General features: G+C 39.1%; 1 protein-coding gene across 3 annotated transcripts; it reads left to right on the forward strand.

Annotated features, from left to right (window-relative positions):
* Window positions 1-40,846: 40,846 nt before the first annotated feature.
* On the forward strand, window positions 40,847-223,084 carry LOC124407177 (limbic system-associated membrane protein-like). 3 transcript variants are annotated; one of them, XM_046883042.1, is made up of 8 exons: window positions 40,847-40,973; window positions 96,942-97,029; window positions 142,990-143,560; window positions 200,152-200,330; window positions 205,096-205,306; window positions 208,159-208,270; window positions 209,805-209,987; window positions 222,805-223,084. In XM_046883042.1, exons 3-8 carry the CDS (start codon window positions 143,491-143,493, stop codon window positions 222,842-222,844), a joined length of 795 nt encoding a protein of 264 aa, XP_046738998.1. In that variant the 5' UTR covers window positions 40,847-40,973; window positions 96,942-97,029; window positions 142,990-143,490; the 3' UTR covers window positions 222,845-223,084. The 3 variants fall into 3 exon arrangements, with proteins under 3 accessions (XP_046738998.1, XP_046738995.1, XP_046738997.1); XM_046883039.1 differs by having other exon boundaries at window positions 40,851-40,973; window positions 209,805-209,983; XM_046883041.1 differs by lacking the exons at window positions 40,847-40,973; window positions 96,942-97,029 and adding an exon at window positions 136,692-136,786 and having other exon boundaries at window positions 209,805-209,983.
* Window positions 223,085-286,236: the final 63,152 nt, after the last annotated feature.

The following is a 286,236-nucleotide window of genomic DNA, read 5'->3' on the forward strand; positions in this document are numbered from 1 at the left end:
ACGCGATAATGATGATCAAGTTAATGCCTTCGCCCTTCCTCGGCTCTTAGCCTTCATCCCGTAGGGCTGTCCGATTATATGCCCGAGCGCAGAGCTCAGCTGACGATGAATGACGAGCTCAGAGAATTTCGCACCTCCGATTTAACCGTCGGGGCATTTTATTTATCCAGTTATTTTTTTTTTGGACCTTGCGATTTTTCACTTTAAGAAAATTTGCGTTTTCTAGTTTATTAGGTCAGTTTTCTTCTTGTAATACTTTCCAAATTGTATTTTCAACTCTCAAAGTAGTCGAGGAGTGCCGTTAGGGATGATTTCAATACCTTTCTCGAGATCCTACACTCTCGGTCAAATTCCGTAAATTTTTCAGCGTTTTTAGGGTTGTAGCAAGCCTGAACAATAACTCTCTTGAAAGGATGGGGAAACGAGTCCGGAGGTTGGTAGGGATATATAACAGGGCGAAACTTCACGTTCCTGAGATTCATTCCATTTTCTGGTAGAATTTTGACTGCCCAATTCCACTCTCGAGTAAGCCGAGGGATCCCATTGTTCCCATTAATACAATTCCCCGGATTTTAACCCCGTGGAAAAATATGCGAGGAGAAAAATACATTAACTCGAATTCGTATACTTACTTTGTCCAATATCGTTCTTTGCGAATTTCATACGCTGCGCTAAACTTTCTTTTTTTTTTTTTTTTTTTTAACAACTCTTCTGTCAACTCTAACAAAGCCTGAGGCGCTAATCTTTGCCCTGAAAAATTTTGTTCTGAGAACTGTTTCATGATTTTCTTGAATTATGTTAAAAAACGTTAATAGATTTTATCACGTTGCATCAATTAGAAATTAAACACTAAAAAACTCTGGAGTTTCAGTACCTTTCGTTGAAAATGGTCGACTAAAGCCGATCTTCTAAGGTCTGCGAAAACAAATATGTTTTCACTTCTGTAAAACGGAAGCATGCCATGAGTTGGTTCGAAAAATCACTTGGAGGAAGCGTAATAAGTATACTTTATTCTCGCTCGTTACTTACAATTAAACGGGAAAGTGTTCTGCACATGGATTAACGAGATACCTCGCAGACTTGTGTCAAGAGTCAAGTACTTATACATATATCTCGTCCGGTGAACGAAAAACGAAACTCTTGTGGAATATGAAACAACGCGCCCTGTTTGCTAGGAAAATCGAACCAAGGGTGGGGGAGGCTCGCGTGTTTCTCTGCACTGCAACTGCAGCGGCGCCAACTTAACCTGCATGCGCCGTAAACCGGTTCGCGGCAAATACCCTCTTCACACCCTTCGGTTGGATGCAATTGCGGCTCCGCAGCGTCCGGCGGCGCCATAAACAGGGTGGAATTGGAAGGTGTTGAAGGTGGAAAGAAATTGAGCCATTTCATGCTAATTGAGCCACTTTATTGCCGTCTGGTCCGCCACGACACTCGTGGTTTCACCTTTTGAAATACGATCCCTCGGATATTATTGCCCGCCAGCCACAGACACGTTTCCGGTCAGACCGGGCTCGGAAATAAATTTGAATCATCAACAGCTTGTGATTATCGTAAATCAGTTGGGATGTAATAATTATGTATCAGAAAATGGACAGAAAACTGAGTGATCGAGTGTTGGATTTACGAGAGGCAGTTAATGAGGGAATTGAAAAGATCAGTTCGCCTGAATTATGATGTATAGTTTTCTAGAAACATCTCTAGTTGAAAATGAAATAATTATCAAACTTGCAGCTGACATGCTGCCAAATAACTTTTCATTCAATTTGAACTCCCCTGGTTTTCCCTCGCTATAGTTATTAATTTTATGTTTGATTACGTTGACAAGTTGTAGCACTTCAAGGAGATCTTATCTAGTGCAATGATGATAGATTTTTGCCACACCTTAATTCGCGAAATTAAGTGTTCCTGTCATTTCTATGAATTATAATGAAAATGGAAAGAGATTCTTCATATCGTCCCTTATGTGAAAATTTCATAGTTAAAGTTTTGAAACACATCATTCTTCGTGGTTCTGTTTAACTTCGTCTCTCCACATTTTCACTTCCTTGCAAACTTGCAAATTCCTATATCCAAATCATTTAGCGGGTTATTTCCGCGATACACCCCATAGGGACTCCTAATTATAGGCTAATCAGGCTACAAGTCCAGCCTGATGTTTTTTATCTTGTCTTTTAATTGTCATCAAAGTCAGACTAGCGCAGTAATTCCGATTCTCGCGTTTGATTAAAATTCTCCACCCCACAGCTTGAGCTGCGTTCGAATGTTTCGACCCTTTTCCCTCGCCCCGGAGGGTGGAGGAAAGCACGACTCTTGGGCGGCCCGCTTCCGGTCGGAGGTCAATTGGGGCTGCCAAGAACTCGACGACTCGTCATCGTCATCCGGATCGCTGAACGTGTAAACGCCCGGTTCAAAGGGGCGACGCGACGTCTCTCGAGTCAGGACGTCTTGACTTCCCTTTGATTTCACGCGGCGTGGCCAATTGACACTTCGCAAAATCAAGTCGGGAATTTAGGCGCGAGCTTTTGAGCGTGCGAAAGAAAGGATGGAAGGGTGGAAGGGTGGAAGGGAGAATGCGTGCAGCGTTCATTTCGCCATGTGGAATTATTAAATACACAAGGGCGGCCGTTTTCGGCATTTAGGTTAGGTTATACCGAGCTCTTTATCTCGCGAGTCCCCCAGGAAGAAGTTTTATTGCCCTGTTACTCTTCGCCGAATTTTCAAACTTCCTACGTCGACGTCGTCTTTCCCACGTTACGGCCCTAACGGGATAAAATTTGCCGCGCGAGCTCCCGTCTCGCGCAAATTCAAATTACATTTAACGAATAGGCCCTGCATCGCGAGTCATTTTTCCACCCCCTATACCGCTCCGTAAACAAACGAGGAGTTTTATGAACGGAGAAGGCACGGAAAAAAGAAAGAAAAGACTCGCCCCGCTGCTTGTCTGCCTACCCTCTGACGACTTGATGTGTGCACGCACTTACACCGACCTCGCCATATAAGAATGACTGTACAACCGGCGACGTTATAACGCATTAGGGGTGTTCAATCATCCTCATTCTTTTCCAACTACACCGAAGCTTCCGTTAGGTATACGTTTTTCAAGGGGTATGGAAATGCTGACGGATAAGTGAGTATAACGTTGAAGTGAAATGCCTGGATATTCCAAACCTTCATGATTGGAGAGTAAAAAATGTATGATTTTCAGCGGTTTTATAGGTATCATCTTGTCATGTTTGCATTCAACCCTAGAGAAATTGAGTTATGTTATTGAATACAGCATTGCACTGCAGCGTATGCCGGGTTAGGGTTAATTCAGTCAAGGTAAGTAAAGCATAGCGGAGTGATACGAGTTCGGAGAACATCGGTGATGCTCACTAGAGGCGTACCAAGTAAAAAACCAGAAATCCAAACTAATGAAGAGAAGCATGGTCGATTGAATTGGAAATATCCTAAATATTGCAGGCATTCATCGAGTGCATTGCACGATCCATGGATTACATAGGTAGAAGAAACGAAAAGCCCAAGAGCTTCAGGTTTCGACGTTTGGGTGTCAAAAGCAGCGAGTGACTTGAGAAAGAGTAGAGAACCGTAATATCGTCAATTCACGATGTTTAGTGAAAGAGAAGTCCGCAGTCCTCGCTAAGCTAGTTGAAAAATCCCTTGAACGAAAACTGAAGACTCTTCACGGGAAAGAAGACTCGTGTCTCTCCCCCAGAAAAAGGTGAAGTAATAAGAGTGAAAACTACCCTCTCTCATATCTCTTAGTATACGTAAGCAGGGACACGTGTTTGAAAAAAGTTGGAACGAAACATCCACAGCAAACACATTACCCATAATTAATTATACACCTTCCACGTTTTGAAATTTTCTATTCAATTCAGTCGTCAATTATAATCATAAACATTAATTAGTACAATGTGGTTTCAATTTTGTTAAAAACTAGTGTGCGCATCTCGCGTTATATGTTCACATACGCAGATCCAGTAAGCTCGACGTGGCGTTTGATAGGAGAGCTTTTCAAAACGTATAAAATGTGGCGGATTCCGTCGTAGGTACAACTTGAGACTCAGCTTGCGGGTTGGTATAATCGTTTAAAAATGAAAATACAAAGTGTGCAATATTGTGGTTGAATGTAAATAAGCTCCTTGAACGGGGTAGAGGAATGTTGAAGTTGGATTTAATTACCGTCTCTAATGCATAATACATTCGGGTGAACCTGGGCATCAGATATTGCGCTATAGTGGCGAAAAATTTTCCGTGCCATCCCGTTGCATAAACATGGCGTAATGAGTCCTGTATTCGGGCCGTATCGGGTGTGTGCTTTGAACAACAAAGTGGCGAAGCAAAAACGTAAAAAAGAAAGACAAGTTTCGGAAGCTGTGGCTTAAGTCGAACAAATTGGTTAAAATTGATTAAAATTGTATTTATTGAAAGAAAATATGTTATTTAAGACCACGAATTTTACTTTTTTGCGCTCGACATTTAAGTTAACTTTGAACAGCTGCTATTGATACGGGAAATTTTTTTTTTCTTTTTTTTTTTATAAGTCATGACGTTTAATTGTAAATTTACACTCACTTTACTGAAAACGCCGTTTTCAGCGTTTTTCACACGATAACTTTGAAATTGTTTGTATGTGTGAAAAATGTGTGTAAAAGGATGTCGCTATAATAATACTAATATAATTGAACCCGCCGCCTGTCTGGGCTTCGCTCGGACCCAAATTTGACGTAATAAAATGAAAATTCTATTCAAATAAAACAATCTTTCTCACGCTTAAGAATATTTGAATAAAAATTGTTCATATCTGACCTAAGCTTTTGCATTTAAATCTGTGATCCCGTTCCGACTCGGCTTACAAATATCGTTATATCTCCAAAACTATTGATCTGATTGGATCGAGATACGGACTAACATTTGACCAGACTTTGTAGCTATCCACAAAAATAAAAAAGAATGCAAATCACTCTTAAATCAAACGCAAGTCAGAATTAAGACTTTGAGGTTTCTATGTTTTGCGAAGGAGATGCAGTGATTCGCACTGACATACCGACGTGCAAATTTGTTCTCATCATTCGCGAGACCGTAAAATGAATACCCTTCCTGAAAGTTCGTTCGACGGAGGCGGAGGAGGATGCCGGTCGTGATCATGCCCCGAATGTTACCACAGGGGCCCATGAACCCAGTTCGCGTGGCGAGCCCCTCGTTTCAACCTGCGATTCAATTATATTTCATTACGTAAATGTGCCGTCGACAAAGTCGAGCGGGCTGCGAGAGTTCCGAGATACAATTAATTACTCAATTTTAGCACGAAATAATTCAATACGACCTCGGCGATATAGGACGCCATCCGCGTACACCGATTAGTCCTGCAACTCTCCGTCTTTTCTTGCCATTCGTTATAATTTCCAGCAAATTCGAGTTTCGAAATCACTTGAAATTCGTATATCTAACCGCAATTCAATCAGGCTATAGAAAAATAATAATTATCTTCCTTGGAGATTCTCGAGGTTCCCAAGAATCTTATCATTTTATCGTCCTCGACGAACGCAGCCGAAAATGATTTACCTGGTTTCACTTCTTACCTGATTCGTGATCTGATATTTTCGAAACTTGTGCCTGTTTGATAATGAAATTCAACCGTGCTCAATAAATTTGATTACAATCCGTCAGTTGATTCTGGAGATAATAACTGTGAATGTTGATGGAAAAAGAAAAATTTCTTTGCTTTTATCCCCGCCCCATTTTTGCGATATCTGTAACTGAATGATTATACACGAATTGAGTTTAAATCTAAAATACGGATTCAGTCATCCGTATCTCGGTCCCTGTCGTTTTTTGAAGTAAATTGGAAAGCGTATTCAGGCGATACGAACTGATAATATACATAAATTCCTTAAGATCACTACAAATTTATCTTACAGTTCAAATTCCTCGTATTATTTTATACAGAGAAAACTTCGACTTTCAAGAGCGACCTTTTAAAATTGACTTTCTGAGATACCTTTGTGCGAGAATTCATTTTACACTATGAATAATAAATTTTTCATGGTTTTTTTTTTTTCTTTCAAACGAAACGCAATGCCCTCGTAATATTTTACTAAGTACCGAAAATCCCACGACAAGAGTGCAAATTCCAGTCAAAGTCCAGTCCGGATCGTTTGCCAAACTTTCAATGGCGCCTGATTAAGATGAAATAAGTTTGTTTTCCAAGCACGCGAGTTTGTGGCCGGGTCAGAACGTTTGACTCTCGCACGGTTCACCGAGATATTTTAACGAGCCGCAGGCTCGGTGTGCCCTATAACATCGTCCTGGGGAATAATTATACTCCACGTACACACCTGCAATCGTGCTTCACAGGTTTCTCGCCCAGGATACGGTTATGTTGTAACTTGTACGTATGTACATAGAAACACGCTTTGAGTAGAGCTCGTTCGTGCCAGGTTACGGGAGTGAGTCTGCGTGGACTAAGGTTAACTGAGTTAACTTGCGAACGATGAGAAGCTGCTGATTTTGATACACCCACACACAGAAACACATGCATATCCGTACCTGTTCGAATCCGTACCGATTCGTTTAATTTTCTCTTCTTTTCAGAGTTCTCAAAACTTTGCGAGGGAGTTTTTGAATATAACGAGAAGAGGAAAAGAAGTAATGATTGGAAAACTGTTCAATATAGGTCGAACACTATTAAAAAGGGGCAAACACGAGTAGACTGCTGAAAAAGTGAGTGAATATTTGAAATTTATACTACGGAAACCAATTATGCAATTCGATTGGTCTTTAGGTTTTTTTTTTTCAAAAGTTTGGAAATGAAGCTTCATTTATATGATTTTTGAATGTGAATCGGTTATTAGCAAAACCTATAGCCGATCAGCTATCTATTAATCGATTTTAGTGTAAAAAATGTAAACGAAGCTGCATCTAAATATACCCGACAAAAAATTATCGCTGAAGTAGGGCTATTTTTATGCCTTAAGCACAGATTATCAGGTACAAATTATATTCTCGTGTCAAGAATAGCGAGACTTGAAGGTAGGAAAGTTCACATAAATTAAAAGTTTATTAGGGTTGCTCTTATAAATTAGGATGTTAATTTTTTTTCCGAGCCGTTTCTTAAGTCAACTTGAAATTATTCGAAAACAATTCCCTAATTTTGTCAGATTTTGGGTGAATTTCTCCATTTAAAATAACCGTCTTACGGGCATATTCGATCCGAAATCCGAAATCCGAAATGCAAGATTCCGGAAAATTTAAGTTACGTTAGAGCAAAATTTCGGAAATTGAAGTATACTTGCACAGCGTAGTTGACTCAACGAGTGCGGGTGTAAAAAATCAGGAAAACCTAAAATCTGAATGACCAGGATTCAGAGCGTAAAAATATCGAAAATTCAAAACAAAGAAAGACCAAAATGGTGAAGTATCGCTTCAAAAACCAGAAATTCACGGAATTAAAAATCTTCGATCATCCGGAATTTTGGTGTTTCAGGTTTTTCGATTTTCTCATTTTCGCCCTTTCGGCTTCTTGCCCTTCCGGAACCTTGCACTCTCAGAATTTTAAGCGTCGAGTTTCGGATCATACGAAACTTTAATCTTTCTTCAAAGTTTGGTTTCTTTACTTTGAGTTTTGCCACCAAAAAATTGAGTACTCGCCGCTTTTGGAACTTTTAAAATTCAGAATTTCAACCCCTCCTCGAGACGGAGATGGCTCGCAGTCCGTGACTTCCAAACCCGTATATTCAGCGGTGAGAGCAGTAACTAACAATTCCTAGTTGCGGCCCCGCCGCTATATTTTCGTCAGCTCATTCCCGGGGGCACTCTGGAACCACCAATTTATTACCCGTCCTCTTTCCGCCTTTCCCTCTTCCCTCTTCCCTCTTCCCTCTTCTCATCCCTCTTCCCGCTTCCACGAGGAGCCTGCGAGGCCGCGAATCCTCTCTTTCCGCTTCTCGGTTGTACCTGCGGCCACCTCATCCACCTTCACCTGCTCCGATTCGCTGCAGCAACGTGATGCGGCGTATTTTCAAATCGCACGCTCGAATCCACCCTCTACTCAATTCCCCTCACCTCCTCTGCACGCACCGCTGGAGAATCGTGATTCCAGATCTGACGTGGAAGCCCGTTCAACATATACTTCAGCTGCAGTCTTGAGCTAAGGAAATTTCGAAGTTATCTTTCCGTAAATCTTTTTTCCGGAAATTATTTACTCGCAGTGATTTTTGTCGAGTGTTATTTCTTGAGAGAGAGAAAAAAATGGCATATTCAGTCTTTTTTAATTTTTCTCTTCAATTCTCACTGTACAACGTGAAACACACCATTTTTCAGATAATACTTTAATTATCTGGATGGTAAAGTGTAACACCGACACGATTTTTGGGTCTGACTTATGAATATCAAATTTTAGTTTCTTCTACGTTACAAATAAAGCGAAAAATAATTTTTTTTTATCGAAGCTTGTTTTTATAGAAGCCAGAGCAATTTTTCCTATTTTAAGAAAAATAACTGAATATTTCATGATTTTATTTTACAATTACAATCAGAAAAACACTCCGATGTTTAGCAAGAGTTTTTTTCATTTTAATTGTAAAATAAAATCATGAAAAATTCAGTTATTTTTCTTAAAAAATTGGAAAAATAAAAAAATCAAGTTCAAAAATGAATATTTTTAGTGATTTTCTTACGTTTGTATGAACTTTCTCGAATTAAACCCCAAATGTAATCTCCTAACATATATTTAATTCTGTTGATTGTTCCGTATAATAGTAACAGTTATTGAGTATTCAAGTTACAAAAATATAAATATGTTCGAAACTCTTTTAAATTTTAATTTTATCAGCATCATTTAAAATCGTGCAGAAATTATGTGCAATATTCTTATAAACATGCGTACATTTTTTTAAGTACTGTGAAGTTTTTTTTTCAAACTTGTTTCTTTCTTTCAAATTTTTCTGAAACGAAAAGATCTGCCAAGTTCAATCATCGAATCTTATTTTATTTATAAAATCACGAATAATCTAACGTAGAAACACAATTGTTGTTTATGATTAACCTCTCGAGTCATTTTTAAAACTGCGTCAGATAATTGATATTTCTGATTAGTCTAAAGTCAGAAAAAAATTCTCGACTTAGGACACGAAATGGAATTGGTTGGAATTTTCAAAAATGTCACTATCTGCGAACAGTAAGAAATCGGTGAAAAGTGGAAGTGGAGAGTATAAATTTTCTTCCAAATTCTAATCCCTATTGAAATATAACCCTCGCTCTTTGAATTACAGTGGCACATATTATTCGTGCTACGCGGACTACATCATATGCTTTATAAATGTGAATTTATTGAGCACGCATCGTCGCCCGAGGCTCGAAAATCCCCGTCGTAAATACACCCCCTCACCTAGTCGATCCTTTGTAGATCATTTTTACTTTTTTTTTTCTCTTCCTCTTTCCACTGGCATTGTTGAGGTCAAGCGTGGCATCGGGGACCAGCCTTAGTCGTCGTAAACCAAATTATTATCCTTACGATTTCATGTCGATTGTAATTCTGAAACGATAGTCGTTCTCGTACTTACGGAGAACCGTGGTAATTGCTCCTTCGTCCTTGTTCAAGGTTCTACTCCATTCCCCCTTCCAGCACATGTGTGACACGTATTAATAGGAGGCGAACTCGACCGCGAGATTTCTGAGGGTGTAGAGGAATGTTGTCAATTTATTGTTACAAATCCTATGGACACAGAATATTGCTTACGTCTGGCAAAATATCAAGCATGTCCTTAAACCATGAAATTTTTATTTTCAAATCGTCAGAAAATTTGGAATAAAAAGTTTCACCAAAAGCAATTTCTGCTTTCTTGAACGTATATTATAAAGTAGAGAGCTCAAAAGTAACCGGTAGCTTTTTCCTAAAGTATCGAAATATAAAATGAAACAAAATTTCACTTAATTAAATCGCCCCAATTAATTTTTACTTCAAATCGAACACCAGAATCGTTTTAGCACTCTCAACCACTTGAAGTTTGCTTTGCAGGTCTAAGCCTACACGATTTTAATGCATAAAGGCACCAGGCTCATTGTCAATGGTCTAATATGGTATAATGGTATAATACTGTCGACCAGATTGGATAAAAGCATCGTCTCAAATAAGGCAAAGACGTATCGAAATCATATAACTCGCGACGCGACTTTCTTTCAGCGAAGCGTTCCAATTCAGTTTGAATTCCTTCACATCGATGCCTCCGATTCTCCTCCTACCATACCGGCGCGCACGAATATCCCGTGTATCCGGGTTTTCACAAAAGGAAAATGGAGCTCTTCCCCGACACTCCAGTACCTGTTATGTCAAAGTTGAAACGACTGTAGTACAGGCTCGAGTATCGACTGAAATCACCTCGGAGGATGGGCGACGAGTCGTAATTAGCGACTCTTGAATCGTTGTAAGTATCACAGAGGTGCGAGCGTCGGTTTATCCCACACTCTGCAGAGACTACTTTGTTCTCCGTCTGAAAATGTTTCCTTCCCCCGAGATTACTGACTCGGTAGGTCTCCTACCTACCAAATTTTGCAGATGAGACGACACTCGGCTTTCGGCTTTCGGCTTTCGGCTTCCGCGCGGAGCAACAATTATCAACCTCATAAATTATTTACCGCTTGTTAGCCACACTTCTACACCCCGCCTCAACTTCCGCCTCCAGCACGACCGACGCCGGGCTTTCCTGACGACTCGAAATTACTCCAAGGTGGGATTCGATAGCTAAGATCGTAATTTTCCGCCGAAGGAAATGTTTAGGCAAATTTTAAAGCGAGTCTGGGATGATCGTTTATCCATCTTTCAAGAGAGTTGAGTTGCATGTAAATTTTTGCTCTGAATGCAGTTGGTTTCACACGTAGCTGGCACACGTCACTGTAATAACGTAACTGCCATACTGGGACGATGAAGACCCCAACCACTGAAACGTATATCACGAGTAAACAACTTGATATTTTAAATTGCAAAAATCACCAGAGAGTCTTAGAACTATCTTTGAAAAGATGGTACAAGTATTCTGAGAATTAAATTAATGAAAAAAATTTTACTTGAAAAATAAATTGAAAACTCCACAAAAAACGAAGAAACGACTATTTGCGCGAAAAAAAAATCACAACTTTCCAGATTTCTAATTTAAAAATCGGAATGTTTTACCGAATATACTCAAGCTATACTACTCAAAGTAGATAAATCCTGTGACAGTGGTTGCTGAAAAAAGGTATTTGTTTCGAGAGTTCGAGCGATGCAGTTCAGTAAAAAAGTCATGATGCATTTTTCCTTTCAACTACGACTCATTTTCAAAACATAAAATGGCTAGAATCGAAACTGAATTAGTTGGAGTCAACTCGCACCCCGTTGTGTCAGCTAAGGGTTAATTTTTATTGTATCCTTGTAATTTTATTTACACAGGTCAAAATATTTCAGAAAAAAAATACTTTATACGTTGAATAGTCGCCGTTTGGCAATTTTATTCTTTATCATTTTTACCGACTGAAACCAAAAAATCCTCAATCGATAAAATCGATCTTTACGAATGATAATAGTATTATAATAGTATAGATACAATAGTATTTATGTGATTGGGAATCCTAGAAATTTCATCAATTCATCTTTCGGATATCTATGCTTTTGCAAAAAGATCTTGTAAAGATTTCAGCATCATCATGCAAGGCCTGCTGGGACATCAGGCTGGCCTGTTAAAATTTCTACTCGGATAAAAAGGTCCTTGATTATTTCGACTAATGTTCTCAGTCTATCGGTTACTCAGTAGTCGAATGGCTCAATACTGGTTTCATTTTGATCAAATAATTACAGGGTCAGTCAAATTATCAACTAAACAAGTTTCTACTGTATAACAATAGTAACTTTTGGTCCGAGTGCAGCACTCGAGATTCGCGTATGAGGGGATGACGGTAAAATCAGAGTAAAACGGGAGAAGAAATTGTAGAGGGCAGATGTTGTCAACCTGAATGCAATTAGGTTTCCCGAGCCACGACGGTTGAACGGTGTTGAAAGTTGGAGCTTACCCTTAATTGAAATTGCTTTCTTTTGCTCAAGCCGGCACAAGTGCGAACCACCATTATTTCGTAACAGAATGAAGCTCTATACCTACAATGGGAAGCACTGTAAAAATTGGGAGTACAAATAGACTTATAGGATAATCATAGAAAGTTGTAGGTAAATGGAAAGTGGCATCGAGTAGCAAACAAATTCAAACTTTTTCTTCTGCGTTCTTGAAATTATAATTATATGTATGTACGAGTAAGTTCATCGATTATCGACACACAATTCGAGGTCAGAATTCAGCTTTCTCCGTAATTTTTATATCTTGTTGTATATATTAATATGTAGAAATTTTACGAGTTTCTCTCACGGTTTCTCAGAAATGATTTTCACGTTTGAACTTTTATCCTGATCTTATCGTGGAAAAAATAAGATGGTTTCAATGTAGAATTCGTAGAAAAATTTAATAGTGTATCTATTGAAGTATTTGGTGCTACGCTATGAAAAGCCTGAGTATCTTTCACCTCCGATATCTTTATAAATCCCGAATCTAAAATTTTTTCGAATTATGGGTACAAAAGCATCGAAAATTTGTAACACATAAATTGTAGCTCAGTTTGCGATATCTTTTTTCTCAAACGCTTCCAGTCTTAAAAATTTTCCTCGATCTCGAATTTTAGTATTTCAAACTCAGTGATTCGTGTTCCACTTCCACTGGACTTGCGTTTCACCATTCATTGTTGGGCATCTGTTTTGGTAAAAGATTGTAAGCAAAAACAGAATGAAATAAAGCAAACAGAGATCATTTCCTAGACATTATTTCAGTGGCAGGAAATTTCATTTCATTTTAAACTTTTTTTTTTTGTTTTTTTGCCTTTTGTTTTTCCGCCAGGGGTTGGCGTTACGGCCTCGATTTCGCATCGTTGAAATCACAGGCCGATGATCAAGCGTACGGCACGCTTCAACATCGGACCGAATACCGACAATCCCATCCCTTTTTCATTCCATTGCTCGCTTGCGGTGTGTATTCACGTCTACACATCACACCTTCTCACGTCTAACGCGTATAACATGTGTGTACAATATGCACGCACACTTTTAGAATCGCGACGCAGAGACGAATCTCCGCCCTTTTTGCGTCCAGTTTGAGCGACCAGCGTCCCGTTACGTATTATCGAATTTGTAGCCCGCGAAATCGTACATGGACCAGATTTTTTTTTACACTCGTTGATTTAGACTCTTTTTTACATTTCCTACACCCAACGAATTTTCGAAACTACGAAAATTTTTTTTTTTCATTTACGCAATTTTAATCTTTCCAATTTTTTTTTCTTCTATATTTCGGGTGAACATGACATTTTTATCCGCAGATTGATTTTTGGTTGAAAATCTACCAGCAAAGTTTCCTTGAGGTGTTATCTATGTAATATATAGTCAGAAATTTTGAACGTGTCGAGGACAGCGAATTATTTTTTTTTTTTATTATTCGAAATATCATTTGATGTTCCGAAATAATCTTTAATGCACGTTTCAATTTAATGAAATCCTACAAAATTCTATATCACACGACATCGCGAAAAATTTCAAAAAATTCTGTGGAATTATTCAAAATTCCATGAAGTAATGAAAATTTTATAAAATATCTTCAATTGTATCAAATCGATTCGGATTCTTTTATTCAAAGCCCATGAAACACTTTCAAATCCCATGGAGTGAGTATAAAATTTAAATTCAAGCTTTTACACAGCTTCGATATCTTTGAAAATTAGTTTTATAATTAGCAGACTGCCCTTTCAGTTTTTAGATTAAATATATGATACCTGATTCATTGGAACAGATTTTTTTCACTGGGCGATTCGATATTCAATGTTATTCCATGAAATATTTCACGATGCGAGTATATATAAGAAAAATAGCGTTTCAGAGCATTTCTGAAAAATAGTATCTTCCGAATAAAATGAACTTAAATGAAGTTAAATGAAATGCTACGAATCCGTCGTTTTTTTCTATAATTTATAATTTATTTTCAAAGAAAGCTTCGTAGCTTACGAACATAATAATTTAACAAAACTCAGTATAAATTTATTCCGTACTAATGACATTAATGAAAAGTACGGATTTTGGCTAACCAGCCTTCCTAATCACCGCTTGATACAAATTGCACAAAAGTCGAGTAATACGTCTATATGGCCGAGTTAGATGGACGGATCAACAAAGACGGGTAAACAGCTCTTCGCCATAGATACCAGATGAACCCTGATTATCCATCCGTCAACGAATTCGAAAGGATCCCAATTTCGGATAACAATACGCTTTCCCCAAAGCAGCAGCAGCAGCAGCAGCAGCGGCATGGAATGAACAGTTAAGCCGGTATTAATTATTACCGAGGCAATTATTTCCTCTGATTGCACAGAACGCCGTTCGGTATTATATCTGACCGTCGAGTGCTGGCAACGAGTGGGTGTGGGTCATATAATAAATCCGCAAAAGCATCGCCAAGTGCCGTCATTGCTTATTTTATCGTACCAGCTGCGGTCCCGTTTTGTCCATTAAAACAATATTATATCTACCTTCACGCCGAAGACGAGCCGGATGAAATTCGACCCTGTATCGCGATACTGAAATTTTCTGAAAAGGAGTAAGAGATAAATTTAAACGACGGCTCAAATCCGCGCATTAAAAACCGTCCTCTCACCTAACAAAATCACGCCTTGAAAATCATTAACAATTCATGCAAGGATTACCGTGATTATAAAACTAAAAACCTAAGAGACAAAAATTTTATTCTATCTCACTTACTACCTTAAGAGCCGAAAATTATGTATCAGAGGGAAAAAGCTGTGCTTGATATCCGATTGAAACGATGCATCCATCTTACAATTAGACATGAAAGAATCACTTAGAACGCGTGAATGGTAACTGCAGGATACCCGTAATTTGGTCAGGTTAAGTCGTGGCTGAATTTATTTGAAAACGAGTTCTCCAAAAGTCGTTGAAAATAATACTTTGCCTGGTTCATTGGTTAGTAACGAAAATTTGGAATGTAGATTTGGTCTAGATCTCGGTAAACGAGGTCATGTTGTACTCGAATTGAAAATTCATCTCCTGCGATTTGCGTGTATAATCAGTGGAAAAACTAAATAACCGGTAGTAAAATAGGATGAAAAAAAAAATTGTCTAGTAAACTTGCTCAAGCCTGTTATGACTTCTAAAATGATAGTTTCACGGTTTTTCTCTTTCATAAATCTCCTCCACCTTGCACCTCCAATAACTCTAAATCTCACCGCTTTCCTTTGTCAGTGAGAAATTGAAACCCTCCCTACGTAAGGGAAGAAAATTGAAGAAAGGAAAAAAGTAAGAAAGAAGGAAGGAAAAAAATGACAATGGAAAAGAAAAACCTAGACAGCGAAAAAACACTCGCTGCTGTCGAATCTTTTTTAGGGAACGAAATGTTACAGGGTTAATGTCAAGTGACCATGCACGCTTCAAAGGGCGCGAGCAATGTGACGCATGAGAGCGAATGTTTCATTGTGCCCATTGTCAATGCCTGAGGACAATAAACCGAGAGCCTTATATACCCGATGGCCATGGCACGCCCCGGGTTCCAGGAATTTAATAAAAATTGATTTTCCTCTTACGGCGAGTACATGCCTTCGGTATACGCGTCTCCTTCCGGTCTTATCACCTGTCTCCTTCCGCCGATCCCTCTTCCTGGCCTTCTTTTTGAAACCACCCCAGCTGCTGCCCGCATTTCTTTGACTTTTTGGACCACGCGCGATCCGTCGTTGCGGTTCTACCCCTGCGTGCAGGATAATGGACTGCCAAAATATCCGGGCTAGAAACTACGTCTCGAATCTCCGGATGGCCACTCGTGTTTGGACACTGTGAATCCGGTGATAGCCCTACTCGCGTCCTCGAATATTTCCGTAATTTTATCGCCCAGTTTGCGCACCGCGGTTTTGTCTTTCGTTTTTGGAAATGTGTTGTAAGATAAACGATTTTCAAGTTCGCGTCGAATGAATGCTACTGATGGGTGACGGCACGTAAAAATAAAAAATGATTAGACGACTGGAGGACGATAGCTTTGTTTTTATTCAAGGTGCCATAAATTTTTTGTATATTTGTGGGTAGATATTTTCTTTTTCGCGTTGGACTTCTCTCAAAATCAGCTGTCTTTGTCTGACAAGGAGAACATAAGGTAGTTGGAGTTTTGTAATTTTTCGTATTTATGGTACGTGTAGTTGGGATCTTCGGTAAGAATTTCTCAAAGTAGTTTGACGCAGTTCTCAAAAATTACTGAGATATCGTTTTTTTTTATTTAATTCTTGTTTCCATCCAATTCCGAAAATTGTAAGAAAACGAAACATAATAATAACTATGTTTAGGAATATTCTTCAAGTATTTAGTCGTAGTAACAGAATTGGTTAATAAACAACATTCATTACAAATTGACAGTAAGGTTTCTTTAGAAAATAAAAAAAACAGAAAAAAAACTTGTAAAGGAAAACGTTTCTAAGCTATCTAGCAAACCGTATAAATGATGAATTTGTACAGTGACAATCAATTCCGTTAAATACAACTATTGATGTTAAACCATAAACATGAAATAAAATTTGCTCAAATTTAATGCAAGATTTATAGTACTCGAGGAAAAAAAATCTCATGTGCATCTTATCGTTAGTTAGTATAACCAGTTCCTTTAAGACAACTTTAAGCCTGCACGGTGGTCTCACTAATATGTTAGACAACCGATCCCTCACTAAGTTCAATTGTAAGCAAACGGCAGCGGCTGCAACCTTCAAGAACATGCGCATAAAACCAAGAAGCACGAATCAAGCTTCCCGTCACTGCTTGAAAATATACAGCTGAAGAGCGATCGGAATTGTTGCGCCTTAGTCCAACGGATTGAATGGCCGACGGAGAAGAGGACCATCAATCCTGAAGACCGAAAAGGGTGGCCAACCGGCGAACTTTTGGTTGGAAATTTCATTGAAACGGTCACTTGCCAGGGCAAGTGCTTTGATATTCAAACCCGTTGGTCCTGCCCTTTAACGGGCTAGATTGTAGCTCAAATCGACGACTTCTCCGCGATGAGGAGAGGCGAGAGAGAGTGGGAGAGAACTCGGAGGGCGACGAGAAATTAAATCCACTTCGTTATCACGATTCGATGGGGATTTTTTCAATTTCTTTATTTTCATCCTCGCGAATTATATTATCGTGGCGTCCTGAATAAGGTCGGAGATTCGCTCGTCACGGTTTTCCCAAAGGGCTTTGCCATTCGGAAGTAATCGTCAAGGGGTAAACGCGGCGTGACGACGAGGACAAAAGAGGTCCACCTGGGCTAACACAGGCTGTGTAGCTTTACCGCGTGTGTAAAACAATGCCCCCGAGCCTGTCGGCGTGTGCATGGCCCGCTACTAATTCGACATCTTTGTTCTCCGCTTTGTGTCGCCGGTTTATTGCGACAAGTGTGTAATAAATTGGCTCCGACTCCCATCCCTCTTCAGAATCATTCCGGAAGCGCTTTTTATGGCTACCGTGCCGTGCATGTATGGCATTTGTAGCATTAATCGCTTTTGGAATTGTTTTCGAATCTGCACGGTTTTTTAAGGGGGCGACTGATGGGCGAAGAATCGATAATGCTTTTTCCTTTTTTTTATTTTGAAATTGTAGTCCGACGTACGAAGTGAATTCCTAACGACTGCACGTTCGGTCGTCTGCTTAAATTCAACGCGCATGCGTTACGATTCGAAAACGCATGTTTGCCAGAGTGGCCAATCGTCGTGGGTCACAAGTGATCGTGGAGTTAATTTGAACGAATCTATGCAAAGTTTTTAAAACATTTTAGAGCGAATAGAATGACAAATTCTACATGACAAATTTGTTTATAGTGAACTAAAATCATCGTGGCTTACGATTACACGAATGTAGTGACTTCTAGATGCTTGACGGGAATTTCGAGTGAGCTACGAGCTGTCTTTGGAAAAGCCGCCATGTTTTTAAGTACTTGGATACGAATAACTGAAAATTCGAATATTCAGAAGATAATAGTGAATGGTAAGAAAGTCGGTATTCCCGAATTCAAATATCTCACCAGCATATTAGAGCTCAAATTTCCAAATTTAGTGATCTCAAAAACTACATACAATGCGTGGCATTTTCTCCTACCTGCAACGCAACTCGTTGTCAGAAGTATAAAAACATGGTGAGTAAAAAAATGAAAAACACTATTGCCTTACTTCTCACCTTGCGACAAATATTTACTTTCGCGAGGCAATCTCAGGCGCAAAAACAACCATGGCAGACAAAACTTTATTATCTCAGCTGTGCCACGCTCGTGATTACGTGAAGGTTATTTATTCAATACTTTTCTTGAACCGTGATAACGTAACAACGGCTCAATTTCGGTGAGTTGAACAAACCTAAAAGAAATACTGAAGCGTCATTCACTATCGGAAAACCCACTCAGATATGAAACCGAAGAGGTGGATCGACGTTAATGACAAAATGCGCGTTAATTTCGAGATTCGAAAAACTATTGCCTACATCCAATTTGTACTTTATAGTGATTGATTTCAAATAAAACAATTAAAGCTTTGCAAGCCTAATGGATCTACTTTCTTTTCATCCTGCGAGTTTCCTTTATCTGTATTTGTACGGTTGTTGAAATAAAGCGGGTCAATTATAATGTATGAATATAGTTTTTAAAACGTTAAAAGCCCGATACGGAGTTGGAGTAATTTTGCAAGCTCTTGTCCCCACAAGTTGACTCAGTAATTGCAGTTACTAATCGTTGTCGAAAGTTTTCAGACAGTCCTTTCAAGGATTGCATGCGAGGTTCTTCAAGTTCTCGTTTACTTTTTGCCACATGGTCTAACAATGCGCCGTTTTCCAAAGCGCTTTTCTTCTTTTCATTTTGTACGCTGTCTGAAAACAAAGTGAACCATTTCGTTTTCTCTACCCCCGTTTCTATCTACCGATCGTTTTTTACACTGTTAGACACGAGCTGAACACGGGTGTAAAATCGAAGACGAGCAGCATCGGCAAACGATTGGATATTTAATTGGCAATAAACGGAGACTGAAGCCGAGCAATAATACCGACGTTAACGGTCAATTTGACGATGATGCTACTGTGAGGTATTTCATCGATTTCCCGGCTCTCCCTCCTTCTCCTTCTCCTTCTCTGCACAATCAGCTCTTGCTATTTTTCTTCAACCTCTCTCACCCCCGGTCTACTTCCTGTCCGAGGTTCTCTTCTCGGTTCGTTAGGCCCGCAGTTGCCTCAGATGCATCGTCTATGTTGCACTCTGCAGTTTCTTTCAAGTTTATTGCGTTTTTTTAAATTTTCTTATTATCATTTTTTCATGAATTACACTGGAGTTTTATTCAAAAGTGTGCAGACTTAACCAGGAATTACCGAGGTAAAATGGGAAGTAAGAATTTTAAAATGAAATTTGTAAAACCGGTCATTTTGACTGGTCTGGTGGTTTTAGTGTTGAGGAAAAAAATTATATGGAATTTTAAACACGCGGAAACTACCATCATTACCTAAAAATAACCATCGCAATTGTGATCACTCCAAAAACAAGTTTTATTTGTTAATAGGAGAACAATCGGTCCATTCATTGATACGATAAAATGTATTTTTGAAAATTCGAAAAGTCGAATCATTTTTCATCTCAAATATTTCAAGCATCGTCAATGAAAATATAGCTTATTATGGACTTTTGTCATAAAGTTAAATAGGAAATTTCTTTCGTTCTTTCATGGTATAACAGAGAGCTTTTTTTGCAGAGTGAACACGACTTCAAAAAGTCAAATAGAGCTTAGTTGAAACTCTATTAAGTTATGGAAATTCAAAACATTCAATTTTTTCCTCGGACTTCTCCAATGAAATCACTTTTGATATACGAACATTCAGACCATCTTGAAGTTTAATTTGTTTTGAAAATATATTGAAAATTTTCAAAAAATATCGTCATTTTTCCAATTATTTCATACATCTTGTAATGACGTCTTACCTGGTCAGCAAGAAAATGACAAAAAATTGTGTAAACGATATCAGGCCGTAAGAAATGAGACAGAGTTTCCAAAATTGACCCTGAAAATCGGCGCAGATCAAGATCGTATCTGGATGTTCCGGATGTGAACGGGTGGTGAAATCGTGACGCAGTTGGCGATAGGCAGAGAGGCGTTTCGGTTATAATAATCAAGCCAATTAAGCATCCCTCCGAGGGTAATTAAATACCGCACGTCATCAATGCCGAATTACCCTCGATCGCTAGAAGCTGTGAAACCCCGAAATCGCCTGCCGATCGCGTTTACTAGCTTATCGGCTTCCTTTCTCGATAGATCTTCTCCTACGGGTGCTGACGGAATTGCAGGCAGCTATCGCGAAAGTAGAATTTTGCTAAGGAAATACAATCGGTAAAATTTTATCGATATCAATGACATACTCATTTTTCCAGTGATATTGTAATTGTAACTGGAAACCAGTGACTATTCACGGATTCATATTTCGAAAGTTTTTCGTTTTGTTTTTAGGGATGGTTGGAAAGTATCGATTAGAGTCTCATTTTGTTGTTCAGATCTTGGTTTTTCGTTGTTTGAAAATTTTTTTTAAAACGATAATTTGAGACGTCTCAACCAATTTGAATAATAATATCTATAATTAGAAGTTATGTCTCGAACAAATGAAAAGATAACATTTAGAAACTTTCAACCAAACGCCCAAATAACAATTGGAAATTTGAAAACAGCCACAGGTGAAATGAAAACAAATTCCAAAGTTTAAATATACTTCGAAGCGATCGAACTTCTTCGCTTTTTTCCTGTTCACTGAGCTGATTCTCGTTTGTTATTTGAAAGTTGAAGTATTTAGATGTAGTCATATTCACGAAGGGTCAATTCATACTATAGCTATACTAAAACTACCCGTATAATCGGTAACAAGACTTAACAAATGCAAATTTCTTGAAAAGGAAAAAAAAAAAAAAAAAAAAAAAAATGCGAGGAACCGGTGATCAGCCTGAGCAGGCTAGACAGCCCTTCTAAGGGGTGGAAAAAAGACGAGGGTAAAGTTTAACCCGCATTGTAGGCAAAAAAAATAACGAAATAGTTACGCCGCAGTGCAAGCGAATGAGCGTGATAGCGATGGAGATAAAAAGACGGCTAATTGAAACGGCACGATGGCCGATACGATAATTATACTGTGGGATGCGGTGATAGCTAGTCAGCATTAGCCGGCAATTATAAACCGAGAACTGCGGTGCTTCAGGCTCGAGAGTCGATATTCATGCGCTAATTAATAATCGAGTGGGGTACTTTTTTTAATTTGATTTTTCATCTTTCACGGACGCGAATTGATCTGAACACCAAACGTGGGCGAAATGACTAAAAAAAGTTGGAAATCTCTCGGGAATGTGGAAAACAAATTTTTTATGTTTTAACGGACGACGTTAACGTATGAATTTGTGTATAACACCTGTAATTGTGAACAATATTTTATTTTATATTTTTTGTTGAGTGGAATTAATATTAGGAATCTGCGATATTTGAATTTACAATTCTTATTGGCTTTTTCCAACTCTCCAACATGTTTTCCAATTGAACTACGAAAAATAGACGTTTGAGAATCCCTATAATTATATGTACAATCAGTTTCTTGGTATTGTGAATTCGAAACACTCAAATTTTCCAATTTTTTTGTTGGAAAAAATGCCGCCACTTTAACCACATGGAAACTGATTTATATCTGCGAAACGAAATTTTGGAATTTTCAATTCAATGTTCATACACCGTATATTACCAGTCGCAAATTAACCTTTAAATAATTTCAGGATTGAGAAATTTGCAATTGCATTAACCGACTGAATGATTTAGTTTTAGAATTTTTGGATATTGTGATATTTGTTCAATTATTTTTATTTTTAGTGAATTTCTAAATTGCTACATTTATCCACATATAAATCACGAAGAATCTTATGATAAGTATGAAAATTTTTAATTTTCCACGTTCGCAGTATATCGAATCATGGTTATAAATTATCTGTAACTTGAAGCAACGGTAGTAAAATTTTTACATCAATTATCATTGATGCTGTACTTCGTCAATTTTGAAATCCTACAATTCCTGACTACTTGAAACTTAGAAGCTTGGAAAATTTTTACTTGTAACTTGAAAATTCAACCAGAGCACCGATCTAAGATGACGCGTCGTGTCATGAAAAACACATGAAACATGATGAAACTTTTCGCAATTCAAACACCTTTGCGATTTTCAATTCAAAAATGAATACAGACCTTTGAAAAAATTCAATTTTTCATTCTAGTCTAACAAGACGTTCAAAAATCTCATACAAAGAATAACGAAATTAATTTCTACGGGAAAAGAAATGGACAGAAAGACAATTTCGACTCCTAATCAATCCCGCTCCGTTCGACTAACCGCGATTTTCTGCGGGGACGCACCTCGAGCAATATTGAGTAATTATTCGGCACATGCACATTTAGAATGCGAGGTGTCGTCGCTGCAGCAAATCGTCGCGAGTGTTATGGCTGCTGTGTTGTAAATCGATTCAATATAACCATAATCATCGCGCCTAGACGTGTCGCAGAGATATATTGCACGACCAATCTCCTCTAACAGCTACAATACACGTGCGTATGATATTACATGTTCGGGCGATTACAGCTATCCGTGTACTAATCAGGTATTTATCGCCCGACGATAAATGTCCTGTGTCCGAACTCGTCCGGCATAATATCAGCCAGTCCTGCACCTTATTGCCTCTCAATTCGCACAACACGTGACACAATTGAACCGATAATCGCCTCATGATCCCCGAACCAATTGGATAAAAGGCGGCCGATACTTTAGGGAGCTTTTTTTTTGTCTCACCTTAGAGGTTGACGCATAGTTAGGATTATTGTTTAGGGATATTTTATCAGTTTTACAACGGTGAAAATTCAACGGTCCTATAATTTTTATTACCAAATTTGCAATCTTCAAAGTTGAGTTGTTTTTTTTTTTTTTGTAGATTTGCGCTGCGTTCATTTTAGGCACGTGTTACAGTCATAGAAAATCGAGTGTTCGACGCATCTGTAGTAAAAAAGATATTTCGATTTAATTCTTGCACTCGTGTGGAAATGTACTCTTTTACGCACTCATTTGGGTACGCAAAATCGAATTCCGTGAACTCAGTTAGAAAAAATAGTACGCTTAATGTATAGGTGATTACCGCACTAGTTGCGCAATATACTGTTCCGATTCCGAGGTCTTGAGCGCATCGGGACTGACCGGAAACCAGATTTATTATATTTTACTCGCAGAAGTGAATGGATTTCAGAAGCCGGCAATCGAAGGTGTATCCATTGTCACCGGAGCCGGAAATGCAATGCAAGCAATTTTAAAGCACTTGGAATTACACCGGTGTTCACGAGTTTCCAGACGTAATACATAGGCAGCACGCCATCTTAAGCTTCGAAAATCCGGTTCTTAAGCCAATTTCACACCCCATTGGTGCGGCTACAATCTCCGTTGCTCTTACCGATCAAATTACCCGACGGAATCCGCGAATTTTGTTCCGAACCCCTCTCACGAACGCATCTCGGTTTAAGTACTTTGCGTCCTTGCCCCTTTGCAGCTGTGGCGTAGAAGTATGTCAGTGTATATACATATATTTGTATACAGAATGCAAAAATCACTCTGACGACGAAATACAATTGGGATATGCGGCGGAGCGGAGATCGCGAGGGATGGGAAAAAGAAAAAAGAGGAAAAGTAAAGCAGAAAAGCGGAGAAGCTATTTTGATCAACTTTGTTGTACTTACCTACACTTATGAAAGGATCCTTCTCCCTCGGAGAGGCGGGGGTAGAAATATCAGTCTGCACGATGAATCTGTGTCAGTAATATACTTCACTCTCCGAGATTTCTCTCTCTCTCCTACACCTTATATATATATTGGTTATAAGCTATAAGTTATCTCATATATTACACACACCGCGGAGAGATCGTTTTATCGTTAGTAACGATCGTTGGGTGGAATTGCGGTGTGGTCATTTCGAAAAAAAATAGCAATTTTGTATATCAAGTCCTCAACTATTTTCATATTTTATCATAACGGATAAATATAGTTCTAGTCACGAAATGAATATGAGTTTTGGAGTGTATGAAAAAAATGTAGCATGTGTTACTGATCTTTTTTATCATCGTCACTCGTACTGTACTTTCTTGTAACTATTCTGGTAGTTTGATGTCGATGTAAAAATAAATTGAGCTTAAGGTTTTATTTATCTGAAAAAATTGAGGTAGTGGATTAAACAAACAGATTTAACGTTGCGGCAACCTGATTATCTAGCAATGACATCATTGAATATCAGATTAATATTAGTACAGTTACTTGCATAATATTCTTTTGTAATTTCAACAACTTTTGAACCGTTACTGTAACCATTTTGAATTTTCCACTAACTATAGCAAGTGGAATTTTCCTCAGTAATTTATGGAGCTAGCGGGCACTTATAAAGAGTGCGATTAAGTCTGAATTTTATAATCACGCATATATGTATAAAGTATATTGTATATACACAAACCGCTGGGATAAGAAGGCCTTGGCTCAATGCCACAATCGATGACCGCGATGCAGTGTGTCTGGAAAGTTTACCCCCGCTCGAGTGAAGGGCTCACCGGCTTGACTCACCCCCGACCATCTTACACTTCCGGTTTATAAATAAACTTATCATCTGCCACAATACCCTTAGCATCCCCCATTCGCTTCAGCTTCTCCGACATGTTTATAATCCGGATTTATGTATTGTAACGAAGTTCCCTTTTTCACTCAGAATAACTTAAGGCAGACGAGGACTTGAACAAGCATGAATTTTTAGCAAAGTCGAAAATAGGAAGAAACCAGATTCCAAGGTGGTTGAAATATTTTATCACATTTATATATCACATCTTCTGCTTACAATTAGATACAGAAATTTAAAAAATTTTTTAAACACTCGAAGCTCCATTCAATTAAACTGTTGAAAACTGCGAATGAGACTTAAATTTGAAACGGTTAATTTAAACTCTAAGGGAATAGAAGGTTCAGAAGATAGAACAAGTCCTAAAATTTCGGGATCTCTTGCCGGTCCTACGTTGGTGATGATATCGGTGCATTCAATATATATACGTGTCGAGACCGCCAACGAAAAATCGAAACTATCGACTGCAGGGACCCTGACCCTAATGCGTCCCTAAAAAGCGGCCAGTTCAGGTTGCCAGCTTCAGATTTGTGTGGAATATGGAGCGCTTCCCTCGTAGAACCTGCGACCTGCCGGTGAGTATCCGAAAAACGATCGACAAAATTTCAGAAAAACGGGTGTACGATTAATATTTAATATACGTACATATAAATGAATGATAAATAAATTACGTTCCGATATAGACATGTAAATGTAATATGTATGCATACTGTCGACTGGTAGCACAGCCGCCATTGCTGGAAGTAAGATTGGCCCCCTTAATTTATGGGAACTCTATACCGATACCCCGAAATCCAACAGCCGTTATTCAAATTAAGTCTATGCGACGGACAATCTGCATCGCAAAACTCATTTTTTCAAAGTTGGATTTATTCAAGAAAATATTATCGTGATTTCTAATTTTCTTAGTCACCTAATTAAGTTTTATGCAATTACAAGATCCACGATAAATTCTCCTAGACTGTAAAACATTCTAACCAATTTTTAATAAGTTCACTTTGCCTCTTGCACTTAGGAAGAGGCGAGCAAAATGGGATCAATGGAATTTCAAAAAATGTCGATAACGCTTGAAGTGGATTCTTAGGCCAAAAACAAAACAAAATTCGTTGTCGAAATTGGTCTCACGTTATTCCTCGCTTAGTGGACCGATTTTGCTCGTCCCTTACCTACTTGATGATTAAGTTATAAAATAGAATCCAAATGGTCGTTTCTTTTTTTGCTTTTGATCAGCCGCTGTAATATTTGGATTTTGAGAAGCGAGGATCTGACTCAATGTTCGCTGCAGGAGGAATAGAATTCGTGAACAATTCAACACGGTAGGCGAATTCTTTTAAGGAATTATTTTTCTTGATAAATAAATTCGAATCTGGATTAGGACCAAACGGTAGATTATTTTCAATACAATAAACTTAGTCAATGCCGATCATCTGTGAATATACCAGCGCAGTTTCATGAAATTAAATAGCAAAACGCGAAAATCGGATAAGAGTTTGCAGGGAAAACGAGGGCGACGAAAGTTTAATAAATGTGACTTGTAGTACGAGCCATGAAATATATGCGTAAACGGATATATATGTATGTATATGCCGATGTATGCACTCGGAGGTGAAAGGTCGCGTGACGAAAATCTCGCAGGAAATTTCTTTGACCGTATGACAATTCACGGGGGGAGCAGGAGGAGAGAGAGAGAGAAAGAGAGTGAGAGAAGGAGGAGAGGAACGGAGGAGTTTCATATTTGTAGCTTGTTTTTACGGCGCGACAGACGCAAGAGCGATGTGATATATAATGAAGGCATCATGTTATCCGACGACATTTGAGGGGACGGCGAAAGAGATGGATGGTACCGTAAAATAAAGAAAAAATGTTCAGGGTGAGGCCATGAAGCCGTTACGCGACCTCCTCCCTCTTCCCTCTTCCCTTTTCCCTTTTCCCTTTTCCCTTTTCCCTTTTTCCTCGTTCCTCGTTCCCGTTTCCTCTCGCTTACTTGCTACCCGTTGAACCGCTCGCGGACTTAATAGACTACTGGTCTATACATATGTGCTTGTATATACATAGTCGATTTAAGGAGACTCCCTATTTTTCTCAGAATCTATGCAATTCCAAAAAGCCGTTGCCTTTGTTCAACCTTTCGGGTTGTATAAACTAATCTTAACTGAATTTATACTGTATCTACATGTTTGGTTTCAAGGTAATCTAGTCACAATATCTTTCCACGAGAATCTGAAACAGTGATTATAAATTTTCCAATTCATAACGTTTTTGTGAAGTTCACTTTTTATCAATTAAGTCGAAACTCAAAGTGGTGATGATTATTCGAATGAAATTTTGATATTACTGTTTTTGTAGCAATTATTAAAGCATGTATTTCACTATTTGAACATACAATAATATTTCGCCGACAAAATACGACGCCGCAAGAAAATGTGAAATGAAGATCTTCCATCAGATTCCTGTCCTATCCCATTTTGCCTCGCTTGAAAAACTTTTGCACTGAGGGAAACAATATGTACTTGAGATTACCGTAAGCATAAATTATATTGATTTTGTGGCTTTGACAGATGACTTATTACTCTTCTGCATAATTACTGTATTCATATAACCACGCGCGTTATATGTATTTTCAATTCATTAGACTTAATCATCAATCGATCAAACCTAACAACAGTTTTAATCCTAAGATTTTGCAGAATCAGTCTTTGCCCCGATATAACATCAGGAATTTTACAGTAAAAAAAATTGAATGTCCCGAGAAAAGTTAGTGAAAAATCGGGAGTGCGGAATTTCATAACTCATACGTGATCGCTTGGTGTTATCTTTACCTTGCGGAGTGAAAAGAGCAAAGTTTTTTCAGAAAACATAGACGACCGTCGTTGAATCTGGGCTAAGGTTCGCTCGCGTTCGTTTTGTAAGAGAGCGAACTCGCACCAGTGCCGTTAAAATAATACGAAAGAACAAAATCCTGACCGCAGAAAATGTGAATCAAGCCGAGTACAATACGAGCATCATGAGACCTGGGAGTACGTGCAATGTTCGCGAACATGGTCTCGCCTTTGCGCTTTAGGCGGATTAGAGAGTCTTTTGTAGGGTGACTCGGGCGTGACTAAAGGAGGCACGGGAATTAAGAACCGAGACTTTTTCCCCGCGACCTTTTCATCGTCTCAATTTTTTCTTCCAAGCATTTTGTTTCCTTTCATTTTCCTTAGAGCTGTTGTTGTTCTTGTTGCTCTTGTGGCTTGAATTCTTTTCCGACCAACGTACACTGCATAAAATGGGTCGCCAAGTTGAAACACCATTGCGCAGCTCGTAATCCGGTATTACGTCGGCCAGACTCGAGCTTGCGGACTTTTCGTACTCTTAAAAAAAAATCAGATAACTGCCTAGTTGGGATTCGTAATCATGGCTACGGGAAATATTTATAGTTAGGTTTTTTGAGGTGGAAAAATGGGAAAACCTACTCTTAATAACTTTATATGTGGTGTGATGTACACCTGCAAATGATCGGCATAACTAATAATTAATTCGACACAATCATTTTGTAAGTTTGAGTTCAAACGACTATCTAACAATGAATTTCACTAAATTTTTGTTTTTTATTATTTTTGCACACTTTTTGTTACATGTTTAACCAATTGTTTCTGAGATCCTAAAACAACTTAATTGATTAATAGAATACAAAACTATGCTTTTACTAGAAATATTTATTGAACCTTTTTAAAACCTAATGCTTTGAAATTCAACTATCAAAGCTGTTAGAACTTTTCGTACGATTTGTGGCCACTTGAGATGTGATTTAAAATTGTAACTAGTATGAATTTTTGGTTAATTGTAAATGAGATTGTAATTAATATTAGATTCTTGCTAATTATAAATTATAATTGAAATTGTGGTTTAATTTCTTTTCAGTCACAATTAGTCATTCATTAGTCTTCAAAAAGGTGGATGAAGTCGGTTTAACCAGCTTGTACTTAAATCCACTGAAATATACTGTTTAGAGTAAAAAAAAATGTCAATCGTTTTCGGAAATAGTAATTAGATGAAAAATAAGCACAAACTATAATTATAATTGATGATTCAATAGGAATTTTGATCTCACTTATTTTAATTGTAATTTGTAGTTGAAATAAATGTCGACGCCGATGTTATAGAATTTTATTTTTTAGTTAAAAGTAACTTAATCGTAACAAATCAGAATTGTAATTAGTAATTAGAACGTAATTAGTATTGCTCAACTCTGCATGGATATCGCTACAAGCGGGTCAATCGATGACCGTATATCACCGACTATTCCAAATAATTGGCTGTCACAAAAAAAAAAAAAAAAAAAATCGCAATCCAACTAATCTGTCCAGTGAATCTAACATAATTTATATTTTGCACGTATTTTATCAGTTGCAGCAGTTTTCCGAACTCCAACGACAATTACAAGGGATCTAATTGGAGCATGAATTTTTTTGGTAAAACATGGATGCAGTCTTTGCAGAGAGCAGAACCTAGGTACAGCGGCTGGAAATCTGTGGGATTAATAAAAACGAGACATCGAGGTTGAACGTGACCGACGCGATCAGTGAGGTGAGTTCCGGTTTTATTTACAGACTAGACTTCGCGAAAAAAAGTTTGGGAGATGACAAAATTCGCAAGCGTTTTTCTAGCGAGTTCTACCTTTTTCAACGACCTCGTCCTGCTCCAGGTCCGATTCAATTATCAGCAGTTGAAATCTTGCAACTACTGCTGCTATTGAATGTTCAAATTATTTTAGGTTCGGGAGAATTCAAGTTTAACGGCTTAATTAACTAGTCAGAAAATTAGTTAAGTATATAAAGTTTCAAAATTATCATCGATGACTTACTGCAACTTTTGCCTCGTAGGTGAAATTTTTTACTTTTTAGAACATAAGAATTACAGAAACGAATCAAAAACATTTGAGTTTTTTGGTCGAAAAAAGTGCCATATTGAAGTATAAATTGTCCAAAAATTTTGACACTGTTATATACTTGTGATGTCAATTGATCTTACGATTGATGTAAGCAATAGAAAAAAAATTATTCACGATATTTGATAAATTCAAAAAGATTGAAGAAAGTAACGTGAATCGCTCATCTTTTGACAGAATCTTTCTTTTAACCTGAAGAAACTTTTTACGGGGTGGCATGGTGGAAAATCGCAAATTATTTTTTTATGAAACACCCTAATATAATATATATCTGTGTGCACCGGAAGCCGGAACATCGTCAAGGCGATAACTGGGATAACAAAGTTGGGTCGTTTAACATCAGTTAGAGAACTGGTCAGCGTCAGGTGGGTCGGGGTGAATCACTGGCATATAGGTATAGCACACGTTGTAAGCTCTGAGAAGTTTGCAGTTTCCCTCGATTTCGTGACTGAAGTGAAGGAATCGTCAATTCGTAACTCGGCTTATTGAATTATCAGTTTTCAGTATGTCCGTATAACTAACGAGTTATACTGTATATATATATATATATGTAATGTGTTACCATATTGCAGATTCGACTCATGTGATTTCTCCTCGCAGAAATTTTTCATGAAGTGTTTCAAGTAGGTACTCATCAATTTATACTCCTTTTGCATATCGAAAATATAATATTATAATAAGCGAGTATCAGATTATTCATACATGTATTTATTTTTCGTAATTGCAATTTTGCGGAATTTAAATCTTGCGTGACATTATTCACATAATTATATTAAGCTTCTCGATAGACTTTGAATGTTGAAATAATTCAAATTTATTCCATCGATTTTTAAAATCCAATTACATTATTCACCTAACGTCTTGCGTATATATTACTTTGAAATCACAATTACACGATATTACGAAATATTTCTAATAATATATTTTATCCGTGTATATAGTATATGAATATTACACAGAGTTCAAGCGACCCCTCGGTTCTATCTATATTGTAATGCGGACGTTTTAATTTTCGAGATAGTAAATTCCGGCGAAAATACCTGGCTCTAAACTGAATGAGAAATGAAGGAAGGAAAATGAATTGTCCAAAAATATTTCAGTCCCTTGTACAATCAAAATACGGTAATAAATGATCACAAATTTGTTACGTAAAAAAATATACAGAAATTACACATCAAACGTTTTCCGTGATGTGAGAAAATTTATTATTTGTGGCATTGTGCTTATAAGGTAAGAGAAATTCTTGATACACGCGTAAGTCTTGGATTTATGAAACGGCCATAAACGTCCGCTGCTAATGGACTTTAAATGAACTTTATTAAGGGCGCTGAAAGTTATTAGGGCTCATTCAGATATTGCGCGTCAACCTTTTGACGGGGCGACGATAAAAGGGAGTCTGGTAGTCACATCACACGATTTTCACTACAATTTACAGCTGTAAAACTTTATTGCAATAATAAATTTGAAATAATATTTTACTAGAAGTAAAAATAATTCAATGCGTTATACTTAAGGCCCATAGAATCAAATGCGTGAACTGTAATATCTACATATTAATCGTCCTCGAAAATCTACGATTCTTCTTATTTTCCTCAAACGATTTATCGGAAAATAATTGCAAAACTGGGATCTAGAGTTTGGGAGAAAAAAATTGACTAATATTCATGTACACATAGTAATTTTCATTCGTGTCAAAACTTATAAACTCCGTAATTAGTGAAGGTTACGACCTCGAAATTACACTCCGGTATAATATCTCGTTCACTGCGAGACACTCGACGAAATTTTATTCTGCGACACGTAATTAATATGTCAGGAAACAGAAGAGAACAAATAATTTTTTCCAGCTTTTTTACACGGCTGTCGTTCTGTTCTTTTTCTTTGTCTCCTTTGATCCTGATTGACATAGGTTTTGAACATCTTTGATTGATTGTATTTATTACGATTGTATTAAAATAATAGTAAAAAACTGAAGTTGCAAAGAAAGACATTTGAAAACATTTTTTTCAATAATTTTTATTTCTCTTATCCAATACCATAACCATGACCATGGGATTGTTAATATTTTCCGAAACACTTTAACACTTTGTCATAATTAGTCGATTTAAAAGTTGGTGAAAAATCCGAAAAGCTGGTTTCACTAGAGATTTTGTTATTCACAACAGTTTCATCCCAACGATTGAATTTTGCGGATTTATTAACTTCAGTCAGAGATCGAAGTCAACGATTTCTTCTTCACAAATTTCCATCCTTCATTGCCGACCGATTGATAAATGGCTCGCCCTGAAGGGCATGAATCTGCAGGATTGAACTCCGTGATAAGGAACATGGAAAACGGTTCAGGGGAGCAGAATGAGGCGAATCCGTCGAATAGCTGAAGCACAAATCCAGGGAGGCCGGATTTATTCTTTAAAAAACCTCAATTTCTGCAGATTGATCGCAAGTAAAAAATAACCGACATATATATATAGCAATTGGAATATCGTGAAAGGTGATCCCCTGCTGAGTTGAATGAGTATGAGATTCATGAATCAAAAATATGGGCTTACTTTAAAAAAATTATCACGATGATATAAATTGTTGTATTCGTATCAAACTAAGACATCTGTAATAATAAAAAATTCTAGCCTCATGAACAATAGCTTGAATACTGATTTTTTTATTAATTGACGTCATGAAATATCTAATTTTACAACATTGCATCGATATGGATTATGATCAATAAATGGCAGACTCGAATTGATTACAGGAGATAAAAATCTACTTCAGTAACTCTATAGAAAATAATCTCTTAATACAATCAGTCATCTTAGAGTTAAATCGAACGAATATAATAGATTTTAACCATTCTTTAACGATCGGCAACGAAGCTTCATATTCAAGCTTTTTTTTTCAAAGAGATCTTCGCTGCTTACAAACATGACAATTTGATAATGTTATTAAGTTAACTCAGCGTGACTATTTCATAATGAAATTGATAAAAAGAATCGGTATTTGGCGAAACAACCTTCCAAATTAGAGAGGGGGGAAAACAAGCAGGGCTTTTTAACGTACTTTACGCATATAACAAAGCTCCTGAAAAATTTCACATTTCTTTCGATGCGTGAGACGAAAGGTAAAAAAAATTACAACACTGATTAGTTAGGTCCTTACGATCATAAAGTTATTTCTAAGTATATTACAATTTCTTTCACTTCGATTTGCTTCTGACACAAGAGTACCGAAGGCTTATTCTGAGAAAATATGCTAAACATAGTGAAATAGTCAGAATCGAGTAAAAGCTTAAAATTGACAAAAGTTGCATTGATTCATGAAAATTATAAAAAAAAAAAAAAAAAAAAAAAAAAAAAAACTCAGAGAGTGTCTCATTCCTTTCCCGTTATCAAAATCCCAGTATTCACAAACCTTATTAAATTGAGTATTTTGTTTATCAAGTATATATTCTAGACTAAAAACCCTGTTGAATGTTCCCTCTTGACATAGTGCTCGCCGACGAAGAGCTGCAAGGGTGAATAGCTAGCTTTGGAACTCGCTTAACGTTGTGGTTGGGGTTAGGAGGAGGAGGAGGGAATGCGCGGATGACGAATTGCCGAGATTTGACTGAGGTTCCCATTCGACGAGTAATACGACTCATTAATCAACTCTATTACCCGTCCACAACCCTTTGGCTCACCTCTTCAGCTGGTGCTTTATAATTATGTACCTGAAACTTACGTCGAGCTGTTCCAACTTTGATAACATCTGGATTTTAGACGCAAGCTCAAGCTCACCCAGTCCCTAAATTTTTCAAAACTGATCGTTACTACACCTACACCGGCAATTTCGCCGATTCTCACTATTAACAATTCTTTCCGGGATTGGTGGGAACTATTTTTCAACTGCAGTTTTCGAATTTCAAATTGGTCCACGTAACTACACCGTTGAAACGGCAATTTTCAGGAAGGGGAACAAAACTTTCCAGACTCCAATACCCTACACTGCGGACGAATATATATGTGTAATAACTCGAATAGATCGGTTGGATAGGGAATTGTTAGCAGCGACGGAAAGAGGGATGAAATTTTACAAGAATTTCATTTAACCGTAAAGACAAAAGCTAGTCCAATATGTCATCAATTACGTTGCAGAGTTGGCCGCTGGAGTCTAGGATCCGAAAGTTGGAACGTTCATCAAGAGAACTCTAGAACTCCTCGGTCCCAGCGAGCCGAAGCCATGAGTAAAATCATGGTGTCGCCCTTTAATGGGAATATTTATGGACTTATTAAAATACCTCCAACGGCATACACCCGCTATGGAAGTAATAAAGAGACGCGGAACGAACGAATGAATATACCAGGACCACTAAATTACGCTCCTGCATCTAGCCCCACTCACCCCCCCTCCCCCCTCCTGCACCGGAACTTTGTAGAGAATCACCTAGCCGCCAACTTCCGCCCTTTGTGCCTCGTAAACTTTCGTAATTACAGTATTACCTAGATGCCGTGAGACGTTTCAATTTTACTTTATGACCTGCGTCGTTGCAACCAGTACTCGTAAAATTCGGTCGAGTCGTCACTCGCTATAGTGCCGCTCGATATATGGCCGCTTATCATACGGCCACTTTTGCTGCCTTATGCTTGAAAGCTTGGAGATTAGGTTTGTATTTAGGATGCTTGGATGTGTAGTCGAAACGAAAAAGTGGTTGAAACAAAAACGTTATGGAACGAAAGTTAGAAATATTTTTATAATCTAACTTATTTATATATAACTGAAAAAAAATCTCGTCATATATGGGAAAATTTTTTAAAACGCTTCATTGGAAATCGAAAGACCTCGAGGTATCAAAAAATTTAGCGTTCAGTTTCAGTTTTCAACGTTGAATCCACATTGATTATCCGATTCTCATTAACAATGGCGCATTTTACTCGCGAACGAATTAACCACGGATCGTTGGAATTGAATATACGGTAACGATAATATGTTTGTTGCTAAAAAACAGGGTTATCAGCTGTAAATTAAAACGATTGCATAACATGTCGAATTAATTATTGTACCAACCGACGAACTCAAGAAAACAAACTGTTCCACACGATTTACGGTGTATTCAATTGTGAATAAAATGAGCTATATTGTTAGCTACACTTTTCGAACTTTTGTTTACTTGTATTTCTATTTCAACACATTTTTCAGCCGACTGTACATTTCGTGCATCCTTAACTTGGTATTATTTACTCTTAAAAAAAAAAAAAAAAAAAAAAAAAAAATGAAAAGAAATTTTGCAAAATCAATTAACTCGAGTATCTTTTCACACGTTTGAACGGCGTGAGGTTCGTTGCTAGGAATAAACTTCCCTAGAAGTTTTCTAGGATCGCTTACCTATCTGATGCGAAGAACTGCACCGACGGCGTATAATCACTGTAATCAGCGCAGCCTGCACCCAGGCGATAATTAACCGTTTCCAGTAAGCCTACGGACATCTATAATTACGGGCACGTTTGTTTTCAGCCAATCTTCGAAAGAAAATTAAGCAATTGTAGTATAGGTTGAAGTAAAAACTAATTCACCACGATAATACATAAATACTAAATATGTTCTTATTTCGTCGCTCTCAATTAACCGATTAGAAAAAATCTTTCAGTTTGTAGCTTTGCGGCTTTACATCCCAAATTTGAATCGAATCACAGGTTTCACTTAATCGCAGGATCGAAGATATAGAAAATAATTGCGTGCTTCGAGAAAATTTTTCTCCCAGTTTTCAGTAAGAGAAATTTATGATCAGACCTTAATCGGGAATATTGAAGAGAGTACAAAAGTTTTTAATTCAATTTGAGCATCAGTTTAAGGAATGAGGCACGGCTGAGTGAAAAGAGGCTTAGTTATTTCAATTCCGAGGTGAGAGGGTCAGAAGGCGATGTGTCTGGTGCCCGATATACGGCCGCATGCCCTGAGGAGTTGAGCAGGCTCTCCACCCAAGAATAATTGCTGATAAGGTGATTTTAATTATCGTCCGCAGGTGAAGCGCGCCGCGTTGAAGACGGACGCGTCCGTTTCAGATAAGGATAAAACAAATGGGATCCTAACGACCATTCTACCCTGGAGATTTTCTCGGAATCGGTTTATCCCTTTTGTATAAGCTGTTAATCCCTTACATCCAATACCGTTCGTGGCGAAGTACAAAGCGAATCCTTCGTCTGTTTTTGAGAAAAATTTTTTAATTCTCGTTTTCGTTTTTTACGTCGTCGAAAATTCAACTATTTCTATGTAGACAAATGAGAATAACAGGAACAATGAACATCAATATAAACATCGTTTGTCACAGTTTTGTGCTATTTTGTGCGACAAAGGGTATTGCGATCTTGTCGGTGTCAATGCATAATCATGTAAAAATTCTCAAAAGTTATTAGCTCCATATCAATGTTGAGATGAAATCTATAATTGAAAAACAAAATTGGATAGTAGTCTGAATTACATTAGAGCACAACATAATTTTGAGGTGTGTTTTTGGTGAAGATATAAATATATGATACAAAAGTGGTAAAACAAGTATGATTCAAATTTTGGGCTTCTGACACAAAACGATCAAGTAGTGTAGCGATGTTTGGAACATTTGGATTAGTCGACTGATATTCATACATATTTCGTGAAGTATAATACAGTTTTCTTTAGGTAGGATCGTGTAGCTCCAACGCCGCCCTAATTCTCTCCCTTGGTACGAAAAAAAACAAAAAAAAAAACAAAAAAAAAAAAGAAAACGAAATATATCGCTCGGTGAATAAGGATGTGATAAAAATTGGCGAAGCCTTATTTCGTCGCAAGCTCGATCCCCAGCGGCTCTTTGGTTAACGGTCCATCGGACGCCGCTCTGGTGATCCCGGTAATTTAGACGGCCCTTGAGACCCCCGGTGCAGCAGGCTTTAAGTAAGTATGGATAGGCGTGTATAAGGGATACGTTATGCAATGTCTCCAACGTAACGCGGGGCTAATGTATTGTGGGGTGTTAAGACAAGCGGCCCGGGCACCCACCATTAGTCTCCCAATGCAACCTTCCCCCAGGATCAGACGGGAATACGAATCTACTTGCCAGACTATCGCGTGCCTACTCGAAAGGCGAGAAATATTACTTGGATTCATGCACTATAGGTGTTGTTTGATTGAAAATCTGCAATTTTTTAAAATCTCGTGTGAAACAGAAATCAGAATCACGGGCAAAGCATTATTGTGATTGTGTGATTTAAGAATTTTGAAACACCGTTTGAATTCGTAGTCGGCTCCAAGAAGTCTATAACGTCTGCTGCACCGTTCGAATACATACTTCCACAGACTTCTACATTTTGTTGGTAGAATTTCCTTTTTGAAATAATTTCGTTCGTAATTTCATACCGTTTTTCTTCTTCTTTTTGCCCCGCTCAACTTCCGAGGTCTCTTTGTCGTCTCGTGGAACGAGAAACGGGGAACTCTTAATTAGGAACAAATAGTATTAAAAAGAACTCGGAAGCGCCCAGACGTACCTCGCAACTTACCCTTTGTAGCGTAACGCTCTAGTTTCAATTCACGCCAGTTCGCGGTAGATTCAGCAGGCAAGTATAATATACGTGAATTCAATTTGCATCCTTAAGAGCGCTAAGGGCCTTCCTCGCTTCGAGGATAACTCGCAAGTGCAACACACACTGACGCTTGTACAGGAAGTGAGCACCAATGATCATTCCGTTGGAATTCTGCGGGAATTCTGCCGCAATCTCGTCCACGATCCTTGCAAGGTATCTTGCCTATCGACTCCGGTGTTTATTGAGAGAATCCTTGAATTCAATTAAGAGTATTTAACTCCATTTTTTCCTTCTTTATCGTTCACTTCCATGAGCAAACTGACGTTGCTTTTCGAGACAATATCAATGATGCTGTACGCGGGATGAAAAAAATTCTAAAATCGCCATCTGAAGTTATAGCTACCAGACAAATCATTACTCGAAGATCCGACGGGAAGATTTTATTGCAGTATAATAGACAACCTGAAAAGTTAGAATAACGGCAGAAGACGAATGTTTGAAATTATATTTTTCAACACGTGTCTTCGGTGTTTAATTGGTTTAAAGCTACCGTCGAAACCAGCTGTTGAATAAATTAACTGAAGAATAGCACGGTAAAATAGCCATAATAGTTTTAGGTACAGATTTCTCGAACGACATTTTATTACAATATACATTCAATAGAAATGGACTTAAAAAAATTCGAAGAACTCAAGCGTTTTGTGATTAGATTGTTCAAAATTACTCAACTCTGATCTGATTTCAATGTTTCGTTCGATTTTTCTAAAAAAATCATTCAAGAAATTTCACATTACAGTGTAAGTTAGAAGCACAAACGTGATTATCAAGGAACATCTGTTGTAGCGTCCTGTTGAAAATCTATCGTCATTCAATAGGGTGATAACGATTTGTGAAAACGTTTTCAAACAATCACCGGAAATCTCTACGACGAACAAAATCAGCCAAAAAACGTGAGAATTGAATCAAAGTACCAGAGCTTAATCATTTTGAACATAATTTTCCGAACCCTTTTTTTTCCTTAACTAACTTTAAATTCAGTCGGAACTGGGGAAATTGCTCAACGTTCTTACAAGTCGATGCACCGAAGATTGCAACGTGAACCCAGTTTGAAATGCACTCGAAAATGGTCGGGGACAAGGTGGGTCAAGTCCAGAAGCAGGTGCTGGTGGAAACCGCAAATGCCGTGACGTCACTTCCCGCTCGTCACGCTCCGGCAACCGTATTTTAGGGCCGGCGGGATACACTCGGCAAGCCGGTCCAAGTCTGCCGTGACGCTGAACGACCTGGAGCTTCGAAACTTGAAACTTCCTGCATAAAATTAAGACTCGAGAGCCGTGAAGCTCCCCAGCTTCACGCTCCGCCCTCCTTCAACCCCCCCTCGCCAAACCTACACCCTGCACACTCCCTGTGTCACGTATCGCCGAAAGTTTCATCTAGCTATAGTCGAATTTCCACCAGGTTCAAGTTCCCTCTCACTTGTTACATCGTGATCAGATCAACTCGCCATTTCAAAGTTTTATACGAGAATGAAAATCCGTTAAACTAGTTATTTTCGTTCAATATTATTTTAGTTCATTCAATCGCAATCTTTTTTCAACTCAAATTTTAAATCCTTATATTTATACTTGATCAGTCTTCCCCTCTCGCTCTTGTCTCTTCTCCTTGCCGGTAAACCAGGTTTGAAACCTCTTCGGAGCTTTCGAAACTAATTTCAAGATTTTTGTTTGTCGAATTAGTCCCAAAACCAGGTATGATGTTGTTTTATGAAAAATCGACAGCCTTGCGATCAAGGAATCTAAAGAAGACCGAACCATTCGTTACTGAATTCACGAAGATATGCACCACCTCATCCGATCCTCTAGATCCCGAAACATGCTTCCATGGAATCTACGCTTTCCAAGTCATTCGCGAGAATCTTGTTCTTGCAGTCAACTTCAAGCGTCTGATGATTCTTCCGCAACGAGACGTGAATGAAGGAATGAAGTCCCTTGGTAAATATCCCATGCACTCACGTGGAAACTCACGCACGTGGAGAAAAGGAGAGAGAAGGAGGAAAGGGAAATATCTGTCGGTGAAAAAATTTTCACCTTCTTCCGTTCGCGAATCATTTCATAGGCGTATCTTTCATGTGCGTGAACACTGCTTTCCGAGTTCCTTCGGTTTTTCCCTCGGGAAAGGGCTTCAAGGATGGAACCGATGTGTATCTGCCATTAGTGTTCACCAGAGTGGAAATCAGGCTTTCAACGGTTTTGCTGGGCTGCAGGAATTCCAACATTCAGTTCGCAATCTTGTCAGAAATTGTATTAGCCGTTTTTCTCGACATGATTTTTGTCCGTCTTTTAAAATCAACTTCAAGCGTTGAATACCTATCTACAGAAACACAACGATTTATGTGTGAAAAAAAATTTCTGGGAGCAAAATTCTATAAGTAAATTGAAAAGCGTAATCAGATGATGTTAATTATTGAATGTTTCAATGACCTGGTTGTGACCATCAAAATTTTGAATTCGACGTGTCATCGACTTGTTTCATTATTTAATCGATCACTTAAAATTAGGGTGTATTTTATCATTTTTAAATACGAGAGAATCGATTGAGTGGGGAAGCTACACAATCTCACTATAAAATAACGTGACAAACACTGTATATATTATCACGAAGTTGTAGTTATATTTTGGCAAGGTAGAATTTATTGACCTCTATCAAGAGCTTCATTGTATTGCAGAGCCTGATCAAACTTTAGGGATATATTGGCTATACATTCTCAACCAAAACTGAGTCTCGTCGAGAGTATTTATTACTTCACGATAAAATAAAAATCTAAAAGTAATCAAACACAATAAAGGTGATAAAAAAATTTAATTTAAGTAATAATAATGCCCAAAAGTTATCAATAAATTGTTGAAACAAAACATCGTTGAGAAAATTTTCAAGGAATATTTTTTTTCGGTGATGTGAAATAAATTTGTTGGCTTTTCTAAATACACGTGAATTTTTAAAGAATTTTCTCATACTTCTGAAAGTTCCGTTTTCGAAAATTTTGAGAATTTGGGATAAGTTTTCGTCGAAGCGTTGTACATTACAATTAAAAAGTTCCCGGAGCACTGAACGAAGAGCTTCGTAAATACAGGCTTTACAAATTTTCGAAAACGGAGATTTAAAAAATGTGAGGAAATTTTTAAAAAATTCATGTGTATTCAGTCAAATCAACGAATTCATTTCACATGTCAAAAAAAAAAAAAAAAAAAAAAAAAAAACTCTCCCGAAAAATTTTTTAAACCATATTTTGTTTAAACAATTTATTGATAAACTTTAAACCTTCACTATTATCATTCAAATTTGATTTTCTTATCGTCGTTATTGTGGTTAATTTTTATTAGACTTCTACCTTATCATAAAGTATTAAATATTCTTGACGAGATTCACTTTTGGTTGAGAATGTATAGTCGATACATTCGCAAATCTCTCGCTGCGTGCTATCTTATTGTTAGTATAAACATATCTCTTCGAGCTATTGACACGCCGGCTGCGGTCACGGGGCGGTCCAGCGGTCATCGATCATTCGTACGTCGCAACTCGCAGAGAGTACTTCGCACGCTCTTAATCGGGCCGCTACGGGCCTAATACGTTTAAAGTGAATCAAAGTGTTTAGTGTGTGAGTGTGAGTGTGAGTGTTAGTGTCAGTGTGATACTAGTCAACCAGTGCAAGAGAGCGGCCAAGGATAAATCAAAACAAATTGAGGTATGCTGGTCGTATGATTATCATTATACTTTGAAACCCTTCTCGACACCCTCTTGACAATTCTGCTCCCTTCTAATCGCAAGTCCCTTGTCGAAAGACCTCGACACCGAACAACACGGTCCGGTGCTACTATATATAAATATGACCAAGGTAAAGTGGTAATAACAAAATTACCCCTCTGGGGTTGAAGAAACGATTATTTTTTTTCTGTAAATAATTTGAATCGATTGAGTGAGGTAAACGGCACCCATTTGGCACATCTCGACTATCCGTGTTACAGCATTTTGTAAGGTAATTATTGAAAAACCAACAATTAACCTTATTCAAATACAGTCCGTTCTTATAATTGTGCCAGCGATGGGGGAGTAGGGGAGTATTTTTCTTGGAACTCGGGTACCCCCACTACTAACGCGCTTTGTCGCCGTCGGGATTCTCGTCGTAACGTAATTCCAGAACTTTCAATGATACGTAAGTTTAAAAAAAGCTTACCGTTTTCATAAGCGTCATTTTTATTATTTATAACGACCTCGTTATTTTGTCAGAATTATTTGCGTTTTATTTTCTTTTTCGAATATAGAAATCGACTTGGAAACCATATATTAGAAAGGGTGATTGAGATCGATACGTAGTTAACTCGTTTCACTTGATGAATTCAAAGTTATCCTATCCAGTACTTGTGATTCTAAAAACGAATCTTATAAGTGTATGGAATTGAGAATATGTATGTTTATATCGTGCACTTTTCTGGGATAGTTCATTACATAAATTATATGTAAGTTTGTTGTACCTACACATCGTTTTGTTTCACTCTACCCATTTACCCTTGTCATATAAAAATGGATTATTTTGATTTTCTAGTTTCAATTTCTTTTTCTAAATTTTGTTATTTTAAGAATAATTTTTACACGTTTCCCCATTTATTGCACAAAATGTGTTAAAAATACACATCGATATGGTAAACTCATCAAATGTATATAATTTCTATTTCTTTGAGTAAAATCAAATATTATTTTCATGATGATAATCGAAACTTACGCATTTTTTCTAATGACATTATTAGGTACTATATTATGAATTTTGTGATTGAATAACATTATTAAAAAACTGGTGACACCAAATTAAATTTAAAGGTGGGGGTTACGTTCGAGCGAGAATAAGGGAAGCGGCATTATTACGAGAGCGGACTGTAACACATTACAAAAATAGCTCGAAAATTCTTTAATTTGTTACAAATAATAACAATCTGCAATTCTGCTTTGAGAAAGTCTGAGAACTTGCCGATCCTTCGGACCATATCTGACGATGACTTTTCGTCGTTCAAAGAAGTTCAAGTTAAGAAAAATCTCACCCTATATCGTTTATTCACCACGCATGACTTTCACTCAACTTTTCTTTGCATCCCCTCACGTTTTACGCAATACGTTATAGGTACGTGAATTTCCCATTTCATGCGTATGTACCTGCGTGATTAGATTATTGTACGTCGCGGTCGTGCAATCACCCCGGGATTAACTGCGATACCATTGGCTAATGGAAGCCGACCGAAGCCGACTGTTTGATCAAGCGAATTTGCTTCTTGCGAAATGTTACGTAATCCACGTCTACGTACTCTCGTTTCGATCTGCTTACGAAGCCGATGTAAATCGAAACGGCTGGATCGTCGGAATGAAGAGTTATAGAAAGATCGGTGAAAAAATCTCCAGCAATTTTATTTGCGCTATGATAATGCAGAACATGACTACAAGAGCAGCATCCCTTGTGTGCTAACGGAATAGTAACGATCTGAAAAAATTTGGGTAACATAAGTTAAAATATTAACAATTTAAGAAAACGTTTTCTAACCAGAACATTCAAAGTAATCAAACTCTGGTGCTTTTCATACGATCTAAGGTTTTTTCGGATAATTTTTCTCGCTAATAAGATTCCCACAAATTGTTGGACAAACAATCAAGAAATCTCACGTTATAGTATAGTTATAACGAGTGAATGTTATTCTGGACGGACGTTTGTTAACCCGTACTTAAATAATTATACTTTTGCTCACTCTGCCATAGAGACAACTATTTGTAACATATATTGATTGAATTGATCTTTGAAGATTTCAATGGTTACCCAAAACATTCGGATCGCATGAAAACTCCAAATTTTTATCATTTTGATTGTACTATAATAACTAATTGTAAAAGCTGTTTTTAGATTGTTGATGTCTCAGCTTTTGCATTTTTTTTCCTTTTGAATCGGTCACGATCAGACTTATTCATGTCATATATATTAGAGATGTTGTTTCATTCTTTCTTACCATTATTTTCTCTTTTCTTAACTTTTGATTCCAATGACCCGATTAGATTAAAATTCTCGTTTCCTTAAGGATAACGGAAGGAATTCCTCGTAAATTTTCATTTATTTTATTCAATAATACGTTTCATTTTTTTGCAATGGCAAATTTCGAATGATGTTGCGGCAAAAAATCACCAGTAAAACGAAGGAAATTCGAGAAAAAGAACGTTATTTACGTAACTTGATCAAATTTTCAGGGTACGAAATCGGTTTACGTGTAACGAGCGCAGACTAATACCGAGGTGATTGGCTCAGCCTTGCCCCTTTCCGCCATCCGTTTCACCGGCCTGATCCTCTTAAGCTTGGCTGTTACGCCTGACGTATGCGTGTTTACCAGATTACGTAATAATAACATATTATATGGAGATAAACCAAATTCGTTGCCACAAATCGTTTCACATTTTGTTGTATGCTTTGCGTGCGGATTTCCACGTCGTTCTTGAAAAAAGCTAGGCTCTGCAGCCACTGATTTTCACCCATTAATAACCATTTTTTCTTTCTTTTATAATTGATATTATAGGTATATGAGGCATTCCACACCAACTCAGTAAGCGATGAGCAGGACATTTTTTAATTTTACCAGGGATTTTGAAAAGATTAAAAAAGAAAAATGTTTAATCTTTTCAATCACTCTTCTTTGCCCTATCATCATATTGACAAATAATTCCTTTCTTCAACATTCGAATAAGTTGGTGAATTTAAAGATATGAAATTTCTTCATATCTGTTCCATGAATCCAGATGGAAAAAGTGTTTTCTTTCTCGAGGTTCATCCAATTGAAAAGTTGAAACAGTAAGGTTCTTAGCAATCCTTAACTACAGAACAAATTGAAACAATAATATCGAAAAAATTACGAATACTTTCTCGGATAGGAAAAATAAATTTAAAAAAAAATTGAGGTTATCAAAAAACTCACTTTAAAATCTTTTCCGATTCAAATTGGAAAACCTTTGTACATGGAAATCTTTTAGCGCAGCATTTCCACCTGGAGAATCTTGATGGTTTTTTGATCTTCGTAATTGGATTGAAAAGATTTTGCTTGATCGAACCCTACCTCATTGAAGTAAGTACGCGTGGATAGCTGTGTATACTAACGAATCGTAAGTTCAAAGAATCCACAGTTCGAATACGCGGTATTAATTAAGGTACACATCAAGTGATATGGTTCAAACCGGCAGTAACGATTCTCTTCAAAATCTGTTCAATCATGTAATTTGATATATTTATTATCCGCTCGCTGAATTCTTCGAAAAAAAGCGAGATAAATTTGTTGGAAAACAAAAAAATCAAACTCGTCGAAAATATCGAGAAGACCCAGATGCAAAATAACTTCACAAGTATTTGCCAAAAGATTTATAAAATTTGGAGTAGTTTGTCAAGATTTAGACGGTAACAATTATTTTGTAGACTCGTTAAAATAATTTTCATATGTTTCGTTAAATTCTCGTTACCAATGTATTGAAGGAAAAAAAGTTCGACTGAAATTTTTTCTGTGGAAGCCAATGTTACGATTACCCTGAAAAAGTGCTCTACGTGTGTTTTTTTTTTTTTTTTTTTTTCTAATTTTCACGATTATGCGTATTAGAGGTTATCCGCAATATTTTTTCATCCAAAATATATAAAGCGTGAAAAATCGTGAAAACCATGGCTATTTTCCCCCATGAAAAGATTTGAAATAGGGACACGTCGTGGTTCTCAAGTGAAGTTCACCCTAAGTTGAGTTTAACGTCCTTATGCTTCTTCCGATGATTGTAATACCCAAGCATCATGGCAAGCAGAGGCATTTTATAGCCTTGCCTTCGCTGGGTGAAAATGAATAAAACTGGGAAATTGTTTGTCATTATGAACCCTAAAGCCGGTACATTTTTTCCAACGCTGCCGCTGCACCCCTGAAAAAATGAAAAAAAATACGTTGATCCTAATACCGCTGCCCATTAAATAAAGTATCGCCGCCCTCGCCACCGCCCCTCCGCATCGTCTTCGTTCACCCCCTCATTTCGCTGTCATACGATATCGCAGATTTTTCTTGCTTGTTGTATGCCGTGGGCGATCATGGCATTCATTGCATCAGACATATGAGGCAAGCGAAATAAAAATTCACGAAGAAATTGATCAAAAGACTCGTGGCTTGATTGAGATTTTTTTAAGACAAAATCCGTTCATTTATTCGCACATTTTATTACAACAGCTAATTCATGTTCAATTTCACGTTTTGTACCAAATTTTGTGATATTTTAGCTTTCACAGCAACTATGCATCGTATAAGGATTTATCGATCATTTTTCTACTCCTTTACAAATTATTGTTATTATTTTTTTTTGCTTCGTTGGCGTGCAGAAAATTATATACACGCTTGTCCTGCGATGTTATTCAAACTCAATGACGTGTATTTTCGGACGTCGTCTCCGGTTTCGAATTAGATCAATCGTTATCCGTTTACTGTGTCAATCAGACGTTGTGGGACGGGAAAAAATTTAGTTTGCACGAGTCGAGTTTCGATACGGAACACACGTTATCTTCGAGATCGTATCGGTATAATAAATATAGGTTTTCGACATCCCTGTAGAATTCGAACGAAAGTCATTTCCTCTTATAGTAAATATCAATTCGCGTACACTATGAGCATCTCATTATTAATTTACGGTCTATAAATTTTTTCAGATCATTGCGACTGACTTGAAATATTATACGAATGTAGAGTTAAGGAAATCGCAATGTAAGTCCTTCGGTATACGCTAAATGGTTTCAATTCAATAACATTCTATTGATTTCTATTTTATTCATTGATTTTCAATGATTTCCTAGCGTTCCATGCAATTTCCGAAGATTGCTTGTGATTTTCCGCAATTCGTACAGTATAACACTCCAATCGATACGAAGAGTTCAAAATAATTTGACCACATAGAAAAGTGTTGGCTGAAAACCGGTGAGGATTTCAAAGTGTGCGGCGTTTATCGGCACGAGTTTTGCTTACTCGGTATAAACAGGAAAACAATAACGACAGGTTGTTACTATACCTCAAACGTATGTCGACATGGTGTATGCTTATAACCACAATGTTATAGCTTTGTTCGCAGATTCAGCGCCCGTTGCAAGCTTCGCGAATATTACGATCCGTACTGTATTTCGATATAAAGATATACATTCCACACCTCATTTGCTCGGGAAATTATTCGAGGTATTTGGGTATCAATTTGTGCCAATCTGAGGCACTGCAAATATTTTGTAGCAAGTTAATGCATATTATACAATTCTCGGGATTAGTAGCAAAACTATGGCGTTTCTGGACGACCTGAATTCTTTCAAAATACAGGGGGGAACAAAATTTACAAAATGTTAGACGGGCCTCTTTATTTCCACCAGGCCTATAGAGGTCTGAGTCAGGTGCCATGAGCTGATGCAGTCCCTCAAACGCGTAGTGGAGAATTTAAATTTTCCATTTTGATTATCAACTGAAACATATGTGTCATATTGACATATTTGCAGCATAATTTTATTTCATTTCCACATCGGTATCAATTCCATAATATTCTTTGAAGCCTTCGCAATATTTTCATCCGTATAGCAACCATTGCATTTTACGCTACAGCCGAGTAAAAACTAACACATTTAACTAATTATACTTTGCATCAAAATGCTGTATTATCGTAAGTCTATGAAATGTCATTGCAATCCATGCCGAAAGATAGCAACTGTATAGTATCATTTCAAAACGATTTGAATGGGGGGTAGAGATCAACCGATCAAAGATTGTCCCATACGTCAGTTTCTCATTGCTATCGCAGTATTCGTTTCGAAATAGGCTATCACAAGTTGCTGCCGCCAACTCTCATTACAGTGGAATCTTTCGCCTTGTTCTTCACCGAAGTACCATTGTAATGAAGGAATTTGAACCATTATAACGGTGACTGAGCCTGTTGAGTTGCGGGCTGATTTTCCATTGCCAACGTAACCGGCTTGCCCAAGAAATTAAAGAATTTTTACGTAATTCATTTTCTTGCGGCAAGTACTTTGAAGTGATGGTATATCATAGAAATGGACCTGCAAGATAAACGGCAACACGAATCGAATCTCAGCTACCAATATTTATCTATATTCGAAAGAAATTACATTCGTACGTAAAAAATTTCATGACATCATACTTGTATATTCAGAATATATTTGTGAAAATTTGTATAGTTTTTTAACGTTTTTGGACTGCTTTTTTCTTTTCCCTAAAAGATATTAGAGGAGCATAAGAGAAAGGTAACTTTTGTATGGCCTGATAGTATTTTCGCGTTGTAATATTCTGATTGGGAATATCGCATAAAGGATTTTGATCCCCTCAAAGTTGAGGTATATTCCATACCTATACCTGATATTACCGCCGTTCTGTGCACGTTTATACACTGCACGATTTTATATCTCTGTATACAATTTTGCTTTTATACTGTAAATATATGCCTTATACCTACAAAGTCGAAGTTTATCTCTAAATCTAAAGATCAGGGGTTCAAACAAGATTTCCGGGGAGTATGTGAAAACCCTACTGCAGACACCCACGCTGCTCCCTATTTGCTTATTTATGTAGGCATACACCCGCGTGTAGGGTACATTCCTTGTCAATGCAGTCAGTCTCGGATCCTCACCGTCACTCATTTTATTGGTGACTCTGTTTTCGATACTTTGATGTTCTAACTATATCAAACACTGTTCTGTGAAAGAACAAAACAATCCTGAACCATCTTAGGTTATAAATTATTTTAATTGAAAAATAAGGACACTTTTTTTTCTAAGGTTTGTAAAAAAGTTTTCACTGTGAATCGAGATTCGTTTTTCTCATATTATGGCATTGAAAAGTTGCTCTCGAAGAATATAAATATCTCATCGATGAATGTAATTTTTATTGGTATCCAATTCGGTAAATTCTAGCCTTTTTCATTCAGAAATTAGAGAAGCGATTCAAGACACTTTTCGTTAATTGTGAGGTCAGTGAAATGAATTTTTTCTAGAGCATAGAATTTTAGAAAATTTTTATTCAATGAAACAAAGCTGATGCAATGGGAATAGTTGCAAACGTGCATCTTCAATCGTTAGAGCATTTTAGAGCTGGAGCAACGAATTGATGTACAACGTAACCCGCACATACTATATATTCCACGGAACGCCCTGTATATTTTCATATGCAAAATAGAAGTAATTGCTTCCACGTTCTTCAGGAGCCATGTGCTGCGAGAGTAGGCGAATCGTGAGCAAATATCTTGTCCGTGAAAGAAAACATCATGCCAGTCCCAAGGTGGTTACCCAAAGCTGAATCATTCTCCGGATATCCAAGTGAAATGATTATATTTACATTATCGATTCATTTGCGTTTGGTACACATGCATAGTGTATGTAGGTATGTACATTGTACATATAATATTGATGCTTGCCAACGATGTGATTAACACAAAGCTCCGGGCGGAAAACACGGAAGCAAATAAAATTTGTTGAAAGCACCAAAAGAACAAAGGGAAAGGTAAATAATTTCTTTTGAATTCCTGATAAAATTACAGACTCGAAAATTAGTTTAAACTTTGCTTTTTTCTAAGCTGTCTCTTTTACTTCGTATTAGATGAAGTTGAACGGTTATACGGGATTTTGAAAAGCATTTCACACCTCAAACTTTCGGAAACTGTTGCGTCGAAAGATTTCTAAATTTGTAAGATTTTTTCGTTGTACGAGTATAGCACGAAATTTGGGCAAACTTTAATCAATTTAAATCGGTCAAAAAACATACCTTTCGACATTTTGAAAATCATCTAATAACCATATGGTCTTTTCCAATCTGGCAGAACGTGGATTTTTTTAGTATTCGTGGATTGAAAGAAAAAGAAAAATTTCCCTTCATTCGTATCAGGAAAGTATTGATTCGATGCGTCCTTCAAATCTTCATTCTATCATTTTTTTTCGTTGCTTACTATTTTGACCAGACCGTACGTTGGATGAATCCAACCCCTAGCGTATGTCGTTGCATGTTTTCCGGATAACAGTTGAACATCCTGAAACTCAAAAATTGCACTCAACTTTTCAAAAATTTTATGGCGACTGCGTTTGAATAAGTTTTCCGTCAGAGAATGATGACTCCGTCATTGACAGAAATCTGTTAAAAGAAATCGACGAATTAGATATCGCTTTTTGTACGCGGACCGATCCACCAGCTTTCGGACAGGTTTTTCAGGGTCGAAGAAAATTCAAAACGTGTGCATTTAGAATACGTAAAAGCACTTGACAGTTGCGTATGCGACAATGCGCAAAGATGGAAAATTCGAACGTGTACGAGTATAATGCGCAGAAGGTCGAATTTGGGATTTGGAAAAATTTAGATCGCCTAAAAACCCTGTAAACAATCTACTCAGAGAATAAAAACAGCAGAAAATTAATTCAATAAATACTATTTTTATTTCTCAACTATCACAGTCATCGTCAACATAAATATACACCTACACATATGCCAAGTAAAACGATTAGCCGTAATCGTTGGACAGACGTGCAGAGTCGAGATCCATGGGGGAGGAACGAAACGGAGGATTGACGTATGACGTTTTCATTGACAGTCTCACTGTCGCGCCCCGTCAACCATCCAGATATCCTTCCATTCGTCTCGCACACACGAACACACACGAACACACACGAACACACACAAGCAAGTGGGATTCGCCCCCATCTAAACACGCCGCTGGAGGGTGCCTCGGGCCACCGGGTGAAGTTAAGGTGTCGAGACCTGCGCGGGTGCACGGAAACCACGCTCTAGGATTCAGTCGAACCCGACATTCGCCGCCCGACGTATCGCGACGGACCGATAGTTGCCCGCGTATTTTTCCGATATCGAGGAAGAATTCTTACGCTACTCTTATCTCATGCGATAATGATAAAACTAAAATAAATGGGATAATTGTAACTCGAGAAGTGACTGTAAATTACGGTTAAACATGATTTATGATAATTAACTAGGTTGAACAGATTGTTCGTTTTATTTTATTTTCTTCTTCTCTCGTGTTTATACTTTTAGTCAGAATCGTGTTGCTTTTTTAACATACAAATCGACTCTGTTGATCGTGTCGTGATATTTTTAATAACAAGTGTTGTTTGTGACTCTTCGTTTGACCTCAAACTCGACACGGCATTCAACAAACGCTTCCGGACTGTGGTTTATATACTTCTCTGTTACGAGATCGCACTTGCTGTTCGCTACGTTAAGAGGTAAGAACACGTAGAATCTACGTATTGTACTCACATGTGCATGACGGATTCATATTTGCAGTTAAAAAATACGGACTAGATGTTTTCAATTTTTTTTTAGATTTCTGCTTTACAGCCGATAGAACAATTTCCCGATAAATTTACTAGTGAACTAGTTCAACAAAAATGAATGACTGTACTTTAGGTACTTTCTTTCCCCTTCAATATTTTATAATATTCTTCAACCGCGAGTAAATATTTCCACGTTTAATTGCTCGGAAGAGAATCAGAGAGTCGATTATAATGGACGCAACGATCAATCAGCCAGCGATAATCATTACGAATATTCACCCGTTCCGGAAATTGAAAATAAATTAGTTCAAAACAAGTTTTGCAAGAGGGTACTTAAGGATCGAAAGAAAGAGGTCAACGTATATTTTATTCCGAAGGATTTTTATTCATAATTTTCTTATCGATATATATATAGTGATCTATATATAGGTATCCATGAATTCGTTAATCAGTCCGATTAATTGATTTTTCTTTTCCGTATTGGCGTTTTTGTGTAGTAGTAATCCTGTTTCAAATACCAATAAGTAAATTTTGTTGCATTGAAAAACAGAACGAAATAAAAAACAAGATCATGATCGTATTTGAGGTAGTTGAATAAATGTTATTTTTCAAAATTTTACAACATTCTGTAAATTTTTGTACATTTCTGTTGACACGCACTCGAGTCACGTTTCTACGATGATCAATAAATAAATAACGACTGCGCTAACTTCCGTTTCAAATCGGATAGAGTAATAAAAATTTCATGTTTCACCGAAAGTTTTAGACAAATATCACAACCAACAAAGCGTTTCACTATTCATTGTATTCACATACATCCCGTCTCTGCGCTCGTCTATCTATGCAAATTTCGTCAGACGTGTGCCAAATCAAATTCCACCATTATTCACCCTCCGTTCTGCAGTAGGCTAGAATGGTTGTTAGCTTATTTTATTTTATTTTTTTTTTTCGCCTCTCTTCTTCTTGCGGACGTAAAAACAGCTCCCGCAAGAATAGATACATATCAAGTTTGCAAAAGAACTGCACAATGCTTTGAGTAGATATACCATGTTGTCCAATTATGCAAAAACTACGCGATTTTTCCGCGCGGATCTGCTTTCTCAGATACAAAGGAAAGAGAAGAGAAGAGAAGGAAAAATATGAATTCAAAGGACTTGTAGTCGTTTGATAGCATGCAGTTATTTATAAGTACTTTTTGCACTTCCTTTTTCGGGTAAAAAAAAAACCGTCGGGCAATGAATCGAATTTTCTGTATATCATGAACGGTTGTTTTTTTCTCGAATGGATTCCTCTTGAACGATCTGTAAAAGTTTCTTTCATCCGGCTCTTGAGGTGCTCAAAAATCGTCAAATCAGCATTTCATTCAGTTTCTCAAGAAGAATAATATGAAACTTGAAAAAATTTGTTTATTTTTAAGGTAAAAAAATTTTCTTTAGTTTTACGGAATTTGATTTTTCTGATTTTAAGCCTGCGATTCTTACAGTATTAATAAGATTTTTTTGTCTTAAGAAAATTGATCAGTTATAAAATTTAACTGATTCGGAATTGAAATTTTAAATTCATGTTAAATAATTTTTTTTCGCAAAATTTTACTTCCTCAATTTTAATTCCGTATACTTTTTTCACCAAGGACTGTACAGCGTTGAGATTCTTAATTACGGTATACATGAATTATAATATTTCACGTCCGAAAAAATGAAAAAGAAGATATAACTTATTGCGGGCGGAAACCGGGGAGATTTATTCGAGGATTTTCTCTCTTCAAGCGACTTGCCAGGCCGCGCCGGGCATTCTGAACTACAAAGGATGGAGAAAAAAAAATTTTGAAGGTTACATAAGCTCGGACGAAAATACAAATAATATTCAACCGCGAATCTGTCAAAAACTTTATTCGGTCTATTGAAATTTCGTTACACATCACCCTCATATAATCGTTAAATAAATTTTGGCCCATGAGAATTGTGACATGCATGAGTGTATCTCTGACGTGGAGAAATTTGCTGACAGAATAGACTACTTAATTATCGCTTAACGACTAATAAAAAATCTGGATTGACGAATTGGTGGGAAATAATTGATACTTCACTTGCCTCGTAGCTCGATGATTAACGTCCATACAAACCTCCACGTGGTTTCCACCAGCTGGGACATTTCAATTTAACCCTGATCTTAAGCAGGCCGGTGGTCGATTGAAATGTCTAAAGGACCGGATCAGCTCTGGTGGCAAATCCTTTCTCCACCCGCGACACAGTGCTTGTCGAAACGTGGAGCGAAGGGGGCGGTTTATGCCGGATATTCGATGTCCCGGCGAGCTGAGGGGAGCACCGGGACTCCTTAATGACTATTAAATCGTCTGCTCCTCTTATCGTACAGACTTTCAGCTCGTTAAGCGTGTAAAGAGCGGATACCGCCGGCAAACTGATGCGAAATTATTCCGGCGGGGGGAAAAATGAGGGGAAAGAATGGGGGTGGGTATTGGGATGGCGGACTGGACCTTCTTTCTCCTCTTTACGACCTTCACTCACCCCTCTTTTTCTTCTTCTTCTTATTTTTTCTTCTTCAGTTTCTTCGATTTCATATTTTTCTTCATCTTCCTGTAGCTCTCATTATTATTCGACTAAACACAGCTGTGTATAACACTCTGTTGCACCTACAACAAAGGTTTTATATCTGGAATCGCGTCTGAAAAAAATCGCGATGAGAAGTAGAGGTTCGGATTTTATTTTTATCGGATATCGGCGGCAGATGAACGTACAAATCAGTAATTCGAGTGCCTTTCCCGGTACTCCAAACGACTTGTACGAGAAAATTTTTCCCCCCTTTTTATTCCTCAAGAAGTTCGCCGGTGAATGTCGAGGTGAAGCTGACTAAGAGGTTCGGTAAATAAATACTGGAAGCTTCACGTTTTCACGTTCTCCGAGTTGGAACGAGTGGAAATCAGTTCCTTAAGGAGTTTCACTCCTTGTGTATTGTGCCTTGTAACGTTTTTATCGCTTAACGTTTGTAATGTATATGCGATTGTTGCTGCGGAGTGTTTGTTAGTGTACGTTGGGATTTTTCGACCCTCTCCAAACACGGCCAGAGAGTTATTTCCTGACCCGTAACATCGGAATCCTCAAATCAGGGCTTCAATGAGCTATCGTAGTAAGATAAGCGCATAAAAAGGAATGGATCTGATAAATTCTGGTTTAATTTTCATTAGCTTACATCAGACGGAAATTCATACTCATTTCTATACATATATAGCGTCTGTCACGTAGAGTCGAGAATGATACCTACTGATTGTGAGATGAATCGAGCAGTCGTAATTAATTCCTCAAGATTGGACCAATAATAGCGAAGCGGTAGGATTAGGACAATCCCAGTATTCGCTCTTATCGAGCGCGCTTTGTTGTTCGTCTCTTGTTCCCGTCTCCTTTTCTTCTTTTTGTGATTTCTACATCACCTCTTTACGCACGACGACGATCGTTCCTCCGCCGGGTAAGATAAATGCGTCTCGGAGAAGGATGAGGTAGGGGTTCCCCCGAATGTGGCGGTGACGTAAAAAGATAGGACGAACGAAAGGGTTTCCCTTACAGAGGGGAAGAGGAGGAGGAAACAGAGAAGGAGAAGAAACCTAGGAAGCAAGGGTGAAGTAGCGGCGTCACTCGACTGGTTCTGATCTCCAGCGGCGGCAGTTGTGTCGGGCTGGGGTTGAGTGTTAGCAAATTGTTTACCTGGCAACAATGGGCCAGATGATCCCGAGAGCTGCGCTGCCTGAGGATCCGAGAAAGCGGAATGGAGAGAAAAATAGAGCAAGCTGCACGGAGTGAATGAGGAATAGAGAGCGAGAGAGAGAGAGTGAGTGAGGTAGGGGGGAGGGGAGGGGAGGAAGGGAGAGATTCTCGTTGACAAGGGATGAGGGAGCCGCAGATATAGAGAAAACGGGAGGACAATGCGTCACTCTTCTCATTCCATCCTACGGGAAGGAGGGCGTCCACCAGATCCTTCACCGACTGATATAAAAACAGGCTCTCTCTCAAATACGGCCGAGGGTATATACGTATATATGGGGAGACACCAGCAGCTATCACCCGTCTCCGTATCTTCCTCCGTCTTACGTCGTTGCGCGCAAACAATTCACTGCATGCAGCGTATTGTGTCTACTCCTTGACACTTAGATCCGTGGTTAACGAACCGCGGTTTAATTATCCGATGGCTTCTTGGACGCAGACATTGTTCGGGGGTGTTACGACGGCAAAATGATGAGGCTTCGTCAGTGCATCCTGCAGTTTCGCTTTAAAAGAAAACCTTAATCTAATCGCGTGCTAATGAATGTGAAAAGTGGTGGTGTTGGACGATATCAGATGACGGCTTCAGACGGTGTTGGATTGACAATAAATTGTAGTTTATGGAAGACCACGTCGCACTTTTATTACAGTGCATGTTTTTGGTTGTTGGAATGAGGTTTACTAATCGTTTGATATGATGATGGACAGCAATTTTAGCACTTGATAAATGAAATTACGTGAAAGAAGCATTGAATGTGGTGATACAATTCAATCTCATTGAATTCTCACCTCCATTACTTAATCGTGAGTTTTGGAGCCGAAGTTCATGTTCCTTGCTTCCTTTTAGTGAGCCAGAAAATAGATTTTCCTCTTTCATATATGCAACAACTTTTTCCGACGACACTTTTCGGTACAATCAATAATAACCAAGTTATTCGGGGTGGCAGAGTTGAACGGACCACCCTGTACCCCAGTCACTGCCAGCTGTGTGTCGCTTGGGCGAAGGTAAAGTCACGTTATATGAAAATTCTCTTCGGTGGGTAAAAACCGGCGTACAAATGAGGCTTTGATTGTCGCTGGAGGCGCACAGACCGCGTCGTTTCACGTGGCTTATAGATCCGCGCGTTTGCACGCGAACTCCGTTGCCGACACCCTGCCTTCTGGGGGTTGAGACCCCCGACGTTCGCCTGACTCCGAGCATGCCACCACGACAACTCATTCGTGTCAACGCGACATAATTCACTCGATATATGCATTCGCTGGCAGAACGCAAAGCCGCTTGTGCATGCCGCTGATCACCGGTCGTACCTTACAGGTGTAAGCAGGAAACCCCCGTTGAGTTAAGTAATATCGTCTGCAAATTTATCGAGATGTTCGTAGGGGGAATTTTACTATCGTTGCAGACAGAAACGCTCGCCGATAACACTGAGCGAAATTTCATTTATTATCGTTGAAAATCATTTTACTTGTGGTGAATCTACTGACGTAAATGCAAGGAGTTTGAGTGGTTGGGCCAGAACGGCAACCTTGGGGTTCAACGGACCCCCTAAAGAATTTGCCAAGGAAATTTTTTTTCAGAAAAAAAATAATGTTTTGTAATAGAGAGTTTATAATAAGCGATTTGTAGACAAAATAGAATATCAGGTCAAATGGAATTCTTCAAAAGTTTGAGAAAGTAAAAGTGTTTTCTTTAAATCATTCTTTGAAAAGGGGTTTGTCATGCCTCGGAATTTTTTTTTCGAAATTGTGGAAATATATTGATGACATTTTTTCGATATATATAGACCAAAACAACTTGTACCCGGTGCTCAAAAGTCACAAAAAATAATTATCAGCTTAGGGAGTCCATCGTGCTTTACGTTCGCCAAGTCGCAGTAGAGTTTGCAGCAATTGCTGTGAAATTTACTCTCTTATTACCGAGTTGTACAATTTGTTTGAATCCGATTGCTGTAGATCCTACTAAGAATAGTTCTAGCACAATACTTGTAACAATTTTGTAAAATCTAGCATTAAATTTTTTTTTCCACGACACGAAATCGTTCTCCATATTTCTATAGTTGTCTAAGCTCGTTTTTTGTTCTCCATCTGCATATATCGTTGCAGAATAATATTATGAATTTATGTGACTTCACTCCGACGGTGAATGAAATCGATAAACGAAGAGAAATTTTTCGCAGCTCTGGAACTGTAAATTTTCTTTAAACTTTCTGTTTATATTGCGTGTACGACAAAGCCGGAAGTCAGAACCGTGGCCGAATTAGAATAAAGAATAAACTTCGTAAGCCACAACGTTACATGATCGAAATTTACTGTGGTTATAATTTTGAAAGGTGAATAAAGATTTTAGGAACCCGTAGATCGTTCGGTTGATGTCTTTATTAGGCCGGGAAACCCGCGAATCAGTGAAGTCGTTATTCACGATAGTCACCCACATAAAAGTCACTCCACTGTAGGTATATGAACAGTTTTTATTCTTTTTCTTCTTCTTTTTCTTCTCTCCCTCTTTTTTTGCTTACCTTCTATTATCAACCCCTCCGAAACTTTTTTCTCCGCGATATTCTTCGTAGCGCGCGTGGGGGTTTGCATGTATGTAATATGTATGCGAGCCTGAATCTACTGCGTCGTTTCATCTCCTCCAGACGTAAACAGCCGCTTACTTTTCCCGTTTGCCAGTTGTGTTTATTATAGAATAATTCACTTTTGTTTCGCTTCATTTATGGTTCACCGTCGTTTCTTGCTGGCTGTCGTCAAATAAAATCTCCACGGAAACGCAGTTTAAGTAGATTTATTTGAATTTCAGAGTTTCCTGAATGCAGGCATTCATTTACTCTCGTTAAATATATTTTCAACAATTATCATATTCACCCAGAATAGGTCTTAACATTTCTTATTTTCGTTTTCATTGAAAAATCAGCAAATTCTAAGAAAAATACATTACATTAAAAATAGTGTTAATTTTTTATTTGTAACATTATTTTTGGATAGTAAAAAAGTCTGAAGTAATCTAAACATTTGGGAAATGAATTTTCTATTAAACTTTTCTTTGCACAGCAATAAAAACAAATTAAAAAATCGTAAATTTCACCGAAGCGTATCTCTCAAAGTCTTGATGAAAATTTTGAAATCAGGAAAATCTGTTTAATCAATTTTTATCTTTCATATAAGAAGTCGAAAAATAATAAGACACTACTTTACATTCATTATTAGGGAAGTTGACAGCAAAATCGTCGAGAAACCGTTTATTGCTCAATTTAATTAATTGTTTTTCTCGATAATTGGAAGCGGGTATCGCTCTTTGAATAGGGAGTCGTTTCACGCTTCCGGTTTCCGGTACGGTCATTACTTGCCCATCAGCACAATTGCTCCTTTCCCAAACTCTCGCTCCAACACTCGTACATTCTTTGTCACATACGCGGCTGGCAGCTGGCAGGATATAATCTACGTTACGTGTCTTGCACAATAGTGATCTCGGAGCCGAGAGGGAAAATTTAGGGTTCCGGATGCTGGGAGGATTACGAGGTAGGATGACGCTTATCACTTGCAGGGTGGCAAACAGACTGGACTTAATAAAAAGTGAGCCCTGGACGAATTGGAAAACAATTTGAAATTGGATGAATAATTCCTACGATGTAGCAGAGATCGGTTTACGTGTTACAAATTGTATAATGTTGGACGTTTTGTTTAAACACCATTGACCTCAGCCTTATCTGAAGAAAAAAAAAGTCACCACTTAGCTTGTGTAGAATAAAACAGAAACGATTGTAACGAAAATTGATAACTTTTTTTTCACGTAAAACTTATATTCGTAGATACTGTTATTGTAATCTGAATGCAAAATATTTAGGCATATTATTCATTAATAAATAATACGCGTTGTAATATGAACTCCTGTGGGAATTTATTTGAGCCAGGCGGGCGAGTAACCTCTTACAAATGTGGTATACTGATCTTAAAGATTGTCAGATTGAAACAACAGCAACGAAAAAACGGAAGAAAATTACTTCTAATCGAAAATCGAATTTCTTTTGTTTACAATTCATTTTTCCCCAATCTTGACCGTGATCTTATTTATTTGGACAAAATTTGTTTTCTCTCCATTTATATACACGTACAAATTCGTACAGACAGTATCTACCCGCATTCGGATATATTTACTTTGTCAATAAAAAAGTCTTATTCAACGAAACGCCGAGACACGTATGTATTTATTTAGATCCAATAATCCCAGAAAAAAATTTCATCAAGATCGGCTTCCCGAACTTCGTACCCTCTACTTATTCAGCGCTAGAAGCCACCGAAAATCGCGATATCATCATTCACAGTTGGTATGCCAGTACGAATACCTCCAGTTAGGTACATACGTATAAAATACGTACCTACGCGTCATGTGGGGGGGGGGGGGGGGTTCCTGCAGGAATAGACGAACGTTCGCAGCACGCATGTTGAGGGGTTGATCGACACCCTAGGAAGATATCCCAGAGCTCCCACACATGCGTCCTCTTCTTGCTTTCTATTCTTCCCTCTTCCAGGTCGCAATTTCGTGACTCGGAGAATTTCCATTATTCCCGTGGATACAGATAAGCAGGGGCGATGGGAGAGGCGAAGGGTCGGATGGAACCAAGGGCCACGTTCATCCGCTTGGAATCGATGTTGGACGCCCTGTGATGCGATAACCCTGAGCACGTTGCCGTTGGGGCTCAATGTGGAAACATCGAACCATAGGAAGGACTGGAAATCCGAAATGGAGAGTCGCGACATTTTTGTGGCTGTAAAGCAGTGTGGATGAATGATGCGCTAATTGCAGGCAAGGGATGATTGGTGTAAAAATTTTCATTTGGCAACAATTTTTAATGAGGCAGAAGCTAGCAACGTTATTGTAGTAATTCATGTTTCGGAAAATTCAGATTTTTAAAATTTACTACTTTAAGGTCATTCACACATTTTCGATTCACTAATATACCACAACTCTGATTTTTTTTCACTTTTCTAAAAAACGGAGATAAGGCTCTTCTACTATCTGACAATTCTACTTTTCGACCTCTACTCCTTTCACCCTTCCAATCCGATCAGGATCGGTTCGTCCCACGGTTCGGCGTATTTTCTTCCGCGTATTTTCTTCCGCGTCCCAGAGGGTGAAGTGTGCTCGGAATCACCTTTAAATCCGCGACATCTTCATCCCGTTGTACAAATGATCGGAGAACAACCAGTTGGACTTTAACCCAGCTCTGCGATAGACGGGAATAACGAGAATCATGCGTGTAGTGGTATTTACTGCTGCCTGCATAGGGGGAATTCCATGCGAATCCAACCAGGGTCGGACCCTCGCCATTTTTTATTTCGTTCAAAATTTTTTCTCCAATTATCTCAACTCTGAAACAGTGCCCTGATTTTTTTTAGATTTTTCTTTCAACTGATTAATTATTTACAAATATTGATAGTTATTTTCACTATTATGTGATTATTATTATTATTTTGAAAACGACATGTTTTTAAATTTTCAAACGGCGTATTTTCTTTTCCAAACATTTCAAGAGCTGGCCCATAACGGGGCGATTTTTTTTCAATATTTTTCTTCAGCATTGAAATGTTACTACTCTTTCCGTATGATCGAACTTACTTCTTTCAAAATAGTTGCTTCAGCCAGACTTGGATGATCCGGAAGTTTTCATATGCTCAAAAATGAGCCAATATAAATATCCTGATGAATTTCGAGTACTTTTGAAAATGTTTCGTTGTTTTTTTTTGTTTTTTCTCTTTTCTTTGGTACGGTAATCCAACTCGACCGACATTAATGAGAAATCCGATTAATACTTCCGTTGACGCATGCAGAGTAATAAAATTTGGGAGTGGATTTTGCATTGTGTAAAATTTCTGAACAAGTATTATCAGAGTTTACTAAAGGGGCGTATTGCTTAACTTATTACCTGGCGAATTCCCGGGTTCCGTTGACTTCTTCATCCCGCAAAGTCCCCAGGGATTTGGCGCGCTGCGCTGGCTTCCAGAAATCACACACACACACACACACACACACACACACGGGTCTTTGCACAGGTACGAATTGCGTGCATGTTGTCATATATTCATGTATATAACCACGGTGTGTATGACGTACACACCTATATCTAAGAGAACGGGGTAAGTTAGTACGCAGTGAAACTATTATATACATAACTATACGCCGCAGCGTAATTTTGTTAGGATGGCGGTATTAGTTTTGCATACGTTACACGTAACCCGCATTTATACTTGTATTACCGAAGGGTTGCTACTACACCGAACTTCGGTTTACCCTTAGCGTTTGGGAATTGAAAGTTTAATTTAGGCATTCACTGCTTTATTATATTAATGGTTTATTATACATATATATGTTATTTTTTTAGATTACGCATTTTACAAACGTGGAGATTATGCTTTGCAATTATCGTAAGACAATCGATAAATCACAGAAAAAATCAAGTTGAATGGGGCGAGAGGAGAGAAGCGGAAAACGTAAAGTAAAAAGGGCATGAAAAATTTTTTGTATAACAAGAATGTTGACACGTCGGTATAAGTTTGGAGTTTCAATTCATAATTGGCGGGAAATATTTAGTTTGAATGAAGAAAATCACTGTCGAATTAATTCTAAGATTCTAATTGGTTTGAAGGTATAAAACGTTGGGTAAATCGGATAACTCTACCCGTGTTTTATTATGGCGTGTCGCTCGGATTAATTACTATTTTGAATATAATAACATAGAACGAGAAGATCTACGATGCACTATTCGTCAAATTCAATTTCAATAGAGTGTTAAATTTGAATGAAGTGAAATTTTGAAATACCATATCGGATGAAAATTGCTTTCGAATCATGATTAGACTTGCCAAAAGTTGCTTACAGTTAATTTTAACATTGTAGTATTAATAATGGAAAATCAGGCATACAATCGTTTCGGGATACGATGAATCGAAACTCGTAAATAATGACAACTACAAGATAACAACGCGATTCAGTTCTTCACCCAAAGTTCTTGAATTTCTGCAGGAAAATCAATACACTTGGTACTTCATCGTGCCAATTGATTCACCCGCAACTCCGACGATAATGAATCTTGATTTTGGTTGGTTATAAATAATTCCATGCACAACCCTTTCGCGGTAGAGTGCATGTAACTATTTCATACCCATTAAAGTCCGCGAACTTTGGGCATACAATGCAGAGTACCGACTGTGCTATGCAAGCGGTGAAAAACGTCGTTCTGGCGGAAATCTGCGAGCCTCATCCCGTAGCAGATTGTAACGCAAATCGTAAATAACAATTTTCGTCGCGTGTAGGTGAGACCGGCTGAAACAACACACCGCGGTTTTAGCAATAATAATTTAAAGTAAACATAACAACGTTATGTGCGAGGTGGAAGCAGCCGCTGTACAGCCGGCAATGTTGTCATAACCGTCACGTCGTCACGTCGCACTGCTGTCCTCGTGTAATTGTAGATTATAAATCTACATACCTGTATTCATAGCTCCTACAACAGATTGAAATGAATTTCGAATTAAATTGGACATATTTACACCAGCGTTTCGCTCCGAAATCGACCCGAACGAATGGACCCGCTCAGCTGCTGCGACACACGTGTGCCACTGATCACAAGTGAATTACTCGTATACTATTTTTCATCGAGAATGCACGGGATAATTCATGAAATATACACCTTTAATCAAAACCAATAAAAATTTCATTTTGACAAAGATAAATAATTTATCTTGAAATGTAAGAGTTAAATAGGAATATGGAATCATTTTACTTGTAAAACTAAAAAGCAATATCCATAAAGCAACTTCGCTGAATCGGCATAATCAGCGTCCGGAAATGATCAGTTTAATAAAATGGATAGAAGCTCCGTATCGTTACCAGTGTGACGTCATAGTACACCCCACATGACAATCTCTGCCAAGTTTATCGTGTAGCAATTTTTCCTGAATAATTCAAACGAAGAGCCTGCAAGATGAACAAGCAGCATTATACAATTCCTGGAGTGAAATAGTCGCTTCTGAAATTGAAAGCGAGTAGAAGAGAGATAGGAGAAGTGGTATCTTGAGCAGGGCTGCAGTACCTTGCGGCTGTAATTTGTCATTTGGAAGGTAGCCGAGACTGTCGAGGTGGGAATCCGGTGCGGGTATCATGGTTTCTGGTTAAACACACTGCTTCGCAGTCTCGTACCACCTCCACCTCACTCGGACAGTGTTGTACCTACGACTAAAGGTTACCAGGGCTTCACAGAAGGGTGGAAAGAGGTGCGCACAGAGGTGTGTCCAGGCCGGATCCAGCTGGTGCCTTCTGTTTGCACGGAAGTCCATATTGGTTCTCGGTCCTTGTCTCTTGTCCAGCTTTGCAAACAGATCGATTTACGTATACACGAACCGTGTCCAGGTATCGAATACGTCGTCTGACAATGAGCCACAGTGCATAGTCGCTGGGGAAAATTGTAACTGTTCTCACATTCGCTACTCCTGTTTTGATTAATTATGCGGAAGCTGAATGAAATGCGATCGGTTTCTTGGTTTCGTTCCAACATCGTTATATAAGGCTTTCTTGTATACGGTGGAGTCTTTTCTGGGTTATCATAAGTCACTGTAAAATATGAAATGAAGTTCTTACCTTGAGGTCTGGGAATTCTCTAGAAGATACACGGTGACCTAGTCAACTCTTGAAAAGTGGCCGTACTTCGCTTCGTATGTATTTCTCGCCGCGAAATAGCGAAATGCTTTTTGTCCTTTGTACATACACTTGGCTTTCGAGAGATGAACGTCGCGCCGACATACAGCGGTAAAACTACTGCAATCTGCAGCTCAAAGACGTTTTGTAGGTCCCAACTCTTACTGTGCAAGGAATTCCTGGTGGGTTAAGCTCTTCAAAAAAGCTCGGGGATTTCCACCGGACTCTCGAGTTTTCGTAGAGTCAAAGGATATCGTCGCGTAGGTGCGATTTCATCGAATTTCAACGAATTCGATGAAATTCCTATCAAATATCCAAATATTTTGTAAAATTCTTCAAGTTTCCTTAGATTTTATACGCGCAATCGAATTTTTAAGAACTTGCACGCTCTTAAAGCCATTTCTTGAGACGTTCCTGTTCAGTCATCGAGACATTGACCACGTGCGTGAGTTTCTAAAACCACACTTTGAAACTGTTTTCACAATTAGCAGAGGGCAAGCGTGAAATAACCTGCTAAGGGTTGCGTTGGTTCAACGTGAAACTCCGCAAAAAATATATTCGCGTTAGTATTTTTATTCTCAGTTATTATTCCTCTCTGGCAGTTAATTACGCGATATCTTTATTATCGCATCCGTCACCAGCTCTGGAACTGTAGATTCTCGTAGCTTTGGTGTAATGTTTGGATGCGTGGCGTGGTGAACAACCGAAAATCCGATTCCCTCGAGCCTTGAAATTCCACCCTGCATTGCTAATCGCTGTTGTATTTGAGGGTTATTTTATTTGCTGATAAAATTTCACGTGTTAGTCACAATTAAGATAGTCATCGTCGCTTCAAAAGCCCACATTCGAGTCAGGGTGCGCCAAATATCGCGCACAAAGTAATGGAACATGAAACGGGAATGAGTTCAGGTTACGTGTCATAATAATCGTCGCGTTCGCAAGTATATAAGCTTGCAGGCCTACATCCAACCTCTTGACATAGAAACCATTTTACCTACTACAGGTCAACTTTTAATTGTGCTCAAATAGTAGACAAGAAATCAGCTTGTCTCTGAGAATTCCGCCAGTCACTGTTCTTCTTCTTTATCAGGGTAACTTTTTCCAATTAAAACAACATTTATTTCTTTAAATGATAATCCAGATCATCAGCGTTTGAAAATATCGTTGGTCGTGTTTCGAGAAGTTGACAAGTTCTCATCAATCCTGCTCAGCATTGATACTGCTTGAACTTTTTGATCTCTGATAAATCGTAGTGCTTGAATCGTTTTTCTGTGCAGTTCCTGGTCAAGATCGATACCGGACTCTTCTCTACGAACGTGGAGTTGGTACCTGTTCCAATGTTTCGGGTCTACGAAACACAAGCACTTGCACCGACATACATATACTTGAACATCGGTCGATGTGTATGTTCCTAATTTACGCGTCAGCTGCCGCGCATATCCACACAACACTGTGTACTATGTATCATCATGTAACTGCTGCGACAAGGATGGAGTGTAAGTGTGGGTGGTCAGCAGGAGCACGTGTATATGTAGATGCATAGGTGTAATTAGGAAGCAAAATCATGGATGTACTGGAAGTTGGCAGACCGCTGGAAGCACAATATTATCGTGACCTAATTTTAACCGGACAGCTGAGATAAGCTACGTTAATGATAGAATTATAATGCCGGAATTCCTACTCCGACGGCTGCAACACCTACTGCTGGATTATCGTTGCGACGAAAATTGGGCATTCGACAATTAGCCGAGCCCATTTCATACCGGCGACGCACGCCTGCGGCGCTAATTCAACCGTGATTTGCAACTATTTTAATTTTTACATTTATTTTTCTTACACCTCTTTATCGTAATGTAGTCATGTACACGAGCCGACGCGACGGTTCTGAAAACACCGACGATTCAACAATCACCAACAATTTTAATTTAATAAAAGTTTGTACAATTTTAGTTTGAGGGTAAAAAAATCAAAGTCATTTAAATGAAATTGTTTTCAAACCGCATGTTGATAATTTTATTCATTCATTTTCACAACATTCTCGGTTAAAACTTTTTTTTTAATACTGCTTTAACGTATAAAGAGGGAATCCATGATTCGATTGATATCTCAACTCATGTTGTGAATTTTTTTTTTGTAGTTTTTTCATACGAAAATACTAAAATTTACGGATAAAAGTTTCAAAATCTCACAATTTAATTGTTGTATGTTTAAACTCATCGAGTTCTGAAAATTACCAAACCAATTAAAAAAGGATTCTCGGAAAGCCGTGCAAAAATATTTTCATGAAATACGTATCGTTTCGAACCCTCGATTCAGAAAATAAGGATTCTCGGCTATCCAGCATTTGATGGACATCATAAAAAAAAAAAAAAAAAAAATTATTTGCGAAAACCGACATTGATCACCAGTTTCCATTGCCATAAGTCAGCGTCCTTTCTCATCCCTTTCCGCATCAAAGAAATATAATTCTGTTTCCAACTCAAGGACGATTGGACCGCATGGGATCGAATACACTCCGATTTTCAAACTCAATCAAAAGGCATCAGGGGAGGGAATTTAAGATGGTTAGCGAGGAACACAGTCTACAGTTGCAGTTGCAAATTGAATAAAGTTAACTTGGTCCTGCAGGATATAGGTACGGTCTACTCGTCGAGCGGAGCGATATTCTCGAAACAGGAGCAGAAGCTCGCGAAGCGCATCTACTGCAGCCTCTGCAGTCTCCGATGCACCGGATACATATGTTCCTGCAGGAAATGCATCATCCTAGTGGAATCGCGGGGTGCAGTGAACGGCCGATCGCGTTATTTATGACTGTAATCAACTCCGTGAACTCGTATGTTATATCTGGATGTGCCGTAGGTGGAGGTGCAGGCTAGATAATTCCCCGCAGACGCGCTGTAAATATTACCTTATACCTACCGCTGCTGCTTTTTCACTCGAGGGCCACACCTGGAGACGCCTGCAGTCGATCTGCCTTGTAGAGTTTTCGTTAAGGAATGCTTACAGTTTACCCAGTTCATACGTGAATCCGAAAAATTCTGTCCATGTGTTGACCACAACAGATGTGAGATCTAAATTGCATATTTTTTAATTTAAATTCTGCATAACCGTAGCATGTTAAACAGTTTTTACGTAGAAAATAGAAAATAGCATTTTCAATGTTTCAGGTAAAATATTTACGGAGGATTCCAATCTGTAGAACTGTTGTACTACGTTGAGTGAAATCTATGGAGAAAATATTCTGTAATATGTATTCTTCGTAAAATTTTGACTCTGTAAAACAGATTTCAGTAGAATATGAGGCCTCAGCTCACGTTATATCTATTTCTGTAGAACTGTGTAATGTAGAATGATTCAATTATTCTGTGAAAAAGACCCAATAGGATATTTTTCAACGAAATGTCATCGTGCAGAACTGAACTACGTAGAATCGATCGGCGTCAAATATCAATCTGTTAGAACCGTCTTATGTCGAGTTAAAACTTCTTAGAGAAAGATCCTCTGGGATATTCTCTATATGACTTTAGAATCTGTAGAACAGGTTGATGTAGAACCCGAGGCCTCGCGCTGCAGAGCAATCCTTTCTCCGTTAGCTAGCGTAACACCGCCATCTAGGGCGCGTACTTAATTTCGAGCAGGGGGTGGGTGACTGCCGCTGACCCGAGATTAAAAATGTTTACGAGAATGTAACTACCCCGTAATTTGCTTTCTTCCTTGTCTGTGTCCGTGTTTCCACATGTTCGTGTACATCTGTATTACGTGTTTCACGTGCACAGTGTAAAGACACTCGGGGAATTGCGTTCTGCTCGCGTAATGGCTGGTGCAGGTTGTACCTGTACAACTTAATGTGAATATGATTTCGACAACCTTCGGTGCGCCACGTATTTAGTTAGAAAACACGTTACTTGGTGGAAAAATTTCAACCGAGAATTATAGAAGCGACGTAGTGAATCTGCATCCACGTTTCATTCCAATTTATATAGAAAATTAAACACTCTCTCTCGATTTCTACTCTGTTAATTTGCCTGCAGTGTTAATCGTTCGTTTAAAATTCCTTTGTGGAATAAAACAATCACTGGTGAAATTGAAGGAACGGACCTCAACTCAAAGTCTGCGATGTATTAATTTACTCTGGAAAAACCTGAAATCTTTAAATTCGTGAATTTCATCAGCGATGTTGAGAAATAAAAGGATTAAATTCTCACAAAAATTATTTGTGTTCTGAGAAATTGTTAATTATGTGGCAGAAGATAAAAACGTTCGCGTGTGTTTAATTTTCAAAGCAACTCGACTCGTTTTTTTTTTGTTTTGTTGTAAACTTTCAACGGATTTTAATTGCAAAAATCTCGTGTTGAAACATTGGACATTATACAAAACAGAAAGAATTGAAAAACGCAGATTCTTCAGCATATATTTATCCCAAGTTGTTATGTATGTGATTGCAACAATTTGCATGAAATAGTTGCTTTGCAAAATTTCAAAATTCTATCGGTAGTCCTGATCACAAGAATATGTACGTTTGCTTTTCGTATTGGCATATCCGCTGTAGAGTCTGAACAAAAGAGTATCGTTACGAGAATATAAATAAAGAATAAGGAATCGTAAGATACGAGAGGCTTACATAAGCCTCCGACTAAAAATCAATCGAGATGAACTTGACTTATTGTTAAAGAATATATCTGCTTTGCATATAATCAAATGTAAAAAATACGAGACTAAATTCAAATCAGCCGATTATCATCGAATTTAGTAAAATCACGCTTTCGTATTGTCTGCTTTTAACACATTGTGAGTTATTCATTTGATCCATTGTTTTAGATTCTGCGAATTATGTATTGTAGATCCTTAATTGAAAAAAAATAACGCTGCGTGCAAAATTCTTATTTTTAATTGTTTATCTTGTGCTTCACAACCTGGTGAATTAAACCTGCGTGATGGATAAAAATTAGACAAATTCATACAGTAAATCTTGGCACTAAGAAAATTAAGTAATGATCCAACCCTTCCAAAGTTATATTAACAAACGAACATTTGCAAGTTTTAAATTTTTTCTCGTCTATGAAAAATAATTCTTTCGGTGAAATTCAATTCAGTTCACCTCAATATAACTTTTGACATCATCGACATTTTTTTTTTACTTCGATCTTTTTTTTACCAAATACGCAGCTACCGATAGATCATCGATTTTATACAAAACAGCCTCGAGAACTTGACGGTAAGTTACGTAGACTTTTGTATGAAAATTTGAAGCCGCATATAAATAATTGTAGAGCATCGCTCTCGAACAAGACGGTAACTACACAGTACATGAGGTAGAAGACGAGAGCAACATTACACAGACACACACACACACGCACACTGGTTCGATATTAGATTCAAGTCGAGGGGTAATAACCGTCTAATTACATTCAAAGCGTATAACCAGCTCGTTTATTGCAGCAATTTGAATGAATTTCGTTAAAGCGCAAGCGGATTTCTGCCTCGAGCTGTGGTTTTATATAGAAATATAGCAGTGTGTGAAAAATGAAAAGAACAAAACAGAGAGCGTATAATTCTATATATGTATATATAATTTTTGAGTCAGACTCCGCGCAATCTCTCCTCCAGCTAGCATTGTATGAGGGAGATAATTTTTAATGGCGTATAATTAAAAACGAAATGGTAACTGATATCGATCTAACGACTAATTTCGTTGCATTTTAATGAAACGAAAGAATTAAATAAAAAATAAATTAATTAAAAAAAATGACAAACTATGGCGCGAAAATTCCTTAATCGCGCGCTTACCTATCGTCACGGATTTTGTAATGATCCTGTTATTTAGACGAGTCTTCCGACGCTATTCGTTCCACGCGCCTCCCCCCCCCCCCCCTCCTCCCCCTCACTCCCTCTCTCTCTTTCTCTCTCTCTCGCCAATTAGAATAAAACCCCACATAAAGCCCAGCCCTCTACGCGTGTATTAAGTAAGCAAGCAGGCAGGCACGTAAGTAAGTGAGTTACTAAATGAGTAAGCAGCCATCGCGCTAAGTAAGTGGGTAGCGGAAGTTTAACCCAGCTATCTATGCCCACCGTGCATGCGGCGATAGTGCTGAGTGATACAGTCTTAACGCCTAAGGGTTTCACGTAAGTAAGCGAGAAGGCAAGTATTATTCAACAGCCTCTCACCAGAAGCCTGTTTGTTTGTTTCTGTAATCCTTACCCATTCGCACATTTCATCGGAATAAACACAATTCACACTTTACGTTTACTACTATGCAGCCTCTGCTGGGTATGAAAATTGTTCTTCTCTTTGTCTGGTGAAATTACATCGTTTTTTGAGTCATTATTATCATTTTAAATGGATTTTTCGTAATAGATGTAGACAAATTTACTTCTTAATATTATCATTTCGTGACCAACGAAGAATGCCTTTTCTTTCAAATGCAAAGTTTACTATAACATTTGGAATAGCATGTATTAGTTTCATTATTTTTACGGATGGTAAATTCTTCTCGCAGCTTCAGATGAATTCTGAATATAATATCGCAAGATCAAAGGATCCGTCAAGCAAAGCGTGGAAATTATCATGATTCCGCTGATCCCGCAATGGATGGCGAAATATTTGATTTCAGTTTGTTTCTCATTTATGCTAGGCCAGATAGTGACTAGTTTCTTTACATTCTTACCATGGTTTAATTAACAAGTGAAAAGTTTTTACTAAAGTTTTTTTCCGATGTTCGCCTTGGCCCAAAAATATTTCCTTCTTTCACCCTGTTTTTTATTCTACTCTGCAACACGATGGTGGGGATTGCAAGGTATCGTGATCTGAGTGTTACGTTCGACGGGTCTAGAATTGAGGGGAAAATAAAGAAAAAGTACCAATAAAAAAATATAGGGTGAAAGGGGAAAAAAGGATGAAAGAAAAGTCGAGAGGAAAAGATCGTTCGTTTTTTTTTTTTTTTTATGATTGAATGGATGATCCCGGCGGGGGTTGGCGTGCTCTGAAACCGAATTCGTGTTCTCGTTAATCGAATAGCACCGCAACACTGTGTCAAAGGATGTCGGTGCTTCGGACCATGATTCTTCATTAACCAGCAAGTAGTTATCGATCCCAATAGATTTTTATACGAGTGTTCGTATAAAAGTGTTCAATTATTTATTTTCGTTAGTTGAAATTTCCAAAAATCGGGCGAAAATCTTTCGTCAAGTTGTTCACAATTAGAATAAATATACGAATTAAAGGTTAAACCTACAGTTTTCAAAATTATTACATTCTTAAAATTTCTTGTATATTTTACACTGACGGAAATTGTAATCTCTATATGTTAGTTATTATTATTTATTATTAGAGCTCGGATAGATTTGAAAAATTCTAGGATACTCGAGCGGAGCTTGAAAAAATTCATGTTAAATAATGCTGAAAGTTGAATAGAATGCAGGGTACTAATTGTTCTAGCAGTTTGATTGTGAGTAGGGAATACTAAAAGAAAGAATCTAATACGCGTTAATTAACAAACGGATAATTTATGCCCAAGAATTTTATTTGCCAGAATTTTCTAATCAATTAAATATTAAACTCTGTCCAGTGGTTTTTGGCGTCGCTGATTACGCATCCGAAATCAGATTTAAAAAATTCAATATGGCGAATCCAATCGGCTACCCCAAAAACCCCTGTAAAAAGTTTTGTGACCGTATTCGATCAAATTGGAAATTTTTCCTCCACCTATTGGATCCACCATCTTGAATTTTCAAAATCCGATTTCAGATTCGTAATCAGAGACCCTGAAAACCTCCGCGTAGAGTTTTTCGTCCAGATTTGATTAAATTAAAAATTTTCGTCCGCCATATCAGATCCAGCGTATCAAATTTTTGAAATCTGACTTCAGATTCGTCTTCAGTGACCCCAAAACCCATCAAACACTATTTTGTTACAAAAGTTAACTCAGCACAATAATGCGTGACTCAACGGGTTAAACCCACCGAGTTAAAATTTGATCAAAAGCAGGTTTAATTCCTTTTTTCCATCCCCCAAATGTTAGTTCGAATTTTTTTTTTTTATCGCCTGAAAATTCCCGTGTTTAAGACTGGCAACCTAACACAGTAAATCCCCCGCAGTAGCGTAGAATCGGGTGCTTTTTGCGGTAAAACATAGCGACGAATATATACAGGCTATACAAACGTGAGCCACTGTACATATCTGTCTACACAGGTCTTGTGCTGGAAGGAAGTCAGTGGGACAGAAGAGACGTTCTTACATTTCCCAGTGTGTAGTGTATTACGAGCTGTTCGTCGTGTGAATTTACCAGGATGTAGCTGCTCGCTCTCTCTCTCTCTCTCTCTCTCTCTCTCTCTCTCTCTCTCTCACGTAGGTATTCTCCTCGACACTAGCAATTTCGAGGACTGGTGTACAACGTGTACCAACCGCGTTCCGTCCATCATATACAAAGGCCTAGTTCTCCTCTGTAACGACCACCGTTGTCCTTCCTAAGGACTACTCTGATAAACCCAATGCACACCCACCCCCCCATCAATAAATGGATCCGGATTAAGCCCAAAGGTGATCTTAAAATCTGGTAAATGTTCAGATACTTTTGCGTTTCGTCGCTGAATTTTTCCGAAAACTTGTCAATACTTTAAACATTTTCAAGAGGGTGTCCTGGTTGATTTCGACGTTCACGTAAATATCTCGAAATATTGAAGTCCACGTATTTCAAACGAATAGGATTAACAGCCCGATTCGATTCGATTTACCAATTTACTATTGCGATTTTGCAGAATTCATGTCATTTCTTTATTACTGCATCCAAGGAAACTGTGTTGGAGTGTTTTTGTTTAGAATTGTGTATCGAATGAGGCTGGTAAGCCTTTTTTCGCCTTTGAGATACGTGAACTTCGATATTTGGAGATATATACATCAACATCAAAATCGATCGAGGCCTTAAGGATGAACCGAACGTACGAATACGTTCAGTCTAGTCAAAAAGAGTCTAGACAACAGATTTGTCATGTTACAAGTGTAGGTTTGATACCGATATTCATTGAGTTGATTTTGGATCGAGCAATATTCCCTTGACACGGAAGAAAAACTATAAATTTTGGATACATTTAACCAATTGTATTAAAAATCACATCGTTTGACCGATTTCGATAAACTGGCCCATTTTTTCACCAATTATTTCTCCACATATACATGCTCAGATTTTGGATAAACTTACGATTCATCACTTTTAATGATTTCACTGATCATGTATTTTTTTTTTTTTTTTTTTTGTACAACAATGTCATCTTTTCGTACAAAGTCTCATCGATAATTGTACTATGGTATAGATATGGCTGAAATTTATGGTCCTTAATGTTTTCTGTGTTCAATTGAATCCACCAACTTGTTCAACTTCAGTTCCACTTTCAAACCTTCGTTATATCATATTTCTATCCTCATAGTTCATGAACTGTGCTGTATGTTTGGTAGATACATCCGTAAACATGTTTGTCGTATGATTTTGAATCTGAGGACAGAGTTTGAGTGTAGAATTATAATTTTTCCGTTATGATTGAGGTAAGGTAAGAACAAAAATAAGGTAAAAAAAATTGAACTCGCCAAGTACGGGGAAAAAAATGTTCTCTTGATTCAAATAAATATAAATTCATTGATTAATCCAAATTATTGTTTCGATGATTTTTTTTCGGGCCTAAGAAAAATTTCTTTTAATCAATACAATATTTCTCTCACTTGACTTTATCGTGATAATCGATGAAACCTTGAAAGAATTCTTTTTGCGTGTGTCACGTACAAAATTTTCTACAATAATTTTACAACGTTGCAAAACTCGTGCAGTGTCTTCGCAGTTTATTCCGATCGCTGTAAAGTATCTCCATATTACAAGAGTGATCCAACTCGATTTGAAACTTCGTTTATCCAATCGCAGTTCCGGCGAGTAGCGAGCGGAGAGCACAATACGTGACGCATTTCTCTCGCGTCTTCGTCGACTGGGGAAAAGTATTACAGAAAATTGATTTTTCTCGTCCCCGCTGAGGCTGGCTGACAGGATTTATCAGCCGTATCCGTGTCCTCCAGCCGACACGTCGCTCTGCAGCTCTGCTTGGTATTTATTTGCAACTCAATTCACCCGCGATAAAATCAGCAGCCCAATCCCCCTGACTTATTTTCCAAGCTTCCACAACAATCCGTGTTCCTGCAGTGTTTTTGCCAACCCAGTGATATCATTTTCGACCATTCGGGGAAAAGGAAAAGCAAATAACACACTTTTCCAAAATGCACAAAAACGAAAATAGTTCACTGCTGCACGTACAGTCATGGAAAGGAATTTTCTGTACATCAACGATAATGTTCCTCACGTTATAGTCTCGTTATTATCCTTCATTCTTCCGATTTCACCTCTTGTCCCACACGGTTCTGCATTCGGTTGATTACGTCGTGGATTTAACCGTGGAAAATTACGATGTCAAGGATAGGCTCGGCTGAAACATTTCGTGAAATAATGAGTAATCATTCAATCGAGATAACTAAACATTCATTAACATTCTATTGACTTCTATCTAATAATGTGCTTCCGGTGATTTCTAGTTCACCAAATGATTTCCATTAATTTCCAATAACTTCTCAGTCTTCTCGGTAACTTTTCCAGTGATTCATTATTACGTCCCGTTATTCTGTCCAATCCTAAAATCATTGAAAATCATCTAGAACGCTAGGAAATCATCGAAAATCAATGAAAATCACTCGAAATCGATGGCAATGAATCGGAATTACTAATTTTACTGAAACTTGATTGTCTCCTAGATTCCCAGTCTCATTCCCTGCGAGAGAAAACTAAAGCCTGACGTTGGCTCACTGATATATAAATATACTAAGTATATATACAAGTGTGTTGGCTACTGCATATGCAGCCAGCGAACAGTAAGTATCCTTATACCGTGCATGCAGCTGTTTCCGCTTCGATTCGCAATATCGTTTCGTTGCACAGTTATGTACGTTATACTACCTACCCACTGCAGTTCGCCGGAGACAAGTCCTCGGTTCTTCGATGCAACAACTTGAGCGAGGTACAATTCTTCGCTCTAATGAAAAATAAAAATCTCCGATATCCTACTTCAGAGGTCCAGACATTCAGGGACCGAGAACATTGAAATGTTTGTCCACCTCGCGATGCAATGCACTGCGCATTGTCAACCTCCAGTCAGGTCTTCACATGCATACTATAGAGAAATATTTCAAATTCGAATTACAGGTATTCAGGAATTGACATAGCATATTTATACAGTTATAGTTTACAACGATCACCGTTGCCTTAAGATCAATAATTATCTTTTGTTTGAAATCGGTCTACCAAATTATAAACGTACAACACTATATTATTTCATAAATAACAAGGAGTTATATTCCAAGCATAAGAAAAATGCAGTTTAATCGATTAAAAGAGAAACAGAAATAATTAATAAGAACATTGAAATATTTACTTTCACCTTGTACTGAATACCGTATATTTCTTCGTAGTAGTGGAAAAATACGAGTAAGGTACATCCAAGGACTATTATAATATATCACTGCATTTCCCAGCTGGGAATTTGTTTTCACTCTCCGTGTAACTTATTTCTTTGACACTTACTGCGAGAAGAATGCTGCGTGTAAATCCTGAAAAAGGCAGTTAAGCAAGTCGAGCGATTTTGATAAGACCCGAGAAGATGGAGAACTGCAGGGACGAAACGAGCGAGAAATCTTGATTAATAGCAGCGTGAATGGACGGTGGAAAGCGTATTTGTCATCGGGGGGGTGGTGAAGGAGAGACGAGGGGCTGCTTTCGTCGGCTCGGGGGTGCTGATGGCCGAAGGCTGGAACTGATTCAACCGTTACGTCGATATGCGTGAGACGTCGACTCGAGGAGCTCGAAAATTTAGGTCTTGCCTAAACCGCGTCGAGAGTATAAAAGAAATACGTATCTTCAAGGCAATGGCCTCAGGTTTTAAGTTACACCTGAGTATAATGAAAACGTGGAGGCGGTAATTTATTCCCAAGTTCAATATAGCGGTGGCGAAAACTATGCCTGGTGTTCGTTGGCACGAGGTTTGATAAAAGTGGGGGTGGATGTGAGGCACAAAGGAGGGCGGACTGGGCTAAGCTTTGAAGTCACCCTTTCGCCCTCGATTTTTTAGGCAACTTTAAATAGATGTTATTGACTTGGGAAGGTTCACGAGTAATCAACGTTTGTATGGGTGAAAGATGGTGGTTTTATTTTTATCTTGAGCTTTAAAGCTGAATAATGATTTATATACTAAGTTGTTTAACTTTCCATTCATTTTACTCGAGTTGACGACTTTTAGAAACTACTTTTTACACGGTTTAACTTCAAGTTTTACTACGATACTGATGGGATTTAGTAACTTTTCTATTCCGATACGTTTTTGCAGGAACTAGAATAATTTATGTCCGTCTAGACTTTATGAGCTTAGACTTTTGATGAAAATTACGTGCAACTTTTCGAAAGAAGTTTACATTTCGGACGTTGTATCGATTGGAATTTAAAGTCAAGATTAAGTGCAGTCCATCAGTATTCGAGTGACCTGGAAAGATTTTTTGTACTTATTAATTGTTACCGTTTCGAAGAAAGTTCAATCACATCTAGATTATAAGGATGAATGATAAAACTTTACACGTATTTGACACTTAGCACCTTTATTTAAAATTTTATTCAAAAAAATTCAAGTGAATCTGATATGAAAATGAACCTAACGTATCTCTCGTGTTACAAAGAATAAAGGAAAACAGATGTCACTAAAATTTCCCAGTAACTAGAAGAAAGAAAGTAAAATTCTTCTCAGTTCATGCATCGTTACTATTTGTTTTCGCTCTTCCCTGACAAGTGTATTATTATTATGCACACAGAATTTCATTCGATCCTTGCTCACAGTTTTCCTTCGAATGCAAGTTCCTCTGCTCGAGGATTTTCGATATTGAATAGCGAACAACGAGCCGCCAAGATTCGCGAATAGCACATAGGCTGGTATTTTGCGCATATATAAGTACATATATACCCGCCTCCGCATCCAGACTCTGCCGCATCGCCGTGTTTACCGACTCAGTAATTCCTCCCGAGAGTGTATTCAGGTTTAGAAATACCTGTTATACACACGTAGCGTGTACGTGAATAAATGGCCGTTTGTGTGGGTGCGGAAGGGGACCAAATGAGGGGCGAAATCGGGCGTCTTGGAAAGTACAGATCACGGTTCACGATCCTCCCACCATTTCTAACATCGTCGCCAACGCAACCTCAGGAATTGTGTTCTTGTTACGTGGATCTCGAGCTTGGGAAATTCGCTGGCACCGAAAATCTCACACACACACACACACACACACACACACACACATACAAACATGCATGCATCAATGATTCACCAAAAATCGGTGGAAATGTTTCCTGCACCTCGTCGCAACGCCGCGGTTTCTCTCTGCATCGTCTAACCACCTTACGTACTCCGGAACGAAGCTCTATTCTCCGGGGAAGAAGAGAGGCGCGAGCTTTTCGGGGCTACCGAGAAATTCTCACGAGGTAGAGAATCTTGGTTTTCATACCGCGTATAGCCTATTTCAGACGAACTTTTGGTATATTGTGATGCCTGATCCTGCGAACTGCGAGACTTGAAAACACATTTGAGACTTCAAACATTGGATTTCAAATAAAGACGTGTTTTTTGATGAATTCTAACAATAACGAATACTGATTTTTTTTTCCCAGTGAACCCTTAACCACATATTTGAAACAGTTTCTCGTTATTTACGATGGCTGTTATCACAATGTTTTTTCAAGAAGTTAAACCACTTCAAACTTTCTCAATGATCAAGATATAGGTATTTTTTTATAAGAACAATAATTTTTTCAACTTATTATTAGTTTAATCATTATTATCAGTAGTAATGTATTACTTTCGTCCCATTTACTGAACACCTGATGAAAAAATTCGTGTGATACAATTAAAAAAAAATTTATTCAATTATTCCTCAACAAACTTGGTTGTCAAAACATCCAGGACACAGACATTTTGTGAAATATAAAAAGCTCTCATCACTCCAGTTTTGCGTCGCCGTCAGACTCGCTTCGCGGATGGCAAGCTCGCTGTTATGTGAATTCTGGTCGTCGGGGAGAGTTCTTTGGATTCAAAGAGCTTTCTCCCGCTTTCCACTTACAACCCACGAGGCCCGGCATCCACCCCATCGACCGGCGGCGTTTAGGATGATTGTTTGCCGGTGCAGGTAGAAGGTCTAAGGTACAAGGATTATTGCGGCTTGTGAAACTGACTTGGTGTTTACTGTCTGCCAAGAGTGCCCAGCTAGGTGGTCGCGCTTCGTGGTCTTCCCTCAGAACCTCCGACCCTGCAGGCAACCGCCACCGATCCCAAGTACCTACTCTGTGCAGGCTACGCGATATACACTCGGTGAAACCGCGGCAAATGTTACAGCGCAAATGCTTTCTATGTGCGCAATCGTCTGATCACCTGCAATTAGACTTCATTACTTACAATGTTGAGGGAGATTTAAGTAACAAATTGTACAGCTTTATGTGCTTTTTAAATCCCAACGAATCTCAACTCAATGGTCTTAGATGCAATTATTGTGCCTCCCGTGAAGAAGAAAAGCTTCTTTTTTCACCTCTGATCGGTTTGAGGCAAAATTCTGTGCTTATTTCACGAGCATCTTTGTGTTTCTTTCAAGTATGTGAAAGGAGAAGAAACAGTTTATGATTCATGTCCGAAGCCTGTTTGATGAATTTGCAAAGTTTTAAATTTACAGTGCTGCAATCGACGTAAAACTTTTCCCGTCATCATTGCAAGTTGACTTTGACTAAAATTGTTTTGCCTCGATAAAATCGTTTGAAATTAGTCCATAAAATCGTTCCAAGAACAGTACACTTCCTTCATATATTTATTGCCAGCTGGACATATGGCAATGTCCTCCATGTCATGACGATCTCGGAAACCTGAACACCCAAATGCAGAAGTGCCAGGAGTTTAGTTTTTCAAGAGGGTCTAGAAGACAAAATTTCATTTTAATTCTTATTAAAAATTTAGACGCATTTGGTCCTTTTCAATGACACTACTGGCTAACTTGAAACACTACTATAGAATTGTCTGTGCTTGAGCGGTCAGGTAGATACAAGACTGATGTATATACGTACTAACAAAGAGAAATTGGATGGCGAATCCATAAGGCCTCGGCCTTGTAAAATGCGATGGACATAGCGGGAGGCCTAAGGAGAGGTAATCAGGTTTGCCGTGCCATTATCTGCAAACGACACGGAGGCTGATTGTCTTTTGAATATTAACCCTCTGTGTCCCTAGTTGTTTGTCAGACCCTCGGCATGCCCCCTGGGTCTTTGACGGTACGTCCTGGTTTTCATTGTTTTCGGCTTTCAAAAAGTCGCTAAAAATCAGGGTTACTCCTCAGAGTGTCTAGTACGTGATCCAGAAGTTATTAACGTCAAATGTTCAAAGGATTTTTTATAATGAAATATAAAAATTCTCTCCGTTTATTTCGGAAAAATTCAAGATTTGAATTTCTACTGTACCTCTGAAGGCACACGAGGCTCACAGAGGGTTAAAAAATGGTGTCCGACGGGTTCGGGAAGCTCGGGTAGAATGAGACGCGTAGTGCCTGTAGGGGGCATAATATTATACGAAAAAGATGGAGGTTGTAGCCGGTGAACGTTTGTCACACATGTCCCAGACCAAAGATTTATATTGTACATCGGGATCAAATATATACGAATATATGTATGAAGGTGTACATAATGTATACATATTTGTGTATTCGTAAATCATGATTTTTCTCGTTATATGGTAAGACCTTCCCAGATTTATTACGGGGACAACCGTATTGCCAAGGAAAATCACCCGGAATCTCACTTCCTTTCCTAACCCCATAATTACTTCGGAGACATTTTTTATACAGTTTATCTAAAAAAACAGATTATCTTTTTCGTACTGTAAGGCATGTTTCACAATCAGTATACCAGCTGCAACATACAGAACTTGGAATGAGATCGGATTGTGTGTATATTGATTTTATATTATTGGAAACATGGTTTCTAAACCTTTGTTTAAAATTTTTCTGAATACGTCTCATTAACAGTGTCAAATGCCGTTGTAAGATCAGTGTAGATGGAATCAACCGTACATCCAAACTTCATATTTTCATTGATATGTTCTAGGTAAATGGAAAGGTTCGTGAGAATCAATCTGCCTGATCAGTGTGATCAAATATCCTAATCGCAAGATCACATAACATTTTCTGCTATCTAAAATTTTGACCGCTAGTTCACGCTTACCGGGAACAAACTTGCCTCGATAATTTCCGATCGCTGATTATAGTACGGGAGCAAATTTGCAACTATAAGCAGAAGCGTTTAGCTTTATCGTTTATAGCTATATATTATTACATCGAGAGCATCCGGTATCTGCAGCTCGTGCGTGTTTACTGTCGGAAATTGGGTGTCTAAGTGCCGCGAAGTTCGGGATCCTCGAGGTTTTTTTTTGATTATGAGGATCCCATTACGCGCCAGTGGCAATCGTGGTATGATGTAATGACTATCGAATTAATTCTTATGGCTTGGGAGAAGTTCTTCTTCGGAGGTCTTCTCACTCGAATCCACGCTCGGTAATTTCTATTCTAATTTTTTCGAGTAGGTAATGGAAATCTAAGAAGGATAAAGAAGAGTGTGAGGAGTGAAAAATTGTCGTAAAGTTTGAGAGAAACGAGCAGACATGCGAGAAGGCGAAATGATGTTCCTCCGTCCGATTTTCGGCGATGTTTATATAACCATATCATCTGGACTATATATACCTGGATATTTCGATAAGAACTAGGTCGAATTGTCGAAGAGGATAAAATATAGTGAAAAACGCCGAAGTGAATAGGGTGAAAAGTTGAAATGCGGGTGAGATAATAGGTCGAGGATCAGGAAAACTTTTGTAAAGTAACGGAATTGGTTTTTCTTTCGAACACTTACCGAAAGTCTGTTTCTCGATTTATCGCATCCCTTTGCTAGAAACACGGAAATTCAATTACTATCCATCAAAAATATTATTCGTTGTATTTCGATCTTTGTTCAACTGTATTTACACCATTTTCCTTGGGTTCTGACATATTTTCAGCCATTACTAAACCGGAATTAAAAAAATTTGTGTGTAGAAAGCGGCTGTAGCTTTAGTGTGAGGTAATCGTCCAAGATTTTCCGGGATTAGGAAGCGACAAGGGAGAAGAGGAAAACGAAAGTGAATAAAAATGCGTGCAGAGCCAGAAAATGCTTGTGAAATTTTAATGCAACAATGAGTTCCAACAGTGTTGAAAACTAATTTAAAAAAAAAAAAAAAAAAAAAAAAAAACGAGAAATAAGGGTATTCTGCGTTTGAAGTATAAAAGCTGAAGGTAAAAAGAAAAAAAAAATTGAATTTTCTCGCAAGAACAACTTTCCGCGAAAGCTTTTGCCCCCGAGTAAGCCGAGGATTTTCTCAAGGCCCCCGTACCTTTTCAATCGAGTGTATAAAACAGCTGAGACATGGAAAAAATTTTGCACAGCCAATCTCCGATAAATTCAAATTCAAAATGGAACCGATCAAGCAGTCAGTAAGACTCTTGAAAATCGTTTTTCACCTGGCAGACAATCCGTCAAAAATCGAGGGGTTAGTTTTACGGGGATTTATGCGATGCCGGCTACTTTTGGAGGCTGCAATGCTGGACAGATCGTCCAAAATGGCGGAAAGAACAAAGCGAGCATTTACTCCGAGCATGTAACGTCGGAAATTTTCAGAGTAGGTAGTAGAGGTGAAAAAAAAATCCGTCGGATTTCGTTCTAATCGATCGAACGTTCTCGCCTGGTTTTATACTCGATGCCCGCATTTATCAACCCTCCAGACATGCCTCTGACGGATAAACGAGCAGGATTTACCACCAGTGGCGTTTCGCGATAGCTACAGCCAAGAGAAAGTGAGACCGAGACTGATCCACCTTGAATTATTCACGAAATTATCGGACCTCGCGTCCCTCTTACTAAAGAGAAAACGGATATCCTGTACCTGTAGATACCACGATGATCATGATCCCGAAGCGTCGGGATTTGAATCATGGCTGATTCACGGTGAAGAATTGGACCTCTTTTGGACAATCATCCTCTTCACTACGACGAGTTGAACAATTCCCAGTGTTCGTTAAAAACAGGGTGTTTTTTCATGAAATTCATTTTAATACAGTTACCTGAATACACAGGTCTGCAACCAAAAAACTGTACAGATTTTTTACACTGTTTTTTTTTTTATATAGAGTTTTATTCACTGAAACTGGAAAAGATATTAAAAAAATTCCATCAAGTCGCGTTTATTCTTGAACTAGTGTTTGTAGTTTCATTTAGATTGAAATTCCCGTTTAACTCGAAATTTCGTATCCTATTTTTGATTCTAAAAATTCTATGCAGAAGTTATTTCTGATTTTCATTTAATATGTATTAAAGTAAGACTCAAGAATAAATACAAAACAGGGTAACTGAAAATGGAAAACGGAACCGTGTTCGAAAAAGTATCAAAGAGAAGAAGAAAAGGTTTCACAAGCCAAAAGAATGAACGTTGAATGTCAATTACATTTCACGGAGAAAATGTTTGTTCAATTTTGTATGAAATATTGTTCAGTTAGACTATCCTCACCGTTTATACATATAGCTTTTCCTATGCTCCACAAGCAGTCCGTTGAATGTGACATGCGATTAAACATCGATTGATAAATATTCGGTAGAATTTGATCAAATCAAACCGCTACTGATATCCATTTAACGATCAAACGAAAACTGAAGCAACTTTTTCCGGACAAGACTGTCAACACATTTTCTTTCAATCAAGCCCCAGTTAGTCCAATTAGAGTAGAATCGCGTGCAGAGCCAGGAACGATTCGGCTCGGGTACGAGAAAAAAGGAGGGAAAAAATCGTTGGACAAATATTTACCCTGGAAGAAAGTGGGAGGGTGGATTTCCCATGCCTCCTACGATAATGCGAGAAATCTGGTGAACATTGACAGACCGTGTCGGACTGGTTCCAGTTATAATTCCGCAGCACGAAGGTCGGGCAGATCGATGTAAACTGCTGGTATGGCATATTGTTTACCAAACGAGGTATTCGGCTACATGGGGTGAAATATCTCAATGCTGGAACCGGATTCCAAACGTAAGACGGCAGGTACGTTATGCCCTGTTTCTGAACTGGCGCACGCCTTGCAAACCGTGGAGGTGCCTCGGCTCAGCATTGTTTTAATAATCCATTAACCCTCGGATAATTCCCAAGGCTCTCCCCCCAACTCGGGCTTCTCTCCCCTTCCTCGTATTCTTTGGGCATCGCTATTGCGTACGGATGGGAACGCATTCGCTTCCAGGACCTTTTCCCTACCATCGTTCCTATGGGAGCGATACTCACAGCTCTGTCTGCTTTATAATTCGGTCCCGCAACACGTTCTTCCTTCTCAATGTATTCGTAGAACTTCAAGGTTCGTGCCTTCGACCCTTGCTCACTATTGCCACGCATCGTGCTCGACTCCCTAACCTTAGTTCGACGCTTCTTTCCTATCGTTTAAAGGAGTGAATAGAGTGTATAAGACTAGACGGCTCAAAAAGTGGATGAACTTTGAGAAGAAGTATCCTGGCAACCGATTATTCGATTCGATTGAACTTTGTTTCAATGAGAAGTATGTAGAGTGGGCTAGATTTATATATGTACGAGAGTTTATCACGTCGCTTCGACCAGGTCCGACCCTTGTGTTTTTTGTGTTTCCTCGAAATATATTTTTTTTTTTTTTGGGTATAGCAGAACCTCGAGAACACCCGAGTTCTTGTTTCAGTCTCCTGTTTTTGTGAGTGATTTTAAACTTGAGTGAAAATCATTCTTGAAAAATTTTCTAACGTGAACGGGTATAAAAATAAAAATTTGGGAGTGAAAATCACGTTCAAAATACTGATCTATTATTTTCATAACTTTTGGTTACCCTGATTTGCAACTTTTTACTATTAATGTGTTTAATGAGATATTGCATAAGACGTTAAAAGCAATATTTGAAGGTTTAAATGAAGTACATACATGTAATCAATTTCAAAATTTCAAAAAAGAAAAAAGTTGTTTCCCTACGATGATACGAAGCTTAAAATTTTTGGAATAAACGATAGTATTTTTAATCATTCTTCCCCCGTCTAAAGTTTGTTTTCGTTATAATTGATATGTTTTACGGTACCCGTGATATCTCAAAAATGATTTGATCGACCCACTTAAAGTTTGGAGACAGTATTCTTGGATAGGGTATGCTTTTGGCTATAATACCACTTTTTCTGACGGTCACATTTTATTGTTAATTAAATATAACAGTCTCAAGTTTTTGACAAAAAATCAAATTTAAATTCGAAACCATTATCATTTTGTCGAAAAAAATTGCATTACGGAAAAGAGTATCAACTCTCCAAAACTACTAGTACCTGAAGTAAGTGGGTTAAGTTTTCAAAATATCTTGGATAGTGAAAAACATGTCCTATTAATTATAATTCAAAAAATATGTCAATATAGCTTTACCTGTGGTATTATAAATAAAACAAACCCGAATCCAATCGAATGATTAATCATGCGAATGGCCTTTCGTTGCAATTCAATGACTATGGAGAATAGCGTTGATAGAGCAAAAACGGAGGAGACAGAAAATATGTTTAAAAATTATCCACGTGTTCGTACGTAGTCACTTCGGCAGAAATGCAATATCTGCAGCAGCAGGAGGATGAAATCGGTATTAGTGGCATTATTTTACAGTGTGGCTGCAGTAGTGAGAAGTAACTACAGACAATCCCTTGGGAAATCACGAGATATGCACATCGCGATTCGCTCTCCTAACCCATTTCCCAACAAATATAGGAGGCGGTGCTTTTGTCTGACAATGAATGCATAGATCTACAGAGTGATTAGTTAACGGTCGAATGGTCTAACGCGCATGCGCTAAAATTCCAGAGCAAAAGTAGTTGCTTTATCAGATCGAACAACCGTCATAAGTACACTGCAACGTCATAACCTCAAAAGTTTCTACGCCTGTCCATCGCAGTTGTGCTCAACTTTTGTCATTCACCAATTACTAATTTTCACTAATAAGAACATTCGCAATCTGCCCATTCGATCTCCAAAAACAGTTCCTACGGCTAAAATGTTTTATCTATTACAGATACCGTAAATATTTTTAAGGTTACATGTGAACTTATTATGGTTGGTCAACCTGATAAACCAACATTTTTTGTCTAGCTGCAAGTTGACCGTTTGTATGAACCAATGCAGGCAGTTATACTATTCCAATTTCGGGTAAGGATATCAAGAAGAAGTAGGAAGAAATTGCGACATAACCCTTGTGTCGAGGGTTGCAGGCGAGATGATGGTGGCAAAAACTGTATGAGTAATACGTGATTCGTACGCCTATGATAACCGCTTTGAAAAATATCTTTACGTTGGTCTCAGCGAAAGGCGGAGTCATCGTTTTTCCATACCCTTATATACGCACATCTTTCGGGCGTATAAATTGCTGACAAAATCGGTTCGTTCGGTCGATCTTCAATCCAAATTCAAAAGAACCGCTGTAAGCTTCAACTTTGAAGAATTGGAAAAATGTGTAACAGATTCTGTCACGTAGCAATCATTTTCTCTACAGAAGAACTCAATTTCTCACACAGACAGTAGAAGATGAGTCTCATGAAACGAATGTTGAAGTCTTCTTGAACCGACTGCAATTTATTGGAATAAGATTATTGGCTGGATTAATATGCGACAACGATCAATGAGCTTTCCTGTTCATCCAAGCTCATTGCTGGTCTAATTTAGATTACCACAGCTTCGAACTGGTCGCGGAAAAATCAAATTTAGCAACCGGTTGAAGTTTCCAGGAGATGAAAATTCCGGATTCCGAATACACCATAAACTTCCGAAAATTAGCATCTACACTCTAAATTTTGACCACTGAAAAATTCAATTGCATTGTAACTGAATTTGCAGGCTTCTCCCAAAATTTGTCACGATTAGTTCAGTCCACTTCCTTTCATCGATCGTATTATTATCATGAAATTCGAATCTCATTGCCCGCGGCACGAGCTTCGCTGATATTTGTCGGGGTCAAATATATGTCCTTGCGAAATGCGTTGCTCGCGGTTCGAGTCAAGTTCGAATGCAGGTGTATTTACCCGGCAGCACATAAACTGCAGTAACACAGATCCGTGCTGCTACGGTTGAACGGTTGGGGGCTGGTCAATACTTGAATCGCGGTTCAATTTCATCGCAAGTGGTTCAACCGGCGTGGGCGTCGCTTCGTTCTCCGTCGACATCCGGTGAACCAGACCGAATTATTCGGAGCGTGATAGAATCCAGCTTTTAATCAGATCAAATGTTTACTTCTTCCCGTCGTTACGGTCACGCTCAAGTGCAACTACGTAACTACGCGAACTCGCAAGAAAAGGTCGCGCAATAGGACAGGTCAAGTTCACAAAAAATGTTGAGTGAGGAGTAATTTTTTTATTTTTCTTTTTTTTACTTTGAGCAATATCACTATGAAACGAGAATTTCCTAACTTACAGGTCACAAATATTCTAACTCCTGCAGTTATGTACTTCTACGAACATCTAGGTTAAGTCAGGTGTAAAATGTTTCATGAATATAAAGTAGTTGTAAAAATGACGAGGGTGCATGGTTTCGAGAAGATTTTCAAAAGAATTGCCAACTGGTTTGTGAAAAGATATCGGAAACCAATCTTCGTTTCACTGAAACACTGAAACACGGGTCTCTTCATTTTGGCCCAAGAGAATGTCGATTTTTTTTACTTTTTTTTACTTTTTGTGAAATCAGTCCAACCTAGTCACTGATCGGATTCCGATCCGATTCAGTCACTCACGTACAATCAGCCTGCAAGAATCATTCGAGGCGTGGCCAAGGAACGACCTCCTTTCAGCTGAGGTATGAAAATCTTCCAGCGGAGCGTGGCACTGATGTGACATCTAAACGTCCCCCTCGGACGCGGGTCGTTAAGTGGCTGTAAAGCATTTCCAACGCAGAATTTTCACACTTATTCTTCAGCAGCAGCGTGCCTGACTCGAGACCTTATACGCTGGCAGGTATGCAGACCATCTGTTTTTGGAAAAGAACGGTCCCGTACTTTTTCACCCATTTTAAAGAGTGACACGTGTTTTCCAGCACGAGTTCATGGCCGTCGTTGGCACAACGACGCGACTCGATCACACTCAGGATCACGCCACCATCATCTTACTTGCTCACTTCTTCGGTTTGAGATTAAACTCAGAAATGGATTCACCGAAGCGTCTCTTTCCACGGTATCTCTTACTTTCTGCTTCTCAGTCTTTTTACCACCACTTGTCATCTCTCATCTTCTGCATCGTATATTGTTCCTGGTGAATTTGAATTTGGATGTGTCGCACGTACCGGGGATGGAGAGACTGGTGGTTGAAGTACTTACCGTTTGGAGTGAAAGTGTGTTTCCCAATTTTCACCGAGTCATGAACTGTGCCACGGAATAAAGATCCGCGAAAAGCCTTCAGACCGGTTACTCTCGATGATTTTTCGCATACTCTTAAGGCGGTTATTGGGTAATGGAAAAGCCGGAGAACTTTGGCAAGATTAACCACATGCGCTTAATTCCCTGTCAGTCAATTACCGTGCACCAAGACCGACGAACCGACAAACAGTTTCAGCATAGCCGTGCTCGGAGAGTACTTGAAACATTCACTTGCTCAACGGGCGTCGGTATAATTGAATGGGAAATGAGAGCTTAGGTGGGTCGATGGCAATATGTAGCCCTCGTCTTGGATTAATGCTCCAGTATATTGTTCACCTTAATTTCCTTATAGGTGCACCTCCGTATCCACCCTCTGTATACGCCGTATTCTCTCGTCTTGAGCCCGATCATAACCCAACAATTATATACATCCAACACGGAACAACTTCAAAGCCATCCAACAGAAGACCTGGCACTATAAACGCGTTATACTTGAAGCCAGGTGTCATCTTGAGGAGAAAATATCCATTCATATTCATGGTGGATCTCTAATAGCCATCTACAGAAATTCACAATATTTATGGTGAGATTAAAGTCGGTCATAGATATCCATGCACATAAGTGGAGGTACTATAGAGAACCAGGCAGCGAATGGTCGCTCTACTTTCTCGCCATAAAAGAGAGCTCCAAATTATACAAATCCCCAGCAATTCAGCCCTTTTGTTTACTCTGAATCTCATTCGGTACTTGGTCGTCCTTGAGTGCCTAGTCTACCTAGCCTGAAACTTTGACATTTTGTGTAAGGTGGAACAAAATGTGCAAACGATAGTTCCTGATATTTTGCATGATACTTAAACAAGACTAGATGATACTTCGATTAAGATCTATATCGCAATCTAGTAGAGTTCTGCTAGATGTACAACCAGGCAGACGTCTTGATGTCTGATAGAACTCGATTGCACTTCATTTTGGTTGAAATGGATGCTTATTAGAGGTACCGCATATCATTCAGGTGAATGTTCCGTGTGGGTACTATGAAGCTCATTCAAAGGTGGTTAGAAGTCTTGAAGTCAGCATGAAAACAGTCCATTTTACGCCAACAAACTCTTAGCGGAAGTGTGTAATTGAGGATTCGGCTTACGTACTGCGAGATACGGGACCGAACAGCTTGTTGATTCCGTTTCCAGTGAGTATCGTGTTCCTTAGTCGCACGCTGGGTATATATGTGTAGGTATAAGCGACTCCGCCTCGGTGGAAGCGAGGAATCTCCTCACTCGGGCGAAAGATAGGAATCCATTTAATTCTCTCGCCAGTTTTCCCCCTCTTTCTCTCTCCCCTTGTATTTTCCCAGCTTCGAAAGCTATCTATTCGTCCACCTCTCTCTTTGGTGAAGTCTGCAAATGGGAACAGTTTCATTTGTCAAGTTTATCTCTATACTGCATTTCACTGTATTTCACCGTGCTGCCGCTGCTGCACCAGCACCGGCTAAATTAAGTTCAGGCTTTCTCTAATGAGAAAATTTTCTTTGCAAAGCTTCATTTCGAAATGATATCGTTACTTTTTCAAACTATTCCAACTTTATACGCTTCTACAAATTCATCAAACTATTCGTGCCGCAGTGCTCCCTACCTTGTTTCTTCCTATCACGATGTATATATAATTATACTTTCACTGTCGTTACTTCCGCTTCCATTGCTTCTTAACTTGAGAACACCGCAATTTTGTTGCAGTAATTGCTGTTGTTTCAACTTGCCACTTCGTCGACCATTTGCTAATTTTATTTCTCTGCAGTATTTCATACCAATGCTAGTCACTTTCAACGCTACAATCATTCTCGTTACTGCAACAGGAACAGGAGCTTAATCGTTATCGAAAATCAGGGACTTGTCGCCTACCTACGAGGGTATAATTTTATTATCTATAGGCTGTGTCTGATTCGAAGGGCTGCTCTTTATCGCAATCCGGTTCGATTTGAATGAGGGTAAACCGTGATCGCCTTCAAGTTGGTCACGGTGGTGTGTGAGTCGTCGGTGTGCATCAGAGCCGCCCCTTTCTCCTCTTCCAGATATCCTGCGGAAAGCTTCGGCTATGAAATTACAATTTCAAATCAATCTCTGCGCGAACGGCTGACAGACTGCAGATGGGGCAGCCATTCAGCGGAAAATCGAGGAGGGCGAGGGTGGACCGCAGCTAACTTCACCGCGAGTGGTGAATCTACGAAGTAAAACCGAAATGGCTTGGGGCTAGAATATAACGGTCTTTGGCTGTCTCTCTGTAAGCATTCGTTGCATGAAAATTCTGGTGAGTAAAAAGAAAAAAGAAAAGAAAGAAAACTGCTCAGAAACTGCCGTGGCTCGGTTAAAACTGAATTGGTTCGTTCTCGCAGCATCTGACGCGATTTTACACGTCGTTTACAACAACGCGTACAATGAACACCTAATGCATATATGTGTATGACTACATAGCGCAGCTAGCTGAAGTGATTTATCGAGTCTGCAGTCGTTTTCTCACGAGCAATTTATTCCAAAACTTTTTCACCGCTATTTTCATTTCCCTCACCGAGTGAAGTTTGCGTCTGCGAGATGACTGGCTGCAGGGTGTTCGTATAGGTTTAACTTTTACTAGTGTGCATTAGCGTCACATCGCGCGCTACGCTTGATATTAGTCGATTCTGTTATCGCACGAATCACTCTCCAGGCAGAGAAGATAAGGAGAATGAAGACTTTGTTCTCTTATTTTTACACCTCGACGTTTTTCTACTTCAATATATTGTCGCTATTATTATTTCTTTATATCACTCGATTCTCGCGGTCACATCTCCCTTACATTACACTTGGATTATACAATCGGAATTCGAAATCGTCTCTGTATTCTACTGTCTGTTTACTGAGAAAGAGGGGTGAAAAGACAGACGCAGAGAGCGAAGAAGGAGCGAATTGAAGGGGGAGAGAACGTGAAAATTTATTCACCGAAATTCGGTAAGCTGAGTAGCTGCGAGGAATTGTTCGCGAAGCTAAGCTTGTTGTTAAATTAACCGTCAAGTGAACGGCAATTAATTGAGTTAAACTGCAGGGAGGAGATAAAGTGACTGATGAACGTTGACGTTCCGTACCGTTACAATGGAGCAGGTGGAGGTTTTGTATACATACAGATTTTGTACCATACATGTGCATATAATATTATCGGTGAAGTGTTCCAAGCGTAGAAATTTATTTCCCTCATTCGTCTTGCAGCCGTTATAGGGCTCACCTACCTACAGGATTATTCAATCAAGATGTATGCCATTTCGGTGTACAAAATCACATACATACTTGCAGCCGATTTTCGATTCTGAGAATAAAATTTTTTCATTATTTTTCAACGATGCGCGGAAGAATATAAAATTTTTTGAATTCTTCGTAGGGAGAATTTAAATTCATACAAGATTATACAAGATCAGAAAAATATCCTCGGAGTCAAAGTTAGAATCATAGAAAAAATATTGCATGACGATAATTTTAACGAAAATGGTTTATATTTGTTTCACTTTCAGATTCGCGAACTTGACCTGTAATTACTTGATACAATGGAGTAGCTTACTTTCAACTACACTCTGAATATGTTTTTTGCAAAAGAAAGTTGCGTTCCTTTCCATTAAATTCACGTTTTTTTGTTTTCATAAAAAATATTACATCGATAGCCTGCAATGGACCCATTTCTTTCTCTCAATTAAAATTTTCTGCACTGAAGAAGTCATGTTGCTATATTTCGTTATCGTTAGGAGAAAAATTTCGCCACTAAGTCAATTAAGGCATGGTAAAATGCGTTGAAATATTAATATAATGCGTTTGAATTACTTACTACTTGTTTAAATATGGAAAAAACAAATTCTCAGTACAATCCTCCCGATTTTACATTCTGCGACGCGAAGACGACGAACAGCGAAGAAATTCAACCGGCGCATCGTGAAAAAAGCAACTAAATTAACGGACACCTTGCAGTCGTAAACTCTTCGATGGCCGGGAGTCGCAAGTGGGGAACGGAATAACATGTAAAAAGAAACCGAGGCGCAGGGGAACGAGGGTGAAAAAGAACATTGCCATGGTAAGTCTCGTTAAACACGAAGAGGATTGCGGGCATGCGACGTGGAATGCGGGCCGGATCGCACTGGGTTTTTACACAACGAACGACGGGGCGTCGCGACGCCTAGCGTCGGGCTGCTTGGACGTTGGGCACTTCGCCAAATCAGTCCCAAGTGCTCCTTGTTCCTGCTGCTAGCCTCACCCATGCCGATATATACCCCTTGAGCCATGCGATATCCATTTCACGTGTCCACCTATTGCCAAAGCTTTTCTCTGACACCCGCATTCTCCTTTTTTTCGACGCTCTCTGGGGGCGGGGTTGAAATTTCGAATTTGAAAGTTCCGATAGCGCCAAATTCTGAAATTTCGGTGGCGAAACTTAGAGTGAAGAAATCACACTTCGATGAAACACCTGAGTTTTGCATGGTCCGAAACTCGACGTTCAAAGTTCCGAAAGTGCGAAAAAATGAGAAATTTTAAAAACCTAAAACATCGAAATTTCGAGTGATCGAAGATTTTGAGTTCTGTGATTCTCTGGCTTGGTGAAATTTTACCAATTTAAGCTTTCTGTGTGTTGGATTTTCGATATTTTCATGTTCGTAATCTTGAATTTACAATTATCGTGACATGTATTAAATGAATTTCAAAACAAAGCACATCTCAATATATTAATATAAAATGTGAAAATATTTTCAGAAGCTAACAAAAATATATGTCAAGATTTTTGGATTTCTATTATGATTAGTTCGACCTTTATAACACCTTCATTAACGCTTTTCCTCCCTCGGATCCACACTGCCGTAAAATTTGGGAATTCCCTATTCGAATTGAAGAAAAAAGCTCGGCCTGGACTTTTTACGGTAACGAAACCCAGGAGGTTTGACTCGAGTTACGAGGTGTCAACTTCGTAAAACGCGATACGAACTTTCCTTCTGTTTCTCTCTAGTTTTCCTCCTCTCCCCCTCGCCGTTTACCCCTCACTTCCTCGTTTCGGTTGTTCCAGACTAGAGGAATGCCTCGCCATAGGACGCGCCTCGTGTCAAAAGCTTTCCTCGACGGCGTTGGTGAGCTTGCGCAAAAGTTGGCCGAAACGTACGTGACGTTGATTAAGTTTCATCCAGGACTCCGTCGCTGTCGCCTTGTCGTTTTCCGCCCCTTTGCCGAGTGACACGCTTTTTACCCTGCAGTTACAGAGCTCTGTGACCTCTCTCTGGACTCTCTAGACCGTGGAAACGGTACATATCATCGCCATATAGGTATAACGCCAGCGTGCTATGTAGTTTGTCGTTGGGGTGGAATTTGCCCTGCTTTCAAGTCTCATTACAAAGATACAGGGACATTGATGCCGTCCAACCAGCGCGATTTATTTCTTTGTCTTTCAGAATGAACAGCAGTCTAATGGCATTCGGGAATTTTGACGTTGCGGGATTAGGCATAAGCGAGACATATTGTCTAAATCGAAAGCGGGGAGATAGAAACGACCCAAAAGTTATACCCAGAAGTGTTATTTGTACCGTTGAGGTTTTGATAATATGGATCGATGAGATTCGAGCAATGATCAAGCTTCATCCTGACTAGTACGCCTATATTTTTATTTTGGAAGTAACAAATTCTTTTCCACATTTAATTGTCGTTACCTCGAAGTGGAAATTTTTTTGAAATTCGCACAGTCAGACACGTGGTTGAAAAATGATCGTTATAAATCTAAGACCTGGTAATTCATTCGTAAAGGATCTTTTTGTTGAAGTAAAAGAGCTTTTGTTACGAATTCGGAAAATTCGAAAAGTGCAAAATGAGATATGATCATTTTTCATGCTTCATCGTATTTATCAAGGGTAGTATTTATCTGCCCTGCACTAAGAAAAGACAGTCGAATTCAATCAATTGAGGAAATTGTCTACTGATATGAGAAGATTTTACGTTGCTGATGTTACATTTTTACCACGGGCGTAAAAAATTGGTTTAACTTTATAAAGAAGAGGAGAAATGTGCTACACGGCGGCGGATCGACGTAGCGTGTGGAATAACCAGTCTCCACTCGTTTGCGCCTACTCACCCCAACCCTCGTTACGAAACTTTCGTTGCCTCAGTGGAGCGCAGTTTTGAAGCTCCGAAAGTTTGGCATCGAGCTGCAATTTTCTACTTCAAGTTATCAGGAAACAAGTGGTTCGACAGTTTCTATAACGTGACTGTTACTCGCCCAAATGTAATCGATATTGAACGATTGAGTGATGAATTATCCGGGGGTGCGAAAAACTATTTGACAAAACTGGCCAACTTTTAGTAGTATAACGTGTGACGTAATGGACTGTTTTAAATTTAGTAGAATCTGATCTTTTGCTCTCTCAGTGTATATTTTTTTTTTTTAATTAATCATATGAGAAAGACTTACATAGACTTGAGCTAGCAATCGTGTACTTTTGAAAGATTTTATCGTACCGCTAAGAGCAATGTTCAGACCTTGTACCAGCAGTAAAATCTGCAGCTGTTGACTGAAAATGTTGATTCAAGCGACTGTTAATTTGGCTTTCAACAATTCTAAGCATAGCTGGTATTCAAATGTTTCGAGTCGGTGGGAGCATTTGTCAGCTATAAAATTTCTAGTTAATATATTCACTTGACCATTATTTCTCAAAATAGTTAAGTCCAGCTCAACGACGAAGCTCGAACTTGCTTTTATATAATAGCCAGAAGCTTGTATCACGCTCGCATCGAGATCACTCAGATCTGGCCATTTGAGTGATCGATGCCATACGGATACGGACGATCCATCAGGTTAGAAAACAGTTTTTGAGCTACGACGATAGTGTCATTGGACAAAATACTGTTCACACACGTTAAGAAATTATAAATAAAAAACGGTGTATCGATATGGAATAAATGAAATGAAAAAGAGCTCCTCGACACTTTTCGTGCAGCGGAGGCGTCAAGCAGCTTAGGAAACTGGAATCCCATGCGAAATATACAAGCCGTGACGAATGGCCACCAGGGATTCGGCTGATTGAAATTCCTCTTACACACCGAGGCTTCGATCGCTGTCTTGACGGGCAAGACGGTGAAGTTCGCAGGGGTCCGAGAAACGCTTCAGCAAATGTTTGTGCCTCGCGTTTTCCATGCTCGAAGGCCATGTAAAATGTGGCTGGGCATACACGCGTTATAGAGGTACTCTCCCTGGCCCTGCATGCGCGTGTAGGCCAGCGACTCGTTTAAAGCCGCGTCGCGCGAGATTAGGAAATATACGAAGCTGTGCTGGACCAACCGTGATTATACAAACTCCGCTTCTCGCCTCTCTCTTTCTCGCTTCGCGCCCCGAGCGAACGGCGTCGAAGCCTGGCTGGATCGGGGATGAATATTTCATCAAGCAAACACGGGGCGAACCTGTTCCGCCAAAGTCAACTTCACAATACGTGCCCATCGGAAGTGCGATCACCTATTTGAATGGATTTATACCGGGTCGGTACCCGTCCGGGCTTATACTTGCGTCAGGTGACCCTTATAACAACCGATTTGTTCTGTTTGCAGCTCAACTTCGACCGTCGTCGTATCGCCGACTTTGCTAAACGTAAACGCCACGATTTTCTCACTATCAGCTCGTGAGGCCGCCCTAATTTCACCCAAGAAGGTCGGAAATTCGTGTGAATAGCCAAATTGGTGTTTATGGGGGCCGGTATGTCGTGGGAACTCATTATTATAGAATATGGTTAGCACTTAGCTTAGGTTAGATATAAATTGGTTGTTTTCTCTCAAATACCGCAATAAAGTCTCACGATATTTGCTGTTTGAACATGAGAAACTAGATTTTAAGTAATCAATTCGTGGGCAGTACTCATGTACACTTACAGGTTTTCGCAAGTCCAATTTAACTTCTTAATGACATGTTTTCTTTAGAAAACATGATATATACGCTTGAGTGTGGTAATCTGTGAAAAACATTCCAATAACCCGGGTCAGGAAAGACTAACCAGCATTGCCTCGTTTTTGATTGGATTCAGCGTTGAACACCGGTGTAATAAATGAAATTTTATACCGGGTGTCCCATTTTAAAGTACCACATGATTTATCTAAAAAAATACTCCTCCGAGCGAATAAGACGAATAAAACTTTTAAAGTTCGAAGGGGGAGATTCAAAATAAATTGTGTCTTTGGTCCGAAATTCATTATGGAGGCGTTAAGATGGCAGATATATTTTTTCAAGGAAATATAGTTTTTTCTCCCACCAAAAAACTCATCATATCAAAGCTAACAACTTTTGTATGAAATTTTTTCCGATAAAGTCCGTCATTTTCAAGTTATAACACAATTTTTTACTCTTTTAGCGCTAAAATTTTATAGAAAAGTTGTTAGCTTTGATATAATGAATTTTTTAGTGGAAAAAGCTATGTTTCCATTAAAAATAAAAAAAAAAACATGTCTGCTATCTTAACGCCACTGTTTAAATTTTGAAAAAAAAAACAGAATTTATTTTCAACGTCCCACTCAAACCCTAAAGGTTTATTCGACTTAATATCCGATCGAATATAATAATAAAGAAATTCTGTTACTATTAACATTTTTCTGGGAGTAACCCAAAAAATTTTTATCCACAACTGGTTGAGATGGTGAATTCTTTCAAACCCTTTTTCAGCCCATGGACAAGGTTATAATAACTAAGGCCAAGGTAACGATCGGCAGCAGGAGCGAGTGTGCGAGGCTGTAAGCAAATGAGCAAATCGTCGGAATCTTCCTCCGTATTTTCGGTTCGTCGGCGAGCAATCCATCGACAGCATTGACGGAGCGGCGCCAAATTGTTTTGGCATTTCTCCAGACTGATTTCCTCGCACAAATTCGACAAGCTTCACTCAGCGCCTTGGCCTTGCCCTCCTCAGGTTTTCCTTCCCCCTTCTTCCGATTTCCTTCTTCTTCTCCCTCGTTGTTATCTTACATGCCAAATGAAACTCTTGGAAGTGTATACGCGACCTGGGTATTTCAGGAGCACAGCCTCCGTAGGCCTGACGATCCGCGTCTCGACGCGACGACCTAATCCTCCGTTTGTTGCACGGCACGACGGAGTTGCCGAATTTGCCTAAAAAACATTCCATCTGCATCGTCGTGTAATCTCGCCGTTTCATTCTCCCAAAATATCTCAACCCTCATGAAACCACCCCGAAAATTTCCCCTCGTCGCGGCGTCGTGCCTGTGTCTAAACATGTTATATATGTAATGAAATATATACATATGTACGTATGCGGCATTCCACGTCAAATTAGCAGCCTATGTACCTCACCCCTTTCGATAAACGTCATTGACCTGACAACATCGATAAAGAATGAACAAATCTGAAAATATTCCCGAGACCCTTTTGGGTTGATGAGAACATTATACTAGAAAATGATTTAGGTCAAAGGATGTGAGATACATGAACTGCTTTTTTGACGTAGAATGCCCTATGTATACAGTATATGTACACGTATTCAATCTTACTTTTCTTTACCCTATATTTTTTCTCGATTGCAATGTCGATAAATCCAGATCGGAAAATGGATCGACCGAGGATACGCATCAAATATATTTCTAACGGTTTTTGTGGCTTCTAAAGGTTTGAATGAATTCGAACACTTGAAAGTATGTAATGAAACTGACAGCAACAGAGCGAATGCTTGGATAGTATAAAATGCCTGACGAAAATGATCGTCTTGCTGTTTTTGGGCTCCCTTATAATGTACGAATCAAATGCTCGATTTATAGCTGAAATTATTATACACGCGATTCCGGAAGTAAAATTCTATCCGTGCGCTTTACGATAATTTCATTCGGACACGGAAGTGATGAGGAAAAATTACACCTGTGAACCGGAACCGCGTTTATTTATAATTCATAGAAAGCTTATGAGCGAGGGGGAAGAGACTAAAATTGGAAAATAGACATTATCACGACTGGATAAAAGCTGGTTCAAATTGTACTTAATACCTTCGTATTATCAGTATGGATGCACGAATTGTAATTTACAACCGACAGCTGTGGTACCGTGCATAAACTAGATGATAAAATATGCAGGAAGCCGCGGATCGCTTGCCGGACATCGCGGAATCGATCGTCGAGTGGTTTGCTTTTATTTCTTTTTTTAGTCTTTTTTCAAACAGTAAAAAGGAAGACACGCGCACGCAGGCTCATCGGGAACACAACGAGGCAACCATGCTTTCGTGTAAAATATAATTACATTCGTTGATATGTATCTAATTATAGGATACAGCTACACACAGTCATAATTGCTGGTATATGTATTCTAATTTTTTATTCATTTTTTCAATCTTTCAGAGTTACGGATACTTAAGCCTGCGATCAGCCTTTGGATCGAACGACTTGCATCAGTAGCTGTGTCAATTATCACATCGTGGATAAACTAGTGAGTATTTCTGTAATTCAATTTCATTCGCAAGTCAGCTACGTTTCAAAGAAATTTTTACATATTACAGTAATTAAGTCTATTTCACGGAATACCCTTTTTTCACACGTAGAAATTTGAACGATTTATATTTTTTTTTTTTTCAAATAATTTGACTCACTTCTGATTCTTGAAATTACGGTAAAGGTTGAACAAAGTTTTTACCAATCAGTGAAGGAATTCTAAGAAAATATAAACAAATGTTAATAAAATGGTGATGAATATTCAAGAAGTTGGTGGAGTAAGTTTTATACTGTATTGTCAAATCAATATTGAGTTCAAACATTAATCGAACAAAATGCTCGCCGGTCAAAATTTGGCTAAAGTCAAGTCGGAATACACGTTGCAATCAAAAATGTCGTCATTTATCCGCTAAAAATGGATTGAAATTTTTTGAGACCTTTTTGGAGTTTACTTGTAAAATAGCTTAAATATTAATCACCGCATGAGAAGCAAGCATTTGTGTACCCTGAGGTATCTTCATGGCGTTCGTTTGACTAAGCCGGCTGATCCATAGATTACAAGTTTGTTAGACAAAATTTTGCGCCCTCAAACCCGTACATAAACTATAACAGTAAGCAGACTGCACTGCACGCGAGCTAAAATTCCAGGTGTGATCTATTATCGTTTCGCAGACCGCGTGCATTAAATACCGCGAGGTACACACCAGCCGCGTTCCCGAGGTTCATGAGGGCTTCGTCTCGATGAGTTTGCATGGCCGTTGCGTTTATATCTGACTAAAAATTTTGTCCGTCCCCATGCAGATGAAAAAATTTGAGTAATAAAATAAAAAGGCGACAGTAAACAAGTTGAAAAATTTCATCACGACAACCGCTGAACCAGAATCATGCACGTGGCTGGCTGCAGTTATATAAATTTATCCATTTGATTGACGCAGCGATGCAACGATTTTGATCGAATTATATAGTTCCGCTTTTTCAACGCAACGCTTGCATAGCGACGGAAATAACAGCCGGGTCAGTGGGTATGTCAGTTGCATTTATAATCAGTATACAACTCTCTCGGTTGCCAAAAGAAATCAACCATTCAAAAGTGTTTAATTGGACTTGCATTTCTGAGTGACTGTTGAAGTGATTTTTTTGTAAGGACATAAGTGGTAGAAGACTGGACGAGTTGGAAACAGTTTAGTACAGTGTATTGCCATGAAAAATTCATGCTCGAAGTAGAATTTCTCGTTAGCGAATGTACGAGGAACGATTGAAACGGACTTGCTCGATGCACAATCGACAGGCGGATCTCCGGGTGAGAAGTAATCATGTCTGATGAGACAAAAGAGGGGTTGAAAACTTGGGCTGGATGATTCCTGCTCCCGGAGGGATATATCGGGTGGTCAACGTGGTCGTCCCCTAGGCAGGGAACAAAGGGAAGCTGTAGGCTCAACGTCAAATGCGCCAATCCCGCATTTGCATTGATTAGGTATTGACATTGTTGCAAACCCGGCGCGTATAGCAATTCCGGCAACAGCCAATAGCGCGTGACTGGAATGGGTAATCAGTGGCATCGACAGATAAATGGCTATTCACTGGTTAAAATTAGATTCCGGTGCACAGTTCAGTTATTGCATCGACGACCGCTTCGTTGCAGAGACCGTGCATTCCGATAATCGAAACCAGCTGATTCAGCGCCCTGTTATAATTAGCAGTTATTTGTTAATCAAAGATCTATTAGCCGGCCCTCATGCGATGCACGCTCGGTACACAATCGCGAAAATGAATAGCTCGCTCTGCTGCCTGTATAAAGAACGGAATTAACTAACATTCGCGCAGATTTCCTGTATGGATGAGAAGGGTGCCGGTGAAAGAGCTGCGCTGGATAAGTAATTCGGTTGAGTGACAGCCGAAAGCGCGTTTTCCAAAAATACGAGGTCATTCCGGAGCTTCTTTCCATAAAGTTTTCGGTACGACTGGCAAACACTAAGCGGGCTTCTGGCCGCGCATTTTGTGCACACGAGAAATACACGAGCCCCTAATTGGCAGTGAGCTACTGGTGCGTCGCATCGCGACGCTTGGAAATGCCGGCCAGCAGCTCCCTCTTCAACATTTTAATAAACATTTCTCGGATTTCTGTTGCCGGGTACACAGCGGACAGGTATTCATATAATGAGCGCATCGCATAAATTGTCCAACAGTCTACGAAGACGAGGAAAAAAGGCACCGGAAGCTCGACGAGGGGGATGAGGAAGGGTGGAGGGTGGAGGGTAGCGACGACGTCGAGAACGACGGCACGCTATCACGCCGGAACACTCCGGTGTCTCGGTCGGGATGAGACTTTCGTAGGGGAGGGTATTAGGAGAAAATACAGTGCATCATCAACGCCCAGATAAGCCGCTTAGGATGGTCTTGTACGAATGTACCTCGCTTCCCAGACTCACACCCTTCACCTACGATCTTCCACCACCCAGTTTTTAAACGGTACTTTGGCCCACCATAACCCGGTGGGGTCATTGCTACGTTTCGTTCTCAACCCCTAGTCAGAGTGGGAGTGAAGGTCCTGTAGGATACGTTTCGGATTGAGACGAGCTGATGAGGATCACGAACGGAAAGTGAGCGTCGTGCTTACATTCAACATTTACGAAGTGACATCATCGTTGAGATTGACTCGTGCAATTTTTTAAGATTTAGTATTAGTTTAGTAACAATCTTGAAGTTTGGTATACACTTTGTAGAAAGTATTTCGACTTCACGCGACACTGCTTAAAGCTCTTTGATGCTACGCGAGCTTAGTAATTCAGGTCATACTGGCTCGTCTCGAGTCTTTCAAAGACACTTGGAGTGACGTAAAGTGTAATTCACTTATCTGGTTTTAAAGTCTTTTAAATTCGTTTAGCGCTTCATTTATCAGAACATTCCAGTTAATCGAAACTCGTATGAAAATCGACTTCAGTAGTAATTAGTTTGAATATTTTTTAAGTAAATTTTGGTACTTCACACAACCCAAAGGATATTTTGAAGTAGCTCAAATTCATCGATAATTCTATAAAAGTATTTTGGAATCCCGAAGTCAAGTCTGTATTCTATCAGCCTGCCTAGTATTGAATACTATTGAATTATATTATATACACAACACACTAGTTGCAAGTACCGCGCGCAAGACTGTCAATCATCTTCTTATCCAAGCGATGAAATAAGATGCCAAAGTGGCATCAGCCGAGGGAAGTAGGTTTGTGACCTATAAACGCGTGGCGACGGGAACTAAGAAAACCGGTATTTTTGAATCATGGATAACGCGATGACCGGTGAGGGTGAAGGCGACACCTCCTCCCGAGGGATCGGATGATCGTGGCTACGCCAGATGTCGGGAAAAAGGTTTCTCGATTGTTTTCGCACTAAGGGAATTGGGCTGCGGTCTCACAGCGGCGAAAACTTTCGGATGGATCCTCCAAGCGCCGCCATTCAGGTCATAGTGGTAATGCTATACGGGAAGAGTTTCAGGGTAGAAGTTGCTGAGGTGACTTCGATTGGCCCGCGTCTGCACGTCTCTCTCAGCCCTTTCGAACTAACTCTCATCAACGGCGGGCAAAAAGTGACTGGCAAAAACCGGTGTGACGTAGACGCCGACGAGTCTTCCGGCCTTCAGGGATTCTACTTGCATGGGTGTGTGAATTTCGTTAGAGTTCACTGCCCGTGGGGTGTCAGACTTGTGCAGGCTACTGTCGGCAGGGTGGATGAGCCCTGGGGTGGCAGGCAGACAGGTGGCATCAAATTATTGCAAACAATTACGTTTAATGAGAAGGTTAACGCCGCCAGACGCTGGGCTCGCGCAAACGGGGATGCAAATGTTCCGGTGCCGAGTAATTAGCAAACACAGATGGGACGGCTCCGGCCGCGGGACACCATCCCCGGATATTTCCCTCACCCTTTCCCTCTCTTCTTCCTTCTCTTCCCAAGATCGCTTTCTATAGACTTGAAGTCATCACCCGATAGGACAATTCCAGACCATTTTATCTTATATTGCTCGATTATTCGAGGGACTTTCTTTTCGCACTTGAGTGACGCGGCGGATAAATTTCATTCTCTTTCGAATAATTTTCTTGACTTTTATTGCGTCTCCGTAACTTGGAAACGCAGCACTTCGTAGTAGATAGAGCTTCACACGGTCGAACTTCAAAAGGCTAGCAATCTACCATGAAAAACCAACGTTACCAAAAAATTCCGTTCGGAAAGGTCAGAGCTCCAAATATTGCTCCAAGATTCATATCATCATCCTTGCGAATCGTTCGGAAGTGTAAGGGTCCATGTCGTATATTTCCAAAAATTTTCTTTCCGATCCTCCGATGATTTCATCCCACGCTTGCTCGCCTTTGGCTCGAATCGGTTATTGTTGATTGCTCGAGCCAAATCGCTACGACCGGATAAGGACGGTGCTCAAGTCCAGCGCCGAAAGGACAGTTAAATTCCATCCCGTACTCAGGGCCGTCTCTGGAACAACCCGCCCACCCACCACTCTTCAGAGGCTTTGGGAGAATGGTCGAAAAGAGCTGCCCGTTATCCTGGTACCAACCCAGCACTTTAATATTCTTAAGGCTCTTTATGCCCCCCTATATCACGTTATCTTCGTCCCACGCGGCGGCTCGGGAGACTGAAAATGCGGCATGCGATCGGAACGAGATCGGCCTCGTCTAAACAGCAACAAGGATGAGTGGAACCGCTTGTACAGCTCATGTTCTTCAATTTGCTGAGTGCTCTGCAAGCTCTTAAAGGCGACAATTTGGGAAATAATAATTTAACAGTCTTCCCTTAACGATGTCCATGTCATTTTCTGGACTCACTGTTCAATGTTCAAAGCTGCGTTGACTGTAACGATGACTCAGTTTAACGTGGCTGATTTCTAACTTTAAAATTTTTATTCTCATGTTATTTGATTTTTGGTCTGATTTTTCATTAATATAATGCAATACCATCGGACATACGAAGACGATGTGAAATCCGGATAACTGTTTCGTAAAAAATGCACGAGCGTAAGTGTATCGCGAAGGTCTTTGAGGTTACACGGAGTGTAATCTGTTTTAAATTACTTTTCGTTATTGACAATTTCTTGCCTTTGTCGTTGCCGTGTACTCGACAGATAATATTCATTTCGTAAAACTCTTTACGTTTTATTAAATATTCTCGTTCTCCAATTGTACGATACCTGCAACATCGCCATGTGGAACACAATTATTATTCCGAAACGAGCAAACAAGACAAGAAAAAATTCCGGAAGAGGCTTTCGTGGAAAAAAACTTTTCAAGGGATTGCCGATGAAAATGTACCATTTCTCCTTGTTATAATGATCAGTCAGTGCTGGCGAAGGCAATTCATTTCTACCATTTTGATCTGAAGTGTACGGATCTCAACCATCGTTACGCACTGCAGATAGTCAAGTGATTAAGCACAAATCGCGTTATTCGAATGTTCATTTAATCGGGTCTTGACGACTCAAAAGATGAAAATTATATTCGCAATGCAGCACGCATTAGTTTTACAATTTTGTTTTCTATTTAGTCAAATCTTCTCAACTATAAACCTAAATTTTCTGGTAAGGTTTCAATTGGTTTTTCAACTGATATCCCTTTTCAAAATGTGTGAAAAAAATCTGTAAATTACGGTAGATTTATTCATCCAAATCACCACGTGCATTTCTGGTCATTTCGTAACGCGTTCCAGAAAATTCAAACAAAACTCACTAAACGAGTTCAGCCTAAATCAACGACGATGCGAAAGATTTATGGATAGATATATTAACCGCCTACGATATCTGCGTACGCCAGTAGAAATTTGATATTAAATAGTAATGATTAGTCGATAATCACGGCCTCAACTACCTACAGGTCTGTTTACAGGCGCAAGGAATCCTTGAATTCCCCAGCATATGTATCCGGGATTAATAGGGGTTCGTTTTGCTACCCTTTCATCAACCTCGCATACGAAAATTTCAGCAGTTTCGCGGCGCGTTTTGCGATTACCCAACAACCACTCGGTGAGTGATTTGATTTCGTGTGGCACTACTCTGATTTCCTTTTGTTGATGTTCGTTTTCGATGGTTAACTTGCGGGGTTGTTCTTAATTCTATTGTTAGTCTTTTCAACTATTGTGTGTTATAGTTGCATTTTTTATAACCCTCTATGATAAGTCCGGTAATTTGATCGATGTTTATTGGAAAATTTCCAACGATAGTTTAAATAAAATTCCATGACCTGACCAGAAATGAGAAGGATTCATTAACCAATTGGATATGTCGAATTTTCGAAATATCCAAAATATTTTTTGGGCTCTTCGTGTAGACTTCGTGTAACTACAATGTATGTATCTTTCATCTTCATCTTAGAACCTGGTGAAGAGACCCTATCACTGTGGAAATTGTTTGTCGTAAACGTTATAATCTTACTACAAAAAGAACTAGAAACTGGTAACTTTCTCCAGCAATGTAGTGAAAATATCTGACTTGCGGGACTCGGGCTGGTCTTGTTTGCGCGTACTCACTCTAGTCTTCGTTACAAAGAAGCTTTCGTTGCCTCTGCGGTAGGTGAGCTGGAGATTAAAGTTGAGAGTCTTCATGCCGAGGATTTTTGCACTCCAAAGTACGGGACATCAATAGACTCGAGTGTTTATTTAACGGACGCAATAGAACCGCGAAATTAAATAGTTTGGTGCAAGTATTCGGGTAACATCAGTGGGCAAATTATATTTTCAAGATAAACACAAAAAAAGAAAATAAATAAACAATGTAAACAACCCTAATCCTGACGCAGTACCGGCTCTCCAAGGCCGCCGCTTTATGATTTGGGTTTTTCATATTACTTAACGAAATTTTCACGAGGCGCGAAGGGGGGAGAGTGTCGCGTGTCATTGGAAGAACGGTCATAAAGTATAACCCTTCTCCTACGGGCTGAAAAGCTATTGCAAGGAACTGTGGATTAGGGGTGTCTGGAAGGGTGACAGTGCCTGCGGCCAGGACGAAGAATCCCGTTACATCCAAGAGAAGAAAATTTTATCACGAGTAATAAAACCAGCCGGGCGTCTCTGTGTGCTGCCATATCAGCGTCTGATATTGCTGATACGAAGGAGAAAGGAACAGGGGACGAGAGAAGAAGAGTCGCTGCAATAAACAGTCAGGTTGTTAAAAATCTTGGGCTTATAAGGCGGCAAATGCCATAAAAAATGTAAGAAGAACCTTCGACGCGAGTTCTAAGTGGAAGAATAAATAACCGGTCATTTTTTATATTCGATTAAAATAGCAACAAGTTACGAATACGTCTGGCAATGATTCGAAAACCCATTATTAGGAATCAAAAGACGGAAACGTGTAACAATCTTTCTCCATCTCTTTGTTTTTCGCAATTTTATCAATCTTGTAAAATCGTTGATATTTACCAATGCTTGTAAAAAAAGTAAAAGAATGTTGGTAAGCAAAAACATTCAAAAGCTTTGCAGTTTTTTATTTGAATATTTATACCTACGTGCCCAGTAAATGATCATCGGGTTGAATGTTTTTTTTTTTTTTTTTTTTTTTTTTTAAATATATAATCCTTCACCTTTCATTTGGAGGCATCGATTTCTATCGCGTTGAAATGCTTTCAAGTTAGATATGCAAGAGGTTCAGCGAAGTTTGTGCCAACTCAAGAGAAATACTCGATCCCAAGTTTGGCGATGCTTGAGAAGCCCCTCGTTTCCCTCGTTTCTCCTCTGACGTCAAATTCCCCGCGTATATTCTCGCCCATCCCGTTGTAACGAGAATTATTTATAATTGAATTACTATTCTATCTGAATCAACGATCCGTTTTCCCCTTCTTCGTATGACTCGGATATTTATCTTCGATTCACGTTCATTATTGACGCCGGAATTTGCCCCTCGAATAATATCTCAAATCTCTGCCCGGGTACCGTCGATTAATTCACTTGTAACCTACTTTCTTGTTTACCGATAACAATCACTCGGCACACCAATTTCTCTTGGTTCGAGGAATTTTAGTCTCGGTATTTTCAATTCTTTGTTTTTTGCTGTAGATGCAGTTATACGTTCACACTTTTTACACCGATGAAAAATTCGATTGTCCACATGAAATCAATTTTTCATCTCCGAGCAGTTTGACCCATGACTTGATGAAATTTTACTGGAAAATAAAAAAATAAAAAAATATTTAGTTAACACTTATGCTGCACATCCCCTCAATATTTCATTGAACAACATCGTATCTAAAGTCACGTTTTAGTCAGCCATGTGATATTTTTAATCAAACTCTGGCGTACGATGTTCCTTGAACAAATTACCAGATACTATTTTGTTATTCCGCTCAGCCGTCGTTATATTCCTTGACCACCGGCACAGCCGCATCTTTTTTGAACTGCGTACGATCGCGTGTTTCTAGGGTGTCATTATTCCGATCGGATGGTCGAGGCCCGTTCGAGCAGCCCTTACCTATACGTGATTCGATTACGAAGGAGCTTGTAAGCGAAGAGACGAGAGGACTGTTCCTCGGACAGAAACATCATGGATTTGTATTCGTCGTCCGGAAGGCGAAGCCATGAGAAAGGGCCACCGGGTTTACGGCTCAATTTTAAAGTGCCATTGGTGCAGGCTACGGAGTTTCATTTCATTAACGCGTCACCCTGTCACATCATGTCTCCCGTCCTGCAGCGCAATTCTCATCGAGGAATAAAGAGCCGAGTCGAGTCTCTCGTTACACGAAATTCCTCTAACGAATTGGACTATTAATTACTCCCAGTGAGGAGCGGCTCCTCTGCACCCCATCGCCATCTTGCCACACTTGTAGCACGCTAACTACCTCGTTATGTATATTTTATATTGGTGAAGTTGCGACGGGATCCTCTTCAATAGTCCAGAAATATCATCGGCGATCTATTTCCGGGATACCCACTGCAACCCTCGGTAATCACCTCGTAACTCTCACCATGATGGGTACTTACTTCGTGAACGACAGTAACACGCCCTTAAAACTACTCGATATACAATTCATACGATAGGGATGAACAAGACGGAGATTTTTTTTCGACCTGCATGTTGGCAGGATTTTTCGGACTTTCTAAAGAAATTTATGGCATTTTTTGAATATGGTTGAAATAAGGAACGTCAACGTAGCCGAACATTGAATACAAAATTAGTACTTTGCAACTTTAGAGTGACTTTGAAGATATGGAGTACGCGAAGTATGAGTACTTCCTTTTGCGAGATAACGGTTTTTCCTAAGAACGCATTATTTCTTTATCTTTTCTATTTTGCTCTTAACATTTTTATTTCTGAATATTCAATTTTGTGTACTGAAATTTTATTTTCAAAGATACTTGCCCTGTTTGTAATCTCTTCGAAAAAATGAGAGTCAACTTCAAAATATAATTTTTCATACCTTCGACAACTTCGAATGGTTCCGCTTTTTATTCTTTGAACTTTTCAGAAATAAACTAATCTCATTCCAGCCCGTAAACAAAACCAGAAATGTATTTCACCGAATGTTTCTGAGCTGTGATCATGCAATTGGTCTTTCTATACTTTGAAAGATCTCATTAACTTACGTCTCTTTCGTTACACGTATCCATTAATTGATTGATTGATTTATCCCTGAAATCTTCCGACTCGAGAAGGAAAAACTGATAAATTGTGACTCGCGTTTTAAGACACGAAAAAATCTATTTCGAAGTCACATCGTGACTGAAATTGAATTGAAGGAGGAACAACGTTCGTCGAAAAAAATCGGCAACTCTACTAGTCAACCCCTTCCGTAATTGAAAGCTTTAATCATCAAAATAGTTTTTGTTAACAATGAAATTTTGCTGTCAAAGAATTTCACCTTCAACATACCTAGGAAGTGATTCAATCTTGCACATAAGTCATGGCGGAAATTCGAATTTCGCGATCAGCTGCTGCAACCCAAAGTATTTCTCTCTCCCTTAATTGTGAAATCACTCGAGCAATTTCACCAAAACTTAGGAATTCAATTATCGAAGACACGTAAACTCCAGTCGTGCCGTTAGTCGTATCGGAAGTAGGAACAGAGAATAATAAATTCTCCAATTCCTTCTTTCGTGGGGTGCGGACTCACAAAAGGGAAACTGGACGACCGCGCTGTGCGCGTCGTTCATTATGAAATAAACGTAACGAATGTGAACCAATATAAGTGCAAGCTGAATGTCGTGATAAAAAAGAGGAATGTCGTCTGTGAGATATAGTTTGGCACGAACTGCAAATTGCTTTCATCCTTCAGGGGAGAGTCCAAGAACTATTATACCTTTCTCATATTATGTATACGTACGTATCTAACAATCGCACGTCTTTTCTCTGCAATTTTATAATCGCGACCATTTATTGCGTCCCAAATGTCGTGAGATAGTTGCTTGAAAATTTGATTTGAGGGATCAGTGGCATCTTTTCAACAGTCAATTGCTACGTTGAAAGTTATTCTGTTCTCCGTTTTACTGTAGAATTATTGTAATTGTTTGGTTTAGAAAAATTTGATGCAAGGATCTTCTTGAGGAACATAAACGTTCGACGTCATTTGAATTTTATTTAAAAAAATAGTCTGAATACAAGGAATACAGACAGGCAAGAAAATACTCAGTTCATGAAACATTTCCATGTAAAGAACGAAAGGACTTGGATTTCGTATCTTCCTCAGTGAATAGAAATTAGGTTATTTCAATGGAGCAGGACTCGGCTGAGGTTTGCCAGGCATAAAGGGTGCGCGGAGTTCATCGAGGAGTGAAATGCTGGAAGACAATTTGTCCACCACACCACGTTTGGAGCGAGCAGCTAAGGTATATAGTATAATACGTAACATAACATTGCAAGAGACTGTCAACCAGGGGTTGGATCTGGGCTAATTTTTGGTTCAATCGAGAGAAGCAAAGCGTCGCAGGATTTGGCGGGTGAGAAGTACAGAGGTGGCAACCTGTTTGTCTCAAGTGGTCTCAGAGGAGGTTCTCCCTCCTCTTCTTTCTCCCCCTTCTCCTAGTCTCTCGAGTTGTTCTTCATTGCCGGAAGTTAATGAATGGAGAACCGCAGGAGGGGAAGTGCCGGTCATTAATCAAGTAACAACAAACTTCGTTTCCGTTTGACAGTAAAAGAGAGCGTGGAGAGAGAGAGAGAGAGAGAGAGAACGGGAAGGACGCCTCAGTCCGCGATTTACGAGTACCTCACACCTATAGAGGAGCTGAAATTCAGCGTATAAAGATGAGGTGAAGGGCGGATTAGACTCCTTCATTCCGCACCGCGTGTCGAGCTTCGCGGGCTTTCCGTTTCTCATTGTTCGACGCCGACGTCGGGGCGTCTTTTTTTTACGACCGGCGTATATCGCTGCAGCCGCCTAAGGGCTGATTGATTCGATCGCCCTTGCGACAAGCCAATACTTAGCGTGTCGCCGCTCGTTAACGCGCCTTATATAGGGAGCGCGCGGCTCGTGATACGTTAAATGGAATTTAGTGATCACGGAGTTCACTCTTCCACGCCTCTTTCTTATTCTTTCTTGTCTTCCTCTTACTTGGAGGACCGTTTTCACCCCGAATTTCCGGCCCGCTGCATCCTGCCGCCTTGAATGAGACCATCGCAAGTAGTGTGAGTCGACCGTCTGGTCCGACCGTTCGTCTTTTCAGCCCGTGGAGTAGAAAGGTGCAGTGGACTTGACTCGGCTTGAGAATTCGTCCGGAGCAACGATTATCTTGAAAATTAGGACAAGAGAAGAGGTCAGGAATTTTCACAAGCAAGTAGCCGTTTCTGAAAATACGAAAATGGCGATTACGATAAACTGGAACAGTAGATACTTCATAACTTTCTACCTTCGGGCTTGTGAAGTAAACTATTTCCAATATTTTTTTACTAGTGGATCGTAAAGATCATTATGGTGAGCATAATGAGTCTGACATATTATGATTGGCTACAAAATACCAAAATTTCTAATCAAATTATGTTTGAATACTCAATATCTGAGCTCAGCATATTGGAATTTCATCTCACTGATTTCTTAGTTGCATTGTTACAGGTAGAAATTTTGTCTTGCTCGTCTCCGGAAGAATAAAAACGAAGAAACAAATAAGAAATAACTTATAAATAAGAAATTAGTCTAATGAAATTTCCAATACGCTGAGCTTAGATATTGAATATTTGACATGCTTTTATCGGAAATTTTGGTATTTTGTAGCCAGCCATAATATCTTAGGTTCATCATGCTCACCATAACGATTTTTACAATCTACTTCTACAAAAATGTTGGAAATAATTTACTGAACAAGCCCGAAGATAGAAAGTTATGCAGCATCTACTGTTCCAGATTTTTGTAATCACAATTGTCACATTTTGAAAAATTTAGTCACCCAGCCAGCTGCCGGAAACTCAAGAGGAATAAATGAGCGTATAACGTAACCTACGTTTAAAATTTAACCGAGTGCCTACGTAGTTCCGAAGCGACAGAAAGCGCGACTCGGTGCCGATGGGTAGAACCGAATCGAAAACTAGCTTGAAGACAGAACGGATCTGGGTTTCCTCGTATGGCTGGCGGCTCTTGACAGAGGGCAAATATGTTAATAAATGCTGAAACGTTGGTGTACAGGCGCAAATTCCCGTGTCGCAGGGAGTTGAAAGCATTGAAATGCCCTCATTTAGGTTCCTCCCAGAGCTTTTTATCCGCGGATTGTACCTCAGGGGGCGAGAAGCGGCGGCGATGATGGCGAACGTTTATAAGGGAGGTCTTTTCAAAAGCGCAGGCAGAGATATCGCATAGAAATGTGCGCTTGTCTATTTTAGATGCGGCCAACAGTCTGATAGCTGCCTTACTTGGCCTTCTGCAAACTCCGAATGGATAACCTGGAGAGGCGTATGTTGTGCATACGAACCCAACTTACGTGTCGGAGCTCGAGACGCTCGCAACGCCACATCAGATTCTTCTCGTCAGAGGCAGCGCAGTCTTTTTGTGGCTCATGCGGTGCTCTCGCGAAGAAAATTGGATCAGTGAAACCTGTTTGCTGATAATGATGTGCAGCACTTTCTATTCCCTGGATCCCTCATGTCATGTTCACTTATTGCTTCTCTTTTTTCTCTGAGCTTGCGTTTATACAGTATTCTGCAAACTTACAATAACCGCGAAATGTTTTCAGCAATCTAATAATCGTTTTTCAGGTTAGACAGAGTGAAATCAGTTCATTGTGAAGTTCGTTTTCCGTTCGCGACTTTGATAGTCACTTTAATTTTAGCAGGTACACTCGACAAGTGATGTTATCGTTATGCTCGTGTTGGTTCAATATATTGAAGTTAACTCGTTTCGTGCAGACTGGGCCAAAAAAGAATTCTGGAAAAATGGGTTGACAGAAAAACCGTTCTAGAAACTTGCCGATGAAATTTCCATTCGCTCGATGAGCCTGACTCGACAAAATTTTACTCTAAGCAAACTGAACCCCGTTTCACGATTTACATAAGCGGCCAGACCATTCCACTGGTGGCACATCTTTTACGTCAATTCCGCATAGTTCCGTCAATTGCGTTAACTATGTCGCAGTTGAAATTTTGTGATTTTTGCCTTATTTGGATCTTGATTTTACAACTTAGTCTCGCTGTCTGAATTATCGACGAACGTGAGAAGTCAGATAAAAGCTCTGCAGTGTGCCGTTCACTCTTCTGTTCGCGGATATACCAAAAGAAAACGATGAAACTCAGCATGCAGAATGACTGACTGTGCATGCGCAAAATAATCGAACTACATTAGCCGGCACGATAGTTCACGCAAGTATTTTCGTCTGCAAGGCAGGGCAACCAACTCACTGAAAACGGAACATAAACTGTGTCAAACTCTCCCGAGTGAAGTTGCGAATGAAATTATGTTACGACGATTTGTAGGAGTCATCAGACACCAGCCATCAGACAATCAAATTTTACCAAGCCTTTGCCGAATCACTGCATCTACTATTTGAAGTCTGCTTAACCCACAAAAGTTCATATTACCAACATAACCTCCATAAACCACGTTTGACAGCTGAACGTTGAGGTGGTAGGCCTGCGTGAAAATCCGACAAAGCTCGCGCATGCGCAGTCAGACGCTCGATGTCTGATTAAATCGAATAACTATGAATTAAAATTAAACCATTTTCAAATCTTGAAGAGTTGATCCCGTTTCAAAAAGAAATGTCTCGAAACATTTTCATTTCTTTTCTGTTTGCATCTGTATGCATCTTGCCACCCTTTCGCGTTATTCAGTTTCGCTGGGAGCAGGTGCAATATCACATCTGCCCAACTCTTTGGCGAGAATAAATATATTGCACTTTCGCAATGTCGCATAGCGAAGTCGTCTTCCAAGCTACAGTAGTCGTAGAAAATGCGAAACACGATATGATTATTTGCTCCTTCTCAGCATAAGCGGTGTAATATATATATTTATATATATGTATATATGTATATACATCCAACGGCACTCAGCAGATTGCGGTCTGCAGATTAAGCCCAGCTACCGTAGGAGGTAAAAAGTCTCTTTGGCGGAAGAAATGAAAGGCTTCGGTCCTGCTTACTCGCTCTCCTAAGACGACAGGATCATCAGAAGCTTTCCTTCATTTTTTCTCATCTCCAGCCTGTGCCCTCTTCATTTTAGCCCGACGATCCCTTCATTTTGGAAGGATTTTAGTCCCCTAGTTCCCGTTCACTACAGATTTTAATTTTTTTGAGCACGTTCAATGAGGAATTCGTTCGTGATGGACATTTAATCACTTAATTATATTTTTTCCTAACACCCGCCGATCCTTTTTGAGAAGAAACAAAAAACGCTCAGCCCGTTTTAAATTCTAATTAGTCGTTATACCACAGGCACAGTGTGCGAATCTGAGTCGAGTTGGCGGAGGGAGCTTTCTCGAAAAATCTAATTACTCGGAGCTACGTACAAATAATTCGTAATGCGAAACGAGGGGAAAAAATAACGGATCTGAGAAAAAGGCTGAACTTACGAGAATTTTACTATTTTCCTTCACTCCGAGGGAAACAACTCGTCAATATTGATCGCGGTGGCAGCGTCTTGAATTAAGAATTTCCACCCCCGGGTGATTTCACGGTTCTTGGCATTTATTCTCATCGTACGTGTAATTTTCGGCTGATAACTTTCAATCGATTTATCGTATTAGTCCCTTCTTGAGTAGTCGTTTCTTCACCTTCATTTTTCATAGAAAAGCAATTTTGGCATGCGTTGTATACGTGCCCAGAAAAAAAGTTATCGCAGTATTAACCAGACGGGCAATTTCTCTATTTTACGATTCGTAACTTTCCCTTCATGATATCTTAAACATTTTCAGGGTATGGAAATTAAAGATGCATTTTGTAGTAGAAATAAGATCGTTTTATTCTTTGTTAATACGGAAAATCACAGATTTCAATCAAACATATTTTACACTATAATATGAATTTACCCTTACTGACATTTCACATATCCAGTTCCTGTTCAAACAAACCATTTTTCTGGCTACTACGTGGTGACATTGATTAACGGTGATAAATTTCTTCCTACCGTTCACACCGGGTTGTTGAATTCCGATCCACTGAAGAAATAGTTTTGTTATAAGTCACAAAACAAAATTAAAGGAGATATATCAAGTTCAATCGTAGGTACAAAAAAAATTAGATAAATAAGAAAATTGGAGAATAACCATTCACCCAGATGCTGGTCGTACTCATGATTCGGATTGCGTTTCAATACTTTTTATATACACCGCAAAGAGATGGCTTAAACCTTTCACTCGTCTTTTAGGCATCGTTTTTGCAGTGTCACGATCAGAGCCTAACGTGGTTCCATTTCGCAGCGAGGGAACGATTCGGACAAGGTGAGCCTTCCTCGAAGAGCTTTTTCGATATCGGGGGGTGCAACCCTAAATTCTGATCTCTCAAACCGTTCCCTCTTTTCCATCGTGTATACAGAACGTTTTTCTCTTTTAATTTCCACGAATAGTCGACGAAAATTTGTCCAAAAATTTGAAAAAAAAAATATTCTTCCAATTTTTCAACATCCATCCACTGGATAGATGAGAGTTGTTCACACGAAACCGCTTTTCTTTCTAATTTTTATCGACTTATTATTTTTTCTGTAAAACCTACTAAGATTTTCATTAAAATCGATTGGAAAACCGGTCAATCGTATACATCGTTCGATATTTCATACAAATGTATTTCACAATTGCAAAAGAGTCGGGATTCGTGAAGCTAAAAAGTGTGACGAGTTTCAGGAAAACCACTCGTATAATAATATGGACTTATATTTTTCATTTCGGGCGTTTTATCGTCCTGTCGTTTACCGAAGTACGCCTTCAAACTACACCCCGATCGTTCACCTCTCCTTTCGCATCTCTTGTTTCCTCACTGTTCCTCGTCATTGGGTTTTCTACGGGTTCCTTCCGGCGTATACGGCGTCATGAAGTCCCGCTTTCATCACCTTCCAACCCCAGTTTCTCCTCCTCCTCGGTTATATTCCCCGAGATATTAATCCGAACGAGAATTGTAGAATTAAAATCGCGTAGCTGAGAAGGCACTCAGACGCATGCCCGGAATATCATTTTCCACTTGACCGATAAACCCACTGCTGTACAACACGGGACATTTTTACTACCGGGAATAAATATCACCGGGGCAAAATTAAAAGCGTTATTTTATCGCGTAACCGGAAACAAGGTAACGAGTGAGCGGAATTAGCTACCACTGGAACACGTCGCACCGTCATGGTACCTGTTTACGTATTGCCTTCGATCGAGGTTCGCTCAACGAGCTTGAAAAATGTCTCGGTTTTAGAAAGAGCGCCGATCACGGGCAGCCGAAAAGCCTTTCAAATATTCAACGATATTGAAAATACTTCTACTTTATACTCCCAGGTCGTTTTATTTCCACCCTTTTGATGTACAAATTTTTTTCTATCCTTCCTCACGCGTTCCTCTCTTACCCTAGTATCCAATTTCTATCGATAAACGTCTCACACGTTCATTCTTTCATCTTGGAAATGCTCGTCTTTACTTCGCGACATACACCACCTACATATCTATACTCGTATTTGGTAGCCTTCGAACTCGCCAACGAATCGCTTCTCGCCCTCCGCTTAAAGGTGTTTCTAGTTGGATGACGCCACCGTCAGGTAGCGCTTGCGACGTTGAATATGCTTACTCGCCTGTGTTCGAAATTGCGGTTCATAAATCTTGTTGTTGCTGTTGTGGTTAATTTTTTTTTATTGTGGAAACTGGTACGCGGTGCTGGTACAGAAATTCCGGAGTAGATTCTGAGCCCGTGAATAAGTGTTATCCGCGTATAATTCAAACCGATTCCATTCCGCAGTCGATTTGAATACCATTTCAATATACAATCATGGAGCTCCGAACCTCGTCGGCCTTTCTGCCTCGGGTACGAGCCAAGCCTTCGAAAATACCTATCGTATAACCGAGTAACGAATGTTATACAGAATTTCCCGGGTGAACATTTTTTCTTCACAAATCTCTACAGATTTCTTTTGCAAACCTTTGAAAAACAATGTCCCAGAGATTTTCCGCATTTATCTCTTATGTTTAATTAGACATCTTGCCTTTTAAAATTGGCATATTTTTATTTATTCATAAAATTTCATCTGATTTAAAAATCCTTCTAATAAGCTTTGCACAACTTGAAAATTGGTTTGATATTTCCATTATCGATACTGATAATTAATATTTATTTGAATGCCATTAAGAGCTAGCGGGAAGCGATAATAGAAGCAAATAACGATATACGCTCAGGATAATGAAATTTGTTCTTCGGAATACAATTCCACGTGTATATGATATCAACAGAAACGAGATATCCGGAAAAAAAATTTGCTGAAAAAAGAATCGAAATGAGGTTAAAAACAGAAATGAAATCACAGTTTACTTTTCCCATCACCAGAGAGACCATCGAACATGGAAACTCTGATATTTGGAAATAAACATCCACGTTCCTCTTCAGGGTCTCGATTGGCAGAATTTCATGAAAATATATTGAAGATTCAATATTATGTGTACATACCGGGACATCACGTGGATGCGTATCATAATTATAAGAAAACCTGGATACAAGTACACTCTCTGAGGCTTGCTCAGACTGGTTCTTATGGTGCGCATCCACGTTATATGTTTTGGTATACAAGATAAAAAAAAACATTTTGCAAAAATTTCACTCGGTTCTTCAGCCTCCAAGGATTCGGTGCGGAAAGTGCACCGAGTTTTTGTTCAAATCTCTGCTTATTCTCCGTGGGAAGAGAGGGACTAAGGACGTCGTGACCCTTCGATGATTGTCCTCATTGATCCCCGTCGAAGTTTCCGAATCGTGAAGCAAGATCACCAACAATTTTCTGCTTTACTCGCAGCACTTCTTTCGCAAATTCCGCCAATCAGTGTCTCACAATCAGTTAGACTCGGTCTAAAATTGCCACAGACTGACCGCTACAATGCAAGCTGGTTTCTCTATAATCCAGTTTTTCGGACACCTGCGCGTCCGTAGATGTGGAATCATAAAATTGTAATCCGGGGCTTGTAACAGATGCGGAGACTGCGAACCGGCCATTACGAGGGCTGAGCCCAGATAAATACCATTTATTACGTGTAATATGAGCAAATACGAGCAGTGGCCCGGAAATATTACGCGAATTTATGTGGACACCCTGATATTAAATGCGGCTTCTAACCTACTGCAGCCGACCAGCGGAGACTGGTAGTTACTAAACGCGAAGAGCTCGGGGTTGATAGTGCTATCATTTCCTCCCTCTCGCTGCGACGCTCGTTATTTTTCAAGTGCTGGCAAGGGATGACTGCGTGGTAGGATCGGCAAGGTGTCGCTTCACGTCTCCTGTTTTCCCTTACACACTGGAATCCTCCCCAGCTAAATATCATCCCCGCACTCTCGTGGTTCGTTAGGCTGGCAGACCACTTGGCCAGAAATAGACAGGCTATTTCGTCTCGCTGAGTAATCGATGAATAGGATGCAACCCCCAGTTCCTGTTTGGCTAGGATAACGAGTGAAATAACTGGATTTACACATTTTACCGTCACGGTGCGAGTGACGCTCTCGCTGAACAGGCCAATTGGTAATTCGTTTGCAGACCGCATTCAGTCCATGGAAAATTAAAGGGATTACCCACGAGTGGTAGGTACTCGGTGGACCAAACATTGCCAATGGACAATTGAATAGATAAAATAAATACGATGCAAGCAGTTTGGGATTTTGCTGCAGATATGCTTCGAACGAATTTGTCATATATTGCGATGTGTCTTAGGCAAGGTTTGTGCATTACTGAATAAAATGAATGATGAACAAGGATTCGATTAGAAAAAGAAGGGCAATCCTCTCGAAAAAAAGTGAGAACAAACAAAAGAATTGGATTTTTGAACATTTCTAACACGTGATCACGTTTTTAATTGTACGTGGATAAATAAACCACCCCTACTGCAGTTACGGACGAAATTAAACACGTCCTTATAAAAATCAGGAATATGTACAACTCAACGAATTTCAAATGCTGATCCAGAATTTGGTTATCATTCAGGTTGAGAGTATTAGTTTCTCGAACGTGGCAGGTTTATCAAACCTGATCAAAACTTCGCCATTAATCCACCCGATAACTCCTGTTAATATTCACCCTCCGGTTTGTGGCCGTAATGAATTATATGTATCGACTCGAGAGAAGTGTACAGTAACATTTCTAAAATAATGTTCAATTGCTCTTGTAAATAAGCAGAGTGCAGAATACTTCGAGAGAATTAATAGAAATCTCGTCTTCTGATTACGTAGGGTTCGTCGTTTCTTTGTTTCTGTTTTCTCGTGACTGTCTCGTGTCACCGTATATTCAGAAAGATCTACTGTAGAGCGGTCAATTTTACAAAACAAACTTTATCGAACTGCCATTTTCGACAGCCAGTAACTGGGTCGCCGTATTGTCAGCACTAAATAGTGTGTCAAAATTTCAGCGTGCCTGTAAATCTGGTTTCACACTTTGGGTTCACTACTTAGCATTCGGATGATGGAATAGAGTAAAAGTGAATGGATGAAAAGCCATAGGATCGATATCGGTAGGACAACGGCTTCAACGATCGAGCCACTATTTGATCGCCGATTACCGACTTATAAATTATAGACTTTGATTCAGATTATTGATAGATATTAAAAAGATTTCACGCTGGTTGTACTTTATTTAACTTTATTAAACCGTTGTATCCAGTTGCAGCAACCCCACCTTCTGTCTGTATCAGGCACCTTAACAGTATGTCACGGAACTAATTCTAAAAGACGCACATTTCTCACTCAGTTATTTCGGTTCCATAAAATGCCTGCATGGAATGGCAAACATCTTTGAATAGCGTGACAGTTCAAGAAACTAATTCGATAGCCATGCGCGGACACGCCAAGTTTCATTTGCACAGACAGGCTGACCAACTTTGTCTGTATTTGTTGCGGTGTGAACTGTCAATACGCGCAAGCGTTTCGAGGTTAGGTAGACATGAATACAAACCCGTCACATTTTGGCTACATCTGATATTACAAACGTAACATAACCTCGAGAAGCCTCCAAAATTAGCTAGCAAACGGGTCGAAACTAAGTTGGTTAACCTGATAAGCACTGGGCGTGGCTGAGCTGGATCTACCAATGGAATCGCACATGATTCGTCACGTGGACGTTTAGATGTCCACTTCATATTATACCGATAGGTGATTCCCGCAACCCTTGAAGATTTCGAGCGAGGAAAATGTCACAGTTAATTACCAATTAATCGGCACAATGTATACAGTTGGCGAATAAAGCAAACAACCGATCAGCAAGATCGGCTTGGGGGTAATCTCGGCCCTTTCCTGATTCCCATCCACTGCACGCGTGCGAAGCGAATAAACCGTAACAGATTGTTTCAGTTAGACTCGATCGGCGGAGGTACACTCCGGGATCCGGTTTTATCGGAATTGGAAAAGTCATGGGAAATGAGAGTGGCTCGTCCTCCCTTCTTCTCCTACTTTTCCATATCACTCGTCTTTTTCTTATACCCGCCCGATACGCAGCCACGCGCGTCTTCTTCTCGAGGCTCCGAAACTAGCTGCTGTCTATCTGGGCACAATCTCGGGGAACTTCCTCTCTCCCAATTTATTTGCAGAGGTTGCGCCAGGGGTCGCCGAATGACCGGAGGCGGCGCGGGCGTCTCGACAGTCACAATAAACTCGGATTGAAGTAATTTCGCGAACCACGACCTCCGGCTCCGGAGCTTGAAAGCGCTGCGATCGGCCGATCGAACCGCCCCTGGACTAGACTTTGCTGTTTGCGCAAATATATTCAGGAGAATTTTTCTTCTTTTTTTCACTCCTTATTCCTGCAGCTTTTCCTTTCGATTGTTGATTCAAGCTCGCTTTCATCGTTGCGGTAATACGATCCGCAGATTGCAAACCTGAAGAGATATTTTTGTACCGAGATTACAACCGGCGAAGGAAAGCGAAACCACCGCGAGATGTTTACCAATTAGATATATATATATATATATATATATATATATATATATATATATATAATATACATATACGTACAATGCTTTAATAATTCGACTCGTCTTTTACTGATTGTGGCCTCATCGGGAAACCGAGTTATATTCTACATTACGACGTGGGTATATCTTGGAGAGCCGAGGCTACTTAAAAGGGAATTAATATTTGAAAACGTGGAATGAGTTCGGTTTTGATCCTTCTTTAGTCGAGCGCTAAATCATCAGGCAAACTCGGAGGAGAGCTTTGTCTTTGCTGTATATGTCTGTATGTATATATATATAATTACGTAGGTATTACAAACCCTCGTTTCGCCCCCGAGTTAATATTCAGATATTCAATATGGCTGAGTATACGAGGAAGAAGGTGGATCAGTTTTTTTTTTATCATTTATTTTATTTTATTTTATTATTTTTCTTCCTTTTGAGAAGGAGGAGGGGAAGGAGAATCGGTTTTGCTTCCTTCTTACCACTTAGGATTTTGCGGATTTTCTCCGAAATACAATTTACCGGATTTTATCAGAATCCTGGTAGAGTGGTAGAATTCCGATATTTAGTAGAACGGATTTCAGGAAATTTTTTTTTTTTTTTTAATTTTTCTCATATCCAGGTAATCTATGCCGTTGTTGTGGACAAAGGGAAAGAAATCTAAGAATAGTAGCTGAAATGCAAGGATTCTTGTCCAATTTTCAATCTGAAGATTACATATAAGATTATGACACTTGTTTTTTTTTTAACAAAACTGAAATAAGAACACTTGACTTCACCATATAAATCTATCTAAATCTGACAAAATATTCTCCGGAAGTTTACAGGGTGAATTCCTCATGATTGAATGGTTCATCGTCTGTCAAAAATTCAATGCTCATACGCTCGAATCCGAGAGCAGTTGTTTGCCAGAACGATCAACCGTCATAAATTTATACGCAATTCACCGCAATCACTGATCTCTATACTAACTGGATCGCTGACTAGCCTCCTCGGCCTGAGTCAATTCGAAGCAGACGAAATCGACATCAGCGCTTCAATAGCCTCCATGGAACTAACGATCACGTGGTTCACTCTGTGCGTCATTGGTTAAAGGGACAGAACCATGTGACTAAACCTGTTTATGATCGGCTATCACTCATGTGACCCGTTAGTTTAATTTTGGGTATTGCAGCGCTATAGTCTCGGTTTTGGGGCTTCTAATCCGCACGAACTGCCGTGTGCTGGAAGCATAGAAATCAGCCATCTAGTTAGTATAGAGATCAGTGGCTGTGATATATGTAATATAACCTTAAAAATTTCGACAGTAATCATTATTGAGCACAACTGCTACCGACAATTGTCAAAATTTTTGAGGTTACATTCATGAAGGTTGGTCGCCCTGGCACACAACTGCTCTTGGATTGTAGCGCATGCGCATAAAACAATAGCAGAGGACGGAACATTCTGTTCTTAGCAATTCACTCTGTATAAAACAGCGACTAGTTGGATCGCCTCCGGGAGTCTCGGGTCGTCGACGCCCCCGGCGTCATCGGCGTCGTCGACGTCGTGCAGCGGAAACGGGACCAGGAACGACGAAGGACTTCGTTATTCTCCCGGATTCAAGTCCGAGGTGGAGTTTCATCACCGCGCTCTTCTGTACCTGACACCACCGCGTTTACTCGACTTAAGCCCGTATTTTCTTTTCATTTTGATACCCAGTCACGATTGCTAAACATTTACTCCCAACAGTCAAGACTTGTATTGTTCGACTTGTTCAACGTGATTTACGATAGCGAACAAGACGATAGATGACTCAGATTTTTCGCCAACCTTTCACATCTCCGTTTTAACATCAAATTTTTTAAAGATCATTTTTATGTGTGTGGAATATTTTCTATGACCGTTATTCAGCCAATGATTTGTTAATGGACAGATATCAAAACAGACAGGATCAAAGAAATTGAAATACGTGTATATTATATATATTATATATATACTTGTATGTGGATGTCGAGAAATTGTTGGGGTCCGAGAATTTGTAACGATTCAATGGTTTCAATACACGCGGTGAAACAACTCCGGTCAATATTAGTTACCAATTCATCGAGGTTCAACAACGAATAGTCAACATTGAACTATTTCTCAGGGATGGAAATGTATTTCAGATACAGTTTATGTAGACTGGAATAAAACGAGTCAAGTAGAAATTGGAATAAAAATCAACAAGTGGTTAATTTGGCTGAACCTGATAAGGATCGTCCTCGATATATCATCATTTTTAACATTTCTTTTCCGGTTTTACCTTTCGGTTAACTGGAATACTACTGGACCAATCGGACCAAAAATCTAATTAGTTCTAAGGTAGAAGAAGCCTCGTCGATTGAATCCGATATGATCCAAATCCGTTTATTCGATCTCGAGATATCGTTGGACCTTCAAATATGAAAATTTGTGATAACGCAGTTTTCCGTTTTCTGGGAGATTGTGTAACGATTTCTTTATTTTTATACTATGTATTTCTATATTTTTCATAGAAAAAGGAAAATGGAATTTGAAAAAAAAAATTAGTAACCGGGTATTTCATTTACCAAATAACCTAGTTAATTTTTTTCAAAATCAGAACACCTTGAAGTGTTGAAAAATCTGCAATCCAGACAAACCTAAAATAACACGTCACGAAGAATTTTCGTGAAATTATTTTAGTAAATTTCGCTAACAAAAAAATGAACCAATGATAACGAATGACGATGAATGATAAATCAATGCTTTTTCGAGCATGATTTTTGTAAAGTTGCTTAGATTATCTACTGAAATTAAATCTTCGGGTTTTTCCAATTTATTTTTTATTCGTCTTCGAACAGGACTATCGGGATATTTTTCTACTTGAAATTGTATTCTATCTATTTGTAAGATGCTAACCACATTTACCAGCACACTGTCTCCTGTTCATTTCCTTATAACTCGCTTTCGTCCAATTCTACAGATTATTTTTTCAAATATATATATTTTTTTTTTTTCATACATCGCAAGTGCAAAGGTTCGGGATATTTTGAAATAATAATTACAACACAATGCAACGAAGCTTCTATTTAGCGAATTTATTGAAGTTGGCTTCCGTTGGTCGTGTGTAAAAATTTATCACGATTCTGGGTGGGAAGCATATGACCCTTCACTCTCCCACTCATCAGTATTCCATCACTTTCGCTGAAGTTGTGTGTCGGAATAAACTGCAGTATGCGAACGTGGACGGAGGGATAGACAGTTAGATGGATGAATGGTTGGATGGATGGATGGATGGATGGATGGATAAACGGAGTTGGGAGGGGGGTGAAAAAGGAACTCCGAGGCAGAGCGAGAAGATATACATTTACCGTTTGAAAGGCCCCCGGGGCGCCATTAGGAATGGGTCGAGTTTGTTTCCAGTCTTCTTATTCGGATCAGAAGTTAGCCGGCACACATGATACGCCCATTTGCTTTTTTCTTCCCCTAGCAGAGTCCACTCACACGTACCTGCTTGAGGGGGTGCGTCTACTTTTTATGCGTCCCCGTTTCTCTGGTTTCATAGGAAGTTATTGCAATCACCCTGAAAATGAATAGTTGAGTTTTCACTAGATCTCGACGTTTGGAATAAAACAAAATAATAAAAGTGTAATCATTTTCATATATGATGGTATCCAAGGGTCTGAATCTGAATTTGTAGTTCGAAATTTCAATCGGTTATTAATATTTCTTTTTTCCAAGAACTTGGAACCTGCAGTGTGAAAACGGGAAGTTCGAGAGCTGGATCGCTGTCAGGCTAAAGCTGCGTATTCATGGACATGATGGGACAAAAATCAATGAATACGAGATACGTTTTTGTCGCGTTTTGAGAATACAGTTTCTTCCAGAGAACCGTTCAATGCGTAGAACAACGTGATACTCAAGTTTCGAACCTAAGTAAAAAGTAGACCAACATAAGAGAAGAAAATAACCAAAAATGACGCACGTGAGTTACGTGTTTTTCGTTTTACTCGAAAAACTGAGAAACTGAACAAGCATTTTGTTACAATTTTTTTCCGAAGTGTGAAAAAGAACTTACCGGTTAAGGGATGTTGGTTAATCTCGTGCTCGGGCCTACATCGTAGCGTAGCCTTTTTGCTTAGCTACCATTCAGCAAATCTTCGAGGCTTGCGTGATTCAACTCTCCTATTCGGAACAGCTGCCGTCTGCCCATTCCTCGCAGACCTTCTTCAACCGCAAAAATCGCTGCGATGGATTTGAGAATTGTTTGGTATACCGCCGTGGTCTGCTTATATTCGAAGGAAACATTCACCACCATATCACACAAAACGTTTGATTACCGGCTGAGTTGCCGCGACGACTTTTTACGTTTCATTACCCTCGGTGATGTAAGAAAAGTATTGGGTTCGGTCGAAGATCACTTGTTTTAATTTCAACGAGTCTTTACGTTTTCAAACCTCTTTAAAAAATAATTTAGTCAAAAGAAGTATTTTTCAGTTGGTCCGTGCAACTTATAAATTGTTCCAAAAATATTTGTTCATCACACAATTTTTTTTTTTTTTTTTCTATTCAACGACTTTTTTCTCTCAGTGTAGCAAAACATATTCACATTCTGTGAACTCGACTCCATCAAAGTGAATCCAATATTCAATGTATTCAGAAATATAAATATTTTACAAAATATGTCGTCACGTTAACTCAATTATTTCAACCTTGCTGCTAATATAAATTTTTTTTTATTCGGAACTTCAATTTTTCTCCTGACTTCAAGCTTGAATTTTTCATAGAAATTGAATTAAAACATATCGGGTAAGAGCTTGTATGATCCATTGAATTTTCATTTCCATATGACAATACCTGACTGACACAAAAACATAGATCTTATAGTTCCGGATTTTTTGCCACAATATACTCGATCAGAATAAAAAAAAAAACCGTGAATGAAAGAATCGAAATGACGGAACGAGAGAAATAAAAGCCGAATATTTTCCTGCTCATTCTGAAAATGACGCTCGGTGCTGGATTCGAGGTGGGTAATATTATTCATCCACAGCTCGCCTCCGCGAATGGCGGTAATTCTATTCACGCGAATTCCCCGCTAATCGAGGCTCTTTACTACCAGCTCTGTTGATACCGCTTGATTGTTATAGAGAGAAAGTGAAAAATAAGAAGAAGAAAAACAAGAAGAACGGCACTGCTGGAAAAAACCTGAGTCGCCAAAAGTGGAGGGTGAATGTATTTGAGAAAGGGGAAATTGAAGAAGGCTGATCCAACGTGCCACTTGTAGCCAGTCCGATGAACAAAATGGTGTCAAATGCATCATTACAGACTTTTGCGAAGGGACTCTGGCTGAATTTTAACAAAGAATTCTGCAGAACAGCCGGTGTCCGTATTCGCCTGTCTCGTCCTGAGATCCTGTTTCCGAACCTATTCGTCGTTTGGAAGCGGATACTCTTTTATCCCCGTCGTATTTTTCTTCCCGCTTTTTCATCCCTTTCCAAGTCATATACCATAGCTTTCTCTACGGTTCCTGTTTTCCATCAGCAGCTTCATTTGCTTCTGTCATCTTTGCCTCGTTTCATGTCCAAGTAGTGCGAAAAAAAATTCGCGAAAAATAGGGGTCGGAAAAGGAACCTGTTCATCACTCGATACTCAGAGATGCGAATGATGCGATAGTCGGAAACGGTTGAACAAAATTTATCACGCTCTAAAGTTGATCGTTGTTTAAATTCAAAACGCTGAGAAATCAACAGCATCTCTCTGATATATATCTATATATCTCATTTTTCCACTGCGTTTGAGTAGCAACGAAAAAATAAAGCGCACGAATTTGTAAAATGGAGGAACAATGGGCTGGGAGAAATTTTTTTTTTTTTTGCCCAGCGGGACGAAAGAGAGGAAAACCCGGGACCGACTGTATTTCACCCCAAATCACCGAGAGGATAGTCCTGTCTTAAATTTATCTCTTCGAGCCGACGTTATAATACGACTACGATCGAGCAAACGGCGTTACTTACGATTAGTTTACCTTTCTCCAACAGAAACTGCTCCTAGTGGGCCTTCCTTGGATCTCTCGGCTCATAAATTTCGATGAGAATTTAGATCCATGGAACAAGACGGTGTTCGATTCGCCTTGTTGGTACTTGAGAAAACGAGAGGTTAGGAAGAAAATATAGAATATAGAACAAGCGGCTTTAGGCTGACCGTGAGTCATCCTTCGAACTTCCCGTTTTCACACTACAGGTTCCAACTTCACAAAATTAGACATCGGATTCGTAATTAACGTCCCAAAAAATACTGAGGTATGAAATTTCGAGGTCAAAGAGCATATTTTTGGTTTCTCGTCCGGTATATTGGATTAACCATCTTGAACTTTGAAAATTCAATATCATATTCGATTTATTTCGAATTTTGATTTAGCATATTGGATTCGCCATTTTGTAATATCTGCAATATAAGCTCGGATTTGTGGTCAGCGATTGAAAAAACTTCACGGTACCAAGGATTATCAAAATCCTTTGATTCGATTTTAAGATACGATTATTTTTATTTAGTTTTTTATGATCGTATTACTTAAATAATTCAAAAAGTACTGAACCGATTGAAGCCAAACCCTTATCAGTTAAGGAGTGGAGGTGAGGATTACGAAAAACAAATGTTTCAGAAAATAGAAGAATTCCTGTGATTATAAAATCATTAGAATTCTGACATTTCTATATTTTTACTTTTTATACCCTACGTTTATACATTTTGAGCCTTGTCTACTTAAACTTTCTATACTTCAAAATTTGACGAGATAGATTTCCGCGTCTCTAAAAATTCCACATTGTGATCCGTATACTTTCTAATCCTTCAACATTTATTCCTCGACCAACGCACCCTTATTTATTCTCTCCAATTTCCGAGGGACATTCAAAAGTTTTAGCAAAGAAACTGACCTTGAGGGGTGGTTTTGTTCAAATAAAAAAAACGAGCCTTCCGCTCCACGATACGATCGCGTCTGAAGGGAGAGGAATCAAAAAAGGAATGTGGAGGAGGACTAACGAAGAGGTTGGGAGCAGTTATCGAATTCCCGAAGGTCCGGCACCGCGGAGGATCGGCTGCTGGAGGGGATGGAAAAGGGAAACCGGTGGCCTGCTGGTATTACGATTCGGGATCGGACGGACCTAGGAAGCAATAAGCCCAGTGCCTTCGTCGATTGCTTCATTTCCGTAAATAGGACTCGACGTGTCGACGGGCATATCCTGAAGTGATCCGAATTTTGCTTCCTCCCATCGTCCGCGTATGAATATTCCATGTAGACTGTGTTTTCCAAAAAACTCACTATAATTGGGAAAGAATCGAAAAATGAGAACACGTTTCTAGTTTCACGAACATGCTTGAATGTTTAAAATGAAAAATAAAAGACAGAATAACTGAGTAAACTTGAATGAATTCAGTTTCTTTTTTTTCACACATAGACATTATCTTACAAACTTGCGAAAGAATTTCATCTCATCGATGATTCTTCACCAAATATTATAAAATATGAAGTCTGAGATGTGGGATAAAGAAGTATATTTCACATTACCGAATTGTTGGCAGTAAAAAAATTTTCATTTCGGCGAAGAAAACGGAAATGATAATGGCAATCGTTCCGCAAAGTGCAGATTCAAACATGTAGCGGTAAGGTTTGAATTAGTTCAACGAGTAGATACTTTTCCAAATGGAAAATCCATCCTAGAATAAAATAGAACGAATCCACCCAATTTCTTTTTAATTTTGAAGCGATTCTCCATCAAACGTCTAACTTTTTCTTTATTAGTGATCCCGGTATCTTTAAAGGGATATTTGCTGTTCGCGTTGAAAAAAAAATCGATAAATACTCCATTCCCATAATGATATTGATTATTATCCAACCCACCCTGCTCAACCGGTGGTCCCTTGGACCTCGAGGAGGCGTGCAAATTAGTGAGTGCAATCGAGGCGATTCACGATTCGCAATTCGACGAGACTCGCGGATCACCGTTTAGATAGCCGGCAATAGTTTCGAGGTGATTTACATTCGGCTTAGGGCTCAGGGTGGCGTGCTCGAGAGCCATAACCTGTCCCTCCGTGTTTTCTTTCGTTGAATAGAAATTTATTGAAACCGCCTACAACAGCCAGACCGGGTTGTCTCCTGCCCAGTAACAACGGGTTATTTTCACGTATTTATCTCCAAGGCGCGCTGTTGTTTACAACTTCCGCACCCAGAACTTTTACCTTTCCATGCAGGTCATCCCCACCTGTGTCTATTGCTCGTCCTACGGGAAAATGGTTCGTGCTCAGCAAGAGTACGTTATTCCATTACCTTTTTCCCCACTAAGTTTCATTAACGTTTTTTTGACTGCATCGACGATGTACGACCAACGAAATCGAATTCACGTTTTTCCTTTTCTTCAAATCGTGCAAACACAATCCTTTTCCAATAAATTTTATCAATCTAGCGTGACTTTTTTCGTTAGTTTTGTTCTATGTATCATCATGAACTATTGTAGAGCCAGTTTTACGTTTTCAACCAGTTTTATCCCACCAATTTGTTGTTTTTTTTTCGGATGAAAATGCAGATGACCTGCGAGTTGCGAGCACTAGTAATCAAAAGATTTTAGTGTCATTAGATAATTCTTGCCATACCTCATTTCGTAGAGACTCTCTATGATTCTCTGATAACGGGTAAATAATGTGCAACTGCTCTCCGGATGCAGGAAAAAATTTACCTGCTACGTGGCTTGCAATCACAAAAGTTTCAGAAACGTTCGTATTCCGAAAGGAGAAAAAAGGGGGAAAAGAAATGTCATGGAAAAGTGCAAGCTTTAGTTTAAAAAAAATCACAGACAAATTGGATGGAAAAAATCATCCCCTTCGGATGGTGTAATGCACGTCTACATACGTACAGGGTGGCCAGCATACGGCATAAGTTAATTAGGTTGGGCGGGAGGCGTGACGCGGTAATTATTGCAACGTGGCTTACTCTCTCTCTCTCTTTCTCTTTCTCTCTATTGCGCTGCTCGCTACCTGCCCGCCTGCCAGGACAAAGTTATTAATTGCTTCCTACCATTGCTGCCTTGGACGGCCAAACTCGGTTCGACTCTGCTCTTCCTCTCCACCTTTCTGGCCCTTCATCACTCACCCTCTCTCTCTCTCTCTCTCTCTCTATATATATATATCTCTATCCTTCCTTTCCTGCTGCGACCCCATTGCTCTGCATCATCGCATTGCATTAGGTAGCCATAACTCGGGCTATGCGAGAAATTCACTGCCTTAATCGAAATATTGCTCGCTTTTCAACCACCCACCATATTGCTCCTGACATTTATAGAGAATTGTAGATCCGGTCACGTGATGGAGACGAAGAACGATTGACTTTCATTTACAAATATTCATTCGTCTGAACAATATATCTATCGACAGATGGTAAGACAGGTATCCATACTTGTGCAAAATTGTGGTTTTCAGTTCGAGAATCGCTTCCTTTAAATGTTACAGTCGATATACCCAAATCTCACAACAGAATTTGAGAAATTGAAAATTAAAGCAGTTCAAAAGATATGAAAAGTCGTCCTAGGATTTTTGCCAATAGAATACCTGTACAGTGTGTGTAACGAGCTTTAAGAAGAATCTCAAGCTGAATTGCACTTGGAACCAAGTGATTTATCGATATGACTTAAAATTTCATAAGCTAAGAAGGTTACTTAGAATCGATTAAAAACATTATTCTGTAACGAGCTAAACTGTTTATTATCGTAAATTTATTTTTGGACATTGCAAAGCAGCTTCAGTATTCTATGATCGTTCACAAGCACTTTGAAAGACTTGAACATGAAAAAGTTTCAAACGTTAAGGGTAAACTGGTCTGCGGTACAGTCCCAACAATTTGGAGTTGATGGGAAACAGTATCGTGCAGATTATATTGACCAGCAGTTAAAATAGCAGTAGCCAGTTGATTAACGAGGAATGTTATTGGGTGTCGTTAGACTGCTATTAGTCTAGCTCGGGGATGACCGCAAGGAAACCGTGCCCTTCGGGGAAGAGGCTCTCTAGGGTCATTCCGGAGAGATTCAAAGCTTTCTTGCCTTCGCATCGCGAACCCGTCAACGGACCCGAGGCGAAATAGCCAGCTCACCGAATACTCTCGGTAATTCGACCATACATCCCTTGGCTCATTGAAACCAACTTCTGCTCTTCCCGTCAGTTTCCATCATCTCCGCCTCGAACCGGTTGGTTGGATAACTCAAAGGCACGATAGCCCAACTTTGATATTTTCCATCAACGAAATACTCTCGCAGAAATTTCACCTGAGGCCGACGAAAGCGGAAAGTAAATGGGAAAGATTTCTCGGACATACTGACGATGCACTTGTTGCTTGATGTCCAACGCTGTACGCCGGAAACTCGTCCATCTACTCTTGCGTCCTCGGAATCGATCGAACAAGCCGACGAAAAAGTCTGCTCAAGGATTAACGAGTCTCATGGTCTGAATCGAAAGTGGGGGCAGAAGAATAACCGTTTAGAAAATTATCAGCATCGTCATTTGCGTCGATGGTGATGATTATGAATGAAACAACTACCCTACTATCTAAGGATTAAAACGTTTTAATTATGAAACAACCGATTTCATTGGCCCTAACAACATTGCTAAGGACTCTTTTCACGGTTTTATTTTCTTTCCTAACCTTCGATTTAGCCGTAAACGTTTCTGTTTCAGACGATATACAAGCTTTTCGTCGGGACAGTGAGAACTTACGAAGAATCAACTTTGCGAAATTATTTTGTCAGCACATAAGCTCAGATATGCAAAGTGGATTTCTAACAGTGAGTCAACACTGCGTCGTCTGCTAGAGTTTTACTGCGCATTCGCTATAATTGGAGATCAGTTGTTATTCAGGGATACCGACTATCGGACCTCAAAAATTTTCACAACGAGATAGAGTGCTTACTTTTTAGGAATTCAGTCTGTATACATACATATATATATCACAGTACGTTCTGTGCGAGAATAATTATGCCATAAAATCGTTGCCTCGGGGTTTGTCTCTCATCGAACGGAATAGATTTCCCAAAATTGTTTAAAATAACGCGAAAAAACCGTTGTCTTAGTGTATCATATAAATTTTGGAAATCTTTAACGTCAAAAGTTTGCGTAACGATGGCGGCTAGGAATCGAGGTTTGTCTGGGGAGGTTGAATCGAGGGATGGAACAGCGATACGGTGGCGAACTTCTAACACCCATATCTCCGATTCCTGAGGGGTCACTTTTCCCCCACTTTATCTCGAGGGTAGAAATCGGTGATCTTTTCCCAAAAGTATAAGTCACCAGTTTTATATGATTCGTTATTGATTGAGCAGAGTTCCGACGAAGTCGCAAGCTCTGAAATCTGAAATTGACGACGTATAAACGTCTGCGGCCACCGATTAAAGGTCGGAAGTCACCGAAATACGTGGCTTGTTTGTTCCCGGACTCGCAATGAACGCGCGTCTGTCATCGCTGGCGGTCGCCGGAAGTGATGACCTCGTGTATAACAAGGGGTGGATAAAATTGACCCGGGATAACGGCCCGCCACCAAGTATGAATTATGGTCATTCATGGTCGCCTCTTCGACGCCGGTTCTCTCCCGAAGACGCATTGCGAGGTAAAAAGTTTGAGTTTTACGGGGAGCAGGGAACCTAATTAAGCTACTTGCGACAGATACCCCCTTGGGTAAAATTCTGATGGAAGAAATTTCACCCTGTAACACCAAAGGAGAGAATTTGGGGTGCGTGACAGTTTAGACCGAATACGGTGGAAGCTCCGCAACTTCACGGTTTTCGAGAATTTTTCACACTCGCTATCCAAAGGCAGGGACTTATCGAGATCGAGTTTACTGCATTGAAAATTTTTTATTTGTTTTATGTAGTGTACTCGAAAATTATAGTAAAATCTGTAACGTTACAATAATAGTTTGAATATTATTGGTATTGTAAGAAGATATCGTGACTATTTAGGGTAATTATACTTGTTTATAGCTATTAAATTTTATGAATATTGTTACATCAAATCTGTCCTTCAGTGTAGACGTTAACATAAATTTTATTGTGCTTGAACGTGAAATTATAGCATAGTTAGAAGAAAATATCGTACGGATTATCTGAACTAAAGAGATTAGTAATACATATTCGATTTTCTAGTTAACGCAGCAAAAATCATTCTCATTTTTTACTCAGAATTATGTTTTTGAGTTCTGGTAAAAGATGAAAATAGTTGACGACTGTATAACGACTGCAACTAGAAATTTCTCTTCGTGTGCTCAAACTGTTTTACTATTTCACGACACGTCAGCAAACGTATATAGGAGATGCGACTGAAAATATACAAGAAAATGCTCATGACATTCTTGGTTTCACTTTACATTGAGTGTAGGATAAAAAGAAAATCAAAATCTTACCTCACTAACTTAACAGACTTTCTTGATGTAATCCCTGATACATACACCGCGAGAGAATAATTTTCCTGGTCAGAAGTAGGTAATTCACAAAAGCAAAATGAATCAAAAAACCATTGCATTGGATTGACAATTATTAAATTTATTGCATTCCTGTATCTGCGTCATATTTGAACCCAATCCATTATTGATCGAATGAAGCAAACGAAAAGGTGCAAAGCAAATAAATTCACTCATTTCAATATATGCAACGAGACTGTATATTGGAAAAGGCGAGTTTACTTCGAGATCGAGAGGTGGAGGAAATACGAGCGTCGAACTTGGGAGAAAGCTTAGGCGGTAACTACATCGGCCAATACCTAACTGCGGGAAAATTGGAGCAGATATGCAAGCTACGAGCCATAATACAGGGGTACTCGAGCTGAACGAGGCGAGCTTTGCGGCTGGAAAGCTGTGCAGGATGCAATCCAGGATAAACTCTGTGCTTTCTCCATCGTTGTGTGGTTAACTACTGATAAGAAAGCTCCCAATTACCGTAGGACCGACTCGCCTCCCTGCTAATTCTCACAGCGATTCTCTCGTTCCTTTACCCCTCGGGGCTTCCGCTGAGCCTCGGATCCTCGGATCCTTGGATCCTTGGAACCGACTCGCTGCGGTCCTCCTTTACGAGCTATTATTTCTTTAGAGTTCCTCCAAGCCGCGCACACACACCGTCAAAAGTACCTCGCGATGCAATCAGCGGTCTCCCTCTTCGTGTGCTCACTAACGAGTGCTTTCTTGGCAAGGATTAGCGGCTTCATCTGAACCGAGGATTTTTCAACGATGGACGTAGATGTTCTGTGAAATTCCAATCGGTGATGCCAATTCTTCGCTGATCGAGTAACATGAGAGGAAAAAATACGAGTCAGATGGTGAACATACATTTGTTGGAACAAAACGGATCAATAAAAATTTGCAGGTCCTTGAAAGTCTTGAATCCGATTAGTGAACAAACACCGAAAAGCCGAGACATCGTCGTCCTTTGTTGAGATCCAGTGAGACCATTCTGTCCAGAGAACATCGGTTCAATTGAATTGGTGATCCGGTGCTAGGTGTTAATTAGTCGCGATGTGTCGACCAGAGGCTAAACGGCAGTGCAATGGCGAGTGCAACTGGATTAGCCGGCTAGGATGGCGTAATGCCGGTGTTCCGTCTCGACCAATTTCCCCAAATATCCATGGAGGCTCTACGGAACAGAGACAACAGGCCCCGAGAAGCGTACCGTTGGACCAAAAGGGCAGACATGCGGGATGATTTGATTGAGAATTCTCTTCCCACTAAACGCTTCAACCTTTTGACATTTATTACAGGAAAGAAGTTATAGTCTATAGTATTCTTGGGTCTTAGATCACGCGAATTGAACGCTGTCAAATGCGTTGGTGAGAGTAAATACTAGTCGTGGAAAAGATGAAAAACAGTTATATTTAAACTTGGTGAATTGTTTCTAAATTTGTTTATTTTTATTGGTCTTTTTTTCACACAAAATGGCAGCTTTTCTCTTGGTGGCAAATTGACTGACCAACGAATCAACTGAAATTTTTATCGGTAAATTTATAACTGTGGTAAAGAACGAGCAGGAATGTAAGAATGTTTGAAAGTATAAACGTTTCAAAAAAAAAAGCTTAACCACAATTTCGAATGGAGAATATTTTGAGTTTGGAAGTGAGAAAACATCCGCAGGAGCTAAGGCGCAAATTTTCGAGAAGTTACGCGGACGCTTCTTGTTATTCCTGCTCTCGAAGGAAGCTTTTTTCGAATCCTGGTATCGCTATTGTTCCACAGGGACGCAGTAGATCTCACTGCAGTATAAACTTTTTTGTCGCACCTTATATGTATAGCTGCGTGGGCGGCTACATCCGCCAGACGAGCATGGAAGCACGCTTGGCTGTCTGGCTCTATAAATGCTTCTTGGCGTTGAATTATTGTGATTCCCAGCGACGATTATGACGTCGCTTGAAATACTCTAAGAATCAGGTCCGCTGCATGGGTTTGAGAAATTCGCGAAGTTAGAATTTACGTCGTTTCTCAGCTGCCGAAATAATCCTGCGATCATGACGTTGTTTCTCCCTGTACGAGTTGATTTAGTTATTATTCAACAATGTTCAAGAGTGAGGTTTGCTTTGTGATGTATATTATATTATGACTAATAAAATTCATCGATTTTTTTCGGTAAAATCAAATCGACGTGAAGCTATACTACGAATTAGAAATTTACTTCGTTCTGGTGAAGGTAATAAATTGTCGAAGTAATTTCAGGCACTTGAAGTAATGTCCACAACCTTAATTTGATGAAGGAACGAGAAATAGAAAAAAAATTCACTTCCCCACGTGACCCACTTAGCTGGGTAAGTCAAGTCGGGGCGTTATATACGAGCCCCTTGGGAGTCCGTCCTTCGTTGTTAAAACACATCAGAGAACAAAAATTGCTTGTATTTTGTTTTTTCCTATCAATAAACAGTTTGCGAGTGTCGATTTCTATCAAGATTTGATGGGCGATAATTGGTGTACTTAAAAAATTATTTAAAACATTAAAAAGTTGGTGAATAAATATATTTTATATTGATGGAAAGTCGCTTATCGTCGTTTTATTCGTCAATTCGATCTGTTTGGATAATTATTCACGAAGGACCAAAAAAGTTGTGTTTTTTTTGACAATTTGAACAGCGGTTCAAGTATTTATTCATTCGCAGCATACAAATTTTTAGAAATATATTTTCAACTACCTGAAAGACTTGAAATCCCTCTTTTTCACCAATGAAATTTGTAATCAGCTATTGAGTGGGTGATAGGAAAGCTTGCAAGCTCGTGACTCGCTTTACAGAGTTAAAATTTTCCGTCTTGACACCTAATTGGTGGATTACGGGTTTCTCACAAAATTGCTGTGACAACTTGTCTTTATCCCTTCACGCGAAACCAAAAAATGACATATTAACTCAATTTTTTCAGAGCCCTCGGAGTTTCGAGAGAGTCGATTGGTTCGCCGTAGGCCGCAGTTAAGGTTCCCCGACTGCGGTATGGCAATTTCGAAAAGCACTCATAAATATTTTACTCCCCTTGCCACGAGCGGTGGAAGCAGGAAATTTGACGCTCGAGTATTGTACATAATACATATAATAAGAAGATGTGAAAAGGAAGGAGCTTCTCGCCTCCGACTCTAAGAGCCGCGCAGAAACGTCTACCAGCTATCGTGTTTCCTCTTCATAACGCTTGCGAGTGAGTCCCCCCCCCCCCCCTTCCGTCTTTCTTGCATTTGTCTTCGTTTCTTGCGCCACTTGCACTTCACACACTGTGCTGCGATAAATTTCCGCGGGTTTGAAATTTTACTCACATCCGTCCGCGTTTATACACTCTACTTATTTTTCTTCTTATCTTTCTTCTCAGTTTCTGCAGAAGCACTAAAACAATTCAGCAATGAAATTCCGTCCACAACCAACAAAATACGAATCAGCGAAGGTAGAAACAAAAGTCAAGCAAACCACTCACTCGATAAGAGCCTGCTCGATAAATACCCGCTTCATAAGTCCCAGCTCGATAAATGCTCGCCAAATAAAGTAACTTATGGGAATTTTTCCAACTTATGGGAGGTGCAAAGTTCAGCGTCAATTCCAAGCATTACTCAATAAGCTAAAGACAAAAGTATCACGTTACACCTCGTGACGAATTCTAGTGTATGACCTCGAATACTTTATTTTTTACGATACGAGGCGTTTCACCTCACGTCGCATCCCACCTTTTATATTCACATTGACATATTCACATTTCCCCAGCGATCAGGTTTACCCCTTGTATATACATACCGGGAGTTCTTCTTGAAAGGACTCGCTCGACAATCGCAACTCGTCTAGTTTACTTTGCGAAAAATTTAACTTATAAATACATCAAAGGATGAAAATTTATTCACGCGTAGAGGTATAACTTCGGTTTGAACCTGCACGTTCCAGGTTCGCCCGTAAATTCTTTTCCCTTTTTTTTTTTTTTATTGCTCTTATTTAGTTTTATTCGAGTTTTTTTTTTTTTTTTTTTCTCCCTCAAGCCAAGGGGGCAAAGTGTAACACACGCTTACGTCTGCACGTGGGGAAGAATACCGGAGGGCATAAACGCGGCGGTGAGGGTGGAAAGTTTACGCGGAGTTCAAGCCGGACTTGTAAGCTGTAATAAGCCTCGTTCTATCCAGCGATTACCAACAAGAGAGCGGTAAAGTTATACACCATATACCAGAATTGTCGAAAGTTTGTTTACAATTTCTTCTTCATCTTTTTCTCCTTCTTATTTATTTTTCTTTTATTGCTACGTTTTTCAGTTTCACTTTTTCCTTGTCACTTTTTATTTATCGTTCAATACTCTGCCGCTTTCTCTGTGGATACCCGAGCTGGTAAATCCCGGATCCCAAACCGCAAGTTCTAATGCAGTCATCCCATAACCCGCTTTCTCAAATCTGTTCAAACATCTGCGGACGAACAAGTTATTATCCTCGTCCGGTGCGAGTGTCAAAACTTTGTTAATTCGTCCGTGAAAGTTTAAACTCCAATACCAATCCTGGGCCTTTTCCCCTCTCGGGCTGCTTCCGGATTACTGTCGATATCCGTCCCCGTCCTTATTACGGTAGCCAGAAGTTAAACGACAGGTTTTTGACCACCCGTTGTTACCAAAATCTTGAAATATTGATAAAATTACGAATTTCATAGCGTCTGACAATTGAACGTTCATCTTCAAATTTTTGGCACTTCTTGTGCTTGGAAATAATGTAATCAAATGTGTTTTTCGGTTAGATTTAATGAGAGGAAATTTGTCCCATCCGAATATGAAATCCTTGTTGAAGTAGATTCTCATGAACTGCAACAAAATCATGTTATTTCGACATTTCCACCCCGGTATTATACAAGTGGTATAAATATTCTAAGGATATAGAAGATACCTGGAATAGTTGTGCCGATTTTTCAATCGAGTCTGAACATATCAAGATGATTTCCAAAATGCTTATTGTTATGCTTGACACGAGTGTGAGGTATGGACTCTGGCGCTCATTGACGGATGTTGTGATTTGTGTGCCCTTCCGTGACCGTAACCGTGTGTGTATGTGTGTGTCACGAGGATTAGCGGATCAGCTGTCCTCAGTGTCAGTCTTCGAGTGTACGTCTATCGCGATACAACGTCGTGTGTCGTCTAGAGTCGCCTGTGAATATCTTAAAGATCTATTTTCTCTTCGCTTTTCACGTATCTATGTAACGTGTGCAACATTTCTTTATATATTATAACCTTCTCTCGCGTGTAATCAAGGTTACAACTTTACATTGCAACACATTGATATTGCAAATTAAATGAATGAACGAAGATTTGAAGTTCTCTGAATTTCTGGCTTGATGAAATTTCACTACTTTGATCTTTCTTTATTTAGGATTTTTGATATTTTTGCATTCGGAATCCTGTTCATTCTGATTTTCTGTTTTTTTCGATTTTTTAGACCTACTCGTTGAGTGAACAATGCTGTCAGAATATATTCTAAGTTTCGGAATTCTAATCTATCGAAAGTTTTTTTTTTTTAGAATTTTGCTTAAGGTGTTTTTTTGCCAATTCTTTCAAAATTTCTCAGATAAATGTACAACATTTCAAGACTATTGTGCTAAAATTTCAAATCAATCAGAAAAAACTGACAAAGATAGAGCGTTTTTAGTCACCGTCCATTCCATACAATTGATAGCGCATGTGCAGCAGGAATGTGAATGTGAAAATGTGAGTAAATAGACATCCAAACTGAAAGCTCTCTATTGTATGGACCTGGTATTGATGATTCTGTGTAAGTAAAAAAAAAAAACAATTGTTTATTGATGTTTAATTTTTGAATTTTTGGTGTAAATCTTTAACTTGATTTTCCCACAACTTGCGTTTCCAAACTTTGAGCCGCCGGGTTTCAGACCATTCGAAACGTTGTTGCTTTGTACAATTTTGAATTCCTTACTTCAAGTCTCGCCACCATATAATTCGGAATTAGACGCTTTCGAAACCTTTCACATCCGGAACTTCAAGTCCACCTCAACTCTAAAACTCATAAGTTTTTCATATCACCATATCACGTACTATTCAAATTCCCCTCAGATGACCCTTTTTTCCATGAATCCTGTAACTGCTTGGTCACAACCGCGTATCGAAAAATATGCTTTCGGGGACATGAAATAATAATTTTATTCATACCGAAGGGGGGACGAACACAACACAAATGCTCGGAGCGAATGCCACGCGTGTGTCTAAGCACCCGGACACCCACGTGTCGTCCAAGTCCGGAACTCACTTCCCCCTGTTAGTTTTATTCGATGCCCCCCGGGGGCTTCGAGTCACTCGAGTCGAACCGCGCAGGCGGTGCCTCGGTCAATGGGCATGTAACTGGGTCAGATGGTTCAAGCAATTTGACTAATCTTCGGTCTAATATCGCGTCGAAATGTACGGGAACGCCAGGGTTATTGGGTGCAGTTACCCTAATGTGAGCGTTAAGTTAAGACGCGCTTATAATATGTAAGGCTTTCAGCTTACAACCGTTTTCCCCGACACGCGCTTACATTTCGCTGCTAGCTTATTAGACGTGTTTTTCAATTGTCTTCACTTACATTTCATCCACGGAAAACGATTTTCGTATCTTCTGTAGAATAATTTATTTCAACTTGCGGCGTTTAGATTATTGCTGGAATTAGTTTCGGATTCATCGATACTTTCGCTTTTCGATATTACGGTTTCAGAATGTCGTGTAGAAAAAAAATCATCTTTGAGATTAGTTGGAAAATAAATCATTCATATATGTACATATATAAATTAATTGATTTTCGATACTGATGATTCGGCGATGCAGAAGAAACCATCTTTTGTCCAGTTAAAAAATCTTTATTATAAAAAAATCAATCAACTCTTAACATTCGCCTTCGAAAGACGTCCTACATCGATCATCTTCCGGCCGACACGTGAAAAATTGAGAGCATAATCTCGGTCGAGTGTAGTAATATAATAGGAAATAAATGCAGGGCTAAGGCAGCGGTGGATTTTGAGAATCTGATAAAACGCTAATGATATAATTCCGGGTCTGAAATAACTCCGTATAGAAGTGAATTATAAATTATTACTGCACGGCACATTGTATGTCGCAATAAAGATTTATAATTTGTTCGATCGTTACATCGGGCGAAGGAACAGTAATCAGCCGATGGCTTCTGATGGCGCTAGAGTTTGTGTTTATTATTTTAATCACAGTCTATATCTCAAAGCTGAAAACAGTTTTTCCATTCACGCAACCCTGCTAGGAACTTGTTCGAGCGAAGAATTTGTGCGAACCTTGAGTGCTTATGACCCTCGTGACTTTCGAAAACTCATTGTGTCCAAAGGAATTCTAAATTATACCTAATATTCGGACAACCGACTGACGATGAATTAAAAAGGTGTTCGAATTATCGCCAACATTTGTCACGCTACTCGAACTCAGCCCGTGGCTGTAATATTCGTATATATATTCGTGAAAAAATGAGAGAGCATGAATTGTGGTCAACTTCTTCTTTTACGAAATTGGAGAGAAAAAAAAATCACAAGATTTTTCATCCCAAACTTCAAGCATTTTTTTTTTTTTTTTTTTTTTTGAAGGCAAAACTCTTCTCAAAACGCTAACAATTCGACGGAGCTTTATGAGAGTAAAAACGAATGAAAAAAAGAAGATAAAACATCGGAATCGGATAAATTGTCGTACACACCCCTACATGCCTGATACCATGTTCTCATAAATCGATCCCAATTCTCTTCGAGATATACATTCATGCGTGAATACTACAGAGTGTCTCTACGGATAAAACGAAAAGGAGAGGAGGTTGGGGTGGGGGGTGGTATCTGTGAAAAATAGGAGTTGATTTCGGTGCGTCGCTTTGGCCGATGGAAATGGGGGTGGATAAAATTAACGGGTGTAATTCGGCAGGAATCAGGCAAGCTTCGAGCCCTTCTTTCATGTCCCGTATAGGCCGGGTGGTTTGAATCGGCTGCCTGCCTGGCAAAGCAGAGAAGAAGATAACGTCAGCCAGTCTTCCTCCCCTGAGTTCGTGACAAGAAAACATTCGTTAGGGAAGTCGGTATACCGTAATTGTACATAGTTCTCGGTGTGTATGTGGGTGTGTGTGTGTGTGTTTGTTTGTTGGGGGTTTGTTAAAAGCTCGGCTAAGCCATGATGTTGGTTACATCTGCACGAACTTGCCATGATCGTCCTGTCCCCGAAGCACATTCCTCATCAATTCGTCACGTCATCCAATTAATTATCGCCCCGACGACCCAACAGCTGCCAATATAACCGTCTAACCAGGTACTAACAGACACCGGGTAAATCACGCAGAACGGCGGTGTGTCTTGATTTATTGACGATCGTCGATCGATCCTGATTACAAAAATCGGAATGTCAACTTTGCGTCAGCGGAATTTCTCGGGATCGGAATTTAAATATTAAATTTTTGGGGCTTGTGAAAAGTCTTGAGCCTTTTTTTTTTCGTCTGATTTTGTCGAATTCTGTTCATCTTACAAATGCGACATGTGCAGCAGATTTTTTTTCACCTTAAATAAGGAGGTAAATAAAATAAGAGAATTATTTCTTTGCGTCAAGCGTGATTGTTGGCCGTGAAATAAGATTGTATTGAGGAATTCCATACGCATCCGACCAACGTCCGATCTTGACCATTTCTGATTTTATTTTAAAAAATGTCTACAATTATCCCAATTCATAAACAGTATCTTCGATGTTTTCAGATTTTTTATTTAACTGCTTAATTATTTGCGAACGTTGAAAGTGATTTTGAAAAAGGCTTTTTTTTAATTTTCAAACATTTCTCTAAAACCGTATTTTCCATTCCAAATATTTCATGATCGGGCTCATGACGGGTCGATTTTTTTCAGCACTTTGAATTTTTTTGATCAATCAAAACATTGTTTGATAGGTCTGAAATATTCAGGCAAAATTTTCGGAACTCGATTTTTGTGTATTTTTTTAGCACATTCGATTTCTTTATCAACTTCATGATGAAACCGGTCTAGAAACGTTCTAAGTAAAAAATAGAAGTTTTGAGAATTTTGTGAAAATTTTCAGACAGTTTAAGCAAAGTCGATAAAAAAAAGGTGCAAAGTGTTACAAAAAATTGAGAAAAAATTTGCCAATTATAAGCCGAATCTTAAAATGTTTGGAAAAGAAGTTAAAGTTTTTGAAAATTGTTGAGAATTTTAAAGAAGGTATTTTTCAAAATCATTTTTAGTATTCATAAACAATTAAACAGCCGATTAAAAAATCTCAAACAATACAAGGCACTGTTTCAGAGTTGGAACAGTCGTTGAAACAACTTTGAAGAAAATGAAAAATGGCGAGAGTCAGACGTTGGCTGGGTCGGCATGAAATCTCCCAACACAAGCAATTTTCAAAAATTTCACACTTCAATCAACCGTAATGCTGAAACTAAAGCCAAAGCGAAGCGTCACTAGTTCGAATAAAAATTCAATTGTCGTCTCGCATCGCGTCGAAACGTCCAAAACGCCGGCAGTAGTAAAAGTCGCGCAAAGTCAGCCGCCGCCGCCGGTCTCGCAGTTTACGCCGGGTTGAAAAGTGTGTCTCGATACGCTGGGCACATCGGGATAAAAGGGGTTGTTTTTCCCCCCGATTCGTTAAGGGGTTGTCGCTCGCGCGTTCTGCGGGTCGAGAGGAACGACGATGAAGCGAATCCACGGCGCTCTGGCGGCAGATTTTCGAACCAAACGAGGAGCACCGAGCAGCAACCCTCAGTCGCGGTGAAACCGCCACGCGATATCGTCATCCCATGTCTCTCCCTCGAACGGGCCGCGTCAATTAATTCGCGAGGATCGCGAGGCGCCAAATTTCATCCCCGATGTGTTTAACAGCGAAGCATCAAAGCCACGGAGAAGCTTTCGCTGCATCGTTCAAGTACCGCGGAGTAATAGCTCGACGTGAATATTCATCATCATCATCCACGCTGTGTGACCGTGTTTTTATCTACGTTTTTCATTCTTTTTTGCGCTTTGTCAATTGTGGATACGACTGTCGTCTGATGTTCGTACGAACGACTTGGTATGTGTGTAAGAAGGTTCGATCTATTTAAACGACAGAACGACCGTGAAATTCACAAAAGCGCAGCTGCCTACTCACGGCTTCACTCTCCGTAGTATTCTGGGTCTGTTTAAAGTTTCAGTTTGAGTTTTAATCGACGCGGAATCGGAAAATCACTTACTACTGATTGTCAGAAAAGCAACCGAAGTGTACGTCACCGATTTTGTACATTTTTTTTTTTTTTTTAATCTAGCTATCGGCGGGATGAAAACGAACCCAAAGTTTAGTCGGATTTAAAGATTTCTCTATAACGACGGAATGTTTTTTTTTCATACATCCAGTTGGAAATTATTCACTCTCAGCACACGATAATTAGCGAGGTGTTTTTATGCTCAGGTTTGCATCCCTTGTATTTTACGGGGTAAACTTTCGGGGTGGTTTTTATCTCTGTAACCGATCGAACGAAACCGAAAACACGTATATGTTTACTGTTTAAATTTGAAGCTATACAAAATGTCGCCGCGTAAAAGAAGTCTGTGAGCTACACTTCGGATACGTTTCTTGTTGGAACCTGATTGATATAATTGGATTTGCTGAAATTTTTGCATTACACCCTTTTTTTTCTATTTATGTTTAATAATTTCCAACTTGTATGAAATCTCGATGATGCATTAAAGCGCGAGAAACGTCGCGACAAGATTTTCGAAACAGACTCGTCCACTGACAATATTTTCTCAGGTCTTGTTACATCATCGGATAATTAGCAGTCGTTAGCAGAAACGCAGCTGCGGGATTGTAGGGGATGATGAAAGCGGGCGGAATAGGTTGCCGGGAAATTACCGGGTGATCCATACTGAGCTGGATGTAAACAACCTCACGAATGTCCGCCATCACCATTTTCGTACCACTTTGAAAAATTCTGCTTGCGTAAGCTCATCGCGGCTCGAGTTTCGCAGGAAACACGATAATTGAAAATCTGCTGGCGTAGTAGCCAGCGTCGATTATGTAAATATAATTCATTACGGGAAAATGGGGCTCGACAATTAGGCAACAACCTCGAGTTTTTTTTTTTTAGCTCAAGTTAATTCAACGTCGCGTTTCGTCATTCTTAAGAATATGGGAAATTACCAGAGCTTTAAAGTTTTTCCTTACCGACCTCGCACTTGCGTATTGATAGATTATTTCATCGAAATCGTGGCTGAGGAGTCTCAATCGTTATTTGTATGACAAAATTTTTCGATAGCTATCGACAGGCAGTCTATTGACGGTAGTTGTACCTGCGTGCAAGTCGTACTAGGTTCTTGATCGATGTAGTTAAGGGCTAAATTATTCATCAACTCATTCGCCATCGTGCTTGCATAACACACTTCTGAATCCATTTTGCCACCGCCATGCGGTAATTAAGGATTTATAAGCGAGCATGTGTGCCTTGAACTTCGATGTAACGTTGAAAGCTCGAGGAGCTCGAAGTTCGGGGGATTGCGTACCCGGCATAAATGCCACAAAAGTGTTTTATTCCCAATGAGCGTTTCATGGACAGGCGCACACATCGAATGGCCCAGATCAAATATTGAAATATCGCCAAGAGCGAGCGAGGCCCTCGAAATGTGGTGATAACGTTTTTACCTAACGGCATGAATTTAGCGCCTCGCGTTCTCCTAACGGGATCAAAAATTAAATTTCAAGGCACACATTGAACCCGTTGATTGAATCGATTACACACGTAGATAAAAAGTGTTCATCCCAGTACCGACAGGAGAACCTGATGAATAATTCACCCGTCCAAATATATAAATTCAAGTTCAATTTCACCCTCGATCATTATTCGTGGGGGTTGGGAAAATTCACCCACAGGGGAATGTGGACCGTGAAATAGATCCTCTCGAATTTAATTGGCGTCGAGAATCTAAGCAAACTGTTTCACCCTTCTGTTCCAGAACCGCAAATCGGACGAACCGAATGAAGGAGAGAACCGGTGAGGCAACAGTGACGGAGAAATTAGTGATAAAAGTGACAAAATGCTCGGTGATTATCGCAACTCTGTTAATTGCGGATCGGATCACCCTGTGAAGTGCGTCGTTAAAGGCGAGAAAACCCAGCGTTAAGACTCTACTCGTTTTCGGTTGAAGGTGTAATAAGTTCTCGTGCGAAAAGTGACATCGGATTGTGAACGGCAATAGTGACTCTGACGGTGACTCAGCAGCCTCGATCAGATGCGTCCTTTGCGCCTGACCAAAGCACAGTTTCAGATCGAGAAAAAGTTTCGTCCGATTTAACCGCAAGCTGCAACTACTGCAGCTGCTACTGCTTTCCGGAAGCAGTGACTGTGACAGTGATACCTAGTGACAGTGATGTGGGTGCCAGAGCTTTCGCCCTCGAGTGCTGCAGGTGAAAGGAAGTCCGGTTAGTCGGGAAGGAATACCGGAAGTTGCTGCAGGATGAAGGCCACTCCGCATCTCTGGCTCCACGCTTGTTGGCCTCTGCTGGCGCTACTCTCTCGTCAATCTGGTTCGTAACTTTGATGTTTTTTAATTTTTTGTCTTTTTTTTGTCAATTGTGACTTCACGGAAGCGATGAATCTTACGTGTTTAGCAAAACATCGATATTGTATATTAATCTTATCACGAGATAGTCGTCCATCAAGTATTTATTGATTTATTATATTTGTGAGCTTTGAAGATTTATTTGAGAACACGGAAATCAGAATATATGATGTTTCGTTTTAAATCGTTTTAGAATGATGATAAATCAATTTCAGTCTGCGATGGTTCAATTTTCAAACAGGTTGAAATAAAGCATGGATATAACTAAGTTTTAGTTTGTAATTTCAGTACTTTTGATTTTTGAAGACGATCTTCTTAGCTTGCAAATTTAATAATTTGTCAAATGGATACTAAACGTTCGACCGTCTTGTAATGAAATGAATAAGATGGATCGACTTTTGGCCAAACAACCTCCTCGACTATATTTTAAACATCTGAAACAATTATTCTGGACGTTCTTCTACTGTTTATTAATTCTTAAAAATTGCCGTTCGCAAAAATGATCAAAGCGACTTAGAAACAACGAATGCAAGCTTTTAAGCACGTCAGTGAAGTTGTTCGATTTGTCATTCATGGCAGGAAGAACTCACTGAAATTTGTTTAAGAATAACTGAAACGTCGAATTTTTTTCTCGATTACTACAATCTGTCATAGAGATATAATAACTAATAATTTTTCATTTTTGTTTCATCGATTTTTTCGTGTCTATGCGACTTAGTCAGCTTATTCGCTGCTGTCAGACTTTCGATTACTTATTGCTCTCTCGTATTCATTTAATTCGATTAAGGATTACAACCAAGGGTAAAAAAATATATCAATTTTCCGGATCTATTTTACTATTTGTAACGTGAAAGTATTAACAAATGCCGTAGCATTTATTCCGTCTTCCGCGAAATTGCGAAACGTGTTCTTTTATCCACTGTAATTGTGAAAAGATAATTGGAACATCAAACGTAGAATTACCGTGAAATTCATTTTATTTCGCGATACAGATCAAATAAAATCCATAAATTTGAAACACGGTGTCCATTGTGAGAATATCGCTTTTACCTTTTAAAAATTCTCCTTACATATTCTCTCTAAGATTCCGTATACTCCTTGCCCTGTTAAGGTAAAATCTTATCCAACAGTAGATACGTAAGGTACATTATTTTTTATTTCATTTTCTATCATTCCAAGTTTGCCTGCGAAGTTCTCTCGTTAAGAGAAGCTTTTTTCCAATCGTCAAGGTACACAAGGCCGAGCAATCCTCTCATGCACGCAACTTTACCTTCCTTTAATATTGTTTGTATGTATACTAAGCATCGCAATATGTGCAGAACGTATTATTATACGAATATGAAATAAGCTTGGGAGCTGATGTATACAACCAACAAGGAGATTGAAACGAGAGTAACTTGCGAGTCCTTTAATTCTCCCTTCAACTGTGCAGTTATTGTGAACATTTGTTATCGGCGAGGCGAGACATAGAGATAGAAAAACAGATGAAAAAATTACCTTCTTCTTCTTCATTTGAAATTATTTTCTATTTCTTTTTTTCTATTTTTGAGGGGTGAGATTGAAGTTGGAAATTTGAAAAGCGCCTAATTCCGAATTATTTGGTGGCGTAACTTGAAAGGAAGAAATCAAACTTATAGGAAGCAACAAAGTTTCGAATGAACGAAAACCCGACGGCTCAAAGTTTGGAAACGCAAGATTCCGAAAAGTAAGCTTCCGATTAAACAAAGTTTCCAAACTTTCCAAACTTAAAATATACTCTCACAGCGTTGTTTACTCGACGAGTGGGTGTAAAAAATTGGAAAAACCGAAAATCAAAATGAACAGGCTTCCGAACGTAAAAATATCGAAAATCCAAAACAAAGAAAGATCAAAGTGGAGAAATTTTATCAAGCCAGAAATTCGCAGAACTGAAAATCTTCGATCATTTGAAATTTCAATGTATCAGAATTTGAAATTTTCTCATTTTCGCACTTTCGGAACTTTGACTTCTCGAAGTTACGTCCTTTCGGTATTTTGCCCTTTCGGAACTCAACACCTTCGGAAAATTGAGCGTCCGGCTTCTGACCATTCGAAACTTTGACATTTTGTCAGAGTTTGATTTTGTTAAGTTTCACCACCAAAAAATTCGGATTTTGGCGCTTTCGGAACTTTTCAAATTCGGAATTTCAACCCCCGCCCCATTTTTAACTTTCTGAAACGCGCGTTCTGCGTACTTCGATACACGGAAATTGATTATGAATTGCCCTACCGAGTTTGGCCTGCAGTTTAGCCAGCCGATTGGCAATTAATACGCGTTTGTTTTAAAATCACGGTTCGTTAGCGCCACTGCAAAAGTGCGGACTGTGGTCGTCGAGGGAGGGGGGGGGGGGGGGGAGGGGGATATTCACCACCGCGGTGAAATTTCAACGAATGGAACCGAAAACTGTATAGAAATAAAAACGGAAGACCGAAAATTGCGCTCCAATATTCGCTCTGAACGCGTCGCATGTACCGTGTTCAAGAAAAAATGTACATCATTTCGTGAATCGAATTCTGCGATGGATGAACAGCGCTAGCAGTTTGCACGCTGATAGAAAACTTCTTCTTTTGTTTCAACAAATAAATTTTGAGAAAATTCTCTCCAGGAGGGACTATTTCTCGTTTTAAATGACAGCTTAATTAATTTTCCAATTACCTCATTCAACCGGATAATTTTTTCGAATTGTGAAATGGAGAGAAGAAAAATTTTTTGATTAAATTAAATATACTTTTAAATATAAAATTGCGATTTCGATTTGACAAATTTGATGAATTACTACTTGTTTCAAAATATTATCAAAATTGTATATCCAATTGAAATTTTGCATACAGTTTACTAATTAAATTTGGTGCACAAAATACCTAGTCTTAAAGCATTATTAAACTCTTGAATACAACGCTCGCTGGATAGTATATTCACTTCAAAATTATCTCACGGTGAGACAATTTGGATATTCGAAGTTAACATTTTTCTGATTTCGTATTCCAAAATTGTCTCCAAAGCTTCCCATCTCCACATTTCAAACTTCCTAACTCTGAAACACGACACGATCGGTGCTTGCATTTTAATTTGAACTTCAACCGGCAAAGATAAAAATCTTTGTCCCTGAGTACAGACAGTAACGTGAGTGATTTTTTTTTATAGGGGAAGGCCAAAGGGTGGGTTGAAGGCTCGTGTGAAATACTCGTGAACTGGTTTTGCGTGTACTTTTAATCACTCGCTTCGCGGGTGTTATTCATATCCCAGTATCATATTTTTCCACCATCGTGCAGGTCTCACTTTAAATAGTCTCCAAGAGCTGTTATCTACCCTCTGCATGGCTCAAATTAACTTCAGCTATTAACCCCACAAATTAACAGCATCTAATCTCGGTAATCATATAAAGCGAAGGGTTTTTGTCATGCAAGTTAACGTAGGTAGGGAAAATGTAACAAAGAACAGAATTATTTTTCTCACGAATACCGGCAATCCGCAAATCTATATTACTAAACAATATTACAACTGCAGTTTAAATTTATCAAAATAATTTTAAGTCAAATTTTCAAACGATCAAATTATCAGTGAGCGTGACAAGGTCCACTTACAAAATAGATTTGTTGGAGTCCGGAAGTAGATGGTGACGAAAAATGTGTCTGTAATAGGCGGAGCTTAACGGAGCGAATGTTTGCACGGCTAATTTTCTGCCCCTGTTTATTTTTCTGACGAAACAAGCTGGGGCGAGTAGCGATAACGTGTTCGTTAGCCGGTGAGCATAATTAGCGGTGCACTTTTTACGAAGGCTCGTACAGAGGTGGCGGTTATCGACGTCTGGGATCAAATTGCGAGGCTCACAGCCAGCCAGACAGGATTAAAAGTCGAGCTACGTATTCAAAGAAAGCTGGGCTTTATCGAGAGAAAAAAAGAATTCTATTCATTAATGTTGTTACGAAACAATCGTAGGAACGTTGAGTATCCATGGAATGAAATATGGAAATCTCGTAAAAAATTCAGATATTCAAAATACTGGAACCGTATGGCAAAAGACTTAAATATTGACATTTTATTAAAAATTGCTTTAACAATAGTTCAAAATGTATCCTATTACTTCAGTATTATTCTAAGATAGCTAACTGTATTCGGAAAAATTTATTTTCTATAAAATCACTGAAACAGATATTTCCTTTTTTCTCAGTATGATTCTCATGATTAATTCAATATTGCCATTTTTTGTTCGTAATCCGTATCGACGTGTTGTTGGAAAATTTTAAAAGTCTTATCTCAAATTTGTAGGAACTCGTAGTATTTTTTACTCTCGTATTTTTAAACTGATATTCGTATCTGACAGATACAACAATTTGATAAATACTCGTTGCACGAATATCTGTAATACAATTGATGAAATACATCGATGCTTGATCAACTCACCCCGACGCGCGATATGCTCTTAATGGTTGTTTTCAGATTCTTAAACCATTATTCAAATTCTGTCAATGTATTCCTGGTGATTGACAGCCGTGGATCACCGGAATATAATTGATGACGAGGAGTCTAGTGCATCGCGTCGCTTCGGTGTAGTTTGACGTTTTATTGATTTCATAGTCACCTGTCGTTCACAGATATGACTAAAAATGAAAAATACCGGTTAAAACGGGAATTGTTGCGGTTTTTTTGAATCTTGTAATTTAACAACGATCGTGAGATAATCAAAAAAATACTGTGTTCGATTGAATGACGATAATTCTTTACTAGTATCTTTAAGAAACAAAATCTATTTTGCTTCGAAGACAAATCTTCTCGAAAATATTTCACGCTCGATCCAAAATTCTATTTTTCTACCGATTCGTTTTGACCATATTATTTCTTTCATATTTTCACCAACCGTGGGGTTTAGCAATATAGGATTCGATTCAACTGATTAAAAATGAGCATAATCGCGTAAACAAAGAAAGAGTAATTTTCCGTCATAAGAAATAATAGCTCGGAATTATTATTATCTGAGACATCAGTATGAGTGTATAATCTCGAATAATGAAATTTTAGCGGAATGGGGCTTTCCTCGTTAACTTTGTAAACGATCTTCGTGACATTTATTAATTTCATTAAGGATTTTTCCAATGTTAGCCAAACCCCTTTAAAAAAACCTTTGATTTTTAATTTTTATTAAAAACTTATTTTCTAACTTTTTCGATCACTTCTCTTAAGACGATGAACTTTTAAGCACATTTCAAACACACTCTAATCTATTATCCTGAAACAAAAAAAAAAAAAACTTGTTCAGACAAGATTCGGAGCGGAAGGACGATAACCTTTATTTTGCAAATCATTTTTTTATATTTCGAGCTTTATCGTTTATCGAAAAAAGATTGAAAAAACATCCATCCACTCTGAATCTTGTATGAGAATGTTTCATTTCGAAAACGCAATATGTTTTTTTTTTTGCTTGATAAGAATCCATTTGTTTTTTTATTCTCTGAGATAGGGTTGAAAATTTGTAGGGTAAATATCAGTGACTTGGCAAATTTGAATATATTTCTGGACGATTTTCAGGAGTCGTATTAACATAGAAACAATCGTTGATGAAATAAAAAAATTTCATATGTATATATGTATATTCGATCAGAATCATGATGGCATGACTTTTGAAACTTCATTCGAAACGTGACGGTGTGAATTATTCTTTTTACGTCATCGCGGATGGCCGTGTAACGCGCGAATATAAATTACACATCATGGGACAGGAAATAATGCTGCCGATGCCTACATAAAAAACTCATTAAACTTATTTTCCAACGAAATATGAACGTAAAGTGTAGGTAATAAAATGTATAAAATCAAACGTGATTCAGCGATACTTAAAAAACAATATCCTTTGTCCTCCTCATGAGACACAATTTTTAAACTTTTTCAGTTGTTTTGAGTACATTGTTTTTCAGTGTGTAATAAATATATTACAGAAAAACGTGTAATTATAAATTATTCGAATTGACATTCGGCCGCAAATTTCAACCCACCAACCGTAAAATTTGACTCTATTTATGCATTGTCGTAAAAATTTTACGTTATATATCGCACCCCGGTGATGAGGGTGACACAACTACAAAAAAATCACATTTTCAAATAAGGACCATATTTGGTTTTGAAAAGTTCGAATCAGTAAGCTTGAAAAGTAAAATTTCTGTAGTTGAGAAAATTGGCCGTCACAGAGCAGAGAATAACGGGTAACTTCCATAAGCATGCAACTCGTGCAAAGTTTTTACTCGTAGTTCTTTGCTTCTACTGAAAAATGGCAATTACTGAAAACCTTGTTGAAATTCGCCGATTTTCACTCGGAGTCAAAATCATATCTTGAGTACTTCGAAACTAGTTACAATGAATAATTGAAATAAGTTTTTTGTTTTACTCGGTGATTCCACTCGCTCTACCTGATTCGTTCAAAATTCATTTGACGTATACGTGAATGCAGTAAAAAATAGCTTTTTTTTTGTTACTGACGGATAGAGCGGCCTGTTGCAACGGATCAAACCAATTTTCCACACCACCATGCGAGTACCTCGTGAATTTCATTTTTCTCCTTTTTTTTTCCTTTTTTTTTTGCCACTGGCCAGATGCTGCCGTGGCAGCTGCCTCAAGTTCCCGTCCTAAACGACAGCCGCATATTTTTACTTCGTATAATACTGCACGTTGTGCAACTAGCCGCGATGACAGGTACATTACTTCAGTATTAAATGGAAGATAAATTCAGCGGACGGATACATAATACAGTTATTATAAAATTTTATCACCACATTAATTCTCGCTCGTTTACTTCATTCTGTTGTTTCATTTTCTTCCACTCAATTGTAATCTTTTTCATTGTACTTGCGATTAGTGAGTTTTGGGTCATTTGGGTAACTCGGTTAACGATGGAAATAAATAAAATGGCTGATAAAACCTCATTACAAGTGAATTTCATGCCGTAATAACATTGAATATTTTAGACCTGCGTAGAAAAAAAAAAAAAAGGAAAAACGACCATCGCAATGTTACGAGTCTTGAAAGCAAGGCCTGTGGCCGCAATTAAATCGAGATTTTATTGATATCTCGATTTGTTCTGAGGAGGAATTTCCCCCAGAAGGTATTATGAACAGAAAGGTTGAAGTGAGTATAGAAAAATATCGCAGAGAGGCAGTAAGTACGTTCGAATTTCAATCGTTGAATAAAAGAAAATTTGAATAAACTCGTTCCCATAATTCCTTCATTGACAACTTGCTGCGAGAACAAGAGAATCTCTCGAAATTAAATCCACCGTTTATACGATAGACGGTTTGGTGGTTCTTTTTTACGGGCAAAAAAAAGAAGAACAATATTAAACCGAATCATTTCAGCGGTGAAAATTTTGATTTTTTTTTTTACGAGCTCACAGAAAGCCGGGTTTTACAATTCATGTTTAAAATGACTGCAAAATGGTCTATTGAGATATAATCGTTCTCCGTATGATTTACCAGTACAACTGACACTTAAAAATCTGATGTTCTGCAGGTAACTTTGTAAAACCTACTTCTCATCCGATTTGAAAACAGAAAACGATCAAGATTTTCGAAAATCTGTAACTTTTACATTCTTTGAGATAGAATTAACCCGTTCACTTTAAAATGAAAATATTGACTCAAAATGCCTTTATTTGAGTACAGAAAAACTTTTTTGACGATCATGAAATCTTTTGGACATCTTTACAAAATTTTCGTTTTTATCGCAATATGAGAATAATGATGGAAAATAAACAACGACAATTGATTTGTCAGAAATTTTTATCCCTATTTTATATACTGGACAATTAATTAATATGCAGTATATCTCGAAAAAATCGTAAAAAACAAAAATAAAGATTCTTCACTCCAGTGTACCAAAAAGCGAATGGGTTAATTGAATTTCCAAATATACTACCATCTGCCATAAATGTCACCTCGAAAGACATGCACGTACGAATTAACAAATACCTAAACCTAAAGACACTAAGCACACTGGCAAAACCACAGCTGTAACCAATCTAGCATGAATAAATGATTATATCAAATAAATAATTAACCAGATAACAAAAAATCTCCTCCCCAACTCGCGTACTCTTCCAATTTACACGCCGACATCAATATCCAGCAGCATATTTCGCGAAGAAAGAGAGATGAAGATTTATTTTCCGATCCGTCTGTCTGTCCGTGGGGCTCGATAGAACTTTAGCAGGCCGGTCCATTGACAGCCGATGTAAATGATCTGAGCGTAAGTCGAGAGACGCGATGCAAATGAAGGAGAAAACGAGCCTCCCGGGTACAGGGGGAAAAATATATATTGATTAAGAGACGTCCTCATCCCAGAGGAGGACGGAGAGAAAGCGAGTCGGTCCTTCGCCTCCCATTTCACCCCCCTCTGTTTGTTATTTTTTCTCTCCCTCTTATCTTTCTTTTTCTTCCGTTTTATCATCCTTCCGCTTCATTTATTCTCACCCAGGTGCTTTATGAATCTTAAGAAGATTGCTTCACCAGCTCTCCAACGCCACAGCGCCGGTGTGTTGCGTTTGATCATCATCGTCAACCGGCTGCTGTACTGCAGTTTCCACCTCGAGGCTGGCCTCGATTCAGAATATATTCCCTTCTAGTCCGTAACGCGTGTCGTGCAATGCATGCTGCATGGACAGGCGGAACCCTTCTTGGCACAAGCCACGTCATAACGTCCTCCCTCCCCCTCCCCCTTCCCGTTCCCTCCGTCCTCCTCACCTTCCGAGCCCGTTTGTGCGGAAGACAATCGTTTTCATGACTTCAGCGAAAATCAACTCAGCGACGTCACACACCCTGCATCCCTGCTCGCGAAACGTCGGGAACACTGCGAACAAAGCGATTTTCGCGGGACAAAGAGACTGGAAACAGAGAGGGACGGACAAAGAGTGAGAGAGAGAGAGCTGAAAGGGGTCTGTAGGGCACTCAGACGCTGTACTCGAAACGGCACCAGCCAATCCTGCGAACTTAAGTCACCCCCGGACACCGAGAGGTGTGAACGAACATAACCTATACCGTGGAATCGCGGATCGGGGCAACTTTGCGCTTTAATGGCATGTTGACCTATCCCTGTCGCCTTGCCACTTCTCCACTCGAGTGCCGAGACTCGGGTTGTAGGCCAAACGGGGCCATGCCAGTAATCGTTCGTTGAACAGCCTCGCACCCACCTGGTGCTTGTGCCCCGCTCTTTTTGACGTGTTACAAATATTATATGACACGTAGACTTTGAACCATGATCGTGTAGTGCGACCTTCCAACCCTTTTCGAAAGGACCGTGCGAAATCCGTTTGGAAATTGGCTCTTGGTTGAATTGGATCGATTTTCAGTATGTTCATTAAAAGTTTTCATCGACATAATCACATAAGTCCCATGAAACAGGGCGAAAGGTGTACAGATTTTTAGATATCTAGGGAGTTTTTTTTGTTGACCTGAGTTATTTAGGCGTATATTGCACATGTGGAAAAATAATGGATGGAACGTATATATATACAGAGATTTTTTTTTTTTTGTTTGTTTGCGAATAATCTGGGGGGCGAATGTGGTAAAAATCGAAAAACTACCCTTTAAAGGAACACTCTAATATTCACGTACTGTAAGAAGAATTCTGTCTCTAGGTTTCAAAGTGCTTCTAATAAATCTAATTCCAAGTCTGTCTGGAAATTCTCTAAATTCTCAAGATTCTCGACGAGACTCGAGATGAGACTCGAAATCTGTAACGAGATTTCTCGAAGACGAGACGAGAATCTCGATTTTCGAGACGAGAAACTTCTTGGCTCGTCTCGAGTATCATCGAGAATTTCTCGTATCGACGGTATCACTGAATCAAAGTCACATAGGGGATGAATTACCCCTACTGCACAGGTGCTACCAAGTTCTCATTAAATTGTCACTATTTTGCTTCAGTTCATCTTATTTTATATTTCAAAGTTCTTTTTAAGCAACAACTAAAGAGCTTGTTCACTTGGATAACATTTTAAGTAAAAATACAAAAACCCGCTACTTTCTTCTGCTCTTTCAAATGCAATTAATTGCATTCAAACACGAGCAATAGTTTTTTTAATTATAATTGATTTGTAACTTTCAACCACTATAATTTCTCACCATTTAACCTCATCGTAACCGGACAAAACGTGTCTTTCTTTGATCACCATGAGAATCATCCTCCAATTCGTTTCATTCAAATATCTCAACTTGAAGCATACAAAACTGCGAAACTACCCCTGGAAATGCCCAACTTCGGGGGTTGATTTCACCCCTTCGAACCATTTATCCTCAGATGAGAAAAAAATACGTGTCGCACAGATTTCCATGAACAATAACGTATCCCAAAATGAACGAAATCGTGGGAGGATACCTCCATGCCTTTCCTTGCCAGTGATGGTGAAGCTCGGACGCAAATAGCTTGTAGCGTTTATGTTTGCACTTCTCAAACCGTGGTTAATTATCCTACATAATTCCATCGGGCTAAACGAAGCACGTGATAATTATAATTGAAGAAATTAAACCCACATACACAATAACAACTCGACCAGAGTTGTCACTTCACAATACACTCTGTTGCTATAGCTACTGTCTATTTGCTAGCGTGAAAACCATACGCTACTGACTGTAGACAATTTTCCCTGCGAAAGTTCGAGTACAGGAGGATCGCGACGACGTCGTATATACCCAGCGATGGTCCATGAAGCATGGAAGCTGGATATTGAGAGGAGGATAACTCGCCGCTGCACCGCACTCTACCAGGACTATAACAAGTGTTTCCGCACGTGTTTTCCCAGAGGATGAACAGCGGGTTCATGCACGTAATTCTTACCTCCCGTAACCCACGCCTTCCCTACCTTCTCTACCTTCCCTACCTTCTCTACGGGAAGTGCTCGACGATATCAACCGTTGAACCAGAGGCCATACGTATCGATCAGTGGATTTTCCGCAGCTTTTGGGGTGCAGCAAGAAGAAGATCGCGTCCATGTTTATGGTCAGATTCTTTCCGAGCTCTTATTCAGAGAACTGGTAGTAAAACGATGCCGATTAAAAGCAGCCGATGTGGAAATACAATCTTGGTCAAATCAATTACTGCAGCATCAGACTCGGATCGATGAAATTTGAAAGGCCTCAAGGAAGATAAATGTCCCTTTTTTATTTTCACTTCCCAACTGTCGCGCTTAGCGGTGATCGAGTAGAATCGTTCATCTTGCCGCGTGATTATCGCAGGATATCTTTGCGGATAACCGTCGTATTATTCAATTGCTAACAAAGTTCGAAGCAGTGGACGATGACCCGAGCCTCCACTTTAGGGTGGGATATATACGGTTCGCCGCTCTCGGCATCAGACCTGGATTAGTCCTAGTCCGAGTTAGGGAAACTCCGGGTGCTTTCATGACGTAGGTTTCAACTCGTCTTCGTGTCTATTAGTTGCCATCGCTTGTTTTGCCCGGGACTGATCCGACCCGGAGTGACAATCCCTGCGTTTAATTACTCCGTTGCGATGATTGATCGTGGATTCGAGATCGTGCAACATCGTCTCTGTGGTCAGGCGGATTTTCTACTTTATCATTATGAGGGTTTCCACTTTTCTTTTCAAGCCTTGGGTCCAAATTATGAAATTAGCGGCTTTCGTTGCTTAGTAGAAAAATATTTTATACGTAACAAAAAAAGAAACTCACTGTTAAGGATATTATGCTTGAAATATAAAGAAAATTATTTCAACACATTTATAGATCTGTAATCAGTTAATTTTTATTTTTATTCGTGATTTTGAATAAACTTTTCTTTTTTTTTTTAAAGCATCTCCGGTGGCTATTGTATAAAGTTATAAAAAAAACAGATAAACTATAAATATCAATTATTGATTATTCAGTAATTTTTTCTATCACAAGGTAAAATGCGCCGTTCCTTATCAATATAATTACTCACTTTCAGACAGAACAGGTAGGTTGCGTCTTAAAATCAAACTGCAGTCGTATTCAAATATATATTTTTGTGGTATAATTAGGATGTGTAAGAAACAATTGATCTTCGGACTGATCGATTTCTAAATCCATTTTGAGCCGGTAATTATGATCGTTTTAAGATGAAAATCGTAATATGTGCACTTACCCACAAGACTGTGAATTACGAGTTTGGCTATTAATTTTCAGAAAACTTGATTTCCAGACATTTTTTACGTCGCTGATTACATTCAAAATGGCGAGTTCAATATGAGACATCGAAAATTCAGAGAGCTGATGAATTTGAGTAAAGACTAAAAATTTGATGAAAATAGGCAATCTAATATGGCCGAGAATAATTACTTGGTTAATAGAATTTGCACAAAAAATCATTTCCATACTTTTTCACATTTTACCTACTTCAACAGTTTCCTGAAAAGGTAGCACAGAATAATGAATTAGTAATTTTATTTGTGAACAATGGTGTTTTGGAAAAAAATTGCCACGGTAATTGTCAAAATAAATCCGCACATCAACGTTGAAACTCCAGCCTCATCAAATTAATGTTCAGAAATTTATCAGCACAATTTTTGCTGATATAGATCTTTACAGATTCTCAGGGTTGCTGTATATTAAAAACTAGTCGGGAAATTGTGAAATGAATGAATTCTGAAACTGCTCATTATCCTGCACTTTGGTGCATTCGCTTCCTTATCGATTCGACTTCGTCAACTTTGCTACATCGGGACTCTGTTGTTTACAGCTACGATTATTCTACATTATTATATATATTATACTGCATTCGAGATTTTGGACCTTCGAGGTTTGGGTACGGGTGGTTGGTCTTTTTGGATACTTTTTACCACTGAGGAGTAATTAATTTCTGGGATTTTATTCTTCGAAACTCTGCATATCCGAGTTCTTATGCTTTCACGACATTGAGTTCTCAGAATTTTGGTTTTTGGATACTCGGCCGACTTCCATTTCGGGCTTTTGAAATTTCTAACCCCACCCGACCTTGCCTACTTTCGTATAAACAGTTATAATTTCTCGTGATTCAATGAAAACTGCGAAAGTATAACGAGGACGGAAAATACCCGCGATTTCTGTTGCAACGGTTATCTGTTCGCTGCAAGCTGCATCCGTTGCCGTTTACCCGCATAAAGTGCATGCATCAGCTTTTGTTCTTGACAAAAAGTGTTAATCCAAGACCGCACAGTATCGCGGTGATAAGAGTAATCGGCGAAAGGTAATTGCTGAACAAAGGGTGTGGTCCGCGCAGTTTTAGTGCCCGAGCAAGCACCATCCTCGGTGCCCCGAACAAAGGGGTGGCATAAAGGAAAAGTTTGGACAATCTCGAAAGTGGTTTCGGTAGGTGAGTTCGACTGGAATCAATTGAAACGAATCCCGCACGGGGAAATCCAATTCACGGGTTTGGAGACGGGGTCGTTAGCCATCGGCAAGAGCTGGCGAAAAGTATATCGGTTATGGAGTTTGCCAACGGAGCGGATCGCGGAAGCGTTCAAATGTGTTTCCGCCTCGTTTTTACGACCATGCGTCGTTCAATTTTTCAAGGCAACGACGTTGACGTTTATGCAGACGTCGGTCTGACTGGTCCGACGCTTCGGCACGTTTCCTCAAACCCCGTGACTTTTGGCTTTATCACCGCGTTCCTTTCGGCTCCGAAACTTCTTCCCCCCTACGCGTCCAACGTCGGAAAACTCGCGTTGGCGAAAAGTGCTCACCGCTGTTTGTCTCCTCCTGGTTTTTACCCTCGATCTTTTTTTCTTCTTCTTCTTCTTCTTCTTCTTCTTCTTCTCCGCACTCGCCTCGGCGGTTTTCATTTGATTTCTATGCCAAGCCTCCGCCATCGCTGCTATTCAAGTTTTGACATTTTCGACGATAAACACTCCTCCGAAGCATGTTTTTATTAAATTTCTGGCCCAATCCTTGCGCTGTGTTCATACTCTTCTCTGCGCGGCTCTTGCACCCTATCACAATTAACCGACGCCGTTTTGTCGCCCGAGGAGAACTTTCTGATTAAGCTAATATGTGTTTTCCATTAACAGCGATAACCGGAAATAATAGACGTCCCTTCCGGTTACCACGCCTTCCTATCTCCCTCTCTCTTCTCCCCCATTTCCTTCTCCACTCACGCAATTCGATTTCGATGAAATGCATGTGAACTCGTATTACGGGGGGTTCTGTGACAATTTGCCAATTGTTTATTAGCTACGATCTTCGGTAGTGTAAGAACGAGCTTTTTGTCTTGTCTTGTTGTTAGTCGATCATGAATTGAGGATTATACTTGGAATTATTCAATATAGATAGATAACTGAAAACCTTCCAACTCTAGCCAATTAGATCGTTGAGATGAGAAACGCCGAAACTAGTTTGGTATTTGTTATGCCAAGAGACGGTGACTTTTAGATTTTCTCATCTTCTTCTGCTTAGTTCTACGTAACTATTCACTTCGATGAAGGTATTTTTCAATTCATTACAAACAATTTTTCATTACATTATAATTATATACCATCAAAATGGAAACAGTTCTCTGAAGAATCAAAATCGGCCATACCGTTTTCTTTTATTCTTTATATTTTTATCTACAATTATTTTAGTACTTACTGTTAATCACTCAGTTTTCAATTTGTATTCTAACATAAAAATTGTAAATCAATTAAAATTTTCAACACTATTGAAAGAAGAAAATATTAACGTTTGTATTCCAACTCACACAGTATGATATACCGTGAGTTTTCCCAACAGCAGAATGATCCGTGCGCCTGATTTAGGTAATTCGAGTTACAACTCATGCTCAGGTTGAGTACCGACGTCCACCACGGGCATATCGAACGTTGTCAATTGTTTTGTCAATTATTCGTGATGGCCAGTATACGGTGCTCAACTTGAGCACGAGCTGTAACTCTAGTTGCCCGAATCAGGCGCACGGACCCTTCCGCTGTTAGAAAAACTCACGGTATATTATTACTTTATTCGGTTGGGTCAGGATAGGTCAGGTTAGGTTAGGTTAGGTTAGATTAGAAATTGGGAGACAGAATCATGTACTTTCTACGCTGATAGTTTTCCCCGATACCCCAGGCGCGCGGCCCAATCTCTATCAGGGTCGAATAATCATGGAGCATCTCGATCGCGTGGTGAGTGTGAATTTCCCGCCCCTCGATTTCGAATTCGAAAAAAGCGCGTGAGCCGTTCGCCACCGTTTGGATGAAAATTCGGATCACGTAGAAAGCGGCTGAGCGATCAGCGCGCGTCGTGCCATCGCCTCTTCCTTTCTCTCCCCCTGCGGGATCCTGCCGGATCCTGCGGGATTCGGCGGAACATGCGCCCCGCAAATTCGACATCCAGCCACTCTTCCCTCTCTCTCTCTCTTTCTCTCTCTCACTTTCTCTATTTCCTCGCCGAACCGGTATCACGTTCGGCTAACGTCTCCAGACACACGGATATCTCTTTACGCGCCTTTTCCAGATTAGATCCGGCCGCTCGAATTATGCGTCGGCTTCCCCCCCCCCCCCCCCCCCCCGACCCCCTACCCCCCAAACTACGAAGATTTCGTCAACCTTTTTCCCGCTCTTTTGAATTTTCCTAACCGCATTATTATACCGATTAAAAAAAAATCACCGAACCGGTTAAGATTTGAAAAAGAATAAATTTGCGCTGCTATATTTCTTTGTTTTACAGAATGAAAACATTCTTTAATTCGTCTTCAATAGAATGGATCAGGCGCATTTTTCTTTACGGAAAATTAAACATTTAATCTATATCCGATACAGAACGTTTCTTTATGACGAACAATAATTTGGGGCAAATTTCATCAGTGTACAGTTAGAACGACTGTTGCAGAAATCTCCGACTTCTTGTGATTTTATGAATAAGTTTCGTATTCGTTGTTTATTAATCAATCGACCTCGTATCAGTGAAATGATACAGCACTATTCTATTCTAATCCTATAAGAATCCATCTTCGTGGACAAGAAATTTTGTTCTGCATACAATCATGACATTTTTCACAATCCACTAAAGGATATGACGATTATTGCTGAACATCAAAGGGACCAATAATAATCTACTACATTCGAAATTACCTGCGGTCTTTTTGCTCGACGTTATTTGTTCAAAATAATTGGCTAATGGAAAATTGCTTTTGCAACCAAGAATGATTAACTGAAGAGTTAAAGATTAGATTTGTCCTCTTGGATAACATTCCTTGTTATCCTGTTAATTTCTTGATCAAACAAATATTAATTTCTCATCACATATAAATTGTCTGTCTTATCTCGTCGATTTATTGCTTACGCTCATCTACCTAAGCTAACGTCCATTCATAGCTCATGGTATAATCCAAACGTCCTGAGAACGATCTTCTTGCTCTCCGCTTCTACATTGACTCTTCGTTCTTAATTAATATTGCAAAAAGTAATTGACGCCCAACATCAATATTATTTAATAAAGTGCACGTGGCCGGAGTGCAACAGTATGAAAGATGAGGATTCAACTTTTCAATGATACATTTTTTCCTGCACCTTATCTAATTTATTTTCACTATAGAAAGGCTTATTTGTAGTTCTAAAATCATTTTACCGGCCTTGTTTAAGAATTTCGGTTCCCCGAAAAAAATCGTACATTAATATGTATAACGATGCATTTTTCTGTTTGAATTGTCACTTCGCAACTTTGGAATGGTTTGATATTAAATGAACATACGACACAGCAGAATATCATTCAAATATTTTTCAAAGTCAAGTACTACAAGGTTATGTTGAAATTGCAAAAAAATAAGTGCTATTTTCAACAATATTTCGGTACTTTAACATCACGATACCTTCAACCTTGTGATTTCCCTTGGAAACATATTTCCCTCAGATGAATTTTACTCGTGAGCGGAATCGCGAATCGCACCAGGTCCGAGACTTCACATTGCGGAAGAAGTTCATACATGCACCAGATAAAGAAAGATTCGAGAGAGGGTTTCTGCCGATTTGACGAGGGGGAAACTTATAGCTGCCGGTGCATTACGCGCTTGGTGTTATGAATAAGTCAGACAAATATGGGAGAAAGAAAAAGAGACGGAACGAAACGGAAACGGCAACGCGAAGGAGAGAAACTCTGCTATCGACGGTGAAAAATTGTTTTCCCACACCGTCTGCCTAACCTTACGGAATTTTCAAAGTGCTGGTCTGTTTGAATTCCCCAAGCAAATTCAAGTCGCAAATATTGAGAAAAGGGAAGGCGATTCTTATGTATGCGGGTTTATTTTATTAAAGCAAAAATATACCAACGGTATAAACATATATGTATATTGTATGTGTGTGTATATTTGTATGCGCTGGGAATCGGACTCACAGAAAAAGAGATTTGTTAAGCTAACAAAGCCCCTCAGCTGCAAAATTGTTTCTTTCTCTTCGCTTCTCGTTTTCAGATTTTCCTTTTCTGCTACCTTTTCGCTTTTCATCTCCATTTTTCGGGGAAATCCATCGCATAAAAAATTACATAACATCAAAGTTCAAAAGAAAATTCTGTAATTTTTCATCGCACCATACATTTTTCAACATCACTGAATAATTTCTTCTCGTTATGTTATAATTTGTTTTTCCTTATGTATTATTAAAACAAGGCGAATTCTTTACAGGCCGTATACTTACCATGATGAAATTTTTTTTATTTTTGTTCTTCCCTCGCTAATTCTCTAAGGTATTTTCAGAGAGATTTGGCCAATTATAAAGTAATTCTCTGCAGGTTTTTCATACGGTTACAGCATTAATTTCATTACATCATTGAGCAATCTCTAAAGATATGAAAATTACTTTTCACACTTGTCTGTTATAAATAAAAAGAACCTTCCAACGTACCTTCGTTGATGGTAAGTTGAATTATGAAGATTTTCATTTTCATCTCTTTTGTTCGAAAGTATCAACTGTTTTCAAGTTTTCGTTATTTTCTGTAGTTTAAAAGAAACCTCGAGTTACGTTTCCTTGAAATGGCAATGCCCGTTAGTTCAGATAAAATTAATCGATTCCTGGTGCGACAGAAAAAATAAGTCAGGCCATAACGTGCTGAGACTGAAAAAATATAGTTCTGCTCATACAATGGAAATGAGTTTCGCGATTGTAATCGAACAAATGTAGTATACGTTACTAATCTTTAGTTATGAACACTCGTACTGTACTGTCGTATTAAATTTTCGATTATTTAATGGTAGAGCAGCAATAAATTTATATTATCTAAAAAACAAACAGATATAGTATTGAAATAACTGTAATAAAATTATAATTACACGCGTGAAAAAACGCGTAAAACATGCTCGCTTGTGCAAAGACAATCCTCTTGCACTATATACTATACATACCTTATAGATACGAGTTTGAATAAAACTGGAAAGGAAAAATAGGTGAGTGCCATTTTATCTCGAGCCATGAAACGGCCCGGAAATATAAAACACACAGCGGAATTATCGCCCCCCGGTACAAACGATTTCTGCAGACGGATGTAGGCATCTCGAGTAGCCGGAGGAATAGCCGTTGCGTGTCGGAGCAATAATTTTATCAAGCAAATCCACTCTCCGCCGACTTGCTTCTCGCTGGCAGCGCGCTCGTATCCATATATCTAATCATTTACGAGCGCCTATTTCTCCCTCGGCTGGAATCGCCTTCTGTACGACGATGAGGTAAAGGGTTAGAGCCGGAAGAGCTAGTGAAATGGGCTATTCAGCAGTTCCTTCTTGACTAGCATCTCAGTCGCCCCGCACAATGCTGGCAAGACTGAAGTTGGACGGCTCGTCGACTCTTAACCTGCGAAATGGTTCACCTCTGGTCGTTAGATCGGTGTTCAAAGCCTGCCTCTGGTGGCCATCTTTTTCGATGCTTAAAATTATTAACATTTCGTTTTATTAAGCAATTTTTATTTTTATTCAGCTCAGTTAGATGTTTCTATATCATAGCAAGAGTTTTTTTTTTGTGAAAATAGCCATCTCGAGATAGTTATAATAAATAAGAAGTTGAAACCACTTTCCGAATCTAGAACTAACGTAAGCAATTTGTTATTCTGCCTAATGCAGTGTTTATAGTTAAAAAAGTATCATATTATATTTAGAGAGTCTATTTTCATGGCATGTTTCTTTTCAATTCTGATCTGTGACTGATAAAGAAACACAGTTTCGAAAATAGTGGATTTTGAAGAGTTAAAAACATCCAACAAAATTAGCAAATCGGTGAAATTGTGGTTTCGAAATTCGTTTTAAACGTTTTCCGCACTAGTGAAGGAAAATTTCCATACACTGTTGATGCTGATGCAAGTGGAAAGGTATAAGTATCAAAAATTTGTAAAACAATAAATTGAACAGAAAAGTTCAACCGCTAAAGTTTGAGTTTATAAAACAGCTTGATTAATTTTTTAACATAAAAAATTGAATTGAACTCTCGTCGTTTCGAACGAAAATATAACAGAACTTCGAAGATCAGTAAGTTTGAAAAAATGTTAAACAGTATTCTAGGCATCGATCAAAATTTGTTGAAAACTTTAAAGCTTATTACGAAAACGATGGCATATGGTGGGAAAAATGAAACGAAAAAAAATCGTCTCCGTCTTGAACGAAATTACTATTCACGCGTTCTTATGTCCCATTCGGAGTACAAAAATATGGTGTTTTTTCATTCTCTCTGACACTCGGAAACCTATCGAGGTCCTGACAAAAGTCCAAAGTCGATTTGGGTCCGTTGGAAACAGCGAGTGACCAATTTTCAAATAACGATGGATGTCATCCACGGGTCCCCGTGCAATAACTCCCTGTTAATTTTCTTACATCCCCCTTTCGCGGGTGCTGCATATATACCCACATGTGCATTCAGGCAATCGGTATATCGCGGTGAACCCGCAGCAAGGGGAATACAAAGCAGAAACGCGACGGTAGCGGAAGCAATTTCCATAAAACATTCCCGACTGAATGGAGTACCCTTCCTGCCTCTCTCTCTCTCTCTCTCTCTCTCTCTCTTGAGCAACCCTTCTTTGCTCGCATATTATCGCTTCGCTATACTGTTGACATTTCCTTTTGCTTGGTCTTTTTTTTTTTTCTTCTTATTTATTTGTTCATTTTTTTTCTTTTTCTTTTGGTTATTCAACAAGGCTTCACCGCCGCGTGCGCACCCTTTGCATATCAATTGCTCGTGTATGCATTTATGCAAATAATCCGGAAGCTGGGTGGCTGGCTGCTGGGGGGGTTGCTGGTTGCAGCTTATACTATAGTGCTTGCCGCAACGAGCAAAGACAAAGCGGGCATCCATGCAGCACGACGAACCGTTTTATCCTGCCTGGATCTCTCTCTCTCTCTCTCTCTCTCTCTCTCTCTCTCTCTCTCTCTCTCTTTCTCACCCCTCCGTTATGTAAGTTGTGTTTTCTTTTTTGCTTGTTATTCTTGTTTCCCCACGTTTTACTTCTGCCATCATACGGCTGCCGCATCCACTATCTTTCAATACAGCACCGCATTCGAAGCTGCAAAGCATTATCGCCGTGACTATTTAATTTCAGAAAGGGATAAGCTCCTTTTTTTTCTCTCACTCTCAGCTTATTGAAATTGTCAATTTTCTGGAAGTTTCAACATGAAAACTACTTTACCCGAAAACAATATTTATCATGTATCGTATCGTAACATTTCGCAATTTTTTTGTCATTTCAATGAACAGCACTGACATGTGATTGGAGAAAACTGCCTTTGTACAAAATGTTTAAATAAAATAAAACCCCGAATTTTCGAGCTATACTATTGAAAATCCGAGGAAACAAACATAGTTAAAAATCTCACCAATATTGGAAAAATTCAAAATTTTGCTATCTTCGTCTGTTTAAAAGTTACGAATAATTTTTTAGTATCTTGTGCTGTCAATACTACTGATTAAACGTCTTGAATTTTTCGGTTTAGACGAAAATTGCTGAGATATTGTCAGGAAAAATTAGAAAGAATTTAAATCTCTCTACTAAAAATGGTTTCTTTATTTGTTTGGAATCAAGTTATAAATTTACACAACAATTTATATCTTTCTCTCAATATTCCGACCAAATTTCGTCCCTGTCTCAAACTTCAGTTTTTATGGAATCTACAACATGCAAATTTTATCTCTTCCTTTTTTCCATCTGAAACGATGTTAGTCTCATCTAACAGCGATCTATTCTTATCTCTCTTATTCTATAAGTATGATTTAATAAAAATACAAATCACGATATGAGTAACATTCATGTAACCTGACTCACGTCATAATTCCTAATATCGCGTCTAGAACATGTACAGTAATTTATTTCGCGAATAGCTTTATACTCCGGCCTTCCTACCTCCGGTTCCCAGTTCCCGAAGGAATTTTAGGTCGGAGATTTCGCTTGCATGGTGGTGGATGCAGGTGTGAATATAACCCATGTATCGCGGCCATACATCAGAGGGCTAGCTAGCTTAAGTAACGGAGATGTATTTCCCGTCGTTTCTTACTGCAGCAAAAATAGGAACGTTAAGCCCCGTTCGCGTCAGTTACTGGTTAGACCTTGGCAGCTCTGGTCTTCTGGGATCCCGAGAGGCGGAGAAGGGCTGCTCGTCCCGTCCACCCTTCAGTTCACCACCACTTATACCCCCGCTAATCCCCCGCGTCAAGTCACGCCGCAGATCGTAATTAATCCTGGATTTTAGACCGGCGTTTTCTCCTCCTCCGTAGTCGGAGCATCGAGACAGGTTATAAACACGGATCATGCAGAGGGTGTATTATGCTTCAATGTGTGGACAACGACGTTGTCTGTGCCAAGCTGCGGCTTCACGGCGTCCGATATTCATCTCAGCAAGCGATATCGAGAGTAAAAAATTCTCCTGAATAGCCACGAAGCCCTCTTAAAAGAAGGTCGATGCATCACCGATAAAAATGGTGCTGAATTTTTACGAAAACAATTGCGGGGAATTTTGTTTTTTGAAAATCGTTCTCAAGCTTCGACTAACGTCAAGATGAGGAATTAAAAATTCAATCCATCTGTTAGCCTTTTTTGTGCCTAATTTGCCAAAAATTTGCAGTTTATACTTCACTATGACTCTGAAGTGATAATGTAAGATTTCTCGAATGCCTTTTAGACAATTTTTAGAAGTCTAGTCAGCATTCCAAATAGGCCTAAAGACGTTAAAATAATGTCACAAAAATCAGAGCTTATTCATTCCAAGAATTTTGAGAATAAGAACTGCTGATAGAAGATATTTAAAACAATTTTTTCTCTTGTTCAAACTTTTGACTCAAATTACGATACTGATTCGTTTTTAATTAATTATTCTATTCTAGAAACCAAATATTCGTCGTTGTGTAGATAGAATACACAAGCCGTCAAGTTTAAGCCGAAATTACAGTCAGAGCGGTGGCCATAAACATGGATGCGGTTGGTACTCCAGTACTACAACGAAATGTTTGGAGGACCGTAGAAATGCCTTGGGTGTAAACTGTGAACTGAAATAGTTTAGGGTGCCACGTAGCCACCGAACCGTGGTGGAAGAGGGTTTTGGTCGGTTGGTCATATCGCTTACTTCCTCGACCCCGCCGACATCTTGTTATTGCTACAACCATTATCATTATTCGTCCTGAATTTTGAAAGCGAAAAAATTGCTCTTCCGTTTCTCTTCACTCCTCGTTCTATCCAAGGAAAGAATGAACCGTGACATGTCTATAAGAATCACGCATGATTTTTCTCTGGTTTTTCATCCCTTGATGATTTTTTTTATGTTCGTGACAAGGAAGCAAGGCGACAACTTTACCAGCGAGATCGAATCGTGGTTTCGTTCAACCTGCAATTACGTAACACACCTTCAACTTTTCACATCTCTATAATCGAGGGTCAATTAATGGCGTGAATGGTAATTCCCGGGCCATTGCATTCGCTTGATAACTTCATCGTGCGTGAGTAAATTCTTCGTGGGATTGACCGAGGGGTCAATTTATGCGGAATCAAGCACTCCTGATCGGAAGCACCTTTGCCAAGCAGCCGAATGTACAGGCAATTCTTGAATACGGACCTCGTAACCGTGTCGCGTGCCTTCTGGACGTTCCGAAGTGTTTCTTGCCATGCTGACCTGCCGGAACCGCGTCCGCTGAACGCGTATCGCGATACCTATGTACCCTGGTGATATCGAGAAACTCGAGGAATTTCTCACCCTTACTTCTGCCCGATAATGAACACCTCATTGACCATTACTTACCTTTACTGGCTTCCCGAGGGGTGGAAAGCACCTCGGTCACCACTGATCGTCTGGCTTTTTGACCTCCCTTAATTGCCAACGTGCCTATTCTCACTGTTGAATTACAAGAACGGTTCTCTTGCACAGTCGGCCCACTTTTACTCTTTTTAATGAAGTTTTGCTTCAAGTATCCATTCATGTTACTAGCAAGAATCACTATTTCATCGTCCAAATTTATTGCGTTTTGGCAACGTGCTACCAAATCCCAATCGCGAATAAATCGTAGAAACTGTAAATCTATTTATTAACGTGATTCTTCGCTTGGCGAAGTTCGTCATAAAACTACTTGCCGTGAAGGAGATCGATCAAGAAAGTGTCCAACGAATGAAAAATTACGAAAGTAGTTAAACAAGCTTTAAAATGGCGAGACGCAATTGCGTGTATAATGACTATAATGTCGCTTAACTTCGGAGAAAATAAATGAAAAAATATGAAATCAAAGGAAAATCACAGAAATCTATTTAATTAATGGATTTTCCGAGTAAGTAATAATCAGAAGAGACTCGATTTTCTGATATTTCTTCGACTGGTACAAATTTTGGGATAAAAATCTGTGAAATTTAGAATCATAGTGTCATACTATCTAAAAGAAAAAGTTGTATTCCGTAGAATAAGATCATGTGTTTCCTACAGCTATGGGATAGAAAGAGGAAGAAATTGAAGCAAGAAATGAACGGAGTAGAAATGTGAGCAAAAAAAATCTTGAGCGTACTTCCTTTAACAGCGACTCTGTCGCGAGTGCCAATCTGGACGGAGGCTTACGAGCTCTAACCGTACACTTAACTTTTGTAACCGACACAGAGGCCGAGGAAAGTTTAAGCTCTTTGGTTGACTCGACTTTAAACCTTTCACGGTTCATCGACGAGCAATTCCGATTTCAAACCGTAAGAAGTGAAAAGTGGGAGAAAGAAAAGGAGTAGAAGGAGGATATGGAGAGGGTAAAAGGAGTGCCAGAAACGCAATTCCGCGCGGTTTCAATCGCATGGATTTTAGCCCCAACGAATGTAAGCCCTACCACAAAACTTGGACATGCAAGAGTATCCCACAAGCCAATTTAATCCCTTTCCCTGAACAACCAGGCCGATATATGCAGACGCCGAACGATGCACAAAGCTTTGGCACTCTTCGCTAGGACAATCCGCACGAAGCTATGTCACGGTTTTGGGTAGCACAGCAGCCTGGTCCGTGGGCATGGGTTCGGTGGGCTGGTTCGTTAGTCAAAGCCGGTGAACAAACATCAAAGAAATGAATCGCTTTCGGTTGCCGTCCTTCTCCACCCTCTCAGCTCCGTAAGCCTCGGCTCGCTGCTCGACAACTGGGTGACCAGTTCACGGATCGCTGCCTCTTGACGAGGATGTAACATCCTCGAGCACAATGCCGGACAGCATCGCGAAACGAGCGTTCAATTCCCATTCGTGGTTTCGACTGGACCGTGAATCAGCCTTCAATATTCGGATCCCCATCGCTGGTTAACCCGCTGCTTGAGTACCTTCGAAACAATGCAAAAGGCTTGAAACTCAGCGGGTACCAAAGTTGCATCCTCATCCTTTCGAGGACCGCAAGTGAACCACGCTTTCCGCTTGAGAGGATACGCGGTCTGACCAAATAGCTCGCGCGGCCCAGAATTTTCTGGTTAAGTTCATTTCATAACGGAAGGTGATGGGATTGAGGTCTGAAACGGGTGGCTGGAGAAATCAGTGGTAGGTACACCTATAACTCGGAACCACTCAGCATTCGATGTGATCAGTGAAAATTCATTGGACAATGTTATGGCGAGTATGAGAGAATTGTTGATGGTTTGCGCTACTGATCTGGTCGTTTTGTTGAGCTAAAGGTATTTACTTTGACAGTCTATTTCTGAACAAGGCTTTACAGTCGCGAGATACTGTAAACACGTAAGGGGTAAGTTTTCGATGATATTCGAATGCTTCAATGCTCCGTTTTCAGCATCAGTGCTTTTCATCTGAGAAACTGTAATTGTCCGAAGCCTTGATTCTGTTTTGCAGAATTGAACTCATCCAGAGAAATTAGCGAACTATATGACCTTCCAACAACTAGCCATCATTGTAGTGAATCAACACCGAGTAGTTTGACTGGAAACGCCTTCGCTTTGAAACGAGAAATTTCAAGACCCTTGGGCACGGAGCTTCTAGCTGACTTGATTGAACCTTAGATGCCAGCCATGCGTTCTTCCAAGATATCACATCGTCCATTCCTTGGAGTTTCGAATTAAATTAATGTATTGTCCAAATTCTCACCAATTCATCTGTAATGAAAAATCCGCAGAGATACAATCTAAAACCCGTACTTTCTCCTCAAAAATCAAGTGTCTTCTTCGGGACGTGGGTAAATCGACGAGAAAGCGACTCGCAGATACGTACTCAAAGCGTGGAAGTTGGAAAGAGTTGCAATTGCAGTGAACAGCATTAAGATCCTCCGACACACAGCAGTCTTTCATACAAATAACAACAGCACCTACCCTCCGTGAACGAAGGGCAGTAACACGGAAAATGAGTATCGCTCCTGCGACTGTGTATTTGCAATTAAACGAGAGGATGCCCATAAGCGGGGGTAGTAGAAGGGGAAATAAAACGGAACGCGGGGTTGTAACCAATAAAATCTCTACCGTCCGACGTGACGGTACTCCGGCTGAGCACTTTGTTGCAAGTCGTAATAAGATTTTACGAGCCATACCAGTTGCGCTAACTTCTTGCTTTACGCGCTCAAGGAGCGCCGCGCATTTCACCGCCTCCACAGAAGAGGGAAGATGGAGTCTCCCTTAAAGCGCAGCTTACCGCGGGGCCCGCTAATATAGTGCGAGTCTCTCCTAAGCCCGGCATTTATCGCCCCCTTTCTCCCTCGGCCCCCGTTTTGTGTACTGTGTTTAGTTTCTCGCCGAGCGCAGTACGCTTTCGTGCATGTTCCTCTCTTTAACCCCCGGGTCCGAGGTTTAATTAACGACATTAGTTCAGGTGCCTGGTCGAGAGTGGGGCTCCTAGTTAAGACGACGGGGTCCAGGTGCCCCGGTCTTTCCAATGTCGGATATGATTTACTGCAGGATTCCTCCAGCGCTCGAACAACCCGGAGGAAATCTCGACCAAGAAACTTTATCTAGTGCGCATCGATGCCTCGTGGAATCCGATTTCATGTCACTGGATCATTAACGTGGGGTCCACGAATTAGTGATAACACAGATGATGACGATAGATTATGCTTAATTCACAAACAAGGATACTTTATTTGAGTGAGATGCACGATGTCAGCTGAATCACAAAAGAGCAGTAAGTCAGCTAAGGTTTGACACAATTGACGGAGTACATGCATGATACACAGATATGATTTTGAGACAGTAGAAATACATGAGGTAATTGAGGTATACAGCTGATCTGTTTCAAGATAAAATTTCTTTCAGTGCATACTTGGTTCTGTCAAATCAATGTCAGTCACCGGGTAATCAGTCGAATTATCGAAAAGTCACAACAAAATCCTATGAATGAATATTATATTGCGTCTCGGTATATTCTGCAGACATTATACTTTTTAACCTCCACCTACTATTATATTCTGGTATATCAACGAAAAACTTCAATTTGATTTGAGACTTTTAAAATACTGCATTATATGTACATTTTTAATCTCATAAATGAGCTTTGGAGTTTAAAATTGATCGACGCATTTATTTATTTATTTGTTCGTCTTTCGAATATTAGCTTGACCTCCATCGAAACTTATATATTGATACATTCTCAACTTGTTAATTTACCGTATATGTATTCAATTTCTCTCCGCGGAAGTGTAGTACCGAGCATCTCTAGCTCGTATCAGACGCAGGATAGTGAGCGGAAGATATCCGTCCATTAGCTCTGCTACTTAGAGAGATAAATAATTCCATCCCCTAGAAGCAGTAGCAGCCAGTCGTCCACTCTCCCCATAATTGCGTTGCGTATAAGCTCAGGTGTAGCTTGGATCCGTCGTTGAAACCCATCCTGAACTTGAGGTGAGGAGGATCCATTCCAAAACTTGGTCATGTCTGGAAAGTCAGGGAACATTGGGTGCCAGCTGGGCGATCATTTAACCGGAAGCCGAGAGACTATTCACCCCAGGAAGTCATCAATTCAACAGCTGAAAATCATATTATAAATGAGAGAAATTATAGTTATTGCAGAAGTAATATTCTCTGAAGTAACGAGGAATTAATCGAGATAACTGAAATCCTTATAAATTATTGCGAATCAATTGACACTACTTGATATTGTTGAAGAAATCGCATGGAAAATGTATGCAACCGTTGCGAGTCTTCTGGTAACGGATAAACCGTTTCAATTTATTGACATTCTATTTATTTGTATCTATGGCTTCCAGTTCGCGAAGTGAATTTCATTGATTCCCAATGATTCCCCAGCGTCAAAAGTGATTTTCTGTGATTCTATCCAATCCAGAAATCATTAAAAAATATTCTACAACGCAGAGAAATCATCAAAAAGTGCATGGTAAGATAGAAATCAAAATAATTCACTCAAAATCAACGTTAACCCTCCGCAGTCACACCGTTCGATTCTACCCAGTAATTGAAAAAAAAAAAGATTATGAAAAAATTGTCCATCCGATGTGGATAAAAAAAATTACAGAACATGCTTTGAACATTCTATATTAAGTACAAAAAATCGATTTATAAAAAATCAATTGAGAACATGTTGGCAAAAAAACTCTTAAAGAAGTCTACGTATAAAAAGGAGACTTTCTCCCTCGAAAAATCATGACTTTATCAATTTTTTATATATTTCAAACTAAAATTTGAAGAAGATACTCCGCGAATGTGATACTTTTGGGGGGAAAAAATAGTAGCTTAGTATTTAGACCGAATGTTGATCAACGAGTCGATTCTACTCGGTGTAACTACGAAGGGTTAATAAATTGGAATCATTCGTTTGATTTCAAAACGAATCTGACCATCAGACCGGAAGCCGCCCAGTTTCTGCCGGCGTGTAATCCGACTATTAGTCATTTCTGCTGGGCCGCGTATCTGTCGCCATTGTCGCATCGATATGCCGGGCATAAATTCTCCCTGCATCTCGCAGCGGGTGGGTATTTTTTAACATCGTCGAGGCGATGTCCTCGCGTCAGTGACTCGGCCAAACGGCCGCCATTCACGCACCCGCACCTTCTCGTCTCGGGAACTCGCGCGATTCACGCGATTTTTCGCAACCCCTTGTTTCCCCGCACTTTTACTGCCGACGCTCACGCATCGCCCCCTTTTCCTCCTCCCCCTCCTCCTCATCTCCACCATCATGCCGTCGACTTGCCACCCGCAAGAATTACGCCCTCGTATACTAAATCCGTACACCATCTGATTGCATTTAATTACACGTCTAATTAATTGCACAATTTATTGCTCTCTCTGATAAACCTTTGATTTAGCCCGCCGTCTCTTTTTCCCTTATCTCACACCCTTCGCTATAACGCCACGCGACTCCGAGAATCACGCGCCGATCGCAACTCGATTCGAAACATTCTGTAATTCTTATATTTCATTGGAAACTTGTCATAGTCTGTTTATTTTTCAAAACGATTTTTATCGATGCAACCAAAAAAATTTACCCACGGATCGTGACGTTGCCTAATAATAAGGAAAAATTACTTTGCACTTGGGCGAAATGTTATATCGTAATTGTGACTTCGTGATTTCTATATTCATTGGGAAAAAATGTATATTAATTTGCAAAATTGATGTAAGCATTTCGAAAAGTCAATAACGCGTTATCCACAAAATTGATTCAGAAAACTACTAATACGTAAGGCAAACACCAAACTTGAATAATACAAAGTTTTGATAATGGAACGATACGGTTATTGTTTGATCGAATTTACTCAAAATTTGAACACATCTTATTTGAATCAATTTTTTGTTCATCGATATAACATAAATACATGCAACGCGATGATCTCCTTAAAACAAAATTAGCTTGAATTGACTCAAGTTGAGTAAAGTCTTGCCTTTGCAAAGGGAGGTTCAAAGCGAAGAACTCCGAAGTCAGCCTGTAACGGGTCGGCTGACCTGTACAAGATTAATTCGCAGTCGCTGATTCGGCGATGAAAGTGTAAAGTTTCTCAGAACATAAGCTTTGGAGTTACTCGGGTCCGCCTTAAGTAACCACAGTAGACGGGCCAGATGTTCCGATATAATAGAAATCGTCGGCTTGTATTGCACGACGGTGAACGGGGTGAAACCGGAAACGTTGAATACCGTTTTAATTTGAATATGTGCGGGGATCAAAATGTACGTAAATCACAAATTAGAATAACTGATAATTCTTATCTAATTGTAGGAGAACTACTTATTCGCTCGATAGTAAAATAATAAGTTTGGAACATGGAATCAAGATTATGAGAATTAGTGATATTCCAAATGAACGAAGTAAATCGAGTGTCATCAATGACTTTACCTAGTAATGCAAATTGTTAGATTGTTCGCTTTATTTTTCGTTCGCGAAATATTCCTTTCAATGCATTTGATTGGCATTCTATAATAACATAAACATAAATAAAATAATCTGCAACTCGTGTGATACCGCAAAAAATTTTGAAAGGAATTCTCGTCTTTTGCACAACGTGATGCAAACTATTAAAAATTTATGCTGTTACATCATCACTGTAAAATGGTTTATAGTATTACACTTGTGTGGATAATACAAATACGATTGAAAGGACGAAATTCCTCACCGATTGTGCACTCAGCGAAGCGTCCCATATTTTTTCACAAAGCGATTTTCACCCCCTTGTAATTCATCTCGCTACTGTTGATCGAATAAATTTCTTTGTACACAAATACTACGTTGGGTATGTATGTTGGGTTGCCTACTACAGAGGGTGACAAATATCGGTACGAGATACCGGCAGGTATCAGATTTAAAATCCTCGGAAGTAAGCTGGAATTGCCTATGCAGACAAGTTGTGTGGATTTGGGCGATTTGGCCAAGCAGTTGTTCCATTCCTTACAACCCATCCCGTTCAGTGATCGTGTTCCGGAGTCTCATTAAAGCGATTACATGACTTGTCTTGACTTGACTAAAGTTGTGATAACTCGGTAGCTCTGTTTTACCGATATTTGTTCCCCTCAGGGGTAGGCAACCCAACATATCGCGGCGTTTGCTTAAAAATACTCTGTATACGTATAGCTATACATCAAAATCAATACAGACAAAGTCCTCAAATCGTGTTGCATTGTGCAATAGGCTTTATAAAACAGTATATAGATTTAATATATATGTATGATATATATTATTATATATATATATATATATATACATATAGGTATAGTATATAGCAGTTGATCGACTATTTTATGACGAAATTTACGCTTCTTGATAAAAGTATAGCGCTGACGAGGGAGAAAGAGGGGAAAAGTATGGATGTGTATTATACATATATTTCTAATCTCAGTTCAATCAGGCGTGCCCTCAACGTCTGCGGGATAACCGGGTGGATAACGGTAGTAACCCGATTTATCCAAGTAACGCGTTGAGGGGTCTGCGGATACGGGTAACGAGGTACAAGATCGTCGGATTGATTCCCCGTGTAATTGGAAATTAAGAGGGAGGCTCGTTAGGGCGAAAGCACACCGGCGATTTCATCTTTTCCTTCGTATTGTGGGTCCTTCTTTTCTTCTTTCCTTTATCAGTTTTTTTCATTCGACGGTGTTTTTGTCTGGTGATCTGAGTGGAAGAAAAAACAAGGTGAAACAAGATAAAAAAAAAATAAATAAAAAAGTGAGTAAAAACGAAGGAGATGCGAACTAATGATACCTTGACAACAGTAACGATAATCACGAAAGCCCGGTATTGTTGTAAATGCAGCTCCTTTGTCAGGTCGACAGAGTCGGCCCAGCTGACGGGGGAATTAAAGGCGCCAGGAAGAAGGACAAAAGTTTAAGTATATATATATATATATATGTACTCACCAGAATAAAAGTCCAAGGCGTACTGAAATGACAAAAGAAGCCAATTATGGGCAAAAACAACGAGTTGAAATAGGAAATGGAAAATGACGAAGTATAGGGAAGCCAAAATTATGCGAGAAATCATTGCTTGAGGTATCTGTCACATTTATTACACTCTGTACGATGAATCGTGGTAGTCATTAGTCGCTCAATTCACATCATTACCTACATAACCTCCAAGTTCCGCGTGTGATGGCTAAAAACTTGAGATGGTGGCCAGCCTGTATGAAAAAACAAAAAAGTTCGCGCATGCGCAGATCGACGCTCAATTTGCTACAGATAAATTTCATCATTCGTTCGCTCTTGGTACACCTACTTTTGGTCGACCTGTACAAGGGGTACGAGAACATAATATGCGAAGTTGCGGGGGGAAAAGAATTTAGAGAGAAAGCCTGACGGCACAGACGGGGACACGTTTAATAGCCGTGAGATCGAGGGGGAGGGTCGAGGGATTGGTGAGAACTGGAAACAATATGGCCACTCGCTCTATCTCAGTTTGTCAAACTTTTTCGCACCCCCGACCAACTCCCAGCAATGAAGTCATTCGACCCTTCGCACACTAACCGTCTTCGGTATGAAAAGGGGAGAGAGAGAGAGGGAAAGTGAAAGGAAGAGGGACGTAGTGCTGCGAATTGAAGCGTCAAATTTCATTCCCTCATTGTCGACCGGGATAGTTGCGGAACTTTTCCTCATCCTCATCCTCTTTTTTTTTTTTTTTTTGCCTTATTTTTCATTTTCTTCTTCTTTGTTCTCTGTATATGCATTTGTATATACACGTATATCTCAACTTACCAGTACTTTCTTTATTCTTGCCGAATTCATCGCCTAGTTTACGACGAACTACCGAGAGGCGGAAGTCGAGGGGCGGGATTCTTGCAATCTGCTTTCTCAGCTTTTTGAGATTTTACGGGAATTATGCCTACGCCAGGTCGTCTTGGATCGACATCTTGGACCGAATTTTAGAACTTGTTATACGTAGTTGGAAATAATTCGTGTACCTACTCGTAAATTTTTTTCCCTCGATTCTTCATGGTTTTAGATTATATCGATCTACTTTATTTTTATGCGACAATCAGACAATATTTCAAAATGATAAATGTTTCACTCGGATGAAGATTTCAAAAATGTTTTATAACTTTTTCAAAATTTTTTTTCAACTTAAGCATATTTAGAAACCCTGTGAATTCGTGTTGAATATGTGGATAAAAATTGATGATGTCGTTCGAGTTTTTTTGGAAACAAATTCCCGAAGTTATTCCTCTCGAACATGCAAGTCACAAACTTCAATCCTCAGCTGAAATTTATTTGATGAAAAAGAAACAATTCTAAGAACGCAATTTGAGGGAAAATTTGTAAATCAGAAGCTGAGAAAACTGCATTATGAAAATGTTTTGAATTCTAACCAGAAACTATTTTTCAACTTCTACAATATTCATTAAGAAATTATTTTCGATCTATATCTAATTCCCCTTAGACTATTTTACATTCTCAATTTTGAATAGTAACGTTATTATTAATTTATGTCAAAATCGTAACGTAAAATTATTTGTATAAAACTCGAGTGATGCTTTCGTTGATGGGTCATCATCACTGCTCATCAAACTCCAACTGGCATTTAGTAATTCCCAAATCGGAGCTCGCAATTGAAGACGGGGGAATAAAAAACACTCAAATGTCGGAGACTTGGTGAAAATTGATCAATTACTCATCTTTGACGTAGAACTTAAGCTCGCGATACCAAGGATCAGTTGAAACCATACCTAAGACCAAGGGAGAAAAACACGTTGGCGATTACCCTAAATTCTGATCGGTGGTTGCAATAACACTTCAAACGTATGTTTATTACACTTTGGTAGTAAAATACAGTAGCATAACACTCGGAAAGATCTGTCGACAACGCAAAAGTACTATCGACGATCCATTGAAGAAACTGTATTCAAACTCCAATAACGGTATTTTCGCAGCGCCATTTTCTTGGGGAAACTGCGACCCAGAAGCACCGTTCTTTCCTACCGTAATACCCTTTCTAGCCACATGTTTTTCAAAACTTTTATATTTTCTTTGCCAATGTTGTTCTACGCGTATATATGTAAAAATTTCTTAATAATCGTATAGAGTGAAATTGACTAAACATTTTCTAACAGGATTTATTCAATCATCACATGTACGATTAGCGGATTTTTTCATCGTGCTGTTGGGATTTTTTTTTCTATGGTCGACATTTTAATTTTTTGTTGCCTATTACAGTGATAAGTGTAAGAAAAATGTGGGTTTCGGTGGAGAATTACTCTCTAATTAGATGTACCCAGATCTGTGACCAGGAAATGATTGGAGGGTTGAATTCCGTCGTGTGTGATCAGAAAACGAATCTATTACGTCGACGTTTCGATTAAACAGCTGCCGAGTGCCGATCATCTTCATATTGTATTACAAAAATAACAAAAAAACCAAAAAAATCCCATTGGAACAAGGTTTACGATTTTGGACGTCTGCAGAGTTCACAAACAGGTTTTTAGGAACATGTATGTCTGTCTGTTTCTCTGTCAGACCTGAAATTTTGAAAAGATCTGAAATTTTAAAGTCTTCATACTCAAAAAGCGGTCAAACAAAATCCTTATATTAATTGCTGGTGAACAAAGGAGGAGTTTTGTTTTAAAATACGGTAACTATATTGGTGTATAAATTTGAGTACAATGATAGTAATTTCGTCTCGTTCCATTGAAACAGTCGTCTATTAGTGTCCCAAGCATCAAATGGGTCCAGCATAATCGACATGGTTTCGAAACCATTGACCACCGATTAAAAATTGTTCGCATTCAGAAAATCGGTGAGTAGATATCGCGCCTGGTTTCATGGCTTTTTGTCCGATTCGTCTCCTCTGAAAGGCTCGGTGTAAGATATTGTTTCTTATCTGGGCGACGCGACACGAGGCAGGGTTACAGCTGGTAGGGCAGATTGAAGCCTTCGGCGTATCCGAGTTCGAATTCCTTTGTAGTCGAGGGTGCGAGCGCATTTACGGTCTAATGATATCATTATGAAGGAAAATAAAATGTAGGCGGGTAGGAAATTGGCCGGGAGGCTCGGTCAAAGAAAAACCTAAAAGCTTGTGCTTCTCGAGGGTCGTGAAAATGGGCGGCGTTCGACGGAGTGGCTTATCGGGATCAGAACGCGAAGAGTACAACTTGCTTATCGGTTATCACCCTGAGTCAGATTTCGAATAATGGGCGAGAGCAAACCGGGGGTCTGGGAGACTTGGGAGCCTGTATATTCGATTCCCATAGTCGTGGTTGTTGCCGGGAAAATTGGAATTGCAGGATATAGGTCGAGTCCTTAACTTTGACGAATGATGCGAACACAGCTGGAAATACCTCTTTTTCAACTTGACACAATTTTTTAAAATTAGGATTCACACTGTTCGGAATTTGTTGTAATTTTATAATGATTTGTCGACTATTAGCGGCAGAGAAATTTGGCCAACTTTTATGCTTTTGAAATTTTTATACTGACTTTGTTCGAGCGAACCGAAAATAGTGGACAAAACTGTTTCCAGCAAAGTTGTTCGTCGAGGAAAGTGATTCGCCAATCAGAAAGTGGACAAATTTATATTGATTCGTGATTCATTGTTTTAGCGAATTCGTATTCACAATATAATAAATATTCATGTATTTTTTAAGAAAAGTGTAATTTACTGTTCAGAACTTTCCTAGTTTTTGTTTTCAACGAATAACCTTGAAATTTTTCTCTTTTTTTTCTCTCTTTCTTTACTGACGAACAAATTCGAACTCCGAATTAACGAAACGTCAAAACCGTGATATTCCGAAGAGATGCTCTCCTCTTCACTGCGGTGTGATTCAGAATTTCTGCAAACCATTAACGGAGACTGAATGGATCGGTGAATTCAAATGAGACGTGCCTTTTAATCAATGTCCTGTTTGGGGGTGGAGGAATAAGACCGAAATAATTGGCCGATAATTGGCGAATACCAGTTTATATAATAATGATCCCAGCGGAGGCGTGGAAATTTTTTTTCAAATACTAGTAGAACATCTTTTTAGCACACCAAGTGCATACTTAAAATAATTGAACGTAACGCTTCGTCAACGTTGATGAATGACGGTAAAAATTATGACCTGATTTTATCGATTTTTATTTTACTGGCTGCTCAGGAGTCATGAAAATTGCAGCGACACATTCAACCAGCGCTGGTAGGTACTCCGGAAGCTTCTATGTAATAAACGAAATCACAAGTCAAAGTCCGCTGCTCTAATGGCGGATAATTCACGCCGCAAGCTCGCCTCTCACTCAATTACTTAACGAGATTGCTGGTGTAAAGTTTCTCTCTCGGTCAGCTTCACCAGCAGAGGCGCAGAATTCCTACAACTTGCAGACGTTCTTGTACATGGTCCATTCACAATCAAAGAAAATTTCACTGAAATTCATTCGTGTTTTCAAATATCCACCAAATTTTTGCCTTGATATGTACAAGTAAACAAATTTTCATCCCATTTTAACTAACATCTTGTTTACCCTGTATTATTGATTTTACGCGAATGAATAAATTTTCTGGTTTGGCAATACGATTCATTGAATAACGTGAAGTATTTGCTTGGGGGAACTGAATCTGAGGAATAATTCACTGAATCAACGAAATTTCTTTATAAAAATTATTTTTTCTAACGAAAAAGGCTGATTTTTTTACATTCAGAGAAATCAAATGGAACGCTTCAATACGTTGAAAAGATTTTTACTTACGAATCAACGAAGTGATTTAAAGAAAACATTTGCTTCGGTAAACAACTTTTCTCTGCGATTCGCGAAACGGAAATGCTCGTATTTCGAGAAGCATTCAAATTGCGCGCCACCTCAAACCATCGGCTTGAGCGTCAATCCTCGACTGTGAACTGGAAGCGGATTTGAGTTCTTCGAAATGCGACTTTTGATGTAACAATAGAGAAAGGTAACGATGAAGTGAAAAACGAGGAGTGAATAAAAAAGCTTTATCAGTATTTCAGCGGTGAGTGTAAATGCAAATAATTCTGCAGGGTGTAAAGTGATATGGTTCGAATATTCCCGCATCATGAACACTCGGTAACGAGGCACATATTCCGACAGTCGTAAATGCGTGACGGGAAATGTAGAGTTACTTCATTCCCGTTTTGTCAGAATCAATATTTTCACTCGATTGAAACGCTTTTTCAATTTCTTTGCATTTCGTCGAGCTGCAATATGACGACGAAAAAAATGGTTACTCAGTGAAATGGGTTTAACAAACTAACTTTTTCGCAACGAAATATTCAAGTATTATTATCAAAGTTTTTTTTGCGTTAATTACGAATCTCTATACTGACAGGATCAAAGTAACGAGTGTGAATTTGACCGAAAGCGAAAATTAACCTCAAGAAAAAAGAGCCTGTATTAAAAGGAGAGAACCGTTGAAGAAAATCATTTCATTTAGTTGATTCAAAGGTATAAATTTATATCTACGCTGAGAAAAATTTCATGTGTTATATCCATAGTTACTGGAAAATTTTAGTAGAATGCATATCGTTAAAATATCGGTTTGAATATTGTTGTTCAGAATTAAATTAGGTCTTAACATCAACTTATCGCAATAGTTATCGGAAAATATAGTAAGAATGACGGTAATTAATAAAACAAGCCAGAAAAACAGTTTTTTCGTCACACTTTTTATCACCATGAAACGGAAAAGTCGAGTGAAAAATCTGACATTGATAGGATTTGGCAGTCACATGAAAAAGCTTTGAAAGAAAAATTGGAAAAAAAATGTATCATTTTTTTTTCAATATTCAAACTGGGAAAAACATAATTGATTACTTAAAACAAGCAATAGAAAGGAAAAAGTACAGGTTTGTCGGTAAAACATTAAAAATCGATTGATTTTTGCTGGAACCGGAAGTCCAAGTTGAACGCGATATGGAATTTTGTCATGCCCATCATTTGATTGTAAAATTCTATAACTTTCAATTTTTTTCATTTAACAGCTTCCGAGATCATCGTGGGTATTTTTCAAAAACCTGTTTTTCGGATTCTAGAAGTTCGAAAACGTAACATAATTCGTTGAAATCAGAAAAGTGATTTTCTATCGCCACGAAACTTTTCTTATAGCACCAAAGGTTATGAAACGTGAAAATAGCAACACGTACTCGATTTTCTGGTTATAGTTACAAGACTCATTTTCATTTTCCACCCAGAGTTATACATTTCGGTTACGGATAAAATTAAAAATAGTTGAAGACTGTACGATAATCACAACCAGAAATTCCTCTGAAGATGGTATCCGGAGTGATTACGCATAAATTTGTTTCTCATGTACATTTTTAGGCGAAAACGAACGGCCAGAAAATGAGAAAAATTGATGAAACTTAACAGGAATAAGGAGAAATAGGAACAAAAATGAATAAGACAAGCCACGTGGCTCCGAGTCGGAGAAATAATGGCTTCTAAAGTCAAACGTGGGGTGATATTTGGGGTTGGCTCGGCTGCAGGGACGCAGAGGAAATGGCGAACGGAATAAAAAGATTGAAGAGCGAAACTCGCTTAATGCAAGAATATTAATGGAAAATTTCAGCAAATTTTTTTATTGTAGCAACCATCCCCCTTCTCTGTCTCTTTCTCTTTCTCTTTCCCATTGTCAGTACTTTTTTATTTTTTTTTTTTATCTAATTTAGAAAAGCTCTCCGCTTTTCTTGAGCCTTCTTTCCTCGCGTGCTTTCCAACGCCTAACGCAATAGGTTTCCGACGAATAACCTCAGGGCGGAGATACTCGCCTTCGGTAATTCATCCTTATATACATGACGAGACTTTCCACGTCGATTACGCCGACGTTTTTTTTTTTAATACTCGAGATTTCTATTTTTTTTTCTCTCTCTTCTCTTCTTTTCTTTTTCTAATCTAATAAACATGCAGACGTGAGTCGGGTCTGCGTGTTTCAGCAACCTAATCCTCAAGGAGATACATGCCAGCTAAGCATAAACTAAGCACAGCAACTGGCGGGCTTTTTGTCTCGCTTTTTATGTTATCAAAGTCATGCTGTTAGTCTGAAATGATTTTGAATCAAAGCCGAAAAAAGCCTTGGAATACTTCACCGTGTCCTGCTTTTATCTCTCAGCTATGTGGGACAAAAATTCATTTTGAGAACACTAGCCACTCGTTAAAAGAATTTTTGATCATTTACTGCGTTTAAAATTTTCAGTACCACGTTGAGTGTGAGTTTTTTAATATGAGCTTATTTCAATACGAACAATAAAACTTGTACCCAAATAGCGATGAAATTTATATGCAGGAACCCAAATTGAATTCGCGTTTTGGTTAGAATCAGGTATCAGGTATCAGTAATTTAAATTAATTTTAGGTTAAAAAAAATTACCAACGATATTGGAATTCGGATCAAGTACTTTGAATCAGTGAATGAAGATGACCGCCCGTTAATATTAGACAATCGATGCAATTTGTCCTCTGAAAAAATAAGACTGAAAATTAAGACAATCTTCTTGAAATTGTGACCGAATAGATTTTAGATTTTTTAATTTCTTTTTACGCATCGACGAATTGCTTCAATATAATTCACCCGAATACACAACGTAGTTACTTTTTTCAATCTCTAGTTCTATTATAATAATTTAACTTGATTAATTTTTTTCTGCTCCACCCGTTCGATATTTTCTTCAACAATTTCAAGACGATAGGACTGTGATAGCCGACCGACAGTGACAGTAAAAGAAAAAGCTCTAGTCTGATAGTAAAAATCTTGGAGTCCCACTGCGGACTGGCATTTACGTATCAGTCTAATAAATTGCAATAATGGTAGGGTGGTAAAGTCGAGAAACCAGAGATCGGAGAAAAAAGATGACTTTCCTCCTCGAGATAGAGAGGAAAGTTATTTTCTGTCCGTGATTTTGGTGGGAGAAAATAAAAGCAAGAGGGTGAGTCGAGGGTAGCGGTTCGTTCGCAGAAATAATATCACGTCTTTGTGAATTTTCGCTTCCATTAATTTTGCGCTTTTTCCAAATTACGACGAAACGCACTGCAGGTGTAATGTTGGCAATTTTTTCTAATTTTTCTAAGGACATTTCCCCGCCTGTCTAATTACACATCCTTTCCCTCCCTTCCGCTCTTGTGCGTTGAAAATTTTTTTTTTTCCTCTTTCCTCTCTGCCTCCCCCCAGTTTTTTGTCTCCAGCTAATTTACGAAGCGGGTAATTGAATTACACCCGACTAATTTATACGACAAAACCTTTGAATAACATTGCTCGCCTGTGTAATAGACATTGTATATAAGCTTTATATTCAAGAATCTCGTATAGGTGCAATTCCACGCCTGTTTTACCCCGAAATTTTCTCGAACCACCATTCTAAGCTGGGTTTTGATTTATTCTTTACATTTTTATTTCCCACCCCTTTATCTCTACTCTGCATTAATTAATATTTCTCTTTCCATATTCACGCGTGAAAGTCTATAATTAAGTATAATTGCTTTGCTGGTTGTTATACTTTTTAAATCGTTGAATCCATCAATGTGTAAGAAATAAGGTTGTTTCTATAAGAATGAGAAACGAATATAAAAATGTCAAGCTAGGATAAAAAGAAAAATCTGACTTATGAAATTAATGAAGGTTTGATTATACGGTAGGGAACTGCAAAAACAATTCATTGGCCAAAAGTGTGCCCAGTTTTCAATTAAAACTGATAAAGGAAAGAAGAGTAAATTTTGTTGCCCAATTAACGGAGATTAAATAAAACCCTGCGTGAACCTCTCTCATCCGTTTAATTGAGAAAGTCAAATTAAGCTCCTCGTTTGAGAAATGCTGAATGCATCAGCGTGCGACATTAACTTTCTAAATTGTCTGAAGCGAGCGGAGAGACGATGGTATTCTCGAATTCCAACGGAAGAGAAAGGAATATTTCCACAGGATCCTTACCCCCCTTTCCCTGTACGTATATACGTTCGTATAAAGGCTCGGACGCCTGCGCATTCGGCCGAGTTTCGCATGTCAAATTAGGACCGCCACCCCTACGACGTTGGGTATTATTCAGATCAACCCTCCTCAACGGGTCGGATAAAGCAGAGTCGACTAATATGGGGAGGTTTTTTGTTACGCCTTGGGGGTATAAATAACCAAACCGCAGGCTACAATCGAATTGAGAAACCTCCGAGGAAAAAGCGGAACTTTAATGTTTTCGGCTGCAGGGCGGATTTTTAGCGACTTATGCTGTTTGCGACGTCACGAAAATATTGCCACTTTTTTCAACGGCAAGTCTTCTTGTATCGCAGCGAAAAATATTTAGACACGTATTTATTTCGATATACTTGTTGGCAGATATTTAATCGTATTTGAAATGCTTGTTCAATTTAATTTGTGGTAAGATGTATTGAAGAAAGATATTGTAGTATTAAGGAAGGTCGAAAAACATCTTTTTCGCATCTCTCGTTGATATAATTTTTGCACTAAGGACTAGGTATTGGGATAAATATTATCTACGAACGAACAATTTAAATATTTCAGTAACGCCTTTGTGGTTTCAATAATTACCAAATTTCAGTGCTTTGGGAATTCGGATAACCCAAAGACTTTAAATATTTTGAATACTTTTACCATTGTTTCAAAATTTTACCGTTTTCCAGATTTCAATGTTCTCAAGCTATCTAGGTCTACGAGGTTTCGCACATATTTAAAGTATCTCAAATTTTATTGCTATTTATTGCTCTGGTGATTTCAAAACGTCAACTATTCCACCAATTTCAAGTGATCTTGCCACTGATTTCATCGATTAAATCCAGTTACTTTTCCGGACAAAAATTTAACTTAAGAGATAAAATATTGCGGATGTTATACCAGCAATTAAATTTCCCAGATTTCGTAACGCAAATAAATCTGACAATAAACAAGCCTAACCTCAATTTCGTGAAAAACTACGTAAAATACTCTTGTTAAATAAAGAATCTCGCGCAACAAGGAGGCAACGATATTCTCGCCTCGCGTATTCGCAATATTCGTTTTCGGCTGACCTACGACTCATATTGCAAACTCCTGCTCGGCCCGAAAAGACCGAGTTCACCTCCATGTTACACGATACACTGTTTCAATGCAACGACCCAATTCCGAGCTGCACAAAGGCGCTTCTGTCGCGATTGCGACTGATAATGAGAAGGAAATTCGATCGCAATCACCACTCGGACCCAAAAAGAGAACGCTGAGTTTGCTTTGCTCGATGATCGGGAGACGCTCGGAATCCTCCGGGTTTCACGTACCTATCTATTCTGCACCGAGTTTTCGCACGCCTTGCCTCTCCTTTCCGCATGTGTATGTACATCACGCATTGCAGGGAGTCGGAAAAGCGCTCTTCGAATGCGAATCACGTGCCGAAGCAAGTTATAATTGACCGAACGTTTGCCTCTGACAGTTCTTATTCCTCCCTCCCTCCCTCCCTCCCGCCCTCCACCTACCTACTCCGTGATTCGAATCGACGACATTTGCTGAGCCCGTGCACTCCTTCCGGTTCCTCTTGTTTCCCTTCTTGCCCCCTGCTGCCCCTCGCGAAACAGCGGCGTGGGGAAGAAAACTACCTCGCAACGGTAATCTTCAGTCATTGCATCGGAATAACGTTTAAGAAAGTTTTAATGGGATGTCCTCCGCTCCCTTCGTATTCCTCGGTGCAACATCCGAGAGCTGCGAAAATACCCTTCGCAAATTAGCCCCGTCCCCATCCCCTTCCATCCCCCCATCCACTTTTCATCCCCCTCGAAACGGGCACTGAATATAGGCAGGTCGAAACCGCGGACTAATTGCGATACTGTACGAAGAATGCTGCAATTGGGGTGCGTTTAGGCGTTCAGAAACAGCTTGTTATTGTACCTATATACATACATGTATACACTCGTAGATTATTTTGACATTCCTCGTATGTTGTTGAGGTGAAATCTGGGACATTCATTTTTCACTCATCCTTGGAGAGAAAGGATTCAGTCATAAGTCAGCTGAGTATAACTTTTACGGAAAGTTAATGATGCGACTGCACGGTTAGTACATATACTATATAGTTATCCAATTAATATGTATAGAATTTTAGTGAATTGAGTGATTTTCACAAACAAAAATGTTTCAGTAAATTTGCGAAAAATTGTTTTCTTAACAGAATAATCCATCATCAAGGGAAATGAAACGTAACCACTAGCTCTTCACTAAGATTCGTTGTGAAACGACTTGAAATGAAAAATGATACGTATTTAAACTTTTTTGACAGTTATAAGTGCTTTTTTTCAAATAACCAAAGGAGAATCTTTATAGCTTCTGGGTGCATGAATTGGAAAAACACTCAATGTGTGACAACACTATGTTAAAATTGACTAAAGATGTTGATTTTGAACTAACCAATCTCCTACAAGCTTTTGTTCTTTCAATTAAAACACTGTTTGAATAATTACATTCCGAGTGAAATGAGTATAAAAATTTGAAAAATTACAGACCATTTTTCGAATTTCAGAACTCGAAACAAAGACAAAAACGATATCCTTTCGCAGTTGTTGTTTCATCTTCGTTCACCCGCCGCCTATTTAGACTTGATTTGACAATCAATCATGAAAAACGGTTATCACTTCTCGTAATAACAATTGGAAAAACAAGGAGTTCGGAAGAGTTGTGGGCCAAATAAAAGAGTGTTCCAAGGGTCGCTCTCTCGGCGATCATCCGTCTTTTTCCGGACCCATTAGACGTCAATGTTCAGGTCACGTGCACAGGCCATTACTTCGTTAACCGCAGAAATGCGTCCCTTTTCTCTCCCGAACTTAACCCTTATACAACACCTGGTCGTTCGTGTTCCGCCCAATCAATTTCCACCCCCCATCCCCCCTTTTTCACCCCCTTTTCGCCTATGCGAATTATCTGGCCAATTGATGTCAACTGCTCGCGCATCTTGCGATTATAATGAGGGTGTGTAACGTGTGTACGTGTGTTTGAGCGCGTATCGCATAGATAATCTCGCGATTAGTTTCCCCATCTCCTGCACCCCCTTTGCCTTTCCACCCCTCGTAGCTCCACTTCTCAATGCATTATAAGTAATAAGGTGCAGCGTGTCTTGAATAAGATTATCATAAGCGGATCTGGCTCAAGACGCCAGACGACGCTGGTGTTTAAAGGATGCTTCGTCGTTTTAAGGTAAAAAAAATTTACGATACTGTAATCAACCAATCGAACTGCTCGGAACCGAAATTTACAAAATTTTTACAATTACGGAATTGCAGGTTAAATAATCACTCAGAAGGTATATTAATTGATGTAATTTGCTCAGGTTCATTTCACGATTGAAGCGGAAGAAGAAAATATTGCAGGAAGTTTGACGAACGAATCGAACAAAATTCACTATGTTTTTCTGTCAAATTCTTGCGACAAAATAGTATTATTGAAAATTGTTTTCTATCCAATCTACGGAGTTTTCAAATATTCTAAACAGTTTTACCTGTTTCAATTATATACACGTGGTATTAGCACAATTAAGTAATCGATTTTTAATCGTATCTGACGGGTGAGAGAGAAGCCCCAAGATTTTTCATAAAATAATTAGAATTTCTCGATAAGAAAAATTGACACGGTAATATTCACCTTAGTCATACGCACGTTTCATTATTAATTTATAAAAGTTTCAAGTAAATAACTTTCATAAAATAATGAAAATTTTTAATCTCTGACGAGCAGACTCGATGTAGTTTACAGCGATGGCAACGAGGCTACGATTCAATCGCATTTTTTTTCGCTACAAATACACACTCATACTGTAATTGAACTCCCTGCTGAACATCGAGTAATTTTGCACTCCTACACTGCAACTCTCTCACGTTACAGGCATGGGTATATGCAGCTGAGGAAATTTCACACCCGTCGCTTGACGGCTCTGACAAATTGCGGCCCGGGCGCGCGGCTGCATAGCCGGTTTTCCTATTTTCTTCTTCACTATTTCTGGTCTGCATGTTTGTAAATTTTCGCGGCGATAAAAACATGCAAGCGATTCTACGAAATGTGTCGCTCAGTCCCTTGGAAATATTGGAAATTGTAAATTTTATCCTCAAACGAACAATTGTTACTGAAACTTTTTGCGAATAGACCGCAATATCGAATCTTTTTCTAGTATTGTCTAACGACGAGTTGGATTGGTAATAATTGAGGTAAAACAGAATAAAAATTGAATTCAATTTATTTTAAAGATCAGAAATGTAATTTGTTAGTGAAATTGAATATCAATTAGATTTGTGTTTTAAAATTTCGATATAATAATATACAAATTACAGTTATGGATTTTGTTGAAGTAAAAAAATATGATAATTACAATCATGAAATCCAATTGTAATTTGTACGGTATTTGGAAAAAATACAAATGAAATCAGATAAAGTATCATGAATTGTATTTCGAATTGAGACAACAAATTATATTTGTGATTTGTAACTTGTGATTGACTCGTTACAATTTCGCCTATCATTGATCAGAAAAACATAACTAATACAACACGCTTGAAATAATATTCTAATTCTTTATTACAAAATACTTTGTCGTTAAAATGGCGCCTCAGTCGATTTCGAAGTTGTCGTGTATATCCCCAAATATGGAAGTCTACATATCTCGAACGCAGAAATGGGACCAACAGCTCTATTCTATACGCAATTCTGGACACAAAAACTCCAATGCATTTTTATCAGACGCAAAAGTAAAGAAATTGCATGAATTCCACAAATTTACGATTGCAATTTCGTAGAAACCGTGCCGTCTCTTTATTTCTGCGTCGAGTCTTTTTGTTCAGAATTGTGGATGGAATGGGACTGTTAAGCCTTTTTTCGCGTTTCAGACACATGGACTTCGATATTTCAAGATATATAGGTCAGTGTCGAGATCGACCAGGACACCGATAAAACCCGGCTGTACTTATTCGTCGAGAATTTATTGATGAACAAAATGAACTGATCTTATTCATCGAAATTGTTTGAACAAATCGTTTTTTTCAACAAATCAGAAGCTAATCTAATTTCTTTGAAGTAATATTAATAATTTTGATATAGCGATGGAAATTTGAGAATTTTCTCATTTTCGCAGATTAAACGTGATATTTTTTCACTGAAATTCAAGTCCGTTAGCTTTAATTAATGTCATATCTTCGTATCAAAAGTTTTCTCGCTATATTGAACGTTAGACAGATCCTTAACAGTAGGTAGGAAGGAAAAAGTGTCTGGTTGGATAGGCATTCGTGTATCCATAACCTTATTCACACTTGTACGATTCCGTTATTACAGTTTGATGTCAGCCGCGTGAAACGTGGAAAAGTTGGCCGTGTGTGAAAATTCGTTTTGTTCAAGAGCGCGGACCCGTATATCTGGAACCGAATATAAATGACAAACGGCCGACGATTTCCATGAGACGTAAAAAGGAGGAAAAGTTTCCTTTTAAACTGGAACTGAAAAAAGGTTGAGCTTTTGCGGGATTTCGGGATTTTTTCGGGACCGAAGCTGAAAATATCGACGTTTAGAATAAGGCTCACGCTTATTTCAAGGAATTGATCATCGCCTCTCGGCCAAGATGGATGCCAGTTTTTCCTTCCATTTTTCCCCCTTTTCTGCCGAGGCGAATATTAGCAGCGCCGTTCGTTAATCTCCTCCTCTTCCTTCTCTTCCTCCTCTTGCCCACCTTCGACCTCTTCTTGCCATTCTTCGTTTTTTCTTCCTTCCCTTTTTTTCCCTTGCATTTATTTTTACCTTTTCAACGCGATCTGATCCGATCGCCGAGATTATGGACAAACGGGCGCGATATTGGCTCTCGTGTAGTAACGACGCTCTCTCGTGCTGCTGCCTGTAATGACACGAGACATGCAACCCGCCAGCTGTGCTGATCTTACTTTCATCGCATAGATTATTCTACACCTCATTCAAATACACCCTGCAGCTCACCGCGTTTATCTATTCACAATTGATCTCTGAGGCAACGTCGAGCAGCTATATGCATGCAGTTTGAAATCCTAACGACTGCGTGATCTGTCGTCTGCTAAAATTTAATGCGCATGAGTTACAATCCGAGACCAGCTGTTCGACAGGGTGACCAACTGTCTCTAGCATCAGAAATTTTGACAGTTCTTACTGGCAGTCGTGCTTAACATTGAGAACTGTAAAAAATTTTCAGGCAACACACGTCGCGAACTGTCGTCTTAATTTGTTACGGTTGGTTGCCCTGGCAAACATCCGGTCTTGGATTGCAGCGCGTGCGCATTAAATTTTAGCAGACGACGGAGCGAGGAGTCGCTAGGAATTCACTCTGTATGTTACTGACTTCAGGAAATTTTTTCAAGAATCGAACGTCACTCAAAATTAGGGCTGTCATCTGTTTTTGGAATTTTCCTTTTTTATCTGGTAACTTTTCACTTTCTGATTTTCTTTTATTGTTAAAAGTATAATTGTATAATTCAACTTCTAAAGTTGCTACTCATAGAGTGAAAAATGTAACATAATATTTTGGTATTAGCGAATTGTAAGTTATTGATTTTTGTAAATCCACAATATTTAAACAGCTCCCTTAAGGAAAAAAAAAGTTGTTTAGAATTTTTCGAGAATGTTGAAAAAGTCAGAACTTTAAAGAGGCTTGAGAATATCTATAACTCAAAGGTAATACAAATTGAAACAAATTTTACAAATAAATTAGTGCTATCATCGCTTAAAAAACTTTCGACAAAGTCAAAAATAATGACAGTCAAATTGTTCGACTCGTCACAGCACTCTGCAAATATACTTTACTTTGAAAAGGGCGGAGATGAACTGCCAATCTCAGAGATCGAGTGAGGCAAAAAAAGAACCTAAATTAAAAAAGTACAATTCTTATTTACGCCTGTAAGACGATTTGCGGGTTAATAACGTCACGACTCGACTCTTTCGTGTGCGATCGGCACGCGTGTGTAGGTATAAGGTGGGTGGGTATACGCAGGTATGTACCTAAATCTGGAAGTATATATGATACGAGCAGTTTCCGAGCGGCGGATATCGTCATAGCCGAGGATTGAACCGGGGAAGAAAGCCGTAGACCTTTTTTTACGCTTTTCCACCGTCCCTCGCGCGAGGCTTCGAGTTTAATTCCAAACCCTGCATGCAGCACGAAACAATAATCAGAAGAGGATTGGCCCCAATTAGAAGCTACTGGTTAAGCCTCGATTCTCCGAAATGTTGGTTCTTTTTCACCGAGTTGTTTTTCTCCGCACAATGGAACGAGAAGCCTCGCAAAAACGTGAGAAACTTTTCTGAAAAAGTCGCGCTATCGCAAAGAAGCACCTTTCAATTGAGAATTGTGATCAGTACTTTTATAACAATTTGTGGTCAATCGTCCTGTGAAATCTCGGTAATTAGGAACGGGTGTGAGTACAATGTACAAGGATTAGAGGTCCTTGGTAAAAGTGAAAATATGGAAAGGTCAAAAAACACTCAGCTTACTGATTCAATTTTCTCATTCGTAAAAAAATAATAATTATTACTTATTATTATTCTTGGTATTATTTTTATTTATTTATTTACCAGCAACAAATTACAAATATATTTACATGACAGTACAAATGTAAAAACTTGAGGGAAGTTACAAGAACCTGTGCGTAGGACTGGTGTGCTAATAATAAAAAGTCCTAGAATAACTAACTGAGAGAAAAGAAAAATAACCATAATTTACCTGATCAAAGAAAAAAGCTATACTTATAATTAGTAGACTAGTCCAAGGCTAAACATATTTACATTTCATTGATTTTTCACAATACACGCATGCTAACATGGCATTGAATTAATTATGCCTTATACGTTACTTACTATGAATTGCTTTGAATTGTTTTTCAATGATTCAGTATTTGAATAACAGTGTTTTTAAATTATTCAGTAATCCATTAAATAATTTAATAGCAACCACGTACCTTCTTCTGTTGCAAATAGTTTTCATTCTTTGTGGCATAATGATGTTCTGATTTCTAGTAATGCTAGTGAATTGAGTGAATTTTTCTCTTATTGTTAGTATAGAATAATGATACAGCAGTAATTCGATAAAAACAAGTTGGTTTAAATTCACAGAGTATAATTTTTAGTATTCTCTGTTGTAAGTTTTGCAACGAAATCCGGTTATCATTGTAAACTCCTCCCCAAGCAATAATACCATAGGTAATCAGACTCTGAAAAAATGCATGATGAATCATCATTAAAATATTAATCTGCATATAGTTTTCCAGGTTATAAAGAACACAAGTTAGATATTTTGTTTTATTTATTATATATTGTATGTGCCTGTCCCATTTCGTACGTAATTCAATGACTATTCAGAAATATCTTCAGTTCCTTATTCTATTCATATTCATACCCTTGATGATTATTCTAAAATTATCTCGACCGGGAAAACTATTTTGACAATCTCCGAAGGCCATGTAAACCCTCTTACTAACGTTCAATGTTAATTTTTTTTAATGCCAATTTTTGTCAATAGACGCCACAGCCGTGTCATCAGCATACGAAGTAATTCATCATCATTAGGCATGCGCAATATAAATCAAGTCAAACAAATCGTTCAATTCCGTTTCCATTTCCCATTTAAACCGATATTTCACAAATCGGTAATAAATAGTATAACGCATCATTGTTGCGCACGATTCTTTACGTAACTAGAGTATATTGCGCATTTTTGACGAAGCACGAATTTGAGGTTAGGGTCGCGTAATGTCAGAAAAGTTACTTCAGCGCATGCGCGCAGTACAGAAAAGAGCACTTTTAACTCCAAGGACTATAAAGTACTCCGCGCCTGCGCGTTCGTAAATTCACTCTAGCGTCATAAAACGAATACTTTGTGTACGGAAAACACGCGTGGAAAAACGCGTAAACATATTCGCGTCGTATAAAATCTAATTAATGCAAAATGCTGTGACTCGATCGTCATAGTCGTCCTTGAAGAAGTACCCCAAGATAATAACCGTGTTTTTCTCCCCGCAGGTGAACATAACGTTGGGCAAAAATTGATGTGAGTAAAAAGGAAGCGCGGTGGTGTTATTAAAAGCAATATATTTTTGAGCCAAGCTATTATGCAGGAGTTGTGGGATTGGTTTGGGCGGGGTGGGTATAATGTACCCTGCAGAATATATCCGTTGCAAGTCATGTTCCCCGCTCAATGGATGGGCGCATGGATATAATAAAATTGTTATAAGATCCCTGCGGCGTTTTACATATAAGCAGGAGGGGGACCCGAAAATTCCGATAAATCAGCCAATTCTTATTGGCCTTATTACCGTAACCGGAGCCGCTATTGTCATTATTATTATTATCATTTCCCACTCGGAATATATTGACGCTCGTAACTCGGAAAATATTAGTAATACCTACCCCCCTACCCACGCCCCGGACCGACGAACGTCCGCAAACCTTTTCTATGGGCGAAATTTCGGCATAGGAATTGAGATATTTGCATACGCATATTACCGGCCAGGTCCCACATCCTACGCCAACTTACCGAAGCGACGAAAGCGCTTCCTCGCCTCTCTTCGTCCCATTTTCAAGCCCGCTGCCCGGCTGCCCTCATTTTTGCCCCGATCCTTCGGGGAGGAATCGCCTGATTATATGGTACATGGGTACTCCACTCGATTGCTGTACTCCGAGGTATTTACATTAGTGATATTTTACTCATTTGTTAAAAAGAAACATCAAATTTTCACGCTGCCGGGGAGGAAGTACTTTTGCGGAGTTTACTTTTGGGCTGAATTATATGGAAGACTAGCAGCCCACCATGGATCTTCTCGCACCCAAATTTAATGGGATAAAATTAAAATTTTATATTCAGCTAAAATTATCTTGCTTACAGTGAAGGGGACGCTTCAGTGAAACTCTAGGCATTTTCGCTTTGCGTAAAATTTAAACTCGTGGTAGAACTCCGTAAAAGAAGTCGATTTCACTCGGTTTTAATCAGTTACGTCCCGTACGAGTCCAGACATTATTCAAAATAACGTCAAAAAATGGTGTTTTTCGATAAGCTTTTTGCATTACAATTCTCGGACTAAAAGTCTGACAAAATTACACATCTATTAGAAATGCGCAGGGAACAATAGTTACCACGAAAATTCCGATCCGCGAGCTACCATCTGATTGTTCCAATTATTAGTAATCGAAAGTTATTGTGAAAATTGTCAATTACGAATTATTGGGATACTTAGATGGTAGCTTGTCGGATCGCAATTTCCATAGTAACTTTTCTTCTCTACGCTCCTTCAATAGTTGTGGATTTTTTTATGTATACTCGATCATTCTGAAAGTAAACGTCATAAGATTGACGTGATGAAAAATGGGAATAAAATTGCTCAGTAAACGCGGGTGAATAATTACCATTGCGATTTGCAGACAGATTTCACGTGCAGTTGTATATATATATATATATATATATATATCTGTGGCAATTTCTTTGCGCAAACTTACGAGCCGTCTGGCTAGCCCGTCGCCGACCCAGCTGATAAAATCTCTGTCGGTATATATAAATCTTAATGTCGTTTAACCGCTGCAGCAAAGCACTGCGAGTCCGGCATTGCTGCATTTACGGCTAATCCTACTTTCCAGACCCAAACGAATTGCCCGACTGTGCAATCGCGATGGCAGATAGCCATTATGCCCGAAATCCGCCAGCTGCTTGTTTTTTACTGTTGGCGCATACGTGTTCAGGAAAGAAGGCAAGTTACGATAGTCAAACCGGAAATGAAGTCTTACGTTTCAACTTGATCTCGATCCTTTGAAGCCTGGAGAACCGGTGCAGTTTTTCGTTGATTAGAATTTCTTAAATAGCGAGCGAATTTAGCTCAGATATTCCTGAATGCAAATTTGCCCGGAAATTTCAGCTAATTATTATTTCATTTTGGAATTTTGACCTTTTTTCTTTTTTTTTTTCTTCTCTTTTCACCTTCATCTCTCATTCCTTTACTTCCTCGAAATACACCAAATGGCCAGTGTGAAATTTTTTCACTTTTCAGTAAAAGATTGAATAAGAAAAAAGGGAGAGAAAGAACAGGAGAAAGCAAAAGAGACATATCTCTGTCCAACTTGTTCCATTTCTTGTTTTTACGTCATTTTTCTCCACTTCACTGTTCTTGTTCTCTTCAATCTTTTACTTTACTTTCCGTCTACATATTTCTGTTTTTCTCCTTTGACTACATTGAAAGTTTCACCTGCTGTAAAGTGGGCGGAGAAGGTGGGGGGGGGGGTGTCAAACTGTACTAGAATAGCATAGAAAGGCACGTTTTGAACTGGCAGTGTACCGTGAAAAGCTACAGCGACATCGAGGGTAGATGCGTTTAGTCCGGAAGTAGAGACGCTGCTGCGCAAACCGCGTATAAATTTGATTCATTAGCCGAATTGAACTAGTTCCGACTCTCCATCCGTACGTGCTTCATGATTACTGCAAGGACTAAGTCTGCGAATGCCTTAATTTGCGATACCAATGGCTCTTCTCTTCAAAGTTGCAGCAATTCGAGAGATGAAGGCACGCTGATGATAACCCTAAATCGTTGTTATAAATGCTCGTTGAAGTCAGACGCGGTCGAATTATCACTAATTGTAAGAGACGTTAAAAAGTTATTATTTTGTAAGTTTTTAACCAACCCTTAAGAAAAAAAAATAAATAAAAAACATATTCGTAATATGTTTTACGTTTATTGTACATATACAGAAGTTCGATAAAATATAAGGGACAGAAACAAGATGAAAAAAGTGCAGTCGCAGGAGGGGGGGAGAAGGCTGGACATTGTGAAAATTCATGCTCACGTCAGTCAGGATTATTTCTAAAGCCTCCACCCTCCCCGCAACTACCATGCAACAGTCGCAATCTACATCGACGCTTTTTCTGCGTCCAGCTTCGTTCCAAATCCGAAATCCAAGGCTCGTTGGATCAGCCAACTTGCAAAGAAAATCGACTCGATCGATTCGGGTTCGCAAAAACGCACAGCACTCTGTGAAAGTAGCAAAACTTGTAAGTCAGAGAAAATTTGAATTTGAAGTTGATTATTTTGAAGCAAACTATGCGAACGTTTTAATAAATCTTGATTGATTTTTATTTTTACCGTCAAGAATCAGAAAAATTTTTCCTTTGAGTTTTATATTCAGGGTTGAAAAATCCAAGTGTTAAAATATATATAGTATCACTTCGGGGAACCGAGTTATGATTTGAAAATTTGTAAACCATGATTTTAACTATTAATTGCCAAGGCTGAAAGGTGAAAATAATTTCAATCGATAAATGCAATTGTGCAGGAATCTACGCGGTTTTTTCATATTTAATTTCATACGTACAGTGAAATTTTTTCTGCGGTCGAATGAGCGACGTCAGAGGTAATCCTGGATTTAATTTCCAGCCGTCACAATCTCCGTTCTGTGTATGTATAATGTGATACATAATGTATGTCTATATGAGCGGATTCGTGCCCACGTGACTGAACACGAGGTGGAGTGACATTTTTACATTATTCAGTAATTTTTTCACACTTGAATAATCTAATTCAATTCTCAACTAAAAACATTTGAATTTGAAGTAATACTTTTGACGTTACCTGTCACTTTCGTATTATATTACCAGCGATAAAATAAGACACGATTGTAAGTATATTTTGCCAAAATACTTGCAATTCGTGGAGCTTGCCATTCAACCCGGGTGAAAAAGCTATCAGTAAATTATATTCCAATGCTAATGCTGAGAAATTTTTTTCAAAATAGTAATCATTCGTAATATAGCTACTGTTTCTTAAAATAGTGAAAAAAAATTGACCATTGCATATACTTATACTATCTATAAAAAAACACATGACACACCTACCACTTCGCTAAGTTTCGCAGCGTCATTTTAAACGAAACCTAAAAATTATTGTCCATGGCTCGTTCGCCCCCTGCTCCCTTCTCCCTCCTCCCTTCCCCGCGCCCCAGCCTAGTCTGGACGTTATAAGCAGCATCAGCATCAACATCAACATCAACATCAACAGCAGCAGCAGCTGTCGGTTAAAACGCGAGGGTAGCCTCTCAAGTTTTGACATGAGGTACGCGACCGCAGGGCACGGCATCTCTTTGCCGTAAGCTATGAGAGCGAACGGCGCGGTTGCGAATGAGTAATGAAATGTTGCGAGGGAGTTAACCGAAGTAAAAGAGGGGGACGGTGGAGGAAACAAAATAAAAAAAGGGAAAGAAAGTAGGAGAAAAAAAGAGAGACAAAGAAAATTTATAAAGCGAGCAAAAAAAAATACCCGGCAAACCACACTCTCATGCGGGGTGGAAGAACCCTCCGAAAACCGAAAGGTGGATACAGCGGCAAGGGGGAAAAGGCGAGGGGGGGGGGGGGGGGGGGGAGAAACGCCCCCTCGCACACATCCATCAAACGGAAATTGTATAGGTATACCTAGCAGTCTTGCCCTGACGTCATTAGCAAACGCCGCAACCACCTCTTCCCCCCCTCTCCCCCGACCGCTCTTCGCCACGAGCTTTTTGACCCAGCCAAGCTTTTCCGACACTTTCGGCCTCGTCGACGGCGATGCGATGTGCATTCAACTGAAAACACATCCACCCCCTACTCGAACGTTAATCGTTTCTTTCTCCCGCTTGCAGCTGCTTGCTGGACACTTCATCTTACAAGCAATTAGTTTTGTGAATCTTTCGCTAAATTGTCAGAACTGTGATACGTACTTCAATACAGTTACCATAGATCGTTATGTGTTTTCACAAAAAAAAAAAAAAAAAAAAAAAAAAAGGAGAAAAATTTTGTCGCTCGTATCGGTGAGAGTCTCGAGAAACGAAACAGCCAAATGCGCATGCGCCAAATCACTTGATTCCATTGATTGGCTTAACTGATTCGAACCGAGTTTTCTTGTCGGCTTCTCAGGATTACCAACTCAGTTGTCGCAGCTGCACGCTTAAAGCTATCAAAAATCGCTGGGGTCCCGAGGTTATGTTGCGTTGGGAATTCGAGGCAGCCAAAATGTGAAGATTTTTTATCTCAGTCAACATAACCTCGAAAAGCTTACTTGTATTCACAGTTCACGTCGCGGTCTATCCAAACAGAATTACCCAGCCTATCTAAACAGACGAAGAACTTGTCACATGCACAGTTGGTCGTTCAATTTTCTGATATTGTCACAGCATATCGAAATATTTACTTGACCAAAAACTCACGGTACACCTATTCACTTTCATACATATTTCAATTTGCATTATTTTATATGAATGTTCTACTAAGACTTTTGCTACTTTGAATAACACCACGTGATCCGAAAAAGATATCTAAGAACTAATGGCTTCTCTATTTTTTTCAAGCAAAGCTGAACTATCTCGTGCATGAAAATAGTCGTTCTGGCATATTTGATTGTTATATCTGACTCAATCAAGTAATCACCAACAGTTGCCTGAACAAATCTCCCTTATAGCTCCCTTCCGTGTATTTATTCAACCGAAATCAAACAGCATATTATGCTGAGTTGAACCGGCATCTTAATTACCGATCTCTACCCCATTTTACCCTTGCGCATGGACTTCGAACTACACTTTTCCCCATTTATGCGTGTAGGTGGAAGCTCACTGAGTATCGCGCTCCGTTGGTTTCGATCAAATTCTATACGGGTAGGTGAATTTATAGCCGAACGTGGCGAGAGAGTTTCTTAAGATGCCGATGAGGGTTGCTACGTTGTTATTATTACAAAATTTTGGTTTGAATATACATTACATACTCTGAGAATTTTGGCAGTCATCTCAATGGATCAAAAGCTCTCACTGTTAAAATGAGAATCTGATGCATGAATTTTCCGGAACTCCAAATTCCTCCTGACAAGAGGTGTCATTCAGACATCAATTTTCACCGATTTCACCCTCTTCCTAAATTGACGAACGACCATACATATCAGTCACAAATTGACGTTTCCTGATGCAGTGAACCCTGTGCCCCACAATATCGGGAAGAACAAAACGAAAAACAAAGCCGTGTTAGTACAGATGGAAACCTAAATGTAGAGTATTGGAAAAACGACCGAATTCACTCCGCGTCGGAGCTGTTCGCATTTGACATGTGCAGCATCCCGTAGGGATTCTGAGTTTTCTTTTATTCCTAAGTTGATGCACGCTCGAAGAATATTCAAAGCGAAGTACTCACCCTCGATCGCTCAAAGACGGGAGTTTGCTTCGTCGTATTGAAAAACAAAGAGCTAATCCTGGCGCAGCTCTTGTGAGTGCAGTATTAGCCTGTTATGTTTGCAGAAAGCAACTTGGAAGCCATTTAAACAACTTACTTCGAGAATTTTTGAAAACTGGTGCAGCGTAATATTGGCGTTTCACGGTTCGCTGAAAACACCAGAAACGAAATATGTACCAAAAAAACAAAAATTCCAAATTCTCGCCTCAGGTGAGTCACGTTCATTCTGATCATGAAAACATCTTGGCATGGAAAAAAATTTAAAACCCATGAATTTCAACTAAAAGTCAGACCGTTAATAACTTTAACTTTTAATAGTTTTTTGTAAAGAAAGCTTATATCAGTATTGAAAATTATTTCATGATCTAGACTGTTACATCCACCAAGACCCAGCTACTCACCATTTTTTTATAAACTACCCAGACTAAACTTGAACAATCATTCTTTTACACATTTTTTAAATATGATTAAGTGAGGTGTCTCGTAGACTTGAGCTGAAATAACCTTGTTACAAGTAAAAATAACAAAAACAAATTTAATGCACTTGCCTGCGATTTCTAACAGTTTAACGTACATCCCTAACTTCAGTTTCACCTTAGGTGTCTGTCTCTATACCTTAGCGGCAGAATTCTATCCGCGTTGGGCGTCAGAGCCCAACCAAATTAGGGAGACTTTTACAGGAAATGAAGACATTTACAGGCATCGCTCAGACCCCCTCCCCCTTCCACTCCCACCTCCCGGCATCCCATACTGCTGAACGGTGGAATTTTAAGTAACACTTCCCGAGGGACGGACGCTTTCTCCAGCCTCGGCATCTCCTCGCTACTTAAGGAGCGTATAAGAGCTCGGTAACGTCTGCGCTATTAATTTCTGCGGGACGGAGAGCCGAGAGGGGCAAAAGTGAATGAGAAAAAAAGAAGGAAAGAAAATAAGTAAACGGTGGAAGGAGGGTAAAGAAAGAAGAAAGGAAAAAGGAAAAGATATAAAGAAAAATGTCAGCCTGCTCGCTCATTCCGAATTTTATTATCTTCCTTTGCTTCTCTCTCTCTCTCTCTCTTTCTCTCTCTCTCTCCGCTCGGCGCGGAAAATCACCAAAGAAATAGATGCGGCGTCGTTTCTGCTAACAGATTGGGGGGATTTTCTCGGTTTTAGAATGCGCCGCGAAGAACGGAAACGGGGGCAACGTCGTCGAGCACCACCAGCCCTCCTACTGGGAGCAGCCGCCCTTCAGCCAGCCCTACTTCGACAACACAACCCGAAGGGAAACCACCACCACCGTTGGACAGTCCGCCTACCTTCACTGCAGGGTCCGGAACCTCGGTGATCGAGCGGTGAGTTTGGACAAAATTCATATTCAACCGACACCCAATTCCGCGAGACCTTTCTCTGTCTGCAAGGCTCTTCACACCCTCCACCTTTTCATGATTAAACTGAAATCGAACAGGAAAAATAGTTTTCTCGCTATACTTTTTTTTAACCATAAAAAGAAAGAAGTCTGGTGATCTGAAAGAAAAGTTGGAACAAAAAGATTTATAATTTTCTTTTTTAACAAATAATTGAACTAAGGAAAACATGATCGTTCATTTAGGAACAATCATGAAGAGAAAAAAGTATGAGCGCGTGAATCCCTTGTAAGGTAACCTAAAGTTCTGTGCAGATGGCAGGTCAGTCGTACGATTTATAAGAATGAACTCATAAGACTCGGTAGATCAGAAGTGAGCTAGTCTCCGCGATGGACGCACGTGATTCGCGGTGAGAATTAAGTGTAACGTGCTCTAAACTACGTACACGGATCGTAAGCACGGACTACACAACTCGACAATGTAGTTTCGTGATAATCGAGTTTAAAGTTTGGCGAAACGGCCGCATCTTTTACAATTCTTTGAATTTCTTCTGCAACTTACAATCAATATTCTTCGTACATCAAACTCTTGGGAACGCGAAAAAAGCAAAATCGATTTTCAACGTATTCTACTCGGATGTGCATCCCTTATCGTAAAATGTGGTGTGCACGAAGCACTCGGGAATTGAACCGATAATAATTTAGATCTCAGCGCGTTGTTGAATAACTTTACAACTATGCAGCAAGATACGAAGTACTAGTTGCTGAAAATGCCTATCTTTTTTCCCTCGCGAACTCAGGTCACCGTTGTTTCAATTATAATCAAATTCACACTCCTGGTTTACAATTTTTCCTGTGATTTATTGATTCCATTTCTAGCCAAAACGAATCTCTATGTGATCAGCATCTAATTACCGTATGGGAACCGGGCTAATTACAAGTGAAAGTTGAACCAGGAATGGTTGGAGTAAATTCTCGCGCTGACCTTATACCAATCCAATCTCCTTATACCTAGGAGTAAGTCAGAATTCCGAAATCAGACTTATTAATGAAACACTTTGCAATACGCGAAGACCTTAAGACCGCTAAATAGGACTAAGGACTACAAAGGATTTAACGAAGCCTTACTCGGTACCTGCAGGTCTACCGTAGGGCTAAAATTCTGACTCAGGAAGGGGCTCGGAATGCTCAGACCTCTGTAGAAGACCTATTTCTGATCGTCGCGGGGGTGTACAAAGTTGAGGATGAGGTCAGTCCTTAAATATTTATCCAAATATTCTCGCGACGCGGTATAAGAAAGTATGAGGGTAGATAGACGTAATATATAGCTATAACTTTAATCCCAAGGGATGAACTCTCCACGTGGATAGCCGGAGCAGCAAATGCAGTTACGCGTCTACGTACACGAGTATCGTTCGGTCGCCGTTACTTTGGCAGCGGAATCGTTTTATTGACTTTTAAACTTTTCAAATCTCTCCTCTCGCTAGCCCGTATAAACCCCCGTCCAACCATGGCGATCCGATGGCCATCCGACCTCCCTCTGCTGCGTGTACACATTTTCCACCCTCTCTCACGACCGATGTGGGAAAGTCGATTCCGATAAATATACCTACTCGGCTCTTCCAGCGAACGAATTCCACCCACTTTCGCTGTACGTTGCGAACACGCCTCTTTCGGGCCGGAATCGGGTCCTAAAAAATTACTCTCATCGTACCCCGACAATTCAGACATTACAGACTAACTCCGTGATTTGATAGCGCAGCCCGGTTCTCCGAAAAAAGTCTCCTAGTCATCGGTTTTTACGTCAAGTTTTATCACTGTTATCATTCTTTCTTTACTTTTTTTTTCGTTTTACCTCTAATCAAATTTTGGAAACAGCAGTGAACAAATGAACTTCTTTTTCTTTGATTATAAATGATTATGTTGAGATAAATTGAATTCTCGTTGATTCGATTAATATGTTGTGTATTGGCCTGTAAAGTCAAATAGTGTTTCATATTCGCGTCGAGAAGTGATTGGCAGCATCCAATTGTAAATTTCTGCCCTATAATGGAGTGGAGTTTTGTAATTTGTAATTGATTTTGTTTTTATAATTACGAATCAAAACTACAACTCATTTGTAATTAGTTAATTACATTTATTTTAGTTAATTTTTCTTTTTTTTCTCTCGGCATTTGAGAAACTATTTGAAGAGGGTCCGTTTTGCGTGACGTTCGTCGATTTCATGCACTTTATAGGATCGTGATTCTTGTTTCGAGGGGTGGAAATAATCACTCTGTAACGCCTCCGAGCCTCCGTGCAAATCCTCCACTGGTTCATGTCCACAAACCAAAACTTACCGACGCTTCTGTTATCAACAAGCCGTAACTTACCCTTTCGGCAAATTCTTCGTCCCCATTAGCCGAGTAGATTTTTTTCTCCATTATGCTGTTTCTTTTCTCCTTTTTTATAACCACGTCCCTCTGCTTTGACCAGACGAGATTAAAACGATCCGTTTTATATAACAACCTTATGGTTGTGTATAATTTGGACGACGCAGCGTGTTATCTGCCGCTTCATGCATCATCCAAATGACGCCTACAACCCTTCTCTTGATCCCTGATTTTCATCGATGATAAATCAAAACACATCGACTGTATCTACGCCATTGCATTCAGGCTAGCCTGACTCCCTCGATGCCAAAACTGCTGTGTATATAAAAAACATATCTGCGTGCTGGATGGCAGTATTCGCATCTCTGCCTGAAAACAAATGTTCAAACGTTTGCACGACATTTGTTTTATTATGTCCGTCCGGAATTTTAGGGCTCGGTCATCCCGGGAGCTCGCAATTTACGGCTATTGATATCAATTTGACCAACTTTTTTTTTATGCCTTCATTTTTATTCTCTGGGGGATGCGGAGGGTTATGAAATGTTCGGAAACATCGATCTTCTACCATTTTTAATAATAAAAAATAAAGTGTAGAATAAAGCTCAACCATTGAAATCGTAATATACACTTGTAATGAGTTGAGGCTCGTTTATTCCTGAAAGGTACCTAAGGAATAGAGTCCGATGGGGTTCAACTTCGTTTTGTCCCTTAAAGTAACCGGGAAGTCGAGCAATATAGGGTTCAATAAATGTCTGGTATTATTAGGATATGAGTTTGATATTCATTTATTGGTTTGAAAAAGTGAAGACGAAGCGAACAGTTTCGAAGGTCGATAAGAAGTGCGTAGGTCGAGAGGTAAAGATGAAATGACTTGAGATGAGCAAAACGAAGCGTGGGTGAGTGATCAGGGTTCAGAGAATGAGATGAGATAGTCAGGTTTACACAGGTTATGCGAGAGATTGTTTAGTCTAATGAAGTGAAGAGGATTCTAGATAAGAGGTCCGAAGAATGAGTTGTGAGTGCGAAGAGGGACTGCAGAGCACGTAACACACTCTACCGATACGAATACGAAATCATTCGATGAAAAATCCTCACATCATTTCCGATGAAAAATGTAGTAATGGGTTTTTATTTTAGTTGGAACAGTCCCATTTTTCACAGCACCATTACGATCCGATTGAATACGTACTGGAAAAAAAATTTATAGTTCACTTTGGCTATGCAAACGTGATATATAATAAATGGATCGACATTTCAGTTGGTAAAAACTCGTGGAATGGCTGAAAAATGACCGAGCACGAATGCATAAGCTCTCGGAATTATTCGAAGTTTTTAACTTACATTCGCACTTGTTACTTTTTCGACGATCACAGTAAATCTCATCGCAAAAACCGATGGTATTGTATTTTTCCGATTTATTCATGTCAACCCTACCGATATCGGTGCAGATTTTGAATTCCTGCGACAACTGGTATTTATCCTTGGATACTGAGCAACGAAATGAATTACTCAATATTTTTTTGTAAATCGAAATACCAACGCCTGCATGGATTTCGTCCCAAAGTAATTTGGGAAATGCCACATATATCTGCAATTTATACGCGGGAATTGACTAGTCAGTTAGAAGTTTCGGGTTTCGGTTACTTTAGAACGATCAACTTGATAATCAATGAAAGCAGCTCTGTCAAGTAGGAAATTGCACCGCGAAGTGCGGACTATCGAGACGACTTATTCTCATTAGGGTGTTGGCGTTAGCGGCGTCAACTTCGGCATTCCAAGCACCGCGTGCCGCGTGTCTGCAAACAATTTTCCAGTCGACCGAGGTTTCGCCGATTGGCTTCGTTGGGTTCCCAACCACTGGCTCGAAGCAAACACGTAGAATTGCAGTTGGGCGGTCATTGTACGAGGCAATGGTGCGACTCGACAACTTTTTCACTAAATAGAAATTAATTTTTGTCCGAGCCCTTTGAAAACGCGTTATTTCATGAACGAAATGACACGTTTTCAAAAGTAATCGGATAAAAAGTATCATGTGCATGCGTTATGCATAGATCCTTGAAGCTGATTCTTCGAGTTTTAAGTCAGCTTCAAGGATCTATGCATAAATTAAAAAAATGTTGAACAGCTTACGAGTATTTTAACTTTTAACAAAAAGTGACATTTTCACGTGTTAAATTAATGGAAGATAAAAATCAAAATAGCGATCTGAGAAACTTGAGTTAAAGAGCTGATCATTCGGCAGGATCTTTTTTTTTTTTTGTAGAACACTACCGCTTGACGGGATAAGAGCGAAAAAAGAATTTCCTCCGAACCACCCTAATGTACACGTTTACAGATCCATCACTCTGACGTTGAATTCATCGATCGTCATTCTTCTTCCAGGTTTCGTGGATCAGGAAAAGGGACCTGCACATTCTGACGGTCGGTATTCTGACCTACACGAACGACCAGCGGTTTCAGTCACTCCACAGCGACGGTAGCGACGAGTGGACTCTGAAGATCAGCTCACCCCAGATCCGAGACAGCGGCGTTTACGAGTGTCAAGTCTCAACGGAGCCCAAGATCAGCCAGGCTTACCACCTTAGTGTAGTCGGTGAGTCGTCTTTGGATTCAAGCAGGCTTCTTTCCCATTTCACGAATTTCGGGAAATTACCGTGCGCATCGGGACGTACAGTGTAATCTATAAAGTGATAGAATGAAAAAAGAACTTTTACTGACTGAAGTCAATCAAGTTCAATTTCAGTGACTTGAGAATTTAATTCAAGCACTCGGGTTCCAAACGAAAGGCTAATTTATTAGTCGTTTCGAAGCAAGCAAATTTGTGTTGTAGATGTACTATATTTGGACATTTGAACCACATCGACTGATCGATTTCTAACTATATCCATCACGTGTAAATATAGGTGTGGTCACGGACGATAATGTAGAAATTTTTTATCAGCTTTGATCAAACAATGATCTATTCAAAATTCCTGTAAGAGAACATTTTCGTAATCAATTGAAGAACCGAATACATTCATAGCACCAACAGAATCAAGTTTAACATTTTACAACCATGTCCAAGGGTGGTAACGGTAACCACAAATAAACGGTGCCTCTGATCACCCTGCTGCTTTAAATTGATCTTCAGCGTCATCGATGAGTTTTCACGTAACATGATTCCCTCGTGAATACAGAGAAGCGAGCGATCCGAGCACCTGGTCTCGTGAGTTCTCGGAGCAGAACTCTGTCGGCGATTTGCATACTTCGTCACTGTGGAATAAACATGCACCTAGACTAGACGACGAGGTACCGAGTCCGCGACATCAAACAGAATCTACGGGAAACGTTTGCGCTGTAGGAAAAGGCTTTGAAATGGTTCCAGGACGTGCATGTTGCGTGTGTGGGTGAACCGGCGAACACGCGGCCTGGTTATCAAAGCAATAACCAATGCCCAAGAGCTGAGACGAGACCCTGTATGGGTGTGGAAAAATATCCGTCAAAGGTGCAGCTCGAGGTTCGAGGATGGCCGCTGCTGCCGCATTCTATTCTTTTCACTTTTCATCTCCCTTATGTATTAGGCACCATTCAAAGGTGGCGGCTAGACTCGTGGTGGGCGGATGAACACACACATGAACTGGCAAAGCAGCGCCAAGTGGCGTGCTGTAGTTGGGTACCTCGCACCTTGTGCACCTCGATTCGCACTGCACCGAGCAGCGCAGATTCCCGCTTCCTCCTTTTTTTTTTCCTTTACCTCCGACGGCAAATTCGCAATTCGTCACTTGATAATCTGTTTATTTTTCTGTATTCTTTTATCATTTCTTCCCCTATTTTAGTCTCCCCATTTCACTTCCTTTCGCAAGCTGTTATAACCAGCCGCTGAGGGAAGAAAGCTATGCTGCTTGACAGAACCAATTACTCCGTGATGAATAGCCTCCAAGTACAACCGAGCTTAATCTGTTTACTGTCGTTCGTCCCAATGTAGGAAGCTCTGATTGCCGTCTAACGATCAGTCAATATTAATTCTACTTTTCCTTTTTTACACTCCATTTCTAATCGTTTTCCCCCATTTTTATTTTCTCGATTTACTATTCTTTGTACCGTCCGTTCACGAGTGCTTCATATGTGGACAAGCCGTTCTATCAATCGATTGACAGGCTTTTTACACAACGCTCGTAGAACTCTTAGACAACCACGCAATGTCAACTCTAGTAAATAGGTTCAATTGGTTTCAACAAGTCGTTCGTATCGATGCTTATTCACCGAATAAATTATCCTGAGAATTACATAAGCAGTAACCAGTAGTCCCAAGAACGAAAGTACTCATACCGATTTCCTTCCTATCGCGACATGTCGTTGTACGTGAAAAAAAGTTGGATACGTATTTTTTTAACACTTTGAATACAACGTTCGAAGCACGAAAATTTCCCCGATGCAACCACTGAGTGTAAAAACACTACGCGTATTATAATCTGTTGATAGTGAATAATTTCCAATTGGTTTTATCCAAAAAATGTTGGTTCTTATCGAGAAATCGTGAAGAACCGATTTTCGGGGACAAACTTTGGTAGTGGATTTTGCTACTTTCATGGCCAAATTAGGACGTAAGAAAAATACGTGTCTAATGTTTTTTGAGCCGCCAACAAAATATTACAAAATTATGAAAACTGGCGTGCTACTTTCCTCGTCAGTCAAAAGTACCCTCGAGACAAGTCGGTCGTACTCCAAGTTCATCATTTCAAAATTCAGCTCCTTATTATCGAGTAAAACGATCTGTTTACCTTTTAGCTGATTACGAACAGATTCACTACATGAAATTAACGAACTGAAACCACTAGTCTGAACTTACACAACGGCCTTCTCGACCAAGGATCGTCCCGGCTTCGTGTCTACGACGTATAATGATCGTTTCACCGTGAAATTGAGATTAAAAAAAAATATAAAGAAAGAAGAAAGAAAAAATTTTGGCTTAACTTTAAATTAGGTTACGTGTACGGGATTGTAAAAGGTGAACAGACACTTATTCGGATCTGCATAACGTATTTTTAATCGTACAGATCAGCTAGAACTGTATTACCCCTATAATTGCATTAACGACGCAAGGGTAGGTATATATCTGGTTGGAACTTTTGCTGCCCTTCATTTTGGTTTAATGTAAAATACTAACTCGATCCCCAACGGGATACAAAAATAATATTAGCGCGCGCCGGGTCGTTGGGCTTGGCTTTCCCCCGCGTGATTGAATTTTTTTGGTATCCACTTGTTTCTCTTTTTTCACCCTCTTTCTTCATTTCTCTCTCTCTCTCTCTCTCTCTCTCTCTCTATATATATATATATACATATATATATATATATATATATATATATATATCTTTCGTTACGTAATCAATTTTTTCTTCCACACCAGCACCCTTTTCTCATCCAGGATCAATTAAGCTCTCACACTTTTCGTCTGGCTTTTTTCAGTTTCGAAAGCCATGATCACGGGGAATCCTGAACTCTACATCAAAAGTGGAAGCGATATAAACCTGACGTGCACCGTCCTTAAGACTCCGGAGCCTCCGTCCTTCATTTATTGGTAAGTCATATTGCACTCCTTCAAAGTATCAGAATTCGTTCAATGGTTTGCTCCTCATACCTTCAAGAGACTTAGATACTAAGAAGCGCTTTGCCACTGATTTTTCTTTGCCATCGTTATTTCTTTCAATTACTTTTCTAATTGGTATTATTTTATACAAATAAAAATACGTATAATTAACTTTGAAACCTGAATCACTTTGATAACCACTCGCCACATTTTCTCTCTGCTGAAATTTTGAAAAAAACGAAATGGCGACTACAGCCCTTGAAAATCCTACCGCATTCATCGTAATATCGTAAAGACGCGGGTTACTTTCCGAGGCTGTAAGGTTGATATGTGCTATCAGAATCGGCGTATTTTACCCCGGAAGATACTTCGATTTGATAATCGTATACGTGTTCAGATTTACCGATCGCACTACACCCAACGCTCCAAACTAAACGTGCAGAGCAATCGGGTTCAAGCATCCCCGGATGTAGCCGCCTACGGAAATAAAGCGTTCCCCGAGGGGCTTGCAGCGCTCTTGACTCGCTTCCGTATCATCGACTCCTTTTTAGTTTCGCACAATTTATGAACGAATTTTGTTCTAGTATTTTTTCGGCGCTGATATTTTAACTCTTTTGCACACTCTCGTTGGTCCTCTTTTCTCTCCGTGTGCACGATTGCAATAAAAGCTGTGCAAACAATTTGCCTTGTTTTTTCTTGAAAATAGTTCTGCTTCGTTTCATCGATAATTGAATTATTGTTGTTTGGTTGGAGTTCGTGCAAAATTTGCTTGTTTGTGTAAAACTTGCTTGAAACCGTATCCCGTATAGGTTTGGAAGTTTCAGCTCGTGTTACGTGAGATAAAAATATTCTTCATGAGGACTTTGTCGGTTTGATTGGATTTCCGAATGTGAATTACTATTGACTTTCACGCATTTCAAATCGCAATGAATACAACTTGAAACAAATTAAAGAGACTTCGCCTACAGCCTCGATTGACTTTTGACCTAATTTCCAGGTTATTTTTAAATTAAATTAGTATTGTGTCATGCCTTGATTTTGAATGCAATTCAATGTCCATTGTCTCACCTCAGTGTGACGATCTATTCTGAAATGAATAAGCAAAGCAATCGTTGCCCAAATCCAAGGCAGGGCTTCATTCGCGGATCGTTTTTAAAAGGTAAGGGGCGCTCTTTTGCCCGCTCCATTGACGGTGAGAGAGAAGTAACTTTAGCAGTTAGCGAGACTTTGTTTGAAAACTTTTGGCAAGCTATTTGTTTTCCAGAGAAAGCTGCCGGAAGACGAAAAGAAAATTTTAATCTCGCCCTGTATAGCGTATGCATGTATAGATATAGCTCCTCAGCAATTTCTCGAAAAGTACGAGAATGGAATTCTCATTTAATACACAAACTCGCGGAATTTCTGCTCGTACGCGATTCGCCAACTTCACACATTCGCGCACCTTAAATTAATGTGCACGCAAAGCGCAGTCGTGCAATCCTGAAGTCAGTCGTAATAAATTGATTCCTCTCATCTGCCCCCAAAGGTACAGGGGCGAACACGTTATAAACTACAGTCAGCGGGGTGGAATCAGCGTCGTAACGGAGAAACAGACGCGGACTTCGAAGCTGTTAATTTCTCGGGCGCTACCCGCCGACTCGGGGAACTACACCTGCGCACCCTCGACGGCGGAGTCAGCCAGCGTCATGGTGCACGTACTCAATGGTGGGTGAGTCGTCTATCCTGACTCCTGTGTTTCTTTTATTACGATCATGTCTTATATCAGCCTTATGTTACCCCTGCCTTCGTATCTCATTGGCAGCCATATTGAGGGTGGCCCAAAAAGTAATTATTCGAATGAAACTCCGAACAGCGTGAGGTTGAGCACTGAGAGAAATTTCATTCGATATAATTTAAGTTGAATGGGTATCCATATAGTCACGATTTAAATATTGTTCACGAGTTAAAAATGTTGTACAGTTAGTAACAATTTAATGTCATTATAGTCGTCAATATTACACTCTTTGGTAATAGCGATTGCGAAATTTGTTTGTTTGGTTTACTACACTTTTTTCAGTTGAACAAGAGTGGAAAATTCTGGGTAGGTACAGATTCGGTTACCGACACTATACTTAGCCAAGATGCAAACCCTTTTTTAGGATGTTTGAGACTGAGAGGATATTATGACTCTGATTGATTCGCTTTATCGATCATCGAATAATTTCGCTGTCCGACGTAATCGATGCTTCCTACTTTATCACAGTTTCAATCCTCACCAGGTAAAATCCCTCGAGCTTGGTCGATAAAGTACGCGTGCTGCTAATGCAGTTCTGGAATTTCTCCCAGTAGGGGTTGAAACTATGGTAAAGTAGGTAAATTTTTAGTAAGATAGAGCAATGAAATTATTGGACGATGGATAACGTCGGATAACGTAATGATCCGATGTTCGATACAGTCAGTCAGTCAGTCAGAATGCTAATATCTCCCCATCCACAAACATTCTAGAAAAGGGTTTGTGTCTTGGCTAAGTGAAGTATTATTCGGTTACCGAATCTGTATTCCGAACCCTTCTCGATATTCTACTTGCATTATTCTACTTCTTTTTTTTTTCACTGTAAAAACATGTCGTTCGTTGAATTTAAATGAACCGTATCTTTGTACTTTGGTGGTGAATCGATTTTTCAGAAAACCCCCGAAATAGTTGTTTTCTCGTATATTTGATTTCCTTCTATTTTTCATTCTTCATTTTGACAGTCAATCAAAGAAGTCTAGTATTCATAAAAATCATTACAAGTGTTTTATGTTTACGTAACGTGAAAGTACCTCATGAAAATATGTTCTTATAAATTGTTTTATCGCGAGTAAGATAACACTCGATATTCCATATTCCATATTCGTTTAATTCGACACGAACCGATATTTACTTCATAAATGATTAATTTAAAATTTATGAATTTGATTATTGGATACAAATTGGAATCGTTTGATTTCGAATAAAAATACTTTGACCGAGTAACATTCGGACTGCAGAGTAAATTATTAATTTTTCTCTGTAAAGTGTATTAATTGTGATATACATTTTTATTTTTAATTCTCCTCTCTCGAGGGATATATATAGTTTTTCTATCATTTGAAATCATGGAAAATACGAATTTAGACTGATCGATAAGATGCTAACGAATTTCGTAATCGAGGAATAAAAATTCTGAACATCTCATCAGCATTCTCTAAACTTTGATATTACTTTTGATATCTTTACTGCAAAAAACTCGAGACGGAAGTATAATAAATACGAAATTCGAATTCACGAGTCTCAGGTTATATTAGTTTCGTTTCACCTAATTATGAAAAGTAATGAAATCGGAGTAAAAGCTTTCAGAAATGAAACCTAAACTATCCTATCCTATACATATATGACAAGAAAAGAACAGCCTGTAGTACTTTATTCGCTTATACACTCGACCCTATAAGATGTTGCAAGGAAAGTCGATATCCCTTCGCCTTGACACACTTGAGTAGTGCCCACTTGAAACGTCTATTGTATAACGGATCCAAGTCCCCAGATAGCTTTCATGCAAAATCACTACCTCTTAATTCCGCCTAGCTAAAACGAGATAAGTCGCGTAACGAATCGCAAGCTGCGGGTCACGGCCAACGAGAAAAGGATCCTCTCGAGCTATTTTGGGGCGAATTTCTCGCTTTCTAGAGAGTATACAGTTCTAAAGATGAAGATATGCTCTGAACGAACAGTGAATTCGTATTCTCTGAAACCGAAACGCCCCTCGTTGAAAAATATGCTATTAGTCAAGATGCCTTGTTCCCATGGGGATTTTGATGGTTGAAATCGTGGAATAGAATCTCATTACTTGGTGTTTATATTTTAATATGGCTGTGACAGACATTATTCACAGCAATCGGAAAACATCGAGAAATTCACTACTTGGAAAATTATTTTAGGAATAAAAAAAAAACCAGCAATGCATTAACGTAATTGCTATAAAGGTATATGTATGTATGTTTGAACTGTTTTAATCGACATTCAGTTTGATGTTGTTTTCTCACAAAGAATAATAAGAAATTCTGTGGTCCAAGTAAACCATTACGTGAATATATAATTAGCTGTGAAATATATAATTGAATCGAGCATCATGTACTTAACGCAAAAAATTGTTATTTTATTTCACATGGTATATCTATAGGTATGTATCCGAATCAAAAGTAATGTATTTGAACCCACTGTTTATTTACTTACTCGATTAAATTACCGTTTACTTTGATCAAATTAATTATTTTCCTTCAGTGTCAAAAAGAAATTACCTGAATTGCGCAGTTGACTAAATTGACTCTAGTCATGCTTTAATCAGATGAGTTGGCTAAATTGCGATGAATTTTATCAATTTTATTACGAGATATTTGTTTATTGAATATTTATCAAGGCATTATATTGGTAAACTGCTAAGATTTCTGTGAAAAAACAAGAATAGGAAATACTGGTGTGATAGAGGAAATCTTAAATATATCGTTGCTTTTTTTTTTAAATCGGTTCAAAAAGGTTGAAAATTTAGTATATCGTTCGATTTCACTTTACGATGGCTTATTTTATTGATATAACTTTTTTGCGCGAAGTCACTGGAACAAGTTCTTTTTATTATTATTACAATTAAAGTCGAGCAATTTTGTGAAATTAAATATTCAACTACGCCAAGATGCTGAAGATCATGTGTTTCAGTGAAATCCTAAAAAATGATTTTCTGAATAAAACGCGCAATCGTAAAATGAAATCGAACGAATTTAATAGATTTTATAACCATTTTCAAGCGTTTCAAAATAAAGCTTTGTCGTCCAGATCTCTCTTTGTAATTCCACTATTTAAAATTTTCCTATTTTTCAAAACTAATCTTCGTTTCTCACAAATACGAAAACTCGATGAATTCATTCAGTGTACGATTACCTCGTAATAAAATGTACAAACAGTATCTATTCCGAGCCAATGAACCTCCGTCCAATAATACAAGAGTAACACAACCCGACTCATGATCCAGCGAATCCTTCTTTCGAAAATTCCGGCGTGTTAGGGAAAGAAAGGGAGGAAGGGGGAAAGGGGGCGTTGGATTTGCGTGGGACAATATCTCGGCTGATTTATCCCTTAAACCCCGGAGGTGAAAAGAAGTCGGGGAACGTATCTGACGGATTTATTTCCTCGCTGCCTTACGCGTCTTGCAGGAGAATAACTCGGGGGTTCCGTCTGATGCCACCCCCAAGCTGCTCTTCACCGGCACTTCCGGCTCCTCATCCCCTTCCTCCACGACTTATCGCATACGAAAATCCTCCGCGCGGCTTGCACTCACCTCATCCAACCCCTTTCCAGCCCCTGGCTACGCTGCATTTTGCATACACTTTCGCGTGAAAAGCTTCGTTCAACTTAAGTACACACTTTTCCGCGTCTTATAGAGACAAGCGACGAGCGACCATGACTGTGGTAAAGATGGACGTGGAGGTGAAACCACCGGGTGCCAATACCCTCGCTCTTCATCCGGATCCGCACTCGAAAGTCGGACGAAAACTTGCAGCCGGAGTCTTCGCGTCGATATAACGTTAAAAGTATTGCGAGGTTCGGAAGTTTGACGGGTGGATCTGACGTCAAGCTGCACAGTAATCGATTCGAGCTTCACGATGTCCTCGACATTTTTTATTCACCATATTCAGAATTCGTTGAATGAAAATTCAATCATCTTATGTGAGCTTGAATCAACGAAAGACGCAGTTTTTAATATGGCGCAGATTTTATCCGAAATTCAATTAATTGTTTCCATACAGTTAAGGGAGGAAATCAGAATGAAAAGAAATCCGAATTATTGTGTATAAAATTTTTGTAAATGGATATTTTTCGTTCGTTTACTATCGGTTAAAAATTTAGTGTCTTTACCAAATTAGCTTGATCGATAGTATCGTCTGAACTTATCGTTCATAGCTAACTTTATCACTTCAATTTTTGTCTCGGTACTTTTTCAAGCACAGACTATATTCACTAACAAGTTTATCATCGAAAGAAACTACCTTTTATCCGTGGCAACGCAGTTCATCCCGCATTTTAATGTCTATCAAACTGCGATACGTAGAATATTTGAAGGCGAAGAGGGAGAGAAAAGGTCGATCAGTTTTCTCAAGGAAAAAGTTATCTGGAAAACTTTTCAAGGTAGATACATATATTTGCAAGTCTGCATTGCTGTGAGAAAATCGACTAAGCGAGAATAGGATGAAACTGATTAAAGGGGTGAACGTTGGAGTATGGATTCATGTACAATTATTTTCCACCGTGCGTACATTTTACACTTGACTGACCAAATAAAAAGCACGAAAGAAATACGTTAGTCGTAAAATAGATGAAGAAAAATTAAAAAATCGACCATCTTCGAATAATTATCTCTTTAGATGCGGATCAGGTAAAATCCACGAGTCTGCGTAGCGCATCTGCTGCAGATTATGAGCATACGGGAGCACCAGAAATTTTCGCACGAGAAATAATTCGTTCATTAATAACGTACGAAATAACGAGATAATTAATGAACGAAACGTAATCCCGACTAGGCTTACATCGGCATAAGAATATCTGGAACGTAGACTTCACATATAACCGTTCATTAGTCATTGAGGAGAGTATAGAGAAGCATTTTTTTTTTCTTCTTTTATTTCTGAACATACAAGCACCGGCGGTGTTGCATAACAAGAGACGACGGTACCATTAAAATCGCACGAACCCGTAACGTATGATGCATTATAATACACCCGGATATCTAGAATCGCGTTATAAAACGAAGTTAACTAATAATCCATATAAGTGCGAGCCGCGCGCAATGGAAACGGATGTCAGTATTTTTTTATTTTGCATTTTTTCACTTCTGTTTCCTTCCTCCATCCCGTTCGTCCTCTCAGCCAGCTGAGAACGTAGTTTGGTTAAGGATAATTACAGATGGGTGGACATTCCGAATAAAAGTTATAGGAAAGGAGAAACGAATGAAATCGAAACGAATTTGAAGAAAGGTTTTATCATGAAAATTTCGAGATGATCAAACTCTGGTGTCTTTGATCCGATTCTAAGATTTTGGGCTTGTTTTGTTTATCGTAGAGATCTTCTGGAGAAGAATTTTTTTTAAAATCACCACCAAGGTGGTTGAAAATAGCTTGTCCGATAAAATAGATGTTCATCAACAATTGCGTTTGCGCCTTTTCAAATATAATATGATCTCGAATTTCTCGGATGTTTTTTGAATAATTTGTGGCGAATTGGTCCGTGAGCAAAATAAGCCTAAGAGAAGATGAGAATCATATGAAAAACACTAAGGTTGTAGCATTTCAAACATTCGATTTATAAAACTTATTCTGAAATGGTTGTTACTATTCAAATTTACTCCGATTCATTTTAGTTACACATCGGGATGTTATTTCATCGTTGTTTTTTTTTATTAAGGCAATAAATAACATTATCAGAAATTTTTCAAACAGTTTCTTTCTGCTTTCCTAACTTTCGACTCAGGCGTTGGGACCCAACCATCCTTAATTATGAGATGCTACGGTACGGAACTTTGTCAGAGTGACGTTTTCCTTATTTTCTTTCTCGACTTTTGGGGTTGTCAGCGAGCGTCAGAACTCATCTTGAAGGCAAAGTTTCCGACGTTTCGCAATAAAAGCTGCACGTTCACTTCACTCAACTAGAGCTGCGAGCCTGAATAAATATTCACCGCGTGACATACAGACATTTTTACAAAAGGGTATTAATATTGCATGCAACCTGTTCTCCCGACCCACAGTAAACCCAACTGACTTTCCCAGATTTTCTTCCTTTTCTCGCAGAGTTTTCTGGATAAATCTTTACTAAACTTTATCCTCACCCTGATCCCAGTCACCCTGCTACTGAACATCAACAAAGTTAGAATTTACTGACATCTTTCAAAGATTTCATGTGAAAGCTAGCGCAGGTTTTCTTTTCGATTCTTTAGTATTGAAATCTGAAGAAAAATGTGCCTGATTAATATTGTAATTATATGATTAAATAATATCTTCGATTCTATCAGCACTTATATAAAATTAAATTCCCCCCAGTCTGATAAAATCGATTGAAGTTTATATAATCATTTGTCGAATCTTCTCAAATTGAGCACGTGACTGCGCATGCTTAAGCTTTGTTCGATTTTCACGCAGGTTGGCCGCCTCAAGCTTCAACTGTCAAGCGGGGCGTAAGCATTGTATGCAGCCATTACGAATTCCTGTAAATAAAGCAGACCTGGAATAGAGGCTGCAGTAATTCGAGAAGGTTTGACAAACTTTTATTGTCAACTGTATCAATCACTTGTTACTGCTACAAATCATCGTAACAATATCATTTCGATTCGCCATGTGACGTGAAGAACTTGAGGCTCGTCCCCTGTTCCGGGTGAATTGACTCCCCTGCTTTACCGACGGAAATATTACCGACAAAGTTCAATCGTTCTGCGCATGCGCAGTAAGTCACTCAGCCTGCTAATAAGTTTCTTCTTTTTCTCTCGGTATGTCTCTCTTTATCAAAGAAAAGTGATCCGTGCTGTAACAACAGCAGCTTTGAAACATGCATGGCGATCAAATTAGCGAGCCTGCGGAATGCAGTAAGTCGATTTTGACAAAATAATAAACGTCTGTTAGAATGAATCACGTTCTTTCATCCCGAACACAACCTGCGTGGTACGTGTGAGTCGAGTAGAAAATGGCGCCGGGGTGGGGGGGGGGGGGGGGGGGGAGGTGAAGAGCGGAGTTGCGCTCGGGGAGCTTTATTTAAAAAATTCATCACGGCATAAGCTCGGGAGCGTCGAAACAAAGGCGATGACGGTATGACGCGGAAAATGATTCCCTAATGAGTTTGTTTTTCCCCTCTGCGCTCATTCCGCGAGATTAAAGTAATCGTCACATGACTTCTCGTCGCCTCTTTCCGCCATTCTGCATGATGCGGAAAAACCGCAGAACCGCCATAAAATATGTAATCGGGTGCGATGCGTACGAAGATAACGCGGTTCGCTACCACCAAAAAACGCCGGCTGAATCAAATGATTAATAGACCCCTCGGCTCCGAGCCGAGGTCCGAAAAACATGTTTTTTGATTTTTATTCCCCTACGAATTGCCCGAGCTTGAGGCGAATGGAAGAGCTCCGAGTCTGCGGTGAAATTCTCTCTAGGTTGTACAATTCGTTTCGAGGATACATTCCGGGTATAATAACTAAACCAATTATCTCGCTCTCACAGCGCTCTGTGCCAGCGCTGGTCGGTAAATACAAACGTTTTTCATTTCCCCATCCACAATGTCGCGTTTAAACATTAGCGGCGCTTTTTGATCCTTCGGAAATTGTACCTACGTCGTTGCGTCTGATACACGTAGACACGGAGAAGTAGATACTACCGTGAGCTTACCGAGGGAGATATAAACTGTAGAAAATGAGAAACTGAGTGTTTGTTTTACAACTAAACCCTAATTGACAATTGAAAAATTAAGACTTCTCAGTTGAAAACAAGTACCGACAGTAAAATACCGAAGTAAGGATCAAATTCATTTTATACTTTGACCAAGTGTAGTTAAACCTCTAAAGAATAATGCATCAATAGATAATTTTGTCATATTAGATACTGAATATAAATAGCGAGTGTTCGATTTCACAGTAGATTTGATGCAGGTAGTTGGCAAATTATAAATGCTTTGAAAAATTTCGCTCTTGTTTTTTTTTTTTTTTTTTTTCTTTGGTTCCCTCAGGCAATTAACGAAGAGGCGAAGAGATTCGTTATAAGCTTAACATTTTTTCCCTGTACGCAGAGTGCACGTTATAAAATTACCAGATATTTTTTTCAACCCTTTCTAGCGGGATAATTATACCCGTATATGTATACGGGAATCTTAATAAATTTTCATGGGGTTTTCATCCCCTCTTTCTCTGCCTCCTTCTCACTCTCTCTCTTTTGCTCTTGCTCTACATAACTGTTAATGGTCGGCATTTATCTTCCAGACGAAAGACTCTCAAGGCTCGTTTATAATACGTGAATTATATTGCTATATAACTACCTGCACTCGAGTGGAGTAACGTTTTTTACACACAACGCCGATAGTCTAGCTACTTGCCGGTAGGTATTTTATTCCCATGAATAATTTACGATCAAGCCTTTATCGACGTAGCATGATTCTTTTGTTTGCTGCCCCAGATTGCTCCTCTCGACTTTTAAAACATAGAGGAGAGACATTTAAGAAGAAAGAAAAGAAAAGAAGATGGAGAAGTATAAAAGATGACTCTGATATCAGATAGCTCAGAGAACTGTTCTTATCGTTGCCTTGATGAATTCGGTATTGCATTATGAGTTGTCCCCGCTGAGCTTGTGCGAAAAAAAGAGAATATTATCATCCTTATGCATTCTCTAGCCGTTTGCATATTTTTCTTTCAAATTTACACTGGGAGACTCTGATATAGAATCAATATGTGATTCGAAAAGAAATTGTAAGTTTAATGAACTTCGGAGATTTTTTAAATGATATCAATTTCACCTTAAAATATTGTAATATAATTTAAGTGTTATACCGCATTTCAGCAATTCCCGTATGGGATTTAATTATCTGATCGTTTTTTAATGTATATCTATCCGTATATCTATCCAAGACTTGCAGATTTAAAAAAAATTCAGAATTTTGAATAAGCTTGAAAAAAATTTTTTTTTCACCAGGATATAACTTAAGCCTAGTCACACCTATTAGTTATCTTTTTTCAAACTATTGTCACATGTACACATTATTGTCTTACCAAACTTGATTCTTGCTTCATAATGTACTTGAATTATTGACCGAAATATTGGCAATTGTCTCACCTTCTGATCATCAATTTTCTGAACAAACGATACCTGAAACGATACATTGTCATCGCGAAATAGGATCACATTGACTGGCTGGAACGCGCAGGTTTCACCAGCCGACCCGTTTCTAGCTACCCTATATCATATCTCATAGAAAATAATGAGGCACCTGCTGAATGCTCCCGTTGCGTAATGGGTAGAGAGTGAAGCAAGTTTTATCCGGTATATCATATAGAAACAACGGTGACGTTTGAAAGAAATTTTTCAATTTGTATATTATTTTAACGTATTTTATGCCACGCGATCCTTACGGAAGCTGTAATTTAATCCCCTACCGGAATTGAGATTAAAAAATGCGCCACAGCTCAGACCCCTAATTCACCTGCATAAGCCGAACAAATTTATTTATTTATTTTTACCTTTTTTACCGTCGCGTTTTCGGTGATTCATCAGCATATTTTAAACGGCGAGATTCATCGTTCAAGTTTCGCGAAATGTTATTTTGTATTCTTTTTGTTTCGAGTAGCTCCAATCCGTTTACTATACGGGATCGATATTTTATTTAAAATTCCCGGTTCAAAATTAAGTTTGTAAAATTGATAATTAAGGCTGCTCTCGTTATCATCCAGCTGTATACCCGAGTTTATCGGTGATTTACGCTTCAATGGATCTGACAGCCCTTGTTGGTTACCGGGGAGTTGGAAGGCCAACGTCGGTCTCGTTTCTTGGTATAATGTTAAAAGTTTCCCCGAAGAAGGTGCGCCTCTTATTCCGCGGGCACCGAGACCCAGCCGCCTCTGCAGTCGAGCAGCCAATTACCTTCAAAATTTATTCACTCAAAGTGTATTACTCGCTCCCCCTTTTCACCTCGCCTCGCCACTCCTTTCTTTCTTCCTTCCTTCCTTCCTAATTCCTATTCGAGCTCTTTTGAGCAAACTCACTGATGTGCAGATACCTCCGTTACCCCTCGTCTCTTATATTCAGACACTGTTATAATCACAGATTACCTGTAATGCCTAATTTATTTTACCGAATATAAATTTAACGCCTCACCTCCCTCTCATTTCCTTTCCTTTTCTCATTATTGTGGAAAAGAATTTCGAGTACTGATTCAATCCACCTGTACTGTATTATTATCCGCTTTCCTCGTCGTTGGAACGGATCTGAAAAATCTTTTGCACTCCTTTTCTCTTTTTTTCACGCCAGATCTTTACCGGGAATTATCTTTGATGCAAGATGCTTTATTCAATGAGAAATAAGCGTCTCAATGCGAAGTTCCAAACTTCCCATTTCAAAACGCTATTCATTGACGTAAGCTGTTTTTAAAAGACGTATCTAGTGCATACTCAATGGGAAGTTCATCTTAATTTGACAAAACTTTTATAAGCCAGTAATTTTTCTTTTAATGCTGTAAAATCGAAAACATTCTGATTCAATTTGAAATAATTTTTGTTGCTCAACTTTCGTTACATCTAACACAAAAAAAAATCGGTTTTTTGTTTGAGCAATACGAACCATTAACTGTTATGGTACATCATGACGAAGTATCTCTCTCAAAAGTGAAATACATTTCTGAGAATTTTCTCTCAATCAACTAAATTTTTCAAAGAAATAGTTGTTGTCTTGACACACAAAAGCTGATTTGTTACATTTTGTGAAAGCACACAAAACTTTTAGCACTTTAAAAACATATTTTCGCTTCACATTAAACAAAGGGATTTAAAAAAATTTATTGTTGCGATGAACAAATTATTTTCTGAACGAAACACTCTGAGAAAAAAGTGTGATCAAAAACACTGATCAAATCGCATATTTGTTGTGTCAATTGATTTTTTTTTTCTCTAGATACAATGTACGGCTGATGTCAATCCGAAAAATTAATATTGCAAATCTTACCTACTCCATTAAAATTCTGTATTGCTTTTGCAGGTACTAAGATTCGAAGTTGACTTGATATTTAGTTCGATTTTTGCTCTGAATGAATAACTTGTGTTGTTCAACATCGTTACAACTCACATATCTAAACTACTGGAAAAGCCTACGTAACGAGACGCACAACGTCGTAGCGATAAAATTTTTCTACCTCGTGTTTTCGTTCCTGTTTCGCGTTCTCTTCTACTTTTCCTTTTCTGGCTCTTCTTTCCCTTCCGCAACGAAGCATAACGGTGACGGTGAATGCTGACGCTCGTTTCAGTGAAAAATTATCACTTCTTGTCCGACGTCGCGGCCCCGAGTCCTTGCGGCAATTGGACGAACTCATAAATCGTGAGGAAACCCGTCTGGCGGGACTGTGGTTCAAAGTAGAGATTTGAAACTGGGAAACTTAGCAGGCCGAGTGATCTACTGCGCATGCGCATAACAATCGAACTACATCGGTAAGGCAGAGAGTCAACTTACCCGAAACAGGGTACAAGATGATGTTGATGTTGTGATAACTTATAGCGGTGTTCAGTCATCAGTTAGTTGATAATAAGAGTTTACCAAGCCGTCGCTAATCTCTATATCGGCAATTCAAGATCTGCTTAACTTTAAAAAAAATCGCTCTACTCAAACATAACCTTGACAAAACGCGTTTGACAGCTGAAGCCTGAGGTGGCCGACCTGCCCAAAAATCTGACAAAACCCGCGCATGTGCAGACAGGCATTCAATCTGATAAGATTTGCCGTTTCTTTTCGGGGTGCGCACACGCAGTCTTAAGTAATTCACCTTCTCATTCCAAAGTGAATTTGCTTCCGTTTTTCCTGATCTCTACGTTTTCTTCTCCCATTTTCTCTGTTTCACCGCTCTCTTTATGAGCTGTTTCACTTTCGGAGTCCGAAATTAATGTACTGTTCTAGTGAGACGAGCGGAGCTCTTCTCAGATCTTATTTCCTTGCTTCTCTCTGGCAATGTTTTGCAGCCTCTCAACCGCAACCAACTTGAACGAATCACTGAAAAACCATTGTGGGCTTGAACGGTAAACTACCGCAGAGTAGTTTGCAGGCTGACCACGATTTATTTTCTGGACAGGCTATTATTTCCCCAACTTGCCGTAGGTACTTCCGGTTTCTGCAAAGTGCTCTGACGGACAACTTGAGATACTGGATACTTACCTGTGTACCTTTTAAGCGTGAATGCAATACTCTAATCACGATTTTTCATCGCCATCCCTGGATTTATTAATTGGAGATCTTTTTCATCTCACAAACTTGAAACACACGTGGGTTTAGGAGTAAAAATTTTATGCAGAACCACGTAAAAATTACATATAACCGTAGTAAAGATTATATGATACAAAAAAATTTTATTATTATATATCGCCACTACTGCTGCAAATTCTATTGCAAAATTCTGCTGGCACAATAGTTGTCATTATTTTTTTAACTGTGAGGTATTTTTTTTTTTTTTTTTTAGAAAATGGTTGAACGTGTTTCAGCTGATTTCGGCTGTGCATATATTTGATTACATTATTGGAACACTTTTACATTGGAACACATTGCCAAAAGTATATCCAGATTTGAAGAAAATAATTTCTCTGCTGTTTCCTACAGCTGAACTCAAACTGTAAAATAAAATAAAAAAAGACAAATGAAATTCATTAAAATTCCCCCCCCCCCCCCCCCCCCCCAAGAAAACAAAAAAACAAAAAACGAAAATCCCCTAACTTAGAATTCGTCATTAGGGATGATCTCTGACTCCGTTTCGGTTTCAGGCGAGCATCCGGCGGCTATGCAGCATGGAAATTCGAGTAATAGCGGAGCGGCGACAAGGACATTAGCCCTGCTTCTCCTGCTGCTGCACGCTGGTTCGTTTGCGAGGTGACTGGCCGGCGGCTTCAACTACTGACTGCATCAGCCCAGAAACAAGGAGCCCATCGCAGCCCCGGTTCGCATCCCTTCGACGACCCTGTGTCACCAGAATCCCGACTGCAGTTTCCCTTGAATTTCCCGCCCGAAGAATCAGCGCCCTCCTTGTCGTCATAACTGTGAAAAGCCCGATGATCGTAATGGTTAAAGAATGAGTAATAATAATAATAATTATTATTATTATTATTATAATTATAAACAAAACAACCACAACAATAATAATAATAATGATAAAGATAATGATAATGATGAAAATAATGGTAATAATAGTATAATAATGGTAATTATAACCTCTAAAAATAACTAAATAGTGACGGTAGTTGAAATGATAATTGAGTAAAATTTATGATGATATGTATAGTTGTTAATGTTATTACACTGCCGCACGAGGCGCAGAGAAATTGTGACTGTGTGGGGCGATAAAGTGAATTAATTATTATAGTACTGTGTTAGCGCGAAAAACTGTGTAAATATATCTACCTCGGTGAAAACAGTAGTACGATGGTAAACGAGTGTGACGGATAACGTGAAGGGAATATTAAAGTATGAATTAGTGGCTGTATAATGATTATTTCGTTAACGTGTCATTTACATAACTAATTTTGTTAAATTGATGCAGAGACGCTTATACGGACTGAATGCGATACACTAGAGTAATTCATCGTTATATACGCGGCGGCGTTTTGTAATTTAAACCTGCATTTATCCGTCTTCGCATCGTCAATAATTGTTTCGTGCAAATACCGCATGCGAATTGAATATACCAAATTTGGTGAATTTGACTTGTGGTAAGTTTTCCACTGTTGATAACGTAATGTAAAGAACAGCCGTGGGTGTAAATTTAATACTTTAAATACCGATAAGATCCCAATCCTCTGTGCAGTGTTGTGTATAAACTGTATGACGTATTCACATTATATTATAATAGGGTGGGCCAAAAAAAAGGAATTTTCTTTTTCATTGTTACCGTCAAAATATCGTTCACGATGATGAAGAACAAATTCTGTGAAAATTCAAGCTCTTAATTAATAATTGATATTAATATTAAGAGCTTAAACTTTCACAGAATTTGTTTTTCATCATCTTGGACTATATTTTTATGTTAGAAAAACAATTAAATTTTTTTTTTTAACCCACTCTAATATAGGTATATATATATATATATTATATACGTATATTAGGGTGTTTCGGAAAAAAAATAATTTACTATTTTCTACCATGGCACCCCCTAAAAAGTTTGTTCAGGTCAAAAGAAAGATTCTGTGAAAATATTAGGGTTCTACGTTGTGTGGGAAATCACGCTTATTTGATTTATCCCCTTTTTGCAAATTTTTTATTCTATTTTTATCTTTGTGAAGAAACACGTTGTAGCACTTCAATTATTATTTGTTTCCTAATATTTATATTCAATCCAAAGATCACGATCCATAACCCAACAATACATATGTCGTACGGGAATCTTATTCTCCTAAATTAAAACTTCGTATTGAACTATAAGTATTATATGAGAACAAATTAATAATGAAAAGAACGTCAAATAGACTTCTCAAACATCAACACATAACGTAAAACGATCATCTTTTGCCAGAACCTTTCTTTTAACTCAAATAAACTTTGTAGGGGATGTTATGGTTGAAAATCGAAAATCATTTTCTTCTGAAACACCTTAATATAAGTATATATATTATATATACATAGAGTTATGTACGTATATATATTATATATTATAAATATTAATTATATGAAATGACTGTTTTACTACTCACGAGACCATCACATATCCATGTATAATATAGTTTATAATATTTAGGACGTATTTATCGGCTTCGCTGTTAACCGACTACCTATCGTGTGTAATAGTAGAGTAAATCTGTAAAAAAAAAGAAAAGAAAAGCGAGCGTGTTTTCCAATTTTTTGCCCCGTCAAAGAGGCACTTTTTTCTGTAAATACTATTGTAAGTATTTTTTCAAAGGCTGGATTGTCTAAGGAGAATTTTCTATCGCAGTGATTTAATCTTTGTAGGCTGTTGAAGTTACGTAATCATGCTAAAATCAAATTTTCACTAGGCGTCACAATCATTCTCCGTATCTCTAATTATTCAGCCACCCACATTTCCTTTCTTTTTCATTCATAAAAAGGCACTTTTTCTACAATTTCAATGCGTTATACACTCTTTCATTGGTTACAAAATTGTCTACGAATAGCTTTAAACTCATTTTTTCCGCTCCTACACAGATAAGTCCAAAGTACGTTGTATATAAAATCATTGTAAGTTATGATTAGTACTTATGCTTCATCGATGAACGTATCCATGTTATTCAAAATTCGTTTCAGGTCATACGTATGAGAATTCATTCCAGATAAAGGGAACGACTTTTTCTTTGTGCAGAAATTGCACAATGATAAAATTACGCAATGAAATAAGTCATTTGGAATCGAATTTAAAGGGAAATGATTTTCCAATCAAATTCAGCCACGTCTTTGTCTCTGAAATTTATAACTGATCAATGATCTTTAAGAAATATATTTCACTCATTGTTTCACTCACTTGCAGGAAGGAAAATATAATGTAATTATAAATTTTCATTTCTACTTTATTTGTTTAAAATATCGTTCACAATCCAGCTACATCGTGATTGAAATTTGTTATTTTTACCCAAATTTCCCTTGAGGCGAGTCACTTCTTGCAAAATATACAACATCAGTCTACACCCCCATTTATATTGAAATAAATGTAACAATACCCAGGACATGTAATTATCCCGATGGATTTCACAAAGAAGGGTAAAGAAAAATTGGCCAAATAAAAATGATATTGTTTTATCCGAATTCGTGCACCTAATTTTATTTTATTCAGTCAGCGAACGTTTGACCGTCAACTTTCGCGAGTTTAGAATAACAAAAATTGCTAATGATTCGGTCAACACCTACCGAGAATAATTGAAAAACAGCGAGAGGTGAAATGCGTAAAATTAATCATAAAATACGCGGAATTAAATCAATTAAAAATAAGTGAAAAACGGTGTGTCTTTATCGCTATTTCTCGCCTCCATACGATTTCTCCGTTTCACACTCTGAGCAAATCATACATATTTACTTACAACCAACGAATGGAAAAACAAACACGATCAAAACCCGGGTTTGTTTGAGTTAAAACGTTACATATAAGTTGCGCCGCTATTAATTATCCCGTTCATCTTCAAAAGCAAACCCCTCGAGTACGATCTACGTAGGAAATTTCAATAAAATTCGAACGGTGGATAATTAACAAGCGTACGTAAATGAGAGAAAACGAATCAAAGAGAATAAATCCACGTTTTTTCCATCAATTTTAACGTACAGGGTGTATTTGTGTGTAAGTCACACGCGGCGAATTCGTCGTTATTATAAAACGCTGCCTAGTGAAAATCCCTGAACTTTCAATCATACAAAGCTTTACGTTATTTTTACTAGAAAAATATTGCGTAATTAATCATTCATTGAAGCAATTCAATTTCCAGGTAAAACTTCGAGGCATCGTGTATTTCCAGAAATAGAGAAAGTCATATGATATGAATGCATGAACGAGATCAGTCTAGATAAATGTTAATTTGATAAATAATATTCTTTTCATGCTTAATTTTTGATTATTGAGGTTATTGAAAATGGAGCTTTGAGCTGAGGAATGAGATTAACGCGCATGGCCAAGCGCTGACTCCTTAAATTAATAGTAGCGCTGTAAATACATTTCCTACAATTAATTAAAATTAAGTATAACAACTGCTGTTATACACCTAAAGTAAGCCATCTACAGACGTGAGAATATATAGGAATATACTATATATGTATATATATCTATGTATATATACGTATGTATATGTATGCAAAATGTCGTCTACTAATTGCACCCGCAATTTTATGTTGCGAAATCAGATTACGGTGTAATTGGCCAGACTTGAATAATTTTTGTGAATACGTAGAATTATATATTAAATAAAAAAAAGAATGAAAATACAGTCTTAATTTCTCAATTGATTATGCACGCAAAATACGATCTGGAGACAATGTTTTACAGAAAATTTTCAACTCACCTCAACTACTAATTTTCTCCTTGTTATGTTAACCCGATTTCACTATTCTTTCAACAAATGAAAGCACAATGATTGTCATTTCTAATCCGTGTGAAAAGAATTTTTTTTCTCGCAAAAAGAAATATTCTATTTTTTACTTTGCTTAGAATGAATAATTCCATTGTTATTACAGTATTGTTTCAAGCTTCAGTCTCACTTATCAAAACGAAAACTTGAAATGTAATAAGGTATGTCTGGGTTCGTGGATTATCACTATAGAGAGAGAAAAAAACTCATTTTCGACTATTTTATATCATTCCACGTAGCATCAAAGATTAGAGGTTTATTGCAGTCTTTCATTAATTCGTAAACGTGCCTGATTACATTCAAATTTTTTTTAAAATACTCCCACTTTTCAAGCAATACCTAATCTCCACTGAAATGAAAAATTACGCAGATTTGATAGTAAAAAATCCTTTCTTTCGTTGTAAGTTCGCTCCTGAATTTACCGAATTAATTTCAACCTATAACTGTGTTAATAATCATGGTAAAAAAAAAAATAGGTTAAAGAATATTTTCGAATCCCCTAAAAGAAACAAAAAAAATTCACGGTAAAAGCATATGTAGATACAATATTCAGTTACGAATCTGTGGTTTGAAAGGCGTGCCTCGAGGGGTGAAAAATCCTCGTCGTGATCCGGCACTCTGAAAAAATCTGCGTGATTTCTCTCCTTATCTTTGAGTACCACGAATCAAAGGTTATCCTTCTCGGAATGTATACAACCAGAATCCATAAATACATAAATTCTATGCTCTTGAGTGTATATTTATAGTATATATTCAAGGAACTCCGCGCAGCAACGCTGTTCTAAATGTATCTGCGTAGCCTGCCATCTTCTTTTCCTTTAGCTGGGTCTAAATTAGGCTCTAATTAGGAAAGACGAATGAAATATGAATGCTACTTGTACAACAGTAGCAGCAGCTGCGCCCTTCCGAATAATGTTTCTCCAATTATTTCATTGTAAGATTACGCTATTTTTTTTCTTCTCCCTTTCCATTAGTACTCTACTTTCCTTTTCACCCTTGTTTTTATTTTTCATCATTATTTGCCTCTCCACGACATGCATGCATAATTATAGTCGTAACTCATGACACGCACACACACACACACATGCAAATTATATACAAACACATCTGTACGGTCTACACGTAAATAATGTATAGATGGGGCATTCCAGCTGAAATCGACCCACTTTTGACCTCATGTTTTCGGATTCAGTTTTCAATTTTTTTTTTTTTAATTCTATTAGCTCATAAGACTCTCAGATTTATTCAGATTTTTTTAATTAAACGGTTGTGAGTTATGTTGTTTTTTTATTCAAATTGCTTTTTTTTTTTTAAATGACATATTTCGAGAGCATGTGGCAGAAAAACGTGAGGTTTAACAATAAAATTTCACATAAATGAAATGTCAAGATTATTACACACCTGAATGTTCATCTTGTACTCGATACGAACGTTTAAGTAACAAAAACGTGCATAGGCATCTTCATTCATTTATTCAATGCGCTCAATAGTAATAATATCGCTGGTAATTATCAACTAGTACCATCGGAAATTATTCGTAGGTATTCAACGAATATAAATTGAAAAAAAGAGAAACGGAACGATAAATAAGGTGAAAAATTAAACAACAAGTAGAAAATACCAAGAGAAGAAAAAAGGAAACAATTAACATGCATGATTAATAATTAATAAACGAAACCCTATCATCACCTTGAACCCTTGGCGCGGTGTGTAGATACTTGTGTACTTGTATTTATACTTAATTATATGTATATATATCGATTTGTATATATACAATATATATGTGTGCGTAATTCATTCAATTCATTCAATTGGAAATCAATAGCTGTGGCACAGCTCCCTCAACTCGAACCCCTGTTTTCCGGAGACTCTGAACCTCGGCGTGGAAACCAACTATATGTATATTAATATCTATGGCTATAATGTACCGTGACTCGATGGTAAGTAATTGCCTCCCTGGTACTAAATTCCGTGGGCAAGTGATTTCTATATAATTTTCTACTGGTGAATAATAAATACTGTACTATAAAGTTTATGATAATGATATTAGGAAACAAAAAACTCATGATGTCTGAGGGATAAAATTCGAATGAGGATCTAATAATTCAAGACTGGTTCATGTAATTGAGAAACAAGAATTTCTGTGTGTTTGTCAGAAATTAATTGAATGTCGAATCAATTTGAAAGTCAGAATATATGACGAATGGTGATAAAATATAACGAATTGTCAAATATATGAAACAAATAGAGAAGAAGATAACTCAAAACGGGAGAGAATAGAAACTTTATACTGTGAACAGGAAATTGATAGTTTATTCCTGTGACAGACTGCAGCGGAGTTTTATGAATACAGACATTAATTTGATTCGTTGGAATGAAAAAAAGGAGAAAAAAAATCCAAACCATAGTTTACAATGCAAAAGATCATGAACCGTGGACGAATGAAAAATTATAGCCAAACTCTATAATATAATATATTGTATAAATCTATATCACGAATAAGCATGAAACACAAATCCGGCTGCTATTTTTGCTTTTCGAATATACATATTACATATATGATGTATTAGCAGGTACATGAATCTTTTTTAACGCGACTTCCGTCCCCCACGACCTATACTGTTTTTACGATTTCCTGTTGTTCGCGTTTCTGCGATTTACTGCGGCAAACGACTTCGAACATTCGCGATTACCCCTGATCGGAAAATTCATCTTGATCGAGGAGTTTCAATTCTATGAATGTGAAGCCGAAATTCCTGATTTTTTCTTCCAAATAGCTTCAATAATAGTCAGATGTATTTATAGCATATATTATCTGTATTGCATGCAGATTTCTGACAAATGTTAAGTAAATAATGCAAATTCGAATTTCGTTTTTTCAGAGTTGCAACAACTTCTATAGCATGAAAAAGATGCGATGTGTTAGTGAAAAATTTAAACTCAAAACACAATTCCAACATTTATTGATCATCTCACAGTCACTTCAAATTATTCATCGTACTTGACCCAATTTTTTGATAAATATTATCGCTATTTCCCAGCATTCATTATCATTAATATTACTAAACCTCATGCATAAACTACTTGAAAACCATTCTTAAATGGATGAAATCATGAATTTTCCCCAATTCCGTGATATATTTTCCTTTTTCGCGAATTGAATCGCGAATTACTGAGTTCAGAGTGTAGATGAAAAAAAATCGTTGAGTGAGTACTTTGTGCGAACAATTTAAAACCCTTGAATATTCCACCCTGGAATTAATGGTTCAGAAATTCCATCCGAAAATAGCATGACGAGATCACAGGTATAGCACGTATTATATATCTCGTTGGCCATCGGTGAACACCGTCGAATTTTATCGGCAGGTGCACATGACCCGTTCTCCACCTCATTAGACGGAGCTTCACAAGCCTCGCCGAGCTTTTTCGCCAAAATATCTCCCGTGACCCGGCACACGAACTTCTTTCCAACTCAATTTTCAGCTAATTTTTGGAATATAGAAGAGAAAAAGTCTTGCTGGGTTTGTATCGTTACCAAAAAATTCCGTCGACGTTTGCAACGAAAAAAAAGAATTTTGTGTTTGGTGACTCGTGTTGAAATATAATTGTAGCGCTGATAAAATATAATAGTTCTTCTAGAAATGCCACGACGATTAATAATAGTTGCGTGGCTAAAATATGTTTTGATGGTAGTTTTAAACCTGCAGAAGAAGTTTGCTAACAGTAATATGAAAGTAGTTTTTGAGTCGAAGAAGTCTAGTATAAAAATCTTTGAAAAGCAAATTTCTGAAATCGAAATACTCCTGATAAATAAATATTCACTAATATTGCTTTTATTCTAAGTTTTTCAATTTAAATAATGGTCCATAATTCTTCAAGTTTGCACTCATTTTTGCAAAACTGCAAAAAGAACACCTGGAGTGTCTTTCTCCACTTCCCGATTCCCTAGGAAGTCAAATTACCATTTCCCTGGAGAGTTTTCGATCGTGATTCCGGCCTGTAAGCCGTAAGAAAAGCGGGATAAAGGCTTGCTTGGTGGCCTACACGTGGTAAAATGATTGATCCACGTGCTGCTTTTTACCCCTCTGCAGAAAGACAACAGCTCCTCGTTGTTACGGCGAAGAGCGATAACGCAGAGTTCGAGAGCCTAGGAGATGAAGACAAAGAGGAAGTGGAGAAGGGAGGGGGAGGAACTGGCTCGCAGAAAAGACTGCAGGAAAATCTGGATGATCAGGAGATCAGGAAGAATGCAGGTGAATTTTTGATTCGACAAGATAAAAGTTGGGGAGTTTCGTTTTGTAGCGAAATTTTTTTCTGTCACTTCCATTTCATAAACTTGTCGTATACAGTCAAAAATAATCCTCGCGAAAGAATATTACTTATCTGGATTCTTAAAATGTCTCTCTCGGATTTCAAAGTTCCACCATTTCAATAAAAATAACGTGCAATGCCTGTTATTTTTTTCTAATTAGAGTTCCGAAATGTATCTATTGTCTCTAAATTGAAACGCAATAACTTTTATTCAAGACACCAGTTTTCACAATCACAAATCTTCAAAAAACCACACCGTTTTGCAATTGTACAATCGAAAACTCGTAGACACAAACGCCAATTAGCCGCATCTAATTTCTAGACCAGCACTTTAAGCGGAGAAATTGCCTTTTTTATCCCATCTGATACAGCAGCAGGACCTCCCCTGTACTCATACGCTTTGAAATATACGACGCTTTTTGCGATATTGAAAAAACAGGCACAGAGTGTTGTACGCGTCAAACAAAAGTATATAGCTGGCTTAGCGCAGATGAGACTCGGCACTTTATCCCGCATGAAAAAAGAAAAATACTAAATAAAAATGCTCCACGTTATGAGAATGAAATTTTTTTTCCTCGGGATACCGTCATTTCTTTCCTCTTCATCCTAAACGATTATCTGATTTTGTGAAAATTGTCTCATATTTCAGTTGAATAAGGGAATCAAAGGGTATTAAACTGAAAAATTTTTCGATGAAATTTGATTTATGGAGGTTTCTTGTGTCGCTGATTACGAATCTGACCTTGAAATTTCAAAATTCAAAATGGCGGATTCAGTCGTTATGTAGTGCATGTGAAGTCGTCGCGAGTGAGCTGGAACTACCCGTGTTGCCAATTTGTGTTGATTTGGTCAAGCAGTTGCTTCGTTGTTTTTAACCTATGTCGCTGCATTAAGTGATCGCTTTCCGGAGTTACATTAAATTGATAACATGATTTAACTTGACTCAACTTGACGAAAGTAATGATAAGTCGGTAGGTCTGTTTTACCGGTATTTGTTCCCCTTGGTGGTAGGCAACAAAAAATACTGCTACGTTTACTTGGAAACACCCTTTGCGTCCACCCTGAAACGTTGACAAGATAATCAATTATTCGTTGATACGAATTCGCAAAGATTTCCGCTGGTTGATAAACGTCGACGTTTTGCCTGGAGCGTAATTTGTATAAAGAATGTTGGTTTTATAAACCGACTGTGGAAGCGGTGGATATTGTTTCATCATTTTCAGTCGGCAGCCTCGTTCGCTGTGGTGGGATGACTCCGTATTGTTTCATTCCCAGGGGAAAGCTTAATTAACTTTCCCCTCGTCAAGTAGCTATCGGCAGGTTTATCAGATTAATTGATTCCCCCGTCCCGTCTTCCGATCGTCTAGAGTTCCGCTTCCCCACCTCCCGCCGCCGCAATTTATCCTTCAATTCACAAGTTTCCCTTGCACGCCAAGATCCTCGGCGAATATTGCCTCCTGTTGGTAAATAATGCCTCCTTTCTTTCCCCGAGGGTAATTAGATCCCGGGACACGGTTAATTCTTGTCTTTTCGGAAACATATAAAAAATCAGTTTAATTTGGTTTCCATCATTAGAATCCCTCAAATTATCCAAAGGTAATAAAACGGTATTATAAATAAACTTCAAGAAACGGGTTAAGTATACAGGACATAGCGAAAGATAAGCGTTGTTTTTTCACAAATGTTTGATACGTGCAAAGGTTTGAGTTGGTAAAACTCATTTCAAATGTTTCAGTAAACTGACAAGTGATTATTGTGAGATCTCAGCTGATCGTTAGTTAAATTATAATTATGGACCTAATAAATATATCATAACGAAAAAAAACAACAAACTATTGGGTTTAAAGAGGTGTAGCTAAAATTGATGAAATTGAATTTTGTCGAAACGACATTTGCTGAACAGAAATCTGCTTGATCAAATTAAACTCAATTACACGCTTCAACTCCCAAACAATACTAATAAATTACCTTCATTTGTGAAATTTTCAACCCCTGTTTGAACAATACCTTTCATTCAGCGCAGTTTAGATGGTATAACAGTACAAATGATTCTCGAATTATATAAAAACTGATATGATATAAATATTCTGTACAAGTATTCCGCAAATAAAAATTTTAAGTGTTGATGCAACGAAAATTTTCCTTCTCAATAGTTAACGATTTTTCACGATTCGTAACAAGTATTTCGAATGTTTTTATGGAAAACGGCATAATCTTCATCTCTATATTTTGTCGTCATCATAACTGTTTGTCGATGGAAAACTGAACTGAAAGTCTAACTTTAGTACTTCGCTCATTAAGATACATAACTTTTTCCATCCAAGTTCCATCTCAGTTTTCCAACTAAGGCAATTTCTGAAAACATTTACAACGCAATCGGTGAATCCGTATATTTGTAAATTTTCAGAAAATGAAGTGTTGCCCTGGTAAGGCTGAAGCCTAATTTTCCTGCAATGTGATGTAGAACCTACGTATGTACGTATATGTAAAAATACATTACTTGTATACGTATGTATATATTTAGGTACATGCACGTCTCGTCGAGTGAAAATACGCACGACCGTTTCTCATTTTGGGTTTTGCTGGATCTGCAACTCGCGAGGCATAACCGTAAACCGTCGAGGTAGGCGGTGGATACGGACAGAATAGAACTGCAGGCATAGAGAGCGGTATTATACTGAAAGAGAGACAGCGAGAAGGATAGAGAGGAAAAGGGAAGGATGAAAGTGCGACATTTTTCCGTCAGAGAATAAAATTTTTGTTGCGCAAGCCGGGAGCAAAAGCGGTTGGATTTATGGATGGGCGGTCGCTCCCGACTATCTGCCACATAAAAGGTAAGTCCCCCCCTCCCCCCCTCACACACACACACACACACGCAGCAGAGATCTTCTCTCGGGTTTTGCTCTCTTGCTCCGGTTATCGGGCTCAGGATTTTGAGAAGTGGAAAACCTTTTGCCTCTATCTTAATGCTCTGGGTTTAAGTTGTAATAAGTCGAATTAAAGCCCATTTTAGATCCGATTCGAGTGATTAAAGGGTAAACATACTCGTATATCTACGATTCTAGACGGCTAAGAAAGTAGAGAAATTTTAGAAATTTATATCAATTTTATTCAATGTATGTAGATCAAGTTTGATTAACCTACATGTTTTTTCCGTCTAAGGGGAAGAGGGGGAGGGGGGGCGTCAATTAACAGGAAGCATTGTTATTGACAAGAAAGTTAATCACTTCGGCCATAGACGCGTTTTGCAATGCTCACGATATCTCTAAAATAACAAAACCTATTCATTTCAAATTTTAAAACGGTACTCTTGGATAGTTTTTTCTCTGCTATGACCCAATTTTTTTTTTTGTTGATACTTTTTTTTTAACCTCTTTTAACCAGTCTTCTGATACCAAACTCAACAAAACTGTCAGAGAATTGTGAAATTATTTTTTCTGAATGCAATGTTGCAGTTGTTGTGTATAAAATGTGTAATATTTTATCACATTTTCAGAATGTTAACAAATTCAAGTCTTCATTTTGCTTTATTCTTTCCAGACAAATATCTTCATGGAATTCTCGGAGAAATTATAACAACCTCAACGACAAAGACTGTTAATGTTTAAATCAGCAAACTACACTATTGTAAGTTCCTCGCTGGTTTTCAACTGATTTATGCAGTCGCCGTCTGTATGCAGGAATATATCTCGACAGTTTGAGAAAGGCTTCTATTTTCTCAAACAAATGTAAATGTTTGACTTAATAAAATTTCAGAACTTCCGAGACGGTATCAAAGTTGTCTTTTGTAACTTGTTGCATTTGGGTCGAGTATTCATTCCGTCCTGCATTGAAATTGAACAAAGAAATAGCACTTGCTAACAACACCGAGTACTGAACAACCGACGTCTCAACCATTAATGCTAAACTCGGTACCGCTTGTCGCGGCAAAAAAATTCTCATTTAAGGTGTGGGTGTGCTTTGTTTGAAAACGAGCAGGTAATTCAACTTTCCCTGCGCCGTATCGATAAATTCTGTGAAACGAAACCCTTCGATTCTCACCCAATTGTCGGCGATTCGCCAGAGGCTTTCATCCCACCCCTGCCATCAAAATAAACCAAGCAGAACAGGCGCTGCTCACAATTGACTCACTCTTGCAGCTAGGCAGAACCGTCAAACTTAGGAATTACTCAAAACGTGTATACCGGAGATTGCAAAATCAAATACATATAGCTGAAGAGATACAGAGAGAGAGAGAGAGAGAGAGAGAGAGAGAGAGAGAGAGAGAGAAGAGTGTTCTTCTGTGTTGTCCTGTGTATTGCATTACCTTACTTGATCCATTAGCATTCTTCTCGAGGGAGCAGAAGGCTTAAGTCAAACTCCAAAACTTAAACTCGAACTTAAACCTGCGAATGTATATCGAGCAGCCTTCTATAACGGTGGTGAATGAAAACGAGAGGATTTATCGTTTGCTCGAGGATTCGGCTCGCGTCTGAATACCTCCTTCGAGGATTTATGTCAAATGTATACTTGCTTTGGATCCTCCCGGGACTCTATTTCGCTAACAATTTGAATAAATTTTCAACCCCCGTCCCTAAGAGTCACCCTCAAAACTCCCTCTCCCACATGTCTACTCAACGACTGACTGAGCATCCCTATTCCAGGACAATTAATTCGATTGTTTATTAGCTTGTCGTTGTGACGCGTGTACAGTTATGTGTTGTACAGAATTCGAATATTCACATTATTTTTATCAGACTCAGTCACGCTCTGATTATTTACAGTACGACAAATCAATTTTTTACAGCTGTGAGCGATATTCGGTTACACGTCAATGAAGCTTTCGGCTTTCTGTAACTCATTTATACTTCACTAATCCACGCTAACGAAAATTGATCGTTGGTCACGCTTCTATATGGGGTTTTTGTGAACTTTTTTTTATCGTATTTAAAATTCTAGGTAGTTTGGAGAAGAAAAATTGGGTCATTCGTTTTCACTTTACGTTCGAAATAAAGTTGATGCAAATAATCGGCAGGTTTGAAAAACGTCCTGTTCGACTTCAGCTACATTGAAGTATTACATATATGTATACCTAGATTAAATATAGTGAAATTGAATTGCACATAACTCTGCAGTTATCGCTTATAACGGAAATGAAAACGTATGACTCGATTATTTTTAAACACCCTACTTTACGCACATATGAGAAGAAGGAATTTTTTCCTCACGAAACCTCCGTTAATTTTTAGAACTTTTAGGTCTCGTAAAAAAGACTCTTTGACTGAAACAGATTAAATTTTCATTATTTTGGACGAAGGTATTTCTGATTCTTTTTCGAAATTTGCAAATATTCAGACTACGATTAAAGTACTAAAAATAAAAAAAACTTCAGACATCAAAGGCCACTTTACTGGAGGATTAGAAGGCCTAAATTCTGGTAAATCATGAATATCGAATTACTATTGTACTGGAACATTGTTTCTAATTGAAATTTTATCACGAATCGAATGATCAGATCTGATAATTAGCTTCAATCCTACATCATTGGTTTTATTCCAAGCAAACATGGAAATGATGTTTCTTAAAAAAGCAATAGTATCGTGATGATATTCTTATGTTTTGATTTAAGCAAAATGAACTAATCCCAACTCACTCTTCTGTAAAAACAACAATAACTACGGTACGTTTTAGCAGAATTGAAACTTGATTTGGCACGCAGATCAACTGTCGGTAATAATTTCCGTAATCAAAGTTGATTTTCGTTGAAGACGAATTAAAAAGAACTTATCAACCCCTGCAAATTCACAGTGGTTCAAAAAATAATAATCAAGTTAAAATCGACCGTAAACATGAAAGTCAGAAACTCACTTTTCGTTGGGTTTATTACACGAACATGTAAGCAACACACAAGAAAGTTTTTCCACTCACTGTATTGACTCAGACGTGAACTTTTCTGTGCTACGAGTTGAACCCAGGCGCAGACATGCTATTCCAGTATTCGACGGCCACATGCAAGTCTCTCGGCCTCTAATCGTTTGCTTCCATTGCCTCGTTGTGAGCAGGCTCTTTAGAAAAAAAGCAGTAAATATTTTAGCCGATTTTTACAATCCCTTATGAGTTACGAAATGTCATGCGATCTGGTTCAAAGAGTATTTTCACGAGCAGCAGCTGAAAAGGTTGCAGAATTTCGGGGATCTATATCTCGACTACAAATTATTCGATTGGGGTTCGTTTTATTCAAAAGTACGTCAATCGACTTTCGCTTACGGATTTTTTCATTCAGCATTATTCTTAGATCGTTTCTCCCTTTTGCCACGATCCAATGTTTTGTTTTTTTCTTTATTAATTTTTTTTTTTTAGCTCGTATGTTTTATAAAATGAAGACGGTTTTAAGTTGGAATTCGATTTTCGTGTCAAATTTTGCGGGTGTTTTCTTTCCCACTTAATTAACAAAAGAAATATGATGATTGATAAAGTGGGATCGTGGAAGAAAGTATGAAGTATCCAAGAATACAGTCTCCGAATTGGAAGTCAACCATTTGAGGGCTCCAAAAAACACGTCACCGATCGAAACGATTGACGTTACTCTCAGTAACGATGCTTTCTATTGATTTATTACAATCTATAAGAAACAAAAAAAAATCACAGTTCAAGCTCAATCTGTATACTTATGAACAAAACAACCCGTAATCGAGTTGCATTATGTGTTCTCGAGATGCAGATTGCCGATATTCACCCACCTTCTCTACCTTCTCAGACGTCTACTTACAGTAACTAGGTATAAAAAACCCCGTTAAGCTCTATGAAGTCGTCATGTGCTTCCGAGAAGCGGACGATCATTAGCTTCCTAGACAACCAGACCCCCGTGCCTTCTTCGGAGCTGGTACATCGTAGGCGGGGACTTCACCGAGGCATGTCGTGTGGGTGTAATTATTTCGTCCTGCACGTCTCGCGTCTTCGCTGACGGTTCATCGATCTTCTTATACGCTAATGCGAATAGATAAAGCTTTTGAGTACCGCGAACGACTGAAACGCAGTTCACGATCGTGCTGAGATTATTATCCGCAATCTTTAGCTCATGTACACTGCTGTGAGTACGACGTTCTTTTTCAATCCCTCCGTATTCCACGACGCGACGCTTCTTACCTGCAGCCAATAAATTGAGGTAGTTATTTATTAGCTATATACGGCGGGAATCACTCGAAGTCGATGGATTCATTTCTTCGGAACATAACTTTCTACGTCAGATTTTGAATGGGATGAGCTGCTGCTTCGTTATCACGCTGCTTGCGTAACTCTTGATCCGTCAATCGCGGCGGATTCAAAGTGCGCGCGATTGATTCCTCGCGAAGAATTACGTCGACATGGCGAATCGAAAACTTGATTTCAGCATCCTTCGAAATTGTTAAAATTTTCACCGAAAATCCAAGGGTGGTTAGCCTTACTCGTTCGCAATTTCATGAGCAAATGACTGGTCATCGCGGAATCGATTCGAACGACCCTTTCTCGGCTATTGGGCCCTGAGGGGTGCGGAGAAGAGATCAAGAACAGAAAACGACCGACGGTTGCGGATAAAATTGAATTTTTATCTATTTTATTCCAGGTGACAGAAATGGTAACAGTACAATATCGTACATCATAATTCGCATTCTGCAGAAGTGTGTTGCGCCGTCACCCAGGCCGAAACTTGAGTATTTTTCATATTATGCTTAAGACAATGTATACTGCCTATTTCCTCATGTAGTAATTAGATTTCTAAAGTAATGTTGTATTTATGTAATGGATTATTGCTGTATAATATGTTGCAGTCTTCTTTGGCTTCCATTTTTCTCTATTAGTCAAGTTTTTGAATCACTACAAACTGACACCCTAACATTTGTACTAGTATAGGGGCATATTGAATAAACTGATACTTTGAACTATGAATTTATGATTTTTTTTACCCTCGTTCCTGAAAACTATTTCCAAATTTCTTGTGTATCAACCGTAAGTGTGACCCGTCGTTCGGTTAGTGAACCTCGCTTTTTTGCAATTTTGAAGCGAGAATATCTTCCTTCTAGAACGGTTGAGAAAAAATATTGTAGAACTACTTGAATCTTCAGATATGCGGATTGGAGGTCTAGAGAAGTGGAACTCCGGAAGCTGCGTGAATGTTCGGATATTTCCTAGATTTTTGTCAGTACATCCATTACTAGCGAAGTGTCAGTCTGCAGTAAAAGGAATTCTCTACCAGAATCACGTGGACGTAATGCATGGTAGAATGGATTTCATAGTGGGTTCGAAATACGGGTTGACGTTATTTTTGCGACATATTCCGATGTCGTCAAAATATTGACCAGAAACCCAAAGGGTTTAGCATTATTTTCTGTTCGGTCGGCAATCTTTTGTCGCGAAATCGATTTGTATGAATTTCTCTCAAGTAAATGGACCCACAGGAAGTCGGTAAACACAGCAAGACCAGCGTAGCACCTCTAGCTCAAAAATAATGTATCAAGGTGGAACAGGTGGGGAACAACAGAACAACCTACATCGTTTTTCGGCTGTGACTCTTCTGGTAATGCTCGGAGGGTATTGGAACTGCGCTGAATCGTTTTCTCTCGCGAAATTACGTCGAAACAATGCCTCAACGTATCAATTGCGGCACTTTTCAGAATCGGTAAAATATTCGCCGAAAATCCGAAGATGTTAGCCTTACTTTTTTGGTCATTTTCGGAGCCGAAAACTTTTCGTCTCGGAATCGATTTGTATGACCATCTCTAGAGTAATTTGACCCCCAGGAACTCAGAAAACACATAAAGCAAATCGTAGGACCAGCGGCAGAGAAATGACGACGAAAATCATGAGTTTTTCGGCTGTAACTTTTCAGCTATCGCTCGCAGCCTATTAGGACTGCGCTCATTCGATTCCTCTCGCAAAATTACGTCGAAATATAGCCTCAAAAAATTAATTGCAGCACTTTCCAAAGTCGTCGAAATTTTCGCCAAAAATCCAAAGGGGTTAGCCTTACTTTTTTGGTCATTTTCGGAGCCGAAAACTTTTTGTTTCGGAATCGATTTATATGACCATCTCTTGAGTAATTCGACCCCCAGGAATTCAAAAAACACATCAAAAAGAGCGTGGGACCAGCGGCAGAGAAATGACGATAAAAATCATGAGTTTTTCGGCTGTAACTTTTCAGCTATCGCACGCAGCCTATTGGGACTGCGCTCATTCGATTCCTCTCGCGAAATTACGTCAGAATAGTGCCTCGAAAAATTATTTGCAGCACTTTCCAAAGTCTTCGAAATTTCCGCCAAAAATCCAAAGGGGTAAGCCTTACTTTTTCGGACATTTTCGGAGCCGAAAACTTTTCGTTTCGGAATCGATTTGTATGACCATCACCAGAGTAATTCGACCCCCAGGAACTCAGAAAACACATCAAAAAGAGCGTAGGACCAGCGGCAGAGAAATGACGATGAAAATCATGAGTTTTTCGGCTGTAACTTTTCAGCTATGGCTCGCTGCCTATTGGGACTGCGCTCATTCGATTCCTCTCGCAAAATTACGTCGGAATAGTGCCTCGAAAAATTGATTGCAGCACTTTCCAAAGTCGTCGAAATTTTCGCCAAAAATCCAAAGAGGTTAGCCTTACTTTTTTGGTCATTTTCGGAGCCGAAAACTTTTCGTTTTGGAATCGATTTGTATGACCATCTCTAGAGTAATTCGACCCCCAGGAACTCGGAAAACACATCAAAAAGAGCGTAGGACCAGCGGCAGAGAAATGACGACGAAAATCAAGAGTTTTTCGGCTGTAACTTTTCAGCTATCGCTCGCAGCCTATGTGGACTGCGCTCATTCGATTCCTCTCGCAAAATTACGTCGGAATAGTGCCTCGAAAAATTAATTGCAGCACTTTTCAAAGTCGTCGGAATTTTCGCCAAAAATCCAAAGGGGTTAGCCTTACTTTTTTGGTCATTTTCGGAGCGGAAAACTTTTCGTTTTGGAATCGATTTGTATGACCATCTCTAGTGTAATTCGACCCCCAGGAACTCAGAAAACACATTAAAAAGAGCGTAGGACCAGCGGCAGAAAAATGACGACGAAAATCAAGAGTTTTTCGGCTGTAACTTTTCAGCTATCGCTCGCAGCCTATTGACACTGCGCTCATTCGATTCCTCTCGCAAAATTACGTCGGAATAGTGCCTCGAAAAATTAATTGCAGCACTTTCCAAAGTCGTCGAAATTTTCGCCAAAAATCCAAAGGGGTTAGCCTTACTTTTTTGGTCATTTTCGGAGCCGAAAACTTTTCGTTTTGGAATCGATTTGTATGACCATCACTAGAGTGATTCGACCCCCAGGAACTCAGAAAACACATCAAAAAGAGCGTAGGACCAGCGGCAGAGAAATGACGACGAAAATCAAGAGTTTTTCGGCTGTAACTTTTCAGCTATCGCTCGCAGCCTATTGGGACTGCGCTCATTCGATTCCTCTCGCAAAATTACGTCGGAATAGTGCCTCGAAAAATTAATTGCAGCACTTTCCAAAGTCGTCGAAATTTTCGCCAAAAATCCAAAGGGGTTAGCCTTACTTTTTTGGTCATTTCCAGAGGCGAAAACTTTTCGATTCGGAATCGATTTGTGTGACCATCTCCAGAGTAATTCGACCCCCAGGAACTCAGAAAACACATCAAAAAGAGCGTAGGACCAGCGGCAGAGAAATGACGATAAAAATCATGAGTTTTTCGGCTGTAACTTTTCAGCTATCGCTCGCAGCCTATTGGGACTGCGCTCATTTGATTCCTCACGCGAAATTACGTCGGAATAGTGCCTCGAAAAATTGATTGCAGCACTTTCCAAAGTCGTCGAAATTTTCGCCAAAAATCCAAAGGGGTTAGCCTTACTTTTTTGGTCATTTTCGGAGCCGAAAACTTTTCGTTTTGGAATCGATTTGTATGACCATCACTAGAGTAATTCGACCCCCAGGAACTCAGAAAACACATCAAAAAGAGCGTAGGACCAGCGGCAGAGAAATGACGACGAAAATCAAGAGTTTTTCGGCTGTAACTTTTCAGCTATCGCTCGCAGCCTATTGGGACTGCGCTCATTCGATTCCTCTCGCAAAATTACGTCGGAATAGTGCCTCGAAAAATTGATTGCAGCACTTTCCAAAGTCGTCGAAATTTTCGCCAAAAATCCAAAGGGGTTAGCCTTACTTTTTTGGTCATTTTCGGAGCCGAAAACTTTTCGTTTTGGAATCGATTTGTATGACCATCACTAGAGTAATTCGACCCCCAGGAACTCAGAAAACACATCAAAAAGAGCGTAGGACCAGCGGCAGAGAAATGACGACCAAAAACAAGAGTTTTTCGGCTGTAACTTTTCAGCTATCGCTCGCAGCCTATTGGGACTGCGCTCATTCGATTCCTCTCGCAAAATTACGTCGGAATAGTGCCTCGAAAAATTAATTGCAGCACTTTCCAAAGTCGTCGAAATTTTCGCCAAAAATCCAAAGGGGTTAGCCTTACTTTTTTGGTCATTTTCGGAGCCGAAAACTTTTTGTTTTGGAATCGATTTGTATGACCATCACTAGAGTAATTCGACCCCCAGGAACTCAGAAAACACATCAAAAAGAGCGTAGGACCAGCGGCAGAGAAATGACGACAAAAATCAAGAGTTTTTCGGCTGTAACTTTTCAGCTATCGCTCGCAGCCTATTGGGACTGCGCTCATTCGATTCCTCTCGCAAAATTACGTCGGAATAGTGCCTCGAAAAATTAATTGCAGCACTTTCCAAAGTTGTCGAAATTTTCGCCAAAAATCCAAAGGGGTTAGCCTTACTTTTTTGGTCATTTCCAGAGCCGAAAACTTTTCGTTTCGGAATCGATTTGTATGACCATCTCAAGAGTAATTCGACCCCCAGGAACTCGAAAAACACATTCAAAAGAGCGTAGGACCAGCGGCAGAGAAATGACGATGAAAATCATGAGTTTTTCGGCTGTAACTTCTCAGCTATAGCTCGCAGCCTATTGTGACTGCGCTCATTCGATTCCTCTCGCAAAATTACGTCGGAATAGTGCCTCGAAAAATTGATTGCAGCACTTTCCAAAGTCGTCGAAATTTTCGCCAAAAATCCAAAGGGGTTAGCCTTACTTTTTTGGTCATTTTCGGAGCCGAAAACTTTTCGTTTTGGAATCGATTTGTATGACCATCACTAGAGTAATTCGACCCCCAGGAACTCAGAAAACACATCAAAAAGAGCGTAGGACCAGCGGCAGAGAAATGACGACGAAAATCAAGAGTTTTTCGGCTGTAACTTTTCAGCTATCGCTCGCAGCCTATTGGGACTGCGCTCATTCGATTCCTCTCGCAAAATTACGTCGGAATAGTGCCTCGAAAAATTAATTGCAGCACTTTCCAAAGTCGTCGGAATTTTCGCCAAAAATCCAAAGGGGTTAGCCTTACTCTTTTGGTCATTTCCAGAGCCGAGAACTTTTCGTTTCGGAATCGATTTGTATGACCATCTCAAGAGTAATTCGACCCCCAGGAACTCAGAAAACACATTAAAAAGAGCGTAGGACCAGCGGCAGAGAAATGACGATGAAAATCATGAGTTTTTAGGCTGTAACTTCTCAGCTATGGCTCGCAGCCTATTGTGACTGCGCTCATTCGATTCCTCTCGCAAAATTACGTCGGAATAGTGCCTCGAAAAATTAATTGCAGCACTTTCCAAAGTCGTCGAAATTTTCGCCAAAAATCCAAAGGGGTTAGCCTTACTTTTTTGGTCATTTTCGGAGCCGAAAACTTTTCGTTTTGGAATCGATTTGTATGACCATCACTAGAGTAATTCGACCCCCAGGAACTCAGAAAACACATCAAAAAGAGCGTAGGACCAGCGGCAGAGAAATGACGACGAAAATCAAGAGTTTTTCGGCTGTAACTTTTCAGCTATCGCTCGCAGCCTATTGGGACTGCGCTCATTCGATTCCTCTCGCAAAATTACGTCGGAATAGTGCCTCGAAAAATTGATTGCAGCACTTTCCAAAGTCGTCGAAATTTTCGCCAAAAATCCAAAGGGGTTAGCCTTACTTTTTTGGTCATTTTCGGAGCCGAAAACTTTTCGTTTTGGAATCGATTTGTATGACCATCACTAGAGTAATTCGACCCCCAGGAACTCAGAAAACACATCAAAAAGAGCGTAGGACCAGCGGCAGAGAAATGACGACGAAAATCAAGAGTTTTTCGGCTGTAACTTTTCAGCTATCGCTCGCAGCCTATTGGGACTGCGCTCATTCGATTCCTCTCGCAAAATTACGTCGGAATAGTGCCTCGGAAAATTAATTGCAGCACTTTCCAAAGTCGTCGAAATTTTCGCCAAAAATCCAAAGGGGTTAGCCTTACTTTTTTGGTCATTTTCGGAGCCGAAAACTTTTTGTTTTGGAATCGATTTGTATGACCATCACTAGAGTAATTCGACCCCCAGGAACTCAGAAAACACATCAAAAAGAGCGTAGGACCAGCGGCAGAGAAATGACGACGAAAATCAAGAGTTTTTCGGCTGTAACTTTTCAGCTATCGCTCGCAGCCTATTGGGACTGCGCTCATTCGATTCCTCTCGCAAAATTACGTCGGAATAGTGCCTCGAAAAATTAATTGCAGCACTTTCCAAAGTCGTCGAAATTTTCGCCAAAAATCCAAAGGGGTTAGCCTTACTTTTTTGGTCATTTCCAGAGCCGAAAACTTTTCGTTTCGGAATCGATTTGTATGACCATCTCAAGAGTAATTCGACTCCCAGGAACTCAGAAAACACATTCAAAAGAGCGTAGGACCAGCGGCAGAGAAATGACGATGAAAATCATGAGTTTTTCGGCTGTAACTTCTCAGCTATAGCTCGCAGCCTATTGTGACAGCGCTCATTCGATTCCTCTCGCAAAATTACGTCGGAATAGTGCCTCGAAAAATTAATTGCAGCACTTTCCAAAGTCGTCGAAATTTTCGCCAAAAATCCAAAGGGGTTAGCCTTACTTTTTTGGTCATTTCCAGAGGCGAAAACTTTTCGATTCGGAATCGATTTGTGTGACCATCTCCAGAGTAATTCGACCCCCAGGAACTCAGAAAACACATCAAAAAGAGCGTAGGACCAGCGGCAGAGAAATGACGATAAAAATCATGAGTTTTTCGGCTGTAACTTTTCAGCTATTGCTCGCAGCCTATTGGGACTGCGCTCATTCGATTCCTCACGCGAAATTACGTCGGAATAGTGCCTCGAAAAATTGATTGCAGCACTTTCCAAAGTCGTCGAAATTTTCGCCAAAAATCCAAAGGGGTTAGCCTTACTTTTTTGGTCATTTTCGGAGCCGAAAACTTTTCGTTTTCGAATCGATTTGTGTGACCATCACTAGAGTAATTCGACCCCCAGGAACTCAGAAAACACATCAAAAAGAGCGTAGGACCAGCGGCAGAGAAATGACGACGAAAATCAAGAGTTTTTCGGCTGTAACTTTTCAGCTATCGCTCGCAGCCTATTGTGACTGCGCTCATTCGATTCCTCTCGCAAAATTACGTCGGAATAGTGCCTCGAAAAATTGATTGCAGCACTTTCCAAAGTCGTCGAAATTTTCGCCAAAAATCCAAAGGGGTTAGCCTTACTTTTTTGGTCATTTTCGGAGCCGAAAACTTTTCGTTTTGGAATCGATTTGTATGACCATCACTAGAGTAATTCGACCCCCAGGAACTCAGAAAACACATCAAAAAAAGCGTAGGACCAGCGGCAGAGAAATGACGACGAAAATCAAGAGTTTTTCGGCTGTAACTTTTCAGCTATCGCTCGCAGCCTATTGGGACTGCGCTCATTCGATTCCTCTCGCAAAATTACGTCGGAATAGTGCCTCTAAAAATTAATTGCAGCACTTTCCAAAGTCGTCGAAATTTTCGCCAAAAATCCAAAGGGGTTAGCCTTACTTTTTTGGTCATTTCCAGAGCCGAAAACTTTTCGTTTCGGAATCGATTTGTATGACCATCACTAGAGTAATTCGACCCCCAGGAACTCAGAAAACACATTAAAAAGAGCGTAGGACCAGCGGCAGAGAAATGACGATGAAAATCATGAGTTTTTAGGCTGTAACTTCTCAGCTATGGCTCGCAGCCTATTGTGACTGCGCTCATTCGATTCCTCTCGCAAAATTACGTCGGAATAGTGCCTCGAAAAATTGATTGCAGCACTTTCCAAAGTCGTCGAAATTTTCGCCAAAAATCCAAAGGGGTTAGCCTTACTTTTTTGGTCATTTTCGGAGCCGAAAACTTTTCGTTTTGGAATCGATTTGTATGACCATCACTAGAGTAATTCGACCCCCAGGAACTCAGAAAACACATCAAAAAGAGCGTAGGACCAGCGGCAGAGAAATGACGACGAAAATCAAGAGTTTTTCGGCTGTAACTTTTCAGCTATCGCTCGCAGCCTATTGGGACTGCGCTCATTCGATTCCTCTCGCAAAATTACGTCGGAATAGTGCCTCGAAAAATTAATTGCAGCACTTTCCAAAGTCGTCGAAATTTTCGCTAAAAATCCAAAGGGGTTAGCCTTACTTTTTTGGTCATTTTCGGAGCCGAAAACTTTTTGTTTTGGAATCGATTTGTATGACCATCACTAGAGTCATTCGACCCCCAGGAACTCAGAAAACACATCAAAAAGAGCGTAGGACCAGCGGCAGAGAAATGACGACGAAAATCAAGAGTTTTTCGGCTGTAACTTTTCAGCTATCGCTCGCAGCCTATTGGGACTGCGCTCATTCGATTCCTCTCGCAAAATTACGTCGGAATAGTGCCTCGAAAAATTAATTGCAGCACTTTCCAAAGTCGTCGAAATTTTCGCCAAAAATCCAAAGGGGTTAGCCTTACTTTTTTGGTCATTTCCAGAGCCGAAAACTTTTCGTTTCGGAATCGATTTGTATGACCATCTCAAGAGTAATTCGACCCCCAGGAACTCAGAAAACACATTAAAAAGAGCGTAGGACCAGCGGCAGAGAAATGACGATGAAAATCATGAGTTTTTCGGCTTTTACTTCTCAGCTATGGCTCGCAGCCTATTGTGACTGCGCTCATTCGATTCCTCTCGCAAAATTACGTCGGAATAGTGCCTCGAAAAATTAATTGCAGCACTTTCCAAAGTCGTCGAAATTTTCGCCAAAAATCCAAAGGGGTTAGCCTTACTTTTTTGGTCATTTCCAGAGGCGAAAACTTTTCGATCCGGAATCGATTTGTGTGACCATCTCCAGAGTAATTCGACCCCCAGGAACTCAGAAAACACATCAAAAAGAGCGTAGGACCAGCGGCAGAGAAATGACGATAAAAATCATGAGTTTTTCGGCTGTAACTTTTCAGCTATCGCTCGCAGCCTATTGGGACTGCGCTCATTCGATTCCTCTCGCAAAATTACGTCGGAATAGTGCCTCGAAAAATTAATTGCAGCACTTTCCAAAGTCGTCGAAATTTTCGCCAAAAATCCAAAGGGGTTAGCCTTACTTTTTTGGTCATTTCCAGAGCCGAAAACTTTTCGATTCGGAATCGATTTGTGTGACCATCTCCAGAGTAATTCGACCCCCAGGAACTCAGAAAACACATCAAAAAGAGCGTAGGACCAGCGGCAGAGAAATGACGATAAAAATCATGAGTTTTTCGGCTGTAACTTTTCAGCTATCGCTCGCAGCCTATTGGGACTGCGCTTATTCGATTCCTCACGCGAAATTACGTCGGAATAGTGCCTCGAAAAATTGATTGCAGCACTTTCCAAAGTCGTCGAAATTTTCGCCAAAAATCCAAAGGGGTTAGCCTTACTTTTTTGGTCATTTTCGGAGCCGAAAACTTTTCGTTTTGGAATCGATTTGTATGACCATCACTAGAGTAATTCGACCCCCAGGAACTCAGAAAACACATCAAAAAGAGCGTAGGACCAGCGGCAGAGAAATGACGACGAAAATCAAGAGTTTTTCGGCTGTAACTTTTCAGCTATCGCTCGCAGCCCATTGGGACTGCGCTTATTCGATTCCTCTCGCAAAATGACGTCGGAATAGTGCCTCGAAAAATTAATTGCAGCACTTTTCAAAATCGTCGAAATTTTCGCCAAAAATCCTAAGGGGTTAGCCTTACTTTTTTGGTCATTTTCGAAGCCAAAAACTTTTCGTTTTGGAATCGATTTGTATGACCATCTCTAGAGTAATTCGACCCCCAAGAACTCAGAAAACACATCAAAAAGAGCGTAGGACCAGCGGCAGAGAAATGACGACGAAAATCAAGAGTTTTTCGGCTGTAACTTTTCAGCTATCGCTCGCAGCCTATTGGGACTGCGCTCATTCGATTCCTCTCGCAAAATTACGTCGGAATAGTGCCTCGAAAAATTAATTGCAGCACTTTTCGAAGTCGTCGAAATTTTCGCCAAAAATCCAAAGGGGTTAGCCTTACTTTTTCGGTCATTTTCGGAGCGGAAAACTTTTCGTTTTGGAATCGATTTGTATGACCATCTCTAGAGTAATTCGACCCCCAGGAACTCAGAAAACACATCAAAAAGAGCGTAGGACCAGCGGCAGAGAAATGACGACGAAAATCAAGAGTTTTTCGGCTGTAACTTTTCAGCTATCGCTCGCAGCCTATTGAGACTGCGCTCATTCGATTCCTCTCGCAAAATTACGTCGGAATAGTGCCTCGAAAAATTAATTGCAGCACTTTTCAAAGTCGTCGAAATTTTCGCCAAAAATCCGAAGGGGTTAGCTTTACTTTTTTGGTCATTTTCGGAGCCGAAAACTTTTCGTTTTGAAATCGATTTGTATGACCATCACTAGAGTAATTCGACCCCCAGGAACTCAGAAAACACATCAAAAAGAGCGTAGGACCAGCGGCAGAGAAATGACGACGAAAATCAAGAGTTTTTCGGCTGTAACTTTTCAGCTATCGCTCGCAGCCCATTGGGACTGCGCTCATTCGATTCCTCTCGCAAAATTACGTCAGAATAGTGCCTCGAGAAATTAATTGCAGCACTTTCCAAAGTCGTTGAAATTTCCGCTAAAAATCCAAAGGGGTTAGCCTTACTTTTTTGAACATTTTCGGAGCCGAAAACTTTTCGTTTCGAAATCGATTTGTATGACCATCTCAAGAGTAATTCGACCCCCAGGAACTCAGAAAACACATTAAAAAGAGCGTAGGACCAGCGGCAGAGAAATGACGATGAAAATCATGAGTTTTTCGGCTGTAACTTCTCAGCTATGGCTCGCAGCCTATTGTGACTGCGCTCATTCGATTCCTCTCGCAAAATTACGTCGGAATAGTGCCTCGAAAAATTAATTGCAGCACTTTCCAAAGTCGTCGAAATTTACGCCAAAAATCCAAAGGGGTTAGCCTTACTTTTTTGGTCATTTCCAGAGGCGAAAACTTTTCGTTTCGGAATCGATTTGTGTGACCATCTCCAGAGTAATTCGACCCCCAGGAACTCAGAAAACACATCAAAAAGAGCGTAGGACCAGCGGCAGAGAAATGACGATAAAAATCATGAGTTTTTCGGCTGTAACTTTTCAGCTATCGCTCGCAGCCTATTGGGACTGCGCTCATTCGATTCCTCACGCGAAATTACGTCGGAATAGTGCCTCGAAAAATTGATTGCAGCACTTTCCAAAGTCGTCGAAATTTTCGCCAAAAATCCAAAGGGGTTAGCCTTACTTTTTTGGTCATTTTCGGAGCCGAAAACTTTTCGTTCTGGAATCGATTTGTATGACCATCACTAGAGTAATTCGACCCCCAGGAACTCAGAAAACACATCAAAAAGAGCGTAGGACCAGCGGCAGAGAAATGACGACGAAAATCAAGAGTTTTTCGGCTGTAACTTTTCAGCTATCGCTCGCAGCCTATTGGGACTGCGCTCATTCGATTCCTCTCGCAAAATTACGTCGGAATAGTGCCTCGAAAAATTAATTGCAGCACTTTTCAAAGTCGTCGAAATTTTCGCCAAAAATCCAAAGGGGTTAGCCTTACTTTTTTTATGATTTTCGGAGCGGAAAACTTTTCGTTTTGGAATCGATTTGTATGACCATCTCTAGAGTAATTCGACCCCCAGGAACTCAGAAAACACATCAAAAAGAGCGTAGGACCAGCGGCAGAGAAATGACGACGAAAATCAAGAGTTTTTCGGCTGTAACTTTTCAGCTATCGCTCGCAGCCGATTGGGACTGCGCTTATTCGATTCCTCTCGCAAAATTACGTCGGAATAGTGCCTCGAAAAATTAATTGCAGCACTTTCCAAAGTCGTCGAAATTTTCGCCAAAAATCCAAATGGGTTAGCCTTACTTTTTTGATCATTTTCGGAGCGGGAAACTTTTCGTTTTGGAATCGATTTGTATGACCATCTCTAGAGTAATTCGACCCCCAGGAACTCAGAAAACACATCAAAAAGAGCGTAGGACCAGCGGCAGAGAAATGACGACGAAAATCAAGAGTTTTTCGGCTGTAACTTTTCAGCTATCGCTCGCAGCCTATTGGGACTGCGCTCATTCGATTCCTCTCGCAAAATTACGTCGGAATAGTGCCTCGAAAAATCAATTGCAGCACTTTTCAAAGTCGTCGAAATTTTCGCCAAAAATCCAAAGGGGTTAGCCTTACTTTTTTGATCATTTTCGGAGCGGAAAACTTTTCGTTTTGGAATCGATTTGTATGACCATCTCTAGAGTAATTCGACCCCCAGAAACTCAGAAAACACATCAAAAAGAGCGTAGGACCAGCGGCAGAGAAATGACGACGAAAATCAAGAGTTTTTCGGCTGTAACTTTTCAGCTATCGCTCGCAGCCCATTGGGACTGCGCTTATTCGATTCCTCTCGCAAAATTACGTCGGAATAGTGCCTCGAAAAATTAATTGCAGCACTTTTCAAAGTCGTCGAAATTTTCGCCAAAAATCCAAAGGGGTTAGCCTTACTTTTTTGGTCATTTTCGGAGCCGAAAACTTTTCGTTTTGGAATCGATTCGTATGACCATCACTAGAGTAATTCGACCCCCAGGAACTCAGAAAACACATCAAAAAGAGCGTAGGACCAGCGGCAGAGAAATGACGACGGAAATCAAGAGTTTTTCGGCTGTAACTTTTCAGCTATCGCTCGCAGCCCATTGGGACTGCGCTTATTCGATTCCTCTCGCAAAATTACGTCGGAATAGTGCCTCGAAAAATTAATTGCAGCACTTTTCAAAGTCGTCGAAATTTTCGCCAAAAATCCAAAGGGGTTAGCCTTACTTTTTTGGTCATTTTCGGAGCCGAAAACTTTTCGTTTTGGAATCGATTTGTATGACCATCTCTATAGTAATTCGACCCCCAGGAACTCAGAAAACACATCAAAAAGAGCGTAGGACCAGCGGCAGAGAAATGACGACGAAAATCAAGAGTTTTTCGGCTGTAACTTTTCAGCTATCGCTCGCAGCCCATTGGGACTGCGCTTATTCGATTCCTCTCGCAAAATTACGTCGGAATAGTGCCTCGAAAAATTAATTGCAGCACTTTTCAAAGTCGTCGAAATTTTCGCCAAAAATCCAAAGGGGTTAGCCTTACTTTTTTGGTCATTTTCGAAGCCGAAAACTTTTCGTTTTGGAATCGATTTGTATGACCATCTCTAGAGTAATTCGACCCTCAAGAACTCAGAAAATACATCAAAAAGAGCGTAGGACCAGCGGCAGAGAAATGACGACGGAAATCAAGAGTTTTTCGGCTGTAACTTTTCAGCTATCGCTCGCAGCCTATTGGGACTGCGCTCATTCGATTCCTCTCGCGAAATTACGTCGGAATAGTGCCTCGAAAAATTAATCGCAGCACTTTTCAAGGTCGTCGAAATTTTCGCCAAAAATCCAAAGGGGTTAGCCTTACTTTTTTGGTCATTTTCGGAGCGGAAAACTTTTCGTTTTGGAATCGATTTGTGTGACCATCACTAGAGTAATTCGACCCCCAGGAACTCAGAAAACACATCAAAAAGAGCGTAGGACCAGCGGCAGAGAAATGACGACGAAAATCAAGAGTTTTTCGGCTGTAACTTTTCAGCTATCGCTCGCAGCCTATTGGGACTGCGCTCATTCGATTCCTCTCGCAAAATTACGTCGGAATAGTGCCTCGAAAAATTAATTGCAGCACTTATCAAAGTCGTCGAAATTTTCGCCAAAAATCCAAAGGGGTTAGCCTTACTTTTTTGATCATTTTCGGAGCGGAAAACTTTTCGTTTTGGAATCGATTTGTATGACCATCTCTAGAGTAATTCGACCCCCAGGAACTCAGAAAACACATCAAAAAGAGCGTAGGACCAGCGGCAGAGAAATGACGACGAAAATCAAGAGTTTTTCGGCTGTAACTTTTCAGCTATCGCTCGCAGCCGATTGGGACTGCGCTCATTCGATTCCTCTCGCAAAATTACGTCGGAATAGTGCCTCGAAAAATTGATTGCAGCACTTTCCAAAGTCGTCGAAATTTTCGCCAAAAATCCAAAGGGGTTAGCCTTACTTTTTTGGTCATTTTCGGAGCCGAAAACTTTTCGTTTTCGAATCGATTTGTATGACCATCACTTGAGTAATTCGACCCCCAGGAACTCAGAAAACACATCAAAAAGAGCGTAGGACCAGCGGCAGAGAAATGACGACAAAAATCAAGAGTTTTTCGGCTGTAACTTTTCAGCTATCGCTCGCAGCCTAATGTGACTGCGCTCATTCGATTCCTCTCGCAAAATTACGTCGGAATAGTGCCTCGAAAAATTGATTGCAGCACTTTCCAAAGTCGTCGAAATTTTCGCCAAAAATCCAAAGGGGTTAGCCTTACTTTTTTGGTCATTTTCGGAGCCGAAAACTTTTCGTTTTGGAATCGATTTGTATGACCATCACTAGAGTAATTCGACCCCCAGGAACTCAGAAAACACATCAAAAAAAGCGTAGGACCAGCGGCAGAGAAATGACGACGAAAATCAAGAGTTTTTCGGCTGTAACTTTTCAGCTATCGCTCGCAGCCTATTGGGACTGCGCTCATTCGATTCCTCTCGCAAAATTACGTCGGAATAGTGCCTCGAAAAATTAATTGCAGCTTTTTCCAAAGTCGTCGAAATTTTCGCCAAAAATCCAAAGGGGTTAGCCTTACTTTTTTGGTCATTTCCAGAGCCGAAAACTTTTCGTTTCGGAATCGATTTGTATGACCATCACTAGAGTAATTCGACCCCCAGGAACTCAGAAAACACATTAAAAAGAGCGTAGGACCAGCGGCAGAGAAATGACGATGAAAATCATGAGTTTTTAGGCTGTAATTTCTCAGCTATGGCTCGCAGCCTATTGTGACTGCGCTCATTCGATTCCTCTCGCAAAATTACGTCGGAATAGTGCCTCGAAAAATTAATTGCAGCACTTTCCAAAGTCGTCGAAATTTTCGCCAAAAATCCAAAGGGGTTAGCCTTACTTTTTTGGTCATTTCCAGAGGCGAAAACTTTTCGATTCGGAATCGATTTGTATGACCATCTCCAGAGTAATTCGACCCCCAGGAACTCAGAAAACACATCAAAAAGAGCGTAGGACCAGCGGCAGAGAAATGACGACGAAAATCAAGAGTTTTTCGGCTGTAACTTTTCAGCTATCGCTCGCAGCCTATTGGGACTGCGCTCATTCGATTCCTCTCGCAAAATTACGTCGGAATAGTGCCTCGAAAAATTGATTGCAGCACTTTCCAAAGTCGTCGAAATTTTCGCCAAAAATCCAAAGGGGTTAGCCTTACTTTTTTGGTCATTTTCGGAGCCGAAAACTTTTCGTTTTGGAATCGATTTGTATGACCATCACTAGAGTAATTCGACCCCCAGGAACTCAGAAAACACATCAAAAAGAGCGTAGGACCAGCGGCAGAGAAATGACGACGAAAATCAAGAGTTTTTCGGCTGTAACTTTTCAGCTATCGCTCGCAGCCTATTGGGACTGCGCTCATTCGATTCCTCTCGCAAAATTACGTCGGAATAGTGCCTCGAAAAATTAATTGCAGCACTTTCCAAAGTCGTCGAAATTTTCGCCAAAAATCCAAAGGGGTTAGCCTTACTTTTTTGGTCATTTTCAGAGCCGAAAACTTTTTGTTTTGGAATCGATTTGTATGACCATCACTAGAGTAATTCGACCCCCAGGAACTCAGAAAACACATCAAAAAGAGCGTAGGACCAGCGGCAGAGAAATGACGACGAAAATCAAGAGTTTTTCGGCTGTAACTTTTCAGCTATCGCTCGCAGCCTATTGGGACTGCGCTCATTCGATTCCTCTCGCAAAATTACGTCGGAATAGTGCCTCGAAAAATTAATTGCAGCACTTTCCAAAGTCGTCGAAATTTTCGCCAAAAATCCAAAGGGGTTAGCCTTACTTTTTTGGTCATTTCCAGAGCCGAAAACTTTTCGTTTCGGAATCGATTTGTATGACCATCTCAAGAGTAATTCGACCCCCAGGAACTCAGAAAACACATTAAAAAGAGCGTAGGACCAGCGGCAGAGAAATGACGATGAAAATCATGAGTTTTTCGGCTGTAACTTCTCAGCTATGGCTCGCAGCCTATTGTGACCGCGCTCATTCGATTCCTCTCGCAAAGTTACGTCGGAATAGTGCCTCGAAAAATTAATTGCAGCACTTTCCAAAGTCGTCGAAATTTTCGCCAAAAATCCAAAGGGGTTAGCCTTACTTTTTTGGTCATTTCCAGAGGCGAAAACTTTTCGATTCGGAATCGATTTGTGTGACCATCTCCAGAGTAATTCGACCCCCAGAAACTCAGAAAACACATCAAAAAGAGCGTAGGACCAGCGGCAGAGAAATGACGATAAAAATCATGAGTTTTTCGGCTGTAACTTTTCAGCTATCGCTCGCAGCCTATTGGGACTGCGCTCATTCGATTCCTCACGCGAAATTACGTCGGAATAGTGCCTCGAAAAATTGATTGCAGCACTTTCCAAAGTCGTCGAAATTTTCGCCAAAAATCCAAAGGGGTTAGCCTTACTTTTTTGGTCATTTTCGGAGCTGAAAACTTTTCGTTCTGGAATCGATTTGTATGACCATCACTAGAGTAATTCGACCCCCAGGAACTCAGAAAACACATCAAAAAGAGCGTAGGACCAGCGGCAGAGAAATGACGACGAAAATCAAGAGTTTTTCGGCTGTAACTTTTCAGCTATCGCTCGCAGCCCATTGGGACTGTGCTTATTCGATTCCTCTCGCAAAATGACGTCGGAATAGTGCCTCGAAAAATTAATTGCAGCACTTTTTAAAATCGTCGAAATTTTCGCCAAAAATCCAAAGGGGTTAGCCTTACTTTTTTGGTCATTTTCGGAGCCGAAAACTTTTCGTTTTGGAATCGATTTGTATGACCATCTCTAGAGTAATTCGACCCCCAAGAACTCAGAAAACACATCCAAAAGAGCGTAGGACCAGCGGCAGAGAAATGACGACGAAAATCAAGAGTTTTTCGGCTGTAACTTTTCAGCTATCGCTCGCAGCCCATTGGGACTGCGCTTATTCGATTCCTCTCGCGAAATTACGTCGGAATAGTGCCTCGAAAAATTAATTGCAGCACTTTTCAAAGTCGTCGAAATTTTCGCCAAAAATCCAAAGGGGTTAGCCTTACTTTTTTGGTCATTGTCGGTGCCGAAAACTTTTCGTTTTGGAATCGATTTGTATAACCATCTCTAGAGTAATTCGACCCTCAGGAACTCAGAAAACACATAAAAAAGAGCGTAGGACCAGCGGCAGAGAAATGACGACGAAAATCAAGAGTTTTTCGGCTGTAACTTTTCAGCTATCGCTCGCAGCCGATTGGGACTGCGCTTATTCGATTCCTCTCGCAAAATTACGTCGGAATAGTGCCTCGAAAAATTAATTGCAGCACTTGTCAAAGTCGTCGAAATTTTCGCCAAAAATCCAAAGGGGTTAGCCTTACTTTTTTGGTCATTTTCGGAGCCGAAAACTTTTCGTTTTGGAATCGATTTGTATGACCATCTCTAGAGTAATTCGACCCCCAGGAACTCAGAAAACACATCAAAAAGAGCGTAGGACCAGCGGCAGAGAAATGACGACGAAAATCAAGAGTTTTTCGGCTGTAACTTTTCAGCTATCGCTCGCAGCCGATTGGGACTGCGCTTATTCGATTCCTCTCGCAAAATTACGTCGGAATAGTGCCTCGAAAAATTAATTGCAGCACTTGGCAAAGTCGTCGAAATTTTCGCCAAAAATCCAAAGGGGTTAGCCTTACTTTTTTGGTCATTTTCGGAGCCGAAAACTTTCCGTTTTGGAATCGATTTGTATGACCATCTCTAGAGTAATTCGACCCCCAGGAACTCAGAAAACACATCAAAAAGAGCGTAGGACCAGCGGCAGAGAAATGACGACGAAAATCAAGAGTTTTTCGGCTGTAACTTTTCAGCTATCGCTCGCAGCCCATTGGGACTGCGCTCATTCGATTCCTCTCGCAAAATTACGTCGGAATAGTGCCTCGAAAAATTAATTGCAGCACTTTTCAAAGTCGTCGAAATTTTCGCCAAAAATCCAAATGGGTTAGCCTTACTTTTTTGATCATTTTCGGAGCGGAAAACTTTTCGTTTTGGAATCGATTTGTATGACCATCTCTAGAGTAATTCGACCCCCAGGAACTCAGAAAACACATCAAAAAGAGCGTAGGACCAGCGGCAGAGAAATGACGACGAAAATCAAGAGTTTTTCGGCTGTAACTTTTCAGCTATCGCTCGCAGCCCATTGAGACTGCGCTTATTCGATTCCTCTCGCAAAATTACGTCGGAATAGTGCCTTGAAAAATTAATTGCAGCACTTTTCAAAATCGTTGAAATTTTCGCCAAAAATCCAAAGGGGTTAGCCTTACTTTTTTGGTCATTTTCGGAGCCGAAAACTTTTCGTTTTGGAATCGATTTGTATGACCATCTCTAGAGTAATTCGACCCCCAAGAACTCAGAAAACACATCAAAAAGAGCGTAGGACCAGCGGCAGAGAAATGACGACGAAAATCAAGAGTTTTTCGGCTGTAACTTTTCAGCTATCGCTCGCAGCCTATTGGGACTGCGCTCATTCGATTCCTCTCGCGAAATTACGTCGGAATAGTGCCTCGAAAAATTAATTGCAGCACTTTTCAGAGTCGTCGAAATTTTCGCCAAAAATCCAAAGGGGCTAGCCTTACTTTTTTGGTCATTTTCGGAGCCGAAAACTTTTCGTTTTGGAATCGATTTGTATGACCATCTCTAGAGTAATTCGACCCCCAGGAACTCAGAAAACACATCAAAAAGAGCGTAGGACCAGCGGCAGAGAAATGACGACGAAAATCAAGAGTTTTTCGGCTGTAACTTTTCAGCTATCGCTCGCAGCCCATTGGGACTGCGCTTATTCGATTCCTCTCGCAAAATTACGTCGGAATAGTGCCTCGAAAAATTAATTGCAGCACTTTTCAAAGTCGTCGAAATTTTCGCCAAAAATCCAAAGGGGTTAGCCTTACTTTTTTGGTCATTTTCGGTGCCGAAAACTTTTCGTTTTGGAATCGATTTGTATAACCATCTCTAGAGTAATTTGACCCCCAGGAACTCAGAAAACACATCAAAAAGAGCGTAGGACCAGCGGCAGAGAAATGACGACGAAAATCAAGAGTTTTTCGGCTGTAACTTTTCAGCTATCGCTCGCAGCCCATTGAGACTGCGCTTATTCGATTCCTCTCGCAAAATTACGTCGGAATAGTGCCTCGAAAAATTAATTGCAGCACTTTTCAAAATCGTCGAAATTTTCGCCAAAAATCCAAAGGGGTTAGCCTTACTTTTTCGGTCATTTTCGGAGCCGAAAACTTTTCGTTTTGGAATCGATTTGTATGACCATCTCTAGAGTAATTCGACCCCCAAGAACTCAGAAAACACATCAAAAAGAGCGTAGGACCAGCGGCAGAGAAATGACGACGAAAATCAAGAGTTTTTCGGCTGTAACTTTTCAGCTATCGCTCGCAGCCTATTGGGACTGCGCTCATTCGATTCCTCTCGCGAAATTACGTCGGAATAGTGCCTCGAAAAATTAATTGCAGCACTTTTCAAAGTCGTCGAAATTTTCGCCAAAAATCCAAAGGGGCTAGCCTTACTTTTTTGGTCATTTTCGGAGCCGAAAGTTTTTCGTTTTGGAATCGATTTGTATGACCATCGCTAGAGTAATTCGACCCCCAGGAACTCAGAAAACACATCAAAAAGAGCGTAGGACCAGCGGCAGAGAAATGACGACGAAAATCAAGAGTTTTTCGGCTGTAACTTTTCAGCTATCGCTCGCAGCCCATTGGGACTGCGCTTATTCGATCCCTCTCGCAAAATTACGTCGGAATAGTGCCTCGAAAAATTAATTGCAGCACTTTCCAAAGTCGTCGAAATTTTCGCCAAAAATCCAAAGGGGTTAGCCTTACTTTTTTGGTCATTTCCAGAGGCGAAAACTTTTCGTTTCGGAATCGATTTGTGTGACCATCTCCAGAGTAATTCGTCCCCCAGGAACTCAGAAAACACATCAAAAAGAGCGTAGGACCAGCGGCAGAGAAATGACGATAAAAATCATGAGTTTTTTGGCTGTAACTTTTCAGCTATCGCTCGCAGCCTATTGGGACTGCGCTCATTCGATTCCTCACGCGAAATTACGTCGGAATAGTGCCTCGAAAAATTGATTGCAGCACTTTCCAAAGTCGTCGAAATTTTCGCCAAAAATCCAAAGGGGTTAGCCTTACTTTTTTGGTCATTTTCGGAGCCGAAAACTTTTCGTTCTGGAATCGATTTGTATGACCATCACTCGAGTAATTCGACCCCCAGGAACTCAGAAAACACATCAAAAAGAGCGTAGGACCAGCGGCAGAGAAATGAGGACGAAAATCAAGAGTTTTTCGGCTGTAACTTTTCAGCTATCGCTCGCAGCCTATTGGGACTGCGCTCATTCGATTCCTCTCGCAAAATTACGTCGGAATAGTGCCTCGAAAAATTAATTGCAGCACTTTTCAAAGTCGTCGAAATTTTCGCCAAAAATCCAAAGGGGTTAGCCTTACTTTTTTGATCATTTTCGGAGCGGAAAACTTTTCGTTCTGGAATCGATTTGTATGACCATCTCTAGAGTAATTCGACCCCCAGGAACTCAGAAAACACATCAAAAAGAGCGTAGGACCAGCGGCAGAGAAATGACGACGAAAATCAAGAGTTTTTCGGCTGTAACTTTTCAGCTATCGCTCGCAGCCCATTGGGACTGCGCTTATTCGATTCCTCTCGCAAAATTACGTCGGAATAGTGCCTCGAAAAATTAATTGCAGCACTTTTCAAAGTCGTCGAAATTTTCGCCAAAAATCCAAAGGGGTTAGCCTTACTTTTCTGGTCATTTTCGGAGCCGAAAACTTTTCGTTTTGGAATCGATTTGTATGACCATCTCTAGAGTAATTCGACCCCCAGGAACTCAGAAAACACATCAAAAAGAGCGTAGGACCAGCGGCAGAGAAATGACGACGAAAATCAAGAGTTTTTCGGCTGTAACTTTTCAGCTATCGCTCGCAGCCCATTGGGACTGCGCTTATCCGATTCCTCTCGCAAAATTACGTCGGAATAGTGCCTCGAAAAATTAATTGCAGCACTTTTCAAAGTCGTCGAAATTTTCGCCAAAAATCCAAAGGGGTTAGCCTTACTTTTTTGGTCATTTTCGGAGCCGAAAACTTTTCGTTTTGGAATCGATTTGTATAACCATCTCTAGAGTAATTCGACCCCCAGGAACTCAGAAAACACATCAAAAAGAGCGTAGGACCAGCGGCAGAGAAATGACGACGAAAATCAAGAGTTTTTCGGCTGTAACTTTTCAGCTATCGCTCGCAGCCCATTGGGACTGCGCTTATTCGATTCCTCTCGCAAAATTACGTCGGAATAGTGCCTCGAAAAATTAATTGCAGCACTTTTCAAAGTCGTCGAAATTTTCGCCAAAAATCCAAAGGGGTTAGCCTTACTTTTTTGGTCATTTTCGGAGCCGAAAACTTTTCGTTTTGGAATCGATTTGTATAACCATCTCTAGAGTAATTCGACCCCCAGGAACTCAGAAAACACATCAAAAAGAGCGTAGGACCAGCGGCAGAGAAATGACGACGAAAATCAAGAGTTTTTCGGCTGTAACTTTTCAGCTATCGCTCGCAGCCCCTTGGGACTGCACTTATTCGATTCCTCTCGCAAAATTACGTCGGAATAGTGCCTCGAAAAATTAATTGCAGCACTTTTCAAAGTCGTCGAAATTTTCGCCAAAAATCCAAAGGGGTTAGCCTTACTTTTTTGGTCATTTTCGGAGCCGAAAACTTCTCGTTTTGGAATCGATTTGTATGACCATCTCTAGAGTAATTCGACCCCCAGGAACTCAGAAAACGCATCAAAAAGAGCGTAGGACCAGCGGCAGAGAAATGACGACGAAAATCAAGAGTTTTTCGGCTGTAACTTTTCAGCTATCGCTCGCAGCCCATTGGGACTGCGCTTATTCGATTCCTCTCGTAAAATTACGTCGGAATAGTGCCTCGAAAAATTGATTGCAGCACTTTTCAAAGTCGTCGAAATTTTCGCCAAAAATCCAAAGGGGTTAGCCTTACTTTTTTGGTCATTTTCGGAGCCGAAAACTTTTCGTTTTGGAATCGATTTGTATGACCATCTCTAGAGTAATTCGACCCCCAGGAACTCAGAAAACACATCAAAAAGAGCGTAGGACCAGCGGCAGAGAAATGACGACGAAAATCAAGAGTTTTTCGGCTGTAACTTTTTAGCTATCGCTCGCAGCCCATTGGGACTGCGCTTATTCGATTCCTCTCGCAAAATTACGTCGGAATAGTGCCTCGAAAAATTAATTGCAGCACTTTTCAAAGTCGTCGAAATTTTCGCCAAAAATCCAAAGGGGTTAGCCTTACTTTTTTGGTCATTTTCGGAGCCGAAAACTTTTCGTTTTGGAATCGATTTGTATAACCATCTCTAGAGTAATTCGACCCCCAGGAACTCAGAAAACACATCAAAAAGAGCGTAGGACCAGCGGCAGAGAAATGACGACGAAAATCAAGAGTTTTTCGGCTGTAACTTTTCAGCTATCGCTCGCAGCCCATTGGGACTGCGCTTATTCGATTCCTCTCGCAAAATTACGTCGGAATAGTGCCTCGAAAAATTAATTGCAGCACTTTTCAAAGTCGTCGAAATTTTCGCCAAAAATCCAAAGGGGTTAGCCTTACTTTTTTTGTCATTTTCGGAGCCGAAAACTTTTCGTTTTGGAATCGATTTGTATGACCATCTCTAGAGTAATTCGACCCCCAGGAACTCAGAAAACACATCAAAAAGAGCGTAGGATCAGCGGCAGAGAAATGACGACGAAAATCAAGAGTTTTTCGGCTGTAACTTTTCAGCTATCGCTCGCAGCCCATTGGGACTGCGCTTATTCGATTCCTCTCGCAAAATTACGTCGGAATAGTGCCTCGAAAAATTAATTGCAGCACTTTTCAAAGTCGTCGAAATTTTCGCCAAAAATCCAAAGGGGTTAGCCTTACTTTTTTGGTCATTTTCGGAGCCGAAAACTTTTCGTTTTGGAATCGATTTGTATAACCATCTCTAGAGTAATTCGACCCCCAGGAACTCAGAAAACACATCAAAAAGAGCGTAGGACCAGCGGCAGAGAAATGACGACGAAAATCAAGAGTTTTTTGGCTGTAACTTTTCAGCTATCGCTCGCAGCCCATTGGGACTGCGCTTATTCGATTCCTCCCGCAAAATTACGTCGGAATAGTGCCTCGAAAAATTAATTGCAGCACTTGTCAAAGTCGTCGAAATTTTCGCCAAAAATCCAAAGGGGTTAGCCTTACTTTTTTGGTCATTTCTGAGCCGAAAACTTTTCGTTTTGGAATCGATTTGTATGACCATCTCTAGAGTAATTCGACCCCCAGGAACTCAGAAAACACATCAAAAAGAGCGTAGGACCAGCGGCAGAGAAATGACGACGAAAATCAAGAGTTTTTCGGCTGTAACTTTTCAGCTATCGCTCGCAGCCCATTGGGACTGCGCTTATTCGATTCCTCTCGCAAAATTACGTCGGAATAGTGCCTCGAAAAATTAATTGCAGCACTTTTCAAAGTCGTCGAAATTTTTGCCAAAAATCCAAAGGGGTTAGCCTTACTTTTTTGGTCATTTTCGGAGCCGAAAACTTTTCGTTTTGGAATCGATTTGTATGACCATCTCTAGAGTAATTCGACCCTCAGGAACTCAGAAAACACATCAAAAAGAGCGTAGGACCAGCGGCAGAGAAATGACGATGAAAATCATGAGTTTTTCGGCTGTAACTTTTCAGCTATCGCTCGCAGCCTATTGGGACTGCGCTCATTCGATTTCTCTCGCAAAATTACGTCGGAATAGTGCCTCGAAAAATTAATTGCAGCACTTTTCAAAGTCCACGAAATTTTCGCCAAAAATCCAAAGGGGTTAGCCTTACTTTTTTGGTCATTTTCGGAGGCGAAAACTTTTCGTTTTGGAATCGATTTGTATGACCATCTCTAGAGTAATTCGACCCCCAGGAACTCAGAAAACACATAAAGAAAAGCGTAGGACCAGCGGCAGAGAAATGACGATAAAAATCATGAGTTTTTCGGTTGTAACTTTTCAACTATCGCTCGCAGCGTATTGGGACTGCGCTTAATCGATTTCTCTCGCAAAATTACGTCGAAATAGTGCCCTCAAGAATTAATTGCAGCACTTTTTATAGTCGTCGAAATTTCCGCCAAAAATCCAAAGGGGTCAGCCTTACTTTTTCGGTCATTTCCGGAGCCGAAAAATTTCGCCTCGGAATCGATTCGTATGACCATCTGTAGAGTAATTCTCCCCTCAGGAACTCAGAAAACACAGCAAAAACAGCGTTGGACCTCCAGAGTAATCGTCATGTTTCACGGACCAGCAGAATGAAAATGACGAACCAAACTGTGTAGTCTACTGGCTCTAACTTTCAATGGATCCCTTGCAGCCTATTGGGACTGTGATCAATCGATCTCTTCAGCAAAATCACCGATGAATATGGCACGAAAAATCTTGTCACAACATTTTTTTAAATTCGTCGAAATACTTATCTCATCTTCCTATGGAGTTGGCCTCACTCTTTTTCACTTTTAAAATGCTGTGTGTTGGAATCGATTCATATGACTCTGCTTTGACTTATCGGACTATAGTCACTCAGAGAACGCACCAAAAATAGCGAGGTGACAGCAGCAGATAAATCACCTATCAAATTTCATGTCTACCTTCTTTTTCATCCACACCTTGCAGCGTATATGGACTTCGCTGACTTGAATCCTTCCGCAAAATCACGTCGACATAGTATATCAAGGAATTGATCCTGGCATTAGCCAAAATTGCCAAAATTTCCACTCAAAATCCGCAGGGCTAAGACTCATTTTTCCAACAAAAAAAAACCTCTCCTACCGGATCAATTCAATTATACTTTCAATACCTATTGTAACCCAAGGATTACACAAAGGGCTTTCAGAGCACCAACTGTCGAGGGCATAGAATTGAATAATAGAGAAAGTTCAAGTTTTGTCGCTGCAACATTCTGTTTATTCTTTGCTACGATTCTTTAATGTGCACAATGGATACCTGTCGTAAAATTACGTCAATATCTTGTGTAAACGAGTTGATTTCAATATTTCCTAAAATCTACTAAAACAAGTAAAGAATCCTTTCTCTCCCGTTTCATATGCATGCTTCAGACTCATTGGACTCTTTGCAGTGCCTAAGACACTCGTATGTATATTATACAAAAGAGGAATAATGGTCGAATAAAACAGATACTTCTTTCAGAAACCCTATAGAATGACTTGGATTTGAATCGCTTTGCAATTTAGGCAAAAAGAACCATAGGACAAAATAGTTCTAATGGGAATGGATATTCGAGACAGGATAAAGATTGAAACAAATACTGACTTACGCATACTATCATGTCATCGAATTTTCAGGGATATTATGTTTGACAGATATCAAGATGAATCTTTTATTTTCATTTCACGAAAGTGTAATCTTGAAGTTGGTAAAATTCTATCAGATGCCGCGAAGTTTATCAAACTTCACGGATTTCAGGAACCTCCGAATTACAAGACCAATTAAACCCCATTCTTCCAATTTCTAGATACATAAATTTCATTTTCACCCAATTTAACAAATATTTATGAGGTATCAATTTCCTCAGGTGTTTCATTCTACCGTCAACTGAACGTCCATCTAATTCCAGAATGCATTCAGCTGTTTGCCATCCTCTTGAACAGTTGCGTCATATCCAGTCACAGCGGATCAGCGCGTTGTAGATTCGCGTTAAGTCTGTTATCGGTTGCTAGCAGTTCTTCGGCGTAGGATTTTGCGGTGGAGATTTTTTTCCGCCATTTTCCAGCCCGCTGCTTATCAGCATACCCAGGAGAATACCGCAGCTCATGCATAGAAATTATGGAGGTACGTAATTGAAATGACGAGTCACGCTCCTCGTTTCAAGAATTGCGAAATATTTTACTTACCAGTTAGATATAAATTGAATTTGGCAAACAGCAAGCGTGCCCGCCTCGTGGGAATTCATCATCGAATTACACACACCTAAGTATACGCGTACTTCAAACCTTTTGCCAGATTGTTCGAGGGGAATAAATTTGAACGGTTCATTTATACTATGGTGGTCCGTAAACGAGTGGTTCGAGTGTTTCTTCTAAGCCCCCCCAAAAAAATCGACCACAAATAATTGAAATAAAATCCCTATAGATTCCTCACCTCTGTCTCAGATCCTCATGCTATCTTACAAGACTTTCGTTTTGCCATAAGACAAAATATATACTTTAAACCTAAAGTTCCCAGTACGTGGTGAACATACTGAATGACGTTGATGTGAAATTGATTTTCTGAGAATTTGTTCCAACCATTGAGCCCCCGCGTACAACAACAACTTAACTCGAGTCAAGTTTTAGACAATGAAACATGAACAAAGTATTCTTAATCGATGTACAGGCGTTTAATGAAAAAATCAACCTTTTTTTCTTTCGACAAAATTGTCCTAACCCTTTTTATCACAATTTCGCTCATAAGATCAGAATTCCTATTGTTTCAATTAATTAAATTCTAAAGAATAGTAAACATGGATCAGGTTATTTTGCATAAATTGTAGTCTTTTGCATAAAAGAAGGGATATGGAGCAAAAAAAATGTACACGGATGTTTTTCATCAACATATTTTATTTCAGACAGACTTTTCAATAGTATGGTAACTCACTTATGTGACTATACGCATGTGATAGCTCCGTTTCAAACGTTTCCTCGAACTAAGGTTCGAGCTATGGGTTTCTGTTCCATATATATCTATCTTACAATATTATTTATAGTATTCCCATCCATCCATAGTATTATCCTCACAATAACTCCAATAATTTCAGTCTACGTGATTCGCGAACAATATACTGTACCTGTGAAGTGACAGTCGGCACGTGGTTTTAGTTACGTGGACGGTGCGGCATAACTTTGTCCCTCGTGGCGTACGTATACTTGTGGAAAATGTTCTGAAAACATAGAAAAGCGTTGTTATCATGCTGAATCTCAATATAATTGTCTATATAGGACCGTGGAATTTAATTATGCATGTATAAACAAAAACAACTTGACTCGAGTTGAGCGGTTGTTGCACGCGGGGTCTCAATTACATTGTAAAAAAGTTATTCTAACAAAAATAATCGTAATCGTAGTAAACATCTTGCAGGTCATTTTTTTTTGTCATAACTGAATTGTCCAGGATATTCGATTCGGATACCTGAAATACGATGCTCAAAATTTCCGAAAATGATCATAAAATCAAAAAATAATATAAAGGTCTGAAACTTTTAGGAAATTATTTTCCAATTATTGGGAGTCGAGCTTTTTTTGTTAGGGTGGGAGATCAAAGAAAAACTCACGAACAACTCAATTAAGGATCATCTTGATGCATATGAACTGTGCTTGAATGTCAAATCTCACTGTCGCTATCCGCTATCTCACTTTCGTTTCCTCTACATAATACGTTGTACCGTCGACGATTCATTAATTATCTCGCATCCTTGACGGGATATTGACGCTCGTTACATAGCAGGAGATCGTTATTACGCCTCACTCAACGCTCGGCAGTCTAATTCCTTCGATAACGGAAACGAGACGTTAATGATCGTCTTACATACTTCGTGCAATGTTAACGGAAAAGAATGAGAGTAATCCTGCGGAGCGAAAGACTCAAACAGCTTATCAGTAAAGTAAAGTGTGGTAATTATTCGTTCCATTGTGCTTTTTATATTTGGGATTAAATTGACGAACCATACATAGATGTGAAAAAATTTAGACTTTGTAAGATAAGGCAAGGAATTAAATTGGCGTTAGACTTCAGTGCAAATGAAGCATTGACAAGATCTGTGTGAATGAAAATCCCAACCCTACACATTTGTTGCGTTACACAAACGCACACCGTAAATAAACGCCTCTTGTAAAGTAACCACTGAAAAGGGCAATTCATTTCAATAATTCGAAACTCCCGAAAGCCCGTGAAATTCATATTCCAGTCCATTAACCGTCTTCGTGCAGAGAAACGCGATTTCGTGACTCCATCCAAGCCTCTCCTAGGCTCGAGGGAGGCACGTCTTTTTAGCATAGGCAAAATCCAGCACAGAGTTGGTAAGTGGCCTGCATGGGGAAACGTCTGGCCAACTGACACTAAGCGTAGCCTCCGAACAGGCAGGTGGTTGTAATTAAATCAGGGGATGGTAGGCACCTAGGCGAATCCCACAATTCCCTGTGTGACATGCATGACAATTCGGGCTTTCGACACGCGAGCTCATCTCCGCTTGTCATCTCTTCTCTTGCCAACTTCCTCATCTCCTGATCGCCAACCTGCGTCGCCGAAGGGTCGAAAAGTCGGGATGAGCCGTCGGGGGTTGAGATTTCGAAATCGGCCGTTCGCCTCGGCCCGTTTAACATTTCTCTTTCCTTTATTGCTCGACCCTTAATTCGCCCCATAATCCGGGTGACCAGATATATTCCATTGCTCCTCCGCCCCACTCCGTCTTCCGATCCACTACGCCCTTCGCTCGACGAACAGAGCTCGATTCCTTTCTCCCGGAAGTTCCACTAGTTACGTCCAGCCCCCCCTCAGATACGACTTCCGCGATCCAATCTACCCACCCGAATTCTTCCCAACGACGGATATCGAGTAATCGATATGTAACTTCGATTGGATCTGCATCCGATTACCCCACTGATTCGGACCTTAACCTGCTTTTACTTTCATCACTTTTGGTGATGTAAAAAAGGTATTGGTTTCGGTCGTTTTCGAATCTCTAGAATCCGAAAAACAGGTTTTCAGAAAAACGTCGGATCGGGTCTCGGTTTATCGGTCTGTCCGACAAATTTCCCTGATGATCTCGGAAACGGCTGAATGAAAAAATTTAAAACTTACAGAATTTCATAATCAAGTAATAGGCATCAAGAATTGCCAAGTCGTGTTTAATTTGAAGTTCCAGTTCCACCGGAAATGAATCGATTCTCAATGCCTATATACTTCTGACAAACTTATACTTCTTCTTCTTTATTACTTTTTCTAAATGAAAAATTATGTTTTTCCCAGTTTATACGTTTATTTGAAAAACAAATTATGAATTTTAAAATGATGAATTTTTTGTTTTTCATAAAAAAATGTCCGAATTTTTCTTTCAAAATTTTTCATTTCATTGCCAAATTCTATCAGTTTCAGATTTTTCACTCGGATATTTTTGAGATCATCGCAAAAGTTTGTCGAACACAGACCGACAGACTCTGCCCTTCTTGTGGTGATGAAAAATATCATCAAAAATCGTTTCTCTGCCTTATTTTTTTTTCTCACTCTCGGCAGATTTTCCCCATTTAAGCAGAATTCTTGTTTCATGTGATATTACGAAAAGCAAAACCACTTGGAAAGGTTCGATTGGAAGACGATTTGATCGATGGAACATTTTTGTCTTACGAATGAGAGCAACTGTGGAGAAAGAAAACTGAACGATTCTGAAATCTGTGCTTTTTCAAGAATCCACGGTGTAAAGTCGTCTGTATAAAAAGTGGTCACAATATGTGGATCAAACTTTGATCTGTCTATATCTAGGTCTACTCTTTACGCGGTTTTAAATCGCCTGTGCCTTTTAACTGAGTAAACCTGAACTTTTGAATAAGTTTTACATATGTCCAAATGATCGATTTATTTCTTAAATTCCACTTACCTGTTTGAATTTGAAACTCACCTGGATTATACTCAAAAGACATTTATAAAAAGTCTTGAAGTGTTTTCTTCCAGTTTTTGTCAGGACTCGCATGCGGGACGTTTAAGGCTTTTCAATAGAGTCCTTTGAGATTTCCTAAAGCTTGGACAAAATTTTTTCAAACATTTTTTGTACACGTTCATTGTTCTCTGAATCAGCATTAGCGTGTGAACGTCGTCTTGATGTATTACGTTTTCAGTACTCACCACATAAAGTGAGCTGGCGAGTGAACTCCATGAAGTGATGTATTCGGATAATGGGGCTGATAAAAACCGTGCTTCGTGATCATCGACTGGCTGACTAACGATCTTATTAGTGACATACGGAACGAGTCACTGGAAAGTGTCAGAGACTGTAAGTCTTGTTGAAAGGAAACTTCATCGTGTCAATTAATTCAGTTAATTAGTTTAGGCGTCGAATCAGCCGCGTCAGACTCCACTTTTCCACCTCCGCATCGGCTTCGCACGTTTTGAAGGCTTGATGAGTAATCATACTCTAACAACTCGATGGGGTTGTCGATTCACCGACAACCCCATGCTTCTTCAGCCCGTTCTAGAATTTGAAATTGTCGCCTTTAGTCCGGACCCCACGTCACTTGGTCGAGACTTGTGTCCCGGTGGACTCTGGCCGGGGAATCAAAGGGGTTTCACCTGATTCCCGAGGCGAGGGAAGCGGAAAGAAATCGGAGGATGGGTGGGAAAAAGCTTATTTGCCGGATGCTGTTCGCGGCGTTAAATTAACGAGTGGTGCGGGGGAAAGGAGGGGTGGAAACGCCGCTTGGACCGGGGAAGATAAACACCGTGGCGTACCTTCTTTCTACCAACAACTTTAACGGTGAAAAAGTTAATGGGAAATTCTCGAGCTACGGAGACGGTTCTCTAATTCTAACACATCCCGCAGACTCGCCGCATCCTTTGCTGCAGGCTTCGGCTCCTCGGTGAACTGCACTTTGGCTTCTTCACAGCAGTGTGGGATTCGTTGAATCGATTGATGGATGAGCCTCCATTTTGACCCGGGAAATGCAGAGAATGAGCTGCTGTATAGTCGATAAAACCGTTATTGGATCGGTGTTGTGTAGATACTGAATATTGATTCATTGAAGGAATTTCGAGTTTATCACGCTTTAGAAATTTCCATTCGTTAAGGAGAAAATAACGAGCACAATTTTATTCCCACTTCAATAAAAAAAATTATTCCATGATATTTTATTTACATATGCGAGATAAAGTATCAATAACCATTCTTTAACCTCTCAAGTATCAACGCTAGTTGTGAAAGCAGGAATTTTTTTAACTGAACATATTACCAAATTTTGGTGTTGGATTATTTTTATACCGAATTTTAAATAAAAATATCGCACGCTTTCTTTGTCAAAATAAATTTTAATAAAATCGACACAACGTAGAAAAAAAAACATAATCAGTTCATCTTATCTTAGATTAACGATTCGTTTTGTTTTACAAAATTTTTTCCCTCTCTTCCTGATTCAATAAACTGGATCCAAGAGGGATACCTGCAGGTGTATCTTCATGGTGCACAAAGCTGGACAAGTATATATATATATATATTACTTACGAAAAACTCTGCAGGCATTCAACTACAGAACGCCCGAGGCACGCGTTGGAAACTCTTTATTAAAAACCCTTTCTAAATGCTAATTAGCAGGGCCATTCTTTGCCCGTTTTTTTCGAACCCTCACCCTACCGAGAAATCCTCCGATTTTATACGCACCCTCGATTTTTATTAACAAATTACGATATTGCTTTGCAGCGGCCTGTTTCGCAAATGAGATTTTTGCCATTTAATTAATGATATTTACTACGTTGAGCCTGTGGCCACCACAATTGGGGAATTGGGAAAGTGGTTAAGGGTGATGGTAATTCACAATGAAAACTCCTCGATAATATTAAACGTCATATCGATGAAATAAATTTCATCTGAAAATGAGTACAGCAATCGACCCGCGATTCCCCCAAACGGACTTTACAGAAGCACTTGGGAAATTTTAGAATTACATCAAACTTGGATTTCCCAAAAATCTGAAAGACTTGATTCCGATCTTACGAAACTGACATATTTTTATAGAATGTGTCAGATGAGATCTCAGTGGTTTCACTTTCAGACTTCCCTGCCACTTTACGTTTAGAAAATACCGCCAAAAAAGTTGCGGACTCAGGAAATACGTTTTTAAAGATGAACAAGAATTTCAACCAACAAATGCTTGGGTCCCATTCCGCCGATCAGTTCAGCGCCCAAAGAAGTTGATGTTCAGTTTTCTCAGTTCAGTACTCAGTCTAAGACTACCAGGATACAGGAACGAACGTTATTCTGGCCGGAAGGTGACTAAAACGGGATAGTCAAGAGACACACATCTTTACACTTCAGAGGCTCGATAAATCTCTTCAGGTGGACTTTATCCTCGCCTAGTTAACAATGAATTTATCACTTTGAGATATTCGCCGGAGGATAGAGCTTTGTGGGAACCTCTGGCACCCTTCGCCAGCCTCAGAGCGGTTCTAATTTCAGATCCGCAAGATGCCGGAGCTGACACACTTCTGAGGCACAGGTACGTACCTTCGCCCTGCGCCCTGCCAAGCAACCCTGGATAACGAATCGCGTTACATCGTAACGCAATACCCCCGGGCTCGGTCTTGGACGGGGACAATTCACTTTCCGATCCGAGACTTACCACGGCGTCATGTTCTCCTCAATATCCGAAATAACATCACGCTTTCAGCCTACATCGCGAGTCCTATAACAGCTCATTCCCTCAGCGATAGGTTGGTCCGGTGCCAAACTGAATCAACCCCTCTTTGAACCACCCCTCACGATCAGCTGCAGCCTGGTGCTGCTTTTGTACCTGCAGACCAGGTCGTAGCCTGAGCCTAGAATCGAATCTGGGACTCGCAGATGCGCTGGGTTCTCACTCATGACTTGGAGCTGATGATGAAAAGATAAAATCAATCGAAACATAAGCAGTCATCGAATGACGAAGTACTAACTTATACAGCAGTCAGAACTAACAATAAAACGAGTGTTCTTCGCTGTTTGTACTTGCATGATTGAACTAAATCTATTCATCATCACCTGAGGGCTGAATGATAATTCACCTCTAGTGTCGACTCCTCACCCTCATACATTCATTCCTCATACATATTACAATATTGCTATCAGCGGTGGGATATACGACAGACCTGAGTCTTTGACTTCTAAATATTTTTCTACTCACAACGTTCTATCGCAGTATTTTGGCTTGCTTTACAAACCGGAATCCATACTGAGGCCAAGAATGATTATGGGCTGAAATTTTGAAGATATTCCCAAGCGTCGCTTTGATCTAGATCTTCAAACCGTAGATGGAGAGGCTTGTTACATTGACCGCAAAATCAGTTTTATTCAATTCCGGGCGACGAAAAAGGCTGTATGAACGGATAGGAAGATTCGCGCGGGGTCAGAGAGACAGGGATCGATATTTCACCCCTATTCCAAACAGGCAGCTCTTCGGGCTGGGATGCGAACGCTCGCATGCACAGTTCGAACTACATTTATTAGAGGATGCTGCGACTGGGAATCCTGACAGCCATGACCTCAGACATATCCAACCACCCCCGCTGACCATGCAGTGAATGTTCTGCCAGGACGAAGTGCCATGCAGACGGTTCAAACTGACTTGCGAAATTCTAATCAGAATTTGACTGTTAAGGCGGATCATTTCGACGGCTATTCATCATGCTAGTGCTCAGCAAAGATCTGATGCTATTATTTAAGTTATGTCTACATTTTCACTGAAAGCGATAAGCTAATGAACAGCCAAGCTGCAAACTTAGTCCAATTAAGTTGTAACCCTCACCTGTCGCTCCCAATCCAATGAAATCAAATCTTAACCGTCGATTCGCAAGATAGAAATGAATGCTGATGCAGGATTAGAGAGGGACGCCTGCAAAAATGAAGTGCATTCATTCTATTGGGAACAAATGTTGTTAATTCCTCGTTAGATCTCAGCAGAATTAAAATTGAAATATTATTATAGGGATAGTCGGGCTCGTGAAAAATGTTTGAAAACAAATTTAATTCTAATATTCATTCTCGACGAAGTTAACATAATGAATAAACTCATCATTACAAAACACAAGCAACAAAACTTACAAAAAAATTTATAGCAGCTCCGCAATCAGTAATTTAGGGTTGCCGCATATCTTTTTAAACATTCAGGAAGTTCAGTTGAAAGTTGAGAAACTTTCAAAATTCTACTACACGTATTCCCATGGAAGAGAAACTTCTTTAACTCCGACACAAAGAGTTTTAAATTCGATTTACTCTCCACGGAGCTTTCTGAAAATCATAAAACTTTAACAATAACTTCATATATCATTAGAACTAATGAAAACAAATTTTTTTTCATCATCGTTATCAAAAAAAAGACTCAGTCTCGTTGGCAATAAATGAGCACTATCTTTCAGTCAAAAGGAACCAATTTTTTCAAATCAGGTATTTAATCGAAATTTACAGCTGTGCATGAAAAATAAAAAAAAATCTCCGATTTCAAATGACTGAAGGTTCATTCATCGATAACTCCAGAGAAGGATCACATTACTGAGTGATTTTTCATCTCCGATACCGAATCGCTTGTCCAATTTTCATAAACAACAGATAATTCAACTCATAAATAAGTTCATCACAAATCTTCTGCAACAAGTTTTTGTACTTAAGAACTCGTGAGAGAAAAAATTCAAGTTGAACTGGACGTGAATAATTTTATCGGAGGAGAAAATGAGTTGCATACAGTTAATCTATAAATTATTATTAATCGTTTTACCATTTTTGTTTTGAAGCGAACAATATAACAGCGATACATTTCAGAGTTGAGCACAAACCCGGAATCTCCCACAGACCAACATGCGAGAACTTTATTCACCAACACCATAATGCACGCTTAGAATATTATTTGCGAAGCAAAAGCGGGACTGAATGGTACCTACAATACCTCGACAACTTACAATTAGAGTTTGAAATTATTCATTCGTGACAATAGCATACATAGGCATGTGCGGTCAATTGAAGGGGACTTGAATGTCTTATTCAATTACACACCAACTAAATACGCGAGTATTTACTTGCCGAGGTGCAAAGTTTAACCCCTACTATTCGACAGGCAAAGTGGATGCTGCGGAGGAAATATGAATCGGCTCCGTTAATGAGCAAATGCACCGCTCCAGATATGAATTATAATGGGGCTTTCGCTCCAGGGCTCAACTCCGGTCGACAATACCTTGCGCAGTTGTTATACTCGACGTTGTACCACCGCTATATGTATGTACATACACGGGCATTCGAGCATTGCGGAGGGTTAAATGGACAAGATTCGCATATCTGAACATTCTCCACCGCATCGCCGATCCATAATGGACCGAATTATTACCGCCGTTGGCTCAAATTCTCGTGGAAACTGCTGTCAAGTGATGCGAAACGATATTATCGAAGTTGTTACAAAATGAAAATGATTTCAATGTTTCTTACAAAATATCTCAGCGTTTGACGTGTGAAAAAAAAATTTCACGAATATTTTCACATTTATTCCACAGAAATTTCCTACATATTTCAGAAATGTGTTTTCACTGAGATCATCATCACCCCGGCTATTAGCACTTAATTGTCAAATTAACGTTTAATAGCTTTTGTGAATATGGGAATATCTGCAAGTAACCAAAAATTATACGACTGACAAGTAATAATTTCATGTTTATTTAAAGCTTTGAATTTTGAAAAAATGGTACGAAATTTTATGAATGCGCTCTTTATACTCCAAAACACATTTCTTAACACTTTTAACCAGGTAATTTTGAAATCGTTCGAACGATTTTGATATTCGGTACACATTTTATTCTGATACGAAGTGATCAGTATCGGAAGTCGGTGTAAAAATTTCAGGTTGATCGAAAATCCTGCTGCCTGCCAAAGGTGCCATACCTTAAGCAATTAATTATTGTAGATTATTTTTCAAAATACAAAGCTTCAAGTGAAAATAAATTTATAATGGAACTGTCGGGAAGGGTGGGATGAAGTGTGCCCTTCAGAAAATAATGCCTAAAAACAGAATAAAATGTTTAGAGTTATTATGATTTCCGAATAATTCATAGATATTTAATAAAAAGTTGAGGTGGTTAATTTTGTCCCTTGTTATTTAAAAAATTTCAGGGGACCCACTTTGCCCCCAAATTTTTTGAGACATCAGAAATTTCAAATTGCCCTTTTTGCCCCACCCTCCACTACTCGCATCTCTCGATTATGGTGAAAAAAAGGAAGTAAACGACAAAAAAGAATCGGATATTATTTCCTTGAGAGTCTAAGCGACCCTCGCTTAGAGAATCCGGGATATCACATAGCGGCAAAGTTTTCGGCACATGACTATTGATTGGTGGGAAAGGAGCGATGGGGTAAGGATTGCGCAGATATCAATTAGCGGAGCCTAGCGTGGGATTGACAAACGTCAGCTGGAGGTTGACTGGGTTGAGAAGGAAGGAAGTCGGGGTGGTTCAGGCCCGACCGATTCCACCTTCAATTAATAGACGTCCCCTCAGTATTTCCAATCTACCGGCTGATCCGAGCAGCATCAATTTGTTCTGTTGTCTGGAATCGTTCGGGAGCTGCGTCGCCCCAGGGTCTGCGGATATTTTCTCCATCAGGGGCTGTTTCTTGCAGACGAAGTAAGCCACGCGTCCGTCGGAGCAACGGACTGCCGCTCATCGCGTACGAATCGTTTTAGGAAATTGGGCCGGCTGCCCGGCAAGGAACGGTCAGCTTGACCGGAAATAATTCGATCTTGTACTACCGGGTGAATTACAATGACCCGCCCCCACCGGATATTGCGAAATTATTCAAGCGAGCCAACGCGGTGGGAGCCGGCCGAACGGCTCAGCCACACATTCTGAAGATCTCTGCGGCACCCGTTGCATCGGAAAAGCCATCATCTGGCGGGAACGCCGCCGGAAAATGAGGTTCACTACCGCGACATCAGGGGTGGAAAATCGCTCTCACCGTCACATCCGTCGCCCAGAGTCAACGATCACGGCGTCGTTCGGGTTCAAAGTCTTTTGCCAAGCAACAGAAAATTTAAAACACCTGTGCTTTGAAGCAGAAATAATTCATTTTCCTGCACACAAATTTTTCTTTCGGGAAATTTTCGATTCGGTGGTGAAATTCTTGAAACAAGATTGTTTCTTCTTTTTCTTACACCGGGAAAGCACTTCACGATGTCGTGGCCTCTGTGGGACAAAGTAAAGGATAAGATGATGATCAATAACATTCGTTGGCACCTTTGGCAAGTACAACACTGTCTTCAACTTCTGAATCGAATGAGCGCTGACAATTATGCTTTGTCTTAAATGCCAGTTCGAGATTGTATCACTCTAGGTTCGCCACGAATATCAGTGAAATGGAACAATAAATCCAAGGTCAGAATGAAAGCTGTCTAACACCCTTGACAGCATTTACTGTTTCGGCACTAATATCACAATACGCGTTTTCAAAGTGATTAGCAGATTCACGAAGGTATCAAATTGACGCACTGTCCCACCATCCAACACAAAGCATCATTAGCAACCTCTAACTCGGATATAAAGTCTGCCCGCAGCTTCGGTACGTCGAGTATCCCAAAGAAGTGTAGATCCGAAGACGAGTTACAAGTCAGTCTAGGAGGACAAAGCCGAGAATCATGGAGTCAACGTTTCAGTTTTACGTTGACTCCTGGCAGTCTTGAAGGGTTCTTTTGATACCCAACGAGGTCGTGAGATAATAACGAGACAGTCGATTGTCCCGGGTACGAGGTACACATCCACGATGAAAACGTACCTCGTAAGGGGAAACAATGCGCGCGGTTGGAACGCGTGCGGAAAATGGTTCGGGCCGTGGTAACAGCCTGCAGAGACTTACTCTTCCGGTATCCCATACTGCGGAAGATGCTGAGTAGAGCAGCGTGCATTGTTGTTGGTCGAAGGCGAACCACTCCCGGGTAAATGGGTTGTTTTAATAACTTTAAAAGCATATCTCGACTAGGGACCGCAGCTGATGTGTCGTTTTCACAAGCCACTTGAAAGGGATTCGAGGATTTCTATTGCGTTCAGCCATTGTTCTTCCGACTGCGTGGCTGGTAGATACGTGTACGTAACATCGACTTGTTAGTGATTCTTCGAATGCTCGTTATGCCCTTGCAAATCAAACCCCTGATTCATTTTCCGTTTTGGTCTTGATTAATCAACGATCGTGTACACGGCTGAATAAATATCAGTTGCTAATTCGTCCCGCGCGGAAATAGCTTAAGAACTATTATATATTGAAAATATTGTTATTTTTAAAAATCATTTTTTTCAAATTCTCAGTTTTCAATACCCTGCAGGAATAATCAATGGGTTTGGACAATTAAAACAAGACAGATATTATAGGGTAACGTGATGTTGTAACGTAAAACACGGGAATTATACAGAAGAATATTTTCTATTAAATTTATACAGACGAGAAATATAAAACGTTTGACAGGTAATAGACAAGAGACGACAGTATTGACGATATAGCGTTATCGCTATTAGTCGTACATACTATATATGTATATATGTATAGTGTACAGCATCGCGTAGATTTCAGAATATTTTATTGTTATGATAATATATTTCATTTATGTGTATGTGTTGTATATATATTTATATATATGTATGAGCAAGTCCACAAATTTTGGTCGTCGAATCCGGTCTCACCCCTTCAAATCTCCTCGCAATTTTTTGCACTGAAAACCCTTATCGAAAAACAGCTTTTTAGACTTTAAGATCAACATGAAGAGCTTTTCAAAAGCAAAACGCAAAAAAAAATTTTGAAAAAACCTAATTTTTGAAATTTTCTTATATTGGCAAAAGAACGCAAAAAAAATTGAATAGAACAAGAATAATGAAACTCTATTGAATACCCCATACAATAACTTCGAGAACAAAAGTGGCAAAAATTTGGGATACTGTTATACAATGCGGACTTTCAACTCAAAAAAATTTCGAGTAGTTCTGAGGGAGTGAGGCCAGATCCGACGTCCTGAATTGGTGGACTTGCTTTATATATTAAAAGAGTGATAGACACAATGAAATATACCTTAAACTATATCAATTACGTATATACATATACGTACATCATGTTTCTATGCATGCATCTGTGTGTCTGTGTATATAGATTTGTTAGTTTGTGTATCTCTTTAAATTTGTCTCCTTACAATTAGTCTAAAATCCTTGTTTAACATTCAACTTTTTGCTTCGATATTACATAATGATTATTTAACATTTATTACGATTTTGAAAACCTCTGTCTCATATTCATATATAATATAATAAATCACCAAACTATTTTCAATTCCTTGACCCTTAGTTTATTCAGTTTTGATTTGTTCCGGACGAGGTCAGCAGTGATATTATACATGTATTGTAAATATTTATCGTACAGTAACGTAATCATAATGATGAATCAACCGTTGTACGATTATAATTATGACAATTACTATAACCTTGGCGCACGGTGAATATTCAATGGATCGTATTACATGCGCAATAATGGTATTAGGTATCGTACACATTATACCTACCTATGTTATTTTAATTATAAAGACGGTGCACAATGATGATCGATATCATCCTAGCATATAATAACACCTCGTTACAACAGAAATGATATTCAAAATAGATAACAATAATAGCTATAATATTGCATGCCGAGGAAGTGTTTATGGGACAAGACACGAGATTTGCGCCTGGCACGTGGCTTCTTCAATATAAAAACTAAAATGTTAATCAAAATATTGTATTTTTTTATTTGTATATCACTTCGCATTACTTAGAAATAATTCCGAAAAACAGAAACACTTTTCATTACTTTTGTTTATTCGTGAAAATTCATAGGTTAAAAAATTCTTATCAAAATATTCCACCTTGAAATACCAAAATGAAATAAGTTCGGTGTGTCATAATGGAAAAAAAAAATTTCACCGCCTCGCGTGCCAGGTACAACCGGCATTCGTATTTGCCACGTAATATAATATAGACATATCTTTATCCTCTCAGTTGTAATTTTTTCTTTTCTTTTTTTTTCTTCAATTTTTATTATATTAACATTTATTCACAACCAGCTGATGATTTGTGATATCTATTAGCTATAATGAAAAAACCGACACATGCACACATGCATTTTTTTTTCTTTACTTCTGACGTTTATACGGATATAACCTTACGTGTGTAGGTAGCGGTAATAGTAATATTAGACATCATACGCGTAAAATGGTAACTTCACAACGCTTAGTTTTAATTTTTATATTTCAACAGTAATTAAGTGTGTGTGAATTTTAACTACGGTCTGAGAATTGGCAGATGAATCGGAGCCTCTAGATTTGTAAAATTTTGACCCCATTGTAAACCGTCGAAAATTCGAACTAAGCATCGTATAATTGAACATTTTTAGATTGCAATATTTTTCAGAATCGTCTCATGATTATCTCACTTTCCGAAAACAAGTTGAAAAATGAAGTATGTTGATGTGATAAATCGACGTTCATCGTAGTCAAGCTTCGTAAAACGCGACTTCAGGGGCTTGGTAATTTTGCGGACATGGTTCCACTGGCTTACTTCCAAAGCCACGTGTTTCCGAAGTGCGGTACGTACCTATAAAACGGATATTGCGAGCCGTGAAATAACTCGTTAACGGTTACTGTCTTACATACATTACCGCGTTGACAATAAGCCCCGCGAAAATGAGAGTGGATTTTACACGGCGCGAAGATGAGGTCCGACAAACTATAATAACGATAAGAAGAATGCTCTGAATAAGTCATTGCAAATTGTAGGATTTAAATATGCGATCGAACTAATTTAATAAGTACCATAGAAAAAGCTTTTGAAGCTGCTGAATTTGATTGACAAATTCATGTCATTAATTACATTAACAAGATTAGACTACATTGTGCAATTTTTTTACAGCGAAGAAATGACGCCCATCGAACCATTTCAACTTGTTACACCCGACAGTTTTTTTTTTGTTGTGATTTTTTTTTTTTTTCTATAATGGATTCTGTAACAAATCGAATATCGTATTCAATTCTTAATGAAGTGAACGTAGGCTAATCCATTCTCATTAACGTTCACAGAGTGTCTATAGGAATTACTGATAGAACTTGAAATGAAATCAGCTGTTTGAATTTTGAATTCTCTTTTGTTCCAGAATTGTTTTTCTAAAAATTTTTTCAACTCCGCTAAAGACTATTACTGAGTGAAATTTTACAGAAAAACTTTTTTTCTTACACGCGTTACTGAAGTTACGATGCTTAATCGTCGAAACTCTTTCCGTCAATTCCCTAAGAGTCGATGAATTTAAAAACAAAGAAAATTTGAAAGTCGGGAAAAACTCTTTTTCGTGAATTTTGCAAAAGAATTATTCAGCAGGTGAATCACTTCCCACAACGCGTTTTTGCAAACCGATGCGAGTGGCGTCGAATCGACGCTGCAGATATCTGACAGGATTATCGCACTCGCTCGGCGCCAGTTCTTGTCTCTTCATGTATTTGCATACTGCACATTCCGCTCGAATTTTTACACACGACAAACGATTACGAGATTATATCACCAAGCTTGCGGGTTTTTAACGATCAAAGCTGTTTCTCGTGCAGGTTATAACGTTTAAAAGTAAATTGTAGCAAAAATTGTTAGTCGCCAAATAACATATTCAGGTATCTTGACTTACACATTCTTATAATTTCAATGATCCAACGACGCGATACGATTAATCAAAAAAAAAAAAAAAAATTTTTATACAAGTTTGTAATACGGTTCACTTTATTCGTTATTGTACGGTGATTTTCTGTGAATCTGATCATTTTTTTTTCCTTTGATTCCGCTCGTCTTGCGAACCGAATTCCAATAGGAAACGAAAACTTCCTTTCTTTTTACCTATGTAAAGAAAAAAATTAAATATTGTACCACTATAGTATAACCAGCAGAATGAATTCCGTAATTTCGTATTCTAAAATCTCTAAATACCACAATACAGCATTTTATACGGGCGTAACATTAATAATTGTTCTCTTTTTTTGTGTATTATAATAATTAGTTATAGTTTTTATAAGTATATATGTATAATGCGTGCTCTGAAAAGGATCAACAACGATATATATACATAAATATATATATATATATATATCATATAAACTATATGTGTACTATATATATAAACAATAATGATTACACAGTACATATATATTTATATATATAGTATACGTATAATCATTCGATAATATATTGTATATGTACAAATAAGAATAATTTTGTTTCTATGATTATGTTTGTAGTGTGTACGTGTTTTTTTCCCTTGATAATAGCTATTTATTTTTTCCTGTTTCTTCTCGCCTTTTTACAATTTTTTCGATCACACGGGTAGGACTTAATGTATCCTGTAGGCGTTTGTGAAAATTGATTTTACCTCGGTATAAGATCTTTAACTAAAATTCAAAACTTATGATGTAGAAGTCAATTACGTAGAGCCTACTTTAAACTTGTATCTCTTTAACTAGTAGAAAACCAAATTATAATATAGAAATATCAAATTGATAAGCCAGATGAGCAATAATTCCAGAGTAATTAGATTATTGTCTCCTTGCTTCAATTTGATTTCCGAAAAGTTATCAGTACTTAAACTTTCTGTATAACTGTATTTGCAGTTGGTGGTTTCATTTCCTCTATATCTCTCTTTCTCTCTCCCTCTATTGAGAAAACATTCTTTTCACAAAATTCAAACGAATCACCTCAGAAGACAGGCTATGATTTTTTATCTCTTTAAAGAGTGAACTGTTCTACAAATTGTAAATTGCTGTTGATTTCACTAATTCTTAGACAAAGTGTGAAATATATTTTTTTATATTTTCAAACCGTACACCAACGCCATTCCATTGACCCGCAACAGTTTCGAATACCTCAGAAATCTCCTCAATTATTTTTAAACAGTAAAAGACAGTACGGCCCACTGCTGCATGCATAACGCATTATGCAATTGTACAAATTCGTTTGGTTACGTATTTCTTTGTAGTGTTGTTTTTATTTTTTTTTATTTTTTGCATTCTTATTTAAGAAAAAGCAAGCGTAAGAAAATATTCTTTGGTTCTTCTTCGTCTGGCTATGATAACAGATTCCTGCTGTCTACCGTTTGAATGTAAACTAGCTCATCGCCTTCAAGAACGCGAGTTCGTTACAGATATACTTACTTGGCCGCAGTGATTCTGAGATGGTTAATTTTTTCTAAGAGTCGGTGACGTTGGCAACGCAGAACCAGCCCGCAGCGCCACCACCGGCTGGTTGGGAAATAATCTCAATCCTTCTATACATAACCTATGACATTCGAAATTTTTATTGTTGAGTTAGATTATTGTAATTATTTGCTTTACTTCAGATGCTTGTAATCCAATTTTGTATTTTTAGGTTAGATTCGACAGTCATGGGGTATATCACGTTCTCAAAGATTGAGCCCGCAACCTGTGTTTTGCAGCTGGCCAGCGGTGGCGCTGCGGAATGATTCCGCATTGCCAACGTAAAGAAATCATCGAGGATATTAGTCGTTTCATAATCACTGCGGCCAATTGTACGTCAATTCTTGGCTGTTGCATGGAGGATCGGACACGAAGTGAAGGCAGGCCGCACTAAAGCCGTATCTAATATCTTACATATCCCTGATTCATCAGCTGTTAAATTGATCAACGTAATCGAAAAGAACTTATTGTAAGATGTACAAACAGCAGACGATACCAGCAACGAAATGTGTGTTGGTAATTAATCTTGTATAATTTATGTATAATGTAAGATTTGTGGCGAATTTAGGAATTTATATTATCATTTATACACGCTATATTAGCCATTAGCTGCATGGATACGATATTCGTAAATATATACAGTAAAACATATGTCCATGTATACCATATATGTATAATATATAAATAGACTTTTTTTCAAACATGTTACACACCGTCAGTAATTTAAATATTATTTATTTATATATGTGTCGAATTGTCAGACAAAATTTGATATGTTTTAATAACGGTCATCGCAATCCGACTAGTTTAAATACGTTTTTCAATAATTATTTAAACAGATGCGAATAATGCGATTATAAATTTTAGTAGAAGCGATATTTGCTTTGCGATGACAGTTTCAAATTCCTTTATTTTTATTTTTTTTTTTATCTTTTCTTCTTTTTAATACAATATGTGTTTGTGTATAGTTGTTTTTGTTTCATTTATACTTCGTTTTTTGTATGTTTGTTTGTTTGTTTATTTGTTTTTTTTTTTTGCAATAGCATTTGCGAAAGAATGACTAGAATGAGGAGATTTTTCTACGTGTACGCCGTCTTCGTCAAGCAGTACACACAATCGATTGTCAAACACAATCTCCGTTCTTTCAGTTTTTTTGTTTCTGTCTTTATTCTATTAGTCTTATTGTTATAGCTTCAGTATGTTATGTATATATACATACACTACGTATATATTTCCTGGTAAATATACACTTGCATGTGTGTGTGTGTGTGTATATTTCTATTTGTTTTATATATTATGTATCTGTATATATGAGAAATTGCATGCGAATTCAACCATCTTCTGAACCTCGCCATTTTTGATTTTGTTCAAAATTGTTTCTGCAACTGTCCCAACTCTGAAACAGTACCTTGGAATATTTCAGATTTTTCAATTAGCTGGTTGATTATTTATAAATATTGAGAGTGATTTTTAGAAGGATGTTTTTTGAAATACGCAAATAATTCTATGGATTTTAAGATTTTCTCAGTACTTTCCAGTTTTTGATCGAGTAAAACATTGTTTAAACGGTCTGAAACTTCCCGAAAAATTCTCAAAACTTCTGTTTTTCACTCGAAACATGTCTAGACCGGTTTCATTATGAAGTTGATACAAAAAAGTTGAATAAGTGAAAAAATAGACGAAAATCACTCCATATTGGGACTGGTCTAGAAATGTTCTAAGTGAAAAATAGAAGTTTTAAGAATTTTTCGTGAATTTCCAGACCGTTCAAACAATGTTTTAGTTGAACGAAAAATTAAAAGTGCTGGAAAAAGATGAGAAAAAAATCGGCCAATCTTAAACAAGGACCTTTTCGTAATCACTTTAAATATTTATAAATGATTGAGCAGATGAATAAAAAATCCGGGTATTGATTTAGAGTTGGGACAACAGCAGAAATTTTTTTAAACAAAATCAGAAATGTTTATGGTCGGACGTTGGTCGAATTCGCATGGAATTCCCCATACACAGACAGATTACCTAACAACAAAATGTTCCGCAGTCTGCCTTAGTTTAATACCCATGCGTTACAATCCGAGAGCAGTTATTTGCCCGAGCGACCAACAGTTATGAACATAACCTCAAAAATGTTGACATTGATCGTTGACAGTTACGTTTAATGCTGACAGCTATCAAAATTTTGGAGCTTTCCTACATCGCATTGCGGCGAACTGCCGTCTAAATTTATGACGGTTGGTCATCCTGGCAAACAACTGTTCTCAGATTGTAGCACATGCGCATTAAACTATAGCAAACGACGAAAAATTCTGTCTTTAGATAATCACTTTGCATATAGATACATATATTCTCGTATATATATATATACCTTGTGTAATAATACTGCCAGTTGAGCTACTGTTGAATGAAAACCAGTGGAAATATTCCAACTTTGAGTTATTTGATACAGAATAAATTCCTAACGACTGCATGGTCCATCGTCAACTACACCCTATTGCGCATGCGCTACAATTTGGGAGCAGATGTTTGCCATGGTGACCAACCGTCATAATAGTAAACTCTAAAATTTTAAGGTTGCATACATTGCGGCGAACTGTCCTCTAATCTTATAACGGTTGGTCACACTGGCAAACAACTAATCTCGGATTGTAGCACGTGCGCATTAAATTTTAACAGACAACAAAACGTGCAGTCGTTAGAAAATCACTCTGCATAATGTACATGCTTATGTCTACACGCCACGTAACCCACGTAGATTATTCAAATACGATATATATTATCAAGACGCGTAATATAATTCATATCATATCCTATAACGGTACGTATATTAGGGTGGTCATTGATCTCGTGTCCAAAAAAAATTTCAACTTGAAGCCTCCCAAACTTATTGCAAATAATTTAAAAAAAAAAAACACATCCAAAGCTTCATGACATTATATCAATGGGAACACGTTTAAGAAAGACTTATTTGGAAATAAAATTTCATGAGAATTTTATGCGAATTCAAATTTTTTATTGTAAAATAATATCAATTTGCGAATAAATTTTTTTCTCTTTGCACAGTTTTTGATCGATTTCTTCGGCAGAATACCCTGGCACGATGGCGTAAAGAAACTACTTCTTTCTTTGCTTGAAACAACTGAATCACGTATTTTTTCATACTTGCAATAAGTTTGATGGGTTGAAAAAACTTCCGCCGCTGTTGAAAAAAAATTCCAATTTCCAATAACGGACTTTCTTAATGTACATATTATACGAAGTAACCCCCACAGATTTTTTTTTTTGTCATAATATATACGACGTACATGTATATCATTCATTACAGATAATTTTCGAATTTCTATCGTTCGAAAATATGTTTAATCGCGAGATATTACACACCTATAATAGTTGCTCTTACCCTGCGACGGAGAAATTCCTTCCTATTGCAATGATCAATTGATTTGCATCCAAAACTATATATTTTAATAACTACAGAGTGCGAAAGCACAGAGCACGTCTTCCCTACATTCATTCCAAACGTATTTTCAACCTCAGAAGAGGTTGGAAATTGAAAATAAACATTATCGAACCTTGTTCAACAATCGTCCACAGTTTGAAATATTGTGGAATAAGTAAAGATTTGTCTTATTGTAGTGACTGGCCTATCTCATAACTTCTATGTACCCCAATTTTCTCATATTTTTCTGTCGGCAATGAACATCTTCTCTAAAATTTCAAAGCAATTTCACTAAGTCAAATCACTATCAATTATAACAGTCATATAGCAATTCTCCTCTTGTCCAAAACAACCTTTATAATTCGGAAAAAACTTTAATACTGTTTGTCGTTTATTTAAATTCGGGAGAAATCATTTTGACCGAAAATTATGGAAAATGCGGTCAATTTTCGGGGTAATCTTGAATTTAAATAAAATCTAAAGACTTCGTACAAGTTCATCGAAGTTTCAGTGAAAACGTTGGGAATTGTGTTTAAGCAACACTCGCACTAATTTTAATAATTAAAGTCATCCTTACGTATAACGTTTTTATTTTTTCACACTAAAGTCTCTATATTTATGGCAGATGGAAGAAGTGTGAAATTTCTCCGCCCTGCAAAATGCTTCTATAATTCTACCCCTAAATAAATGGCTACGAATTCAACGTTTGAATTATCTTACGAGCCCCACATAATAATCATGCGTTTTTGGATATCCCCTTAACAAATGGGCATATTTGCTGCGAATACCCGCGTCGATA

This window comes from Diprion similis, chromosome 6 (genome assembly GCF_021155765.1).
Source record: "Diprion similis isolate iyDipSimi1 chromosome 6, iyDipSimi1.1, whole genome shotgun sequence".
Lineage (NCBI taxonomy): Eukaryota > Metazoa > Arthropoda > Insecta > Hymenoptera > Diprionidae > Diprion > Diprion similis.

Excerpts from the sequence above, each read along its gene's own strand:
- LOC124407177 (XM_046883039.1), top strand. The coding sequence starts at position 143,491 with ATGAAGGCCACTCCGCATCTCTGGCTCCACGCTTGTTGGCCTCTGCTG. Across the intron at positions 143,561-200,151 it reads GCTACTCTCTCGTCAATCTG|AATGCGCCGCGAAGAACGGA; the intron begins GTTCGTAACTTT and ends TCTCGGTTTTAG. Across the intron at positions 205,307-208,158 it reads TTACCACCTTAGTGTAGTCG|TTTCGAAAGCCATGATCACG; the intron begins GTGAGTCGTCTT and ends GGCTTTTTTCAG.